The 223,107-nt window shown below is 45.4% G+C and overlaps 7 protein-coding genes, 3 long non-coding RNA genes, 1 other non-coding gene and 1 pseudogene across 33 annotated transcripts; 6 read left to right on the top strand and 6 right to left on the bottom strand.

The window, feature by feature from the left end:
• Positions 1-25,476: 25,476 nt before the first annotated feature.
• LOC144297432 (uncharacterized) lies at positions 25,477-26,896 on the bottom strand. Its single transcript, XR_013364460.1, has 2 exons — positions 26,537-26,896; positions 25,477-25,607 (listed from the first exon to the last, which is right to left on the bottom strand). It is a non-coding gene; the product is annotated as an uncharacterized LOC144297432 (long non-coding RNA).
• A 135-nt stretch (positions 26,897-27,031) lies between these two features.
• Positions 27,032-43,543, top strand: WASHC1 (WASH complex subunit 1). The gene is made up of 11 exons (XM_077871495.1): positions 27,032-27,168; positions 29,938-30,091; positions 39,520-39,631; positions 39,834-39,980; positions 40,154-40,290; positions 40,525-40,660; positions 40,829-41,030; positions 41,119-41,283; positions 42,014-42,172; positions 42,908-42,976; positions 43,142-43,543. Exons 2-11 carry the CDS (start codon positions 29,943-29,945, stop codon positions 43,279-43,281), a joined length of 1,416 nt encoding a protein of 471 aa, XP_077727621.1. The 5' UTR covers positions 27,032-27,168; positions 29,938-29,942; the 3' UTR covers positions 43,282-43,543.
• A 2-nt stretch (positions 43,544-43,545) lies between these two features.
• On the bottom strand, positions 43,546-78,406 carry DDX11 (DEAD/H-box helicase 11). Of its 2 annotated transcripts, XM_077871484.1 has the most exons (28): positions 78,249-78,406; positions 73,994-74,182; positions 73,593-73,740; positions 66,529-66,777; positions 65,971-66,057; positions 65,472-65,629; positions 59,144-59,189; positions 58,170-58,277; positions 57,865-57,961; positions 57,245-57,447; positions 55,513-55,665; positions 54,305-54,351; positions 53,895-53,974; positions 52,991-53,035; positions 52,830-52,897; positions 51,242-51,280; positions 50,885-50,996; positions 50,579-50,710; positions 49,968-50,080; positions 47,704-47,776; positions 47,295-47,398; positions 46,456-46,605; positions 46,109-46,177; positions 45,905-46,005; positions 45,397-45,481; positions 45,003-45,081; positions 44,718-44,872; positions 43,546-44,628 (listed from the first exon to the last, which is right to left on the bottom strand). In XM_077871484.1, the coding sequence occupies exons 3-28, from the start codon at positions 73,734-73,736 to the stop codon at positions 44,599-44,601; spliced, it is 2,727 nt and encodes a 908-aa protein (XP_077727610.1). In that variant the 5' UTR covers positions 73,737-73,740; positions 73,994-74,182; positions 78,249-78,406; the 3' UTR covers positions 43,546-44,598. The 2 variants fall into 2 exon arrangements, with proteins under 2 accessions (XP_077727610.1, XP_077727611.1); XM_077871485.1 differs by lacking the exon at positions 45,905-46,005.
• LOC144297428 (cytochrome c oxidase subunit 5A, mitochondrial pseudogene) lies at positions 71,811-72,467 on the top strand (annotated as a pseudogene).
• A 5-nt stretch (positions 78,407-78,411) lies between the features above and the next one.
• Positions 78,412-129,546, top strand: LOC144297430 (uncharacterized). Of its 3 annotated transcripts, XR_013364458.1 has the most exons (5): positions 78,412-78,859; positions 111,119-111,269; positions 111,469-111,571; positions 124,627-124,730; positions 128,806-129,546. It is a non-coding gene; the product is annotated as an uncharacterized LOC144297430 (long non-coding RNA). The 3 variants fall into 3 exon arrangements; XR_013364457.1 differs by lacking the exon at positions 124,627-124,730 and having other exon boundaries at positions 78,414-78,859; XR_013364456.1 differs by lacking the exons at positions 124,627-124,730; positions 128,806-129,546 and having other exon boundaries at positions 78,417-78,859; positions 111,469-114,810.
• LOC144297415 (maestro heat-like repeat-containing protein family member 1) lies at positions 87,723-159,853 on the bottom strand. Of its 18 annotated transcripts, none has more exons than XM_077871471.1 (42): positions 159,706-159,853; positions 154,884-155,014; positions 153,751-153,857; positions 153,316-153,438; positions 152,251-152,410; positions 151,208-151,315; positions 150,504-150,658; positions 149,992-150,132; positions 143,806-143,904; positions 143,152-143,230; positions 142,494-142,604; positions 141,421-141,494; positions 140,436-140,552; positions 139,960-140,004; positions 138,962-139,106; positions 136,461-136,504; positions 135,522-135,681; positions 134,952-135,004; positions 134,238-134,342; positions 128,211-128,327; positions 125,826-125,948; positions 125,334-125,486; positions 124,721-124,843; positions 124,280-124,359; positions 123,359-123,494; positions 122,194-122,283; positions 111,446-111,550; positions 110,599-110,734; positions 110,046-110,143; positions 109,525-109,674; positions 108,259-108,413; positions 107,879-108,014; positions 106,839-107,032; positions 105,727-105,864; positions 105,406-105,553; positions 104,823-104,963; positions 104,323-104,496; positions 97,958-98,116; positions 97,449-97,571; positions 96,506-96,611; positions 94,737-94,802; positions 87,723-88,051 (listed from the first exon to the last, which is right to left on the bottom strand). In XM_077871471.1, exons 3-42 carry the CDS (start codon positions 153,841-153,843, stop codon positions 87,738-87,740), a joined length of 4,977 nt encoding a protein of 1,658 aa, XP_077727597.1. In that variant the 5' UTR covers positions 153,844-153,857; positions 154,884-155,014; positions 159,706-159,853; the 3' UTR covers positions 87,723-87,737. The 18 variants fall into 18 exon arrangements, 17 of the variants coding, with proteins under 17 accessions (XP_077727597.1, XP_077727603.1, XP_077727592.1 ...); XM_077871477.1 differs by having other exon boundaries at positions 87,993-88,618; positions 153,316-153,455; positions 159,706-159,852; XM_077871466.1 differs by having other exon boundaries at positions 87,993-88,618; positions 159,706-159,852.
• Positions 159,854-171,549: 11,696 nt separating this feature from the next.
• LOC144297788 (small nucleolar RNA SNORA70) lies at positions 171,550-171,683 on the bottom strand. The gene has a single exon (XR_013364650.1). It is a non-coding gene; the product is annotated as a small nucleolar RNA SNORA70 (small nucleolar RNA).
• An 11,691-nt stretch (positions 171,684-183,374) lies between these two features.
• On the bottom strand, positions 183,375-187,881 carry LOC144297431 (uncharacterized). Its single transcript, XR_013364459.1, has 2 exons — positions 187,373-187,881; positions 183,375-185,905 (listed from the first exon to the last, which is right to left on the bottom strand). It is a non-coding gene; the product is annotated as an uncharacterized LOC144297431 (long non-coding RNA).
• LOC144297427 (uncharacterized) lies at positions 186,705-187,725 on the top strand. The gene is made up of 2 exons (XM_077871524.1): positions 186,705-187,190; positions 187,403-187,725. Exons 1-2 carry the CDS (start codon positions 186,977-186,979, stop codon positions 187,723-187,725), a joined length of 537 nt encoding a protein of 178 aa, XP_077727650.1. The 5' UTR covers positions 186,705-186,976.
• On the top strand, positions 187,600-196,385 carry FKBP4 (FKBP prolyl isomerase 4). 2 transcript variants are annotated; one of them, XM_077871505.1, is made up of 10 exons: positions 187,600-187,848; positions 190,080-190,224; positions 190,686-190,828; positions 191,641-191,761; positions 192,026-192,182; positions 192,837-192,927; positions 193,025-193,108; positions 193,342-193,527; positions 194,042-194,281; positions 195,590-196,385. In XM_077871505.1, exons 1-10 carry the CDS (start codon positions 187,744-187,746, stop codon positions 195,695-195,697), a joined length of 1,380 nt encoding a protein of 459 aa, XP_077727631.1. In that variant the 5' UTR covers positions 187,600-187,743; the 3' UTR covers positions 195,698-196,385. The 2 variants fall into 2 exon arrangements, with proteins under 2 accessions (XP_077727631.1, XP_077727632.1); XM_077871506.1 differs by lacking the exon at positions 187,600-187,848 and adding an exon at positions 188,192-188,309.
• Positions 196,386-202,255: 5,870 nt separating this feature from the next.
• ITFG2 (integrin alpha FG-GAP repeat containing 2) lies at positions 202,256-212,990 on the top strand. Of its 2 annotated transcripts, none has more exons than XM_077871507.1 (12): positions 202,256-202,492; positions 206,429-206,524; positions 207,056-207,097; positions 207,297-207,468; positions 208,226-208,365; positions 208,859-209,007; positions 209,404-209,507; positions 209,691-209,744; positions 209,848-209,939; positions 210,901-211,018; positions 211,729-211,902; positions 212,004-212,990. In XM_077871507.1, the coding sequence occupies exons 1-12, from the start codon at positions 202,397-202,399 to the stop codon at positions 212,105-212,107; spliced, it is 1,341 nt and encodes a 446-aa protein (XP_077727633.1). In that variant the 5' UTR covers positions 202,256-202,396; the 3' UTR covers positions 212,108-212,990. The 2 variants fall into 2 exon arrangements, with proteins under 2 accessions (XP_077727633.1, XP_077727634.1); XM_077871508.1 differs by lacking the exon at positions 202,256-202,492 and adding an exon at positions 202,634-203,105.
• Positions 212,991-213,263: 273 nt separating this feature from the next.
• On the bottom strand, positions 213,264-221,383 carry NRIP2 (nuclear receptor interacting protein 2). The gene is made up of 6 exons (XM_077871523.1): positions 220,760-221,383; positions 217,146-217,298; positions 215,851-215,933; positions 215,400-215,521; positions 215,130-215,182; positions 213,264-214,801 (listed from the first exon to the last, which is right to left on the bottom strand). Exons 1-6 carry the CDS (start codon positions 221,012-221,014, stop codon positions 214,709-214,711), a joined length of 759 nt encoding a protein of 252 aa, XP_077727649.1. The 5' UTR covers positions 221,015-221,383; the 3' UTR covers positions 213,264-214,708.
• Between the last annotated feature and the right edge of the window lie 1,724 nt (positions 221,384-223,107).

Genomic DNA, 223,107 nt, shown 5'->3' with positions numbered 1-223,107 from the left:
TTTTGCTCAGCATAATGCTTTTGAGGTTCAACTGTTCTGTTATGATATCAATAATATGTTCCTTTTTTTTTTTTTACTTCTGATTAGTTTTATATGGTATGGATAAAAAACATGATTTATTTATTCACCTGAAAATGGACATTTTTGTTGTTTCCAGGTATTGGTTATTTTGAATAAAGCTGCTATGGACAAGCTTAATGGGCAAGTCTTTGTGTGGGCATATGTTTTCATATATTTTATTGGGAGGAAAAATCTGAAATTGGAATTGCTGAGTCGTGTACTAAATACATATTTAACTTATAAGAAACTCTCAAATTGTTTTCCAAAATGGTTGTACTATTTTTTATTCTCATCAGCAGTGCATGAGAGGTTCAGTTGTTTTACATCCTCACTAATACTTGATATTTTTAGCCTTTTTACATTTTATCACTTTGAGTGAGTAGTAGCATATTAATATGGCTTTAATAAATATTTTTGTGTAGACATGCTGTTGAGCATCTTCTCATGTGCTATTGGACATCTTTCTGTCTTCTCTGCCCACTATTTCTATTGAATTGTTTCTCTTATATATTGAGCTTTAAGAATTCTTTATATATTCTGGAAAGCAGTCTTTGTCAGATATGTATTACAAATATTTTCTCTAGTCAGTGGCTTGCTTTTTTATTTTCTTAACATTGTCCTTTGAACAGCAATGTCTTTTTATTTTGATGAAGAAAAACTTACGATTTTTTTCTTTTTATAGTTCATGCTTTTTTTGTCCTGTCTAAAAATTCTTTGCCTGAGTATCTCAAAGCCAAAAACATGTTCTCCTGTGTTTTTTTCTAGAAGTTTTCTAATTTTTGCTTTTATGTTTAGGCTTGTGATCTATTTCAGGTTAATTTTTGTATTTGGTATGAAGAGTCAAAGTTCATTTCTTCCTTAAATGTTTGATGGAATTCATCACTGAAGCCATTCCAACCTGGAGGTTTCTTTGTGAGAAGATTTTTAACTACAAAGTCAAGTTCTTTAGTAGATATGAGGCTTTTCAACCATTCTATTTCTTTGTGCATCCATTTTGGTAATTTGTGTCTCTGGTAGGCAGAATGACCAGCCAAAGATGTTCATGTCCTAGTCCCCAAAACTTGTGAATGTGTTTCTTTACATAGCAAAAGCAACTTTAAATATGTGATTAAATTAAGGATCTTAAAATAGAAAGATTATCCTGGATTATCTGTATGGGCCCAATGTAATCACAGGAGTCTTTGTAATGGGGATGTGAGAGTGTCAGAAAGGAGATAAGGCAACAGAAGCAGAGATCAGAATGAGGCGATTGTTATCTGGGAAGCAGAATTCAGAAAATGTAGATGTCATATAGAAACTAGAAAAGAGAGGGAAACACTTCTCCTCCATAGCCTCCAGAAGGAATGCAGTCCCACCGATATCTTGATTTCAGCCAGATGAGATGCATTTTGGACTTCAGGCTTCTGGAACTGTAAGATAATAAACTGTATTGCTTCAAGTCACTATGTTTGTTGTACTCTAACAGCAGCAATAGGAAATGAACACAAGTGTCTTTCAAGAATGTATCATTTTCATCTGAGTTGTCAAACTTGTGGCATGAAGTTGTTTATAATATGTGCCTTTTAATGTCTGTAGGCTGTGTAGTGATGTCTCCTCTTTCATGCCTGATATTGGTAATTTGAGTATTTTTAAAAGTCAGTCTTCCATTTTTTTATTTTCATATACCTAGTTTTTGGTGTCATTGATTTTTCTCTGTTGCTTGTCCATTTGCTATTTCATTGATTTGCTCTCTTTCTTTTTTTTTTTTTTTCTTAAGATTTTGTTTGTTTATTTGAGAGAGAGCAAGCAAGCATGTATACAAGCAGGGGGTGAGGGGCAGAGAAGTAGAGTCCCCACTAAAGGGAGCCTGATGTGGGACTCAATCTCAGGACCTTGGGATCATGACCGGAGCCAAAAGCAGACATTTAACTTAAGCCACCCATGCGCCCTCGTTGGTTTGCTCTCTTATCTTTCTTTTTTCTTTTTTCTACCTACTTTTGTTTCCATTTGCTTTTTTAAAACTAGCTTCTTAAGATAGAAGCTTAGATTATTTTTTAAGATTAATTATTTATGTATTCATGAGAGACACAGAGAGAGAGGCAGAGACATAGGCAGAGGGAGACACAGGCTCTCTGTAGGGAGCCCGATGCGGAACTCAATCCCAGGAACCCAGGATTAAGATAATAAATTTGAATGGTTTACGCCATTACATTTGTGACAGCCACAGAAAACCAATACAGCATGTGACATTTCCTCTCATTCTTTAACTTTTAACCTATGTAAGTCCTTCACCCTTCCCCACTCCTGCAAAAATCCAGCCTGACATCGTCTTTTAATTGGAGTGCTTTTTTTTTTTTTTAAAGATTCTATTTATTTATTCATGAGAGACACAGAGAGAGAGAGAGGCAGAGATACAGGCAGAGGGAGAAGCAGGCTCCATGCAGGGAGCCTGATGTGGGACTTGATGCCAGGACTCCAGGATCATGCCCTGGGCCAAAGGCAGGTGCTAAACCGCTGAGCCACCCAGGGATTCCCTTAATTGGAGTGCTTAAATCATTTACACTTAATTTAATTTATTTATCAATATGTTTGGGTTTCAATCTACCATCTTGCTATTTTATTGTTTCTTTGTTCTTTGTTCTTTTTCACTTGTTCCTGCCTTCTTTTAGCTTGAATATTTTCTAGTACTCCATTACCTCCACTAGTGGCTTATTAACACCACCTGTTCATTTATTTATTTAGTGATTGTTCTAGGTTTTACAATATTTGTTGTTAAGTTCTCATTGTCTATGTCCAAATATTGTATTTCACATATAATGTAAAAACATTACGGCAGCTTATTTCCCTTCCTCCCATCCTCTGTGCTATTATTGTCATAGATTTACTTCTGTATTTATTATTTTCACAATACATTGTTATCATTTTTGCCTTTAAGAGTTAATTCTTTTTTAATTTTTAAAAAATGTTAATATCTTTTTATTTACATATATGTGTAAATTTTATTATATATATGTACATTTTATTACACACACATACATATATATATACATACACCATTTTGGCCACTTTAATTTCTATATGGATCCAGATTTCCATTTGGTATCATTATCCTTCCACCTGAAGAATTTTCTTTAACATCTCTATAGTCAGGTCTCTTGGTAACACATTCTGTCAGATTCTTTTCCTTTTGTCTGACAAAGTATTTATGTCTCATCAATTTTTTTCAAGATTTTATTCATATAAGAGAGAGCACAAGCAGGGGGAGAAGCAGAGGGAGAAACAGGCTCCCCACTGAGCAGAGACCAATGTGAGGCTCAATCCCAGGACCCTGGAATCCTAACTTGAGCTAAAGGCAGGCGCTTAACTAACTGAGTCACCCAAGCACTCCCATGTCTCAATTGCTAAAATTTCTTTGTCATGGTATAGAATTTTTTACTTTGTTGTTTGTTTGTTTTTCCCAGCACTTAAAGATATTGTTCCAGTGTCTTCTGGCTTGCATTTTCTGGCGAGAACTCTGTGATCAATCTTATCATTGTTGTAATCCAAACTGAGGAGAAAAAAATCAATAGAAACAAGATGTGAAATGAAAGGTGAAATTAGCAAAGATTTTAAAACAGCTGTCATAAAATATGTGTAAGTATTTAAAGAAATATAAGAACACAATGAAGAGTGAAATGGGAAATTTAAAAAAATGAAATGGAACTTCTAGAGGTAAAAATATAATATCTGAAATGAAAGTTTTACTGGGTGGGATTAACAGCATATATACATTGTAGAATTAAAAATCAGTAAACTTAAAGATATAGCAACAGACGGATGTCTGAGTGGCTCAGTGGTTGAGCAGACCTGCCTTTGGCTCAAGTCGTGATCCCAGGGTCCTGGGATCAAGTCCCACATCGGGTTCCCCAAAGGGAGCCTGCTTCTCCCTCTGCCTGTATCTCGGCCTCTCTCTCTCTCTCTGTGTGTGTGTCTCTCATGAATAAATAAATAAATAATTTTTTAAAAAAGATATAGCATCAGAAACTATCTAACCTGATTGATACTGATCCACAGGTCACTGAGCCTCAATTTTTTTCAGTCTTTTTTCTTCCTGTGCTTCAGTTTAGATAGCTTTATTTCTAGAAGTTCCATTTAGCTCCTTTTTATATATCTTATTTCTCACCTCATTACTCTTATGTTTTCTTCTAGTTTGGGGTCTTTCCTGCTTCTTCACATGTCTAGTAATTTTTTTCTTTCTATGCTGGATAGTTTGAATGTGACTGTTGAGTGCTGAATTTTTTAATTTTTCTTTAAACAGTGTTGGACTGTGTTTTTGCAGGTAGTTAAGTTACTTGCGGATCTACTTGATACCTTCAAGATTTGTTTTAAGCTTTTTATAGGACAAGCCTAGAGTAATTAATACTCTTGTCTAATTTATCCTTACTCCCATGGTCTGATCATTCTGTTATCTCATGAATGTCATCAAGATCTTTGTGCTCGGGCTGGTCAGAACTCTGATCTTTTCCAGCCCATGTGAGCATTGAAATTTTTCATCTTAAACCACCATAGTCATTATTTACTCAGGCACGTAGAATTTCACATATATGTATGGCTTAGTGTTCAGCAACAGACTCAAGGAAGGCTATCTGCAGATTCCTGGAGCTCTTTCTTTACATAATTCTCTTTTCTCTGGTACTCTGTCCTGTAAATTCCAGCCACCTTGGCCTCCTCCAATCTCTGTGTCCTGAACTCAGAGAGGCAATCATGTTCTGCCTTGGCTTCCTCTCCCTGCCCTGCAATCGTGAAAGTTTCTTTAGGCGGTGAGCCAAGGTGATTATAGGGCTCACCATGTTTTCCTTGTCTCAAGAGTCATAATCCTGTGCTGATAGTTTTCCAATGTGTAAAAATTGTTTTTTTTTTAAAGATTGTATTTATTTATTTATTTATTTATTTATTTATTTATTTAGCAGAGAGAGAGAAAGAGAGAGAGAATACACAAGCAGGGGAAGCAACAGGCAGAGGAAGAGAGAGAAGTAGATAACCCGCCAAGCAGGGACTCTGATGCAGGGCTTAATCCCAGGACCCTGGGATCATGACCCAAACTGAAGGCAGACACTTAATTGACTGAGCCACCTAGGCACCCCTGGAAATTGTTTTTTAAATATATATTTATATTGGAATATAATAATTTTCTAGTTGTTGATAGTCGGAGGGCAAGTACAGTCCCAATTTTTGGCTTCTGGCCTTAAAATATTGGCCAGAAGACAAAAAACCCCCTACATTTTTAATAAGTACCCAGGTGATTTTTTTTTTTTTTTTTTTTTTTTAGATTTTATCCATTCATTCATGAGAGACAGAGAGAGAGGCAGAGACATAGGCAGAAGGAGAAACAGGCCAATGCAGGACTCAATCCCAGGACCCCGGGATCACGCCCTGAGCCAAAGGCAGATTCTCCACCATTGAACCACCCAGGCCCCCCAGCACCCAAGTGATTCTGATGACCCTAAATGTGGAGACCTCCTGGGCTAGAGGGAAATAAAAGTAATGCCTTACTTTTGTGTGGCACTTTCCAGTTTACAAGACTTCTTCATATGCATTATCATTTAATCCTCATATCCACTCTCTGAAGAAAGCAGGGACAGGATTATGGTTCCCCTCTTAGGACACAAAATTTGAGGCCCTGGGACATTGTGACTTTCCTGAAGCCAGAATGTTGATGGATGAGACAGCTGGAGCTGGACCTCTAGTCTTCAGACCTTAATGCACAGACTCATCTCCCATACACTGTAAGAAGTGAGGAGCCCTGAAAGAGACAAGCTTGGGATTACCCTTCCCTGAGCCATGCCATGTGTTTGCTCCCCAGTGTTCAGGCTGCCTTTCTCTGCCACCAGATTCTAGCCTGTCTTCTCCTAATAAAGTAAATTAGGTTCCAGCCAAATTGGACCATTAACTCCTCCTCAAATCCAACAACACTCTTCTGTCTTCCTTGTACTTAATAATATGTGTTTAATGAAAGAAGAAGTGTGGTGGTGGGGAGAGAGGATAATGAGCGATTATGTTTAGTTGTAGGGGAGAATTCAGCCATGGAAAATGACAGTTTACTCCTTTGAGCCTCAGATATCTCTCTTTTAAACTGACATGGTTTACCTAGGTTAAAGTGTGTGTGTGTGTGTGTGTGTGTGTGTGTGTACTTTTCTACATGTATATATAATCAACATTAAAATGTTTAAAAACAGATTGTAAAACAAAGTCGTTTCTAGATTTCCTCTTAACTATGGCATATACATATGTAAAGTCATAATTCTAGGGCAGTTTTATGGAAGCAGAAAGGATATTACTGAGGCCTTTCATGACCAATGACTAGCTGTAGGAATAACAAGACATTTGGCTTTTCTGGTCCAGGGTATGGATTCAGTACCGCTGCCCATGAGCTACACCACCCTGGTGAGAAATTCTCCCCTGTCAGCACAGAAGCCCACAGATTCCACACCTCACTGAGTGGACAGTTCCCCAGAAGGCAGGTGGGGGTAGGGGGGGAAAGTAGCAGTATTTCTCTTGTCCAGAAGATTTGATGGATTCTAAACAACTGGACAGGGCATTCAGGATCATTTCATCCAGCTCTCTGCCTCTGGGCCGAACAGCAGCTAAGCCCCACAGACAACGAGAAGTTCTCACACATACTTCTTATGTATTCTGTTGCCAGAACTGGAAATATACGAGGCTATCAGCCTATATGTAAAGCAAATATGGCCTCTCCTTTGCTTAATTATTGTATGATAATAGTGGTGATAATCCTAGCCAGCATTTGTATTTCTCTTCATGCTTTTAAATATCTCTGGGTCTAGATTTCCTCAACTATAAAGTGGAGATAATAACCGAATCCATATCATAGGTTATTTTAAGGGTGAATAAATAATACATGTGATGTGCAATCACATGTATTCATTTTATTTGATTCTCAGTGAGTGGTAAGCAAGAAATGTATGTTTTTCAGATGTGGCAAATGAGGCTCAGAGAGGATGAGTAGCCTTCTTGATGTTACACAGCCAATCAAGGCAGAACCAGGCCTGGAACCCAAGTCTCCTATTCAACCCTCACCCTTTTTCCTTAGTACCACATATTAGGACATCTAGCATGGAGAGAATACTAGGGGCGAGTGTTGATCAGCAATGACCTTGTACTTGTGTTTGTGATTAAATGAGATAAAGGATGTAAAGCACTTAGAACAATGTCTGGCACAGAGCCTGTGTCCAGGAAAAATCATCTTTATTATTATGTATAAAGTATTTCACAGATACACAATCTCATTTAGTCATCACAAAATGCCTATGGAGTATTTTCATTAGCTTCATTTTATAGGAAAGGGAACAGGGGCACAAAGAAATAATGACTTGCAGTGTGCCTGGGTGGCTCAGTCGGTTAAGCGTCTGATTCTTGAATTGGGCTCAGATCATGATCTCATGACATGTGAGACTTGTGAGATCGAGTCCCACATCAGTCTCTTCTCTGGGCATGGGATCCGCTTAAGATTCTCTCTCTCCCTCTGCTCCTCCCACTCCCCCCTAAAAAGTAGTGACTTGCCCAAGGCTAGCAGATATCCCCCAGCAGCCTGTGGGTCTGACCTTGGCTGAGCTCTTCTCCTCCCCACCCGCTCCAGGATGGGTCCCTGGATGGGTGCTAATGAAGTAGCACCTTTTGCTCTCTCTTGAAGCCCGGGTGGAGGCTGAAAGGCGGGGAGGAGGTGGATGAAGGCAGTGAGCTGTGAAGCTTAATTCACACTTCGGCCATGTCTTAAGAGTGCAGGCTACAAGATATTACATGCTGTATGTGCAAAGTGCAGTGATTAATTGACAGGCAAGACTAGTCAGGCTTTCTCTGCCCCCTCACTCCCTTGAAATATTAGAGGATGTGTCTCTCCCGAAAACGGGGAATTCCAGGCAGTAGTGCCCATCTGAAGTTTATGTTGCATCTCTAAGGTGATAGAAGAGGGAGGTTTTTAGCTTTTATCAAAACCAGATGAGCTATGTCTGATATCAAGTGACAACCTTCCATTCACTCATGTAATGCGTATTTATTGAGCACTATTAATGTTTGGACGGATCACCTTCATGAGTGTGTGACCTGCGCAGCCACACAGGGTCCTGTGCATAGAAGAGCCTTGCACTTGGTTTAATGCTTTGCTATCACCATCTTGAAATCATTAATAGTTTTTTAAAAGATTTTATTTATTTATTATTCATGAGACAGAGAGAGAGAGAGAGAGAGAGAAAGAGAGAGAGAGAGAGAGAGGCAGAGACAGCCAGAGGGAGAAACAGGCTCCATGCAGGGAGCCTGATGTGGGACTCGATCCCGGGTCTCCAAGATCACACCCTGGGCTGAAGTCAGCGCTAAACCGCTGAGCCATCCGGGCTGCCCAAAAAATCCTTAATAGTTTTAACTTGAAATGTGTATTTTCTAACTAAAGTCTAGTGGGACAAGGGAGCATACACCCAGACAGAGGAGATATATGGCATATGAGTACCTGCCATTCCTTGGCACCTATTCCCATGCAGCCTTTCCAATGACTTAGGAGCACAGAATTCTGGTGGACCCATGCTATGGAGGGAGCACAAGGAAAGGGTGTTAGGTCATGACTGATGAGTAGGGACACCCAAAGACCTGAGACTTTCCATTCAAACCAGAACATACACTGTACACAAAAAAAAGGCAATGACATTTGAGGACACACAAATGACCAACGGAGCCTATCCTATCCTTTACATCTATTGTTACATCTCTATATTAACCATTACTAGAGGCACCTGGGTGGCTCAGTCGATTAAACATCTGCCTTCAGCTCAGGGTCCTGGAATTGAGCCCCGCATTGGGATCCCTAAGCAGGGAGCCTGCTTCTCCCGCTGCCGCTCCCCCTGCTCATGCTTGCATGCTCTCTCACTCTCCTTCTCTCTCTGAAATAAACAAATAAATAAATAATTAAAATCTTCAAAAATATTCAATTCTTTAAGAAAACAAAACAAAACCAAAAACTAATACTTAGGCTGAAAACTGACACAGAAGGAGAGTAAGAAACAGAATGACCTACAGTTCTTTTTCCTTTCAGTGCTGCCTTATTCATCAGTAACCCAAAGGTACAGTGTGTGGGTAGAATGTGTGTGTGTCAAGAAGTGGAATAAAAACATTTGAGTTTGTTTTGTGCAGTATTTCCACTGTACTGTAAGAACAAAATACATAAACATGTACAAGGTATGAAATGTTAATTGTGTAATTTTGGTGATTTCACCTATAAGTTAAATGTTCATATTTCCGTTTAAAATTTGCATCATATAAAGATAAATGGTAATATTCTGATAATGACTTAAATAATTTTTAAACTTAAAATAACATTAAGTAGCAAATAAAAATACCATGTATAAGTATAAGGTGATAAGTGCTAAGTAAGAAAATTATAGAGTTCCCAGAGAGCATATTGTAGTACGATCTAATCTAGCCTCAGAATCAGGGGGGACTTCTCTGAGGCAGTGATGTTTGAACTGAGTTGTGAAGAATAAGCATGTGTTAGAGAGGTGAAGAAAAGGTAAAGAGTGTTCCAGACAGAGGGAAGAGCATGTGCAAAGGCCCCGAGACAGGAGAAAACCTGGCATAGTAGCTAAAAGAAAACTTAAAAATTATATTAAAAATTTATCTTTATCCTTAAAATTATGGGAAGCCTTAGCAATCTAAACATGAAAGTAATGTGATGTGATCAAATCTGTATTTTAAAAAGGTCTGACACTCGTTGTTACATGTTAGAACATCCTGAAAGGAGGAAGAGTCCTTAGAAAGGAGGCTACTGCAGTAACCCAGGTGAGAGATGGTGGTGTAGGCTGTGGTGGGGTTGGAGAGATAGAATGGGTTAAGGGATAGGCAGGAAAAAAAGAGATGGAGCTGATGGGGTGGGGAGAATAAAGGAGAAAAGATATCAGGAATGACCCATAAGCTTCTAGTCTGTCCATTATGTGGATAGCAAGGCCATTTCTAAAACATGTTCCAGGGGTGGAGGCCAAGTTTGGAGAGTGGAGGAAGAGTGAGGGAGAAGGTTATGAGTTGACCTTTCTTCAGTAGAGGTCCCTTTGATATATCTAAGCAAAAGCATCAAAAATGCCATTGGCATATTTATCCAGAGCCCAGAAGTGAGTTTGCATAGAAGCAAACTGGCTAATAAAATTTGTAGCCATGTAAAAGTCTAGAACAGGCACTTCACAAAACAGGTTATCCAGACAGCCAAGAAGTACATAAAACGTGCTCAATATCATCTGCCATTAAAGAAATGCAAATTGAACACCACAGTGAGATATCATTTCACTGGAAGGGCTAAAATTTTGAGAGACCAACAAAACAAAATGTAGGCCAGGATGTAGAATGACCAGAACTCTGGTATATTATCGGCAGACATGTAAAATTGTACAACTATTCTGAAAAACAGCAAGGCTGTTTCTTTAAAAGTTAAACATATACTTACCGTACAACCCAGCAATTGCACTCCTTGCTATTTACCCAAGAGAAATAAAACATTTGTCCTCACAAAGACTTGAAAAATAATGTTCATGGCAGTTTTATTCATAAGAACCCAAAATGAAATAACTCAAATATACATCAGTTGTGAGTGGATGAACAAGTGGTGCTATATCCATACAATGAAATACTGCTTTTTAACAAAAAGAAACTATAGGTCCATGTAACAAATATGGATGAATCTCAAAATTATTATGCTTCATCAAGGAAGTCAGATATAACAAAATACATATATATAAATCAGCCTATGTGACATTCTAGAACAGACAAAACTAATCTGCAGTGATGGACATTAGATCAGTGATGTGGGGAGCAGAGAGGGGGTGGATTGACTTCAAAGGGGTGGGAAGGCACAGATTTCAGAGCAGTTGAAACTATTCTATATCTTAATTGTGGTGGTGGTTATTGATCACATACATGTTTCAAAACTCAGAACTGTACCCCCAAAATGGGAGAGTTTTATATGAATTTTACCTTAATAAACATTTTTAAATTTTGTTATTTATTTATTAGAGGCACACAGAGAGAGAGACAGAGAGAGAGAGGCAGAGACACAGGCAGAGGGAGAAGCAGGCTCCATGCAGGGAGCCCAACGTGGGACTCGATCCCGGGTCTCCAGGATCATGCCCTGGGCCGAAGGTGGTGCTAAACCGCTAAGCCACCAGGGCTGCCCTTTGGAAAACATTTTTTTACATTGAAGCCATGAAATATTGATAAGATTCACTAAGTGAAGAGGATAGAGAGAGAAGAGAGGAGAACCAGAGGCTGCTAATCTTATCAATGGGTAAGAGGTGCAGTTATCCCCATCTGACATGTGAGGAAAACAGGGCTCAGGGGCAGCCCAGGTGGCTCAGTGGTTCAGCGCCGCCTTCAGCCCAGGGCCTGATCCTGGAGACCTGGGATCGAGTCCCACGTCGGGCTCCCTGCATGGAGCCTGCTTCTACTCTCTGCCACCCTCTCCCTCTCTCTCTGTGTTTCTCGTGAATAAATAAATAAAATCTTAAAAAAAAAAAAAAAAAAAGGAAAGGAAAACAGGGCTCAGAGAAGTGAAGTGACTTTCCCAAGATTACACAGCTACTAAGTAGTAAAACTGAGGCTGGAAGCCAGAACCATCTGGTATTAAGGTATACCTTCTTTTCAGTCTACCCCATCCAGGGGCCAGGGCCTGGGGCTAAGCATAATGACAGCACAGAGAGTTAAGACCCAAACTCCTATTCTGTGAGGAAGACAGGCAGCAGCCTGAGGGCTGAGCCTGAGCCTGAAAACCATGTGCTTTGCAGAGAAGAGTGTATACTTAGAATGGAGGGTATGGGCATCACTGTGAAGATGGCCTTTTGCCATGTTCTCTCCACCAATCCTCACTGTACCCAATGGAAGCCCTAGCAAGATGACAGGCCAGGGTAGAGGGTTCTATCTTGGGCCCACCAGACACCCAGGGAGCCACCATGAGATCTTCCCCAGGGGAGAAACCATCCCCTGCCCTGATCCTCCAGAGATCTCAACATTGCCACAGACAGCACTTTCCACTTTTCCACCTCCAGAAGCATTTGCTGAGGACAACTACCTTCAAAGCTCTTCCTGGGGCTCATTGACCAATCTTAGCTCTGGTGATGAATGAGCTCTCTCCTGGACAGTGACCATAGCTGAGTGATGGCTCACTCTTTCTCTCATTCCACCCCTTCCCACTACTCCCCACACTTCCACAAAAGAAAGCCCTGCCATTACCTTCTTCAAAAGATCTTCAATGGTTTCCCATTGCCTAGGCAGCACTTTGCAAAATGCAAGCAGTAGTAGACCATGAAATCAATGTAATGGGTCATTTAAAAATATGAAATCAAGTAGAAAAGGAAGTAGAGTGTATCACATGTGCTAAGGTTAAATTCTATCTCTTAAAGTGTCTGATTCAGTCAGGTCCATCTATACATATGTGTGTGTATACTGACCAGAGTATACATACAACAAAGAGTTCTTGCAGTGGATCACAATCAAAAAGGTTTAAAAGCCTCAAAAGAATAAATAAATAAATAAATAAATAAATAAATAAATAAATAAATAATAAATAAATAAATAAAAGCCTCAAAAGTCTTGCTACAATTGCCTTTCTTGTCTCTCACTATATGTATGTGTCCCCACATTCTACATCCCATCCAAACCAAGACATTCCTCCAAACACCATCCCTCTTCATGCTTACAAAGCTTGACTCAACTTCCTTCCTCCATATTTGTCTTTCCCTCGCCCTCTTGTCTGTTGCGATTCTGTTTGACAACACAACCCCCAAAAATCTCAACCTTGTCCCCAATCAAAGCTCAACACATATCCCTCTTTGTTCCTATTGCACTTTTTCCTACACCTCTCTTTAGCATTCTTCATTCTGCTAGAATAAAGGTTAAGACAAATGTCAGTTTCTCCCAGTTGCCTTGAGTTTTGAGCACATATATAATCCATCCTCCTTTCCTCTCCAACTAACACAGTGCCTGGGACATCAAAATTGCTAGGGAAATGCTTATTCGTTCGAGCTGAATCCTCAAAAACCCAATGAAGTGGGTATTATTATTTCCATTTTGCACATAACAAAAGTGGGGCTCAGAGAAGTTAGGTGACTTTCCTGAAGTCATACAGCTTGGTTAGGAGAGGAGCAGCAGAACAGAACAGGTGGGTCGGCGTTTCCTCACTGCAATCCTCACTTCTGGCTGTACCTAGTCTCTGGAGTGTGGGCCTCAGGGCAGATGCCTCAGTCACTGACCTTGCTGCCGGAGAGAAGTCTGAGCCAAGCATTCCCTGGTACACCACAACCAGCTCTGGGGTGTGGGGAGGGAGGGGAGTGCTGCCCCCAAGAGATTGGACTTAGAGGAGGCTGAGAAAGTCAGGAAGACAGGCCAGGGTGGGCCGGAAGGGGCAGGAGGGAGGCAGAGACAAGCCAGGCAGATGGAGATAAAGAGAAGAGGAAACAAGAGGGAAGGAGGGACAGAGAACAGAGGAGGAAGGAAGGGGAGAGAAGGAAGTGCACAGGAAGTGTACAAGAGGCCCCTGTGGTTTCCCCCTGTGGTTGCCCCCTGTGGTTGCCTAGCTGGCTCTGGGGCCAGCTCCCACAACACCCTGCTCCTCCGTGGGTCAGGGCTTCTTGTCCTTCTGTGTGTCCACCAGGGGCCTCTAGCATCTGGCAGATGGCAGCTCCCTCATCTTCTCCATCTGGTCAGAAAGTGACCCGTCTTCAGCTCAGTGGGTAACACCAGCTTCTCCTCCAGGTGGACATAGCTTGCTTAGGATATGTGGTACTTTGGTGGCAGAGCTGGATTTGAACCCATGGCTGCTGCCTCCCACTCTGAGGAGCTTTCCTGCTCCCCAGACTGCTCCTAGAGAAGCTTTCCTGGTAGTCACTTCTCCAACTGTGGACTATGAGTCAGGAGACCTCCTTTCTGATTCCTAGATCCAGAATGAAATAAATGAGTGACCTTGGTCAACTTTACTGACTTCTCTGGATGTGGATATTCTCAGGTGTCCAATGGATCAAATGAGAAGGAGATCCAGCACTGCTGACCACATAGTGATTAACACTAGGTGTCATCCCTTTACATGCTTCCTTTAATTCAATGTATATAGTCATTGCTATTTTATAGAACATAGGGATAGACCCACTACTGATTCCAAATTGTAGGATCAGATTTTCTATAATAAGGAGTATGTCCAGGAAAAGTATCTTTGAAGTTAGACTCAACAGAAATCTACCAGCCAGAAAATGTCCTCCAGCATTACAGGCTCTTCATTATCCTAATCAACCCCAACATTCATGAATCCCCATGGTTCATTTATTTTCTCTGCTGGTATTTAATGAACACATCCCATGATCTGGGAGTGCAACAGTAAAAACTAAAACAAGCAAGAATGATGATATAAACATTGGAGAAAAATAAAGAAGAGGGGCTTCTGGGTGGCTCAACGGTTGAGCATCTGCCTTTGGTTCAGGGCATGGTCCTGCAGTCCCGGGATTGAGTCCCACATTGGACTCCCCTCAAGGAGCCTGCTTCTCCCTCTGCCTGTGTCTCTGTGTCTCTCTCTGTGTCTCTCATGAATAAATAAATAAAATCTGGGGGATCCCTGGATGGTTCAGTGGGTAAGCGCCTGCCTTTGGCCCAGGGCATGATCCTGGAGTCCCAGGATCAAGTCCCATGTCGGGCTCCCTGCATGGAACCTGCTTCTGTCTCTGCCCACCCCTCCCCCATGTCTCTCATGAGTAAATAAATAAAATCTTTAAATATAAATAAATAAATAAATAAATAAATAAATAAATAAATAAAATCTTGAAAAAGAAAAATAAGGAAGAAAGAGAGGTAGGGAGTGTTGGAGATGCATTGCAATTTAAAGAGATGACAAAGGAAGACCTCACTGCAACGGCAAGATTTAGGCAATAATCCAAAGGAAGCAAAGAGTGAGTCATGCACTTATGTGCAGGAAGAGCACTGAAGGAAAAAGGAACAGCAAGTGCCATGACCAGGATACAGATGCTTCCTTGGTGGTTTCGAAGACCAACAAGGGGCCGTATGGCTATAGTACGAAGAACCAGGGGCAGGGTGGCAGGAGACAAGCAGGTGTGGGAGTTGGGAAAGGCCTATCAGCTGTATCTGATCTCTTGTTGGGTCGCGAATTACTACAAACTTAGCAGCCTCAGGTAGCACGTAGTTATCTCACAGGCTGGAAGTCTGGGCATAGCTTCACTGGATTCCGTGTGAGGCCACAGTCAAAGTTTAGCTAGCGCTGTGTTCTTATCTAAAGTTCGGGGTGGGGCGGGGGGAGGATCTGCTTCTAAGCTCATGTGGCAGCAGCATTCAGTTGCTTGCAGGCTGCTGGATGGAAGCCCTCAGTCAACTGGATGTCAACTGGAGGCATCTCTTAGCTCCTTACTGCATGGTCCTCTCCATATGGCAGCTCACAACATTCTGCTTCTTCAAAGCCAGCAGGCAAGACAGTGCCCTGGCAAGACAGGTGTTGGAATCTTACATAATATAATCATGGATGCATAGTCACAAATAAACTGTCACCTTTACTGAACTTTATTGATTAGAAGCAAGGCATTGGACCTGCCCATACTCAAGGGGAGGGGATTATGCATTGGTGTGAATACAAAGAAGTGGGGGATCCTCAGGTTCACCTCAGAGTCTGCCTGCTTTGCCCTCTCTCCCCTAGTGACTCATGTCCATTGCACTTGTAAAATAAATTTGCCACCAGCCTCCGAAGATCAAAGTCCCGAGAGTCATCTAAATCAGGTTTAGATATAGAGGAGGTTCCTTTAGGTGTTCCTCTTACTTGATTTATAAAAATAAAGATACAAGTAATCTGTCTCCATAGACATAACATACAACAGTAGGATAACAACAATGGACATTCCTGTAAAAAAGGGTAACATGGGAGGTACAGAGGAATCACTGGTCCACAGCAATTCTGAAATGCAGCTGGGTGAGTGTTGGGTGCTCCCTGATTAGGTTTTAAGACTTGAGGATTCTTCCATGTCTCTTGGCTCTGCTTTCTGGGCTTCTGCCCTCTGAGTCATCCTTCCTTATCCATGAAAGATAGCATGTGTTTTTATGTTTGTTTTTTGTTTTAAAGATTTTATTTATTTATTCATGAGAGAGAGAGAGAAAGGCAGAGAGGCAGAGACACAGGCAGAGGGAGAAGCAAGCTCCATGCATGGAGCCCGATGTGGGACTCGATCCTGGATCTCCAGGATCACGCCCTGGGCCTTAATCTCTTGAAACAGTCCTTTGTGTGACTTAATACATACCCTGATCCTTTGATCTTCATGATGTTTTAACAAAAGATTATATTGTCACACTTTCTGCTTTTTTTCTAAACCGGGGTTTACCTCTCTTCCATGTGCTTGGAGGCCATTTCTTAATTTTAGCATCTTTTGCTCGGCAGTGAGGCTGAGAATTTTCAAAATTATCAAGTCTTCATTCCTGTTGGACAGTTTTTAAACCATTTCCCCCCCTTAGCTTCTCTCTCTCCTCTCACATTTGGCTGGAAGCAGCAAGAAGCAACCCACCAGCACCTCGGTGCTTTGCTTGTTAATCTCAACTATATTAGCCAACATATCACTTACATGTTCTACTTTCCACATCACTGTAAGACCCAATGTGGCTAAATTTTCTACCGCTTACTTGACAAGGACCCCTTCCTCCAGTGCTATTAATAAAACACTCACTTTCTTTCAATCTTTGCTTGCAAGCCCTCCCCAAGTCCATCCCGCTGCTAACAGTCCAGTCCAGGCCATCCAGGCTTTCCCTGTTACCTCCTCAAAACTCCCCCAGCTCTACCCACCACATCATTCCAAAGCATCCCTTGAGTATTTCTTAACAGAAAAGCCCCATTTCCAGCACCAAAATCCATATTAGGTATTTATTGCTGTGCAATAGCTTTACCCCAAACTCAGAGGCTTAAAACACCACACATTTATTATTTCACAGTTTCTGGAGGGCAGGAGTCCAGGCATGAGGGAACTGGAGCCTTGGTAAGGCTGCGGTAAAGATTTCTCCAGAGACAGGAAGGAAATTAGTGGTCTCCAGTGGCTGGGGGAGGGAAGGTCATGACCTCTAATCGGTATGGAATTTCTTTCTAGTGTGATGAGAATATTTTGGAATTAGATAGAGTCCCGGGATCAAGTCCCATGTCGGGCTCCCTGCAGGGAGCCTGCTTCTCCCTCTGCCTGTGTCTCTGCCTCTCTCTCTCTCTGTGTCTCTCACGAATAAATAAATAAAAACTTTTTTTTTAAAAGATCATGATGAAGGTAGCTCAACTTCATGAATATACTAAAAACCACTGGGTAATATTTTTAAAAATGGCAAAAGTTGGGGCAACTGGGCGGCTCAATGGTTGAGCATCTGCCTTCGGCTCAGGGCATGATCCCAGGGTCATGGGATGGAGTCCAGCATTGGAGTCCCCGCAGGGAGCCTGCTTCTCCCTCTGCCTATGTCTCTGCCTCTCTCTTTCTTTCTCTGTGTCTCCCATGAACAAATAAATAAAATAAATAAAAGGGCAAACATTTTAAAGGGGGGGCAAATCTTATGGTATGTGAATTATATATTAATTAAAAACAAAAACTGTTGTCCAGGGCTGGGTTCTCATCTGGGGCCTGACTGGGGAAGAATCTGCTTCTAAGCTCACGTGGAAGCTTTCAGTTCCTTGCAGGCTACTGGATGGATGGCCTCAGCTCTTTGCTTCATGGCCCTGTCCACATGGTAGCTTGCAACACAGCAGTCTGCTTCTTCAAAGGCAGTAAGGGCTTGCCCTTGGCAACATGTTATTACAACTTTTAAAAAAGATTTTATTTATTTGAGAGAGAGAGAGAGAGCATGAGGGAGGTAAGGACAGAGGGAGAGGGAGAAGCAGACTCCCCGCTGAGCAAGGAGCCTGACTCAGGGCTCGATCCCAGGACCCCAGGATCATGATCTGAGCCAAAGGCAGACACTCAACTGCCTGAACGTCCCAGGCGCCCCACAACTTTGCATTTTTATATAATATAATCATATGTAGTGATTACATGTAGTCACATCTGTCCTGTCACCTTTGCTGTATTCTCTGTTAGAAGTGAGTCACAGGTTCTGTCCGTGCTCAAGGAGCAGGAGTTAAGCAGGATATGAACACAAGGCATTGGGGATCATGGGGGTCACCTTAGAGTCTGTTGTCACGTAGGCAATTTAAGGGACTAGGGCTTTACTCTGACATGAGGGTTTTAAGCTGAGGAATCACATGATCTGACATGTTTTCAAAGGACACCTCTGGTTGCCATGTTGAGAATAGACTGAGGTGTCTAGAGTGGAAACAGGAGACCAGTTAGGAAGCTACTGAAAAAAAAATCCAGATGAAAGATGTGGGGGGGGGGTTCTGCTATTAGATTGACACCAACACAGTCCCCTTCTACTTCCTAGGGGTCCCTGGAACTTCCCCAGGGGACGAGGACAGTCCTCCCCCAGTGCCAGCCCCTCTCCCTCCTTCTCTCAGGGCCTGTCCTCCTCTTTCCTTAAGGTCTCTTAAGCCCAGCACACACTGGTTAGTCCACTGAAGTGAAGAGCAATCGGACTGCCATTCCATCTGTCAACAGAATGTTTGCTAAGTGTCTTTTGTCACTATGGCATGATGTTAATACTGTGAATACAAGGAGGAAGAAGACATGATGCGTGTGCTGGAGAAGCTTATGGCCTGGTGACAGTTATGCCACCACAGGTGAGATACACTCTGCCAGCACATGAACAAGGATGGGGGCGGGGGAGGAGGCCATGGGGGCACTGAGGGGTGCAGATCTAGGGGATACCTAAGTCTCAGGATATAAACTAACAGACATGGCCTGCCCCTGAAACACATTTTTGACACTGCCAGGTCAAGTTGTCTCTATTCTCCCATCCCCTAACCCCACTCCTACTGCCAGGCTACTTTTGGCCCTGTCCTAGAGAACCTTCCGCCTGCCTTGCTAATTCTTCCACCTAAAGCCAGAGTTAGGTTCCCCCTTAGCAGCTTTATTTACAGCTGGAGAGGGGCTGTTCAAGAGAAATATAATGTGAGCAACATACATGATTTTTAAGTTTCTAATGGCCATATTTTTTAAAGTTTTTTAAAAGTGAAATTAATTTTCGGGTACCTGGCTGGCTCAGTTGGTACAGCATGTAACTCTTGATCCTGGGATTAGAGTTCAACCACATTGGGCTTAAAGATTACTTTTAAAAGACGGGGGGTGGAAGGACGCCTGGGTGGCTCAGTGATTAAGTGTGTCTGTCTTTTTTTTTTTTTTTTATTGGAGTTCAATTTGCCAACATATAGCATAACACCCAGTGCTCATCCTGCCAAGTGCCCCCCTCAGTGCCCGTCACCCAGTCACCCCAACCCCCCACCCACTTCCCCTTCCATTACCCCTTGTTCATTTTCCAGAGTTAGGAGTCTCTCATGTTCTGTCACCCTCACTGATGTTTTCGCTCATTTTCTCTCCTTTGCCTTTACTCCCTTTCACTAATTTTTATATTCCCCAAATGAATGAGACCATATAATGTTCGTCCTTTTCCGATAAGTGTGTCTGTCTTTGGCCCGAGGTGTGATCCTGGAGACCCGGGATCCAGTCCCTCATCGGGCTCCCTGCGTGGAGCCTGCTTCTCCCTCTGCCTGTGTCGCTGCCTCTCTCTCTGTGTCTCTCATGAATAAATAAATAAAGTCTTAAAAAATAAAATAAAAAATAAAAAACAGGGGGTGGGCAGCCCCGGTGGCACAGCGGTTTGGCACTGCCTGCGGCCTAGGGTGTGATCCTGGAGACCTGGGATCGAGTCCCACGTCGGCCTCCCTGCGTGGAGCCTGCTTCTCCCTCTGCCTGTGTCTCTGCCTCTCTCTCTCTGTGTCTATGAATACATAAATAAAATCTTAAAAAAAAAAAAAAAGCAGGGGGTGGGGCACCTGGGTGGTTCAGTCAGTTAAACATCTGCCTTCAGCTCAGAACATGATCCTGGGGCCCTGGGCTGGAGCCCCGAGTCAGGCTCCCTGCTCAGTGAGGAGTTTGCTTCTCCCTGTGTCCCTCTCTGTGCTCATGCATTCTCTTTCTCTGTCTCTGTCTCTGTCTCTAGAAAATAAAATCGTAAAAAAAAAAAAAAAAAAAAATTTAATTGGGGAAGAAAAAGGAAAATTAATTGAAATAATATATTTATTTAACCCGTATATCCAAAGTGTTATGACTTCAACATGGAATCATATAAGAAATTATAAGTGATACTTGAAAAAATTCTTTTTTCATTTTAAGTCCCAAAAGTTTATTGTGTATTCTACACTTACAGCACATCTCAGTGTGGATGCTAAATTTTTATTGGAAATACATGGTCTGCGTTTAGATTTCACAAAATTTATGTTGAAAAAGCAAATTCACACACCCAAGTTGTCTCCCACATACTTAAAGCTTTCCAATAACTGAATCAATTCTAAAACTGTATTTTGATATGTGTTAAAATTAAGTAACAGTTCAGTTCCTCAGTGGCACACGCAAGTCACAGTTGGAGCGCCCAGTGCCCGCCAATGACTAGTGGCTCCCAGGACATAGGAGGGGGGCCCGCATCCGCCACTCAGCTTCTGCCTTCTCCAGTCACCCAGCCCCTACCGTCCCCAGATGTCCGCCCAGCCTTTAAACAACAGCCTCCCTTGCTCCCTGCACCCCCATCTCCAACCGCCAGGAGCCGCCCCTGACGCACACCCTTCCCCGGCTCCCCTGGCCCACTTTTCACCTGGTCCTTCTATTTGGATTCTCATTTCTATGCATACACATTAGCATAGCGGAAGACCAATTTGCGTACTGATTAGGCAGATTCACAGGCTTTCAGGTTCAGGAGGTGGTCTCCCCTCATTGAATGGGGCCCCAGAAAAGCCAGATCTTGCTTTCTTGTCACCCACTGGAGGAAACAGGATTTCAGTGTTTGCTTGGTCTCTGAGATGGGAAGGAGGACAGAGAGGGGGCCTGGGCATGGACCATAGTGCTTTGGGGGGATGGTGTGTGCCTGGGGTTTGTCGGGGCGGGGTGGGGTTGGGCACAGAGAGGACGTTTCACATATGGTTCATTTTGTCAGCAGGGATTAGTTCACATTTGATACTTTAACATTTTTGTAATTTAAATTCTTTTCCCCAGGCTGAATTTTTTTCAAGCTCCAGATCTCTACCTGCAATTGTCTTGATCTGCATAATCCCACCTCTGAGATTTAGTCTCGCCCCCCAGGACCCCCTCCTTGCCAGGCCCTGCTCCAGACCTCTGCTGGATATTCACCTCACCTTCTCCTAATCTTCCCACTTTGGGCAGCCGTCCTGCCCTGGCCTCCTCCTCCCCGGGAATGAGCCCCGCTGTGCTCCCGCTGAGAAGCTGGGATAATCCTCCCTGAGCTATTTCAAGGATTAGTCCTGTTGCTCTGTGCCCAGCTCCCATACATGTGGGATTTCAGAGCTGTGGACACTGGACCACGAGGGGAGGGGTACCGCGCCTGTAATGCAGATCCATGCAGGGCAGGGGCACCCGGGGCCAGGTTCCAGGTTTCTTAGGTACATGGAGTTTGGTGAGAAGGACACTGGCAGCCTGCAACCCTAAGTATGGCCATAAGTCTCAGAGCTGGAGACATGAGAGCCCAGAGTCCTGGAGCCTCAATCTGTGCCTTGAAACAGACATGTGTGCCCCTCCTCTCCTCCCCATCACTTCACTTTCACGTACCAGCCTCATGATTACTTTCTTTTTTTTTTTTTCATGATTACTTTCATAGACTGAGCACTTTTGCCTTCCTGAGGACCTTATGCCATAAAAAAATATTAAAAATTAGATTTTATGACTATGATGGCATACAGATGAATATATTAATATGTATTAAAATATCTTCCTGGATCTATGGTTCATTTTTCTCTTTTTATTTTAATTAAAATATTTTTTGTGGTCCTTTGAAAGTATTGTGATACTGTGCCTAATGGCTAAGTTGGCCTTGCCTGTGGCTCTGCTTCCCCTCCCCCTCTTTCTTTTCACAGGTAAGGAAGGCCTCCATTTTTAGAGGGAGGGAATGGAGAACTTCAGTGCTCCTCTCTGAGCCCAAAATGACTCGCTTGAGGACCTTATAGCTCTCCTACCACCCCTAGTCCTGGCCTCCTCTACAGTCTTGGTTGGTAGGAGAGCTGCTTCTCTGGGCTTCCTCACCTGGGAGAGCCTGGTGCTGAAAAAAAAAAAAAAAAAAGAATGCATTTGTGGTTTCATGAAGTCCTTCCTTGTCCTGCTGCCACTGATTCCAGGTAAGTCTGAGCAAATCTGAGGGAGCCCAATTTTGGCATCAGAAAGGGATGGCTTCTTCCAAACCCACTGGCTATAATCCCAAGGTTTCAACACATGCTGGCTCAAGTCCAGACTCCTTACTAGGATACATGAGACCCTCTTTGAGAGCTAATATTATATAGTGGATGAGGGTGCTTATTAAGAGGCGCACCTGCTGACCTTGGACAAGTTCTTAAACCTGTCAAAACTTCATTTTTCTCCAACTCTACATGAGAATGATGGGAATATTTTCCTCACCAGATTCTTGTAAGTACCCAGTCTTGTACGTGTACTTTTGTTTTTGCATACAATAAGGCTCTATACCCTTGCCAGGAAACGGGATTGTTATACGAGACACATAAACATAGGCGATCCCCCACCCCTTCTCCATGACTTAGATACCCAACATAATTGAGATCATAGATATAAAGTGCCACGTGCATTGCCCAGCACAGAGTAGGAGCTCCAAAAATAGTACCTAGTATTGTGGTCTGGCTCCCACCTATTTCTCAGTCTCCTACACCTCTCCTTTCTGTCTTGAACTTTGGCAACATCAAACTGCTTTTGGTCTCGTCTCCTCTTTCCCATTCCACTCCCAAGTGTGCATTTTGGCACCTCCTGATCATTGCTGCACAAAACAACTAGCTCTTTCTTCTGGGAGTACAGACTCTTTCCTAGCCTCCCCTGCAGTTACATGTGGCCACTCCAACAAGCTCTAGCCAATGGAGTATGAACAAGAGTGAGGTATGCCACTTCTGGACCTGTTCCTTCAAACCTCTTTCCCCTTCCATGGAGAACGGCTAACCTGAAAGCACCATGGCAAAGACGGTAGAACCACAGGTAGAAAACACCAATGTCCCTGAGTTAAAACATGGAGGAGCACCACCCAACGGATTTGAATGTTCTATTCATTAGTGAGACATAAACTTCCAGCATGCTTAAGCTACTATATAAGTTTTGATTTGATGCGGCAGCTCGTATTACCTAAATGAGTACCCTCCTGCCGCCTCATGTCCCTGGATTGCCTGTAACTCCACCCTGCTTCACTGGGGGTAATTCCTGCTTATCCTTTGAACTTCGTCTTTGGCATCACATCCTCCAGAAAGCCTTCCCGGAGCAACCTCCCAACTCCTAGACCCATGGTGAGGTATCTCTAGCAGACACAGCACAGTGGACCACCCTTTGTTCATTCTCTCTTTCTTCCTAGTAGAATCTCAATGTTGTTCAGGGCAGTAACATACCCAGTTAAAAATACCCATTTGTTAAAACTCCCTGGAAACTAACAGAGTCATGTGATCCAGTCCTGGCCAATAAAATGTAAGAGGAAGTTGCTGGCTAGAGATTCTTGAGGAAGTTTTTTTTTTTTTTTTTTTTTTTTTTCTTAAGTAGGCATGGAGCCTCATGTGGGAGATGAGTCCCCCGGAGAGTGCGATCCAAGCTGAAATAAAGAGTCACTTAACTGAGCCACCCAAGCGCCCCCTTAGGGAAGCTTTCTTCTTTTCTTTTTTCTTTTTTTAAGAATAGGTTGGGTTCATATCTGCCTTTTCCTTTGTGCTTCCTGCCTTTCCACCTAGAGCTCAGCTGCAATGCCCAGGGAACAGAGCACACACTTTACAACCATAAAAATGACAGCCATGTGCTAAGGCAGAGTAGAAAGAAGATTCCAGGTTCCTCAAGGAACCCTGAAGCCATCATACCAACCCTGTGCTGCCTCCATCTGGTTCTCCTATAATGTGGAAATAGAAACTCCTAACGCTTAAACCTTGGAGCGAGGTTTCTATTTGGCACTACTGAAAGCGCCCCTGAATGCTCCGAGCTCCTGAGTGCCCTGTGCTCCCCTCCACTGCGTAGATGGAAACACAATCACACTCGCAATCATGCATTCCCTGTGTGCTGAGAGGATGGGGACCAGGGATGCGGTCATGTCCTCCTCAGCCACACAGAAAAGGTCAGCAGCCTGTGGCCTTATTGCCCCTCTTCTCATCCATCAGCGGAGCATTGGCTCTATGATCTCTGAGGTATTTTCAAGCTCTCGAGTTTTCTGACTCCATCCCACATCCAGTACACACTCCACACGGAGGAGGCTACAAAAGCAAAAGACCACAGGCTGGGCCCTCCATCAGAGAAGTCAGGAAATGCATTAGGAAAATAATTGGAGCTTACACAGCACTTCCCAGACCCTACCATCATTTATTTTTAAACGAGGAGAAAGTCATATAAAATGGGCCATTTTCAAGGGAAAAATTCAGTAGTGTTTAGTACCTTCACAGTGCTGCGCAATCACCACTTCTATGTAACTCCCAAACGTTTCCATCACCCCCAAAATAAAACTTTGCACCTGTCAGCAGCCACTTTCAATCCTCCCCCCGCCCCAGCTCCTGCCAACCACCAACCTGCATTCTGTCCCTCTGGTTTCCCTATCCTGGATATCTCCTATAAATGGAGTCACACAACAGGCCAGCAAGGGCAGGGAGGGCCTCAGTGTTCACACAATAGGATGACACTTAGCTTTTCTTTGCCCTGATGACTGAGGTCAAGGATTCCCACCACAGCTTCAGTGGCTGAGGTTAAATGTCTTTGCAATCCAGCTCCTAGGAAATCTTTAAAATCAGGTGTGGGATGAGCCTCTCAGTAGATTAGGTAAAGAACTTTAATGAACTGGATGGTCTGGGTTGGGGGTGCCATCTAGCAGCACTTTTGTGAGAAAACACAGCCAGTTTTGATATAGGGCAGTGGCGGTGTATGTGTGTGTGTGTGTGTATATGTATGTATAGACAAACATTCTGGAGCACATACAAATTTCCTTTTGCATATGAATAATCTTTACAGATCACAAATCTTTACATATTCTTCCTCTGCAGCTTTCAGAAGGGGGCAGGGCAAGCAGTCTTAAGCCCGATTTATAAATGACTTGCCCGAAGTTGCACAAAGAATGAGTGGCAGAGCCCCAAGCCTGTATGCTCTCCTTCCCGAATGGCACACTTCCCCTGCTTTGATGTGGTTTGAATACCTTAAAAAAAAACTTTAAAAACCTGTTCAGTCATTGCTCAGGTGGAGTGAGGAGAAAATGTGTTTGCAGGTTGTATTCGTCAAAAACAAAATACCATAGGCTGAGTGGTGGAAACAGCATACATTTATTTCTTACCCTCCTGGAGGCTGGAAATCCAAAATCAAGGTGTCAAGCAGATTTGGTTCCTGGCGAGAACTCTCTCCCTGGCTTGCAGATGGCCATCTTCTTGCTGTGTCCTTATGTGGTGGAGAGAGCAAGTTCTCTGGTGTCTTGTCTTTTCAGGGCTCTAATCTCACCATGATGGTCCCACCCTCATGACCTCATCTAACCTTAATTACCTCCCAAAGGCCTCATCTCCAAACACCATCAAACTGGGGGTTAGTGCTTCAATATATTAGTTTGGGGGGGGGGGACACAAATATTCAGTCTACAATACAGGTGGAAACCCATCTCTTCCTCACCGATAGGGATCATATGCTGCAGCCAGCAAGAATTGGAATGTTCTTGTCAAAAAAGACTATTTAACCTAACTCTGCAAAGGGGGTGGGCAGCAGGGAAAGAGGACAACATTCAGAGAGTTCTAAGAAGAGAGTAATTTTGTAAGATTTAGCCAACAAAAATATCACCTACTTAATTTTGAATTTCAAATAAACAATAATTTTTTAAGCGTAACTATGTCTCATGCTTAGTTTGGGTCATATCTATCTATATATTCATTTTTGTTGTTATCTGAAATTCAAGTTAATTTGGTGTTCTGCATTTTTATCAGCAACCCTAAAAGACAGAGGCCAAGAACTTTGAGAGGAGGAAATGGATTTCAGGAGGGAGGGCTGCAGGATCTGTGAACGGATGGTTCCTTTCGCACCTTTAACTTTTTTTTTTTCTTTTAAGATTTCATTTATTTATTCATGAGAGACACAGAGAGAGAGAGGCAGAGACACAGGCAGAGGGAGAAGCAGGCTCCACGCAGGGAGCCCGACGCGGGACTCGATCCCGGGGCTCCAGGATCGCGCCCTGGGCTGAAGGCGGACGCTACACCGCTGAGCCACGCAGGGATTCCCCCCCTTTTTTTTTTCATCTTTAACTTTTTGTTTAGTCTTGTCAAAATACTGCTGGCTTTTATTTATGTTTTTATTGTTGTGACACGTGCATAACAGAAATGTACCATCTCGGTTATCTGTAAGTGGCACCAAGTACCTTCACGCTGTTGCACAACCCATCACAACTTGCTCCAGGACTTTCCTGCCATCCCAAACGCACGCGTCAAAGAACTCCGGGGCTGCGCAGCGCTCGGGGCAGCGGCAGGGCACAGGCATTCTGCTGAGGCCGTGCGAGGGGAGCCAAGCGGCGCGGGCACAGGAGCGGCCGAGGGGCGGGCGGCGGCGGGGCGCTGGGGGCGCGCCCCACGAGGTAGGCGTCCGCGCGAGGCAGCCGGGGCGCGGGGCGAGCGGCGGGCCCGGGACCGAGGCCGGTGGCCGGCCGCGCCAGCAGCCCCGCGGGGCCGACCAGACCCGGAGGCCGCGGGATCCCGCCACGGCGGCGGCGGCGGCGGCGGGCGGAGCGTGCACGCGCCCCGCTCGGCTTCCGTCCGCGCGTCCGTCCGCCCCGGAGGCAAAGCCCAGGCCGCGGGGAGCGCGGTTCCGGGGCCGCGAGCGGAAGGCGGCGAGCGGGCGGGGCCTCGGGCGGCCGGGCGGCCCCGGGAGGCGGGGAGGCGAGAGGCCGAGAGGCGGCGGCGCCAGGACCCGGCGGAGCGGGCGCGGCGGAAGCGCGGAGGCCGGGGCGGCGGGCGGCGCGCAGGTGAGGAGCGGGCGGGCGGCGGGCGGCGGGCGGCGCAGGAGGGGCGGGCTCCGGGCCAGGCGCGCCCCGGCTCGGGGCCCAGGCTCCAGCCCTCTTCCCGTCGGGGCCGCGGGGTCCCGTGACCCTCGGTGCCCCCGCGCCCCCCGGGCCGCTCGGACCCCTCTGTCGCAGGCCTCCCCGCTCCGCGGCCTCCGCGGGGACCTCGCCGCGCCGCGCCGCGCTCGCCTCCTGCCGGCCCGGGGCGCTGCGGTCAGCCCGGGGTGCAGGCCCTGGGAGCCGCGCGTCCGGGGCTGGTTCGCGGAGGGCCCTGCACTTCCCGCTTTGTACGCAGCACCGAGAGGCGGGCGTGGTGTGTGCTCCTGGTCTGGGAGCCTCCCCGGTTTTCCCCAGATTCTGTAAGGCAGTGCCACCCAGTAGACGTGTGATGTGAGCCACACACTGCGATCTGGCAAGTAAAAAGAAACGGGTGAAATCAGTTTAGTAATAGGTTTTCTTTAACCCAGAGTATCTGAAATCTGGGGAGAGGGAGGAGCAGGCTCCGCGCCGGGAGCCCGACGCAGGGCTCGACCTTGGCATCCTGGGATCATGCCCCTAGCTGAAGGCAGACGCTCAGCTGCGGAGCCACCCAGGCGTCCCTAATATAAAAATTTTAATGGGATATTTTACATTTTTTCTCCCTAGTCAGTCTTTGAAATTCGGTGTGTGTTTTACACTTAAACTCTTGCTGTGGTATGCAGCGTTTATCACCGTCTGGCCTCGATTTCTCCCTGCTGACGGCCCAAGGATAGTTATACCCCGATCACTCGAGACCACCTGCCATTCTTTATACACCTTGGTTCGAGTTGTTCTGCCTGGCGTGCTGTCCCTGCACTGGGATGCCATTTCTGCCAAGAGGCTTTTTCTGACTCCCCTAACCTCTGGAGGGACGGGCAGCTCCGTCCTCAGAGCTTCTTCCCTAGCAGTGTGTTGTGCCTGACTTAGAGCACTCATCACATGGTGTTTGTTTTTGAGGCTGTCTCTATGGCTAGCATAGCGTCCTATTCATCTTTGTTTTCATCATGGCTGGCATCTAATAGTTGATTAGTAGATGTTTGGAGACGGAATGAGTAAACCACTAAGCAGCTGTTCTCAGTCTCTTAATTCTCGAAGGGACCTGCTACTTCCTTGTTGAGATTTGTCCCTGTATTCCCCCCTCACAGGCACGTACACATGCACACAGTTGGGGTAACTCACAAAGAATGCATCTCAAGATGAGCACAGAAAGTATCTTCTACCTTTTACCCTCTCCCGATGTTACAGATGGGAAAACTAAGGTACAGAATTAAGTTAGAGTGCCAGCAAATTTGCATCAATATGAATATAAGTGGGGAGTCTTCTTGACTGCGGTGGGTGGTCTCAGAGGGTTGGGTTTCTGGGTTAGGCATCAGCTGGCCCCACTTTGGTCATTTGCTAGGAGGAAAGAGAAGTGGGGACGTGGGGAATAACTCCCTCGCCCCGAGGAGGACCTGGCCTGAAGGCAGCTTTGGGAATGGGAAGCCTGAGGATGTCACTGCTGAAGAAAAATAGTGGAGGAGCAGACGGGTCTTTTCAGACAGTGAAGGGTCCTGGTGTGGGCAGGCAGGAGAGAACCAGCAGGGGTAGAAGGAAGGGCTGGCGAGGCCAGCAGAGGGAGCAAGGGAGTAAGCTCCAGCTTGGAGAAGATTGTGCGCTGCTTTGGGAATAACCACTTCTCTGCAGAGCGAGAAACGGCAAGAATCAGAGATTCAGAGAAGGCAGCTTGCCCACGGTCACGTCACACAGTGCTTTAGGCCCAAATGAAGCCTCCCAGGCCCTCCCTGTCGCACTTTACCCTGCTCTACCTCCACCTCTGTTGCAGTCGGGGCCCCAACATGGTGCCTCAGAGAACAGGCCTGTAGCTCAGTGCCAGGCCTGATTAATATCTTCCTTGCCCTCTTCTATGGAGGGGCTCTGATTAGGCCTATTTATAGGGGCCCGGTGCCTTAATATTCTGTCTGCGATGTGTCTTGCCAATCAAATCAGTGCCGTCTGCAGTGTGATTGCTGCTTTAGTGGCACCAGGGAGCAGAGTTAATTAAACCCAGTATAAATAGACTCTGCCCTCATCTTGCAATTGGAAGGAGTGTTTTTCCTTCTTGTCCCTCACCCCCACGTGCCCCTCCTTCCTCCTGGCCCCCCCTTAGTTGGAGCCTGGGGGAGCAGAGCCCAGACACTCAAGTATGCAGAGTCACCAGCCATTACCTCTCCTGTCTCAGGAGATCTTGAGTTCCTCGGGGTCAAAGTGAAAAAAACCCACAAGTCCACATTTCCTGTGCTTTTCCAGACCTGGGTATCATTTGGCACTTGACGCAGCCATTCCCTCCACATCCCACCACCACCCCCAATCTATCCCTCTTTTTAACTCTGGACCCAGGGTTTCTTTTTTGTTCCTCCAGGCTTGGAAGGTTGAACTGAGAGAATGTATGGAAAGGGTGCCTAGCAGAGCAGCAAGCACCACCTTCTCTGACTGCTTCTCTTCAGTCTCTGGTGTCGCTACCATTTTCCTGCCCTCATTTACTCAACAAGCATCAGCAGAGTACCAGCTCCTCAGAGCTCCTGGCCTCCCAGCTGGTTTTCTGCCTTCCACTCCCTGCCTGCACCGGCAGGACCTGTGGCAGACAGTTGGGGTGGGGGGCTGGGCTCTCTTCTCCCAGCACTTTACCCTGTGATGGATGCGTATGGGCAGTCCTCATGCTCTGGTTTCCACCCATAGGCACCATGACTCCCATGAGGACCCAGCACTCGTTGGCAGGGCAGACCTATGCAGTGCCCCTCATCCAGCCGGACCTGCGGCGGGAGGAGGCCATCCAGCAGATGGCGGATGCCCTGCAGTACCTACAGAAGGTCTCTGGAGACATCTTTAGCAGGTGGGTGCTCCGCCCCTGCCCCACACCTGACTGGGGGCTGGGCTGTCAGTGCACCCTCTGGGAGTAGCCTTTTTGCTGATTCTTGGTGATTTCAGTGGCTTCCCTGTGTCCCAGGGGCCCAACTTGGAAGTTCTTTCTTTCTTTTTTTAAATTTTATCTATTTATGAGAGAGAGAGAGGCAGAGACACAGGCAGAGGGAGAAGCAGGTTCCATGCAGAGAGCCTGATGTGGGACTTAATCCCAGGTCTCCAGGATATGGCCCTGGCCTGAAGGCGGCGCTAAACCACTGAGCCACCGGGCTGCCCTAGAAGTTCTAAGTGTTCATAGCAGCTCACTGCCTAGTGTCCCACTTACCCCCCCAGTTCCCTGTGGATCCACGGGCTCCAAGGGTGGTACTCCTTTCCCAACTTCTGCTCCTTCTCCCACGGGGGCGGGGGGTGGGTGCCTGTGCCCTCACTCCTTCCTGCGTATCACTTATACCCTCAACACTTCCAGGCACCATGCTGCTCTCCTTAGTTGCTTACAGCAGCAGTGAATAGGGCAGCGTCCCTGCTCCAGCTAGAGTATACAGGATTCCCCAACTATCCAAGTTTGCCTTCTGCCACTTTGCTTTTATGAAAACTCGTACCTGGGTTTAGTAACCAAAAGATATCTGAAGTGGACTCTCATTTTGATGAGATGATGATTGCTTTTTCGCTTCATGCCATTTCCGCTTATAAGAGGTTTCATGGGAACGCTGTGCTGTGGAGAGTGGGGAAGCCTGCACTCCATTGGGACAGACGGACTCTAGCCAATGGCAGGATTGGGTCTTTGCTGTTGTGGTTGAGACCTGTTTATGAAGTAGTTTTGTGAAAACTGATGTTCATATAGCAGGAACCATATGCTACTGCCGATCTGAGTATATTAACTCATTTACCCCTCAGAACAACTTTGTGAGGAGGTGCTGGTTTGTCCATTCTATAGAGGAGGAAACAGAAATGGCTAAGAGACTTGCCCACGTGGCAGAGCCAGGGCTCACACCCGGGTACTGTGGCTCTAGACTCTGGAATTATGACTGTGTGTCTGTGAAGGAAGAGAAGGTACTATAGGAACTGGTAACAGGAGGCTTGATGTGGTCCAGGGGAAAGGCGTATATGAGGAAAACACATATGGGAAACTCTGAAGGGTGAATAGGAGTTATTTTAAGGGGGTAGATTGAGAAGAACATTCCAGAAAGAAAGAAAGGCATGAGCTGAAGCCCTGAGGTGAATAGGACCTGAATGGAAGCCTGAATGTGACTGGAGCAAGGAGAGTTGAGGGCTGAGGGGGACCAGAAACCAGTGAGTTATGCAGAGCCTTAGGGGTGATTGATGGTTTTGAGTGGGAGTATGGTTATCTGGCACAATCCTTGGGCTAGAATGATTTTCACTCAGTGTTATTTAACATGAATTAATGATGTTTGCTGTTCCTTGCAAAGGTCCCAGGTTTTGGCCTGCATATGGGTCCCTGTCTTTCTCTGGCTGGAAGAAGCTGAGATGGGGCTTACTTAGATTTTCTTCCTGGTGCCAATGCCTTCACATTGGGACCTTTTACCTACCCAGTGTGAAGTATTTGTCTGATTAAGGTCCCTCCCATAGTCTGAGTCCCCCTCACACATCCCTGTGTGTACCCCAGACCAGGAAACCCCTGCTGTTTCACCATGCAACCTCCCCTTCACCACTGGAAGCTGGCCTCCTCTGGGAAGCCTTCCCCAGCGGGGGCAGAAAATGGGTTCACTGTGTCTAGTTGGACTTGGTATAAACACCAGACCCTCTTATTCTCCAGCCTTTGACCTGCCCACCAACTCACCTACCTGCCCCGAGCCAATCCAGAATATAAATGTATCCAGGGGGCAGTGCCCTAAAGTGCTTAAGGGAGTTGGCTCTGGAGCAGCCCAAGCAGGGCTCCAGTCTGGCTTCCTCATTTGCTTGTCCTGTAAACTTGAGCAAGTTACTTAATCTCTCTAAGCTTTAGTGTTCCCATCTACAAAATGGCAGTAATGATGCTACCTTCCTCATAGAATTGCACTGAAGATTAAATAAACTAAAACTTACAAAAGAATTAAAGCACTTGGCTTCTAGTAAGCATTCAGTAAACATCCCTCCCCCCTTTTAAAGATTTTATTTATTTATTCATGAGAGAGGCAGAGACACAGGCAGAGGAAGAAGCAGGCTCCCTGTGGGGAGCACAATGCAGGACTCGATCCGAGGACCCGTGATCTCGACCTGAGCCGAAGGCAGACGCTCAACCGCTAGGCCACCCAGGTGCCCCAACATTCCCTCTTTTTATCTGCTGTCAGCTCTGCTCCTCTGCTGCCTGTGCTGGCCCTCCATTAACTTGCTACCAATAGTAATGGAAAGTGTTACCTGCCCTTTTTGTGCTTATATTTGTGCTTTCTAGGCCCAAGGATCACATCAGCGAGAGAACACAGGCCTTTAAGAGCCATTAGTCCCAGATTATAGACAGCCCGTGCCCAGTGACTGAAATGGAGGCAAAAAGCAATCTGTCAGAAACGTGTTTTCTCACCAGGATTGTAGTTATTGCTTGCCTTTCTCTAAGGGGAGCCCTGGACTTTTAGTGTACATTCTTTTCCCTTCCTGGTATTCGGCACTTGTAGACACTTTCGTGTCCCCGTGCCCGTCCATGGAATGAGGAGGGGGCAGGGGATCTATCTCCTGGGAGAAGACAATGTGTTATGGGCCCTCCGAGCGGGTAGGCATGGTCCAGGGAGGTTAGGGCGCCTCTCAGGAGCCCCGTAGCTGAGCCCAGTTTCCCCAGTCACTCCGCTGACCTTCCACCGTGTGCCAAACCTGCTGGACCCACCGGGTCCTGACGATGCGTACAACCTGGTTCCTGCCCTCCAGGATCTCGTGGTCTGGAATGGGAAAACAGTAAGTCTAGATGGATTCTTAATTGTGTAACGTGAACTGTGTAAGCTTCTAGGGATCTAGAGAAGAGAACAAATTAAGTAAGAATTGGTGGCACATTCATCAATCACAACTCCCTGAACCAGTTTAAGCAAGTAGTAACCAATCAGTGGAGCGGGATTTGGAGTTGCAGGGCTTCATTGATGTCATCAGTACCTGACTTTTCTTTCATTCTGTCCCAGCTTGCTGCTTCTGGTTGGCCCCATTCCCAGAAGGGCCTTGCTCTCCAGCAGGGCCAGAGCTCATGCACTTACATTTGGGCCCAGGAGGAAAGAGGGACACCCTCTGTGTGAGCGTCCCTTCTGAAGGCCTGCTGGCCTGGCCGAGTTCTTTTTTTTTTTTTTTTTCCTGGCCGAGTTCTTATGTCTTATCCCAGAGTCCATTGCAGGGCAGAGGGCATGACACACTGATTGGCTTAGACCCTGTTACATGCAGTACTCATGAGGCCTGGATTGAGCCCCACCCCTCAGTCCAGGGACTGAGACTATGGGAGCAGTGGGTTCCCCGAGGTGAAATGAGGGCCCTTAGTTGAGGAAGGAAGGAGTGGATGGTAGAGAGGAAACCTGCTTGCCTACCACATGGGTCAGGGAAGGCCTCCTGAAGGAGGGGGGCATGGACTGGGCCCTAGGAGGGGCAGGTGGTAGGTAGGCAGGGGTAAGAATGTTGAGTGTACAGGTCATCTGGTGGGGTCTAGAAATGGAAGCCAAAGGCTCAGAGGCTTGAATGGGGTACATGGTGTTACCCATGCTCCACAGGGGAGGCTGGCCTGAACGGGGATGTTTTGTCCTAGGAGTATAGACATTGCAGCTTACCCCCATATATTAAGCTCCTTCGCTGCAGAACAGGGTGTGAAGTCAGCTTTCTGCACGTCTGCAGGCCTTGCTTCCCCTCTGACTGTGCACCTTTGGGAGCTGGCCTCTTCCCTCCTTTCTGTGCTCTGTGGGGATGCACCATGGCAGAGGGAGTGGGGTGGAGGATGGTGGTGTGTGAACAGTTGGGATAAGGAAGGAAGGGCCCCTGGGGCTTCCCCAATGGGCCAGGGCTTTGCACTTGATTCAGGCCTTGTAGGGAGCCACGAGAGGTTCTGGAGCATGGAAAGGTGCAGCAGAAGAGCTTAGGGAAAGCTGAGCGGGCAGCTGGCACAGAGTGGCCAGTCGGGAGAGGGCGGCTCCCAGGGACGCACTGGGGGCTCTTGCTGCACTCCAGGCCTGGAGGGGTGATGCTGCAGTCCCAGGGAGCTGCAGGCAGGGAGGGCTGTATAAGAGACATTCCAAAGGAAATAATGAGGACAGATTGGGAACAAGATGAATAAAGGGAGGGGCCAGGGATAGTGGGAGTGGGGCGTGCCCAGGCCCAGCCTCATTCACCTGCCGGGCCGCCCCCCCTCCCCTGTCCTGCAGCAGTCAACACACTCCTCACAGGGTATTCATCTTCCGTGGACTTTTGCAATGGGGAAGTGACCCTGGCTTGGAATCTTCCCCCTCAAACTTACTCCACCTGCTTGGATACCTCGTGCAAAAGAAGAGGCAGCTGGCTTTCAGTCTGTACCCCCCTCCCCCGCCCCACCCCCGCCTGCCCGTTCCCCCATTTTGGTCCAGCCGCTCAGCCCCAGGTGGCTGTGCCCAGTTCCGCAGGTAGGTGAGCTCTTGGAAAATCAGCATTCCCAGCTGGCCTCCTTCCTCCTCCTCTGCCACAGCAGGAGCCACCGGGAGCCTGAAGAGAATGACAAGTGCCTCTCTGGTGCTCCTGGACCCACGGCTCTCCCTGCCTGGATCAGATCGTTCCCTCACCTGCCCCCATCTTCACCTGGGAGAAGCCAGGCCCCAAAATAGCTGCCCGGAGATGTCACCTGCTTCACATGACTGAGATGACGAGGCAGAGGAGGGCTAGGGTGGCAAAGAGGAGCTGGACAGCTTCCATGTGTTGTGGAAGTTGGGGTGCTGTCCCAGTTGCCACTTCACCTGGGGAGCCACTGCCTGGGGAAGGATTCCCTTTCTCTGCAGAGCTTTTCCACCTCCTCTCCTTTGTCTTTCCAACCCCTCCCTCCCTTCTTTGGCTCTTTCCCACCCCCTCCTTCCCTGCCTTCTCTCCCCTCCTCCCTCTGTCCTGATTGGCACCTGGTGGCTCCCAAGGTTAGGAAGGCTCAGTCAGCTGCCTGCATAATTAGCAGATTATTCCTAATCTCAGCGGTGAGAGTGGTGAGTGGGGGAGGTAACACTAGGGCAGGTCCTGGGTCACAAGGCCAAGGGACAGGACAGGCCAGGGGAAGAGAAGCAGCAGCTCTGGGCAGGAATGGTGCTTCCCTCCCCAGCAGCCGCTATGGGAAGGTTGGAAGGCAGGAGGGCCTGCTGATCACCCAGGGGCCGTGACAGGAAATCGGCTGTGAGGGAATGGGGGTCCTCGTTGGAGGTGGGGACTGGGAGCCCAGGCAAGGTCCTGGCCACCCTGTCCCCTCCCTCCTCCCATGCTAGGAGGGCATCGGTCCCTATGGTGCTTGGGTGAGTGCCGCCCACCCCAGCCAAAGGGGCTGCACTGTTGCCGTGCACACTGCCTCCATGGGGGTCACTGCCTCCATTGGGGTCCTGTGTGAAGGGCTTGTTTCCTGGGCCTGGAACATCCCCCTCCTCCTCTGCTCAGCACTGCCTCTTCTTGCTTTCTTCCAAGTGCCTGGAGCCCCTCATCCTTCCTAATCTTGTGGGTAGGAATAGCAGATGTTACTGGAGTACCCCTAGTATGGGACAATAGGCACACAGTTGCTCATTTTAACCTTTATAGTAATTCTGTGGATAGATGTCACCGACCCTGTTTTGCAGCCGAAGAAGCCTGAGGCACAGGCCAGTTACATGACTTGCTCCAGGTCATGCTGCTGCTAAGCAGATGTTAAACCCTTAGGTTTGTGGGGCCTAGTAGTCTCTTGTCCCTGGGAGACTGCAACCTTCCCGAGGGCAGATGTGTGTTCCTGAGTCCTCTCTGTCCTAGGCTCTGAGCAGACTGACTGAACCAGTTCTGTCCCTGACAATGACAGGGGCAGCCCCAAGGCAGACGTGTTTTGGGGACATGGCTTCAGTGATAAGGTTGGAAACTGAGCTGCCTTGAAGCAGACCACCAAGCCAGGGGGCGTAGGTTAGGAATGGCAAGCAAACCCCCTTCTTGCCACTATTCTTCCACCCTGGTGGGGGGCACTGCTAATGGGTCATGGCACTCCGTCCTGGCCTCATGTGGCCTCTGGTCCTTCGTAATGCCGCCTTCTGCACTGCCCCTGCCTGCCAGTGAGAGCCTTGGACCTGTGGTCTGCATTCTTGGCACCATGGCTCTGACCGTTAGAGATTAGACTCTGGGGGCTTTGAGCAGGTAGGCTGTAACTTAGACTTGTTGGCTCTTGCATAGGAAAAGAACCCTGGAAATCCTGTCTTCTTTCCTTTGCCCCACACAGCAGTCTCCCCTGGAGCATTCTTGACAGGTGGTCATCCCACTGGAATGTGGTTTGCAGAGCTGTGTAGCTATTTAATAGAAAGTTTTCTGTGTGCAGAACCGAGATCTTCCTTATGACTCCACCCACTGGTCCTCATGCCACCTTCCTGGGCAACAGAATAAGTCCAGTCATTTTTCCACCTGACAGCACTTGTGAGGGTTTTGATATCTGGAAGGAATTACCATACTCTCCACTTCACCGCACCTGTAGCCAGAATAGCCTTCAGTCGTCTTCGTAGGACATGAGTGTCTCACCCCCCCCCCACCGTCCTCATCACCCTCCTTTGAATGTTCTTTCACCTGTCACTTTTCATCCAGCCAGTATTTGTTACATGTCAGGCACAGTCCCAGGTGTTTGAGGCACAGCAGTGAGTAAGACAGACCCTACAGTCTAGTAGGAATTCAGCAGCATCTTAAAATGTGGACTGGATTGAAGGGAACACTGCTGTGGAGAGGCTGGGACCCAGCATTAGGTTAGTTTATTAATCTGGGGTCTGTTTTCTCTCTACTGCCTCCAGAGTGTTGAGGTCCCTTGTTTACTGAAGGAAGGGAGGAGGGACATGGAGCTATGTGCCCCAAGATCACACTTCCTTCTTAAGCTGCTGAACACACTTTTTAGCTCATACCAAGCTCTAGCTATCCAAAACCTCAAGCTAACCCTCCATCTTCTGTGTTTGCGCCCTGGACTTTTTACACCTGATTGCTGGACTTCATCCCTTGTCAACTTCATCTTGTTGACTGCAGTCCATCCTTCCGGCCTCTCAAGATTATCTGAGTCTAGATTTTTCCATGCAGACTGTTTGACCCTCCTCCTGTTTACTGACCTGGTGTTGCACGAGCTGGATGGGGCTCTGGCAGAGACCTTTGTGCGAGGCTTAAATCAGGCCATTCTTCAGCAGTGCCCTTTGAGTGCTGCTGCTCATCTGGCTCTGATTTTTTCCTAAATGTGCTCTCCTCCAACCCCCACAGCTCCATCTTGTCCACAGGATTTTGTGAGAAGCCGTCAGAAACCTTGCTGACTCAAGATGTGGTGTGCTTAAGGTTTTCCCCTGCTACACCAGTCTAATAACCCTGTCAAAAAAAGAAATGCTGTGAGTTTAGAACAATGCTGACCCCTGGGATCTGCCTCTTTCTCCTCGAAGACCCTTGATTTAATAATCCATTCTGGAACTTTGCCAGGGTTTGTTAGGCTTTCTGTTTGCAACTTAGATCAGCCCTTCTCTCCTTGATGGAAGAGCCGGAACGGAGTAGCCTGTGTCCCTCTCCAGACCTGCTGTCCCTCCCACGCTCCATGTTGATGTCAAGCCCAGCAGGCGTAGAACCAGTGAGGTGGCTTTGGCACCCAGGGGCAGAGAGTGGCTGGGCTGGGAGCTGGGGAAGTAGCTTGTGAGTGTGCATGCCTTTTCCTCAGTGGATGCAAACCTTTCTTCCTGCCAGAAAAGATGGAGCTCATGCAAGTCTGGAAGTTCTGCATTCTCTCACTGGGAGGAAACTCTGCCCTGTGTTTTTGATCTCCTTTGCCGCCTACTCAGACCAGTCTGTCAAGGATGACTGACCTGCTTGGAGTACCTATTTGTACCCCAGGCCCCCACCTCAGAGCCCCCTGCACTGCAAGGAGCCAGGATAATCAGGGAGACCACAGGAACCAAGACCCCTGGGTTGTGAAACAGGCTGATCTCATGGGTTCTCAGGGAGGAGGGGTACAATCTTTTAGAATTGGTGGGGGTTGATATAGGAAGATTGGTCCAGAGCCTTGACTGTTCAACCTTTAAAGAAATCCTGGACTTCCCTGGCTGCATAGTTTCTGACCCCAGAGACAGGGGGCCCCTCTGCCATCTGCTGTGGCCTCCACCCTTTCCCTGTAGACTTGCGATGGCGGTTCTGCCTTTGTTTCTCATTTGTGGCTCACTCCTGCCAGGTGAGTGCCGACATGTGATCTCTCTGAATGTGAAGCATGATGGTCGTGGGCAGGGGCTGGTGTTCTTAGAGGTGGGGAAGCAATGGGGAGGAGGATACCCTGGCCCCTGTTTAGCCAGTCACCACTGCAGTGAGAACCTTGCCATTGCTCAGTAATGTGCAACAGCGTGGGGCTCATGTGCATTTACGTTTAGAGCATGTGGTTGTTAATCATTCAGGGAGCCTCTCCAGGTGCCAGCCCTGGGAAAATAGGGAACCAAGCCAAGCCCTTACCCCATTGGAGCACACCTAGGCAGTAGATGCACGTCAGGTGGCTCTGTGTAAAAAAGTTGGCAAGCGACAGGTGCATTTTTAGAGTCAGTGTTCAGGAAGGCTGCATTGAGGACGGAATGAAGCTCAGTGAAGCGAAGAAGCCAGCCACATGGGTGTCTGCAGGGAGGGCACTCCATTTGATGCAGAGGCCACGCACTAATACATCTGGCACATTCAGGGAATAGCAGGGCACTGGTGTCACAGGAGCCCGCTCATCCGAGAAGGGCGAGTGGAAACCTATGAGTACCCTGACCACAACCACAAGGACCATGGTGACCAGACTTTGGATTTGCCCACGTGAGCCATATATTGTGTGTCAGGGCAGTTCGCTGTGAATGGGTCTGGGACTTGAATCTAGGCCTGGCCTTGCCCATCACTCATCCTTGTGAACTCTCTTCTCCTCTGGAAATAGGCGATTGTACAGGAGTCATGGCGATTTTTTCTCTGCTTGCCCTGCTTGAGGCTGTAAACTCCTAGAGGCAGGAGCCCTGTCCCTGACAGATGGCATGTCCCAACACCACCCTGGGGCCAGGGTGATTGCCCATTCCTATGCAGAACTGCAAGAACTCAAGAGTTCATGTCTAAATCCTTCAGGTTAGGGATTCGTGCAGAGGTCACCTGGGCAGTTCAAAGTCAGCCATGACAAGGAGGTAACACTGTATTCTAGGGCCCTTGCCTAAGCCCTCAGCTCTGCAAGTTTGCAGGTAGAAGCAAGGGTGCAGGAGGCTGCAGGGACTTGGGGAGCAGCCCTCAGCTCCTGTGATTTTTTTTTTCCCATGGCAGGATCTCCCAACGAGTAGAGCTCAGCCGGAAGCAGCTGCAGGCCATTGGGGAGAGGGTCTCCTTGGCCCAGGCCAAGATCGAGAAGATTAAGGGCAGCAAGAAGGCGATCAAGGTAGACCGTGTGGCCCCGGTCCCCACAGCCAGCAGGCACCCCCAGAAACCCCATCCCTACCACCTCCCCCTGCTTCTCACACTGCCACCTTGTCCAGCCATACCTCGAGCTTTCCTTCTGCTCAGGATCCACCCTCCCCAGACCCACCCTGGACTCTGGAGCATCTCGGGCGCCCCTAAAGAACTGATCTCTGTGTCCCTAGGTGTTCTCCAGTGCCAAATACCCAGCTCCAGAACGCCTACAGGAGTACGATTCCATCTTCACGGGTGCCCAGGACCCAGGACTGCAGAGACGCCCTCGCTATAGGATCCAGAGCAAGCACCGCCCCCTGGATGAGTGGGCCCTGCAGGTCTGAAGGATTCATATATTGAAGGGGGATGGGGGTGACCAGAGGTGGCCGGCCCTGGCTGTTGGGGAGGAACTGAGGGTTCTGTCCCCTAAAAGGATTTGGACTGGGATGGGTGGTTACTTTGTCATGGCACTGCAACCCACTATCCTTATTACCACCCCTGCCCCCACCAGGAGAAGCTGAAATACTTCCCTGTGTGTGTGAACACCAAGCCAGAGCCTGAGGATGAGGCCGAGGAGGGGCTTGGGGGTCTTCCCAGCAACATCAGCTCCGTCAGCTCGTTGCTGCTATTCAACACCACTGAGAACCTGTATGGCACATGGCGGGGCTCTGGAAGGGTGGCTGGGTGGCCTGGCATCGTGGGGGAGCCTGGGGGCATGACACTTCAGTACAGAAGACTATAGAGCCGAACAGTTTGATTTACATTTTAAGGCCTCAGAGTCTACAGTACAAACTAACTGGCCCTGATGAAGTAAGAGATGGGGCAGGGCCATGGGCCTAGAGCAGACATGGCGACTGCTCGACATCCACCCCAACTCCGTAGGTACAAAAAGTATGTCTTCCTGGACCCCCTGGCTGGTGCTGTAACAAAGACCCATGTGATGCTGGGGGCAGAGACAGAGGAGAAGCTGTTCGATGCCCCTTTGTCCATCAGCAAGAGGGAGCAGCTGGAGCAACAGGTAGAGCTGGATGATACCTGTGGGCAGGGGGTATAGTGGACTAGAATGTGGCCCCGCCAGCACCCTCTTAGTGAGGGGCCTATGGAGCCCCCTACTCACCCCCTGCCTTGTGTGGGGATGCACGAGACCCTGCTGACTGCCCCTTCAGGCCCCCACCTAATCCTGCAGGTTCCAGAAAACTACTTCTATGTGCCTGACCTGGGCCAAGTGCCTGAGATTGATGTGCCGTCCTACCTGCCCGACCTGCCGGGCATCGCCGATGACCTCATGTACAGTGCTGACCTGGGCCCCGGCATCGCCCCCTCCGCCCCTGGCACCATTCCAGAGCTGCCCACCTTCCACACAGAGGTGGCTGAGACTTTCAAGCCAGGTGAGCGGAGAACAGGAGTTGGGCAGGAACTCCCTTACTTAGCCACTTGCATCCCTCGGCACCTCACTTTCTCATAATTCTGTTTCAGACCTGGAAGATGGGGTACTAACAGCACCCCCGCCGCCGCCACCACCACCCCCACCTCCCCCAGCCCCAGCTGTGCTGGTCAGCGCTCCCCCACCCCCACCCCAGGCCATAGCCTCCCCTGGCCAAGGTGCCAGGGAGGACAGCAGTGGCAGTGTGTCTCCTTCAGGTAGGAGCAGCACCAGGGTGCATAGGGGGGGGTCAGGGGCGAGGGGGCATGTGCTCTTTGAGGGGTCCTCCAATTTCTGGATCCCTGAAGGGTTTTCTGTAGGTTTAAGTGGCCATAGGCTTTCAGAATAGATCTGATGTCAAAATCTTGTCCCACTGGGTTCATGAAATAGTGGTTTTCAAACTGTGTCTGGAGCTCCCTGGAGATGGGGCTCATCTCCAGGGCAGAAGGAGTCTGGATGTGGATAGGTGGAGCTGTGGTACCCCCCCCCCACCCCGTTCTCACTTAAACCAATGGGAAAAGGGTGGCTACCAAAAAAAAAAAAAAAATGGAAAGCTGCAGCAACAAAATATCCATATCTTTAAATTGCAGGATTTCAGTTTTAGCATGACATCTCTAGTTTCTCTCCAGCACCCAGAGGTGGCACAAAAAGCCCATGTTGGCTCATGTGTCAAGTTCAGACACTGTCCACACATCGAGGCTCCCACGGGGTACATCTGCAGTGGCCCTTAAACCAGGTGGCATCAGAGAGGGACGGGGGGGGGGGGGGGGGCAAGGAGGGGGGTGCCTGGCCATAGGTCTGACTAAGCTCAGGCAGATGCAGGCAGCATTCAGGCTGCTTATGGTCTCCCAGGGCTCAGCTTCACCCACTGGCTTCCTTTTTCAAGAGGAAGAGCCCATTCTCACAGCCAGGCTTGAGCAGCCTTCTTTCTCACCATGCCTTTCCCAGCTACCATTCAAGGAGCTCCAAAGGAAGTGGTAGACCCCTCCAGTGGCCGGGCCACCCTGCTGGAGTCCATCCGCCAGGCTGGGGGCATAGGCAAGGCCAAGCTCCGTAGCGTAAAGGAGCGCAAGCTGGAGAAGAAGAAACAGAAGGAGCAGGAGCAAGGTGAGGGGATCCTTGGCCCGCTTCAGTAGGAAGGCTCTAGGGAAAGGGCCACCTTCTCTTGGAGCTAACACCAGACTCCCTGACCACCCCAAATGTCAGAGGAGCAGCCCCTAGCCCACCTGCCCCATGCTTTCCCCAGGGTGTCTGCAGGAGGCCCTGGGTGGCCATCCCTAATATACCTACCTTTCCTGCCTGGGCTGTGGGTTCCTTCCTGGGTTTGTAGCCCGCTTAGAGCTTTCTGCTCTAAGTTAACAGGAGACAGAGCCTCCAGCTATGACAACAGAGAATCTTGAGATTCTGCTGGGAGCTGTCCTGGGACATGGCTGAGGCCCTAAGCTGCTATAGAGACTACGGACCTGGAGGGTCAGCTCAGTCCTGCTTCTCCAGGCCCCCTCAAGGCTGCAGGTTGCACGTGCCATGCACCCTAAATGCAGCCTGAACAGAGCACCTGGGCACAAAGCCACAATGATCTGGCCTCCTGAGGTTGAGTCCCAGCTCAATTTCTGAGCTTTGCACTCAACCTCAGGCAGATTGCCCAGCCTCTCTGGGCCAGGTTGCTCATTTGTACAGTGGGGCCATTCACACTTCCTGCTGTCACAGAGTAGCTAGGAGGGGCTGGCGTATGCTGACAGTGAGCAGAAAGAGGAGATAGGTCCAACCCTGAACGGGTCACCCCAGGGGCAGATTTTGTCCTTGGTCCCCTCATCCTTCCTCACCATGGCTTTTCTGTTACAGTGAGAGCCACAAGCCAAGGTGGGGACCTGATGTCGGATCTCTTTAACAAGCTGGTCATGAGGCGTAAAGGTAGGAAGCAGAGCCTGGCTGCCTTCCCTGGGCTGGGAGTCTCAGGATGTTTTCTATCTTGCAGATTCTGCCGTTCTTATCCTGTTCTTAAGTTTCTAGGGGCTGGGTGAACTGGTATCCCAAACCAATCACCCCCTCACTCTCCATCCACCTCTGCCCTCCCAGGGATCTCTGGGAAAGGACCTGTGACAGGAGCCAGTGAGGGGCCAGGAGGAGCCTTTGCCCGAATGTCAGACTCCATCCCACCTCTGCCTCCCCCACAGCAGCCACCTGGAGAGGAGGATGAGGATGACTGGGAATCCTAGGGGCTCGGCCACCCTTTCCCACCAAACTCAGGTTTAGTTACTGCCCTCACATGGACACAGCGGGGTGAGCTGCCTGGCCTGCAGGTCTCTCGGCCCCTGCTGCCTGTGGAGGACTGTCCCAGGCCTGTGCCTTAAGGAGCTAGGTGGCCAGCTTCTGAGGCTAGGTGGCCGAGAGCAGGGAGCCCTTGCTCTCTGCCTGTGGTCTCCTCCAGCTACAGACTGAAATAAATACATGAATCAATAAAGAAGTATCATGCAAGAACCGAGTGTAAACCAGCAGTGCACCTTTAATTAAAGAGCTATGGTTGTGCAGAATGAAAGCATCTCCTTCAAGCCAGCACCTGTCCTCCTGCTCCCACTGGGCTCAAGCAATGGGGGCAGAGCACAGAGTGGACCAAGGCCCCTTCTGGGTCAGGGAGAGCAGAGAGGTGGTCAACTGGACGGGCGGGGGTGGTGGGGGTGGTGGCTGCAGATGGGAGGATATCTTCACACAGGGAAAAACATCTCTGTGATAGACACGGGATCTCTAAAAATAGTCCTGCTGGGAGCCTAATGGCCCTTGGCATAATTGCTGAAGTCAGGGAGGAGGTGTCTGAAGTCTGCTCAAGTGGCTTAGTGGGAAGGAGGTGCCACCAACTTGGAGGAGGACCTGGAACCAGGCCAGCTATGGAACAGGTGAGGGACCAGCACTGTGGTTGGGGGAAAGAAAGACCAGGACACAGAGAGCCTAGCAGGTGGGGGAGCTGACACATGGCTCTCTTACCAGTTCCTAACACAGAGAAAGAAGATTGGGTTGAGGTAATCAGAGGCCCCTGGGCAGAAGGAGCCCTCTGGGCAGCTGGGGGCTGGAAATAGGGAACATTCTTAGGTTTGAAGAGAGGGTGAACATCTAGAACAGCAAACTGTAGCCAGAAAGGGAAAAGGCAGGAGGGCATGTTCCACCTCACCTCTGGGAGAGTGGACACTGAGAGACGGAAGGACAGAAATGTTGCAATGGGAGGCTGGCCAGGAAGTGGGGCAGGGAGCTGGACTCTGGGCCACACTGAATGGGCACACAGATTCAATCCAGGGAGGGAGAACTGCCCTGGGGTGGGCCCCAGGATGGCCAGGACCCGATTTCTTCAGAATCAACCTGATTTTCTCCTAGTGGCTTTTCCACCTATGCCTGGTCCTGGCAGCCCACTCACCCCAGAAAGGGGCTGGGCTGCTCCAGCTTCATGTTCTTAGGCTGAATCCCCTCAGAGCAAGCCCAAGACAAACATTTCAAGTGGGCAGGGAGAAGGAAAAGCCTGGCAGCAGGCAGCGGTGGGCCATCCCTCAGGAAGGGACTGACTTCTCACGATGAAACTGGAGAGATAAGGAAAAGCAGTGAGGCACAAGAACTTGGGGAGGGGCGGGGGGGAGTGCCTCCGAGGGCAGGGAAAGGCAGGACTGACCTTCCTCATAGTAGCAAAGGCAGGACCAAAGGTGGCTCTGACTTCCACACGGTCTCGGATCCAGGCTGGCAGCTTTTCCAGGATAGGTGGGCGCGCATACCGCTGATCCAGGAGCACTATGCTGGCAAAATCCTTCTGGTGCCTGATGGCCCTGCCTGGATGGGAACAGAGGTTGGGGCTCTTACTTACACTTGCCTCCCCCACAGTACATTTCTATCATGTTCCCTCCTTCCTGTCACCTCATTCTCCCACCATGCATTCCAAGAGCCAGGAACCCACACCCACCTATAGATTGGTTGACAGCCTTCATACACAGATTCTCCACCAAAGCCTTCCCTGGGGGTGGTTGACCTGGAACTCTGGGCTGGGAAGGGCAGAGGAGAGCACCTGTCAGTATTTTCTTGCCTCTTGCTCAGTGTTCTGAGAAAATGATACCACTAGGCATGGGACCAAGAAGAACAGCAGGCTTCATGGGCACCATGTCAACACATGCTACAAGAGATCACAGAGCAGCTCCAGAGGGCAAGGGGGTGCATCCCCTCCCCTGGAGCAGACAGGAAATGCTGGCATGTCAGGGGGCAGTGGGGAAGTCACAGTGATACAGCCCTTCATGGCCCTAGAGGAGAGAGCACAGTCTCCCCAGCCATCTCCTCCCATCCTCTGGACACGAGATACTCACTAGGGTCTGATCCAGGTAAGCCATCTTCTCTTGTAGCTCCGGAGACTTGATGTTGGGGTAGGGCATGCCTACCATGACCACACACCTAGGGCGGAGGGAGCCCACACCATGTAAAGCAGTCAGGCCCCCAGCGCATCTTTAAGGCCAGGATGAAGGACCCAGGCCTCACCCACACGTCATCAACGTCATCAACAACTACATCCAGCACTCTTTCAGCCCCCTCAAGTTGTGCTTGCTGGCTCTACCTCTCCCTCCCCACCCTGTACCTGCACCTGGAACAGGTTTTCTCAGCTAAGAGACTGGGTGCAGGCTACATGAACTGAGTCCTGACAAAATCATGCTCTGCCTAATTTCCACCTGGAATCAAAGGCCAAAGCACCTCCCCACACAGCTGAATGACCAAAGCAGTCAGTCAGGGATAGCATCAGCTTGCAGGCAGGAACCCAGCTGTTTGGAGTGAGGTGTGGTCAGTGTCAGAGCCCAGGAGATGAGAGGACCCACGACTTACCGGCCAAGGTCATCAGAGAAGTTAATACCTTCACTCATCTTTCCTCCAACCACAGAGAGGAGCAGAGCACCTGTCACCGTGCCTCCCGCCTGGCCACAACACTGCAGGAAATACCAGGCCAAAACTCGGATGCCACCCAGAACATCTACAGCTGCCAGCTCCACATTTTCTCTGGACCCAAGGCCTCTGAGTTCCACTTCTCACCTTAATGCACCTGGAATACTCCATCAGCACCTGCTCCACCTGGTTTGCTCTCTTGGGTTCCTGAAATATCTGAAGGAAAACAGACATCTCCCAGGAAAGGGTTTCAGAATGCCTGAGTCCCTGTCTACTCTTGGCTTCATGTTTTTGAGACTGGGAACTGAAGACCCCCAGACAGTAAGGGGCTCTAGGGAAATCCTACAGAGGTGGTCAGGGGTTAGAAGTGGTGGAGGCAAGGCACTAGCAGAAGCCCATACATGAGGCCTCACCTGGTTTGACATGCAGAAGTCCTAGCAGGAACTCTGGGTCCTATCCTCACAAGTGGGAGTTCCAGCTGAGCGCTCACTCACCTTTTTCCTGACAGCCAGGCGGGCCAGCAGACCACTCTTATCCCAGTGGGCATAGACCTGGCGCTGGTACTCGTAGGAGGGGAAAAAACAGACCACCCCTCCAGGGACCACAGTGCACAGGTTACAGAGAATGCGACCGGTCTCATCCATCTAAGGAAGGAAGACAGCCCTCCCTGTAGCCATATCCAAAAAACATTTCCTAACTTTGGGACTCAAGACCACGTATAGAGACCCAAGGGTGGCTATAGCCATGGGGTAAGGGGCATGTCCCATTCCCCCACCAAACCCCATGCCTACCTGGAATAGGAATCAGAGGAGAAGGTACCACCCTCCCCACCACACACATCACAATCCTAGTGCTCCAGAGCTAAAACCTGCCGCTGGTATGCCACCGAAGCCTCCTTGCTCCAATTCCCAATGCACAGCGGGCCACTGGGGATTAAGCACCATCTACGACAAACTGGACACTGAAATCCCCAGGTGCCCCTCTAGCAGTGGGCCCTCAAGCCCAGGGCAGGGACCGATAAAACCAAATGGCCAGAGAACCAAAGGAAATGAGCAGCTTTCTCACCAGGTTCTCTCATCCCTCAAGGGATGCCTCGAGGTTCCAAAAAAAACTATTTAAGAGTCTAAGGGGTGAGTGGAAGAGGAAGCTCAGGCCTCCCCTGATAAGAATCCAGATGGACACTAACCATCCTGTGCCAGCTCCACAGTGAAAGACCCCAGGATTAATCTCCTCAACACCTGAACATTAAGCATTGGCCAGAGTGCCTGGCACCCCAGAAACTGCTCTCCTGCCCTGGTAAAGGCTGTGGTAAAGTGAGTAGGCTGGTACTAACCATCTGTGGTAGCTCTCGTTTCTGATACGTGAACTCCAGCTGCTGGCTGGAGGGCCCACTGCAGATGATGAGCGGTAAAATATTGTCCGGAGGGATCACGTGACCTGCAGAGACCCGGTGAGGGGCTGAAAATGAGGTGCTATTCTGTAAGGCAGGGGTCCAGGAAGAGCATTTGCCAACCCTGTCTTCCACAATAGGAAAGGGAATTCCAACACTCAGCCTGCCTACCCTGCTTCCACAGCACAAAGGGGGAGGGAGCACGGAGATTAAGTGAGCTCACGTGAGAGCTGGCGAGTGCTGGAGCCTCATGGCCTCCTCAACCCCTTGGGCCTGATAAGAGCACAGAGTCAAACTGTGACAACAGGGGCTGGAGTATGACACATGGCCTACCCTGGACACGGATTCTCACCACAGGAAAACTCCACCACTCGCTCAGCTTCCACCCCGGCACAGGCCAGCAGCTGCTCCCGGAAGTCAGACACCTGGAGACAACAGCATGGCTCTGTGTTAGCCCAGGGGCCAGGGACAGCAGGCCTGAGCAGGCAGGGGGCCTTGGCAAGGAGAGGGGGGACGGAGGGAGAAGACCAAAGTCTGGACTAGGAGGCAGTAAGTCCATAGGAATAGAAAACAAATAGGCAAAAAGAGAAAAAAATTAACAATACTGGGTGTTGACAGTCTCAGTGAAATTGTGGGAAAAGCAAAGGAAATCTGGTAAATGAGGTAGAGAGGTTCTCACCCCCGTCGCCATGCAACGAAATCACCATGAGAATTCTAAACAAAACCCACAAAAAATAAAAATATAAAAAATAAACAAAACCCACGTGCCCAGGCCCCAGCCTAGACCATTAAGGAAAAAAGGGGGGTGGGGTGGGCAGGGAGACCCATGCGCTGTTTTAAAGCACTCCAGGATTTTCACCTATTAAATTGACAAAAATCTATACAAATGTGACCACTCTGTGGAAAAACAGGCACTCAAACTGCTGGGGGGCAGAGGGGACAGACCAGTCACCTCCAGCAGGAGGGGAATCTGACCATATTTAAGAAATTCGACAGATTTTTATTTTCTACCCTGGCAGTCTCCCTACACAGGAGGGCCTCCAGACCCAACACAGACACAGGGACGTTTCCTGCACAGTGACCTGTGAGTGCCCCACTGCCCTTCAGGAGGGGCCGGGTGAATGCGCTATGCTGAGGGCTCCGTGGCCAGCAGGAGGGACACATATCACCTCGGTCGCTGAGAAGCCTGAGGGCCACAACACACTGGTGACTAAACGCTGGCCACACTGCCTTTGACATAGGAGCAAGGAAAGGAAGAAAGTAAGTAGAAGTATTTGCTTAGTTCTGCAGAAAGATACAGTGGAACCGTGGAAGGAGAGACCAGTAATAATAAAAATGATTGCCTTCGGGTACAGGGAGCAGCTTGAAGCTGGACAGAAGTGGGACCTTCTGAATGCATCTTTTTTTTTTTTTTTAAGACTTTATTTATTCATTCATGAGAGACACAGAGAGAGAGGCAAAGACAGGCAGAGGGAGAAGCAGGCTCCCTGCAGCGAACCTGATGCAAGACTGGATCCCCAGACCTGGGATCATGACCTGAGCTGAAGGCAGACGCTCAACTGCCATCTAGACGCTCCAACACTTTATTTACTTGAGAGAGAGTATGCACGCACAAGCAGGGGGAGCAGCAGGCAGAGGGAGAGCGAGAAGCAGGCTCCCCACTGAGAGGGGCTCAAACCCACTGAGCTGAAGGCAGACGCTTAACCAACTGAGCCACCCAGGCACCCAGACTATAAAGGATTTTAATACATGAACAAAAATCTAAGTCTAGACAAGAAAAAAGCAAAGTGGAAAACTAATAAAGCGACAGGGATGACTAACAGCTGGGGTGAGGAGCCCCTGAGTGTGGGAGCACCAAGGAGCCTTTTCTACCAGCTAAGTCCACTGTGCAGAGGCATGCTTCTATGTGCCACTGTGTTGCTTAAAACAGACAAAAACTGGGCATCTAACAAAAGAAGAGTGGTTGTACAACGTACAATATATTCACATGATAGAGTTAAGTACAGCCAGAGCACGGTGGGATAAATGCATACTCCTGACAAGGCAGAATGTTTACGACATTTTGTTGCTGCATGAAAAAAAACAAATCATAGCACCAGCATGTAGAGATAGAGATCTTTGTTTTTAAAATATGTATGTATATTTTTAAGAATACATACAAAAACTAGTTAAATGATACACACTAAAATAAAAAAATCTCCTGGTGGAATTATCTATTTTTTTCCTGCTTTTGCTTGTCCCCTGCTGCCTACAATGAAAACATAGTGAGTGTGTGTATATATGAATTTATAAGAGGTTGTAACTAGGGTGGGTATAAGAAAGGAATGGCACCAAGGCACCCAACGGGGTCCTCAAATTCCAGAACAGCTGCCTTTGGGAGAAGTGTGATCCTGTGTCTACACAGAAGCATCAGCAGCAATGCCCCTGGGGCTGAGGGCTCAGGCAGCAGACAGCACAGCAATGCCCTCTGGTGGACGCTGCTTGGCCTGCTCAGGCTGACCCCTCTGGCATGGGGACCCACTGGACAGAAGAGAAGAGGCCTGACCGTCCATCCTTCCCTTGTCCCAGTCCCATCCCAACATCCAGGGCACAAGAGGCTGGATCTGTTTCCCTTACCGGCTGCATGGTACCCCCTGCAATGACCACAGCCCGGCATTCCTTCACCACCTGGGCAAAGTGCACGGCTGGATTCAGGAGCAAGAATTTGAGGCTACTCTGACTAAGGCTTCCTGGAAAAAAAAAAAAAAAAAAAAAAAAAGATAGCTCTGGGGGGCAGGGGGTGGGTGGCAGGCCCAACAAAGACTTGCTTGAGTGTGAGGTAAAGGGGAGGTCAGTTATGTCTACATAGGAGCCACAGGAGATACCATTTTCCTTTTTGATTAGATCCCATTTAATCTCCAGGACAACCCCGAGGTAGTCATCTCCCTTGGCACATTCATCTTCAGGGAGATAAACACAGCTTGGAGATGATAGAATCAAGACTCAAACCAAGATCCATCTCACCATCAATCGCTAGGCTACACAACTTCTCTCCTAGTCTGGCTCAACACATCCCGTCCTCCCAGCACCTCACACCCTTCCTCACCACACTTCCACCACCCTGCCCAGGCCACAGGACACCAGTCATCACCACCCTGCTTCCTGATCCTAACCCAGGGAGGTGCCAGGGTGAAATCTTTTCCTGCTCTGGCTTCCTGGGCTCCATGTGGGTTCCTCCTTGGGATTACCTTGGCGGCTCAGGATAACCCTGCCATCCTGGTTGGCAGTGGTGAGGGCTGCAAGGAAGGATTCAATGTGCATCAGTGGGGAAGCCGGCCGTGGCACTCTGGCCTCACCGTCCTCCACAGGGGTCACAGGAGCTGCACAGAGCAGAAGGAAGAGGGTCTGGGACCATGGATGAGGTGAGAGGGAACCCCTGAGGCTGGGCTAAAGCCATTCTCCCAGGGAGAGGAGTCCAGGCCTGAGAGACGGATGTTCTTGCCCTGTCCCCCCACAGCCCTGCAGCCCAGTCAGTCTCCCCACTCCAGACTCACTCTTGGTGACTGTGGGCTGCAGACTCTGCAGGAAGTGCTGTAACCCAGCCAGGTTGGGCTGCTCCCTGGAGGGCGCGAGGACTATGCCGTACCTCTCAGTGAAGCCAAAGAGCTAGAAAGGGGTAAGAGAGCACAGAGAGGGATGAGGGTGCAGCACTGGGAGCCCTGACTGCAGGGAGGTTATGCCATAGCCCAGACAGCCCGCTACTTGCCTCCTCACCCACGGGGCCTCTTGGTGGCCCACCCCACCCAGCAAACAGCACCCTGGGAAGGAGGGAGCAGAGGAGATCAAGGCATTGTGAGGGAAGCCTGGGGGTGCTGCAGACCCTGGCCAGACCCAGGAAGGGGAGGGCGCACCTTTCTGCTTATCATGCTCTTCTCACAGTAGTGGCGCACCTGCAAAAGCAAACACACTGAAGGCGCATGCAACAATTGGAGGGAAAAAGGAAACCGCCACCTTCCCAAACCCCTGCGAGCATGACTCACTGCCACCTCCTGGGGGGTCCACCGCCTCCCTGTGGCTAAGCCCGTCACCGTCGTCTCTTCAGTCACTCCTCTCCTGCCACCCCCACACACAACACAATACTTTCCCACAAGAGCCAGCTTCATGCACGCTGTCCCCTCACAAACGTGTCTGCACGGCTCTGACCCTCTCTAAAGGTACTTGGTGACAGTTACATCCCCTCTGTTCTCCTTCAATGTGACAGCACCTAAACTGAACCTTGAAAGATTCAGAGTTTAAAAAAATATGTATGAGCAAAAGCACAAAGGAGGTAAAGCTTGGGGCATGTTCGGGGATGTCTGATGTGCACAGTATGTGTAGCTTGGAGAAGGAAGACAAGGAGTTGAAGCCTTTGAAGATTTCTAAAAAGAGCACTATCTTTCAATAAAGCTCCACTAGACTGTAGTGTAGGAAAGACACCAGAAGGGAGAGAGAGTGAAATCGGAGAGCAGAAAGAAGGCAAGACAAAAAGAGCCTGCCCTGACATAGCAGCCGTGGGAATGGAAAGGCTGCGAGAAAGTTTAAGAGCTATTTCCAGCTTTGGGGCCAGGGTACTGTTTGGACGTGGGACCCAGAGGGAGAAGAGGAGAATCAGAAAGGCCTCAGACTGTCAGCCTGTTGGACGGGGCCATGGCAGTGACTGTGACCAAAACGGGTATGCTGCAGGTAAGCTGGTTTGAAGACAAATGGGAAGGCAGGAGGGAAAGCAAGCAAGGTCTTGAGTCCAGGCAGGGGAATTCACATACCAGCTCACACACCAAGCACCATCTGCTCACTTGTGTGCAGTCTGCGCCCATCCCTCCTGGGGTAACCTCTCCCCACCTCAGGTCCCTCTGCTCTCAAATGGTGATGGTACATCCTACCCTGGAGTCACAGCACCCAGTGCATGGCCTTGAACACACAGGAAGTGCTCTGTATTTTCAGTAATTTGCAAGCTCTCAGTCGTTGAGTCAAGCAATGGTGGCTGTACCCTGCACAGCAGGCCAGCCTGGAGCAAGCTACCACCAGAGGCTGAACTCATTCAAGCCCAAGGGTGGAGGTGGATCTCAGCTACCTCAGCCCAACAGCAGGATCACGTTCCCAAAGTTAACCTCCTGCTCTGACTAGAAGCACAGGGCAGAGACTGTGCCGAAGAAAGATTGAACACAGTAAAGGACTGGCAATTTCTATTTGTGGTTATTTGGGGTAATGAAAGGCACCTTTTCTCAGCATTCCCTAGGACCCTTCAACCCTGAGTGGAAGATTCTTTTTATTGCTGATGCAATGCTTTAAGGGATAAGTAATTATAAAAATCTACACTGTAGATCCCCAGGCTTCTAGACTGCTTGAGGACAGAAGACATTTCCTTTTTATTCCTTCCAGTCTTCACACAGTGTTTTGCTCATAAGTGATAATAAAGATAAGAAATTGGATATACAAACACAAAAAGGTGAAAACCTCTACCTTGAACAGGTTGATGTTGTCGATCTGGGTCTGAAAGAGGAAGTCATTGATGGTCTTCAGCTCTGTCCCTAGGTAAATAAAGAAGGGCCTTGGAATCCTTGCTCTGAAGTACCAGAGGTGAGCTCAGACCAGCTCTGCGCCTCTGAAGGCAATCCTCTTACCTGTCTGAGAAAGACTCTGTGTGTTGGGATTCTGCTTAACGTTCCCTAAAACGGAGAATTCAAGCAGGTGGGATGGTGATTCTCTGACCCCCATCTTCTCACACTGAATACTGTACTCCTCAAATAAGAGCATTTATATCTGAACAGGTTTTTAGCCATTCATAAGCACCAAAAAACAAAAAACAAAACAAAACAAAAAGGACAAAAAAAACAAAACCCACTGGGAGAAAAAGAGGCTCCAGCGAGCCTCAAAATCTGACCCACATTTGCACATGGAGCCAAAAGCCTTGTGATTTCATTTTTTTCATGTCACCTCCAAGGAGGCCGGGACCAAGCACCACTTTATGCAGATTCAAGGAAATACTCAAGACGGCATGGCAGCCCATGGCAAGGCAGAGATGGAAGAGAAGAACATCAACATCTGACAAAATCCCTCCAGGAAAATGCTCCCCTGGCTTCCTGGAACTTCAGCTCGTATGGAAGCCTTCAGCTGTATAGCCACACAGTAAAGGAAATGGGAGGTTCACAAGGCAGAAGCAGGTCACATCCCTGCTCTGGGCTTTAGTTTACTCATTTGTTAGGAAGGTGAGCATGCCTGCACTGCTCTCCTCACACGAGCGCTCCACAGTGACTCCACAGTCCTATCATGCTATGCTGCTCTTACTACCTGGAGGATAGGGTCTGGCAAAATAAAAAGGACTCCGAGGGGGGGAAATAAACTAGTAATCTAAAAAAGGAGCTGAGATCAGACAATTCAACTAAGCTATAAAAAATAAAAATCTTCTACATCAATGGCCAATACAGTTCCTGAGGATATAGAAGAGCCAAGTGTCCTGACTAGCATCCAGGGTGCAGACTACAGCAAGCTTAGGCCAGGGTTTTGCACGGGCAGAGTGCTCCTTACCACCCAACACAGTCACAAACTTCTCCAACAGATACAGGATCTGTTTGATGTACATCAAGTTCTTGGCCTTCAGACGCTTCCTGAGGAGACATCAATGGACATCAAGTGGTAGTACCCCATGAGCAACTTCCCTTCCAAGTGCCTCAGGCTGAGGCCTTTGTGTCTTTCAAAGTAGGCCACGAGCGACAGATATGCCCCCAAAGAAAGCTCGCTGTGACTCAAGGCCTTCACAGCCAGCTGCTACATCCTGAGTATCCTCGGCCTACATGGGGTACACACCACCATGAACACTAGGCGAACAGCACACTGGCTTACTTGGTGCTGGGCCCAGGCCAGAGATGGAGACCCGAGTGCTTTCTCTCAGAGACTGAGCAGGACTTTCCCTTCCCCCTCAAGAGGCAGTGTCTTACCCATATCGTTCCATATACTGGAGCAACTGGGAATGGGCCTGGCAGAGCTGGAGAGAACAAAGAATGGGTGTGAAGGTAGCCCAGGTTCTGAGCAAGCAGCCAGTGGTATCTTAGGTTATACCTAGAAAATGGCAGCCAGGCCACATGGCAGCCAAGGCAAAGAAAGTAGTAGGCCTGGGTACAACAAAAAGTAGATTTATAAGGCCTGAAGCTGCTGGGAGCTGAGAGAGGAAGACAAGGAGGGTCAGCTACACCATCCACTTTGGGTCAGGGAAAAGAGCAAGAGGTTGAATCTCTCCGGTAATGAATCTCCCTGCTAGTTTTTACCAGGTTGGGCAAAGACGTGTTTTCCACTAAGCAGATTGATGGTTCAAGGTAGCCATTACATCCTGGCTTAAGTTCAACCCAGGCACTGGTCAGTAGAAGTGGTGGTGGGGTGGGGGGAGGGACACCTGGGGGGGCTCAGTTGGTTAAGCATCTGCCTCTGGCTCAGGTCACAATTTCAGGGTCCTGGGAGTGAGCCCCACATCAGACACCCCACTCAGTGGGGAGTCTGCTTCTCCCTCTGCCCCTGCCCCTGCTCATGGTCTCTCTCTCAAATAAATAAAATCTTTAAAAGAAAAAAAAAGTGGTGGGATAGCACATGAACTTCAAAGGTCAGAAACCAGGGATCAAGTCCCAGTTCCACACTCATGAGCTGTGTGACCTTCAGTACACTGCTTAAACCCCCACTGAATCTCAGAGTTTTCTGTTACCTGGGAACACCAGCCCACATGGAGGCAGCATGAAAATTCATGATACTGCATGTGGTGCGGGGCACAGAATAGGTAATAAGTAGTGGCTCTTAGAAACCCAGAGCACCCCTCAAAGCAATGCCCAAGACATCAACTATGTGAGGACCCCTGCTTCCCTCACTCCATCATCCTGGGTTATAGAGAACTAGGTGGTAGCATCCTGGACCGGAGGGACTCGGGATGACATATGCCAGTGAGGAGCAAGGAAATGAGCCATCTTGCCTGAGCTGGGTCCCCAGAGTTCTAAGATCTGCTGGGAAGCCAGTCAGCCTCCGACGAGGCCACTGCCTCGACTCAGTGCACCCTCTCCCAAGCCGTCGCCAGACGAATTCCAGGGCTGGGCACTCAGAAAAACGTTCCCCATCCCGGTGCCCCACAGCAGGCCCAGACCCAGGAAGGGGGAGGCCGACCCACCTGGGAACCGCTGACCTCCACACTGTGGATGCCCGTGATGGTGTCAATCAGGTTGTGCGCCTCATCGATGACCACCACCTGGCCCTGCAGCCGGATCCCTGCGGCCTGGCGGGTGGCCGCGTGCAGCAACATCTGGTAGGGCAGCACCACGAGCTGGCGGGGGGGGGGGGCACCACCTGAGTGGCAGTAGACTCCCTGCTCTAGCAGCTGGGTTCCGCCTCCTCTAAGCACTTGGTGGGAATGGCTTTCCCACCCAGAATATGTGCAGGGACGTTCAAGAGGGAAAGCTAGGGCAGGGTACTATGCTTTTAGCAACATACCCTTGCCTCAAGTTTCACGTGGAACATTAAGTACAAAAGCGACAAAACTGGAACCAATCTGATTCTAACTGAACCAAGAGCAGGGGTGGGAAGAGGGAAGCAGAGAGGAGTGCTCGGCCTGATGCATACCCCTGAGGTAGCCCCTGAGGCGCCCAAGGCTCCCCTGGTGTACTATAGGGTCACCCTGCATTCTGGTCCTGGAGCTGCTACTTCCCAGCTGTGTGACTCTGGGAAACTCACTTAGTTATTAACCTTTTCTGAGCCTTGGTTTCTTCATCTACAAAATGGACTTGCTAAACTCTATCTCAAATGAGGGCTAAGGGCTGGAGGTTAGGGCAACAAAAATAAAAGCATTCTGTAAATTTCTAAGTGCTACTTGTGAGGACGGTTTCCCAGTTAAAAGAACACTGATAAAGTGAAAATCCAGAAAACTGGGAAACTAAGGCCCAGCTTTAATCCTGGCTCCATTACTCACCTGATGTGAGAAAACAGATAAATCACTTAGCCCTTCTGGGCCTGTGTCCTCATGCATACGTATGGGTAATACCTGCCTTTGCTTTTTCATTGGGATACTACAAAGCAAAAACAAGGTTTGACAAGTGTCTCAAAAAGTCAAGATCATGAAAATTTCAGGACATCTTACTATATGTGCTCACAGGTATCTATGGCACTAACCTTGTGACCCCCCAGAAAGGACATGTGACAAAGATGGGGGCTGCGAAGTTTCTAGAATTTCCCTCTGAGCACTCATGCAACATAGTTCAGGGGTAGTATACTAACAATCATTTAACTGCCGTGTAAAGTCATCACTAACATTGTTCCCTAAATCTCTGAAAACCTACCTAATTTCTTCCTGCTCGTATGGAATTCTTCACAAATGAAGCCCAATTTCAAAAGTCGCTCGAATTACGCAGTGGCAAGAAGATCATAAAACTGTACCAAATAATAGTATTTTTGATCTGTCAAACTGACAGTTTTTCTGTGTGTAAAGATGAGACTCAACATGGCAAGTCTAAAGAAGACCGTCTCCTCCCACACTGGTAACTAGGTGCCTAGGTCAGGATGTTCATCCAAAAGGCCATGTGGAAACATATTTCTGTTCCATGCCACCCTGACTGCATCCTCTTAGCTCTGCCCCCAATTCTGATTTCACTAGAACTGTACACTTCCTGGCTCTTCTCATGCCCCCAGTAAGGCCAAATGTTCCTACAACCCAGAGCCAGAAGGGACCTGGGGCCACCTCCGTCCCTACACACCAGGACAGAGGGGGTGACAGGGCACCAGGGTGCAGTGTGGTCAGTCCAACCACAGCCAGGGACATCCTCCTGAATTAAGAGGAATGAGGAAATCCCTCATGGCTGAGGCCACAGTAGGAGTCAAGAGTTACTGCCCAACACCCCCAGGCTCTTTACCTGAGCTGCTGGAATGGCAAACCGGCTCCCATAATAGGGACAGGCTCGAGCCTCCTTCCCCAGGGCCACCAACTGCTCAATGTCCTTCACCCCCACCAGGACCTGGTCTCGGAGGAGCTGCAGCTGCTCATAGTTGTAGAAGGGGCAGGCGGCCTGGTGCTCCTGTCTTCTCCTCTTGGGCTTCTCTTCCTCAGCTCTGTTCTCTGAGGGGACAAAGGCAGAAGGAATGACAACTTCCACGGGGCCAGGAAGGGGTCTATGATGTCAAGACCTAACTCCGTAGAGCAGGGTCTAATAAAACCTTCCAAGTACTGCTTAGGATGGTCTCAGCACACCATTCTGGCATTTAACTTTGTGTTCTCTAGAAAAAGCCAATAAAATCATCTTAGAGCCAGGGTTCTGGACTAGCCACTATCCCAAAAAGCAAAACACCTTTTTCCAAGGAGACGATCTTTAGGAAGGACCCAGCTGTCTGCTCTGCCATCACAGCCACTGAGAAAACTGTCTCTCTACCATGTCACTGGCCTGCTTCCAGCACACCGCCTCCCTTCCCATCCCTTCTCAGTACTGCCCCAAGGCTAAATGAGAGTCCCAGAGGCTCTTTCCACAGCTCCACATACTGTGGCTACCGTGTTTGCTTCTCTGCATCTCCATGCAGCGGTCATTGATAAGCTGCACAGAACCCAGGGTTTTCACATCTTCATTTACACAAAGATTCTAGAAGACAGGAGAAAGAAAGAGGCACAGCAATGACTACATGATATACAACAACCCGCCGGGGCCTGCCCAGCCCTGCCGAGAACCAGAAGAGGCCAATCCTCCCCCCGTGCAGCCTGCCCTGGACCCACCACCTTTCCATGCCTAGAAACACCCAGGAAAGGAAGCAGGACAGCCCCCTGGCCTAAGACCCAATGCCTCTGTGTACCTGCCGAGAGCCGAGGGAGACAAGCCTGGTGTCCTTGCCAAAGGGGCTCCTCTGCACCTCATGCACAAACTGAGCCAGCTGGGAGTGCGTCCGACTGCAGTAGTAAATCTGCTCCAAGGAAAGGCAGGGGATTTCAAGGAGGAGACTACAACACTTCCAAATATTCTCTGTACATCAAGGAATGCATGGCCTCGTAGGATGAGGGAGTGGGGAGAGCAACCATAAATACACAAACCTAGAGCAACGGGACTATGTCCCATAGCAGATCTCTACTAACACTGGGCCCAGGCAGTCCCTCTCTCCCCATCTAGGCTCCAGAAGTGTATGGGAACACCCACAACATGGAGGTCCCCTCCCCTCAGTCCTGCTTTGGCCCCTAACCCAGCCCCTTTCAGGGCCTGGTCATCTGAGGACAGGCTGTCTTCCTGAGCTGTGGTTCCCAAGAGGGAAAGATTAGATTCTGGGGAGTGTGTGTGGGGTGGGATGCCCACATACACCTCCCAAAGGGTTTGGGGAACCGGCACTGAACAGGGTGAGGGGTGCTGAGCTGTGCTCTATGCTCCTCTGAGACTGAGAAGAGCGAGAAAAGAGGAAGAGAAGTAGGGGGGAAATATCTACCCTAAAGAGAGACAACAGAAGTCTTACACAAATGAAAACCACACGCTTTTAAACATGACAGGTGTCAGAACTCTACGTACCTCATAGCACTCCATGCTAACAAAACACAAATAAGGGAGCCATAGGGCAGGGTGCTCTTGCTCCAGCCAGCCCTCACCCCCTGCCGCCCCACAGACACACCACTGGTCCAGGTGCCTGCCAAGTGAGCACCTCAAAAGCAAGGTCTGGGTCCGGTGAACCCCAGGGTCAGGAAGCTAGAGTCTCTTCGGCAATGAAAGAGTGAGAAACAGCTAGGAGGACACACAGAGCCCTGCTCTCAGGACCAGGCCCAGAATACCCAGGACACAATGTCTTACCTTAGTTACATGTTCTTCCTCTGGATCATCCTCATCCTCGTCCACTCTGAGAGAGAAAAATAACAGAAAAAAATAACAGAAAAAAACAGTCTTCTCAGGGAACTCAGGTCAAGTAAAAACACTTAACTGAGCAGCTACCATGTGCCAGCAACTAGCCCCGGGCCTAAGCTCATAAGAGGCAATTCCTGTCATTGGAGGCCAGCAGAGCTGAGGCTGGACCTCTGAGCCAGAGGGGGACAGACACATCCCAGCAACAAAGTTTCACCAAAGCAAGTGCCTGCTCGCTGTCAGGAAGACACAACAGGAAGACACGTCAGCCTGACGCCAAGCCCATCCTCCGTCACTCAGGAGGGATTGAGACAAGGCCACAGTATTCCCAAAGCCTAGGTTCGGTCTCTGACTCTGTCCTCACTGCCCACTCTCCAGCAAACTGGAGTTCTCTCAGCTCCCCACAGAACTTCACTCTTTACCACCTCAGAGCCCTGGATATGCTGTTCTCTTTACCTGGAATGCGCTCTCCCCTCATGTCCTCTTTCACCTAGCCAACTGTCAACCTTGAGATGGCCAATAAACACCGCAGCCTCTGGGCAGCCTTCCTTGACCTCCCCTAGAGGCTTGGCTGGCCCGCGACACAATGCTGTAGCCCCCTGCACCTGTTCTTTGTAATACCCATCTCATTCAAAAACCATTTACTCTTGGTCTGCCCACCCCTCCAGATTCATGTCCAAAGGCAGGACTCGGGGATGTCTTGCTTCTGAGTGCTGGGGTCCCACCCAGGCCTTGGTACACAGCAGGAACTCCATGCATACTTCCTAAGAAAAGTCACGACCAACTAACTGACCGAATAAAAGACGCTGTCCCCCAGAACCAGGTAGACCTCTTCTCTCCTCGGCACCTCAGGGCTGTCCTCCCCAATAACACATGAAGAGCCCACATGCACTGAGGGCTGGGAGGGATGTCAACCCTGCATTACAAAGCTGCACGGTTAGTCAACAGGATTAGTCCAGGCTCCTCAGAAAACACAAAACCTTTCACAGACACGATCCCCCGGCAGAGCCAGCACTGGGACTCTTTTCAATCACCTGGTAAATTAATTAAATAAAGGGGGGGGGGGCGGCGCAGAAATGCCAATTTCCTTGAGCAATCAGAAGAGGAGTTATTTATAGGGTTGCCTTCCGGGTCAATAAATAAACAATTGTTCAGTCAGCATTGTCTGAAAGGCCTGGATTTAAATTATTTACCACAAAGTAAGCAAACTCAATAGGATCTAGGTAAGAAGCTGGATGTGTAAAGAAATGAAGAGCAAAAATGTTCTATTCAGAATTGGCTGTGTTCTCAGAGAGGCCCAAGTCTCTTGAAATGTCAGGACACTAGAAGCTGTAGAAGTCAATCCACAGGAATAATGGCTCAGGCCCAGACCCTAAATAGCACTTTGTTTCTCTAATATTCACAAACCCCACTCAAGTGCTTTCTCTTGTCCCTAGGGGGGCTCTTGAGAAATACAAGAGTGAGCCAGCAATCTGGAAGGCAGGTGGCAAAGGGTTTATGGGGCACATGCTGCTCCTACCTCCCTGAGGTGGGATGCATCAAGAGGTCTGGCCATCTCAGCCCTGAACTGAAATTAGTTCTAATTAATCCAGGTCCTAAAATCTGTGGTTAAGGAGCAGGCCTCTAGCACCAGTGAAGAAAAGCCCAGGGCCAGATGATTTCCCTGGCAGATTCTATCAAATATTTAAAGAAATGATGCCAACCCTTCTCAAACTCTTCCAAAAAACTAAAGAGGAAACGCTCCCAAGCTCATTTTACAAGGCCAGCATTACCCTGATACCAAAGCCAGCTAATGACACTACAAAGATGAGAAACTACAGGCTGGTATATATCTGATGAAAATACATGCAAAAACTCTCAACAAAATACTCACAAACCGAATTCATTAGCACATTAAAAGGGTCATGCCCCATGATCAAGTGGGATTCCTCCCTGAAATACAGGATGGCTCAACATACACAAATTATTAAATGTGATACATCAGTCAGTAGAATGATAAAAGTCACATGCTCAGCTCAATAGACATAGAAAAAACACATGACAAAATCAAACAACTGTTCATGATAAAAACACTTGACATAGTAGGTACAGAAAGAACGTACCTCGACCTAACAAAGGCCATCTATGACAGGACTAACATACCCAACAGTGAAAGGATGAAAGCTTTTCCACTGAGACAAGGACTAAAAACAAGGTGCCCACTTTTACCTCTTCAACACTGTGGAAGTTCTAACCAGACCAATCAGGCAAAAAAAGAAATAAAAAGCATCCAAACTGGAAAGGAAGAAGCAAAACTATCTGTTAGTAAATAACACGATTATACATATGAAACCCTTGAAGATAGCTCCAAAAAACTGTTAGGACTAATTAACAAATTCAGTGAAGTTACAGGTACAAAATCAACACAAAGAAATCAATTTCATTTCTGCATACTAACAATTAACTGAGACAGAAATAAAGAAAACAGTCTAATTTACAGTGGCAGCAAAACCAAAAAAATACTTAGGAACTGGTTTAACCAAGGAGATAAAAACTTGTACACTCCAAACTACGAGACTCTGATGAAAGAAACTGAAGACGACACAAATAGCAGAATATCCCATGTTCACAGGTCAATTTAATGCTGCTAAAATGTCCATACTACTGAAAGCCATCTATAGATCAATGTAATCCCTTATCATGATTCCAATGATATTTTTTTAAATGTTTTATTTTTTTATTTTTTTAATTTTTATTTATTTATGATAGTCATAGAGAGAGAGAGAGAGAGAGAGGGGCAGAGACACAGGTAGAGGGAGAAGCAGGCTCCATGCACCAGGAGCCCGACGTGGGACTCGATCCCGGGTCTCCAGGATCGCGCCCTGGGCCAAAGGCAGGCGCTAAACCGCTGCGCCACCCAGGGATCCCTCCAATGATATTTTTTACAGATATAAAGAAAAATCCCCCAAATCATATGGAACACAAAAGACCCCAAATAGCCAAAGGAATCCTGAGAAAGAACAAAGCTGAAGGCACTCCCTGATTTCAGACAGTATGACAATCAAAACAATACAGTACTGGCATGAAAACAGTATGGTAATCACACCAGGATGGTACTACCATAAAAACAGACATGTAAGGCCAACGGAAAAGAACAGAGCCCAGAAATGAAGCCATGCAGGTAAAGTAGTATGTACCTTGACGAGGGAGCCAGGAATACTCAGGGAGGAAAAGACAGGCTCTTCAATTTGGTGCTGGGGATACTGCACAATCACATGCACAAGAATGAGACAGAACCCCTACGCTATACCAATAACAAAAACTAACTCAAAATGGTTTATAATCCTACATGTAAGACCTAAAATCATAAAACTCCTAGATAAGACATAAGGAAAAAGCTTCATGACATTGGTCTTCACAGTGATTTTTTTGGGCATGACATCAGAAGTACAAGCAACAAAAGCAAAAATAAACAAGCGGGATCATGTCAAACTGAAAAGCTTCTGCACTCGCAAAAGAAACAGTCAACAAAATGGAATAGCAACCAAGAAATGGGAGAAAACATTCGCAAACCACCTAATAAGGGGTTCATATCCAAAATGTAAAAGGAACTTCTACAATTCAACACTAAAAAACAAATAATCTGATAAAATGGGCAGAGGAACTGAATAGATATTCTCCCAAAGACATACGAATGGCCAACAGGTACATGAAAAAAATGTTCAACGTCACTGATCCCCCATGGAAACCTATCTGTTACAATGGTTGCAATAAAAAAGATAAGGGTTGGCCAGGGGCACTTAGGTGGCTCAGTTGGTTGGCCATGATCTCAGGGTCCTGGGATCGAGCTCCATGTTGGGCTCCCTGGTTAGTGGGAAGCCTGCTTCTCTCTCTCCCGCCCCAACCCCGCTTGTGTGCTTGTGTGCAAATAGGCGTGTGTGGGCAGCTCTGGTGGCGCAGCGGTTTAGCGCCGCCTGCAGCCTGGGGTGTGATCCTGGAGACCCAGGGTCGAGTCCCACATCGGGCTTCCTGCATGGGGCCTGCCTCTCCCTCTTCCTCTCTCTCGCTCTCTCTGAATGAATAAATAAATAAATCTTATTAAAAAAAAAAAAAAAAAACAGGCATGTGTGTGTGCACTCTCAAATAACAAATCTTAAAAAAACAAAAAGGATAAGTGTCGGTAAGAATGTGGAGAAAAGGGAACCCTGTACTCTATGGGCAGGAATGTAAACTGGTGCAGCCACTCTCTAGAAAAGAGCTGAAAAACAGCTTGGCCATTCCTCAAAATATTAAAAACAGTAAGTACTGTATGATCCAGTAATCCCACTTCCAGGTATATATCCGAAGGAAATGAAATCCATTATCTCAAGGAGATTCCTGTACCCTCATGTTCACTGCAGCACTAAAGAAAACAATGAAAACAACCCAAGTATCCACTGACAGATGAATGGATAAAAACATGTCACACACTCACACAGAGAGAAAATATTCAGCCATAAAAAGGAAGGAAATTCTGCCATTTGTGACAATACAGATGAACCCTAAGGGTATTACACTAAGTGATGTTAAGTCAGAGAAAGACAAGTCTTGTGTCATCTCACATGTGGGATCTAAAAAACCAAACTCCTAGAAACAGAGAGTAGACTGGTAAGGGCTGAGGAGTGGGGTGAAGGCAGTCAAAGGGTAGAGACCATTATAAGATAACTAAGTTCCAGGATCCCAGAATGAGGACTGCCGTTAACACTATACTGTGTACTCCTACAGAGGCAGGTGCCAGGGGAGCACCTGTTTAAAGAAACATTACATACATGAGGGGATGGATTTGTTAACTGCCTTTATCATGACGGGCATTTTGCACGTGTATCAAATCAAAGATATGCATCTTAAACTCACGCAACATTACATCCCAATTCTATCTCACTAAGGCTGAGGGAGCAGAAGTCCGGGCAGCCGGGACACTAAGCATCTGCGGGTGAAGTGAGAAGGTGGGTGAAGTGAGAAGGTGCGCTGCAGACAGGCTGTGAAGGTTTTCTCTGTTACCAGTCACAGAAAGTCTCAGACCCCGGAGCTATGCTCTAGGCAGACACAGTGGCCACAGCATCAATGACAACGTGGGACACATGGAAGTTGGAGTTCCCTTTAGAGGAGCAGGAAACGCCCCTCTAAGCTGGGAGCCTAAAAGGAATGACCCCTAGGGGCACCTATGCCTTGGGGAAAGAGCCACTGATATCAAAATGACCTTAATGCCCTTCCTAATGCCCAAACCCCATTACTCGGGCCACATGAGAAAAACACCCAGAATCCTCAGGGGAAGTACCAGGCCCAAACAGATGGCTGCCCCTTCTTTCCCCCTCTCCCTCCTTCACTCTTAGCTCAGCCCCAGAGTCTTCTGTGGGTCCCTCAAACCCACCAAACCTGGTCCCCTTTCCAGACCAGGGCACCAGCAGGCCTCTGACTGGGGTTCTCCTCCCAGGTCCTCCCACAGCTCTTTCTCACCCTTCTTCACCTCCCTGGAGGCCTCTCCTAGCTTCACCTAGAAGTGCAATCCCATGCTCTACCCACTGCAACCGGTTTTATTTTCCTCACAGGCAAACGTGCTCATTTCACACAGTTACGGTCTGTGTATCTATCCCAACACCCCCACCCCCCAACCACACACAGCTTTCCCAGGGCAGGGGTCATGTCCATCATACCTGGCATCTGGAACCACGCCCCACCTACACCAAACCCTCAAAGGTCACTTGTCTAACTGAAGCATGGATGAAAAAGGAGCCTCCCACGAGGGGCAGTGTGACCTCCTGACAGCCTTGCTGTCATCTTCAGCATCTTCTACTCCACCCAGCAGCTTACTACTCACAAATCAGATGCCCAGATGGAAGCCAGACGGTGGAAAAGACAACTCAGGAAACAATACGTTGATAGTTTACGTCATGTGGGAGCAAAGAGCTCTAGAACCAGTCTAGAGCCAGCCCATCTGAGTGCAAGTCCCTGCTCCTTTGCTTCCTAGCCCTTTGGCCTCAGCTAAGACACAGCCCCTTGCTGGGTGCGACTGGGAGACACACATGTCATGATGGTCACGGAGTTCCTACACAGGAAGCCAGTGCCAGCAGAGGAAAAAGACTGGGGGCCACATCCCCACCATTTATGCACACTCAGGAGGAGCCTGGCTGCAAGCAGGTCCTTCGGATGCCCTGTGAGGGACAAAGCAGCCTGTCTCTCTTTGGACATAGGAGGGGTGTCCCTGGGAGCCCCGGGGTAGACCGGGGAAGGGGCGGTGGGTGAAGGAGAAGCACAACCTTACCCGCTAGGCGCTCCCGTCTCCTCATCGCTCTCATACTCGGCAAGGACCAGCTCCTCCTCCCCAGATGCCAGCTGCTCTAGTGGCTTGGCCCCGGTTCCTGCCGCAAGCATCTCCCTGCTGAGGCGGAGGAGACGCTCCATTTCTTCTTCCTCCTGTCTCTGCGTAGGAGCATTGCAAGCAGGAGAGAAAGGAATCTCAATACCAGTGCCCCTGGCTGCCCTGAGTCTGCCTCAGAGTGGTGACAACTGAGGACAACACAGGCTCACAGCATGCACGCCGCCATTCCCACAGGCCTCTCGCTTTCCTATCGGTGTCTACAGCCCAGGTATCAATACCTCAGCTCCAGCTGCAGCTAGGGGCAGTGAGAACTTAGCCAGCAGGAATCAGGGCCAGAAGATGAAGGCCCTGGCCACTCACCCAAGAGAGTGACACCATGAGGCCCCACGCGGCATGATGGTGCCTGCGCACCATCCCTGCCACCCCCGCAGAAGACACTTACCACACGCTTGGCTGCATACTTGAGCTGTGCGTTGTGACGCATCTGCTGCAGGCGTTCCTCCCGCTTCTTTCTCCTGACCTGCTCCTCCTAGGAGGTGAAGAAGCCAGAAAGGAAACTCCTGCAGAAGTCCAGAACCATGGCCTTCTTCTAGAGTCTGGAGCTCAGCCGAGGGCCTCTGCACATAGGCCATTTCTCTCTTCTGTGGCCAACACATTCCAGGGATGGCAGCACACACACAACCCCTACCCCCGGCCACTGCCCCACAACCTTGAGGTCTACACACTCAAATTCATTCCCTTAATGGAGTTTGAAGCCACTAAACAGCACTGCCAATGGCAATGGCGAGGCTCCTTTCCCAGGTGGGTAATGCATGGAACCATCAACACCTGTCTAAAGAAGGCCTATTGACATCAGCTTTAAAAAGACGGCTCAGGCACAGCACTGGCTCAGGAAGGCGCTGCAAAGGCACAGGACACACTAACTCCCGGCATCAACCCCAAATTACCACCCAGGCCTGGTTCCTGGATGGCACCCATCTTCTGTGCCCCCCCAGCTCACCTTCAGTCGGTCTACCAGGTCCCTTTCTTCTTTCTTCTGCACAAACTGAGTCACCCAGTCAGGCTCTCCCACAGGGCTCAGGGTGTCTGGGGTCCTTTTGCAGGAGGCAGAGAGAGGTGGGGGCTGCTCCTTCCCATCGTTTAGGGGAGTAGTTCCAGCTTTAAGGAGACGTGCCTCTTCTTGATGTTTCTTCTGCTCAAAGTCACGGAGCCAGGAAAGGGCTCCACAAATGACACTTAAAGATTTTCCCTACAGGAGGAAAGAGGTCTTCAAAAAAGAGAATAAAAACCAAAGCTTTCCAAATGACATTTCCCATTTTAAGCAAGCCTTCCAGGAAGGTCTAACTTTGAATATTAGAAGGCGCTCTAAAACCAACCTGGGACAGGACAGGAAGGGAATTAGCAAAAGGACAGCCAGGAAAAACAGGAGAAAGGAAGAAATAAAAATAAAGTTCCTGGTTTAATTATATAGCTCACTGCTCCTAAGATAAATTAATGTGGCTTCTCAGGTTACACATAAGTGCTACAAGTTAACATAATTAGAAGGTGAAGAATTAGATAAATGGCCCCCAAAAATAATTAAAGCCAAAATATACATAGCTTGCAATCCTATATACTCACTAAGGGAGAGCCACATTTGGCTCTATGCTTTAATACAGCCCACATGCAGACAGAACATGATCAGTCCCGTGAGTCTCAGTTTTCAAAAAAATTTTAAAGCAAACTAATTGCTCTGGAGAACACAATTCTTAATGTAAAGACCAGAATTTTCCCGTGGGTCCTTGTTGTGGGTTGAAGTGTGTGTGTCCCCTCAAATTCATACATTAAGTCCTAACCCTAAGGGTCTCAGAATGTGACCTTACCTGTACTCATTAGGAGGAAAGGGGGCCCTGATCCAGTGAGACTGGTTTCCTTTCACAAAGGGAAAACTGGGCCACCAAGGCATACGCCCAGAAGGAAGGCAACACGCTAAGACACAGGGGAGGATGGCCACCTACACACTAAGGAGAGGACAGAACAGTCTCCTATCATGTGCCTGAGAGGGAACTCAACCTGCTGACACCAAGATCCTACACTTCTGGCCTCTAGAACTGTGAAGAGTAAGTTTCTGTTGTCTAAGTCCCCAGCCTGTGGAACTCGGTTATGGTGGTGGGAGGACTGAGACAGTCCTTCTAGGAGGATGCTTCTTCTGGGGTCCAAAGGACAGTTCAGTTGAGGCAAGCCTCTCCAGAGCCAACATGTTCTGGTCAGGCAGTCAGTTCTCTGAGCCTGTTTTAACCCAGGCAAATCTTGGGAGTATCCAAAAAGGTCCTGAACCTCATATGGGCTTGAACAAACTGTTGGTTAAAATGCACAGTGTTCAGAGATGGGGAAAGAACAGAGCATAGTGGCTAAGGCTTCACGCTCTCAGCTGCCTGGCCAAACACCGGCTCTGTGATCTAAGGCTAACCTCTCTAGGCTTGTGTGTTCTACATATACAAAAATAGAAACAGTTTAAAAAATAAATTTAAAAAGTGTGTGTGTGTGTGCGTGCGCACATGCATGCGTGCGTGTAACAGTACCTTCCTCAAAGTGTTGCTGCAAGCATTAAGTTCATACCCATAAAGGTTAATACCTACAACAGGGTTAGAACAATACCTGTTACATAAGTGAGCAACTGGAGCTATTTTTTGCTATTAATAATAATAAATTACATTCTGGAATAAGACCCTATTCCATCAGATTCTCGTAAGGTCCTATGACAGAATGGCACTTCTGAAGAATGAATAGATGATGTATCTCTGGAAAAGCCCCATCTATATTGTTTCTTTCAGTTTTTGATAAATACAGAATGGCAAAGACTTCCAAACAGCACTCCCCAGCAGAGCCTGAAGAGCAGCCATTCTGTATGGCCAGTAAAATGGGGAGCCACTGATTTTAGCCACCACCAAGCTAGGGGCAGGGGAGACACCCCCCTCTGACAATGGCCCAGAGTCAGAAAGCCAGCACCCTCCCCTGGAAAGTGAGCTGAGGAAGTTCCTAAGGGAATGGTTGAGATATCTTCCAGGAACAACCATGAACCTGCATTAACACAAAGAGCAAGGAGAACAGAGGCCTGCAATTCTATAACCTCTAGTTAGACAACAAAAAGCTGGAAAACGTTAAAGGAATGTATGACCAAATGCTCATCTAGGTTAGAAAATAAATTTAATAAAGTACCCACAACATACCCAGCTTTGAACATCTCGCGGAGTGTCATCCAAGACAGCACAGCTATAAAACTTATGCCACAATACAGAAATTAATTCATTCTAAACACCCAAACCAAAGCAAGCACTGGGCCTGATCCTGGCATACAGAGCTCTCCAGAAAATGCCCACAGGCACAAACTTCACATACGATCTGCAGGGCGTCACATCTCCCTGTGAAGCGTGGACTCCAGGTTTCAGAGCGCACAAAACTGCAGTGTTACACATGGCACAACGGGCACAAGGTCGAGAGGTCAGCACGATATGGTAGACTCATGGAAGACTAAAAAGGTGACACGTACAAGGGAAGCAGGCATCATCAGGGGCTAAGCAGGCAGCCTGGCCACCGAGGTAGAGGTCTAGCAGGTAAGGCACAGCAAGTAACAGTATGGTATGGATATAAGGCCCGAGAACCAAGGACATCGACAAGAAGGGCTGAGCAGAGGAACAGGCTGCATGGAACGGACAGAGGGCTGAGATGGGGACCTGAGCCTTCAGGATAAACAGGGTAGAATGAATGTGTGCTCTTCTGTGTTTTTTCTGAAACACGCTAAAATTACACCAAAGGAAAAGAGGCTGTGGTTTTAAAACCCCAGAAACAAAGAAAGTGGAAGACGGCAAAGTAATAGGTTTTAGGAGAGGCGGAAAGCAGAGCACTGGTAAGCCTAAGTGCCTGCAGAGATCTCCAATTCCTCCTCAGAAACCCCACAACTACCAGGGACATGCCCTCCCAACAGAAGACATGATACGCACTCTCTGGAAGCACTTAGCCAGGGGGGCTCTGGAGATGGCAGGTCCAGAGAAGGGTGGGGAAGAGGGCTGGACTCAAAGCAGGACAGTAAGTGAAAGACCACATACACCCGGACATCCTCAAGAATATTGGACAACAGGCTGGGACTAAAAGGCAAGAGTTTAAAGTAGCCTTCCCTAGAAAAACTGCTTGGCTTGAGAGAAATCACACAGACACTGGTCACTAGAGGCCCCAACAGAGAGGCCAGCCCATCAGTTCACAACCAGCCTGCACCATAGGCCTGTTGGTTAGCCCTGTGGTAGCTTTTTGTTGAATAACAACAGAAGACAGCCAAGGATCACCAGACATTTGAGGAAAGTCTCTCAACAAAACACAGAATCCAAACTGGGGGAGGGCTAAGGATGGACGAGACAATGCAATGCAGGGTGGAAAAAATTCAAAATGTTACTTAACTGATAACCTCAAAAAGATCATTTCCATGAAATAAGAACCGGATGCTATTTTCTTAAAAAAAAAAAAAAAAAAAAGAATAAGAACAAATTCTTAACTATTAAGGCTAGGATAACAGAAATAAACTGAGTAGAAAGACTGGACAAAAAAAGTCAAAGGAATCTTGAGGAAGTAGAATTTAAAGCAAAGCAAAAGCAAAATAAACCATAATACCCAAAGGGATGGGCAATTAGAAAACCTAATTACAGAATTAGCAAGGAGATCCAAAAGTCAAAGAATGAGAGTATCAGGAAGATTATCAAACGTGAGAAAACGTCTCAGATGGAAAAATAGAGACCTCTAGATGCAAAGTGCCCATCAAGCGGCCAATACAAAGAACTAAACACTCATCAAACCCACCAACACGAGATTTCACAAATACAAAGGACAGAGGATAACCTGAAAACTCTGGAGGGTGGAGTAAATCAAGTCACCAAGGACTGCGGTACAGGTTACATTGGACCTCCCAACAGCAACAATGGAAACCAGGGGGTAGAGGGAGCCAACTGTGAGGGAAAAACATTCTGCAGCTAGAATTATACACCCAACCGAGCTATCGCCATTAATTAAGTGAAAAGACACATTAATACATTTTCCCCAGCCAAGTCTCAAAATCTTATCTCCTATCCAACCCTTCAGGAATGTTCTCTACCGAAACAAGAAGTAAACCAAGAAGATACAAAATCTGGAAAACAGAGAATCCAACACAGAAAAGAATAAGAATACATAAAACAACATGGATGAATCCCCAAATTATTATGATGGCTGAGCAAAAGAAGCTAGTCACAAAAGAGTACTTACTGTATGATTGCATTTTCATGAAATTTTAGAAAGACAGAACTCGTCTTAAGAGATGGAAAGTGAGGGCAGCCCGGGTGGCTCAGCGGTTTAGCGCCGCCTTTGGCCCAGGGCATGATCCTGGAGTCCTGGGATAGAGTCCCGCGATAGAGTCCCGCATCGGGCTCCCTACATGGAGCCTGCTTCTCCCTCTGCCTGTGTCTCTGCCTCTCTCTCTCTGTGTCTCTCATGAATAAATAAATAAAATCTTAAAAAAAAAAAAGAGAGAGAGAGATGGAAAGTGATCACTGGCTGGCTGTGGTGGGGTGGGGGTTAGAGGGAAGGGACAGCAGCCAAAAGTATAACAAACTTCCTGGGCTGATGGAAATGTTTTGCATCCTTATTGTGGTGGTGGTTACATAGGGGTTTACGTCTGTTAACACTCATTGAACTTGTGGATTTAAAAGGGGTATATTTTATTACATGTCAATTACACTCCATAAAGTTGTTTTTGTTTTTTTTTTTTTAAAGGAGAGAAGGGAAATCCCTAGTACAACAGTTGTGAAACAGATCTTAGGAGTAGACAGAGAACTTGAAGAAGGAAATCTCCAGGGTAAAATGGAGTTAGTAATTACTATAGACTGAATTATGTCCCCCTACAAATTCATTTGTTGAAGGCCTAACCCCCATGTTACTATATTGGAGAAAGGAGATTACAGTTAAATGACATCCTCAGGGTGGAGCCCTGATCTGATAAAACTGCTGTAGAGGACACAGCGAGAAGGGGGCCCTCTACAATCCAGAAGAGTCCCCACTAGAAGCCAGAGGCTGCCCAAACCTTGATCTTGTACTTCTCAGCCTCCCAAAGTATGAGAAAGAAATTTGTCATCTGAGCTACCCAGTCTGTAGTACTTTGTTATGGCAGCCGAGCAGCCAGACTAAGCAGTAATTTTGTATGGAATATCATACAGAGAGACTACTGGATGTGTGAGAGATAGTGGTGTAAGGTATATTAATAACTAGACACTCGCACTGCGCACCGCCATCGCCGTCATGCTCGGCGCCGCTCTCCGCCGTGGCACCGTAGCCGCCGCCGCCGCCCGAGCCAGCCCCCAAGGCCTCCGGTACCCAGCCCCGGCACCCAGCCCTGCCACCGCTGTCCAATCAGTTCGCTGCTACTCCCACGGGTCACACGAGACAGATGAGGAGTTTGATGCTCGCTGGGTGACATACTTCAACAAGCCAGATATTGATGCCTGGGAATTGCGTAAAGGGATGAACACACTTGTTGGCTATGATCTGGTTCCAGAACCCAAAATCATTGATGCTGCTTTACGGGCATGCAGACGGTTAAATGATTTTGCTAGTGCAGTTCGCATCCTAGAGGTTGTTAAGGACAAAGCAGGACCTCATAAGGAAATCTACCCCTATGTCATCCAGGAACTTAGACCAACTTTAAATGAACTGGGAATCTCCACTCCAGAGGAACTGGGCCTTGACAAAGTGTAAAACCCATGGATGGGCTTCTCAAGGATTTATTCATAATGCTACTTGATTGTAAACAATCACCTGGAAATACTGATGATAACATATTACCTTATTTGAACAAGTTTTCCTTTATTGAGTACCAAACCATGTAATGGTAACTTGGACTTTAATAAAAGGGAAATGAGTTTGAAAAAAAAAAAATAATAACTAGACAAACTTTAAAAGGCAATTATCAACTCTGGGAAAACAAAAATTATTCAAGAAGAAAACTCATGATCAGGGCATACTGACTTAGCAGAGGCTAAAAACTTCCATCTAACTACACTGGGAGGATGGGGGCAAGGGAGGGAAAGGACTAAGATGGTAAGAGAGCTACATATTAGCTGTCACAAGAAGAAGGTACAATGACTAAAATGAAAAAAAACTAGAAATAGCACCAAGCTTACCATTTCAGATATGCTATGCAAGTATATTTCTTAGGAACCAGTTAAAAGAATTAAAAGCACCTGCCGAAAGAACCAAGTTCGATAAATTTAATTTTTTAAACGACATGCACCATTTTGATTAAATTTTTATGAAACTTTAAACAAAGGAGAGGGATATGTTCAACAACAGTGCTGCAGAGAGGTCAAATAAGGACTTGAAACACCCTAGTCTACTAATCAGCAAGTCAGTCACTGCTGATACTAAAAACTACCTCAGTGGACTGGTAGAGGAAGAAGTCCTGCTGCATCATTTAAGAGCCTCCAGGGAGCAGAACTTGCCAAGCTCCAGGGGATGTCAGGGACACAGAGGGGGGACTCCAGGAGGTCTTGGCCTGGCTGGACCTTCACATCATCACACGCAGCTCACCATCACACAGCACTGAGCAAGAGGTGGGGACTGCTAACCACAGCCCTGATCCTCCTGCTGGCCACCCTCTAATAAATTCCTCCATCATTCCACTCCCAGAAGGAAAAACTCAGGAGACTTTGACTGGATCTCTCCAGCACTCAGTAACCTCATTCCTGAAGACTAAACCAATTTGTTAAATCTGTGAAAAAGGCATAGTAATTTGTTTCTCAATAGCAAAGCAGTTGTGTGCCCAGAACAATCTGGAAAGTTTCGGTGCTCTGGGTCTTGGTTTCTACAGGCATTCAAATTCTCCTTTGGCTTCAGCCCCTGGTTTAACATTTAACAGAGATGTGACTGTTACTCAAATAAACCAAGGGAACAACTGTGCCCAACTTCAAACCATGAAAATCTCTGCCTAGGTTAACAATGCTAGGTGGCCTCTGTGGTGGTAATCAGGGTCTCTCAGGACCCTCTTGGCCCCTGACAATTCATACTTACAGTGCCAGTCGGACTCTCAAATATTCCGATTTTGCCAGCCTCCAACACCCGATATAGCTCAGCCATGAAGTCTTTCTGGATGGGATAGGGTGTGAAGGGAAAAGGGAAATGGATATCACCAATCTCCTGGGTTTTATTAGACATGATCCTAGGGGAAAAGATAAATAAATAAATAAATCTGGAAGTACTGGCTTGAAATCTAGAACAGTTCTTAAGAGCACTCTCAATACTAGCTATGGAATTTTTCCAAGGGTTGTACACTTTTTTTGCAAGCAGAGACCACAGTCTCCCCAAGGTGCACACCCCAGATTGTGCAATCCATCTAAAGACACTTATCTGAACTGGCTATGCAAAATGCAGCCCAGCAGAGCTCCAACACAAAAACCATCCTGCCATTTTACCTGGGATTCCTCTGCTTCTTCAACACCCTTTAATGCCTCCAGGAAAAGTATGGCAACTTCCTCTCAAGGACCTGTGTGGCTCTGAGGTCAGAGATGTTGCTCCCACTACCTGTGCAGCACGGTTCTGCACACATCTGTAGCATAGCCTTTGCCTGGCAAAGCCACCTCACTTAATCCTGCTGCCAAGACCTGTAGAATCATGACACATAGGCAGAGAATCACTAGTACAGTTTTTCACATGGCATACACAGGTGCACACATACATTCATATTTCATGGGAACTTTCATTTCTTAGTTCGTCCTAGCCTCCAATTCCAGTATAAAGCAGAGTCTCCTCCTAAAACTTTCCCAGCCTCAAGAAATAAGAGCTTTTCTGTCTGGCTGCACACTGGGAGAGCTCTCCTCACAGGAACTAAGCCCTGGCTGGAAGAGCTCCCCAATCCTGAGACTGACGGGGGTCGGGGGGGGGGGGAGAAGAGGGCTAGCTGAGGACAAAATACACTGACAAGTCCTTGAAACAGGCAGAGGGACTTTCCTCTAGAGACTCAACTGCCTCATTGTTAATACTTTGCTAAGGGCAAAAAGCAATCTTAGCCTGACCCCTATGACCCTGAGAGTTTACTTAACATATAAAAAATTCCTTTAGAAATCTCTCTTTATCTTTAAACCCCCAAGATACATGTTGGCAATCATCCTTGGCACATGGCCCACCGACATACATCTGAAGGGTCTCATGATTCAGGTTTTATTAGATGATAACAAGTGACCTTTTCCCAATGAAATCCAGCCGCCTCAAGATCTTGGAAACCTTGCTTCCAAAATTCCTTAGAAAGGAGGCTATCCTCAAACCTCTCCCAACTCTCCTGTATATAATCAGCCACCACTTACAGGCCCAGGGCAGCCACTCTTCCTGCCCACAGATCCTATCCCCCTGCTTTAATAAAACCATCATTTTGCACCAAAGACGTTTCACAAATTCTTTCTTGGTTATCAGCTCCAGGCCTCACCCTACCAAACTTTACCTATATCGCAAAACTTCAAGACCGCAGCATTTCTCTTATCAGACCAAGAGCTAAGAACTTCTCGGCTCCACATTTAATTCTTTTCCTCCCCCTCTTCTGAACCAAATTTCTCTGAGGCAGCTTCTCTATACCCTTTCTTCCTTTAGTTTTTTTTTTTTTTTTTTTTTTTTTTAATCTTTAAGTAGGCTCCATGTAAAACGTGGGGCTTGAACTCATGACCCTGAGATCAAGAGTCACATGCTCTATAGACTGAGCCAGCCAGGCACCCAACCCTTTCTTCCTTTCATCATTTGGTGGATTGACTCTTCTACGGGGGTTCCCACACTCTCTTTGGAAGTCACTGCCCCAAACTATTTGGCAGGCCCATCTCTTCCAAGAATAAGTACTAATCAGCTTTGCTCAGTGGCAGTATCGTAGCCAATGAGGTTTATCCAAGGTGCAATTATTGCTAAAAGAATAAGTACTAATCAATCTGAAATCCACTTCCCATCTTGCTACATGACTGGCCTCATTAACACCAGTGACAGTGTCAATACAATTATGAAGGGAAAGGGAGTCCCCATGATGGTCTTCCAGTTATAGTTTAGGGGCACCTAAGAGGACTGGAGATTAAAGAACTACAAGAAGGAGAACTCTTAAAAACCAGGACCATTAGGGGCACCTTCGTGGCTCAGTGGTTGAGTGTCTCTGCCTTTGGCTCAGGTCATGATCCTGGAGTCTTGGGATCAAGTCCCACATCTGGTTCCCTGCAGGGAATCTACTTCTCTCTCTGCCTATGTCTCTGCCTCTCTTTCCATGAATAAATAAAATCTTAAAAAACAAAAACAAAAACAAAAACAAAAAACAGACCATTCAATACTAAGAAGGAGGCACATAATCAAAAAACCATTCAAACAGGAAGAAAAGAAAAAGGTATCCAACAAATTTTGATCATAAAGTTGTGTGTTAAACACTCCACAGGCCTTTTCACTATTATTATCCCAGTTAACCTGTACAACACTATAGGAATACAGTTGTCGGGTATTCACATTTTCAGACATTAAATAATTTTCAGAGGCAGAGTTAACAGGAGGAAAAACAGGGATCCAAACCAAGGTCCATATGGTTCTCTTTGAGTCAGTCATCTGGCAAGAGATAATCACATAAGTAAAAAGCAGATCTAGTGAAAATATACATATTGAGAAATTTTGTGAAATCTGCGAAGCCACTGACAGAGTGGGATTTCTTGCAGACTAGAACTTACAAAGTAATCCGGCCTCTACGAGCGTGCCAAGAATTTCCCCAGCAAGTAAGTACCCACAGATCGCCCTTCTGCTGTTCAGTCACATGCCAGATGGAGCCATCCGCTGATCTTCTCTGCTTACCCATAGCTTCTGCTTACCCCAAACTTCAGCTTGCACAGGGCCTCTTCAGCACCCTCTACCTTTAAGCTTCAGCTCCCACTGCAAGGGGGAAATTCTTTCCACATTTCTTAGTTTTAAAATCCCAAGAGAAAAATCTAATCAACACTGCTTCGCCTTTTAAAATAGATCACTACTCAGCCTGACCTAATCAGCTGCAACCTCATACTTGTTGCCCATCACCCTCTTCCACCCCTGCCTGGGAATCGATGGACATCACAAAAAAGTGTTTCCTTGAATAACAGATTCACTAAGTGCCATTATGGACATCTGGTGTAACTGTTCTGACCTCTTCAAGTTGGCTGTGTGGTGGACAGCCGCGACCCCACACAAGTCCTCCCTAGAATTCCTCACCAGTGCTAAGGCAACCACCATATGCTTAACAAATGAGGTAAAATACACGAAAGCCCCTCAGGTACATGCTAGTCCTGAAAGTTTGTTTTTCCTCAGTTCTCAATCATCACTCATCATTTACTTGTGTATAAACTGCTGCTACCGACTGAACTGTGTCCCCCCTCAAAATTCATGTGTTAGGGAACCCTGGGTGGCGCAGCGGTTTAGTGCCTGCCTTTGGCCCAGGGCGCGATCCTGCAGTCCCGGGATCGAGTCCCACGTCGGGCTCCTGGCATGGAGCCTGTTTCTCCCTCCTTCTCTGTCTCTGCCTCTCTCTCTATGTCTATCATAAGTAAATAAATCTTTAAAAAAAAAATTCATGTGTTAAAGGCCTAACCTCCAGTATAGATTGTATTTGAAGACAAGGTTTTTTAGTAGGAAATAGAGGTTAAATGAAGTCTTAAGAGTAGGGTCCTAATCCTTATAAGGACTGGTAGCCCTAGAAGAAGAGGAAAGAGGGAGCTCTCCTTCCACACAATGTGAGGATGAGGAAGGAGGGGCCCGCCTGCAAGTCAGGAATAGAGCTCTCACCAGGAACCAACTATGCCAGCGCCTTCCACTTCCCAGACTCTGCAGCTGGGAGCAAATGAAGTTGTGAAGCCCCCAGTCTACGGTACTTGTCATGGTAGCCTGAGACAACTTCTTTCCGGGTACTACTGTGCTCTTACGGTCCTAAGATACTTCAACTTCACACACTTGGGAGACAACACAGCCCGAAAAGAAGAAGACCTTTCCCACCCCTGCTGCTAATCCAGAGCCACAGCTTGGTCTCGGTGTACAACTGCAACGCTCCAAAACCTGGAGGGAGCCTGGCCCCAGCCCGCACATTCTCACCTTCCTGGGGCCTCTGTCTCCCGGCCAGCTCCACCCTCGGAGCTCTCACGCTACGTAAGAACCTGCCATTAGGATTTATTCCCACCAACCTAGTGGACACCTCCTCCACCAACCTAGTCAATTCTATTCAACCCAGTCCTCTAGGCTGAACCCTACTCTACCTTGATTCCCTAATGGACAGCAGAGCAGAGTCATTCACAGTATGGGAACTGGACTCGGGTGCCCAACTCTGGAATCCCAGCTCACGTTAACAGCCCTAAGCCTCAGCCTCCGCAGCTGTAAAGACGACACAGATACCAGCACCAGAGCGTCGCAGAGACCACCACCTAACGTAATTTATGAAGAGCGCTTAGCACAGGCGGTCCCGCCCCAGCGCAGCTCCGGGGCGCGGCGGGTCCCACGGCACGGCCTGCCCTTCCCCCCACAGGTTCCCAGCGCGTCAGGAACACACGGGCCCCGCCGGGCCCCGCCCCCCCCCCCCCCCGGCCAGGGCGCTTTCCCGCTCCCCGCTCGCCCTGCCCCGCACAGCAGCCCGCCGCGCGCGCTCCCCCCGGCGTGCGCCCGCTGCCCTCGCTTCGCCTCGTCCTCACGCGGCACCGCGCTCACCTCCTCGCCGCCGGGACTGCTGTGCCGAGGCCAGGCCGACGAGGCGTCCGAGGAGCACAGCTCGCCCAGTTTGAAATCGGGGCGCGCCTCCGTAGACGTCGGCCCCGGGAGGAGCGTGCTGCGTCGCCACGCCCCGCGCCCCCGCGCCCCCGCGCCTGCGCACTCCGGAGCGCGGAGGGCCCGCCCCTGCGCGCCTGACCTCCCGCCGCGGGGTCGGGGCTGGGCGTTGCTTCTGCGGCGTAGAACCCTGGCGGTTGGCGGACCCTGAGAGCTGGGGTCAGGTTCTGCGCGTTCTCCGTCTGGCCTCCTGCCGGGTGCCCGGTGTTTCAGGGATCCTCCTGCGATTGGCGCCAGATGTACTGAGCGCAGCAGTTGCTCGACTTAATCAAATTGGCCAATATTGACCAAGCACCCAAAGGACGAGATGCTGTAGCCGAGAATCGGGAAGTCCGGATTCCGGTCCTGGCTCTTGTCCGTGTTGTGCCCAAGACTGCGAATCCGAGAAACCACCAAGGAGCCGACTCCGATGCAAGTACACGAGGGTTTATTTACAAGCTCGAGCTTGGGTCCAAGGGCACCCGACACAGCGGAGCAGGGGCTTGGACCCCGAGGTGGGTTACAGCTGGGTTTTTTATGGCCTGGTCTAGGGGATCTTCAGAAGGGGTGGAGGAATTTTTTCCATTCCTATATGGGGGAGAGGGTGGGGGAGTTTCTTAAGATCTGATATGGGATTCCCTGCCGAGGACATTCTGCAGTTTTTCCTGTGAAGTTCAGCTCTTATTCCCAGGGACCTAAAATGGCTGTACTTGTGCTAATGCTAAACTTGAGGTGGAATGGCCTTAATTTTTCTCGGCCTCCACGTCAGGCCTTCTGAATGAACCTCAGTTATTTTACTTCACCTCTAAATGGATGGCATGTGCCCTGCCCACCTCGACAGGTTTGTACAGGGTCTTGGATATCGTGAAATCGGGTAAATTAAAGCACTCTAGAAGAGGAGTTTAGATTGCTGTTCCTACTGAGTGCCAGGTACTACCCTGAGGGGATTAAGGAAGATACCGCACCAGCCCTGACAGCAGGGAGAACACCTTCTAGTTGGTAGAACAAACATGTCACCTTCACCTCTCTGGACTTGGGTTCTCCTTCATGAAGTGTGGGGAATAAGACTCTATATGATCCCTACCAACTTTCTGAAAGTATGTCCAGTGCGTGTTTTTCCAACCAAACTGAACTCACTCCTGACACTATGTGGAGATAGCATTAGATCCTACAGGTCAAGGGCTCAGTCCTACAACACTGCTCTTGCCCCCACTTCAGACACTGATTGCAGGCGTAGGTTGTTACCTGTGCTTCTGACCCACCAGGCAGTAGATGATGGGGCGGTCCCATGACCTGCCCCCCACCTGCCGTAGGACTAATTTGCTGCAGAGGCTCACAGAACTTGGGGAAACTTTTTGCTTACTAGATCGCTGGTTTATTATAAAAAGCTAAAACTCGGGGACAGAGGAGAAAGATGCATAGGGCAAGGTATGTGGAAAGCTTCCATACCTTCTCTAGCTGTGCCACTGTCCCAGGACCTACATGCATTCACCAACTTAGAAGATCTCTGAACCCACTGCTTTTGGGGTTGTATGGAGGTTTTATTATACAGACATGTTGAGTAAATCATTAGTTCCATTTCCAGGCCCTCAGGACTAAAGTTACAAACTTCTAATCTCCTGGTTGGTTACCCTGGCAACCAACCCACTTTGATTCCCTATTCCCATCCCTCTCTTACCTAGGGGCCTTTCAAAATCACTACATTAACATAAACACCTTCATGGGTCTTCTCGGGAAATTCCATGGATTTTAGGGTTTTGTGCTAGGAATGAGGACAATTATCAAATATATATTTATTGCCACAATATCACAGAATGATTCTAAGAAATGAGAAAGAAGGCATTTTATACTAAGTGCTCCCCCTGGAATGACATAGGTAATTGGTGTGATTTCCTGGGAGGATCAAAGGATGGGAGGGATAGTTTGCTGGAATTTGAAGGAAAGGCTTTCAGGGAGAGGAAGCCAGTGTTAAAAATTGCATAAAAACTTGGGGGTAGGAGTTTATAAAAGGTGATTCCAGGGTCAGTTTTTTACGAGTACAGCTTGGAGATGGTAAGAAAGTAACTACCCACCACTGCCTTGTAATGTGGCCCACCAAAATCCCAAAAAGGTCTCTGATGCCTTGGTTTTAACTTTAAAGTTGATGTAAATGTTGCATTCTACTCTACAGCACGTTTTAGGGGGGGGGGGGGGGGGGAAATTTTAGAGTAACTGTCATCTGGTAAACTTGACATTTAGTGATAATGTTCACTAGGTTTTGGCCCTACTGTTTCAAAGGTCTCCTTCCTCCTCCACACAAACACTCCTAAGGTATGAAACTTCTAAGAAGCACCATTGAAGGAATAGAAGAGGATAAGACATGAAGGTAAGTCAGGGTCTGGTTGTAGAAGACTTTAAACAGCAAGATAATACGTTTAGATGTTACACTTGTTAAAAACAAAACAAAATAAAGTTCTACCTAGTAAGTTTGAAGATCTAATTGGCTTTTTTAAACAATTCCTGAATCCCGCAGCATCCCATCTAGGAAGCAGAGAGGAGCTCCACTGAGTTAAACAAAAGAAAGGTTTTTTTAAAAACAAAGAAGGCATTAAAAAAAGAAAAGGAATTGTTTAGGCAAGGTTGCCCCCTCCCCCAAAGGGATCAGAAGAGGTCTATCAGTAAATTTCCTAGTCATTGATTTGCAAATTCCCTGTTGACTGATTAAAGGTTAAATTCCTGGAGATTCAAACTGCAGTTAGGTTAGGTATTGATTATTGGTTTACCGATTTGGCCTTAAGTGACTGCACTTCGGTCTCGTGGTTTCCTTTTAACTTACTGTAAGCAATTTGCAAGTCACTGAAATGTTTTTGACCGGAGGGGTGAAATTGAAAAAGCAATGTCTTGGAAATACTCAGCTGAAAGCAATGCAATGTAATAGTGATGCCAGAAGGCCAGGTCCCAGGACTCAGGGGAGGCGGGGTGGGGGTGGGGGTGTCTTGCTGGACCAGCCAAGCAGGCCCCTGGCTGTGCGCAGGCTAGAAATCAAATGTGAACCAAGCAGGAGGTGAAAGCAGAGTTTCTTGGAGGCATTGAAAGAGTACAGGTACAGACAGTGTCTGGGAGACTCAGAAAGTAAAGGAGAAAGTCTTGTCTATGTTTGGGGTCTTGGGTTTTTATTGAGGAGGGTGGTTTAGGATACGTGTCCTCTCAGGCGTCCAGGAACCAGTCAGAACAAAGATGAGGGCCCAGGTGTTACTAAGTGGAGCCAGGGGGTCTTGGTGTCAAGACATCTAGCCTCTAAGGTCTGGAACACACATAGGGTGGCTTCTTCCAGTCATGCACACCTGGTCCTTCCTTAATTGTTAATTATTCTAAAGAAATCATTAACTCGGGCAGCCCCGGTGGCACAGCGGTTTAGTGCTGCCTGCAGCCCGGGGTGTGATCCTGGAGACCCAGGATCGAGTCCCACATGGGGCTCCCCGCATGGCGCCTGCTTCTCCCTCTGCCTGTGTCTCTCTCTGCCTCTCTGTCTCTCTCTCTGAATAAATAAATAAATAAATCTTAAAAAAAAAAAGAAAGAAAAATCATTAACTCCTTGTCCCTTACAAAGGGAGGCTCTACATTATTTGCACTAGGAGGCATGTATAAAGTGGGGGTGCAGGTCCTAGCAAGGATAGAAGCAGAAGAAGTAAAAAGCAGATTTTTATGATGAAGTCCTTCAGTTTCTCTTTCTCAGAGTGTTTTAGAGAAGAGAGACCAGGGGCAGCCCCAGTGGCGCAGCAGTTTGGCGCTGCCTGCAGCCTGGGGTATGATCCTGGAGACCAGGGATCCATCAGGCTCCCTGCATGGAGCCTGCTTCTCCCTCTGTCTGTGTCTCTGTCTCTCTCTCTCTCTGAATAAATTTTTAAAAAATCCTTAAAAATAAATAAATAGAGAAGAGAGACCAGAAGCAAGCAAACAAGCCAGGTTATGCAATCAACCTGACCATGCCCTAGGGATGTGGACTTCAAGAGTGGGAGCAATAGGAATTGGAGAGGATGAAACAGTTACTACTAGGCTATAAACCGGCAAGTGACCCTCTATCTATCCCCTCCCCCGCAATGGATCTTATGTAAGATTGACACTTCTAATAGTAGACCCTGGGCTTTGTCCCAAGGATAAAATCAGGACTGTTAGGCATGTGTGGACCACCCCTGCAAGTCTTATTAAAGAGACTCAGGCGATGCCATTCATTGAATTAACCCAAAAGACCTTAACAAACTCCTCATAAAGCTCAAGGCCAGGGAGAAAAAACTTTCTGGTCATGTACAAATGTGCTTTCTATAACTCAACAGTGAGAGCTAATGCGATTTGATGTCAGGGTCCAGGAGCAAACGGTCATGAAAGAACTCTTGAGACATTTTCGGCGCAAAAAAAAGGTTTTATTTAAGTATCGTGTCGGGACCTCTGTGCAGAAGGACCTGCACTGGGATTGTGAAGAGCAATGGATTTGATACTTCTAAATTGAGGGGTGGGTGGGTAGAGACCAAGGAAGTCTCCAAAAGAATTTTCATATGTTAAAGAAGACTTTAAAGGATCCTGGAAGCCTAGCTATTGTCAAGCTAAGGTGGTTTTTTTCCTCTAGCAAGGCTTTAACAGGTAAATTGGGAGTTCCTGGAGGAATGTATTATTCTGCCTGTCTCAAGGATTTATCAGTGGGATGCAGTTTAGAAAGAAATTTAATTTTACCCAAATTCCTTTTGCCTTTGTTCTCCACATCAAGAGCTACTTAGCCCCATTATATATTCTTCTTTGCCTCTGCTGCTAATAATCTCAAAACTAAATATATGTTGTTTTAGTTTTTCATTACCCAGGGTTTTTTTTTTTTAAGATTTATTTATTTGAGAGAGTGCGCATGCTCACGCGCGCGTGTGGAGGAGCAACAGAGGAAGAGGGAGAGAGAATCTCAATCAGACTTCCTGCTGAGTGCCAAGCCTGCCAGCAGGCAGCCTCGATCTCATGACCCATCAGATCAAGACCCAAGCTGAAACCAAGAGTCAGATGCTTGACTGAGCCACCCACGTGCCCTTCATTGGCCAGTGTTTTTTTTTTTTTTTTAAAGATTTTATTTATTTATTCATGAGAGACAAAGAGAGGAGAGACAGAGACAGAGACAGAGAGACACAGGCAGAGGGAGAAGCAGGTTCCATGCAGGGAGCCTGATGTGGGACTTGATCCCAGGTCTCCAGGATCACACCCCAGGCTGCAGGCAGCGCTAAACTGCTGCGCCACCGGGGCTGCCCTGGCCAGTGTTTTTTGACAGTTTTTTTTTAATTACTGTTTTCATTACTTCTTGATAATTTTAAGTACATGCTCTAGTAAAGTCAGACCATCTGGGTTCAGATCCCTACTCCACTATTAACAACCTTGGTGACCTTCCTTGGTCAACTGTTTAAAACCTCTGGGCCTCAGTTTTCTCAGTTATAAAATGGAGATAATCGCAGGACCAATCTTACAGGATTCTTGTGAGACAAATGAGATCATCTTGGTACATTGAGGTCTTAGCTCCTGGCATGCCATATTATGAAAGCTCAACAAAGGTTAGCAAGTACTATTATTAATTGAGTTTGGTTTTAGCATTCTGATGCTTTTATTATATAGTTTGGTTTTAGCATTCCTTTTTTTTTTTTTTTAAAGACTTTATTTATTCATGAGAGACGCAGAGAGAGAGAGAGAGGCAGAGACACAAGTAGAGAGAGAAGCAGGCTCCATGCAGGGAGCCCAATGTGGGACTCGATCCTGGGACTCCGGGATCATACCCTGGGCCGAAGGTAGGCACTTAACTGCTGAGCCACGCAGGCGTCCCTGGTTTTAGCATTACTATACTTTTATTATAAGTTTCCTTAGATCGCCTTTAGAAATAGCTGTGATATAAATTGAACAATAAATAAAATATAATAATAAATAAACCTGGGTCCTACCTGGGAATCAGATTTTGAGATTTAGGCCTTTGGCAATCAGAAGAACAGAAATAAGGTCAGGAAGTATAATGCATTTTGAAGGGAGATAGGAATATTCTATCTTTGAGATATTTGAAGTTATATGGTTTGACTGGATACACTTTGTTACATGCTATAAGCAGGACTAGGGCCTCTCAAAAGCATCATTTTTCCAGGGTATAGACTGGCCATGACAGTCATCCATTCAATAAATACCAACTGAGCATCAGTAGAGAAGCTGAATTACCTTAGTAAACTCAATACCAGACTACAAATGCATGATCACTAAATTTGCAGCCCTGCCAATCAATTCATTTATAAAGGAGCCATTTCCAGTGAATAGAATAATTTATCTCTTGCTATTTGGAAAGCCAATGTGAATTGGAGGATTACTTGGTAAGCATAGAATCAGAACAAGGAAAACATAAGCATTTGAGTGAAATGTATTACCTAGGCACTGGGAAAGCTCCATGATATGTACCTATCATTTAAGAGAACCCCCAGAGGCACCTGGGTGGCTCAGTCCGTTAAGTGTTTAATTCTTGATTAGCTCAGGTCTTGATCTCAAGGTTGTGAGTTCAAGCCCTGTTTGGACTCCAGGCTAGGTGTGGAGGCTATTTTAAAAAAGATAGCCTCATAATACAGACTAAAGAGCACAAATCTCTAATTTATAGTTCAGTGATTTTTACATATGTATATATAGGGGAAGCTATCATAATAGAAATTATTACCACCACTCCAGAAGATTCTCTTGTGCTCTCTCCCAGGTCAAATAATAATATCTGACTTCTACTGCCATAGTTTAGTGTCACCTTTTCTTGACCATCATATAAAAGGCAGCATACCACATGTACACATTTTGTCTGGCTTCTTTGGTTGACCATTAAATCTGTGAAATTCAAAAAAATAAAAAAGATAGCCTCTTTCTCTGAAAGAGAGAAAGAATCTCCAGAAGGCAGATTGCCTCCATCCCCAAGACTCCATTTGCCTCTAGAGCCCTGGAATGGTGCAAGATGCAAACTAGTAATATTTCTCTGAGCCCCAGTATCTTTGATAACTATGTCCAGTGTGTATCTCAGTATATAGCTTTTCCTCATTAAGCCACACTTTAGTGGGCATGGGATACATTCTGTTTCCTCATATAATAGGTCAATCTCAGGGCTGCCTGGTGGCTCAGTGGGTTAAGCGTCTGCCTTTGGTTTAGGGCATGATCTCAAGGTCCTGGGATGGAGCCCTGTGTGGGCTCCCTGCTCAGCAGGGAGTCTCCTTCTCCCTCTCCTTCTGCTCCTCCCCTCACTCATGCTCTCTTTCTCTATCAAATAAATAAAATCTTTAAAAAAAAAATAGGTCTATCTCATTTGTTAGACTGAATTTATAGTATGCCCCCCATCCCCAGTGTTTCCATGAGGTATTCAGTGGTGTTTGAAAATGGAGGACTAGCATTCAGGAAAGAGGTAGAAGCTGGGTATATGGATTTGATCATCTCTTGGTAAAAGAACTAAAGCCACTGTAAGTGATAAACTTTCTGAAGGTGTGAGCAGTTTTTGTTTTTTTTTTTTAATTTTTATTTATTTATGATAGTCACAGAGAGAGAGAGAGGCAGAGACATAGGTAGAGGGAGAAGCAGGCTCCATGCACCGGGAGCCGGACGTGGGATTCGATCCCGGGTCTCCAGGATCGCGCCCTGGGCCAAAGGCAGGCGCCAAACCGCTGCGCCACCCAGGGATCCCCGGTGTGAGCAGTTTAAAAGGAGGAGAGGGGAGGCAGTGAAATGCAAAAAATGAAGTTGGACCCTACCTTACACCATATATAAAAATTAACCTGGGGCACCTGGGTGGTTCAGTCAGTTGAGTGACCAACTCTTGATCTCAGCTCAGGTCTTGATCTCAGGGTCATGAGTTTAAGCCCCATGTTGGGCTCCATGATGGATGTGGAGCCTACTTAGAAAAAAAAAAATTAACCTAAAATGGATTTAAATGTAAAAACTAAAAGCATAAAACTATTAGAAGAATAGTTTTGGGGATTTGGTTTTGGCAATGATTTCTTGGATAGGATTCCAAAACCACAGGCAGCAAAAGTAAAGATGGATAAATTGGACAACAATAAACTTTAAAACTTCTGTATATCAAAAGACACGATCAACGGAGTAAAAAAGCCACCTATAGAATGGGAGAAAATACTGGCAAATCCTATATCTGATAAAGGGATAACATTTAGAATATGTAAAGATCTCCTACAACCCAACAATAGTAACCACAAAAACAGCCCAATTAAAAAATGCATCTGAAGACATTTCTTCGAACAAAGATATTCATATGGCCCAAAGGGCCAACAAGCACATGGAAAGATGTTCAACATCACTTGCCTCACTATCACTAGAAAAATGCAAATGAAAACTGCAGTGAGGGCAGCCTGGGTGGCTCAGCGGTTAAGCGGCTGCCTTCTCTGCCCATGGCGTGATCCTGGAGTCCTGGGATCGAGTCCCACATGGGGCTCCCTGTGTGGAGCCTGCTTCTCCCTCTGCCTGTGTCTCTGCCTCTCTCTCTCTGTATCTCTCATGAATAAGTAAATAAAATCTTTAAAAAGAAAATCTTCATAGGAACATCCAGAATAACGTTTAACCAAATATGTGGGTACTATTTACATTGCCGTGTAAAAGTAACCATCATACCCTGGTAATAATGACAGCCATTTATTAAACAATTATTTCTATACCAAGTACATGGCTATCTCACTTCACTCCATAAAGCCTGTAAAATAAGTTTAAATATTCTCATTTTTAAATATGAGGCAGACAGTTTTAGAAGGATTTTATCTCAAAGGTCAAAAAATTAGGAATAGTCAAAACCATTCTGATCGTGGTTAACTTCAACGAGGTCAAATTAATCAATTTGACCAAAGTGGGAACTAGTTCTTTGGTTTTTCCAAATTTTTTGTTTTGACCTAATGTTTTTTGTTTTTAAGTAGGGCCTGAACTCATGACTTTGAGATCTAAGACCTGGGCTAAGATCAAGTGTTGGGCATGCTTAATAGGCTGAGCCACTCAGGTGCCCCGCTTTCTACATCTTTCAAACTTCTCAGAACTGAGTTCCAATAACCTAAATGTCAAGGCCTTTGAAAAAAAAAATTATTGCCCTCAGGGTGCCTGAGTGGCTCTGTTAATTGAGCATCTGACTCTTGATTTCAGCTTGGGTCATGATGTCAGGTCATGTTGGGTCATAGGATGGAACCCTGAGTCTGACTCTGCAAGGGGAGTCTGCTTCAGGATTCTCTCTCCTTCTCCTCTGCCTCTCCTCCTGCACTCACTCTGTCACTTTCTCTATTAAATATATAAATAAATCTTTTTAAAAAATTAGAATGGACTCAAAGTTATCCCAACAAGAATGTCACTCCATCACAATCCAATGCACTTTAAGTGAGAGAGATTGGGCTGGAGTTATTGCCACCCATTGTTTACACCCACCTTCTTCTGCTCCAGCCTGAAATCTGAATGTGCCATGTAGTGTATCAGGCCTGAGAATTTCATCCAACATGTGTGGAAGTGAGAGAAAAAAAGGTTGGAAACTAGGTGCCATGCGGTTCTGCTACCCTCCCTCTTATCATTTGAAACTTTACCTGAAGGAGATACTTCAGAGCTGGCCCTGTCACTCAGGTTTATTCCCAATCCCCAAAAACTGAGATGAAAGTCATCTTGTCTTAGAATGAGAAAATAAGCTTTATTGACAATGAATATGCTGATAGCCAATAATCCTGTAGGGAGATAAAGGACAAGAAACATACTGAGTCTGATAAGATCAAAACCGCCTCCTTGAGTTTAATCCAAAGTAGCCCATCTGGTTGGACTAAGGTAGGAGAGCTACTGGGAAGCAAAGTACTGACATCTGGAAAAACAAATGGAAAAGGCTTTAGTTCCAGAGTAATTAGAAGCAACTTATTTGGCAGCAGGCCCAGCTTCTGTAGGTGGACTTTCAGATGTCGGGACCTGTGACCCTGTTGACTGTTTATCTGAATTGCCTAATTTGTGTGGAATATCTTTCACCCTACCACTGTACCGGTTGCGCAATGAATTTAGAGGGCTTTGAAGCCACCTCCAGATTTTCTGATTATCATCATCTCTTTCTCGTTTGACACTCCTAAACAGTCGTTTCTTTCTTTCTGGGTTTTTTATGCCAGTGACTTTGAGGATGTTATTGCTTATCTGGCTCATCCTGGAAGTAGAGATAGACCTGAAGTTAATATATTCATCAATTTTTTTCAGAGTAGTATTGACCAAAGACTGGATAGACTCCACAGGATCATTCCTCAGATTTCCAATAGCTGAAACCAGAAAGGAGGTCAACTCAGACTCTTGATCTCCAAGGACCATCTACCCAAACCCCATTATTCTCTACCTCACAAACCAGATTATTATTATATAACTTCATTTAGAATAATCGTTGTCACTATAAAATACTTGTTTTACTCTAGAAAAATGTTTACATGGAAATAATTCTTTTAACAGGAAACAAAGAAAAATAACTTATCCTCCTGAAATAATATTATTAATATTTTTATACCAATCGAAATTTCATACCAGTATATACATTTTTAAGTAATCTCTATGCCCAATGTGGGGCTCAGACTCACAACCCCGAGGTTCAAAAGTCTCATGCTCTACTGACTGAGCCAGCCAGGCTCACCTGCAGTATTTTTTTAATACTGAATATGGACACTTTTTTTTTTTTTTTTTTACAAAAATAAGATTCAGTTTTTTCTTCCCATAAAATTTTCCTCTGTACAGTATAATATCTAATCACGTGACTCTATCATAATGTCTTTGATGAGCTCTTTATTAGTGAATAATTAGGTTGTTTGCGATTTTTCACTGTTATAAACAATAATCATTAATTCATTCAGCAGTGATTATCAGGCACTAACTGTCCCCAGCCACTATGCTAGGTGCTGGGATGCAGTGGTGAACAAGATATATTCCCCACCCTCAAGAACTTAACATTCTAGGAGAGGAAAGACAAAGCAAACAAGTAAACATAAAGTACAACAAAGGAAATTTAGCAGATTATGGTGGTGAGTAACTGGAAAGGATCTCTAGATAGGCCAGTCAGAGAATGCCTGTCGGAGAAGGTGACATGTGAGCTAACATGTAGGAAGCCACATAACAGGGGCAGAAGCATTCCCAAAGGTCAGGGAGAGGGTACCTCTTCACAGTGTAGAAAGTAACCAGTGTGGCTACAGCTTCTAGTGAGGGGTGAGGTACTCTAAGCTTAGGGTAAAGAAATAGTCTGAAGCCAACTCAGTCAGGGCCTGTGTTCCTTTGTCCCAAGGGTAAGGGAACCGCAGAAAGCTAGTGAAGGGTTTTAAGCCAGGGGTGACATGATTCAGTGTACACATTTCAAAGAGAATCTGGCCTCTGTGTAGAGAGGTGTAGAGAAACAGCAGGTGTGGGGGTTGTTAAAACCATCCAGCTGGGGCTTAGATTCAGGTGGGAACAGAAGGATGGAGACAGAAAATTGCTTAGCATCCAAAAGATAAACAGGAAGAATCTTGCCTCAAAAGGGCCTTCAGGCCCACCAAAGTCTATAGCTTCGTGTTGATTTCATTTATACTTGCTTGGAACAGAACAAAGACATGGGCATCAGCTACACAACATGTGTAAATCCAGAGAAGAACCGTTTCTTGACCACAAGGCTTGTACGGCACTGGATATGGGTGTAAAATGTAACTAGAATGACTTTCTTTGAGAAAAATTTCCTCCTGTCTAGGCAATCCTAGGCAATCTTTCTTGGAGGCTGGATGGGATGAGGAAGGCAAGGTGAATTCTCTGGTATACTGAGGAGTCTATTTCATTCTAGAATACTTTCCCTAAAATACTCCAGTCGCCAGGAGGAGGGGTCTACTACCCAGTAGAGATTTCAGTTGTAAAAAACAAGAAGACAACAAAGGCACAAAATGTCAAGGTCAGAAGCCAGGGTTAGAGCCCTAAGAGGACAGATGCTGCCAGCTAGTCACTGGAGAGCAGGAGAGAGCCCGGCTACTCTCCACAGCAGCTAACAAATTCATTCTTCCTTGACCAGAGCACTAAGCACATTCCCTACCTGTCACTTTGGGCACCTTGCCCCATCTTCACCCAGAAGCCTGCATCAACTCAATGCAGAGCTTCTGTGGGACACCTCTGTGGCAAGCAGAGCACCCCACTTTACATGCATTTGTATCAGATACTTAAACAATATCCTCATGATACAGATGAAGAAACTGAAGCCCAGCAGCAGTGACTTGCCCAAGTTCACATGGCTCATTATGGAGACAGCTAGTATTGCAGACCTGGCCGGCTGACACTGGAGACCATGTTCATTACACACTGACTTGGAAGAAAGGACCCTTAAAAGTCATTTACTTCACCACTTTTTCTTCTCAAGACAAAAACCTGTAATAAATCATAAAGGAAACAAAAATTTGTCTATCTATAGTTGTCTGCTGGGCATTTCCTCTGAAATATGAAGCCACCATTCCTTCAAAGGCAGCATATCCAGCATATTAGCTTATAGCAGGTGCCGGGAAAGGAAGGGGTCTCCAACCAGAAGGCAAGTCCCTGAGGACAAACATGTGAAGGTCCAGAACTTTAAAAGCAAAGCTGTGGCCCTCATGCCAGGTATTTCTGACATACATGGCCACTCTTCTTCTTTATCTTTAAGATTTTATTTATTTATTCATGAGAGAGACACAGAGAAAGAAAGGCAGAGACACAGGAAGGAGAAGCAGGCTCCATGCAGGGAGCCCAACGCAGGACTCGATCCCAGGTCTCCAGGATCATGCCCTGGGCTGAAGTCGGCACTAAACTGCTGAACCACCCAGGCTGCCCACGTGGCCACTCTTATACACAAAAGGACCGGCATCCAGGGCAAGACTACAAAAACCAACATTCTCTCCATTTGGTCTCTGTATCAAAGGAAGCAAACTGTGGCATGGAAGATAGTGAAAAACAAATCATTCAAATATCATTTCTATTCGGCACTGGAATGAATCACACATGCACCACCTATTGCAAGCCCACCTCCCCCTTAGAGGAGTTATGAACTGTGTTTCATGAAGTACCCCTACCACCCACAGCAACATCTTAAATCTTCACCATGGTGGAAAAGCCAAGCATGATTCTGGCTCCACTGTGATTCTCTGAACTCATCTCCTGCTCTTCCTTTTGCTTGCCCCATGCCAACCACATTGACTTCTTCCTTGAACGTGCCAAGTGCTCTTCCCTCAGTCAGATGGTTCACACCCTCACTGCCTCTGGGTCTCTGCTCCAGTTCCCCTTCTCAGAGAGGTGCCTCTCCTCTGCCCTGTGAGCCTCTGACCCCTGGCCTTGCCTCACTTTCTCCATGGTGCCTATTCACATATATGCACTTGCTAGTGCCCCTCCCCTTCCCCACTGGGAGGAGTGCTGCATGGGGTGGGGAAGACACATCAGTTTTGTTTGCTGCAGTATCCCAGTGCTTCTTAGAAGAATAGCTGGTATACAGTAGGTTTTCAATAATTAAGAAACTCATTTACTTGAGAGCAAGAGCAGAAGTACCTCCTATAGCAAACATAGATGTGGCTGTTTGGCTAGTTTAGGGACCAAAGGGTTTTGAGGATGAGGTAAAATTTATCTTCTGATATATATTGGCAATATCAGCTCTTCTTTTGCACACCCTTGATTCCCATTCCCTCTTTCTCATGACTTTGGTAAAATTAAAGGACCATGGAGTGAGCATGAGTTAGTGCAAAGTCCCTGAAGTGGAAAGTCTAGCTTTAGATCTAGTAATTCGCTTCTGTGATCTTGGACAAATGACTCAGCCTACGAAATTAGAGGATTATAGACCAGGATGAGAAAATGCTTCTCTAAAGTAACCCTAACTTCAGAGGCAGAAGAAAATAAATGGGCAACTTCAGGAATCTGGATGAGTTACCTCAAGTCCCATATAGTCTACAAATCCTTAGAATCTCTTTTATCTTAAAAATTCATGAATAATATGCATTCTACCTCAAAACACATCTATTATTGAGACATGTTTTAATGTTTTAATAAATTAAAATGTATTTTTTTTAAGATTTATTTATTTATTTATTTATTTATTTATTTATTTATTTATTTATGAGAGAGAGAGAGAGAGGCAGAGACACAGGCAGAGGGAGAAGCAGGCTCCATGCCAGGAGCCCGATTCAGGACTCGATCCTGGGCCTCCAGGATTGCGCCCTGGGCCAAAGGCAGGTGCTAAACTGCTGAGCCACCCAGGGATCCCCTTAATAAATTAAAATTTAAATTTTTTTAAGTTTTATTTTTTTGAAAGTAATCTCGCCTCTAACGTGGGGCTCGAACTCACAATCCCGAGATTGTAGAAGGCATGCTCTACTGACTGAGCCAGTCAGGCACCCCTGAATGTTTTAATATTAAAAAGAATATGTAAAAAATATTTACAAATGAATCATACAAAGTCGGAGGTTTCGTTCAGAATAATGTGGCAGGGAGGGGTACAGGGAGAGAAATAGAGAAAACAAAGTAACCATGCTGGAGGGTAGGAGGGCAGGGGGTTATTATACTATTTTCTAGCTTTTAAAGAATGCTAAAAAGGAAAAGAAAAATCTTAAAACTGCCAGAGAAAAGGGCTAGGTTACTGGCAAAGGAACAAAAATTAGAAGGACAGCAGGCTTTTTTTTTTTTTTTTTTTTTAGCAACAAAGAAAACCAGAAGACCATAGTATGGTATCCAAAGTGCCGAGAAAGAGAATTTTGGTCTAGAATTGTATCACTAGTAGGAACCCCTGGCTGGCTCAGTTCGGAGAGCATGTGACTCTCGATCTCAGGGTTGTGAGTTTGAGTCCTAGGTTGGGTATTCAGATTACTCTAAATATATATATATAATCTTAAAAAAGTAATAATAATTGTGTCACTAGTAAAGCTACTAGTAAGAAAAAGTCATTACAGACAAACAAAAACCAAGAGAACATAACATTAAGATACTAGCACTAAAGAAACTTCTAGAAAGTGTACTTCAGGATGAAGAAAAATGAAGGATGGTCAGAGATACAAAAAGCAATGCAGAGCGCATAACACTGCACATAATCTATAGTGTATAAAGCAACAATAATAGTATCTAAATGCTGGGTAAAAAAAAGAAGACTAAAATATTCGCCAACAAAAGCCTGTAAAGTGGGAGGGGTGGCGATTGGAATTCACATCAACACTGGAAGGAAGGTGAAAATACTGTTTTATTTTAAACCCTGTTAAGCTCAACATGCAGAGTAAAGTCTACTTTCTGGACAAATATATGATTTCACCACCTGTGGAATTTAAGAAATAAAACAAATGAATATAGGGGAAGGGAAGGAAAAATAAAAAGGAAAACAGAGAGGAAAGCAAATCATAAGAGATTCTTAACTCTAGGGAACAAACTGAGGGTCCTGGAGGGTCCTTCTGGTGGGAGGATGGGGTAACTGGGTGATGGGCATCAAGGAGGGCACAATGATGTCATGAGCAACTGATGAATCACTAAAGTCTACCTCTAAAAATAATAATACAATACACATTAATTAAATTAAATTAAATTTTTTTTTTCTAAAAAGTCTACTTTCTGGTAACTAGCCTAAAGAAACACTTACACCTCTATACAAGGAGATGTATATAAGAATGTTCATGGTAGCATCATGGTAGCAAAAAATTGGAAGTGATTTAAATAATAATCTACCAAGTGTTATAAGCTTTCTGCAGATCTGTATGTACCAATATACTAAGTGGGGAAAAAAGCAAGTTGTAGAAACTGTATATATCTATATCTATATCTAAATATCTATGGTATATAATAATTTATCATATATAACATATATATTCTATGTGTACACAACAAAAGAATACATGACTACATAGCAAATAGACAGGGGAAGTGAGGAGAGAAGCCAGACTTGGGGGTGAATAGAACTTTACCATAAAAACTAAAACTTTATCCTTATCAGTAATATTTCTATTTTTTTGCAAACAGAATATATTCATGTATTTCTTCTGTAAATACAAATTCATTTTAAAATATTTTACTACAATAAAAAAGAAGACAAAACTCCAAATTCTTCAGGGGACAGGGTGTGTCTCCCTTGAACACCATTAGTGCTAGCAGTTGACCACACATGATAAATGCTGACTGACTAGAACATTTCTAAAGTGATCTCTACACCCAAACTCATGACCCAAAGATCAAAAGGTCACACCTTCCTCCTACTGATCAAGGCAGGTGCTCTATTTTCTACTTTTATGTGTATTATATATATATAATATTTTATATTATAACACTTATAATAGTAAAAATATGCTTTATTTGAAGTAACAAAACATGTTCTTAAGGAATCCCCTGCTCCTCCTTTCTCTCTTGCCCCATGCCCCATGCCCAGAACTCAGGTACAAGGCGCAGACTCACCATTCTGTAATAGCTCCACGTCATCCTCATGTATTTGACTCATGTTTAGCTTCTTAACTGTTAATGCTGAAGATAGGACAGATTCAAAGTCACTCTAGAATTCCTGAACTTTTGGGCCACCATTACCCCCTCTGTAGCAAACAAGGAAGCTTGTAGACCAGTTCTAGCAGTAAGTGTTTCCATGAGATGCCTTGTAGACTATGTGTCAGTGTTCTGGTGAAAGAACAACCCTTGGAGCAGCTGTGACCCGGAAAAATGTTGTTGGCAGGTGACAGGTAGGGCATGAACCCAGGGTGTCAAACTCCATGGGGTTCCCACACCAAGAGAAAAATGGACAAAGGGCTTGAGGCAATTAATTTGCAAAACTAAAATATGCATTGCCAATAAACATAGGAAAAAATATTTAACCTCACTTCTGATAAAAAAATATTAATCAGAACAACAAAAACTACTCTTTGTTATCAAATTGGTAATGATTTTTAAAATATTACACAGGGTTGGCAAATATCTGCAAAATGGATACTTGCATGTAGTACTAGTAACAATGGAAAACAATTCAAACTTTTTTTTTTTTAAAGATTTTATTTATTTATTCATGAGCGACATAGAGAGAGGCAGAGGGAGAAGTAGGCTCCCTGCAGGCAACCCAGTGCAGGACTCCATCCCAGAACCTGGGACCATGACCCGAGCCAAAGGCAGATGCTCAGCCACTGAGCCACCCAGGTGTCTCTCAAACCTTTTTTTAAGATTTATTTTATTTATTTCAGAAAGAGAGAGCATGCAAGGGAGAGGGGCAGAAGGAGAGAGAAACATAAGCAGACTTCATGCTGAGCGTGGAGCCCAATGTGGAGCTCAATCTCACAACCCTGAAATCAGACCTGAACCAAAACCAAGAGTTGGATGCTCATCTGACTCTGCCACCCAGGTGACCCATGATTCAAACTTTTTTAGAGGGCAGTTTGAACACCAAAATCCTTTAAATTTTGCATACTCTTTGGGCCTAGCAATTCTACTTATTAAGAAATTTATCTTAAAATAATCATGATGGCATGTAGAGATTTAACGACTACATGCCTGCTTATAAAAGCAAAAGATGAAGTGGCTTACTTTTAAAAAAATAAATAAATAACAGTCTCAATATTCAAAAGCAAGGGTTAAATAGTTCCATAAGTCTACCCATAAGTGGATTAAAAACAATGCTGAAAGGCACATAATGGCATGTATTTGTGATACAGCAAGAGAAAACAACAGTATACCAAACTTCATGGTTTTTAAAATGACTGTGTGTGTATGTGTGTGTCGTAAATTCTCAGGGAAAAATTCTAGAATGTTAGCAGTGGTTAAAGCCAAATGGTAGAATTTCTGGCATTATTTCTTTTCCTCTTTTTGCCAATCAGAATTTTTTAGGTTTTCTAACATTAATATATACTGTGCTACTATTCTAGTTTAAAACAAAAATATTTTTGAAAATCCATAGCTTTCACCGTCTCAAATGTATATGGTTCTCTTTTCCACAAAGCAGAGTGCAGACAGTGTGGGTGGACCCACACTGAGTGCGGCAGAGGCACATAGCCTTCGCTTCCTCCTCTGGCCTTTCTAACACAGACTTTAAGGCTGGTCTCAGGACAACCTCTCTAAACAGGTTAGAGCTAGGGAAGGAGGTGACCCGCCTCATGGTACCATGGTTCTGGCTTAGCCCTTGCAGAAGGTCAAGGAGGGCTCCTCTGCTGAAGAGAAGGGCGGGGGGTTGCTAGAAGGAAGCATCTTACCTATGAAGTTGATGGCAGCTGCCCTTAGAAAGGACTGAGAGCTCTTCAGGAAGCCAAAGCTCTGGAACAGTAAATCGCCCACAAGCTGTGTTTTGCTTGTGTTCACCTGTGAAGCCAAAGAAGAGGGGTAGTGCTGATCAGAATCTGGGGTGAGGGGTCTTGGGAACACTACTAACCCTCTTACTGTGTCCACAAGCAGCACTGTTCTGTCTTCAGCCAGCTGAAAATGCTTGAACCTATAGCTGCAGACACCCCCACCCCAGCAACAGGGTAGACCTAGCCAGAAGTTCACAAAGAGAATTTTGCTCCTTCACACCAACATGGGGAAGAGATAATTCATGTGGAGCCAGGGTTGAATCCTGGTCCTAACACTGGCTTCAGTTTTCTCATCTGTAACAGCTGAAATGAAATCTGCTCAACCTCATTTATATAACTGTAAGGCCCCAATGAGATAATGGATGTGGAAGTGTTCTGTAAACTGTAAAAGGGTCCTATCTGTGAAAAGCAATAAGCATTAAAATCCATAATAATAAAATTACTAATGTCTGTTGGTTTCTAACCTACTTGTATAGCCCTTACTTACTTTTCAGCAAGGATTCCTGATCCTGCCCTGTTCTCAACTTCGTAGGGGCCACAGACTCTTAATACCATGACTACTGACTAAAGCCCTGATGACTCCTGCCTACATCTTTTCCTACCAACTGTAACCAGAAAATCTCTGTCCCTTTGCCATCTACTATGCTCACATGACCTTCCTAGCCTCTGAAAGCAGAGACTGAGACACATGAATGTGCATTCTCAGAGTTTGCTGATAACTGAGAATGCGAATCAAGGACTGGAAAGAACGTATCCTCTGTCAACCCTCCTCTCTTTAGTCTCTTAGCCTGCCTTTGAGTCCCTAACATAAGTATTGTGGCCTGACTTCTCAGAGACTCTCACTCACCAGGTACTTGCACGTTTCTTCCAATACCTGGATGTGATCACTGAGGGTGATATGCCGGAATGTCTGGGTGAGTGATGACCAGCCAATCACATTAGTCCACTCTGTCAGGGCCCTTCCACAGGCCTACAGGATGGAGAGAAGGAAATCCCCAAAGGCTCACTCCAATGGCTCTACAGAGCCAGGCCAGGAGGCTAAGTGGAAGACCACGAAGCTGGCTTCCTTCCAAGGGGCTTGGTTGAGGGTTCATAGCTGGGATTAGGCACAACATGGGACCCTGTTCATGACATGGGATGTAAATAGTTTCCAAGAGCAGAACCATATCAAGATAAAGTCAACGGCATCTGAGAGAAGGTAAAAGTGCTCAGAGCCAGTCTGGAGGATGACAACAAGGAAGTGGATGTAAAATGTACAGCCAAGGCTGGTCTCATGAAAAAGCGAAAGGCTATGCTCTAGCACAAAGAGGGATGGATGAATCAGGCTGAGGTTGGTAGCACAGAGGTCACCAGTACCTTGACTACTTCAGTGTTGTTATCCTGAATGCTAAGTAGCAGCGGGACTAGAAAAGTGTAGATCTCTCTTCGGGTGGTGAGTCTAGGCTTGAATTTGTCAATGTGACGCAACATGTGGCTCAGGGCAGAGGTGGCCGAGATCTTCACCTGGTCCCTCTCCTGCCATGAAGAGCAAAATGGAGCTGAGGCAGCTGTGGTTTCCCTCTGGCCCTGCCTGGCCTGGCTTCCATACTCCCACATCTCACTTCCATGTCCAAAGTACACTAACACCATTGTGTTTCATAATGTAAAGGCAACATGGTTTGTGTATCTGAGTGATTCTCTTTAGAGCCCCAGAGCTAACAAGTCCCTTCATTAAGGCACAGAGCTAGGGAAATCAAGACTATAGCTTCAGATCTGCTCTGGACCATACCTACAGCTTCTAACTTAATTCTCTCCTAAGGATTTAGCTCAGGAATGCCAGATTTTAAAAAATACATCTAGTTATTTTATCCACATCCTCATTATGCTGTGAATAAAATTGCTTAATTTATATTAGTTTGTATTAATTAACAATGATCATAAAAAGTATATTATATATTAATTGAACAAATGTTTACTGAGTAGCTATCATGAGCTAGGCATAATAACAAATAACAGAGACATAGATAGTTGCTGAAATTTTAGGATTTGGGAAGCAATTTAACAAATTGGATGTATACATTCTTACTTTTTGCACAGTGAACATAATAACCAAATGGAGACATTCAATGTATTAGTACTTTTAACTAAAAATTATCACAGGCAGATTAGCTCAAGATCAATGATTGACTATTGCTTCAGTTATCCCTTCCTGCCCCAAATCCCTGAAAGAAATAGTAGAAATATATATTTTTTAAATCCAATGGGTCTGAAGTAGATGGTATCCCCCCACCAGAGAAAACTAGAGTATCCCTGAAAGACAAAGAGCATGCAGGATTAGAATTAAAGTTAGAACCACAGGGATGCCTGGGTGGCTCAGTTGGTTAAGCATCTGCCTTGGGCTCAGATCATGATCCCAGGGTCCTGGGATTGAGCCCAGCATTAGGCTCCCTGCTTAGCAGGGAACCTGCTTCTCCTTCTCTTTCTGCCGCTCCCCACTGTTCTCTCTCTCTCTCAAATAAATAAATAAAATATATTTTTTTAAAAAGTTGAAACTACAGCCTAAAGTGTGGGCAAGAATAGACTGCTGGAGAAGGTGAACATGTTATGGGAATGTTCCAAGCTTAACAGCTGTGAATACAAGGAGCTGAAGGGGATGCTGGGAAACCAACAGCAGGGCTGTAGTTCAACTCCTTCCACCTTCTCCTTGCACTCAGCCCTCCCAATATCCTCCTTACTAGATAACAAGCAGTAGGGGAACATATCACCCCAATAGAGCAGGGAGTGTGCTATCTAGACCAGTGAGATAAGATGGTGCCCTGGGTGTCTGGCAAGACCCAGGAAGAGCAAGGTGCCCTGTAGTTGAATGACAGGCTATTGGCACATCCAACTGTCCATCTATCTCTGGCTGTTTCCCCACAGTTACTGAAGTCAGGAATTACTTTCACAGAGGGCCAGTGAAGAGCTGGTATGCAAAATTTCCGGAACCCGCTGCCAAGACTCACTGAACATTTAGGAAAATCAGTGCCACAAGAGAAACAAACAAAATAACCCTGCAGCCTCCAAGGGCACAATTAATATAATCAAAACAAAACTTTAGGGAAAGTATAATTGGATCCTCAGGAAGATCATGTAAAAAAAAGTTATTGAGGACATTTTTGAAAAGTGCTTGGAAATCTAAACTTTGAAATTATAAATAAATAAGTAAACAAATAAATAGAGGCAAAGGTAAAGCAGTGTCCTTATAGAATATTCTAATAGATATTCAGATATCATACTCTCAACCAGAAGAAAAAAATAAAGGGGACCTGCTTCATAAAATAAAAATAAAAATAAAAAAAAATTAGGGGCAGCCTGGGTGGCTCAGAGGTTTAGCACCGCCTTCAGCTCAGGGCGTGATCCTGGAGACCCAGGATCAAGTCCCACATCAGGCTCCCTACATGGATGGAGCCTGCTTCTCCCTCTGCCTGTGTCTCTGCCTCTCTCTCTCTCAGTGTTTCTTGTGAATAAATAAATAAAATCTTTTAAAAAAAAAAGAATTAAATAAAAATTCAATAGGTGGACTGAATAAGAGAATAACCACATCTAAAGTAAGAGGAGATTCAGCCCAGAATTCTTCCAAGGTAGACAAAGAGATGGGAAATAGAAAAGAAAAATTAAGAAACACAGAGAATAAATCTAAAGAAGTTCCAGGGACGCCTGGGTGGCTCAGCGGTTGAGCATCCGCCTTTGGGCCAGGGCGTGATCCTGGAGTCCCTGGATCGAGTCCTACATCAGGCTCCCTGCGTGGAGCCTGCTTCACCCTCTGCCTATGTCTCTGCTTCTTTCTCTACGTCTTTCATGAATGAATAAATAAAACCTTTAAAAAAAAAAAATCTAAAGAAGTTCCAAAGAATAGAACAGAAAGGAGAGAGAAAAAAAGATATACCAACAAAATAATACAAGAAAATTATACAAGAAATTATAAAATTATACAAAAAATAAAATTATACAAAAAATAATACAAGAAATACAAGTTCCCATGACTAAATGAGAGGTAAAGCAGTACCGGGAACCCAGATCCTATGGCCTTCATTTGGGTCAGTGTTCCTTTCATTCTGCCAGGTTGTCATTGTGTAGATGATGACAATTTCCTATTTCTTGATGAATCAACTTTACATTCTAGCAATATGGAAATATAGCAAGAAAAGATAGCCCGACAATCTTACCACTATAAATACCTTTAAATGCTAGATAAAATATACAAGATACTTTTTTTAATGCATAGCTGAGCTTTTAGAAAGTAAGAGATCCCCAGAGGCCGAAGATAAAGAGGCTGCTGACACTCCAGTTACTGTGCAGGAAGGCAAATGCCACTGGTCTCAATAACCTAGGGTCACATCTGTTCATAACTGCTGGTCTCCCTAGCCTGCCTACAAGGCAACCAGAAGCAGAGAAGCAAGCACAACAGACAGACAGCTCCAAGAGAAGACTTCTACTTTTTATTTTATTTATTCATGAGAGACACAGAGAGAGGCAGAGACACAGGCAGAGAGAGAATCAGGCTCCATGCAGCGAGCCCGACATGAGACTCGATGTGGGACTCGATCCCAGGACCCCAGGATCACACCCAAGGCGAAGGCAGATGCCTCAACCACTGAACCACCCAGGCGTCCTGAGAAGCCTTCTACTTAATGCTCAAAGAGCCAGAAAGAGAAATCAAAATGCTAAAAGAGAGTGAGGAAATCCCTCATCTCTTTTTCTTCCCTCTATTCTCTCATATCACAGTTCCAAAACAAGCCCATGGGAGTCTGTGGAAGCCAAAACTCTGAGGGAGGGGAACCTTACTCTCCATTTGATGGAGCTGAGGGCCCATGAGGATGGACAAATACCCACTGCTTCATTTCCTCTGCCCTCATGCCACTTGGCCCCATTGTGGGCACAGTTCACAGAAGTGCCTGACATTGCAGAGTAACTAAAATACCAGCTTTTTTTCCCAAGACAACTGGTAAAAGGGAGCCCAAAGAACTATAAAACCAAGGAAGTCACAGAGAGGGAGGAGCTAGGGGAAGTGACCCTGTAAAGTTGTTTATGAACTCCTGTGCTCACTCCACATACCATGGACTTTGAAAACTGAACTATAGAAGAGACAATGGTTCAGATCCTAGGCTTGGCCACTGGGTGGCACAAACTCAGAATAGCAAAGACTGTGAGTTCAAAACTGACAGTGAAATCACAGCCCACACAAGCAGAAGGCTAGTCAGAACTTGCAGCCTGAAGTTAAACAGGTCAATTGCCTGCTAACACAATAATATCAACATTCTCCATAGGATTTAAGTGATACCCAGAGTCATATAACTTAATATTCATAATGTCATGATACAGTCTAAAATTACTCAGCATGTAAAGACCCAAAGCTCAAAAAAGTAACAATGAATACTCTTGAAATAAATACAGAAATAAAAATTTCCATCAAGAAACAATATATCAAAAAGAAACATTAGAACTGGGATCCCTGGGTGGCGCAGCGGTTTAGCGCCTGCCTTTGGCCCAGGGCACGATCCTGGAGACCTGGGATCGAATCCCACATCAGGCTCCCGGTGCATGGAACCTGCTTCTCCCTCTGCCTATGTCTCTGCCTCTCTCTCTCTCTCTCTCTCTCTGTGTGTGTGTGACTATCATAAATAAATAAAAATTTAAAAAAAAAGAAACATTAGAACTGAGAAATACAATACTGGGTACATTTGTTGGCAAAACAGATGTCAGAGGAAAGAGACAGTGAACTTGAAGGCATAGCTACAAAAAGTATCCAGTCTGAACAAAAAAAAAGAAAAAAGAAAAAAATGATTGAAAATGAACAAAATCTTGGGAGCTATGGGACAACAATAAATGCCTAAACATTTGTATCATAAGATTCCTAAAAGAAAAGGAGTAAAGTACAGTGCTGAAAAAACTTGGAAGAAATAATGATTAAAAACTTTCCAAGTTTGGTGAAAGACATAGACACAGAGATTTCAAGAAATTCAGTGAACCCCAACCAGGCTAAACCCAAGGTAATCCATGCCAACACCTCCTAAACTACTCAAAGCTAAAGACATATGTGAGACAAAATAAAGGCATTTCCAGACAAAGATTGAGAGTATTTCCTATTAACAAACCCTTGTAGAAGAAACCACAAAGGAAGAACAAAAAAAAAAATGAATCTGAAATAGAGGAGTGAGCTGTGAGAAGAAAGGAAGGTAAAGACATTTGTACACATATGGGTAAATCAAAATAAGTATTGACTGTATAAAACAATAAAAAGGATGATGCTGATAATAATGACATAAAGACCAAATCTGGGGATTTTAAGAAACTGTGGAACTAAAATCCTAGACAATGTTAACCTATAATATGGGAGGGTGTCATTAGAGTTAAATCATTTTTTTTTAAGATGTATTTATTTATTTATTTGAGAGAGAGAGCATAGGAGTAGGGGGAAGAGCAGAGAAAGAGAGAGAATCTCAAGCCGACTCCCCACTGAGCATGGAGTCAGACATAGGGCATGATCCCACAACCCTGAAATCATGACTGGAGCTAAAACCAAGAGTTAGATGCTCAATGGATTGAGCCACCCAGGTGCTCCAGAGTTAAAGCATTCTAAGGTCCTTATATTGTTTGGGTGGAGGATAAAGATATTTAGGCTTTTGTTAAGTATACATGGTGAATTTTAAAACACGTAAAAATAGATGAATTAGGGAGCACCTGGGTGGCTCAGTCAGTTAAGCATCTGACTCTTTTTTTTTTTTAATTTTATTTATTTATTCATGAGAGACACAGAGAGAGAGGCAGAGACACAGGCAGAGGGAGAAGCCGGCTCCCTGCAGGGAACCTGATGTGGGACTCGATCCCCAGATGCCAGGATCACGACCTGAGCCAAAGGCAGATGCTCAACCACTGAGCCACCCAGGTGTCCCAGCATCTGACTCTTGATTTTGGCTCAGGCCATGATCTCAATCAGGGTTGGGATCAGGACTCAGTTGAACCTGAGTCCAGCTGGGTGCTCAGAGAGGAGTCTGCTTAATATTCTCTTTCTTTTTCTCCCTCTGCCCCTCCCCCCTCAAATAAATAAATAAATAAAATCTTTATTAAAAAAATAAAAAACATACATGAGTTAGACATTGACCCTGCCATCGTAGAGTGTCCAGGCTCACAGAATATGAGGCCAATACAAAACTAATTCAAATCCAAGATTCAAAAATTAAAGACTTATAGAAGCCAGAACAGGGGCATTGAAAGCATGCGTGTCTGCTGTCAAGTCTCTTTTAGCTCTAAAATTCTATGATCTGTAGGGAGGCTAAGACGTGGAGTGGATTGGTATTGCTCTAGGCAGTTGAGATTCCTGAGCCTTTTGACAAGGTTGCTAGCATGCTGGGGTCCCTATGTTGTCTGAGAGCAGGGTAGAGTTGTGAGTTGTCTCCCCACTCTTCTGCAGTGAAGACGTGCTGCTGTCATAGCAGTGTGTCATTTTTTTTCCTTCAGTGGCTCCTGGTGAGAGAGTAGGTAGATGAGTGTGTTCTAGATCTGTCTGTAATAGGGAATGCACTGGGGACAATCCTATACATGGCTTCAAGTAGCCAAGTCTCCTTTATGCTGCCCCTCCAGGACTCCAGCCTTCCACTGTAGTCCCAGAGCCCTGCCCCAGTACCCTCCACTCAGTTTCCAAGATTCCTCTTCAGCCTCAGCCCATACTGTTCCCAACTGATCCTAGGGAGTTAGGCCCATACATCATTGATGAGTGGACAAAGTTGCTTGGAGATGCTGCAAAAGACCACCTTGATGTCCTCTCCCTTCCCATGACAGATGATGTTCCGTAGGCTCTTTACTGCCTGCACTGTCACTCGTGCCTCATTCTTCAGCAAGTCTTTCAAGAATGGAACCTGGCCCTTCAGAGATTCTGCCTGTTTGGAAGAAGGCAGATATCACTCACCACCTGGAGATCATGCAACACTCTGGGGACAAGGCTTTGAGAAAACAGAGGGTGGCTAAAAAACAGAAATGTGCAATCCAGGGGCTGGATGTGCCCGGGGAGTAGAAGGCTGGTGCTCATGGGGTTTGGAAGGCCTGATGGCCAGTCTGTATAAGTCTACAAACTAGATGTTCTGCTGCTGTAGAATGAGAGGTTGGGGAACATGCTAAACCCAAGGTAACCAAGAGTCCCAAGGAAGGTAAATTAAATGCTTCAGGGACTAACATTTGATTCCCATTTGCTCCTCCCCACTCTTACTTGTCCCGGGTGCAGTGCCAGGTTACTGATTCCACGAAGCCCAACTTCCTTCATAATGAGGTTGGGCTCTTTGACCCACTTGATTAGATTGACCAACAAGTCTTGCCCCAGAGTCTGAGCCACTGATCGGTGCCAGAGGAGCTGTGGGTATAAGGAGACTACAGCTATGGATGGGGAAAACGCTATGAGTACCCAGTACCCTCCTCTGCCCTCCCTCAGGTCCCATACTCAGGTAAGGAGTATGTGCAGTTGAAAACAGTGGCAGATCTGTACACCTGGAGTGGAGACTAAGGTAAGAAGAGATGATATCCTAATAGAAGGATAGAGGATAATGCTGATAAGGTTAGAATTTTGAATCAGATGCTAGGATCCATGGATCATTCTGGAGGTTGAGTTACTGGCCCCCTTCTCAGGCTTTCCTGCCTCCTTTAACCAGGCACTTGAAGTGCCAGAGAAGGGAACCCCACTTTAAATGGCTTAGTCTTATTCTTTCCTCTTTTGGGGGCTAGTTAACATTTCTGTTAAATGTTCCTCAGCCCAGGAAATGAATGGTTCAGGCTGTGGACCTTTCCCCAGGCTTTACCTGTGCATAGAAGGCCCTGGCCAGGATTTTCCAATGATAGCTGGAGCTATAGAGGAGGCTTCTGACAAGGTTGAGGATTCGGTGCAGGATGGCAGGTTCACAGGTCTTCACAATGCCACTGGGGTGGAACACAGGAAGCCAAGAGTTGCTGGGGTGGAGGTGGCAAGGGCCAGTGTGCATGAAACAGGGAAGACACAAGGGCTGAGGAATCAGGAGACCAGGGGGCTGAGAGGTGGGGAAGGGACAGCTGAAGGCTGGGACTTGGGAAACTGGGGCAAGGGGACTAGAGTGGTGCCAAGGTTACTGGGGAAATAGCCTCACCTTGTCAGGTCCATGATCCCTATGTAGTAAAATCTGGGGCAGGACAGAAGGTCCCAGCAACAATGCTGATCTCCATAGACCACCACTCCATCATATGCAGCCGCTGAGAACACCAACTTCACTACCTCCAGGGCACAACTGAAGGTCACCACCATTGGGTTTGTGAAAAGAAAGGGACAAAAGGATGGACAATGCATTATGCCCTCATTTGCATCCTGCGCTGGGAAGCCAGGAGACAGTTACCTGCTCTGGTAACTGTGTTCTGCTTTCCTGCTGACAAAAATCCATGGATCTGTGAAGAAGCCCATTTCCAGTTACCCATCCAATCCTTCAACCCTGGCCCTCATCCAACCACAGAGTCCTATGAAAAAGACTATAGAGGGATCTCAGTGCTGCAGTTTTCCATATATGCTTTTGGGGGCACAGAATGGGGTTAGGATATCTCTTCACCTCTGCACCCATCTAATCAGAATGTCTCTGCTTATTAGTTTTCTTTTTGTTTTATGTAAGATTCCATTTATTTATTTGTTTGTTTGTTTGAAAAGATTATTTATTCATGAGAGACACAGAGAGAGAGAGAGAGAGAGGCAGAGACATAGGCAGAGGGAGAAGCAGGCTCCATGCAGGAAGCCTGATGTGGGACTTGATCCTGGGACTCTGGGATCACACCCTGAGTCAAAGGCAGACACTCAACCACTGAGCCACCAAGGCGTCCCCGTAAGATTCCATTTAAATAGAATGTCCTGAGGTTTAAAAAAAAAAAAAAGTACGATAACCACACATTTAGGAGTCCAATCCCTTTTCAAGAAAAGAAAATGGAATCCCAGCTGTGACATGTTCAAGAGCTAGTGACAAAGCCAAGCAAGAGGTCAATGAGACTCAAACGGCCACAACTGCATGGAAAGACTGATATAGATGTGGGCTTACCCTGCCACCTACAATCTACTTGAATCTCTTCATGTGCAGTTATGAACGTGAATCAGCCGAAGCATGCATGCAAGAAGAGAAATGAAAAGCTTGAAAATATGTGAGAATATTCTAGCACATGGGTCATCCAGGGCCCTCTGGAATTGGCTAGTCTCAGCTGTACATCATGAGGGGGTTAGGCTTACCTAGTGGGGTCAAAGGGCTTGCTCTTGCTACCTGGGCCCCCCTCCTTGCTGTAGACCACCATCTTCTGAGGGACATTTTGCTCAATCACCCAGTAGAGATGACACAGTATAGCCAGCAAAAGCCGAGGGTAGAGCTCCTGGACAGCTTCCTGGCACAGGGACCCTGACAGCATCTCATACAAAGCACATGTCACCTGGGAGACAGTGGGGGAAGACATAAGATAGTCCCATGGGCCATACACTGAGTCCTACCCTGCCTTCCCCATTACTGCCCAAAGGGCACAGCTCACTCTGACTCAGGCTTGTAAGAAGCACGCAAAGACTGAAAGCCCACCACTCTTCCTTAGGGAAATGAGATTGCACACATGCAATCTGCTTTCTCTTCACTCACCTGACATCAAAAACAGAATGGAAAGCAACTCTAACTTTTTAGCAGAAAATGATTTGGGGACTACTTTGTCCACTCCTAGCAACCAAACCTCTTCTGCCTCCAACCCTCATGCCATACCCCAGGTCCTGGAAAAAAGGAATGCAAGCCCTAGAATCAGGAGACAGAGAAAGTTGCTTAGCTCTAAACATCAGTTTCCTTGTCCATAAAATGGGATCAACCCCTGTTCTCTCTACATCATGTAGTTCTTAGGTATACAGGTGGAAAAAAGGGTTAAAGTGCAAATCAAAAGTATAGCATTTTTAAAAAAGATTTATCTATTTATTTGAGTGAGAGAGAGAGAGAGAGAATGAGCATGAGCAGGAGGAGGGGCTGAGGGGGAGGGAGAGAGAGAATCCCAAGCAGAGTCCCTGCAGAGTGCAGAGCCCAACGTGGGGCTCAATCTCATGACCCTGAGACCAGGACCTGAACTGAAATCAAGAGCCAGACGCTCAACTGACTGAGCCACCCAGGCACCCTTCGAATGTACAGTATCAGTGATTGCTCCTCTCTAAGACCTGCTCCCACTCTATAGCCCTTGACCTTCAACTCTACACCCAAGTCCCAGAAGAGTAAGTCCTACCCACCCACCCCCATCCCAGCTCATGCTGACCGCCACCGGCTGGAAGGCCATCTCCTTAGTTTCCTCTTTGGAGTGGAGTCTTTCTAGGATGCCAATGAGCAGCTGCAGGACACTGATTGTGGTCTCTCGCTGGTTGCCAAATGCCTTCCACAGGGCCAGATTGGTTCTGCAGGACCCAAGGACAGCTATGTCATGGGCTCTGATGACTAAGCTCCTAGGACTAGTCTGGTCTTGTGCCTATGAAGGGCCAGTTCTCAGGGTCTAGACTTGACCAGAGAACACAGAGGTGAAGTTTTATTGGTGTCCAAGAGAAAGCATCCCTGTGCAGTGATTTTTGTGTTGGGCTTGGGCTGAGAGAGGGAAGGGTTTACTGGGCTGGAAAAAGTGTTCCCAGGCCATAGGAGAGGTACCTATCCCAAGGCAGGGTCTTGTTGAGCAGCATAGGCACGACAGTGTGAGTGTTGTTGCCGGCCAGCAAGCACATGGCCCGCACAGTCTCCTCCTTTGTGTTGGGCTCCAGTTGTGAGTTGAGCCGTTCCAGAATCCCCTCCACAACTTCCTCAATCTACAGGGAAGAGCCACAAGAGTCTCAGTGATTATCCCCTTGCTTCCTTCCCTTCCCTTCCCTATCTGCCAACCTCCCAGACTCAAGGGGCTACTTGTAATCCTGCCAGTGATTCTCTTAAGGCAGAATTCTAGGGTGCCAGAGGCCAGACCAGCAGAGGTCACAAAAGAAACCCCTGAAACTCACCAAGGCTCACTCTAACAAAGGCCTGCCCATAGCCCAAAGTTCAGAGTCATTCCGAGGTTACTTGAGAGACACAAGAGACTCTAGGAAGGAAGGCAAAAGCCCTGGAGACACTTCAGGGCTTCCTCTACCCACTGAGATCAACTTTCAACCCAAGAAAATGCAGAAACGGTTGGCATTGGATGTGAGGGTACCATAGGACTCTCATCTGGCCCTCAGATTACTGATATATGGGTCTCTGGGAAATCCATTTTGTTGTAATACCTCAAGGACACCCTCAGAAAAGGCCTTTCATTTCTGGTATCTAAACCAGGCAAGTCACATAAATGAGTGAAGGCAATGGGCATCAGGGGATTCAGAGAGAGGAAGGTCTGGAGAACCCATGCAACACATAAAAAGGGTGGTGGCCACCCCAAAGAATTACCCTATGTGGCCTCATTTAAAAGAATTTTTCAGTGAAGTGGGAAATGTGGATAACATCTATCTTGAAAGAAAATTTACTCAGAGGTTAGTCATTTCATGAGGTTGCTGGCTTGCAATCCATAGCCTTACCCTTCACAGAAATCTAAGTCCCTTGACACCCCCCGGGAATCAGGTTGAAGCCCCCCCTACAATGCTTCCTTGGGCTTTGGCTATGAGGTCCCACAGCTGCTTACACTTCTGCTTGTGGTGGTTGTTAACTGAGGAACCAGCCCCCCTCCCCCCATAGAAGGCACTGCTGTTCTGAGCTTAGGATTGATTACAAGTGTCAGAGATCATTGGGATCACAGAGAAAATCTAGCCCAAGCCTGCGTTTTAGAAATGAGTGAATGAAAGCCTTCATAGGAGAGGGACTTCCCAACACTCTTCAGCTGGTTGTGAATAGAGCCAGGAGAGAGCCCAGGCTCCTGGTGTGCAGGGCAGAGCTCCCACTACAGCACCACATTACCTTTATCATGTCTCGGCCCCGCTCTTTCATGACAGCACTCATCAGCTGGGCTGCTGCCAGAGACACCTTGGCCCTGCTGTCAGTCAGGCCCTCCATGGCTGTCAGCACCAGGGTGGTGAGCTGCATCTTGGTGAAGTACTCTGCAAATGCCTACAATAGTGTGGTGTCAAGCTGCCTGCACATGGGGGCTTCTGCTTGAGATAGCCTGTGCCATCCTTCCTGGTTAGGGTATGTGGAGAGAGCCTCTCTTGGGAATGTGATGTCCTTTGGTCTTAGGCCTGTGCTGTCTGCCTAGCTCCAAAAGGACCCTTTCACTGGGAACAGAATCTTTGGGGTTGGGAGGGAGAAAATACTGACCTCAGATGCACTGAGGGGCTCGCAGGTCAGAGGCTGCAGAGGCAGAGTGCTGGGACAGAAGGGCTGAGACCAAGATCCTTAGTAACATATCTTTGAAGCATGGGCTGAATCTACACAAGGAGGCCTAGTCTCTTCCCACTTTGTCTCTGGCCCTGCCCTCTCACCTTGGCAATCTCAAAGGTGTTGTTATAGAACACGTTGGCGCTATAGACTTCATTCTTGCCTTCTTCTTCCCATAAGCCCTGTTTTTTCCTTCCCATCTCTGAAACAAAAACATCCGACGCCACCCCTCAGACACTCAGAAGAGGTCTTAGGTTGCCCACTTTCCCATATGCCCAACCCAAACCACCCACTGAACTAAGTCAGCTTGGGGAGATGTATATCCCATGGGGAAGCGAGTAGAAAAATGGGGAGTAAGATAAGGAATGGTGAGAGCTAATGCCAAAGGAACCCCCACGTTGCCTGCCTTAGAGCAGAGACAGAGTGAGATCAGACTATAGGGCTCAGCCAGAGGAGGAGAAACTAATTTAAAAGAACTGTTTTCAGAGTAGCTGTTTTGTCCCAGGAACATACGCAGAGGTTAGGGGCAGGTTCCTCATTGGAAGTTAGGTACTTAGATAACTTCTTAGCTCTCACTCTTCCAGGACAGCGTATGAGGGAATGACCAAACCTAGGTGGGAGGCTGGAGCAGAAGTGAAAATAAGAGATTCTCCCTACGTTTTTGCAGCAGGAGGATACAGTAGAGGCTGTAGACAGCCTGCGCAGACAGGAAGCAAATGTTGTCCACTGGGTCCTGGCAGCGTAGAGCCAACAGCCTTACTAAACGCCCCAACCGACTGAACTCGATATCCATCTGGGGAGGACAGCTGGAAGTCACAAGTTATCCCAGCCACTCCCTTAGGCTGAGATAAAACAAGAAGAGAGGAGGAGGGGATGCATGATAGATATGAGAGGTGAGACTAGGTGAGGTTAATGGGAATGGAATTAGACAGGTGAGTTGTAGCTATTAAAAAACTTGTGGAATCATAGTTTTGGAATGACTTTACACTGTCCCTCTTGTTTACCTCTCGGCACTGCACTCATTCTTCAAGCCTAGCTCAAATGTCCCCTCCTCTATGAAGCTTCCTCTCTACTTGTACTTCATTTCTGTTTTGATCTTTTATTCCTACTACATTTGGCTTGTACATTCATTATCACCTTCTACTTATGTTTGTTCTATGCATGCCTCTCTCCCCAGTGGACTGTAAAGATCCATGAAGACGGGAAACTGCCTTGGTCATATATCCACTGTAACACCTACCATGGTGCCTGACGCAAAGTGAGTGTTCAGTAACTGCTTGATGAGATGGGTGGAATCCAACTGAACCAAGCGAAATGGAATTGAATTGGTGAGTAGGGAAAAAGACCAAGGGAGAAAAGAGAGAATATGGGATTCACAAGAGAAAAATAGAGGATGGAGTGAGGAAATAGAGGAGAAGGATGAGTAATTGAGGCTAGGTAATATGTGAAGTTTGGGGTAAGGGTAGGGATGAGGGCCCAGGCTCCAGGGCAGGCTCCTACTCACTCCAAAGTTGTTCATTTTTGCAGTGAAGCCAAGAATACGGGCAGCACACCACATGGCCCGTTCCCTCTCATTGTCCTTCTGGGAATTCAGCCATGTGTCCAGAAGCTAAAGGAAGAACAGAATGAGGTAAGGGGTCTGCTCAGAAGTATTCCGGAGGATAGACATGTAACCCAAACCTGACTTCTGCAAAGGATCAAGACAAAACTTCTGAGGATAGGACTTCTTTTGTCTACAGACAGGTTATATATGGCTCTGACATCAGAAGCCTTCATTCCCCCAGCCTCCAATTTTGCCTTATCTAGGTGCTAGAAACATCCTCAATTAGTACCTCCTTCTTTCAAATTAAAGCAGTGGCTCTCAAATTATATTGACTATAATTCATTTCAAAGGGTCAACCCACCTCAGTGTTCCCCTACTAATGTTTTCCCATGCTTCAATAGAAAGAGAACTTGGTGATAACAAAAAAGAATCACTGTATTCACAGATTCCTGGCTCAATTATATACAAATATGCTTGAGAAATATAATTATGGATAATTCCTATTTGAAATGCAATGTGTAAGGGTCTCAACATTGGTAAATTATGGGCCCTAAATACCACTGATCCAAAGATGCATTGCTATATATCAATCTACAGTAATCAATCTGACAATGATGGGACTAAACAGCAATTTGTAATTGGAAACAAAGAAGAGCAGCAGATAAAAAAATCTACAACCCATGGAAAAGGATACTAATGCTGCATCGATAAGAAAACACATTCTTCCTGAAGATATGAGGTTTTCTAGTGGGAGGTCTGCAAGTCTTCCTTGCAGCCAGACTCTAATGATATCTCCCAGTGCCAAGACTATGGTCTCTAAAGACCATTTTTCACTAAGAGGAATCATTGCTCCTTGGACAGTTTGTTCAGGACTAAGACAAGAAATATACACAGTATTGTACTGGAGAGCAAGGAAGCTATGGAAGACTATGGGAGTCATGTTAGAGGGATTCAGGAGCCAACCTGAAGAGGCTCCCATTGACCAAAGATGAGACAATTTAAGCATCAATAAGAATAATAGTTGTAATTGAAAAAAAACCTACAAAGCATTTCAAAACTCATGTTAAATTCAAATGATACTAGAGAAATAATCCTCACTAGTTATCTTTTTCCCCCCAGATTTTATTTATTTATTTGACAGTGAGAGAGAGAGAAAGCACAGGCAGGGGGAGCAGCAGAGGAAGAGGGAGAAGCCTGATGTGGGGCTCAATCCCAGGACCCTGGGATCATGACCTGAGCCAAAGGCAGACACTTAACTGACTGAGCCACCCAGGTGCCCCTCACTAGTCATCTTTGAAGAATCCTGGGAAATACTTCATTACTTTGACAAATGATAAAAGGAGATGATCCAGCATTTAGTTTGTCCTTATGTGAGTTATACTTCAAAGTAACCAAATAGCTTATAAAGGAAACTTCTCTTTATAGAAGAATTCCAGGTAAAAATGAATAAGGAATGACAGAATTACAGTGTCACAATTTTGCAAAAATAAGTAGAGGTATATTCATTCAATGGAATACTATATAGCAATAAAAATGATCTGATGCTTCATGTAACTACATGGGTGAATCTCACAGATAAAATATTGAAGTGAAATAATACAGACACAGAAAAGTACATACTATAAAATTTCATGTATGTGAAGTTTAAGAACAAGCTAAACTAATCCATGGTGATAGAAGTCAGAATACTGGTTATCAGTGGTTATTCAGTGAAAGAGGAACTTTTGGAGTATTGAAAATGTTGTATATCCTGATTTAATGGTATTTATGTAGATGTACACATATGTAAAAATGTGTCTAAGTATACACCTAAGATTTGTATACTTTAGTTTAGCAAGTCATATCGCAATAACAAGGTCTTTTTAAAAAAGAATATCATTAGTTTTCAGCTACTAATGCATTAATGAATCTAAGCAGTGATCATCAAGAGCTCTGAACACCACAAGGAGACAACCAGACATCGTGTGTCTCTTGGTGGAAGAAGACATGGCTGCTTGTGAAGTAATCTTGCCAAAAATTGATTGGATTCATGATCTAGGTCTAATACTTAGAATTAAAATCTAACAGATTCTAGATCTAGCAATTTATAGAAAAGATTTGGACAGAGGAATTTGTTGAGTAGCCCCAAAAGTATGTAATCAGCACAATCCAGAATGTGGAAAATTTAAAGAACAAATAACTAAATTTCATCATCAAATACATTTCAAGGAAAAAAACTGTTGGAAAGGCAATCTATAGATCAAGAGAATTAAGAGACAAACCAATCAGTTGGAGTGTTGGAATGTTTAATGACATCAAGAAATGAAATTACTTTCTTTCATCAATGTTTTATAGTTTTTACTTCCTTGATTAAGTTGATTCCTAGGTATTTTATTATTTTTGCTACAATTGTAAATGAGATTGTTTCCTTAATTTCTCTTTCTCCTACTTCATTATTAGTCTATAAAAATGCAACAGATTTCTGCTTATTAATTTTGCATCCTGTACTTTACTGAATTCATTCATTCATTCATTCATTCATTCATTCTAGTAGGGGTTTGTTGGTAGGATCTTTAGAGTTTTCTATTTATAATATCATGTCATCTGCAAATAGTAAAAGCTTTACTTCTTTCTTACCAGTTTGGATGCCTTTTATTATTATTTTTTCCTTTCTGATTGCTATAGCTAGGACTTCCAATACTATGTTGAATAAATGTAGTGAGAATGGATATCCTTGTCTTGTTCCTGCCCTTAGGGAAAAAGCTCTCAGTTTTTCACCATTGAGTATTTTAGCTGTGGGTTTTCATATATGGCCTATTTTATGGTGAGATATGTTCTCTCTAATCCTACTATGTTGAGAGTTTTTAACATGAATGGATGTTGTACTTTGTCATATGCTTTTTATGTGTCTATTGAGATGATCATATCCTTTTTATTCTTTCTATTATAAATGAAATCTTTCCATTTGCAACAACATGAATGGAGCTAGGGAGTATTAGGCTAAGTGAAATAAGTCAGTCAAAAAAGACAAATACCATATAATTTCACTCATATGTGGAATTTTTAAAATTTAATTTTTTTATGTGGAATTTATAAAACAAAACCAATGACAAAGAGGGGAAAAGAGAGAGGGAGACAAACCAAGAAACACACTGATGACTACTGGAGGGGAGGAAGGAAGGGAATGAGTAAAATAGGTGATGAGGATTTAGGAATGCACTTGCTGTGATGAGCAGTGGGTGTCACATGAAAGTGTTGAATCACTACATTGTACACCTGAAACTGATACTACACTGTATGTTAACTAACTGGAATTTAAATAAAAACTTCAAAAAAAAAAACCCTGATATCAGCCTCCCAGAAATACTATGTTCTAATCAGAGGAGCACCATTTGGAAATTTCAAAGGAGACAGACACTGTGGGATATAATAAAAAGAATACTTCGCCTTTCAAACTTATTAAACAAATTGATATTTCTTAATATCTTTGAATTGCTAAATACTATGAAATTAGTCTATAGCTATGCTGCAGGATTGCAAACAAAAACTCTATGTGGTGGAATGGAGAGGGGAATTTACACTAAAATGAAGTAGACCTATTTTGATTTATGTGTAATGCACTAACAATACCAAAATGGAAGAAGCTAAGTGAATGCCAGGTATTCTTAAGCAATTTTATGGCTCCTAACAGGTGTTTCCATAATATACTTCTCCAGAGCTCCAACAGAATACATTCTAAAGAATACATCTTGCATGAATGACCTTATTACATAAATGTATAATTAGCAAGGTTTAACAGTGCATATGATTGAGCTCTGGGGCCTGATCTGTACTTCACAATATGTCAACTCAAATTACTGGTTCTTGTGGTATTAGTTAGGTAATAAATAAGCAAGATGTTTCTAGGGGAAAAAAAAGTTTCCTATCTAAAAAAAACCTGAAATCATAAAAAAGTATGTTCTTTGACCATCAAGGAATTCAACCAGAAATCAATGACTATAAGAGAATAGAAAATTTTCCAAACATCTGGAAATTATTTTTTTTAACATCTGGAAATTAAACAACACACTTGTAAATAATCCATTGGCCAAAGAGGAAGTCACAAGAAAAATTACCAAATATTCTGAACTGAATAATACTGAAACTACAACATCCTAAAATGTATAAGAGGCAGCTAAAGGAATGTGCTTAGAAGAAGATATGCTTCTTCCTAGAATGTATTTTAGAGGACTGCTGGGAATATGGCTCACCTCATCTCACAGATACATCTAGATAACACTCACATCAGTGTAAATAACCCAGAAAATGACTGAAAGCCTGGCAGAACAAACTCCACAACTAGATGTAGAGAAGAGGCCACATCAAAGAGAGTAGGAAGGGGAAAGAAGTAGGAACTAAATGACCTGGGGGACTGTCCTTGGGAAGGAGGGATTCATGGGCACAGAGAGGGGAGAGAAACAGACTATCACATTAGGGAGCCCACACGGGGAGGACAAATCCCTGTAACATTTGGCTTTGAAAACCAGAGGGGCCACATTTCCTCAGTTCTTACAATCAGTGGACTTAAAACCTGGAATTTAAACATTAGTAGGCTTGGCTTTGGTAGAGCTGAGAGGGTGCTCTTAAAAAGACAGCCCAATAAACAAGTGCAAATGCTTGGTTTGATTCAACCAAGCCCCAGGTGGCCTCAGACTGGTGTATTAACCACACAGGGACTAAACCCTGCCCACAACAGGCAAATGCCCATCTGCCATTACAGAGGACTGGATTGAAGGCAAAAGCAACTTAGCCAGAACAGCAGGGTGCACACATTACACACAGAAGATGCCTCTGAAGCACCAGGTTCTGGTGAATAGGTGATGCTGCACTGCAGGGCACTATAGGACCTCTTCTTCATAAGGCCATTATATTCAAGAGCAGAGGACATAGTTGACTTTCCTAACACACAGAAACAGACATAGCAAGTTATACAAAATGAGGAGACAGATATGTCCCAAATGAAAGAGCAGGAAATAATCACAGCAAGAGATCCAAGTGAAATGGAGATAAGTAATATGCCTGATAGAGAATTTCAAGTAATGTTCATAAAGATACTCACTAGACTTGAGAAAAGAGTGGAGATTATCAGTGAGACCCTTAACAAAAAATAATTATTTAGAGATGAAAACACAATAGATGAAATAAAAAAATACACTAGATGGAATAAATAGCAGGTAGAGGAAACAGAAGAACGAATCAGTGACCTGGAGGACAGAGTAATGAAAAGTAAGCATTATAAGCTGGTGAAAGAAAAAAAATTATACACAATGAAAACAGACTAAGGGAACTCTGTGATAACATCCAGTGTAATAACATGTGCATTATAATGATCTCAGAAGGAGAAGAGAGAGAAAAAGAGGCAGAACATTTCTTTAACTAAATAATAGCTGAAATTTTACCAAATCTGAGGAAGGAAACAGAAATCCAGATTTAGGAGGCACAGAGATCCCTCAATTAAATCAACCCAAGGACATCCGCACCAAGATACATAGTAGTTAAAATGGCAAAAGTAGTGATAAAGAGAGAATTTTTAAAACAGCAACAGAAACATTACATATAAGGGAAATATCATAAGGCTATCAGCAGATTTTTTTAGCAGAAACTTTGCAGGCCAGAAGAGAGTGGTATGATAGATTCAAAATGCTGAAAGGAAAAAATCTGCAGCCAAGAATACTCTATACAGCAAGGCTAACATTCAGAAAGAGAAAAAGAGATAGACAAATAAAAGTTAAATGAATTCATGATCCCTAAACCAGCCCAACAAGAAATGTTAAAGGAGAGTCTTTAAGTAGAAAGGGAAAGACCACATAGAAGAGCAAGAAAAGTAGGAAACACAAAAGCAGTAAAAATAAATGTATCTGAGGGGGAAAAAGTATGTCTGTAAAAATCAGTCAAGGGACTCACAAAATAAAAGAATATAAAGTATGACATCATATACCTAAAATATGATGGAGGAGAGGAGTAAAGAATGGGTTCAAACTTTTGCAACCCTCAATATAGACTGCTATATGCAGAAGATGTTATATACAAACCTAATGGTAACCACAAATCAAAAACCAGTAATAGATATGCAAAAATAAGGAAAAATAAATCCAAGTATATCATGAAAAAAAGCCAACTTATTGTGAGAAGAAAGCAAAAGAAGAAAAGAACAGAGAAGAACCACAAAAACAACCATAAAACAAGTAACAAAATGACAATAAGTACATAATGATCAATAATTCCTTTGAATGTAAATGGACTAAATTCTACAATCAAAGCATAGGGTGATGGAATGGTTAAAAAACAAGACCCGCGCTACCTGGGTGGCTCAGCAGTTTAGCGCCGCCTTTGGCCCAGGGCATGATCCTGGAGACCCTGGATCGAGTCCCGCATCGGGCTCCCTGCATGGAGCCTGCTTCTCCCTCTGCCTGTGTCTCTGCCTCTCATGAATGAATGAATGAATGAATGAATAAAATTTTAAAAAACAAACAAACAAGATTCATCTATATGCTGCCTATAGGAGACTCATTTCAGACCTAAAGACACATACAGATTGAAAGTGAAAGAATGGAGAAACATTTATCATGCAAATTGGTGTGAAAAGAAAGCCAGAGTAGCAATACTTATATTGCACAAAATAGACTTTAAAACAAAGACTGTAACAAGAGGCCAAGGAAGGACACTACATAATCATAAAGAGGACAATCCAACAAGAGGATATAACAATTGTAACATTTATGCACCCGGCATGGGAGCACCAAAATATGTAAAACAGATAGAGGAAGTAATCACTAGAAATACAGTAATAGTAAGGGACTTTAACATCCCACTTACATCAATGAACACATCACCCAAACCCAAAATCAACAAGGAAACAGTGGCTTTGAATGACATATTGGACCAGATGGGTTTGACAGACATATTCAGAACATTTTATCCTAAAACACCAGAATACACATTCTTTTCAAGTGTACATGAAACCTTCCCCAGAATAGATAACATTAGGCCACAAAACAAGTCTCAACAAATTAAAAAAAGATTGCAGTCATACCATTCATCTTTTCTGACCACAATACTATGAAACTAGAAATCAAAATCAACCTCAAGATAAAATCTGGAAAGAGCACAAATACATGGTGGTTAAATAACATGCTACTAAACAATGAATGGGTCAACCAAGAAATCAAAGAAGAAATCAGAAAACAGAAATGAAAATGAAAACACAATGGTCCAGAATCTCTGAGATGCAGCAAAAGCTATTCTAAGAAGGAAATTTATAGCAATACAGACCTACCTCAAGAAGCAAGAAAAATCTAAAATAAATGACCTAAACCAGCTAGAAAAAGAATAACAAACAAAACCCCAAACCAGTATAGGGAAGGAAATGATAAAGATTAGAGCAGAAATAAATGAAATAGAAACAAAAGACAATAGAACAGATCAATGAAACTAGGGGTTAGCTTTTGACGAGATCAATAAAACTGATAAACTTTTAACCAGACTCATCAAAATAAAAACTTTTTTTTTTTTTTTTTGGTTAAAAAAGTTTTTAAAGAAAGGGGACTCAAACAAAATCAGAAATGAAAGAGGAGAAATAACAACCAACACCACAGAAATACAAAGGATTATAAAAAATACTATGAAACATTATATGCTAACAAATTGGACAACCTAGAAGAAATGGATAAATTCCTAGAAGTTATATTCCATATAACCTCCCAAAACTGAATCAGGAAGAAATAAAAAATTTGAACAGACCAATTACCAGGAATGATATTGAACCAGTAATAAAAAAAAAAAAACTCCCAAGAAATGAAAGTCCAGGACCAGATGGCTTCACAGGTGAATTCTACCAAACATTTAAAGAAACTATTCCAAAAAATAGAAGAGGGAGGAAAACTTTCAAACTGATTCCATGAAGCCAGCATTACCCTGATACCAAAACCAGATAAGGACACTACAGAGAGAGAGAGAGAGAGAGAGAGAGAGAGAGAGAGAACTACAGGCCAATATCTCTGAACATAGATGTAAAGATCTTCAACATATATTAGCAAACTGAATCAAACAATACATTTAAAAAATCATTCACCATGATCAAATGGGATTTATTTCTGGGATACAGGGGTGGTTCAATATTTGAAAATTAATCAACATGATACATCACATCAATAAGAAAAAGGATAAAAACCATATGATCATTTCAATAGATGCAGACAAAGCATTTGACAAAGTTCAACATCCATTCATCATAAAAAAAAAAAAAACCTCCACAAAGGAGATTTAGAGAGAACGTATGTCAATATAATAAAGACCATATATGAAAAACCCACACCTAATATCATACTCAATGGTGAAAAATAATGAGAGCTTTTCCCTTAAGCTCAGGAACATACTTATGTTCACTCTCACTACTTTTACTCAACATATTACTGGAAGTCATAGTCACAGCTATCAGACAAGAAAAAGGAATAAAAGGTCAGTAAGGAAGAAGTAAAGCTTTCACTATTTGCAGATGACATGATACCATATATAGAAAACCCAAAAGACTTTGCCAAAAAAGAAAACTGCTAGAATTAATAAATGCATTCAGTGTGATTGCAGGATATAAAAATCAATGTACAGAAATCAGTTGCATTTCTATACACTAATAACAAAGCATCAGAAAGAGAAATTAATGGGCAGCCCGGGTGGCTCAGCAGTTTAGCGCCGCCTTCAGCCCAGGGTATGATCCTGGATACCTGGGATCAAGTCCCACATCAGGTTCCCAGAATGGAGCCTCCTTCTCCCTCTGTGTCTCTGACTCTCTCTCTCTTTCAAGAATAAATAAATAAAATCTTTTTTTAAAAAAGAAAGAGAAATTAAGAAAACAGTTTAATTTATAATTGCACCAAAAATAATAAAATACCTAGAAATAAACTTAACCAAAGAGGTGAAAGAATTGAACTCTGAAAACTATAAAACACTGATGAAAGAAATTGGAATAACACAGACAAATGGAAAAATATTCCACGCTCATGGATCGGAAGAACCAATATTGTTAAAATGTCCATACTACCCAAAGTAATCTAAAGATTTAATGCAATCCCTATCAAAATGTCAGCAGCATTTGTCACAGGACTAAAACAAGAATCCTAAAATTTGTATCCATACAAATCCATACCACAAAAGACCCCAAGAAGCCAAAGCAAGCTTGAAAAAGAAAAAGACTGAAGTATTGTAATTCCAGATTTCAAAGCTGGAATTATACTGCAAAGCTGTAGTTATCAAAACAACATAGTACTGGCACACAAAAAAGCCATATAGATCAATAGAACAGAATAGAAAACCCAGAAATAAACCCATAATTATACAGCAATTAATCTTTGACAAAGGAGGCAAGAATATGCAATGGGGAAAAGATAGTCTTTTCTACAAATGGTGTTGGGAAAACTGACAGCTACATGCAAAAGAATGAAACTGGACCACTTTCTTACACCATATACAAAAATAAATTCAAATGGATTAAGGACCTAAATGTGAGACCTGAAACCATAAAAATCCTAAGAGAGAGCCACAAGCAGTAATCTCTCTGATATCAGCTGTACCAATATTTTTCTAGATATGTCTTCTGAGGCAAGGGAAACAAAAGCAGAATTAAACTATTGGGATTACATCAACAAAGCAAAACAAAAACCAAGCTTCTGCACAGCAAAAGAAACAATTAACAAAACTAAAAGGCAACTTGTGGAATGAGAAAAGATATATGCAAATGATATATCCCATAAAAGGTTAGTATCCAAGATTTATAAAGAACTTCTACAACTTCACACACACACACACAAACAACTAATCCAATTAAAAATGAGAAGACATATTTGAAATCATGCAGATGGCTAAAAGACACATGAAAAGATGCTCAACATCACTCGTCATCAGAGAAATGCAAATTAAAACTACAACGAGATATCACCTCACACCTGTCAGAATGACTAAAATAAAAAATACAGGACAGAAGTGTTGGTGAGGATGTAGAGCAAAGGGAATTCTTGCGTACAGTTGGTGGGAATGCAAACTGGTGCAGCCACTATGGAAAACAGTATGATGTTTCCTCAGAAAATTAAAAATAGAACTATCCTATGATCCAGTAATCACACTACTGGGTATTTACCCCCAAAATACAAAAACACTAATTTGAAAGATTATATGCACCATATATTTATTGCAGCATTATTTACAATAGCCAAATTAAGGAAGCAGCATGAGTGTCTACCGTTAGATGAATGAATAAAGAAGATATGAGATACACACACACACATATACGCATACACACATGCACACAGTGAAGTATTATTCACCTGTAAAAAAAAAAAAAGAATGAAATCTTGCTATTATAACAACATGGATGGATCTAGAGCATATAATACTAAGCAAAATAAGTCAAAGACAAATGCCATATGATCTCACTCATACATGGAATGGGTACCATACATACTATAAATCAAGGGACACCATGGGCTGCCAGGAAGAGGCTAAGAGAGATGTATGGAACAGATTCTTCTTCAGAGCCACCAGTAGGAACCAACCCTGCTGATACCTTGATTTGGAACTAACAGACTTTACCACCGTATGAGAATATTATTTCTGTTGTTTGAAACCACTCAATTGTGGTACTTTATTATGGCAGCCTTAGGAAACCAATACACCAATTTCAGGGGCTCCTTCCCACTGACCTCTAAGCAGTGCTGGATCCGAGAGGGCATCTCAACAATAAGTGTCTCCATTAGCCTTAGTAGAGATTGCAGGGTCTCCCTGAACAAATCCTGAGGGGAGAAGAGAGAACTCAAAGAGTTGCTGAGATGTCAACCACATCTATGCTTCTAAACTTAGCTCAGTGCTCTAGCTCTCCTAGAAAGCTTCCTTGAGAAATTCTGCTCCGCAAGTCTCCCCCTAACATTTCAAGTGCTATTTTCTCCACTATTAACTTGAACATATTCCTCTGTTGTTTTCAGCAGAGCACAAATGTCTGCCTGATGTGCAGTTTGTGCTAGTGGACTGGTAGTTCCCAGCTTGCCCCAAACATGGGCAAATCCTGTCATAATACCTTCCTTCCTTAACCATACCTATACTGAGGAAGGCCTATACTGAGGAAGGCCTCATGGGAATACAAGCAGAGTAAATCCACCTCAGCTTTCTTTTTATGTACCAGTCCTACCTTCATAACATAAATAAATGTGAACTAACAAAGAAGGACCACCAGACAGCTGATGAAAAGGCCCGAATAACTAAACAGATCAACTGACCCTAAAGAAAACTAAATTAATTCAGTAAATATGAACTTCTATTTTTAAATATTCTTATTAATATCCTCAAAAAAAAAATCAAGAGTTGTGGCATCAATAAAACAAGACCAATCAAGGTAAAGGAGTAAACAGAGAACATGAAAGAATTCCTAGGAAGTAAACATGCAAGTGCAAATTAGAAAAGTGAATTCCTCTTCCATCTCTCAAGGAAACACTGCAGGCCCTCTGGAAAGTGGATTCACCTTTCTTGCACCTGGAATGCTCTGAACTTATTTACCCATGGACCTTTAGGAAAATCACGTTTGAACCTTCCAATCTGGTCTCAATTGTACAACAGTTAAAAATGAAAGAATTGAGTGTCCACCTCTGGGCCAGAATAGTAAAGTGGTGACAGTCATAATCAGTGAGTACTCTAAAGAAGGAAGTACATCTCGTGAGTAGTGTTCAGACTTTAAAATCTAGTAACTTCTTTGAATGATTATGTTTTTAGCAAATAAGGTGGAAGAGCCTTACATGTAACCACCAAACCTATACTTCTCATCCTCTCAAAAATAAAAGCTGAATAAAATGAGACAAACATCAAAGAGTTAATTACCACAGTGGCCTGGGCCTCCTGCAAACTGGATGCCTCCTTCTGTAAAACTTCTGTGGATGGCAGGCAGAGCACACTCTTATAGCATGTTCGGAGTAGCTCTGTTCTTTCTTCCAACTCCATAAGGGGATGGAGCTTCCTAAGATCCAAGAAGAAGTAGCAAACATGTAACCAGACATCAATGGCCAGGAAAAACAGCTGAGGAAGGGCAGAGAGAGATGGTGGAGACAGAGGGACAGGTGATAATAAGAAATTACCAGAAGAAAAAGTAACAAAAGAAGAAAAGGAGTTAACAGTAAGAAAACTTTTAAAATGCCAGGGAGGGGCAGCTGGATGGCTCAGTTGGTTAAGCATCTGCCTTCAGCTCAGGTCATGATCCCAGGGTCCTGAGATTGGCCATACATACATCGGGCTCCCTGCTCCATGGGGAGCTTGCTTCTCCCTCTCCCTCTGCTGCTCCCCCTGCTTGTGCTCTCTCTCTTTCTTAAATATTTAAAAAATAAAAATACCAGGAAGATGGAAAGAAAGGGACAAAGGGAAAGAGGAACTACTACAAAAGGGTACTGATATTTTGGGATGATATATCACTTTTTGGTTCCCCAAATATTTTGAGGGAACGGGGAGATGCTCAGTGATAGATATGGAAGTGTTTAGTCAGGGACAGCCCTGAAAGCAGAAGAAAGCCTGGACCAGAAGCAAGAGTAAATGTCTGTGCAGATGGGAGAAGCAGTCTCTGCCAGGTGCTCCAAAAATCCCACCCAAAAAACCTCGGCTAAAAAAAGGGGCAGACACTGTCCAGTAGATGTCTACTACGACCTGGACTTACTAGAAGCAGAAGCAGAAAATAAGAGGTGGGGACAGATCAGGGAATAAATAACTGATATTTAGCCAGAGCGAGGAAGACAGAGTGGCTAACATTGTTACCTGAAGTCAATAATGATGTTCATTGCCTTCAGCCTAATGGAGCTAGAGATGGAATTCAACGGCTCCTCCCTGATTAACTCCTGTTAACACACCCATCCAATCCCCACCCCAGAGACCAACAGGTGAACACGTTTTTTCTTGCCTTCCTCCCCCTCCTCCCAACCCAGGTTGTATTCACAAGAAACCGGAACCTAGAATTTTCAGGGACTTCCAAAGACTCTGAGGGACAGCACTTCTCTCCTATTCCCCACCATACCTTCCCCACAATACTCACAGCTACTTTGAGGATGGGAAAGGGAAAATTAGGTAGAAAAAGACACTGGTAAATCTGGACTTTTATTTTCCAGGCCAAGCCTAGGAGCATTGCCAATGGAAGTTCCATGAAGACCCATCCTCCCTCCTCTGTGCATTTCCACCTCCATCCTCCTAAGTTGTACTTACCATCATGAAGGTTACAATTTCTAGTTTCTGAGGGAACTTGAATTGAAAGGCCATGGGGTGGCTGCTCAGGATGTTTGTTAGCTTGGTCAGGGCATCCAGGTACTCCAGTTTCAGGTTCTTATCCTGAACCAACCAGTATGCTCAGAGATTTCCAAGGTAGGAAGGATCCTGGGGCAAGGGAAAACTACCTACACAAAAAATCTGGGAGATGAGAAGCTAAGGCATCTATAGCCTCCCCTAGGCTGAGATCCTGCATCTTCCCTCTGTGGTGTCTTTATGGGGGAAGGGGCATCCCTCTTAATAACCTGTTTCTGGAGCTCCCATCTCATATTTACTCTTAAATTAGGATAGATATAGCTAGCTTCCTTATCTCTCAAGTTGATGATAAATGAACAGGGAATGGGAAAGACTTCTTATCCTACCCTCACGGCACATGCTCTGGACAAATGGCAAAGGCAGGAAAGATATTTAGGGGCTCCCTCTTACCTCCCCTGAAGTAATTGTAATAGCTCCACTCCCTAGTTCCATTCAAGGCCAGGCATCATTTTCTTGGAGGGGAAGGGTAAAGAAGGCAGGGATGGGACACTGGAGAAGTAAAGAAAGCATGAAATACCTTTTCCATAATGCAGTTGTGGTAGTGTTGCAGGACCATGGCCAGGATGCCATCTAAATGTGTGAAGATGTCTCCCTTGCTCTCTAAAATAATCTTGCTGTAGCTTAAGTAGATGATGTTACAGACCAGCCCCCATTCCCTTCGCTGATGTTCCTGTAGGAGGAATGGAAAACTTGCCTTCTCTTCATCTTATCCTCCTTGCCTGATGGGGAAATGGATTGGCTAGATGGCACAGAAGGGAAGACAAGGTTGTGGAATGGTGAACAGCTGGGAGAAAGGTGGTACAGCTGGTGATACAAGGGCCTGAAGCTTGGGCATAAGGGAGTGTGGAAAATGGAGAAGAGGATGCAATTTCCCCACAGTTGGTCAGAGGGTAATAGAAGCATCTATAGGTGAGTCACAGGCCTCAGAGAAGTGGGGAGTCTAGGGAAATGGGGATGCCTCAGAAGGTTTTGTGTGGGAGGCTGGCAGAGCTCCCAGGAATGCCATCACCTTCATTAGTTTGAGGATGAATGATGAGTCCTTGTCAGTGAGGACAGCACTATATACTTGCAGTTGGTCCAGGACTATCTTCAGATGTTTCATGGACACGATACTGAGCGCCACAGCAATGCCCTGTAATGGGGATAGCTTCAACCTCTTGCCACAGCTAAGGGTTAGACAGGCACTCTTTGTGCTCTCCCAGAACCAGGGATTTAGAGAGAGGAGGGGAGAGAAAAAAGAAAAGAAATGGAAGGAAAATTTGGTTCCCCTGACTTGAACTACTTAAATCCAGATGGAGAACAAACCATCCTTGCAAGAAGTAATTCTAGAAGCAAATTACAAGAAACAGACCCTTAATTATAGAGAAAAAAAATTGATGGCTACCAGAGAGGAGGTAGGTAGGGGGATAGGGGAATTAGAGGATGGGGATTAAAGAGCACATTTATGATTAAAAAAAAAAAACAACCTCTAAAAGATAGATCAATAAAGACACACAGGGCTTGTCAAAATTCAAGAGTCTGATTCTTGTATTTTTCATACTAATTAACAACACCCAGAAAAGCCCTTCTAAGTATCATGGACCAGAGGAGAACCATCCCCCATAATGTTTGTGAACTGTGGGCCCTCATATGTATATGAATTAACCTATGAATTCAGTAGAGGTTTCTTTGGTGCCTAATGCATGGGGGAAAAGCAAATTATCCTAGAGTCACAGATTTGCAAAATTTTAGGATTATCATATGGAACACTGCAGGATAAAGAATACTTATAGGCACTAGTAATTCAGAGAAGGGTTGTGAGGAGGGAACAGAAGGGAAGAGCAAATCCAAGGCATATTATCAACAGAACTGGATGGATGATCAGAGGAAATGGAAGAGAGAAGACAATGCCAATATTTCTAACCCAGGAGAACAGGAAACAGCAGTAACCGACTAAAATGGGCAGGTAGAAAGGTGTCCTGTCTAGAGTTGGGGAGAGAGAAAGGAAGGAGTTCCTGCATGTGTCTTGTGGGACGTAGTGGAAGGACAACTAAGTGAAAAATGCTGTCATGGGGACAGATGACTGAGTGGGTGCCAAGAGCAAGGGAAGCTTGGGGATTCTATAGCTCTCACTGGAAACAGTCTAATTAAGTTCTTGCTCCTGAGTCTTGTCTTGGGATATCATGTCATGTGGGAATGCCCACTTCCCTCCTTCTCCTAATCTAGATCCAACTAGCCCAAGTCCCTACCACCACACACAGCCACTTTATGTGTCTGTGACCACTCATGTTGCCTTTAGTAAGGCTATTTTGTGTAGTCAGCTATTTTCTTCCTATACATGTCTGTCTCCTCAATGATTCTGTTTGCATCTTGGGCTTGGTAGTCATGATGGTGATGGATGCTCTGAGAATCTGGGAGGGAAGGGGTATTGAAGAGGTGATGCCTGAGAGCATGGGCACCAATTCTATCAGTAAGCAACACATAGAGAGTGCTTGTGTGCCAGGCATTGTTCTAGGAGCTTTTACATTTTTAATCCTGAAAGTCATCCTATAACACAGATTCCATGGTATTCCCACCAAAAATACATCATCTAAGCCTAATCATGAGGAAATATGAGACAAACCAAAAATGAGCTACATTCTACAAAATAAATGGTCCATACAGTTTTAAATGTCATGATCATGAAAAATAAAAACTGAGGAACTGTTCCAGATTAAAAATATTAAAGATAGCCTGGGTGGCTCAGCTGTTGAGTGTCTGCCTTCAGCTCAGGTCGTGATCCTGGAGTTCCGGTATTGAGTCCTACATCCGGGTCCCTGCATGGAGCCTGCTTTTCCTCCCTCTGCCTGTGTCTCTGCCTCTCTCTGTGTCTCTCATGAATAAATAAATAAAACCTTTAAAGAATATATTAAAGATAAATGATAACTAAATGCATTATTTGATTCTAAATTAGATCCCACACCAGAGGGAAAAAAATGTTTTTCTTTTGCTGTAAAAAAACAATGGTAGGGCATTTGGCCATTTTCTGATTAGGTCTATAAATTAGATAATAGTACAATAGCAATATTCATGTCCTAATTTTTTTTTTCATGTCCTAATTTTGACCACTGTGTTCTGATTATGTAAGAGAATATCATTATTTTTAGGCAGTATACCCTAAAGTATTTAGGGGTAAATGTGCATCATGACTGCAACTTCCTAAAATGATTCAAAACATAAAATAATAATAATAAATAACTTGTCCAAGGGCACACTAAAAGTGGCAGAGCTGGAATTCCAACCCAGATTGTCTAGCTTGCCAGGTCTCAGCTTTTAACTACTTTGTCATCCTGTGTCTTTTTTTTTTTTTTTTTTTTTTTGTCATCCTGTGTCTTAAAGGAAAAATGTTTCTCCTTTGCCAGTTCTTCCACTTCACCTCCCTCTCCTGCAGCTCTTCGTGGACAGTTTGTAGGATGGAAGAGATCATCATCTTTATCAGTTTCATATTCCTTGAGGTCCGCAGGGTGAATCCAAAGAATTTATATAGAAAAGCCTAGGAGAAGTGAAAGTGCAGGGTCATGCATAGCTTGGAATGGAGTTAAGGTAGCTTGGGGGATAGCCATTTCCCAAACTTGTTTGAAACTTCAGCCAGCACCTTCCTCACTGCCCCATCCTCCACACTGGACCTCCTATTCTCTGGGAAAATCCGGATAAGGCAGTAATCCTACAGAGCATGGGCTCAGTAGGCAAAGGAACCACCATTGCATCCCTGAAGCTAGAGGTAAGAGAAAGCTGTATTTCTAATTTCTCAGCCTCTTAGGATATGGATCATCCCTTTAGGAACTCACTCTGATCCCCATATTTCTCATTTCTAGCTAGGAAATAAGTTCCTTACATCAGTGTTTTATAGCTTTCAGAGAACAGATCTTTCACCTCCTTGGTTAAATTTATTCCTAGGTATTTTATTTTTCTTGCAATTGTAAATGAGATTATTTTCTTTTTTTTTAATTTTTTTTATTTATTTATGATAGGCACACAGTGAAAGAGAGAGAGAGAGAGTCAGAGACACAGGCAGAGGGAGAAGCAGGCTCCATGCACCGGGAGCCCGATGTGGGATTTGATCCCGGGTCTCCAGGATCGCGCCCCGGGCCAAAGGCAGGCGCTAAACAGCTGCGCCACCCAGGGATCCCAAGATTATTTTCTTAATTTCTCTTTCTGATGTTTCATTAAGTGAAAAGAAATGCCACATATTTCTGTATATTAATTCTGTATCCTTTACTGAATTCATTTGTCAGTTCAAGTAAATGTTTTGGTGGAGTCTTTAGGATTTTCTATACATAAGATCATGTCATCTGCAAATAATGAAAGTTTTGCTTCTTCCTTGCCCACTTGGATGGCTTTCATTTCTTTTTCTTGTCTGATTGCTGTGGCTAGGACTTCCAGCACTACGTTGAATAAAAGCGGTGAGAGTGGATATCCTTGTTTTTGGTTTTAGGGGAAAAGCTCTCAGTTTTTCACCATTGAGTATGATGTTAGCCATCATATATCATATATGGTTTGTCTTATGTTGAAATATGTTCTTTCTAAATTTACTTTGAGAGTTTTTATCATGAATGGATGTTGTACTTTGTCAAATGCTTTGTCTGCATCTATTGAGATGATTGTATGGTTTTTATCCTTTCTCTTATTAATGTGAAACATCATGTTGATGGATTTGTGAATATTGAACCACCCTTGCATCCCTGGAATAAATATCACTTGATCATGGTGAATGATTTTGGATTCTGTTTGCTAACATTTTTCTAAGCATTTTTGCATCTGTGTTCATCAGAGATATTGGCCTGTGGTTTTCTTTTTCTATAATGCCCTTAGCTAATTTTGGTATCTTGGTAATGGCACAAATATGCAAAGATATTCTATGCTCATGGATCCGAAGAACCAATATTGTTAAAATGTCCATATTAGCCAAAGTAGTCTACAAACTTAATACAACCCCCATCAAAATACCAACAGCATTTGTCACAGAACTAGAACAACCCTAAAATTTGTATAGAATCACACACAAAAAAAGCAGACAAACAAAAAAAAGAATTAGCCAAAGCAATTTTGAAAAAGAACAAAGTGGGAAGTATCACAATCCCAGATTTCAAACTTTACTATAAAGCTGTAGTGATCAAAACAGTATGGTACTGGCACAAAAATAGGCACATAAACCAATAAAACAGAATAGGGAGTCCAGAAACAAACCCACATTTTTATGGTCAATTAATCTATGACAAACGAGTCAAGAATATACAATGGGAAAAAGACAGTCTTTTCAACAAATGATGTTGGGAAAACTGGATAGCTAATGCACAAGAATGAAACTGAACCACTTTCTTTTTTTTTAATATTTTTATTTATTTATTCATGAGAGACACAGAGAGACAGAGAGAGAAGCAGGCTCCATGAAGGGAGCCTGATGTGGGACTAGATCCTGAGACTCCAGGACCATGCCCTGGGCTGAAGGCGGCGCTTAACCTCTGAGCCATCCAGGGAATCCCCTGAACCACTTTCTTATACCATACACAGAAATAAACTCAAAGTGGATTTAAGACATAAATGTAAGATTTGGAACCATAAAATTCCTGAAAGGAAACACAGGCAGTAATTTCTTTGACATCAGCCATAGAAACATTTCTCTAGATATGTCTCCTCAGGCAAGGTAAACAAAAGCAAAATTAAATTATTGGGACCACGCCAAAATAAAAATCTGCACAGTGAAGGAAACCATCAACAAAACAAAAATGTAACCTATTGAATGGGAGAAGATATTTACAAATGATATATTTGATAAGGAGTTAATATCCAAAGTATATTAAAAATTGATATAACTCAACACCAAAAAAGCAAATAATCCAATTAAAAATGGTCAAAGGACCTAAATAGACATCTTTTCAAAGAAGACATATATATGGTGGGTAAACACATGAAAATATGACCAACAGCCAAATTGAACTCCAATTAAAAAAAATTTTAAAAAGATGACCAACATCATTAATTATCAGGGAAATGCAAATCAAAACCACAATGAGACACATCTTACATGTGTCAGAATGGCTAAAATCAAAAACACAAGAAATAACAAGAGTTTATAGGGATGGGGAGGAAAAGGAATCCTTGTGCACTGTTGGTCGGAATTCAAACTGGTGTAACCGCTGTGGAAAACAGTATGGACATTCGTCAAAAAATTAAAGATAGACTAACCCTATAATCCAGCAATTCCACTACTCACTTGTCTTTAAGCAGGATAGACTCTGTAATGTGGTATTTACCCAAAGAAAATGAATTCGCTAATTCAAAAAGATATATTCCCCCTAATGTTGATTGCAGAATTATTTATAATAGCCAAGATATGGGAGCAACCCAATCCATTGATAGATGAATGGATAAAGATGTGGAATGGGGTATTATGCAGCCTTGAAAAGAATGAAATTGGGAACCCCGGGGGGGGCTCAGCGGTTTAGCACTGCCTTCAGCATAGGGCCTGATACTGGAGTTCCTGAATTGAGTCGCACATCAGGTTCCCTGCATGGAGACTGCTTCTCCTTCTGCCTGTGTCTCTGCCTCTCTCTCTCTCTCTCTCTGTCTCTCATGAATAAACAAATAAAAATCTTAAAAAAAAAAAAAAAAGAAAGAAAGAAAGAAAAGAATGAAATCTTGCCATTTGCAACCACATGGATGGACCTAGAGGGTATAATGCTAAGTGAAATAGAGAAAAACAAATACCATATGATTTCACTCACATGCAGAATTTCAGAAATGAAACCCAAATGAACATAGAAAAAAGAGACCAACAAAATATAGACTCTTAAATACAGAGAACAAACTGATGGTTGCCAGAGGGGAGGTGGGTGGGGGGACTTAAGAGTGAACTTATCTTGATGAGCACTGAGAGATGCATAGAATTATAGAATCACTATATTGTACACCTGAAACTAAAATAACACTATATGTTGGTTATACTTGAAAAAAAAAGTAACTTAAAAAAATAAAAGGTAAATTTTAATAACACAGCTTCACTTGAAAAAATTAACATTAGAAACAGTTCCTTAAATTTGCATAATTTTAAAATTAAAATAGCATAATCAAAAAAGTATTTTTATGTAATCTTTATCTCTCCCTCTTCTGAATTTCAGTAACCTTTATCCTTGTTACTATGCCTTGCCCTGTCTACCTTGTAATATCCATATTTATGTACTCAAACACTTTCCTACCTCAGGGTTTCTGCATTTCCTGTTTCCCTTGTCTGGAATCTTCCTTGGGTTCTTCAAAATGCTGTCTCACTCTCATCTTTCTGACCCTAGTTCGTTGAGCCTTTTGTAACCAACTAAACTCCTCTCTAGTTCACCGTCCTGCCTCTCTTGTTCAAAGCTTTATCACAATCACTAGTCATCTTGTTTATGTGTTTGTTAGTTCTTAACTTGACCCAATCTCTTATCTCCAATGAGAATAAAGCTCAGGAGCAATGTATGTGCTGTTCATTGCTCTGCTCCAGTGCTAACACAGTAGAAAAACAGGGTATACCAGATGTTCAATGAATGTGTCAAGTCTCCCCCTAGAAGCCCCTGCTGGTTGGGCACCTTTTCTTCCCCTAGTAAATGCATTGTCCAGACCAGGGGTTTCTTTCCCTTCCCTGGCTGTAGGTACCCTTGTGAGCAGTGCCCACCTGGCAGCCTTTTCAGGCCTCCTTGCCTGGAGATACTTGAGAGTTACATTCTTCTCTCTCCTATCCCTGCCCCATACTAACCATGGGAGCCTGGAGCAGTGGCAGAGAGGTGGAGGGTGGGGAGGTACAAAAGCCCCCCCCCCCTTACTTGTCTTTAAGCAGGATAGACTCTGCAGTGTAGTTTCCATCCAGGTCTCCCTACATCCTTGCTCAGCCTCTCCTCTTCCTATCATCCTTCCTTTACTTAATCACAGCATCTCCTGAGAGCACCTTCTTGCTAAATCACTTGGCAAGGAATCCCACCTTAGGCTCTGCTTCTATGAAACCTAACCTAAATCACCTGCTTCTCTGCTTAGCTAGCAAATTACTGCTTAGCTGGCAGATTACTCAGCTTCCCAGACTTATTAATTCTTCTGTAGAGTGACTGATCTTCCCAGTTTGCCGAGGACTGAGACATTTCCTAGTATGCTGGACTTTCAGAGCTAAAACCGGGACAGTCTTGAGGAAACAGAGATGGTAGACCACTTTTGAGAAAGTGATCTGGCCAGCCCCCACTGGCTAAGTAAACAGCTCTTCTCTGTGCTCTTAAGCATACAGTGCACATTCCAATCCTGACACCACACTTACTATGATTGTCCACTCTCTCCTCTGTTCACTCAAGCAGACAGTGATTTCCTGAAGGCCGAGTCAGTGTCTTTTACATGAGTGCTCTGTGCCTACTCCATGCCTGCTGTGGTGTGGGCATTTAGTACATATTTTTAATAATTTAATTGATAAAATCAGAATTCCTGCTTGCTTCATTTTGCCATCTATAAAGCTTTGCACATAGCAGGTGCTTCATAAATACTTGTTAGTAATTAGAGAACTAATAATCAGTCTTCAAAATAAAGCCTCTTCCCTGGGAGATATCCCAAAGCCCAAATAAAGTGTTGCTCAGTGACAGGAAAACAAGATAAAAAATCAAGGAACCTGAATTCAGGTGCTAACTTTACCAATAATTTGCTAAAGACTCTGAATCCTCTAGATTGTGTTTCTCCATCTGTGAATAGGGACAATGAGCTTTCTTGGTTACTTGGTCTTTTGCACAGATATCTTTGTCTATCCTAACCCACTCTCCTGTGAAATAGAAGTTGTTTTTGCCACTGCACGAGTAAGGCAACTGAAATCTCACAAAGGCTAAGACACTCGACCCAGACTGCACCAGGAGCACAGGAAAAACCAGGATGTGAACAAAGCTTTCACCAGCACAGATCTTGAGCTCTGTGAGCAAAGGAGCCCCTCTTCCTCAGTCAACTCTGCAGCCCCAACATCACACACAGTCCCTAATCTGTGGTATTCCCTCAAATATTACTTTGGACTAACTTGTTTCAATCTTTTTGATCTGTCAATAATCTTTCCACTGCAACCAAGTACCAGCTCTATTATTTGACCTCTGAATTACTGGGAGGCTCAGTTAAAACAACAGATGACAAAGTTCTTGATAAAATCTAAAACTCTAAGCAAATGTAAGACATCAATATTTTTGCTGTTCCTGTGTGTCCACCAGCTCCTTGTCCTCCCCATCTCTCCATTCCCCAAGGCCCAGAAACATGTGTTGGCTTTTCTCACAAGACCTGTACTTCAAGTACATTTCTGTATTCCTTGCCCACCAAGCTCCTCGACACCACCCTTCACTCCCATTTTCCTCCTTGCAACTACCACCCCCGGCTGCATGGTATGCCCCACCTGCATACACACACACACACACACACATACCTTCTCCTCATCATCGCTGAAATAATTTATCCTCTCCAAGACAACCTTGATGAGTTGCTCCAGCCAGCTGTCATCATCAATGGCCACTAATGACTGACTTGAAAACTGAGTAAGAGGAAGGGAGAAGAGGACCACAGAGAACAGTGGCCAGGCTTTTCTGCCTCGTGCAAGTGGGTCAGAAAGAAGCAAAAGACAAGGAGAAATGGTCTGTAAATATGAAAAAACTGCTCAAGAAATGGGGAAGACCTGAAGTACCTAAGGGGGTTAGTCAGGGCTGGAGAATGGCAGTATAGTGACAATGATGGTAATGCCAACCATATGTGTGAAACCCTTTACAGTTTACAAGGCTCTCCCTCTCCTATGTTATCCTATTTAATTCTGGGAGGAATTATTTCCATTTTTCCAGATGAAGGAACTGATGCCTGCAAAGGCTAAATGACTTGCCCAAGGACACAAAGCTATGGCCCCATTCCCTTCCTCTTTCTTGACAGTAGGATTTTGAGGGTGTGGAGGGTAAGTTAAGGCTTAGGATATAGTCAAAGATCCTGATGCAGAGGCCAGGAGTCAAGGGTACCCAGAAAGAAGTCTCTTGAGTAGGGGGGTCCCTCAATCATGTCTCAGTCTCAGGGGGGTCTGGGGCCTCTTCTCCCTCAGGGTCCTGAAGAGGGAAAAGAAAGCAAGTATGGAGAAAGGTATGTCTCTTAGAGTACACACCTGGAGCAGCCTGTCCTCCCACTCCTCCTGATTCAGGTTCTTCTCAGTGTGATCTAGGAAAGGAGAGAGTATGAGGATCTGCCCGACCAGAAACCCCCAGTTAGGGAGAAAGAACCAACATTTAAATGCTATTCCAGGGGCTTTATGCCCATAATATCATTTATTTTTCATCATGACCCTACAAGATAACTGTTCTCCCACTTTACAGAGGCTCCAGGAAAAGTAGGACTTTTCAAAGGTCAGACACACCCAGCTGCCAGGTTTTAGAGTAATGATACAAATCTGGGTCTCTCTGGTTCCAAAGCCCACACTCTTTCCTGATCTTCTGCCCACAAGAAGGGGGTGTTCTGAGACCTCTGGAGTCACAGAACTCTGTATTTCATATCTGCTCAGTGCAGAACATGGTCCAAATAAGCAGACCTATCCAAATGGCATCTCAGAAAGACAGAGACTGATCCCAGTTCTCCTCACCCCAAGGAAGATCCATTCTGCACCTTGGGACTTCATCTTTTCTGGAGTGTGCCCCACTGCCCCAGCTCCATTCCTCCCACCTTTCAGCCAACACCTCACCATCCAGTATCTGCAACATCTGGGGGATCTTCTTCATCCACAGCTGGCCCACGCTCGAGTTGATAATGGGGTGCAAGGAAGTGATAGGATGCAGGGCATATAGTAGCCTTAGAGAGCTTACACCAAACTCCCCTTCTCTATAGGGCTTCACAGAAAGCACCTAAGAAACAAGAAAAGTAAACAGGAGGCAGAGAAAGGATTTAAGGAAAGAGAAGGAAGAAAATCAGAACAAATCCATAGAATGGTAGAGCTGAAGCTTAGACCCTTCCCATTCTTTTCCACCTGTGAGGTCCTACATGTTTTGCAAGATGCTCTCAAAACGTTGCCTCCTCTCTGACTCCTGAAGACCAAGTCAGACCCTTGCTCTTCCAAGATCCCATTGCAATCCGTGTATTCCTCTAACATCTATCACACTGCATTATGGATAGTTATGGCCAGGCTTGTCTTCCGCACTAAGACCATGAACACTTCAAGGGCAGTTCTACACCTTGTCTTTCCAAGTGTTCATAATGTCTAGAAAATAATTTCTGGGTAAACACAGAAACTCAGAACACACTTGCTGAGAAAATCAGAGATCCAGAAAGGCATGTGGACTTGTCCAAGATCAAGAGAGAGCAGATCACAATAAGGCCACATAGGAGACAGGCCAGGCCTTCCCCCTTACCCTATCTTACCCTTGCCCTATCTTCAGGCCCCAGCACTATGCTCCCAGTTCCCTCCTCCAGGCTGTTTGGCTTTGATCACCTCTCCCCAAAGCCCCTTTGATCTTTGGCCCCACTCTTTATTCCATACCCAGCACAATGCCTGGAATAGAATAGTACTCAGTTATTCGTGGAATTAGGGGATGGATGGATAGATGGATAGATGGATGGATGGAAGGATGGATGGATGGAAGGATGGATGGATGGGTAGTATTCATCCTGTACATTCATCACTTACCACAAGATGAGTCAGGAGTTTCTGTGGGGAGATGAATTGGGTAGCTGAGTCAAAGAGAGGATAAAAGAAGAGGACAGAGTCAATGCCAGCTCCAGAATGCCCAACCCCCAACCCACCCAGCAGCCCACCATCCATTCTTCAGGGGAGGAGAAAAAGCAAAATGGAGAGTGATTATTGGTGCCATTACCATAGGGATTGTGACATTATGACTTAGCCTAAAACCAAACCATTTTCAGTATAAAATACATGCACACACACACAACCCTTACACCTGTCAGAATGGCTACTATCAAAGACAAAAAAAAACAAGTATTGGCAAGAATATGGAGAAAAGGGAATGCTCATACACCATTGGTGGAAATGCAAACTGATGCGGCCACTGTGGAAAACAGTACGGAGTTTCCTCAAAAAAACTAAAAATAGGGAAGTCTAGTTGGCTCAGTGGTTGAGCGTCTGCCTTGGGCTCAGGTTGTGGTCCCAGGTCCGGGGATAAAGTCCTACATCAGGCTCCCTGCAGGGAGTCTGCTTGTTCCTCTGTCTGTGTCTCTCTCTGTGTCTCTCATGAATAAATAAATAAAATCTTTTTTTAAAAAACCCCTAAGAATAGAAATCACATATGATCTAGTAATTCCACCAGTGGGTATTTACTCAAGGAAACAAAAACATTAATTTGAAAAGATAAATGTACCCTTATGTTTATTGCAGCACTATTTTTTAGCACTGTTTTTTTTTTTGAAGATTTTATTTATTTATTCATGAGAAATACACAGACAGAGAGGCAGAGACATAGGCAGAGGGAGAAGCAGGCTCCTCGCAGAGAGCCTGATGTGGGACTAGATCCCAGGACTCCAGGATCACACCCTGAGCCAAAGGCAGACGCCCAACTGCTGAGCCACCCAGGCGTCCCTACAGCACTATTTATAATAGTTAACAGGTGGAAGCAGCCTGTGCGTCCATCAATAGATGAATGGATAAAGAAGATGTGGTGTGTGTATACACACACACACACACACACACACAGGCACTGGAATATTATTTGACTATAAAAAAGAATGATATCTTGCCATTTATGACAACATGAATGGACCTAGAGGGTGTTATGCTAAGTAAAAGAAGCCTGACAAAGAAAGATAAATACCATATGATTTCAATTATATGTGTAACCTACAAAACAAAACAAATGAACAAACAAAAATAGAAATAGAATCATAAAAACAGAGAACAACAGGTGCTTGCTAGAGGTGAGGGATAAGCAAGATAGGTGAAGGGTCATAAGAGGTACAAACTTCCAATTATAAAATAAATAAGTCATGGGGATGAAAAGTATAGAATAGGGAATATAGTCAACAATACTGTAATGATACTTATGGTGACAGATGGTAACAACACTTATCATAGTGAGCATAGAGTGATGTATAGAATTGTCAAATCACTACACTGTACACCTGAAACTAATAAAATATTGTATGTTACCTATGCTGCAATAAAAAAATGTTTGTTTTTTTTTAAAGATTTTATTTATTTATTCATGAGAGACAGACAGGGAGAGAGAGAGAGAGAGGCAGAGACACAGGCAGGGGGAGAAGCAGGCTCCACACAGAAGCCCGACATGGGACTCCATCCCAGGACTCCAGGATCATGATGCTCTGGGCCAAAGGCAGGCACTAAGCCACTGAGCCACCCAGGGATTCCCAAAAAAAATGTTTTAAGTAAATTGAGAGACTAGGGAAGAAGGGCACTGTCCCGCCAAAGCATGGTAAATGGTCACTACTTGTGAGTGCATTCTATTATTAGTCTGTATTTTGAAAGAATTTCCCACTATTTTGAGAAATTGTAATCACATTTTATCGAATATAGCCTTTCATATTTGAAAATCCTAGGTGCATCTTTTAAATGTCTATTGTTCACATTGATTATAATCAGAACTCTCAACACCGGGAAAGTAATTGGCTACCTTTCCTCCTTTTAAACCCTAAGAAAGAATGCTTATTTTCCAAACACACAAGCACCACCCCCAGTAATGTGCCAGACAGATTTCTTCACCCCAACTCTGACTCCTACTAGAGCCGGAGGTCAGGGATGGGGTGAGCACAAAGTGAGGCTCAGAGCTGGGGTGAAGGAAGAGCTAAGGGTCAGGAATGCCTCTGTACACATTACTTTGTAATTAACAACCAAGCTCTTCTATCTCTACTCCAGTGTTTCAAGACGAGGAATAAAGGCAAGAAGGATTTGTGTCGGGGGTTGCTCCCTCCCAGAGGAATCCCCTTTTCATCCATGTGAAGGGCCAAATGGCATCAAGCATCTGCCCCAACCCTTTGCTTTCCTCTTCCACCCTGGCCCAGGCTCATAGCCATGGCCTCCCCCCCGCACCCCCACCCCACAGCAGATCTGTACCTTCTCCCCACACCCATTATCACTTTGAGTCTCAGCCTGCCTCCCACTCTACCCTCCTGCCTGTGGCAACTGGCCCCCTCCACAGTCTCCCCCACCTGTGTACTTACGGCTCAGGTGGAAGCTGCTGAGGTAGGGCACCTGGCCCCGGGACCGGGCCCTCAGAGCCATTTTTGTAGCTGTCTTACTCAGCAGCACAAAGGCCAAGGTGTTGCTGGGTTGGCACGCCAAGGTGATCAGTTTGGGCAAGGACACCTGGCAGATGTGGCAAGAGATTCAACGTCAAGCTCCAAATCAGCCCCCACTGTAAGTTCTCCAGCCCTGTGGCTTTGTCTTCCTTTCCCAGAGGGTCATTTGAGACCTATAAGCACAGCCTATATCCCATCCCATTCATAGTTCCCCTTCTCTCTCACCCTCTCTTCCTTTTTACTTCATGTTGGCAAAACATAACCAATATCCTAATTAAAATTACAGCAGGAAGGATATGATCAAATAGAGGGGCTTCTTGAAATTTGGAATTGTGTGACTTGTAATCGCTTCCACTAGGGAACATTGCAGGGGCAGAAGACATGGTAGTGGTCAGGACACAGTTTGCCAGGAGGGAGAGGAAGTCTCTGGGAAGAAGAGTAAATCACAGCTGTCCTTTTCCTCCCACGGCCCCTGACTCAACTCTGACCCATACAACAACTCATAGGAGTCTCCAAGAATCCTTAGAGGTTGCCAAGAGGAGGCAGGGTGGATAATCACCTGCTGGTGTTTTGTTTTGTTTTGTTTTGTTTTGTTTTGTTTTGTTTTGTTTTGTTTTACAGGAGAGCAAATTACTCAAGATTTTATAGCCAGAAACTGGCCAAGCAGGACCCAGGCTAAGGCTTCCAGGTCTACTATCCAGTGATCCTCTGTTCCACTGAGCCACTTTTCAGAGGAGCCCCAGGCAGTTGAGTGGGAACAGATGGAGGTGGGGAGCATGCAAAGGACAGTACGGGGGCTAGACGGAGTGGGGGATGAGGAGGGCCAGGCAGAAAGAATGCAATCTGGGGATCAAGGTAGTGATCTGGGCAGCCCGGGAAGGAGGAAATGGAGAGGCTTCTTTGACTCTAGCTGTTTGTACCATCTGTAGGATTTTGGAACACAAAATTTGGATGTCCTCTTCATTCTGGAATAAGAAAAGGAAAGATTTACTACATTTTTTAAAGATTTATTTATTTATTTATTTATTTATTTATTTATTTATTTATGATAGAGGGAGAGAGAGAGAGGCAGAGACACAGGCAGAGGGAGAAGCAGGCTCCATGCAGGGACCCTGACGTGAGACTCGATCCCAGGTCTCCAGGATCACACCCTGGGCCAAAGGCAGGCACCAAACTGCTGAGCCACCCAGGGATCCCCAAGAAAAGGAAAGATTTAAATCTGAAACCAGTGCTAGCTGAGTCTTCTGGTACAAGGCCTCCACTGACTCAGAGTTTTAGATGCCAAAGCTCCTTCCCACTGTGCCAACCATGTCCTTTTCTTCTTTCCCTTCTGCTCCCAAGCCTACCCTTCTCTTGCTCCCATCCTCTGATCACTCCCAGCCTGGCCCCTGCTCACTGAGCAGTCAGACTCGCTGAGCCTGATGACATAGTTGATGATGAAGTTCCCCTGGGGCAAGGCCAAGTAGTCATGCTGGCCCAGCATCTCAATGAAGTTCAGGAGGGCCTTCTGTACCTGTGGGGGTGAGATAGGAAGACACATCAATATGGCCCTTCATGTTCCAGGTGAGAATGCAGAGGACCAGAGCAGGTGAGGGGTATCTTCAAGGGACTCAGATCTCCCAACTTCAAGCCCAGTGTGACTCTTCACCAGCCACTGAACCTGACCACCCTACTCCAGTCTGAAGTTCTAGCCCATTTCAGTTCCTACCATCCTCCTGAAGAACTGTAAGCACTGATATTGCCCACACCATAACTAAGATAAGAAATTGGCAGAAGGATTGGGTAGGGAGAGATCAGAGTTCAGGAAAAGTTCTGGCCTTCATAGAAAAGCCAGGAATGAATCCCACAAGTTCTAAGGGCCTGGCCTTCAAGATCTCAGTCTCTCTGCCAACCTGCTGAAGATTTAGGACTTTTTAGGGATGATGTCATTGTCCACTTGGCACCCTAAACCACTGCTCTTCTCCTCCCTGTCCTACATGATTCAGAGCTGGGAGCTGTCTCTGATGCCTCCAATGCTGGCAAAGCTTATAAAAAATATGGCTTCTCAGACCCCATCCTAGATATGACATTTGAGGTCTTCCCTCTCCAAGTAAATTGAATTTTTAGGGGGCAGAATTAGTATTCTTTAGAGCTTTGGGTCCCCACTGACAAGCCTCAGCAAATAAGTTGGAACTACCTGTCCACTTCTTAAATCCTCCTCAGGCTCTGAAAAGCCCAAATGGAACTCATGGGGAGAGTGTGAGGCCAGGAGGGGGTTAGTCAGGGGATTCCTTACCTCTCTCCTCATCCACGAACCACTGTCCCCTCACCATTTTACCCAAGTTCAAGGTCTCAAGAAAGCAATTACCCTCCCAGCCCAAACATTCAGCCCTTCTGCTCACTGGTTTGAGATCCTCCTGGATCATGATTATCACTGAATGCATCACTTCACTCTGCAGTTGCTCTGTCTGGGGCACTAGAAAAAAGACACATGCAACTGGGGATCAGTTTCCTCCCACCTCCTCTGTTGTTTGAGGAGGCACAAGAAGACAGACAGGTGGGAGGAATTTCAGGTACTGTCCTGGTCTTCAAAGGCCAGGTAGAGACCCCAGAGATTATCTCCATCACCCCTCTGCTTCAAACCAGACTAAAGAGTGACCTAAAAACAGGATTTTCATCAAGCTGGCATAGGAGCCCCAGTCCTTTCTGGCATCCTGTGACTGCCTACCTCTCCAGTCAAGCTGTTCCCCCTCCCCGTAAATCTCGACCTTTAGAACTATGACCACTGCTCTTCTTTTTGTGAATTCCCTCTCCCAACTCACCATTATAATCTCTTTCCCTGCTCTGAGTACATGTCCTACACAGAGCCCATCCCATTTCCTGATTGACCTCCTCTATATTCCAATTACACATAACTATGGTCACATTTAAACAACTTTTCACATGTTTTCTTGCATTGTTTCACTGTCTGAACACCCTTATATTCCCTACTCAGTAGCAAACTGCTTGAGAGCAAGGACTACATGTCATTTAAGTGTTAATGTGTAGTGCCTTGCATTGTGCTAAGCACACAGCGAAGGTTTGGCAAACACTTGATTGGAGTCGAAGCTTATTCCCCAAGATAATAATCATAGGCTAATCCATTATAAAACTGACTGCATAGTGGGAGCTGGTCTAAGCACCTCACGTATATCTTCTCATTTAATTTTCACTAAAAACCCTAAAGGTAGGTATTAATATTACCTCCATTTTCAGAGCTATTTTCAGGTGAGAAAATAGAGGTACAGACTAAAAGCAATCTTCCCCAGTTTGCACAGCTAATAAGAAGTGAAGCCAAGATTTATACCTATTGAGTTTACTATGAGTTTGCATTAACTTTAAAACTGTGCCTTTAACTTCCACATGGGACTGTCTCCTAGCAAAAAGAGCTCTCATAGGAAAGAAGATTCCCAGGACCAGGCCAATTCCCACTCACCTTCCTGGAACACATGCATGAAAACTTGAAGGGCTGATACTATCTTGGCTGGATCACTGGTTTGCATGTTCTTTCGTATTAAGGGTATCACCTGATCGTTGTATAACTGGACTATCAGAAGGGTGCAAATACAAGGGAATCAAGGGTATGTTTAAGTAGCAAGTGGTAAGTAGAAGTAAATCATGCTTATAGCAAATCATGATGCCATGAACTAGATAGATTAGGGTCCTTTAGGTTGGAGAAAAGAAGGAGGAAAAAAGAGAGTCAGCGTTTGTCTAGCATTTACCATGTCCCAAGCATGGGGCCAGATACTTTCCCTGAGCTGGGCCCTATCTCTCCTCGCCTGCTCCACCCTGGGCCCTCCCATAGGTCAGCACACCTCTCCTGATTATCAGTGTTGAAAAATTACAAGATCACCTTTCTAAGCTGGAGATCAGTGAAGGAGAAAGGGAAGCCAATTTAGGTGAAGGGACTGGAGCTATGTCTATACCCCTGGAGATTCACTGTGTTTCAAGCAAAGCTCACACAGATTACTTTGCATCTTGTCTAGAAAGATGGAAGCCCCTTATGGGAACCTAGGTCCCTGCTCCAGTCCAGGGACTGTGATCCTGAGTGCCCACCCACACAAATACCTGGATTTAGAGAACTGTTAACTTACTCAGGTTGTAGAAAGACCTCAGGGCAAGGCTGTGGTTCTGTACAGAGAGAGAATCTGAGTCCTTGACTGTTTCACTCAGCTGTGGGGAGACCAAGGCCATTAGATCTGGGAGGACTGAAACTAGGGGCCATGGGTGTGGATCAGGAAACAAACGCATGCATCCGTGGAAGGGATGGTGCTTAGCCATAAGGGAGGACAGGAAAACAGAACCAGGAATCCACATTCCCAGCCCCAAAGGGAAGAAGACAGTGGCAAACAAATTAAACATAAAGAAGGTAACACTTTTTTACAAAATGTTCAATTGTCCTCTTCCTACTCTAGGCTGCAATACAGAGGGCCTGACATTTCCCACAGGCATGATAGAGTAGTTTGAACGTTCTGCCCTTTAACCAGAGATTAGGGGGAGCAACAAAAGTCTGTGACCTTCAAGAAATACACAGAATGTACCCAATTTACCTCATGGAGAATATCCCAGTCTGTGCCCAGAATCTGGGTATTTACTTGTTCCAGAGAAACCTGAGATGTGTATGGTTAAGGTCACCATGTGAAAGATACCTGCATTTGTGGAGGTTGTGACCTGGGCTAGGGTAGCCATCACCTCCAAAGAAGAGAGAAAGAGCAAGCCCAGGATTCTTCTAGCCCCACAGCACTCACCTGTTCGAACAGCATGCCTATAATATTTTCCAGCTGGGATTCCAAGTTTATACCTCCATAGCCACTAAGAGCCAGAGCCTCCGTAAGTTGGCAGATACACTGTGTGCATAAGGACAGAGTAAGCAGAAGTTAGCCCAGACTTTCCACAGCCTCAAAAGAAATCCTCTGTCCTCACAGCTTCTCTTCAAGGATGGCCCCAAGTCATCAGAGTTTCACACTGTGCTCTTGGACCTCCCCCAAAAAAGCTCAGGGTCTAGTTCTTTCATAGCCAAATATAGCCATCAACCTGCCCTTCCACTTTGCCCGGTAAGCTACACTTATTTCCAAATAATCTCATTATTACACAGAAACCTTTAGGGCACTTCATTTCAAGTATTGGCTGACTTCAAAGGAGCAGGATAAATTAATCATCGCCAAAGCAAAAACTGGTTTTATGGTTCTGTGACTTTCAAAATTCTGAAAACCAAGTCTAAAAGTCTGTTTCTACTTTCTACCTAATGGATTCTCTTATTTTGTGGGTTCTTTTTATTGCTGGTATGAGAGTTCTACAAATAACCTTAGTTTTCACATGTGTAAACACTCCATTTGATTTTCTTAAAACAGGTTTATTGACAATTAATTGACACACAAAAAATTGTACATATATATAGTGTACAATTTAATAAGCTTTGATAAATGTATAAACTTATGAAACCATCACCACAATTAACATAATGAACATATCCACCACACCTAAAGTTTCCTCTTATATCTTTGTAATTCCTCCTTCCCTCCCCTCCCAGGACCTTTCCTTTCCCCGGGTGAACACTGACTTGCTTTCTGCCATTACTGACCTATCATTTCCTTTATAAGAAACTGCAAAACTGTTTTCCAAAGTAGTTTGCCAATTTAACCCTAACAGATATGTAATAGCATCTCATGGTGATTTTGAATTCCCTAACGTCTATACAATGTTGAGCAACTTTTCCTGTGCTGACTTGACATCCTCATATCTTCTTTGGTGAAGTATATATTCAAGGTTTTTTTGCCCACTTTTAAAATTATTTGTATTGGGTTTTGAGGGTTCTTTATATATTCTGGATGTCTACGTGATTTGCAAATATTTTCTCCCAGTCTGAGGCCTGTTTTTTCGTTCTAATAGTACCTTTCTAAGAACAGAAGTTACTCACTTCAATGAAGTCCACTTTACTCATTTGTTCTTTTATGGATCATGTTGTGGCTAAGATATCTTTGCTTACCCCCAGTTCACACAAATTTCTCCTGTTTCCATCTAGAGCTTTGCTAGTTTTAGGGTTTACATTTAAATATGAGCCATTTTGAGTTAATTTTTGTACATGGTATGAGATGTGGAATGAAGTTTATCCTTTTGTGTATGGATAACCAAATGTTCCAGCACCATTTGTTGAAGAGACTATCCTTTTTCCAAAGAATTGCCTTTTCACCTTTGCCAAGAAAATCAATTGACAGTAAATATGTAGCTCTATTTCTGGAATCTCCACTCCACTTATCCATTCATCTGTCTTAATGCCAGTACTATAGTCTCCATTGTTGTAGTTTTATAAGTCGTTCTTCTTTCTGTAAACTTTTTTGGCTATATTGGGTCTTTTGAATTTCCATATGAATTTTAGAATTAGCTTGCTAGGATTTTGATTGGGATTGCAATGAATCTGGGGCACCTGGCTGGATTAGTTCCATCAGTGGAACGCATGAGACTCTTGATCTTAAGGTTAAGGGTATAAGCCTTATGTTTAATATAGAGTTTACATAAAAATGAGATTTAAAAAAAGTATTGCAATGAATCTGCAGATCAACTTGGGAAGAATTGATACCTAATCAATATTGGATCTTGGTACGTGAATACTGCATATGTTTCTATTTATTTAAGTCTTCTTTAATTTTCCTCAGCAATGATTAGCAGTTTCCAATGTACATGTATTACCTATCTTTTTTCAGATTTATTCCTAAGCATTTCATATTTTTATACAGATTATCATGTTACCTGTAAATAAAGACAATTATACTTCCTTTCCAATCTGTGTGCCAATTGGGTCAACTTGTTTGATAGTGCTCAGATCTTACATACACTTTCTGATCATCTCTCATTCTATCAATTGTTGAAGAGGGATGTTTAAATCTCATTAGCTATAACTCTTTGTTATTTTAGTGGTTGCTACAGGGTTTATAGCATACATTTTTAACTTATCCCAGTCAATTTTCAAGTGATATTACATGATTTTATGTACACTAAGTATAGGTATACTTACACTACACTTTGTGCTATTGTTGTCATATATATATATTTATATATTTTAAAGATTTTATTTATTTACTCATGAGAGACACAGAGAGAGAGGCAGAGACACAACAGAGGGAGAAGCATGCTCCCTGCAGGGAGCCAGATGTGGGACTCAATCCCTGTTGTCATCCCTGTTGACATCTCGATCCCTGTTGACATCCCTGTATGACAACTCGATCCCTGTTGTCATATATATATATATATATATATATATATATATATATATATATTAAAGATTTTATTTATTTACTCATGAGAGACACACAGAGAGAGGCAGAGACACGACAGAGGGAGAAAGGGAGAAGCAGGCTCCCTGCAGGGAGCTAGATGTGGGACTCGATCCCTGGACCCCAGGATCATGCCCTGAGCCAAAGGCAGACGCTCAACCACTGAGCCACCCATGCATTCCTGTTGTCATATATTTTACTTCTATCTGAAATAAACTCCACACTACATTGTTATAACTTTTGCTTAAATAGTTACCTTTTAAAGAGATTTTTTAAATAAGGAAAAATATGTATTTACTCACACAGTTACCATTTCTGGTTCTCTTCATTCTTTTGTATAAATTCATAATTCCATCTGGTATCATTTTCCTTGTGCCTGAAGGACTTCTTTTAACATTTCTACTGAGTCTACTGGTGATGAATTCTTTCAGTTTCTTTATATGTGAAAAAAATTTTTTTCATTCATTCTGAAATATATTACCACTAAGCACAGAATTCTAGGATATAGTGTTTTACTTTCAGTACCTTGAATTCTACTATGTTCTCGCTTCCATTATTTCCAATGAGAAATAGGCTATTGTTTGTTTTTGTTTTTGTTTTTACTTTCTGCATTTAAGATTTTCTCTTTTTCACTGGTCTTGAGAAATTTGATTATGGTATGGCTTGGTGTGGTTATTTTTATATTTCTTGTGTTTGGAGTCCACTTAGTGCCTTGGAAATGTGAATTTATCATTTTATTCAGATTTGGAAATTTTCAACCACTATTTCTTCAAATATTTTTTTCTGTCTTTCCCCTTTTTGGTGGGACTTTTACTAAACATAAATTAGGCTGCTTGAGGTTGTCCATATCTCACTGAAGCTTCTTCCTTCTCCTCCTTTTTATCACTGTTTCATTTTGTATAATTTTTATTGCTATGTCTTCAAGTTAATCAATCTTTTCTTTTCCAATCTAGCTTTCAAACCTACAGAGTTACAGTTATAATACCTTTTTTAATGTTCTTGTCTGCTATTTCTAACATCTGTGTGAGTTCTGGGTCAGTTTGGGTTGATTTTTCTCCCTATTATAAATCAGTTTCCCACACCTTTGCATGCCTGGTGATTTTTTATTTAAAGCCATTCGTAGTGAATTTACCATATTGAGTGCTGGATATTTTGTATTCCTATACTCTTGAATTTCTTCCAGGATGCAGTTACTTGGAAATAATTTGATTTGGGGTGGGGGTCTTGCTTTTAAGATTAGTTAGACCATAACAGTAGTCAGCCTGTTCTTAATTTTGCCCTACCTTCTCAGTATTTGACCCAATGCCTGTGAATTATAAAAGCTTCAGGCTGATTGGTGGGAACAGGCACTATTCCTGGTCCTGTGTAAGTGCCGGCTACTGTTCTCTCAATTCTTTGTTCTTTTCCTCATCTGAGACAGTTTCCTCACATGCATGTACTGTTTAATATTCTGCCCTGTAAACTCTAGGTGCCTTGGCCTCCTGGATTTTCATTGCCATCTTGTAAACTCAGGAAGTCCACCAGACTCTTTCTTGGGTTTTTTCCCCTATGCCACCACCTGGAAATTCTCCTAAGAAAATTAGGTGGGGCAATAGGGCTCACTTCATTTCTTTCCTGATCCTCAGGAATCACTGTTCTTTGTTACCTGATGTCCAATGTTTTAAAAACCATCATTTCATATATTTTATCCAACTTTTTAGTTGTTTCAAGCAAGAGGGTAAATTTGACCCCAGTTACTCCATCTTTACCAGAAGCAGAAATTCCTCCACTGGGTTTTGGATATTCAACATTTCCTTTCCTTTCGTATACCTGATGGATTCCCATCACGGCCAGCTCGTTAAAATAGAGTTGGTTAGTGCTGGTTGATGTCCGAACAAAATTATGCTATGGACTGACAACTATCTTGATTCTTAATCACCATCCCCTGGAGTGAGAGAGGAGGAGGAGGGTGAAGGGGAAAGGGGGTTGTCAAAAACATTTCCACCGTCAGCCAAGATGGAGGGTAGACTATCCACCTACACAATCTGCAGACTGATAGTTGGGATACAAATTTCATCCTCTAACTGGCTAATTGGCTACACAGAACAAACCTTTGTTATGAATTCATAGACCTTACTCTAGGCAACACACAGACATGTGCCAGGAGGGAGAGTAAACAAGAGATTGTGTGGTTGGTCCACTAATAGGCAAAACTTAGAAAACCTATGTGAGAAAGGTCATCTCTTTCTCACGAGGAAAGTGCATTTGAGGTAGTGGTGCAATGGTAGACTGCAAACTGTAGTCCCTGGAAACTCGATGCTAAGGAGTGTTGCACTATTTAAAAAAAAACATTCCTCATCTTGGAAATTCACAAATGCACATTAGCATATTTAGCAACCCTGAAAAATATGCCTCTCAGATGCCTATTCTGAGGTGCATAATTGACCATTATCTCCAGCTGTCATGCTCTAAAATCCATTACTGTGTTAAAACTGAAGCCAGCTTCCCACAGGTTTCTCCCAGCCAGTGACGGAGTATGGCAGCCCATTAAGGCAGGCCTACTCCTTCAAGACATGGGACTTTTCTGATGAGTGACTTTAGTTTAGTGACTCCCTGTTGGCCTTACTGAAACTTTCTTAGAATTACACTGTAGGGGTGCCTGGGTAGCTCAGTGGTTGAAGGTCTGCTTTTGATTCACGTCATGATCCTGGGGTCCTGGGATGAAGTCCTGCATGGGGATCCCTGGAAAGATTCAGCTTCTCCCTCTGCCTGTGTCTCTGCCTCTCTCTGTGTGTCTTTAATGAATAAATAAATAAAATCTTAAAAAAAAAAAAAAGAACTACACTGTAATCTAAGACCTGCCTCTCTTTTCCCCTACCCTTCCTTTCCTCTTTCCCTTTCTCCTTATCAAATGTCAGACATACATCACAATCTGATGGCTCCCAACTTCCTCTGGCTCCCTCGCAGTTTTCCCTATTTTCAATGTTCCTTCAATAAATCTCCTGCACCTAATCCGTGTTGGTATTTGCTTCTTGGAGGACAAGACTAGCCTACATATTGAAGGCTCTAAGAAATCCTACATTTAAGATATTTAAGACATTTAATTCTAATGCAGTATTTCCCACCCGTTTTACTAAATAACACAGCTTGTTTTTGTGGAATACCCATTAAAAGTTGGAGGGAATTTGGTTTAATGAATGCCACTCAAATGGAAGAAGGACTGAAATAACGATCAGAAATTTTGGGTTCTAGTTCTGCTCCTAAAAATACGTAATATTAGTATAATAATTCTAAGGTAGGCAGAATTCTGTGATGGCCACCCAAATTCCAGGCCCCTTCTCCCAGTTATTCAATTAAGGTGTTGATATGAAGGGACTTTGCAAATGTAATTAAGGTCCCACACTAGCTGACCTTAAAACAGATTATCCAGGTGGGCTTGATCTACTCTTATGAGCCATTTAAATATGAATCTAGAGGTCAGAGACAAGAAAGAGAGATTATTCAAAAGGCTAGACAAATTCAACGAATATGCATAGTGAAATTCCAATAAAACCTTATTTTACAAAAACAAGCTTCAGGCTGGATTTGGCCTGTGGGCCATGCTTTGCAACCCCAGCATTAACTACTCAATAAATGTGGAAAACATAAATTAGTTAAATTATCTTCTCACCCCATTCCAATCACCTGAGAAATGTAGAAAGGTACCACTTTTGCAGATATCAAAGTCATTAACCATCGGGTTAACCGGTTTACTTGGTTCTTGAGTTTGGATGGTGGCATGAGGAAGAAGAGGTGGCCAGTTATCACCAGAGCTTGCTCTGTCACCTGTGCCCAAGGAGACATAACAAACTTGCCTCAGCTCAGGGATGAAGGCAAGACAGTTTCTTGGGGGCTTTTCCTTATTCATCTTTGTATTCCCAGAGCCTAGCATAATGCCTGCCTAAGAGTAATAATCAGTAAATGTAAATTGCTTAATTGCATACTTAACAAATATGTGACTGGACAGTAGCATTTTCTGACAGTATCCTTTTCTGGAGAATGGGAAGAGGAGCCTGAGGAAAATCACTCTTCTCTTTTGGAAGAGCCATTTAAGTTATCCTTCCACCAGTAAGTACACAGACATGGCCCTGCCCCATCTTTTGCTCAAGACTTACTCCTTCAGTGATCCATCCAACCCCACTATCTCCAACTCCCACCTTGTTGTTGCTCTTCAGGGACCAACGATTGAAGAGAAGCCGGAGGGTGAGGTAAGCCTTGAGGGATGCTGCCTCTTGTGTGATGTCCATTATTTCATCTTCTTTAGTACCCAGATCCAGATGTTTCCGGACACTGATAACCAATGCTTTGAGCACTGTGAGGGGTGCAGGGAGTTTGAGCTGCCCCTCCCCATTTTCCTCCCCACGAAGGGCAACATACACACATATGGGCATAGTCCTCTCATCCCCACCATGAAAGGGTTTATGGTGCCCTATGGCGGGAAATGCCAACCCATTCACCACCTCCCCAACTATCTTTCCTATCTGACCACACATAGTCCACCCAGAAGGGGAAGGGAAAGTGGTTGAGGATATCAACACCCACAGCATCGCTATCAAGCCTGGTCCTTGCTCCACACCAGGCTAAGAAGTCAGATGGAGAAGAGCAGCTGCTAACACCTGGCCTGCTCTCAGCCTTTCCTGTCCCTTCCTAGCTTTCTGGGATCCTTATTCAGGGATTTTTGTTCTTCTTTCCTCCCTCCCTGATTCCAATGGACTCTTCCCCAGACCCTTCTGACTCTTACCATGACATATTGCCAACATGTCAGCCTCCGTTTGGGCCACCCTCAGAAGGCGTAGGATATATTCCCATGTGATACCAATATAGGGGGCTGCACCTAAGAGGGAGAGCATAGGAAAGGTACCTGTATGCCAGGGAGGGGAGCATCCTAGCCTTAGTGCAGGAAACTTTATAGATTGGGTCCAGGAGGCCTGGTTTCTGATCCTAGCTCTGCCTTCAGAGTCTGGGCAACCTGGAACAAGTTATTTAATTTAACTGAGTTTCAGCTTCTTAAACTGTTAAACAGGAGTACAGTTCCTGATGTGACTACTGCACAGGGCTGCTGGGAAGATTAAGCTCAATACTAGATGTTAGTAGAGCATACACATGCAAGGTATTGGTACACTCTCTTCTAGGGACCCTTAGGAAATAAAGAGCTATGCTGTCTGAAGTGGATGTGAAACTGTTTGCCTTGACTAGATGCAAACAGGAGACATGTTTCCAGCTTCTCTTGTTGTGTCCTCTGAGCTTGCTGTGCAGCCCAAACCACAAGCCTTGTCATTTTGAACCTAATTCCCAGAGGGCAAACTTACTCCCCTCTGGCTCTCTTTGGCCCCAGTTCCAAATGATAAAGAAAAGGTGGGTCACTGCCACTAGCGCACTGACTTGACTGTTTTTTTCACACTTTGTGACTGGGAGAGGGGAGCAGAATGGGTAAGAGAGCCACCACCATCACCAGTAGCCACCAGGACAGAGTTTGTATGGTGATTCTCTGCCTCATCCTGCTACTCTATTACCTTCCAAGCCTCTAATCAAATTCAATACTGCAGGTTCCCTTAAATAAAACACTCTTAGCTTCCTCCTTGCCTCTCCCCACCACTGTTGAATGGGGCTTTCTATTCTGCCTTCTATCTCCACCTGGAGTCTTCTTTTCCAGCTCCACAGTCGCTCATGCCCTTATATGTCCTACTATGCCATTCTTGGTCTCCAAAAACTCCCTCCTGAGTTCCCAGCAGCTCAACAAGGATCCTAGTTTGTCCCCCTCCCACCTACACATAGACACCCATGACTGAACTAAGTGGAAATGTCCAGTGAGAGAAATCAGGAGGATAAAGCTAATCTAGAGCACATACAATGCCCCCGCCCCCTACTGCCCCTGTCCTCTTCTCAGACTAACTCATACTATACCCTGGAAGAAGATGAGTCTCCCCACTGCAATCAGGAGGCAATTTGGGGGCAGGTTGTTGTGCCATCTGTCCCACAATTTGAAGATGACTATTCCTGGAGACTGGAACCCCAGAGCCATTAGGATCCCAGTACATAACTCCTCCAGTTCTCCCTGTGGCTTCTGGAAAGAGAAAGACTAACTGTTCCAAAGCTAATCCAAGATGAGTGCCATATCTTCTGAGAATCAGCTTTGGTCAATAAGTGATTATTCTCCATTTGGAAAGCAAGAGCTCACCTACCACCCTATCCAATATATACCTTCCCAGTGATGGAGGGCTGGAGCTTCCTAGAGTGTGCAAAGGACGGGTGGACAAGAAATGTGCAGTCTCTGTGTTAGGGTAGAAGTGGGGATTGAAGTTCAGAGCACAAGATTCCTCTACAGCAACAAGTGAATCATCAGGAATGTGAATGGATAAATTATGGAAGCAACTTTGGAAGTCCTTGGCAGGTCAGGAGTTTTGATCAGAAGACAGGCATGCCAAGGAAGGCAGGTACACCAGAAAAAAGATACCTCATAGGTAGGTAGTTAACCAAGAAAATAAGAAACCAGATTAACCCAGTGTCAGGAAAGTAACTATAAAGTATAGGTAGGAATCATGAATGTTCAGTCTAAAGATGGGCTAACACACAGGTAGGTAGATTCAAATAGTTGACTAAATAGAGTGAGATGATTAGTTGAGTTGCAATAACAAAGGTTACTGCCTAAGGTATCCTAGGATACACTCTGAAAACCAGGTCAGACTTTGAGCCCAATAACCCAAATCCTTCCCCCCTTTCCATCTCACATCTCCTACCTCATCACTTTACTTCACCACTGTATCTTCTAATTCTGTCTAGGTCACAATTCTTGAGATATCCTCAGAGTGCTAGATATGGACTCTAGCAAACTGTTTAGAAACAAAACACTCATATCCCAGATACCACTTAGTTTTCAAGTGCCATCATCCACCAGAAAGAACTCCTAGGCTCAGACCTGGGATGCTTTTTTCCCCCAAAGCCCCCAGCCCAGAGGCACATGCTCCTCACCATTGTTCTCAGGTAGTCAACGATGGTATCTGTCACTTTCTGGCATAGTGAAGTTGCCATCTTGTTATTTAGGATTTTGACTTTCAGCAACTTGAGAGTTTGTAAGACATTATCTGTTGACAACTATAGGAGAGAGGAGACTCAAGAAGAAAGAAAGGTTGAAGGGTAAAGATAATAAAGAGAGCAATGATCCCTGGTAGAAAAAGGAAGGGAGGAGTGAATCTAGGAAGAGAATTAAAGCTGGATCAGGGATTAAGGGGATGGAAAAGGTATATGGATCAGAGTAGGGACACAGGAATTAGACCTGGAGCTATGAATGGATTGAACCAAGTAGTGCTCAGCTGACTGGTAATTTTTCCCACTCTCCTGGCACAATGAGTGTATACCCAACCAGCTACCTTGATGGAGCCAGTAAGATGTCTGAGATGTCCTCACCTGATCAGCAACTTGGAGTGCTTCCATGATGTCCTCAATGTTCTTTCCTGAGATACCCCATTCTCTGTCAGTGATATCTGAGGAACCTACCATAACTATAAATATCTCTGTAAGAAATAAAGAGGGTGAAGAGCGGGAGCTGTTTCTCTCTTGCTATAGGTATTTCATCAGAGGTGGGTATCATGGTATGACAAAAACATTCAAAAAATATTAAGAATGAGAAGATACAAGTCAAACTTGTATTGTTTGACTCCTGACTCAGAGTCTGCCACCCCTCCCCCCCATTAGCGATATATTCTTAGGCAATTTACTTAACTCCTGGAGACTCTTTTTCTTCATATGTAAAATAAATATATTAAAAATTAACATAAGAGGAACACCTAAGTGGCTTGGTCATGATCTCAGGATCCTGCAATTGAGCCCTAAGTCAGGTTCCATGCTCAGCAAGGATTCTCTCTCTCCCTCTACCCTCTCCCTGCTTGCTCACTCTTTCTCTAAAATAAATAAATACATCTTTTAAAAAAAAATTTGCATGAGAGCCAAGAAAGATGAGCTATGTGCTATTAGGTATCAGTTCTCAAGATTTCAGCCTGTCCTTTGGATCACATCTTTCCCCTTGAGATCATAAACTGCCTTCTATGGGTAAAAGTTGGATAGAGATTTGGTGTAGGGGAGTGCTTGTCCATAACACTATGAAAAATTGATTACTATAAACTACAAACTTATACTCTAATGACATACTCATAGTCTTGGTTAATAGTTTTCAGAGCAGTCAGATAGAAAACTAAACCAAACCAAAACAAAACAAACCAAAACAAAACAGAAAACTGATTTAGTCTAAGTTCAGTCTATCTACTACCAGCAAGGATGGATGATTGTTTGATTGACTGATTTATATGTTCTGGTTTGTCTTTACTAAAGATATTATTTAACATGCTTTACTTACTTTACTAATTTATAAAATGGTCATCATTGTGGTAGTGATAGTAGCAGTAGTAGTTGTAGCAGTATCTAACTCACAAAGTTGTCAGGAACATTATACGAAATAATTTATGTAAAATAGTGCCTAGCATATAGTAATAACTCAGTAAATACTGATTATTATTCTCAATTAGAAACTGTTGGCACTCTACCTGAATCCACAGCATCCCCGTATGTCTATAGGAGAAGAGCTCTTTATTGTCATTTTAAGACCAGGTACTGGACATTAGATCAGGGTTGGAGGTAGCAAATGAGACAACCAAAAAAGCAACTGGGAAAGGAACTGTATTGTACAGAAGGGGAGAAAAAGGGGAAGGAAAAGAAATAGAGAGATGTTACTTAAAATGAACAAACCCAAATTCCCAAAGACATGTAGAAATCTAGTGCTGTGAAAGATAACATAACAAAATCAACAATTGGAACAGGAAATTACTTCAGAGGAGATTAATTTTGTAAAACAGTCTCTCAAAGATGTAAATAAAATAATAGTAATGATAATCATTGTTGCCAACCTCTTCCTCCTCCTCATCATCAAATGAATATGCATAGTATGTTTAAAAAAAGGGAAATATTGGGGGCACCTGTGTGACACAGTCAGTTGAGTTTCAGAACCTTGGTGTTGGCTCAGGTCATGATCTCAGGGTCATGAGATTGAGCCCCATGTTGGACTCCATGCTCAATGTGGAGTCTGCTGGAGATTCTCTCTCCCTCCCCCCCTCCCACTCATTCTCTTTCTCTCACTCAAATAAATAAATAAATCTTTGAAACTGATTGTGTAGCTATGGAGAAAAGTTATTCAAGTAAGTTTTAAACACAATATTCTAAGCGTGTGCCCTTAATGGGATATATCCTAAAGGAAAAAAAAAAACCTATAAAGAACTTGAACTTTACTTAATAAGTTTGTTATTGGTAGTGTCATTGGAGATGTAGTTCTGAAACTATTGTGTATATTGTAGTAAATATACTATTTTTCAGGAAACAGGATTGTTACCATGGAAGAAGGTAGATGCAAATATGGAATGGGAGACCATGATGCTCAAATTTTAATTAATTTTAAGTAAATTAAGTAAGAATTCATGATTTAAAGTATTCCGTCCACCGAAGAGGCCCAGAAGCAATGACACCCCAATAGCAATGAGCACACCTGCTACCCAGACCTACTTTCTACATAACATTAATACCCCATTTTGTTTTTAAGATTTTATTTATTTGAGAGAGAGAGAGCTCGAGCATAAGGTGGGGAGCAGGAGAGGGGCAGGGGTGAGAAAGAGGCAGAGGCAGACTCCCTGCAGGGCAGGAAGCCTGACTCAGGGCTCAATTTCATGACCCTGAGATCATGGTCTGAGCCAAAACCAAGAGTCTGATGCTCAACTGCCTGGGTCACTCAGGCATCTCTATACCCCACTCTTAAAAAAAAAAAAAAAAAAAAGGAAGAAACCTTCTTGGAGAAATGGCTGATTACTGATTGGGAGTAAGAAAAGTACAAGACTGGTCTCTATCTTTTTGTGCCAGAAATAGGGAAGTGCTCAAAAATCCAATGGGTGTACATTAAAAATGCAGAAGATCCAGATTAAAGAGTTCTCTCACTAGCCAAATGAGCAACAGCTTGAACATCAAAAAGAATGATGATAATAGATTTAAAACCCATTAAGTAAAAAAGAAAGAATAAAGAAAAAGAAAGGAACACATGGGCCCAAATTGGAACTAATAAATGCATGGTAATTATAGTGGTGGAGGAGGGATTCCATTTTTTTTAAATGCCAGCTAATAAATATAGAAGGAATGATAGAATTACAACTATAGATGAAATAACTGATATAGACAAGAAAGTTCAATGGAACAAGATATTAACATGGCCTCAAAGGAAAAATTAATTAATTACATTAATTACAATAGGAAAAAAGCATTTTTACCAAGAGAGATCTGATGGATAACACCTTCACCAAGTGATCAAACTTAAAATCACCAGTAAAAGAACTGACTGATATCATGTGCTTCCTGACAGTGCAATGGGAAATATATATCACCATGCTTAGTATTTTTGCTCACTAAGTTTAATTTATTTTTTTTAAATCTTTTTTTTAATTTTATTTATTTATGATAGTCATAGAGAGAAAGAGAGAGAGAGAGGCAGAGACACAGGCAGAGGGAGAAGCAGGCTCCATGCACCGGGAGCCCGACGTGGGATTCGATCCCGGGTCTCCAGGATCGCGCCCTGGGCCAAAGGCAGCCGCTAAACCGCTGCGCCACCCAGGGATCCCACTAAGTTTAATTTAAATCTAAAATGAGGACACAATCAGTCAAATCCAGATTATAGGACAGTCTATAAGACAACTAAAGACAAAAATAGTTATAAAATAGGTATAAAATAAATAAGTCACAGAAATGGAAAGGCAGCAGCATAAGGAATATAGTAAAAAATGTAGTCAATAATGCTGTATGGAGACAGATAGTAACTATACTTACTGTAATGAACATTGTACAATGTATAGAATTGTCAAATCATTCTGCTGTGCACTTGAAACTAATATAACATTGTATTTCAACTATAATTCAACAATAAAATATTTTTAATTAATGGTTATCTTGGGAGGGAGTAATGAATAGGAAGGATCACAATAGGGAGAGCTGGCTGGTGGAGACACAGACATTTGCTTTACGATAAATCCTTGAGGTCTACATACTTGTTCCATGCACTTTTCTGTGTGTTTTAACAAAATAGATTTTTTTAAAGTTAAAATAGGTACTGTAAGACAAAAACAGGATTTTACATGAAGGAAACAAGAAGTTATACTTTTTAAAGATGATACAGAAAAGAAAAACAGAAACTGAACAAGTCAGTAGACAAGTTTCATAGTAGACTAGACACTGCCAAGGAATAAGTTAGTGAATTGGAGGACACAGTAGCAAAAGTGACCCAGAATCTAGCACAGACACATAGGGAAGAAAATAAAAAAGAGATATTTAGAGAGATGGATGAAAAACTCCAATAAATGCTTAATGGGAACATCAGAATAGAGCAAATGGACAAGAGGTCATAGTTGAAGTGATCGTGGCTGTAAATCTTTCAGAATTAAAGCAAATATGAATCCTCCTATTGAAAAAGTGCACCAAGTCTTTCACAGGACAAAGAGAAATCCATATCTAGATACATTGGAATAAAATAAAAGACCAAAGGAAGCATGAGAATCCTAAATTATTCAGAGAAAGAAAGATTAACTGCAAAAGGAAGACTACCAGACCAAGAGCAGACTTCTCATCAGCAACACTAGTGGAGACAAAGCAATAATAGCTTCCAAGTTTTGAAGGAAAATATTAATCTAGAAATTTATACTCATCTCTATCATTCAAGAGTGAGAGCAAAATGAAGACATTTCAGAGAAGCTAAGAAATTTATTATTCATAAGCCCCCATTGAAAGAAATACTAATATACTTCCTTCTTTCAGCAAGGAATAAAATAAATCTGGAAAAGAGAAGGATACAAGAAATGTATTAAATATGTACTAAGAATAAGTAAAACAAAACAAAAGAATAAGTAAAACACTTGGTAAACTGAGTATCTTCTGTTGGCTCTCCAGATCTTCCCTACACTGTTCTTCACTCTGTTAAATGTTTTGGAGGCTACATCAAGTAAACCGCCTTGTCCTCTGGCTTGCAATTAAGTTTTGCCAATGGGGAGCCCTGATAGGACACTGCAGAAAGGATGGTCATGTCATAGCAGCATTCTCCTGGTTCCTCCTGACAGGGTGTATACCTTGAGGTCATTGCTTCTCTCAAGATAGCCCTGTATGCACAATGCTTCTTTCAGCTTTCCAAGACTGCTCCCTCCCCAGATCCTTTCAGGCCTAGGGGTGATAAAACTCTGGCTGTTACTAGCTCCAGCATATTATACTATCTTGCAGGTTTCTTAATCTCTACTCACACATACTTGTTAGAGATAGTTGCTCTAATTTATTTGTTAAATTCTCTTTGAATTATCCTAATTTGAATGTATAATTTTTCTGTTAGGAGCCTGAGAAGGTGGTAAGTTTAAGTAGTATTGACTGAAATATAATAATCACAACTAACTTGAAGGGGTTAAAATCATGATGAAATTGAACCATTAGACAACACAGCACAAACGATGAGAAAGGTGAGGTTGTAGGGTGATTAGAGAGTCTAAGATCCTTATCTTCCTTAGAAGGAATATAGAGAATTGGTGAACTTTAGACTTTTGTTAGAAAAATATAGGGGCACAGGGCGCCTGGGTGGCTCAGTGGCTGAGTGTCTGCCTTTGGCTCAGGTTGTAATCCCAGGGTTCTGGGATTGAGTCCTGCATCAGGCTACCCAGAGTGAGCCTGCTTATCCTTTTGCCTATGTCTCTGCCTCTCTGTGTATTTCTCATAAATAAATAAATAAATAAATAAATAAATAAAATCTTAAAAAAAAAAAAAACTGAGACAGGATGCCAGGATGCCTGGGTGGCTCAGTGGTTAGGTATCTGCCTTTGGCTCAAGTTGTGATCCCAGGGTCCTGGGATCAAGTCCTGCATCAGGCTTCTCACAGGGGAGCCTGCTTCTTCCTCTGCCTATGTCTCTGCCTCCCTCTGTGTCTTTCATGAATAAATAAAATCTTTTAAAATATATATAGAAAGAGAGGATAAATTCATATTATTTTTAGAGTAAAAAATATCTCTCTCCAGATGTTGAGTTGCAAAACCTTATTTTGGTATTTTATAATTCTTTATTTCTTGTAGTACTTAAAACTCAACACATCCAACATTGAACATATTATCTTCTCTCCATCCCAAAATTAATCCCTAACTCTGGGCAATACTTGAGTCTTCGTCATCTTTGACTTCTCTCCCACACCACCCACAAACCTGCCAGGACAGTAAAATTTAATAATTTTACTTATTAAATGCCCCTTGAATCCGACCCTTTGCTACCCTTACATGACCACTGTTCTACTTCATTTCTCATGTTCAGACTCACCTCTTCTCTATGCCTGACCCCGCTCCAGTCCCTATTTCTGTCCTTCTCACCCACACCAGATAGACAACAGCACTACAAGGAAGCAGTTAAGATGACATAGAAGAAGTATCTCCTGGGAATACGACCCAATTGTTGAGAAATAATCACATCTTAGCAACCAAACCTGGAATGCTTACATTGGAACTAACCCACCAGCTCTATTCTAAAGAACCTAAGGTGGACTAGAGTTTCCCCTCCCCCAAATATGATTCCTGGAGAGAAATGGCTTTATTATAATTTCTTTAAAATACCTGCTGCAGGGGCACCTGGGTGGCTTAGTGGGTTAAGCTTCTGGCTTTGGCTCAGGTTATGATCCTAGGCTCCTGGGATGGAGCCCTGTAGTTGGGCTCCCTGCTTGGTGGGGAACCTGCTTCTCCTCTCCCTCTGGCCCTCCTTCTCCACTCCTACTGTCCCTACCCCCCTTCTCAAATAAATAGAATCTTTAAAATAAATAAATTTTTTAAATGCCTACCGCATAGCAGCTATTCAATAAATGTGTTGACAAAATAGTGAATGAATTATATTTTTTAAACTTGTTATGTTGAATCAAAAGTGTGCACAGGGGATCCCTGGGTGGCGCAACAGTTTAGCGCCTGCCTTTGGCCCAGGGCGCGATCCTGGAGACCCGGGATCGAATCCCACATCGGGCTCCCGGCATGAAGCCTGCTTCTCCCTCTGCCTATGTCTCTGCCCCTCTCTCTCTCTGTGTGTGACTATCATAAATAAATAAAATTTTTTTAAAAAGTGTGCACAGGGTTAATATACAAATATGCTTACCATGGCATTATTTATAAGTAAAAAATTCAAAATTTTCTTGACACTCAAAAGTGCACAGATACAGGGACACCTGGGTGGCTCAGTGGTTGGGCGTCTGCCTTTGGCTCAGGGCATGATCCCAGAATGCCAGGATCAAGCCCCACATCAGGTTCCCTGCATAGAGCCTTCTTTTCCCTCTGCCTATGTCTCTGCCTCTCTCTCTCTCTCTCTGTGTCTCTTATGAATAAATAAATAAAATCTTTAAAAAAAAACCCACAAAGATACTTTACATTACAGTTCATATATATGTGCAGTCATTAAAAATAATTTTGTAAAATAATATGTAGTGACATGACAAAATGTTCATATAACATTAAGTTAAAAAGAGACAAGTTACCAAAAGTGTGTATAACATTGTTTTATATATATATCCAACTATATATTATATATACATATATCCAGAATATACACATGTGTTTATATTATATAAATACACATATATACAAATGCACAGGAAAAAACTGGAAGAACATACATCATAGTGGTAACATATCCAGATGGTAGATTATAAGGAACTCTTATTTTCTTCCTAGGACTTTTCTATAAGTTCCATGCAGTTTAAAATAAACATATGTCACTTTTGTCATCCAAAAAATGTTATTATTAAGCATGTTCTTTTAAAAATGTAAACTGATGATTTAGAAACTGGTCTATTAAAAGCAAGGAGGTTTCTAGAAAAAAGTCTAATTTAAGTGACTTTAGAAAAACTTCTTTAGCATTGTCTATATGATGGGTGTTGTGAGGGTTTTCAAGATAAATCTAACATGATTGCTAACCTCAAAGAATCTCAGAGAGTAAGAGTAAATAACATGATAGTTATAATATAGGACAATACTGTAATATAGGCATGTACAATGTTCTTAAAAAATAGAGATGAGAGCACATAATTAATTCTGTATAAGTTAGAGAAGGTTTCGGAGAGAACGGGCTGGTGAATGTGGTCTTTCAGCATGAAAAGGAGTAGAGAGGATGATGTGGAGGGAGAAGGAACCTCTCAAACAAAGATAAAAGTGTATACAAAAACACTTAGGTGTGAGACAACATGATATGTAAAGGGGTATACATATAGAATCACTCAAATGATGTATAATGTCTCCAAATTATGCAAGTGTCACGTAGCTGTCATGATTGATATCTTTAAGTGCATTCATGAGTTCGATATTTGGTGGAAGTGTACAAAATGCGCTTGTATTTTGGAAGTAAATGGAAGAAAGGCCTTGTTTGCTATGCTGTAGCAACAGAGAGTCTTTGATAGGCTTACATATCAGAGGGTTTGTGATTTAGAGACATCACTCTTCATAATGTGGAAGGTGGACTTGAGGAAGACAAGACTGAGAGCCGGAGTGAAAAATAATCCTCACTTGATTTGAGGTAGCAACCCAGTAGCAATGGAGATGAAGAGAAAAGAACAGATTATAAAGATACTTTGGAGATTAAAATAGGGCAGAACTTGGCAATTGATTAGAAGAGTTGAGGGCAGCCCCGGTGGCGCAGCGGTTTAGCGCCGCCTGCAGCCCAGAGCGTGATCCTGGAGACCTGGGATCGAGTCCCACGTCAGGCTCTCTGCATGGAGCTGCTTCTCTCTCTGCCTCTCTCTCTCTCTGCATCTCTATGAATAAATAAAATCTTAAAAAAAAAAAAAAAAAAAGGAGAAGAAAAAGAAGAGTTGAGAGAAGGACCAAGGAAAAGCAGGCATGTGTGATCACTCCCAGGTTCAGATTTGGATAAGGTAAATGGAAGAAGCATTCAATATTGAAAATATAGAAAGATATTGAAAATATAGAAAGAGGAACCCATGGGAGAGGACAGGGGGTAATAGGGAATTTTAGGAACATGATGGGTTTAAGATTTCTTTAGATATCCAAGTGAAGGGACGCTCGGGTGGCCCAGAGGTTGAGCATCCGCCTTTGGCCCAGGGCATGATCCTGGAGTCCCAGGATCAAGTCCCATGTCAGGCTCCCTGCGTGGAGCCTGCTTCTGCCTCTGCCTGTGTCTCTGCCTCTCTCTCTCTCTCTGTCTCTCATGAATAGATAAAATCTTAAAAAAAAAAAAAAAGCCATCCAAGTGAATAAGATGTGGAAGCATTAGGATATACATGAGTTTAAGGAGATACCGCGATTTGTAGGTTAGAAGTGATGATCAAAGCCATTCTTTTGCCTCAGGAGAGAATAACTAGTGCAAAGACCAGGAGAGAATAACAAGTGCAAAGAATCCTGGAGAACATCAATATTAACAAAATAAGAAGAAAATAAGAATATAGAGGAGACTGTGTGAAAATAAGTGGAAGAGTACGCTATCAAGAGATAGCACAGTGATTAAGAGCTTGGTCTTTGGGTGCCTGGCTGGTTCAGTTGGTAGAGCTTATGACTCTTGATTTCAGGGTTGTGAGTTTGAGCCCTATATTGGGCATAGAACTTATTTTATTTTTATTTTTTAAGATTTTATTTATTTATTCATGAGAGACAGAGAGAGAGAGAGAGAGAGGAAGAGACACAGGCAAAGGGAGAAGCAGGCTCCATGCAGGGAACCTGATGTGGGACTCAGATACTGGGACACCAGGATCATGCCCTGGGCCAAAGGCAGGCGCTAAACCACTGAGCCACCCTGGGATCCCCATAAAGCTTACTTTAAAAAAAAAAAAAAAAGAAAGAAAGAAAAGAAAGAGCTTGGTCTTTAGAGTCAGATCATCTGTAAATAGAGTGCTAGTTTCCCTATTTGTAAAATTGGATTAAAGATATTATCTACCCATTCATGAAAAAATCCTCAACAAACTAGGAATAGGAAGTTACTTCCTCTCAATATGATAAAAAGTATCTGTGAAAGCCTACAGCCTACATATTTAATAGTGAAAGACCAAGTGCTTTCCCCCTAAGAGTGAGAACAAAATAAAGATGTACATGCTCACCACTTCTATTCAACAATGTAATGAATATTCTAACCAGGGTAATTAGGTAACAAAGATATAAAAGACATCCAGTTTGGAAAGGAAGAAGTTAAACTGTCTTATCCACAAATGACACGATCTTATATACACAAGATCCTAAGAAATCCACTAAAAAAAAAAAAAAGCTAGAATTAATAAACGAGTTCAGCAAGTTCACAAAATCAATATATAAAAATCAGCTGTCATTGCTATACACTACCAATGATCTGAAAATTAAATTAAGAAAATTGTCCCATTCACAATAAGATAAAAAAGAATAAAATACTTAGGAATAAACTGGAAAAAAAAAAAGGAGTGTAAGACTTGTAGAATGAAAACTATAAAACATTGTTTTGGGTTTTTTTAAGATTTTATTTATTCATGAGAGACACACAGAGAGGCAGAGAGATAAGCAGGCTCCATGCAGAAAGCCCGATGTGGGACTCGATCCCAGAACTCCAGGATCACTCCCTGAGCCAAAGGCAGACACTCAACCACTGAGCCACTCAGGCATCCCGAAACATTGTTGAAAGAAATTAAAGAAGACTTAAACAAATAGAAAGATATCCCATGTCCATGGATCAGAAGACTAAACAAAATTAAGATGGATATTCTCCCCTAATTGGTCTACAGATTCAGCACAATTTCTATCAAAAGTCCCTGCTGCCTTTTTTGTGGAAATTGGCAAGCTAGTTGTAAAATTTATATGCAAATGCAAAGAATCCCAAAACAATTCAAAAAAGAAAGGTTGGAGAACTTACACTTCCTGATCTCAAAACTTACTACAAAGATAATCAAGACAGTGTAGTACTGGCATAAAGGTAGACATAGATTGATGGAATATAATCGAAAGTCCAAAAAGAAATCCTTACATTTATAGTCAATTGATTTTCTACAAAGCTACCAAGAAAATTCGATGAGAAAGAAATTGTCTTTTCAACAAGTGGTGCTAGGGCAATTGGATAACCTCGGTTAAAAAAAAAAATCATTCGGGCCCCTACCAGACACTATACACACACAAAAAATAGCTCAAATGGATCACAGATCTGAATGTTAGAACAAAAACTTAGGAGAGGGGATCCCTGGGTGGCTCGGTGGCTTGGCACTGCCTTTGGCTCAGGGCGTGATCCTGGAGACCCGGGCATGAAGCCTGCTTCTCCCTCTGCCTGTGTCTCTGCCTCTCTCTCTCTCTGTGTGTGTGTGCCTATCATGAATAAATAAATAAATCTTAAAAAAAAAAAAACTTAGGAGAAAACATAAAGTAAATTTTTGTGGTCTTGTATTGGGCAAAAAGCAAAAGCGGAAGATAAAAACAAAACTGCTAATTTAAAACTGTGGCACTTCAAAAGACACAATCAAGGAAGTGAGGGGCTCCTAGGTGGCTCAGTTGGTTGAGCATCTGACTTTGGCTCAGGTTGTGATCCTGGGGTCCTGGGATCGAGTCCCACATCAGGCTCCCTGCCTGGAGCCTGCTTCTCCCTCTGTCTATGTCTCTGCCTTTCTGTGTCTCTTATGAATAAATAAATAAGATCTTTAAGCAACAACAACAACAACAAACAAACAAACAAATGTCCAGGATAAGTAGATTAGTGGTTGCCTAGGTCTGGGAGTGAGAATGAGGAGGGACTCTAGTAAGCATGAAATTCTTTGGGGGTGATAGAAATGTTATAAAATTAGATTTTGGTGGGGAAAAAAAGATTTTGGTAATAGTTGCAAAATTCTGTAAATACAATAAAAAGGTCATTGAATTGTACACTTAAAATTGGTGAATTTTGTGGTATTTAAATTATATTTCAAGAAAGCTGTCAGTTTTTTAAAATATTTTTTCAAGATTTTATTTATTTATTTGAGAGAGAGAAAGAGAAAGCATGAGTCAGGGAAAGGGCAGAGGGAAAAGGACAAGCAGACTCCCCCCACCAGCGTGAGCCCATTGCCGGGCTTGATGTCAGGACCCTGAAATGATGACCTGAACTGAAGTCAGACACTTAACCAACTGAGCCACCCCGGTGCCCCAATTTTTAAAAATATTTAAAAAGAAATATCTACCACTAGCACCAAGATTGTGGCCTCCAATACCATTTTTCAATTTGGAGAAGTTGTTGATTCCAGGTCTGGGGCCAAAAATGTATAAGATGAGTGTGGAACCTATTGCCATCCTGATGAGTAAGGAATCTATCAAAGATTAGAATGAAAGGTGCCTGGATGGCTCAGCAGTTGGGCATCTGCCTTTGGCTCAGGGCATGATCCCGGAGTCCTGGAATCGAGTCCCACATTGGGGTTCCTGCATGGAGCCTGCTTCTCCCTCTGCCTGTGTCTCTACCTCTCCCTCTCTCTGTCATGAACAAATAAATAAAATCTTTTTTTAAAAAAGATTAAGATGATGTGAACAACTCTCAAGAGCCAATTTGAAGAACTTCTGGCCAAAGATGAGACATTCTGCACATTAATGAAGATAAAAACTACAATGTATTGAAATATATCAAATGCATTTACACCTCTGAGTTCATAATGATTCTTAAAGGGAAAAAAAGTGGTCATCTTTGAAGTGTATTTCAAAAAACAGATTATTTTGAAAGGTGATAAAAAGAATAAATCAAGCAATTATTGACACTTTTTTATATAAGTTGTATCATTGGGTAACAAAAAACAGTTTATAAGGGGCAACATCTCTTTACAGAAATATGCCACCTAATAAAAGAAAAGGCAACAATATAATAATACCATCATTTTGACAATTCATAGCTGACCAATGGGTGCCAACATCACACACACACACATACACACACACACAAGACAACCAGAAATGACATACCTCCTGAGCAAAGAACCTAGCATAATCTCTGTTGCTCTCCTCATCTCTAACCTGAATCTAATCAAGCCTCCTGAACAAACTACTAATTTACAGGAAGTACAAAGAACAGAGGAATATGTTAAATAATTTCATGAGGCTATAGTTAGCAAAATCCAAAATATGAGAAAACAGCCTTGTTCCTTCAATAAATAAATTTCAGAAGAGGGGCACCTGGGTGGCTAAGTCAGTTAAGCATCTGGCTTCGGCTCAGGTCATGATCCCAGGGTCCTGGGATCAAGCCCCTAGACAAGATGGACTCTTGTCCCTACTCAGTGGAGACCTTACTTCTCCCTCTCCTTCTGTCTGTCACTCCCCCTGAATGTGTGCACTCTGTGTCAAATAAATAAATAAAATCTTTAAAAGATAAAAAAAAAATACATCACAAGAGAGAAAAAAAAGAGATGAAAGGGGAAATCAAAGTTCAAAAAAGCTAAGAGACAAATCAATCATAAAGTGGGACTTTATTTGGATCCTGATCCAAACAAACACACTGTAAAGAAAATATATGAAATAATTGTAAATTTGGAGATAGCAAGATATTTTATAATATTAAAGAATAATTGTGGGATGCCTGGGTAGTTCAGTGGTTGAGTATCTGCCTTCGGCTCAGGGCATGGTCCCAGAGTCCCAGGATCAAGTCCCACATTGGGCTCCTCTCAAGAAGCCGGCTTCTCCCTCTGCCTGTGTCTCTGCCTCTCTCTTTGTCTCTCATGAATAAATAAATAAAAAATCTTTAAAAATAAAAGAAGAATTGTGCGGGTGGTTGGTGTGATAATGGTGTTGTGCTTATGCTTTTTTTAAAGAGATCTTATCTTTTACAGATATATACTGAATATTTATGGATGAAATTATGTGTCTGGGGATTTGCTTCAAAATAAGATGGAAGAGGGAAAAATGGGTGAGGGTGTATGTGAAACAAGATTGGCTATGAGTTAATAAACTATATTTGGTGATGGATACAGGAAGGCTCATTATACTATTTTCCTGATTTCTGCATATGATTAAAATTTTCCACAACAGAAAATTTTTCTAAAAATCTACTTCATGACTCTGTAGTAATGCATAAGATAATTAGAGTGCTTTTAACCACTAACAGATAACCTTCAAACATTGTTTTTAACTTTTATACTCCCTTTCAATTAATCACACCTAAGAGTATATTACTTAGACCAAGAGCCATGGCCCACATGACTTTGTTCACCTGGTAGTAATTTACTGAAATTTCACATTTAGAATTAGGAAATGTCAACCTTCAGAGTTCCATATCTGCCCAGCAACAGCAGGGTAACAATTCCAAATGTTTCCCTACCACTACTAATAATTATGATTGCTTTCCTCTCACCCTTGGAGAAATACTTGCAATCATTAATTTATTCATTGTTTTTATTCATTTATCATGTGTCAAGTATTAGGTGCAAGGATACAAATATTAATACAGTAGACCCTTGCGGTACCTGGCTGGATCAGTCAATAGTGCGTGTGATTCTTGATCTAGGGTTTGTGAGTTCAAGCCCTACGTGGGGTGGAGAGATTATTTAAAAAACAATACAGTAGGGCAGCCCCAGTGGCTTAGCGGTTTAGTGCCGCTTTCAACCCAGGGCGTGATCCTGGAGACCCGGAATCGAGTCCCACATCAGCCTCCTTGCAGGGAGCCTGCTTCTCCCTCTGCCTGTGTCTCTGCCTCTCTCTCCTTCTGTGTCTCTCATGAATAAATAAATAAAACCTTTAAAACAAACAAACAAAAAACAATACAGTAAACCCTTGACTGCTTGAATGCTAGATGAATATTTCTAAGTGCCCAATGCATTCAAGAAACAGTGCTAAGCATCTGTTACAAATACACAATCTAACTCTCTTCTAAAAGCCAGCTCTATTGATCATATAGAAATGAATGGAGATATGGTACTTACCCTTGTATAGTTTAAAAACTGATAGAGTCCATGAGACAAGAACCCCAGTAACCTAGAACAAAAAGCTGAATGTGGTAAGTGGTCCCAAAATGATTCAGTCACCAAAGTGAAGAAAGTATGTTTGGGGAGTGGTAAGTACTCAGGTTTGGCTGAAGCATTAAGGATTTGTTTGGGTAGAGGCTGGAATGGTACACTAGGCCATATGTGGAGTTAGGTTAAGGAATGTGAATTTTATTAGGCAGCAACAGAAAGTTGCTTAATGTTACCAAGCAGAGCATGACATGCATAGAGTTGTGACTTGGGACAACACCTCTTATAGCAAGTGGCAGAGTCCATAGACCACTCATGGAAGACCAATTCAAGCCCAGACTACATCTCCAAGCTCATACACTCCTACATACATGTAAACACGCTTAATGAATAATAGTTTACAGCACCTGAGATGGACTTGAAGACTTTGGAGACTCAGCTCCAGAGTACAGCCTTACCTTCTCCACACTTACAGACCAGCACATACAGACCAGCCCTGAACCACCTCCGAGAAAACTTCCTGTCACAGCTTACAGCAGAGCTTAGCAAACTGTGATTTATTTTTCCATTTAAAAGGGTCACGGGGATCCCTGGGTGGCGCAGCGGTTTGGAGCCTGCCTTTGGCCCAGGGCGCGATCCTGGAGACCCGGGATCGAATCCCACGTCGGGCTCCCTGCATGGAGCCTGCTTCTCCCTCTGCCTGTGTCTCTGCCTCTCTCTCTCTCTGTGACTATCATGAATAAATAAATAAAATCTTTAAAAAAAAAAAAAAAAAGGGTCAGATAGTAAATATCACAGGCTTTGCGGCCTACATGGTCTCTGTTGCAATGACTCAACTCACTAACACAACCATTGACAACATGTAAATAAAAGAGCTGAGTTGTGTTCTAATAATATAGAACTTGGCCCATGCCATAGTTGGTCAACTCCTACCCTAGAGTTTGGAGCCTCTTCCAGAGCTCAAGTGACCATCCAGATATAGACTAGCTCCAGCTCCTTCCAGAAAACTAGCCTCATCTGACAGATTAAGAAAGCTCTTTCAGAAGTATAATCCCTCTAGGTCTGAGGGTCCATCTACCACCTGAAGGACTGGGGGAACTAATTCTCTGCCTAACCATGTGACAGCTAAACCCAATTGGGCCCACACAGCTGTTATCCTTGCTTGCCACCCAAGATGTAAGCCATTCCAAACATCTGCTTACTCTTCCACATCCTCTTTACCTTTGCTCTGTCTCCTCTCCCTAGAAGAGATGCTCACCTCCTACTCAGCTCACATGTCAGTGTCCCCTCCTCAGAGAGGGTTCTCCTGGTCCCCCAACCTAGAGAAGCTCCCCCAGGCACTCTCTATTACATCCCATTTCCCATTCTTCATAGCACTGCCTACAATCTGAAATTATTTATTTATTGTAGGTTTTCTCCCACAAAAATGTAAGTTCCATGAGATTGGGAAACTTGCTCATTACTGTATTTCTGGCCTAGAGTAGGTCCTCATTCCCTATTTATTAAATAAAAGGAATAAATGAATGAGTTGCCATATTTGCTCTGTGCTTCCTCCCCTGAGCTACCCCTCTGCCTCTGCCCCTTCCAACTTCTCCCCAGGGCCCTTGGAAAAACCTTTATACTACAAAAACTTTTCCCTATCCTCAACTCTCCATTGATTGTCCTTTTCTTCTTGCTTCCTTGGTACAGACCTGACAACATGATTTCTCCTGTGTACTCTCCAGTGGAGGCTGCTTGTCTTCTGTGCCACACAACTCACAGTCAGGGACCACACACCTTGTTTAAACACTTTCTCCCTGTCCCCAGCCCCACTACCACCCACTCCCACATTGGACAAGACTCAACCAGTTGAGCCTCAATGTCACTGCTCTAGGAAACCTCCTTTGGTCCTTTGGCCCATACAGCAATTGTCCAGGTTATATATCCTACCTCACTCAATGTCCTCACTCCTGAGAGCATTTTTCACACTGTATTGCAACTATCAGCTTAAGTTATCTGTCTCATCCTTCATCCCCAGCCCCCCTAGGCCATGAGCTCTGTGGGGGAAGAAATTTATCACAGTGCCTGCCCATAATGGGCTGTCCATAAATATGTATTAAATGAAAGAAGTCAAAAGCTATTCCAACAGCAAGAGAGACTAAACATGGTGAGACCCAACAGGAAGCCTCTGTCACAGAATCAGTGAGAGGTCATAAGAGTCTAGACTGGGGGAGTATGGCAGAAACAAAATGCAGAGCTAGAGGTGATGCCCCATACTTATCAACAACATGTAATCTTCCCCACCAAATTTTTCCTACTCTCTTCCGTTTACCTCATTAGCTGCCACCAGCAATCACCCCCACCCTTCAAGCCAGAACTGGGAGACCTCTGCTCTCATCACACTCCATCTGATCAGAGAACAAGCCTCATGTCCAACCCTCTTTCCCACCTCCACTGCTTCCATCTTTATTCAGATCACCATCATCTAGCACCCTGCCTGTTCCAAAAATCTTAATGAGGCATCCATTCTCAGGCCTGCCCTTCTTACATCCCTACAGTCTCTCTCCTCCACATAACTAGGAGAGCAAACTTCTTTAAAGTGCAAATCTGAGTGTGTTGCTCTCCAAATTAAACCCCTATGATGGCTTCCCATTTCCTTCATGGCTCTAGTCCAGGCTCTTCAGAATGGCAGCCAAGAATAGTACTCCATGATCCATCAGCTTCCCAAGGCTCTTGCCCTGCCCCCTCCCTAGCATCTTTTGCCTGTAGTGAGTGTTATGCTCATCCTGGTTTCCCTGCCTGGGATGTCTTTCCTGTCTGTGTGCACTGTGAAAAAAAAAACAAAACAAAAAAACAAAAGACAAAAAACCATCATCTTTCATTTTGACAGGAAGTAGGATTTATTGGTGGGCATGAATAGGCAGGGGGCAGTGCCAAGGTTCTTACGAATGTGGAGCCTGCCATTTGTCCAAGGGACGGTGATTAGGGATGTATTTGACCCCACAGCCATCTGGGATGCGCCACTTTTTAACCACCATGTCTTCAAATTTGCCTGCATTAAACTTAGTAAAACTCCACTTCTTGGAAATGTGGATTTTCTATCAGCCCGGGAACTTGAACTTGGCCCTGCACAGGACCTCAATCACATGCTTCTTGTTCTGCAGCTTGGTATGGATGTACACAAAGACTTGGCCAATATGGACCCGATCCTGACCACTGTGCCCTGGGGCTTTCCAAAGGAACCCCACATGCCTGTCTGCAGCCTAGATTAGTGATAATCAGTGTCCACTGGAAAGGGCTGTCTGGAAGGTCTCTCAGGGCAACCCATACAATCAATAGGCTGCATACACTACCAAGCAGGCTACTGTTGGCAGCCATTGCACACTGGGCCCCCATGGGGAAAGAGCACAGTCGGCTTAATTGGCTGCAGACCCATCATCTTTCAAGACCCAGTTCAAGTCTCTCCCCTTATGGGGTGCCTTCTAATGCTCCTATTCTCCCCACCCCTCCTTGAGACACTGCCATCCGCAGAGGAGCCTTCTGCCTTAGCACCTTACCCCCTGTTTGGCATTGTATGTGTTTCCACAGCTGTCTCACTCATTTAAACCATGGGCTCCTCCAGAGCAGGGATCATATCTTTCTCAGCTTTGCATCCCCAGTGCCCAGCACTGAGCCTGGTACTAATGGGCACTCAGTAACCATCGAAAACAAGCTGGAATCCTAGGAAACTCTGAGGTTACATCTAGGTGGTGGGAGAATGATCTGCTGCCCTCTCCTGGCAATGTAAGGCATTGTCCTAACCACAGACACCAGCCCCACCTTGCAAAAAGAAAAAAAAAAGTGGACCCGGACGCTGCAAAAGAAGGGAATGAAAACAGTGACTTAACTGCCAAAAAAAAAAAAAAAAAAAAAAGAAGGGAATGGAGAAGGAATTGGATTGAGGTGTTGATGGGACACCTTTGTCAGCTCCCATAGTTCTCATGTCCATGAAAGCTAGGGTGCGGAAGCCAGCTCAGGCCTTTCAAAGGAAGGCATATCCTTAGAGTGGGTCTGTCCCCCACACTATAGTCTCTAAATTATACTGTATTTGTTTCCCATTCTGTCCTGTGGTCCTTGTTGTTGTTACTATTCCTGCTGCTTTCTTTTTTTTTTAAGATTTTGTTTATTCATAAGAGGCACACAGAGAGAGGCAGAGACACAGGCAGAGAGAGAAGCATGCTCCTTGTGGGCAGCCTGATGCAGGACTGAATCCCAGGCCCCCAATCACCACCTGAGATGAAGGCAGATGCTCAAACACTGAGCCACCCAGGCATCCCACTCCTGCTGTTTTCATTCATTTTAGTAGGTGATCACTAATTTTTATCTCCGTTGTTACAAAATGTGTATTGTTTTTCTTGTGCCCGGAAAGACTGAATTTGATCACTAGTTTCTCTTGATTTTAACTCCGCTTCCCACTGGTAGGAGGTTGTCTCTAGCATTCTGGGTGTCTCAGCTTTCTGCCAAAATCCAACTACCGGTTAGGGTCCCCCACACCTCACTCCTCCTTACAGCTTCAACAAACCATGTGACGTCGTGGCAGGGGAGGGTGGCTCTTGGCAAGGCGAATCACTACTTCGCTCCTCTTAGGGATGTAGTCTGATTGTCTGTATTTTGACATGTGGAAAATTGTCTAACACCTAATGTGAGAGATGGACTTGGGAAGGAGCTTGGGAATGGAGATAGAGGTTTGTGAGTGACATGTACCCAGCCAGATAGGTAAGGACTCAGAGCAGCTAAGATAGCCACCTGCAGAGAAACATCACCTATTACTCATGTTGGAGTCCTTAGTGTTTATCATACAACATACTCAGTAAACATCTATTGTCTGTTGAAATATTGAAAGGAGAGTACACACATACACACACACGAAAGAAAACAAAAAGGACTGGCGACTAGAAGCCCGACTTTTTGCAGTGTAAAATATTGGAGCTGGCTGAAAGGTTTGCCCTATATTTAGGAATTCACACAACACTGCTAGAAAGGAAATACCTTGTTTAATTAACAAGCATTCTTTTCTGGTCTTACCTCTCACTTAGTTCCAGTCTACTTATCCTACCCCTGAAGAGTTTACCAAATAATTTTTGGAATGACACCATGAACACTCTCCATGTAAAATAGCACCTGTCCCCAAGTGGTTTACAATACATTTCGTGAGATGTGGCACAAATAAAGAAAGACTGATCCCTGTTCTCAAGAAGTTATGTCATCAGGATCCCTGGGTGGTGCAGCGGTTTAGGGCCTGCCTTTGGCCCAGGGCGTGATCCTGGAGACCCTGGATCAAATCCCACGTCGGGCTCCCGGTGCATGGAGCCTACTTCTCCCTCTGCCTATGTCTCTGCCTCTCTCTCTCTCACTGTGTGCCTATCATAAATAAAAGAAAAAAAAAAAGGAAGTTATGTCATCTCACTGGAAGACAAGGTGTCCTTCCGCACTTGCCTTTTCAGAATGATTAGAAGACCACATACTATATGATGAAATAGTAAATAGACAATCACTGAACACTGAAAATGTGCCATACAAAATATAATTATTATTTAGGTGGTGCTATCAAGGAAGGCTTCCTGAAGGAGGTTGCATTTGAGCTGTCCTAAGCTAGGTAGAAATAGAAAAGAGAATGGAAAATTCCTTGGCCAAGGGTCTGGAGGTATCCTGGGTCCCAGTGACAGAAGATTTGGTCAAAGTTCCAGAACTGGGGAGATGTGGCATAAGCCAGTGGGGCTGGCCCATATTCTCACTACTGACAGCTGTGTGACCAGGGCCAGAGAAGTAGAGAAGACAAAGGTGCATACCTTGTAAGATCCCAGATGGTATGCTTTGGCTTCCTCTGCAAAAGGCCAACAAATCCTATGCCCGAGCAGAGTATAGAGAAGTGCTGGCCAGGCTGACAGCATCACATCAGAACGTCCTTAATGTGGGCAGAGTCAGTTCAGAGAAGATTGACAGGATGGGGCATGCTGGGAAATCCAGACAACCAGAGGGTCCCAGACAGATGAGGTGGCTGTGACCTCCCAGAGTTCCCAACCCTTGTGAACAGGATCCATTCGGTTGGCAGAACTGTGCAATGCTGTTCTAAAATAACAGTCAACAGGGATGCCTGGGTGGCTCAGCGGTTGAGTGTCTGTCTGCCTTTGGCTCAGGGCGTGATCCTGGGCCCAGGACCAAGTCCCACATCAGGCTCCCTGCATGGAGTTTGCTTCTCTCTCTGCCTATGTCTCTGCCTCTCTGTGTGTCTCTCATGAATAAATAAATAAAATCTTTTTAAAAATAAAATAACAGTCAACAGCATGCTAGGTTCGCCATCCCACCAGACCGAATGAGAGAGTCTGGGAAAGTCTTTTCTCCCCACTGCTTGTTTCATCCCAGTCCAGCCACCCCTCCCCCATACTTTCAGCGAACCATGTAAATGCTCCAATCTGAGTGGGTTCTAATAGGCTCAAGGCCAAATTCCTCTGCTTGCACCACCTAATCTCACCTCCCACTCTCCAACACACTATATTCCATCTGAGACCCGTCTGCTCTGTGCAGCAGATGCTTATGTCCACTTTGGGGCGGCTTTCTTATACTGTTCTCACCTCCTGAATACCCTGCTCCCTCCATTCAGAACAATATGGTAGAAACAAAAACAAGACTGAGAAGCAGAGAAAAAGGCTTAGAATCATTCCATAAACTCTGAGTATTGGTACACCTCCATTCTAATAAGTTACTGCAAACTTGGTGACTTAAAATAATACAAATCTATTACCTACAGTTCAACGTTAACAGTCTAAAATCAGTCTCACTAGGCTAAAATCAAGGTGTCAGCTGAGCTCCATTCCTTTCAGAGGCTCCAGGGAGAATTTGTTTCCTTATCTTCTCCAGTTTCTTGAAGCTCCTTGTATTCCTTGGCTTACAGCCCCATAGCACATCAATTTCTGCTTCCATCTCCACCTCTGATGCCAACACTCCTACTTTACTCTTATGAAGACCCTTGTGATTACATTGGACCCAACAGGATAATCTCAAGATCCAAGGTAACATATTCATAGATTCTGGAAATTAGGACATAAACGTGTTTGGAGAGCCATCATTCATCCAGCTTCCCACAGTGTCATACACACACACACACACACACACACACACACATATCCTGCTCACAAATCAGTAAAATAGTCTGATTTTTAAAATATAGATAAAAGATATGAACAGACACGTCACCAAAGAAAGTATACAAAATGGCAAATTATGTACACAAAAGATGATCAACATCATTATTCATCAGAAGACAATGATATTTTACTGCACACCCATTAGAATGGTTAAAAGATGAGTCAGTGTGGCAGGGATGCAGAGTAAATGTAACTCTCATACATTGCTGATGGTAATGCAAATTGGCATAGCTAATTTAGAAAATAGGTGAGCAGTTCTTTATAGTCAAACATATATTTACCATCTGCCTAGCAATCCTGCTCCAAGATATATAGACAAGAGAAATGAAGAAATATTTCTAAACAAAAAGTTGCACAAGAATGTCCCAGCAACTTCATTCCTATTAGCCACAGACTGGAAACAACCTAAATGTCCTTCAGCTGGTGAACAGATAAACTGTGGTATATACACACACACACACACACACACACACACACACACACATCCACACAATGGGATACTATTTAGTAATTTTTTAAAAAAGAACAAATTACTGATACACACAACAATATAGGTAAATCTCAAAAGCATTATGCTAAGTGAAAGAAGCCAGACATAAAAGATATCTACTATATAATTCCTTTTTTTGTGAAATTCTTTAAAAAGCAACACTATAGTCAGAGAAAGCAGATTAGTGGATGCCAAGAGCCTAGGAGGAGGGCTGCTTGGGGTTATCAGTAGAGGGGCATAAGTGAATTTTTGGGGATGATGGAAATATTCTATATCTTGTCAGCCCAGCTGACACGAATTGTCACATGGGGATGTATTATTTATCAAACTTATTAAACTATGCACTTAAAATTGGTGAATTCAAGCACAGGTAAATTGTACCTCAATATAACTGATTTTGGGGGCACATGGGTGGCTCAGTTGGTTAAGTGTCTGCCTTTGGCTCAGGTCATGATCTCAGGGTCCTGGGATAGAGCCCCACGTTGGGCTCCCTGCTCAGCAGGGAGTCTGCTTTTCCCTCTCTCTTTGCCCCTCCCCCTGCTCATGCTCTCTTTCTCTCTAATAAATAAAATCTTTTTAAAAAATAGAACTGATTTTAAAAATTAATTGCATGGGAAAAATCAGTTGCATGAGAGAAAGAAAAATTGGAGAATAGAAATGGAGAAAACATAAATGTTTTCAAGCAACAGCTAGATGAACCAAGGAAAGGCACACCATGGAGACAGGCATGGTGATGGGGTTAGAAGAACCCACCAACAAGGAAGAGTGAGTTTGTTTGCCTCAATATTCAGAGAGGGAGGGTGACAGACATTAGAAAAGCACCTCTGTTTCATGAGTAAGAAACAGAAAGGAAAAAAGAAAGAAATAGAAAGCTAAGAACTGAGCAGAGAAGCAAAGAAAAGAAGGCAAGTGTGTAAAAGACTGACAGAAGTCCAGGAGAAGATAAGACATCTCTCTACAGAAATTTTGAAAGCATTATCTGCAAGTAGAGATGAAGCTCCAGCCATTCTTTCAAACCTCTCAAATACCTGCAATCTGAGATGGGACTAGATGGGACAGGAAGCAGATTAGCAGTTGCCAGGGGCTGGGGGGCTGGGGAGCGCTGGGAAGTGATAGCTGAAGGTTACAGGGAGTCTCTATTGGGGGGGATGAAAATGTTCAAAAATTGGTTATGCTGATGGTTGCACAATGCTGTGAATATACTAAAAGCCCCTGAATTTGCACACTTTAAATGGTGAATTATATGCTGTCTGAATTCTATCTCAATAGCTGTTACCAACAGACATCAATTGCATGTTTGTACAACAACGTGAATGTATTTAGCACCCCCACACCTTATACCAAAATATAGTTAAAATGGTAAATTTTGTTACGTATTTTCTACAATAATTAAAACAAAATATCAATTGCATTCCGTATACTGACAACAAACGATTAGAAAGTAAACTCTTATTTTATTTTAAAGATTTTATTTATTTATTCATGAAAGAATCGGAGAGAGAGAGAGAGAGGCAGAGACAGAAGCAGGCTCCATGCAGGAAGCCCGACGTGGGACTCCATCCTGGGTCTCCAGGATCACATCCTGGGCTGAAGGCAGCACTAAACCACTGAGCCATCTGGGCTGTCCCAAAAGTAAACTTTTAAAAACAGCATCTGCAATAGCACCAAAACCAAAAAATGCCTAGGAATAAATCTAATAAAATAAGTACAGGGATCCCTGGGTGGCGCAGCGGTTTGGCGCCTGCCTTTGGCCCAGGGCGCGATCCTGGAGACCCGGGATCGAATCCCACGTCGGGCTCCCAGTGCATGGAGCCTGCTTCTCCCTCTGCTTATGTCTCTGCCTCTCTCTCTCTCTGTATGACTATCATAAATAAATAAAAATTTAAAAAAAATAAAAAATAAAAAAAATAAAATAAGTACAAGACCTTGACACTGAAAATATGAAACACTAAACACTGCTGAAAAAAATTAAAGAATACAAAAAACAAAAGGAGGAATATATCATGTTCATGGATTGGACAAATCAGTATTTGAAGATGTCAGATCTCCCTAATTTGACTTATAAGTTAGTGGAATCGCAATCAAAACCTCAGCATTTTTAAAAGATATTAACAAGGTGATAATAAAATGTATATGAAAAAAAAAAGCAAAGAATAGAAAAACCAGGGCAGCCCGGGTGGCTCAGCGGACCTGGGATCGAGTCCCACATCAGGCTCCCTACACGGAGCCTGCTTCTTCCTCTGCCTGTGTCTCTGCCTCTCTCTCTCTCTCTCTCTCTCTCCCCCTCTGTGTCTCTCATGAATAAATAAATAAAATCATAAATAAATAAATAAATACAAGATTAGCACTGTATACCTACTAGAATGGCCAAAATTGAGAACACTGGCAAAACCAAATGCTAGTTAGGATGTAGGGTAATAGGAGAGAGAGTTCCTGTTTATCGCTGGCAGGAATGCAAAACACCCACTTTGCAATACAGTTTGGCAGTTTCGTACAAAACTAAACATACTCTTATCATACAGTGATTTACCCAAAGGAGTTTAAAACTGATGTCCATACAAAAACCTGCACATGGATATTTCTAACAGTTTTATTCAGTTATTCAATAAATTGAATACTGTTATTTAATAACAGCGTCCTTGCCAAAACTTTTTTTTTTTTTTTTTTTTTAATATTTTTTTTTTTTTTTAATTTTTATTTATTTATGATAGTCACAGAGAGAGAGAGAGGCAGAGACACAGGCAGAGGGAGAAGCAGGCTCCATGCACCGGGAGCCTGATGTGGGATTCGATCCCGGGTCTCCAGGATCGCGCCCTGGGCCAAAGGCAGGCGCCAAACCGCTGCGCCACCCAGGGATCCCCAAAACTTGTAAGCAGCCAAGACATCCTTCCGCAATGAACAGATAAACAAACTGTGGTACATCCATACAATGCAAAATTATTCAGTACTAAAATGAAATGAGCTATCAGCCATGAAAAGACATGGAGGAAACTTAAATGCATATTACTGAGTGAAAGAAGCCAGTCTGAAAAGTCTACATACTATATGTTTCCAACCATATGACATTCTGGAAAAGGCAAAACTACAATAAAAAGATCAGTGGTTGCCAGGGGTTATCAGGGGAGAGAACACAGGCAGAACACAGAGGATTCTTATGACAGTAAAACTACCCTGTGGGTCACTATTATGGTAGGTACACGTCATTTCAAATTTGTCTAAACCCGTAGAATGTACAAACCCAAGAGTGAACCCTAATGTAAACTATGAACTTTGATTGATACTGACGTGTTGCTATAGGTTCATTGATTGTAACAAACGTACTCCTCTGCCGAGGGGTGTTGATAATGGAGAGAGCCTATGGTAATGGGTGTCAGGTACAGGATCTGTGCGAAATCTCTGTGCCTCCTGCTCAATTTTGCTTTGACCCCAAAACCACTCTAAAAACTAAAGTCTATTAAAGAAAATCACTAACCATAAAAAGTAATTAGTAAACTGAACTTCATTAAAATTAAAATATTCACCAAAACATACCATTATGTGAGTGAAAAGGCATGCAACAGACCAAAAGAGGACTGTGGTATTATCAAAGCAAATCTTACCTAAAATATAGAAAGAAACTCCAAAATTAATAACAAAAGGATAGACAATGTAGTCTTTTAGAATGGGGCAAAGTTATGAACAGGTACTTCACAAAGATTTGAATGAGTATCCAGATGGCCAAAATGTATACGAAAAGGTGTTCGACTTCATTAATTATCAAGGAAATACAAATTGCATAGCACTACATCCTCCAGATAAGTTAAATTTAAAAGGACTGGCGATACCACGTTTTGGCAAGAATGTGCAGGAACTGGAACTCTCAGACACTCTTGGTGGGAGTGTAAACTTGATACCGCGACTTCAGAAAATTGGCAACATCTACCAAAGCTAAATATAAGAAAAACCCATGACCCAGCAATTCCATTTCTTAGGTAGATACCAAACTGAAATGAGCACTTGTATGTCTAAAAGCAATGTATAAGAATATTCATAGAAGTTGTGTAGATAATAGCTCAAACCTGGAAACAACTCCTATATCATCAGCAATGGGATGGATAAGAAAGTTGTCATATGGGAATCCCTGGGTGGCTCAGCGGTTTGGCGCCTGCCTTTGGCTCAGGGCGTGATCCCGGAGTCCTGGGATCGAGTCCCACGTCGGGTTTCCTGCATGGAGCCTGTTTCTCCCTCTGCCTGTGTCTCTGCCTTTCTCTCTCTCTCTCTGTGTCTCTCATGAATAAACAATAAAATAAAATCTTAAAAAAAAAAAAGTTGTCATATAGTTATATGATCAAATGTTATATAACAATGAAAGATAATGAGCTATTCCTACATACAATAAGATGGGTAAATTACACATACATAACGTAGAATGAAGGAAGCCAGTCCATAAAAGATGCATACTGTAGGATTCCTTTTGAATGATGTTCAAACACAGAGGGAACTAATCTACTGTGATAGAAATCAGAATAGTGTTTACTCCTGGGGATCATTATTTCTCCTGTAGGGCACAACACGAGGGAGGCAGTTGGGGTGCTGAGATGTTCTACTTTGATGTGGGTGATAGTTAGATGCATAGATATATATGTAAGAATTTATCGAGCTACACATTTACAACTTTTTAAAAATAAATAGATATCATTATCCATCTTTCAACATCTTTCTCAAGTTCTAGCTCTTTCTGAGGCCTGCCCAGCATATTCTTCCTCTTACCAGATCTGAGCAATTTGCCCCCTGAAACAGTGCCATGCCACTTAGCCCTTAGTGCGGCTCTAAATTCTCTGTGTAAGCATCTCGAGGGTAGGATCATTCTGTCATAGGCTCTAGGCAACCCACAATCCCTGGTGCTGACCCTGGAACCCAATACATGCTCAGAAAATAGCTTTACACTAACTGTCCATTTATGGGAAGTTGTGGTGGCAAGCCTTAATGGGCTCCAGTCTTGAGGATGGTCTGAGGGATAGTTTTCCATAACCCCATCTTTCCTTCCCAATGGGAAAGAGAGGCTGGTTGGGATGTCAAGTAATTGATCAATAAAGGATCAAACCAAGAACTCCTTTATAAAAGGATACTCTTCTCCCCAAAGGTATACGAGGCTCTCTCTGTCTGGTCTATCCCAGAATCTATGTGAGTATTCCCACCCCTGTCTAGGGCTCCATGAGGAAATTAAAACTGAAATACCACATAGTTCCCCTGGAGGTAGGTGGCTAGTTATGGAGAGGTTAAAGATCACCAATTGAAAGGTTAAAGACAGAGACTCTCTGAATACACATTTTGGATAAATGCGGAAGGAAGAAATATTATAGTCAATATTTAACTAAACTAAAGCTATTGTCGACATAGAATGAACTTCTGGAATATAAGAATAAATCCAAACTCTCATATAAACTTTTTATTATTACTACAACTTAAACATTTAAAAATGCTAACAGACCAATTACAGAAGTTTGACACTATACTGAAGGAAAAATAATTTCTTAGTTTCTCAGTAATGATAGCTGCTGGGTTGCCCCTGTGGTCATAACAATACATATTTACAATATTAAATATACATTTACTTTCAACCAAGGACAATAGAGGGCAAGATTTTATTTTTCTCAAATGACAATCCTTGCTCTAGTTATGTTAATTGACAGGTGTACACCAACACCTGGTCTTTAATCACTCTCAAGTTTGGGAAACTAGAAATAATGCCAATAAGTTCCTGGCTATATGACCCTCTAAAGAACAAGGCCAAAGCCAATTTTCAGTGCATCCCTTGATACAGGAGGATGAAGACTGGCTACCTTTTATCACCTCAAGAGAAAAATAAAAAGAATATATTTATCTGTGGTAGGAAATTAGATTTTATTTTTATAAAGAAGAAAAAAATTCTTTCACTTAGCAGGACAGCCAAAATATTTTGTCCTTTTTTCCCCAGAGAGATCAGATAATACTGGAGCCCAAGGAAATATTAAGACCGAATCCTTACCTGCACAGGGCTCCTGGTCTTTTTGGAATGACAAAATATCAGCACACAAAGATACTATTAGTTATATAAGATAGTCAGACTCAGGGCAACCCCAGTGGTGCAGCGGTTTAGCGCCGCCTGCAGCCCAGGGTGTGATCCTGGAGACCTGGATCGAGTCCCACATCAGGCTCTCTGCATGGAGCCTGCTTCTCCCTCTGCCTATGTCTCTGCCTCTCTCTCTCTCTGTGTCTCTATGAATAAATAAATAAAATCTTAAAAAAAAAAAGATAGTCAGACTCATAATTATTAAGGAGCAAAAAGTACAAATATAATTTAACATTCAGGAGAGAAGCACTCTCCTGGAAATGATAGAGCAAACCCTTGTCTGGGCCAGCGGCTCTGAATCAGAGGACAAAAGACAGGATCTTCCAGGGCTTTTATTCCATATTCCAGTAATCAGCAGGCTGAAAAAATTAAACGTGGCACACAAAGTGATTACCACTTACCATGTGCCATGCACTGCTTTAAGTACTTCACACATAATAATTCATTTAATTATCAAAGAAGGGACGCCTGGCTGGCTCAGCGGTTAAGTGTCTGCCTTTGGCTTAGGGCGTGATCCTGGAGTCCTGGGATCGAGTCCTGCAGCGGGCTCCCTGCATGGAGCCTACTTCTCCCTCTGCCTATGTCTCTGCCTCTCTGTGTCTCTCTCATGCATAAATAAATAAATAAATCTTTTTTTAAAAATCCTCAAAGAAAACCCCTATGGGGTAGGTACTATCATGACTCCCATTTTATAGCTCAGGAAAACTTGCCCAAGGACCCACAATGTGTTCAATGACGAAACAGATTGGAGCCCAAGCCAGACCTCAAGAGCTTAACCTTTACATTCTGCAGATCTCTCTTATTTGCAAACCTCACCCAAGGGTCTACTATTTTTCAAGTGTATGAAAATGGACTGGTTGCATCTGGGTGGCCCAGCTGATTAAGTGTCTGACTCTTGATCTCAGCTCAGGTCTTTTTTTTTTTTTTTTTTTTTAATTTATTTTTTATTGGTGTTCAATTTACTAACATACAGAATAACCCCCAGTGCCCGTCTCAGCTCAGGTCTTAATCTCAGGATTGTGAGTTCAAGCCCTGTGTTGGGCTCTACACTAGGCATTGAACCCTACTTAGAATAATAATAATAATAATAACCAATAATCACTAAAATAAGTAAGTAAATAAATGTATTTTTCATGAACTATTGAGTGTCTGTTTTGGCCGATAGTATGGTTTGCATTTTCTCAATCAAAAGACACAAAAAGTAGCAAGAAGTTATGTAAGTGTCCTTAATATTTTTGGTATTACTTTCCTAAAAACTCCAGTTAGCTATCATATTAGTGTTTTATTAGTTTCAAGTGCACAATATAATGATTCAACAATTCTATATGTTACTCAGTGCTCATCATAAGCGTACTTTTTTTTTTTTTAAAGATTTATTTAATTTATTTATTTATGATAGTCACACACACAGAGAGAGAGAGAGAGAGAGGGGCAGAGACATATGCAGAGGGAGAAGCAGGCCCCATGCACCAGGAGCCCGACGTGGGATTTGATCCCGGGTCTCCAGGATCGCGCCCTGGGCCAAAGGCAGGCGCTAAACCGCTGCGCCACCCAGGGATCCCCTCATAAGCGTACTCTTAATCCCCTCTACCTAGTTCACCTATCTTCCACCCATCCCCGCCTCTAGTAACTATCAATTTGTTCTCTAGAGTTAAGTCTCTTTGTTTTGTTTCTGAAATTCTACATATGAGTGAAATCATATGGTATTTGTCTTTCTCTGACTGACTTATCTCACTTAGCATTACACTCTCTAGATCCATCCATGTTGTTAAAAATGACAAGATTTCATTTTGTTATGGCTGAGTAACATTCCATTGTATGAATATACCACATCTTGGGGCACCTGAGTGGCTCAGTGATTAAGCATCTGCCTTTGGCTCAGAGCATGATCCCAGAGTCCTGGGATCGAGTCCCACATCAGGCTCCCTGCAGGGAGGCTGCTTCTCTATGTCTCTGCCTCTTTCTCTGTGTCTCTCATGAATAAATAAATAAAATCTTAAAAAAAAAAGAATATACCACATCTTTATCCATTCATCTATCAGTGGACACTCAGGTACTTCCATAACTTGACCTGAAAATAATGCTGCAATAAACATAGGGGTGCATCTATCCTTTCAAATTAGTGTTTTCGTATTCTTTGGGTACATACCTAGTAGGGTTTTCTATTACCTTTTTTTTTTTTAGATTTTTATTTATTTACTTATTCATGACAGACACACAGAGAGACAGAGACAGACAGCGGGAGAAGCAGGCTCCCCACAGGAAGCCCAATGAGGGACTTGATCCCCAGACCTGGGATCATCCCCTGAGCTGAAGGTAGATGCTCAATCACTGAGCCACCAAAGTGTCTCATCTGTAAAATTTTTAAAAAGATTTTATTCATTTATCTGACAGAGCGCACAAGCAGGGGGAACGGCAATCAGAGGGAAGGGGAGAAGCAGACTCCTCGCTGAGCAGGAAGCCTGATGTGGGGGTCCATCCCAGGACCCTGGGATCATGACCTGAGGCGAAGGCAATTTGCTTAACCGACTGAGCCATCCAGACACCCCTGATTTTTTGACACACATCATATTGGCAATGTTCTAATCCTTAGGCTAGGTGGTATATTCCCAAGGTTCATCATGTTCGTATGGGACATTCTATGTGTATGCGTACGTTACAAACACCTACATACTCATCTCACATACTTTTGAATGATACAGATACATATTTTTTTTTAACGTTTAAGAGCACTGGCAGTGTAAGAAGGTGAAAATAGCAACTATAAAGACAACGGGGACAACAACAACAACAAAAAAAAGACAACGGGGTCTTCATGTCTGAAGGATGCACCTAGCATTAGAGAGGTGAACTAGAGGAGCACAGGAAGGCCGATTTTGGCAATAACAAAGCTTCTGACCACAGCTTGAGTCATCTCCAGAATAAGGTGGATGATTTAAAAAAAAAAAAAAAAAAAAGTATGTTCTCTTCTTCTAGCAGAAAGGGAAAATTTTGGAAGGATTTTGAATGAGTGAATAATACCAGTGCAAATAATTACATTGTTAAACACCTTTAATGGGAATACTGATTTCAATGAGCTGGAAATGGGAAAAGTCAGGGGAGGGAAAGAACAAAATATCTGCATACTTTCTACATTGAGTATATGTAAGTTTTGCAATCAGAAGAATATAAAGAAACAGGAAAAAAATCTAGGAACCGTAAGGTTCTGGTCTGGGAATTCAGGAACCCAATGCCTACTGCCCCCTCCTCTCTCCCTTCCACCTCCCAGCCCCTCCTTACTCATCCACTGAACAGAGTCAGAACTTTCTCACTGGAAACCTTTCCCTCCTATCCTTCCCCTTTCCCTTCCACCCTATCATTCCCCTCTCTAATAGACCACTCTTCCCCTATCTCTGCCATTACACTTATCACATTAGAGTAATGACCATTCTGTAAACCACCCACTCAAAGGTGGGCACTGTGCTGGATACTTGCCGCATGTTCCCTCTTTCCTAACTGTTATAACTCCTCTCACTGACAAATGTTACCATCCCCAGAACCTGCCTCAGATCAAAATAGTACATGGGTGACCCAACTCTCAGTGGCAGGTGCATCTTCAGCACTATGTGTTAACAGAAACTAAAAGATATAGACTTATGCTATTTGCTGTGAGTAATAAAAAAGATGTAGAAAAGCAGTCCTCTAAAGGTGAACTTTCCTTTTCCATCCCAACTCATTCCTCCAGATAATACCCAGTGGTCTTAGCATCGAAAGAAACTAGCACAGGGGCACCTGGGTGGTTCAGTTGGTTAAATGTCTGGCTCTTGGGTTTTGGCTCAGGTGATGATCTCCAGGTGAGGTTGAGCCCAGGAATGGGGCCCGGAGTCCACTTGAGATTCTCTCCCGTTCTAAAAAAAAAAAAAAAAAAAAATCAGTAAATAAAATCAAAACCAAAAAAAGAAAAGAAAAAGAAAGAAAAGAAACTACCACACGTTGGTGTAGCCAAGTGCATAAACCAACACCAAGATAACTGCCAAACCAGCCAGCTAGCACCTTACCCACCACCCTTGTCTCCTGGAGTTTTGGAGAACTTTCACAGTGTTACTTCCTACTCTACTGAGGGACGCATAGAAAATAAATAGATTTATCCTCCCATAAATCTAATGGGTATCCCCAATCATCTAATGAGACACTTCTTAGTTGTGGCTCAAGTCATCTGCTATAAATTGCTGGAGGAAATGGTTTTATTTCTTCTGCATTCCCTTCCCGTCAGACTCCATCAGACAGGGCTATAACGAATGATCCAATTACCTTATGGAGCTGCAATTTCATCCATAATAGGGTAAATTATGTACCTAAGCGCGACAGTTTGCATACAACAGCACAGTGCCAGGCATATAGTGAGGGCTCCAAAAAAAGATTATTATTGGAATACAAACTTATGCAGCCAAAAACTATTTGACTCCACTCACCAGGCACTATGTTAAACTGGGGCTAAGTGCTGAGCAAAACCGACACTCTCCAGATGATTCTTTTTTGTCAAAGGCAAAATCTATCTATTCAGGTAGCTAGGGGCTGCAGAGCTCTGACTTGCCGCACAGCTGCTCTGCACTCACAGGCAGTCGGTAGATACTCGAAAACCAAGTATCAGGCAGAACATTTTCATTGCCGTGGGTCTTTGGTAAAAAGGAGTGACTGTTTTCGTGACTTGAAACAATTTCCATTTTTAAATATTAATCTAAAGGGTCCTCCTATCATAGCTGGGGAAGGTCCCTTTAATATGCGTCCCATTTAGAGTCCTTAGCTCAGCGGGTCATTTCTTGCAAATCCTGCTCCGACCATTTTAAGCTAAAGGCGGCACGTGTTCCCGGGTCTGGGGAATTCAGGGGTGTTCTCCCAGATTCCGAGCACTGGGGTCGCCGAGCCCCCTTCCCTTCTCTCCCCCCAGCCCTCTAAGCGTCTATACGCTGAGTGCAGAGATGCGAGGCCGCGCCGCGTGCGCCCGCCGCCGGCTTATAAAAATGCGCGTCTCGTGTGCGGGGAGATCACGTCCGGCTGCGCGGGTCGGGGCACAGCGCGCCGCAGGCTGCAACGACGGGGCGGATCTGGGGCGGACCTGGGGCGGACCTGGGGCGGCGGGCACCCTCGGCCTGGGGCTGGTGCAGGGGATCGAGAAGGATCTGGAAGAATCTGGTTAGACCGGGAAACGGGCGGGGGAGGGCCAGGGAAGGGCGCTCGGGTGGGGGTGGGGTGCGGGTGAGCGGGGGAAGCCCCCGCAGTCCGAGGGCCCCAGCGTGGGGAGAGGGAGGCCAGGCGGCCGCAGGGAGGAAAGAACCGGGGGAAAGGGGAAAAAAAAAAAAAAAAAAAAAACCCACCCGAAGCCCAAGCCGCGCACATTCACACAGGCACCCCGAGCAGCAGGGCCCGAACTGGCTCGGCGGCCGCCGTCTCCAGAAAGTTCTCCGCCCCCGCCCCCTCCGCCCCTCGCTCCCGCCCCAGCGCCTCCCAGCCCCTCCCTCCGCGGCGGGTGGCACCAATCGCTCCCCGCGGCCGCTCATTACCCACCGACTCCCGCTCCCGCGCCGAACCCGCCGCGGGCCGCGAGCGCGCCGGAGCCAGCGGTGTTGGAGCCCGAGGCCGGTGCGCAGCCGGGCGGCCGCCGCCAGCGCCCTCCCGCCCGCCTCCCCCAGCAGACGGCCCGGCTCCCGGCTCCCGACTCCCGGCGTAAACGGCGCACCGAGCGGCGATGACCGCCGAGGAGATGAAGGCGGCCGAGAGCGGGGCGCAGTCGGCGCCGCTTCCCCTCGAGGGGGTGGATGTCAGCCCCAAGCAGGACGAAGGCGTGCTGAAGGTACGCGGCGGCGGCGCGGGCGGCCGGCCTCCCGCCGAGCCGGGGACCCCCGGGCGCCCCTGCAGTGTCCGCGCGCGCCGTGAGCCGGGCGTGCGCCCGCGGCCCCGTGCATCGCCCTCCCGGCCCGGGCTGCGTTGTCGGGCGGCGGGGTGCGCGGGGGCCTCGGCCGTTCCGCGGCGTCCGGGCCCGACCGCAGCGCCAACTCCGGCGTGCGCGGTGCAGCGCGGAGGGAGGGGCGGGGCCGCCGGTTGCACGCGAGGAGCCGCCAGGGGGCCCGGGCCGGCCCCGACGCCGCCCGCCGCCCCCCGCACCCGGCCCCGGCCCCGCCGCCCCGCCGCCAGCTGCAGCCGGGAAGCCCCTGGACGCGTCCGCGGGCGCTGCTGCGAGATCTCGGCTGCCTCGGGCAGTTAAACATGAGCTCGGACCCGGAGCGGCCACCGGACTGATTTCCTGGCCCAGAGGTTCTGCTGCGACCTGGCCCGGCCCGGGGCCTGGCGCCAGCAGAGCCGGTGGCGCCCTCCGTCCCCCCGGCGGCCCCCTTCCCAGAGGCTGGGACCCAGCGAGGTCACCGGCCCAGCCATGCTGGCCCCCTCCCCCCGCCCCCGCCCCCGCCCCGGGAGGGCCAGCGAGCGGCATGCCGGGACCTGTAGTTCCCCTCCCCCTCGTGAGCCGGGGCCGGGCTGCGGGCCGGGAGGAGGTGCTCTGCTGCGAGCCGCGGAGCCGCGGAGGGAGGGGGCCGGGCCTCGGGGGGCAGGGCATCTTGACCTGGGTCAGGGCGACTTGATGGTGCTTCAGAGCAGGTTCTGTGCAGTACAGGATGGCGAAATCCCAGGCTGGATTTCATGCCTCCTCCTCATGCAGTGTTTCTTTTCATCCTGGCTTCCCACTGCTTAGTTGCGTGAGAGAGAGCGAGAGAGACCTGGGCAAAGCTGGAGACCTCAGGGAACCCATAAACTGGTCCAGAAACGGTCCTGGTTTTGCTCAGATCTCGGAATCTTAAGCTGTTCTCCCAGTGAGCATGTGGCTTTCTCTTCTCTCTCCAGCGTCCTGATGGTTTCTACAAGTTTATTATTCCCAGAAGGGTCCTTTGCCCTTTTCTCTTCCACTCCCTCCCTTTTGTACTCTTCAAGGCTTCTGCCCATTCTGTTATGCAGGCTTTCCCTTAGAAGGTAACCACATACGTTCCAGGTGATCCATGGAGTCTCCTTGTCCCCTTATATAAATGCTAAAGAAGAGCAGCAAATCTTCCTGAGAAAGGCTCTAGTCCTCAAAACACTTCACTTGCTTCCCAATCAAGTGAATGCTCCTGTCCTGAGTCTCAGTGCCCCTGTGCCCATCGGTGACCTGGTATTTTCACAGCCTCTTTTGGACTTCTGCGATCCTGTCCATTATTCTATTTCTGTCCACAAACCAGACCCTGATATGATGACCACCAGCATTTAGGAAGAATGAGGAAACCTAGCATAAATGGTTCTCTCTTTTCTACTGATAATAATTTTCAGCTTTTTACCAGTTTAATTCTCCAATCCTGATAGGGACTATTATCACCAGTCTACAAATAAAGTCTAGAAAGCTTGACTTATACAAGATCATAGAGCAAAAACTTGAACTCCGGGTTTCTGTTTTGAGTTTTCTTCTCTCTCTCTTTTTTTTTTTTTTTTTTTTTTTTTTTTACAGATTTTGTTTGTTCATGAAAAATAGAGAGGTGGCAGAGACATAGGCAGAGGGAGAAACAGGCTCCCTGCAGGGAGCTTGATTCTGGACTTGATCCTGGGATCCTAGGATCATGACCTGAGCCTAAGGCAGATGCTCAACCACTGAGCCGCCCAGGCATCCCTGTCTTGAGGTTTTTGGTTTTCTTTTCTAAAAAAAAAATTTTTTTTTTTTAAAATTCATTCATGAGAGACACACAGAGAGAGGGGCAGAGACACAGGCAGAGGGAGAAGCAGGCTCCATGCAGGGAGCCTGACGTGGCAGTTGATCCCGGGACTCCAGGATCCCAAGTCCTATTGCACCTCAAGAAAGATGGAGGCAGGGTGTCAGCTGGCTTCTAGCCAGACTTAATGTCACAATCATGGGAGGTTTAGTCCTTTTGCTTACAGTGTGACAGAAGGGTCCCTCTATGTTTGCATCAGAGTCTGTGTGGGCAGTTTAAGTGCCTCATTCAGCCCCCATGCCCCGGGAAAGCCAGCAAGCTTTCCCGGTACTCACCTTCTCTGCCTTCCTCCCAGGTCATCAAGCGAGAGGGCACAGGCACGGAGATGCCCATGATTGGGGACCGAGTCTTTGTCCACTACACTGGCTGGCTGTTAGATGGCACCAAGTTTGACTCCAGTCTGGACCGCAAGGACAAATTCTCCTTTGACCTGGGCAAAGGTAGGCACGGTTAGTGGGTTGGGAGCATCAGCTCTGCGGAGGGTGTAAGCTTTCACAAGCAGAAACCATACTTTCAGAAGCGTAAGGAGGAATGGTTTGTTCAGTCCATGAATTTTTCTCGTTAAACTCGTTTTTTCTTCTCCTCTGCTGGAACCGTGTTGATCTCTCTCTCTCACTCTCTCTCTCACCTTCCCTAATCACCTTTGGACGCCTCAGTTCCTCTTCAGGGGTAGATTCCCTGGTTTCTTAAACAACTTTGTTCCAGACTTGAGTAATATCTTAAAAGAGATCTGGGGCCTGACAGTGCTTATTGCAACCAGGTTTTCTACCTCCCTGGTCTCGTTTTTAAAGAGTGTGTAGCTTCCATGTGGGCATAGTGTCCTAAAGGTCTCTGGAGCTACTGTCTGAGCCCAGGGTCAGCTCCCTGCCAAGGAGGACCTGTTTGCTTTCTGTGCCTACAGGGGAGGTCATTAAGGCTTGGGACATTGCTGTAGGAACCATGAAGGTGGGAGAAGTGTGCCACATCACCTGCAAACCAGAATATGCCTACGGTTCGGCAGGCAGCCCTCCAAAAATCCCCCCCAATGCCACGCTTGTGTTTGAGGTGAGTGTCCAGGCACAGAGAGCAAGGCAGAGAGCCAGCCTTCTCTCAGCCCAGGGCCTGGCTGCCTTCCAGGGCTTCCTGCCGCTTGGAGACAATGTAGCCAAGGCTAAGGGCCTGGCCTTAGGGGAGGAAGAGCCCTGGAGAGGGCAGCTGGCTCTGCTGTGCACATAGCCTGCTGTTGCCAGAGCACAGCCACTAATGGAGATTTCGGGGGGAAAGAGGTGGCCACAAATTCGTCCTCAGACTTGAAGTAGGGTAAGGGTTGAGGCATGTTTTATTTCTGGAACAATGCCCAAAGAGGTTAGAATTCCACTGAAAGGGCTCTGGGGGTTAGAATCTATATAGTGATAGATGGCAGTATAGAACATCAGTGCTTTACAGATCAAAGGAGGGGAGAGATCTCCCCGTGGGCCACGGCGATGAGAGCCTTCCCTGAGACGGGGGACTTCACACCATTCAGTCTGACAATGGCTGAGCCCTCATTAGTGGATGCTTGGAGAATGTTCGGGAGACTTGCTGAAAAATGTTCGGTCATTTCCACTGCCTACCAGCTTGGCTTTCTCAGTGGGCTGGAACATGTCCTCCCTATGTGGAGCTGAGGTCAACCAGATCTGCTTGACCGGCCCACCTCTACCAAAGTTGAGACCAGAACTTAGCAGAAGGGCCGCTTTGTCCACTCTCGGTTTGCTGCCCTTGTGGTCGGGCCTGGTCTGGCAGTTACCAGGGACTCTTCTGGAGAGAGAAAAACTGCAGCTCACCGCTGATGAGTTAGTGCTGAAAGGAGTTGTGTCGCCTTCCGTCTCATCCCACAGGTGGAGTTGTTCGAGTTCAGGGGAGAGGACCTGACAGAAGAAGAAGATGGCGGGATCATCCGGAGAATACGGACTCGGGGCGAAGGCTATGCCAGGCCCAACGAGGGTGCTATCGTGGATGGTGAGATAGCAGTCTGGGGTTTCGGTTCAGATTCTGGTACTTAGGCCTTGGGGCTCTGGGCAAGTCCCTTCCTTTTCTGATCCTAGTATCTCATCTGAGAAACGAGGGATTAGATCATATCTTCTCAACGTCCCTCCAGCTCAGAACACGACAAGGGCACCTTGGGGGCAGGAAGTGAGGAGGTCACGGAGGGAGGCTGGTGGCATCCTTCCTCAGTCTCTTGCCTGCTCACATCCCTGGCACATTGCCTCTTCTCCCTGCCAGTTACACTGGAAGGGTACTATAAGGACCAGATGTTTGACCAGCGGGAGCTCCGCTTTGAGGTTGGCGAGGGAGAGAGCCTGGACCTGCCTTGTGGGCTGGAGAAAGCCATTCAGCGCATGGAAAAAGGAGAACATTCCATTGTGTACCTCAAGCCCAGGTGAGGAGTGGGCACTTAGTAGAGCAGGTGCGTGATCCAAGGTCAGGATTGTACATGTCCACAGTGAGTTGTGTAACCAGCCCCTTGTAGCTCTTCCTCTGTGTGTGTTCACTACCCCCACAGCCTCACTAGAGGTCCCTGTGACTCTTGGCACAGCAAATGTGATTCCCTTCGTATTTAGGAGCATGGTCATAATTGTCTACATTTGAATCAAAACCTAATCTTTTCAGTCATGGCTCCTCTACATTGCCTCCTCTACCAACACAAAATCTTTGTCTCCTGTTAAGCAATACTCCATCATTAATGATGCTTATTGAAAAACACCTATTATGTGCCAGGAGCAGTACTGAAGATTCCTGGATATTTAGAGAGATTAGCCCTGCCTTCTAGTGATTCATTCAGTGAGATTTAGTAATTAGTAAGTTAGTGACTGTTCCACCGTTAGTATGAGTTAGAATGATATGGGAGATGCTATGAGACCAGCTAATTGTGTGAAGAGGTCAGGGAAGATTCTGCCAAACAGGAAACATTTGAACCAAGTCTCAAGGGACGGGGAGGTGCTTCGCAGGAAACAGACAGGAAGCCTTTTCAGCTGGGAGCAGGTTGAGTGTGGCTGCAGTGACCTTTCTCTCCCCCCTGCCCCCCGCCCCCCAGCTATGCTTTTGGCAGTGTTGGGAAGGACAAGTTCCAGATCCCACCAAATGCTGAGCTGAAATACGAAATACACCTCAAGAGCTTTGAGAAGGTGAGTTTGCTCAGGGTCTTGTCTGTCTAGGAGTTGGGTCCCGGGACATGGCTTTGGGGTAGTTGACAACTCTGTGTCTCCCTTGGGGGTACGGCAGGCCAAGGAGTCTTGGGAGATGAACTCAGAGGAGAAGTTGGAACAGAGCACCATAGTGAAAGAGCGAGGCACCGTGTACTTCAAGGTGAGCCAGCGTCTGGGGCCCTGAGGACGCTCCCCGGGAGGGCTCTTCTGGGCCTAGCCTTCCCCAATGACTAGAAAACTCATTTTCTGCCAGGGAGAGGACTGGGCACACCTGCAGTCGGCACCTAGTATATCTGAGCTAGCTGGTCTGGCAGGGGAAGGGGGAGGCAGGACTCCCTGGTCCCCTTATCTGCAGAGTGTCTTCCTGGTGCCTGAGCCCCCCTCCCTTTCTAGGAAGGCAAGTACAAGCAAGCTTTACTACAGTACAAGAAGATCATATCCTGGCTGGAATATGAGTCAAGTTTCTCTAATGAGGACGCACAGAAGGCACAGGCCCTCCGGCTGGCCTCCCACCTCAACCTGGCCATGTGTCATCTGAAACTGCAGGCCTTCTCAGCTGCCGTTGAGAGCTGTAACAAGGTGAGGCCCATGGAAAGGCATGGACGCAGCATTCACAGGCTTGGTTGCGTGAGCTGCCAGCTGGTCTGAAACTTGGCCTCAGGACTGGGGCAGGAGTTAGGGTAGCAGGTGGACCAGTGGGAGCCCTGAGATGAAAGGCCCCGGGGCAAGGGCTTCGAGAAGCAAGCCCCTTGGCTTTAGTGCTCTGGAGTCAGAGGAGGGGAAAGATTGCTACGGCGTTTCCTTTGCCCTAGTCCCTAGCCCGTGCCTCTTTAGTAGTTGCTTTATTCTCGAGAGAATGGAAGTGTTGGCATGGTCTTTCATCGAAAGCCCTGTTTTCTCTCTGCGTCATGGACTAACTGGGGTTCTTTCCTAGACCTCGGTCTTTTCCCTTTAATGCCTGAAGACTACCCCTCCCCCCTTCCTGAGGTGGAGCTAGCAGGTTGTGTTCTACTGAGGGCTCCTCTGAAACCCAGTCCAGCCAGACAGGCCAAGGGGCTGAGGTCTTGCTCTTGCTTCCTCTCCGTGTCCTTAGGCCCTAGAACTGGACAGCAACAACGAGAAGGGCCTCTTCCGCCGTGGAGAGGCCCACCTGGCGGTGAATGACTTTGACTTGGCACGGGCTGACTTCCAGAAGGTCCTGCAGCTCTACCCCAGCAACAAAGCTGCCAAGGCCCAGCTGGCTGTGTGCCAGCAGCGGATCCGCAAGCAGCTTGCGAGGGAGAAGAAGCTGTATGCCAACATGTTTGAGAGGCTGGCTGAGGAGGAGAGCAAGGTAAGGTTTGGGACAGGGAATGGGTGGGAGAGACAGAAGAAAAGCCCTGCCCCAGCCCTGGGCCTGCCCCAGCCACTGCGGCTCCTGGCCTGTGGTCATGTGTGCCACTCCTGGAAACCAGACATTGCCCTTGTCCTAGAGCAAGAACATGAACACTCCTCAGCAAGACCCCTGTTGGAGGGCCACCCTGCCTCTGTGATCAGGGCTGAAAACCACCCCCCAGGCCTCAGCTTGGGAGCGATTGCCCTCTGTGTGCTTCCCAACCTCCATTCTTTTTGCCTTTTTAAAACTTAGGTTTAAAAGCCTATGTTGAAACAGGTAATAGAGTTTTACATAGTTATATTTAAACCACATGAAAGAACGTGAAGTCTCCTACCACTGAGGAGCAACTGGGTAAGACCAATGTTTAGAGGACTGCAGTATGTTATCTGGAAATAATTTACTGGAATTCCAGTAAATTATCTGACAAGTAGACCAGTTACATTTTCTTCCTTTTCCCTAATAAAAGGCAACACGTTCTACCGGTTTTGTACATTATGCTTTGTTCATATCCTGTCTACAGGATTATATCAGCATAAACTGTCTTCACATTCTTCACTGAGCCTATGGTGTTCCCTCATAGGCATACAGCCTACTGTTTTTTCCAGTCCCTGTTAACCTTCCAGTGTTCCAAACCAGTACTGGTGAATAAAAGAATAATGCAACCTGTATAGTGATTTGCAGTTTTCTAATAGCGTGCTAGAAAAGTGAACGGAAACAGGAGAGATTAATTTTAATACTTAGTTGACTCAAGGTATAAATACTGTAACATATTATTTTTTTTAATCACATTTATTTTTCAGACTCGAGTCAGGCTCCAGAAATCCATGGTATTATTTTGCACTTAAAAGATATCAGTTTGGACTAGCGGTAGAGTGATCAGGAGCCCCGTGTGGGAGTCATTACCATTTTGGACGAGTACAGTTTTACGTAGTATTGCACCAAGTGATCTTGAAAATGTATACTTCTGTGTATCTTAGGACATACCTAGAGAGGGAGTTTGTTGTGTCAGTGTAATTCTGTTAGAAACTAGTGTGTATCTTTTTTTTAACTTGAGAGGCAAAGAGGATAGGAGTCTGTGGTACAGACCTGACACGGTGTCAGTGTGGCAGGTCACTATTGCTAGTCACTGCCATCAGCTCAGTGCAGGGAAGTGGAGCAGGGACATGGAGCACAAGTCCCCTTTCTCATCTGAGGCCTGGGCCCGATGAGAACTGGAACTCATCCCCCTACTCTTCTCCATTCCCCTACTTTCCTCCTTTCTCCCAGGCCAAGGCAGCAGTAGCTGCGGGAAACCATCATGCTGACACAGAGATGAAGGATGAGCAGAAGAATGATGTGGCAGGGAGCCAACCTCAGGTGGAGACGGAAGCATAGCCTCTGCCGAGCCCTATTCCTGCGGCTGCCTGCCTCCCCTGCTCCCTCCCCTCCTCCACCCTGTTAGTTTTGTAAAAACTGAAGAATTTTGAGTGAATTAGACCTTTATTTTTCTATCTGGTTAGATGGTGGCTTTGGGGGAAAGGGGAAAGGAGTAGGCTGGGGGATCATTTCAGGTGGTGTCACCCCCTCTTCCCTTCCCTCTTCCCCCATTACATGTGAATGAATGTCCATCCACACGCACACTCATCAGAATGTTAATTTATTTTGCTTCTTTTGTTTGCTATGTCCATTTTCCAAATGGTAGAAGGGAGTGAGTGGTAGGGATGCTACTCGAGGTCTGATGGGAAACCAGGGTGGAGAGGGAGCCTCCAGCCATTTTCGTCCTTTCCTCCTCCTGGTCCATTCCTAAACATGTGGCCTCCATGTGGGTGCTAGGGGCATGGGAAGAACCACTGCTGTGCCCGTAAACTGTTCTCTGCTGCCATCCTCCCCTCAGATGGTATGGCTAAGATGTCTTCTGGTGTCCCGACGACCACCTCCTGTCCCCCCACCAGTATTTCCCTTTGGATCAGTTTCTCTTCTCAGCCAGGTTGTGTCCCCAATCCCCTCAGCCTCTTCTCTGCACGTTGCTGAAGGTCTGGGCTTACCTCAAGTTCTGTGCTTGAGCAATAAAGTGGAAATAAAACCTGGGTGTCCAGCAACCCTTTCTGTTGGGGCTCAGAGGGTGGGCATGGTGGCTACGCTTTGGGGACAAAACTGAGGGTTCACTATACAGGTTTCACCCCTAGTCGTGCTTCAGGTGTGGCCGATCAAGAAGCGTTGTGTGAGCATGGAGTGGTGCCAGCACCAGGGCCTCCCGGGTGCCATACAGACCACAGCTGGGCAATGCCTTCCACCTCCCATAGGCTCCCAACACCCCCACCCCACAGCGGGGTGAGTTCTCAGAGCTCTGCTCTTCTTTAACAGGAGGAAAGATACAATAAAGTACCGGCACCGCTTGTGTGGTTTCGGGTTAGATTTGTCTACTTCTGCCTTAAGTGATCTAGCAGAAAGCACAAGACTTTCTTGGTTTCTTTTTTTTTTTTTTTTTTTTTACTTTCTTGGTTTCTTCTCAAGGTAGAAATATATTAGCAACCCTCCAGTAAGATACCTTTTACACAATTATGTATGGTAGGGAAGAACCGCACTCAAGCCAGGGAACTCTGGTACACACTCAGGTCTGCTTTCCAGCTTCTCTGTAGACCTTAATAGGAAAGAGCTTAGACTTTTTTCTGTGTTGATCTTTGCCTCCTATAGCCACCCAGGGGCCCTGGGAGAAGCCAAGGGGCACAAGTCTTGTCTTCTCCCGATGGTTGTGGCAGCAGGCTAAAGCCTCTATCTGTGGCCTTCTTCCCTCCTGTAAGTTGTCCTTTCTATACGGTGGTAGAGGTAGTTTGCTTACCCATGTGCTTATACAGTTCCAGAAGCGATTTCTCTGTGCTTTTACTTTTTTTTTTTTCTCTGTGCTTTTACTGTGGAAGATTAAGATTAAGATTAAGATTAAGATTTCCATACTGTGTATGGAAATCTCCCCACATCCTACAGCATGGCTCTTTCCACGAGTCCAAACTAAAATTCAGTTTAGTCTCCCAGTGCCCACTTGTACTCTTGCGGAGTTTAACACAGTCCTGTGCACCTGGGTCTTTGGTATGCTAAGATCCATCTTGCCCCTGTAGCCAACGATAGCTGACCCTCATTATGCACCTAGGACAGAAGGCTAGGACTAAACCAGAGCCTTGTGTGAATTAACCTTAATCCTTGCAACCATCCTACAAAGGTGTTCCCCCATTTTACAGATGAAAACAAGGCTCAAGTTAAGTAGAAGGGTCTGCCTGGATTTTGAGCTCTCTGGAACAAATCCAAACTTGTTAGGAGGCTCCTTTGATCTTGGGCAAGGTGAACCTATTTCCTTAGCTCCAAAAACGGAGTGGACAAGAATTAAAACTCTTTCCAGCTCTGAATGATTCCGTGGGATTCTAGGAATGTAAAACAAATGCATTTCTATAGAATCCTGGAGCTGGACAAGCCTTGGTCAATGTAATATTAAGACTACTGTGAAGATGTTTTACTTAAGTGACCAGAAGTTCTGGGTGGGTCCGTTAAGTGTTTGTGTGCAGCTCTGGCCATGATCCCAGGGTCCGGAACAGAGCCCTGCATTGGGTTCCCTGCCCAATGAGGAGTCTGCTTTTCCCTCTGTGCTCTCCTCCTTCCTCAAATATGTAAAATGTTAAAAAAAAAAAAAAGAAGAAGAAAAAAAGCCTTAAGGATTAAAAACAGGTGTGTCATGTACTTCCACTTTGCTTTGGACCATCAGCTTCACAGCCTCATCAATTGAACATTTCCTCACCAACACTCAAAATCTTCCCGGATGGAGATAATGTGCTCAAATAAGGAAAACCAGTAACTAGTACTGCTAGCAGTTACTGCAGATTTAGAAAATTTAAGATTGGGTTCATCTTGTCCTAGTGCCGATCCTCACATCAAGTTCCCATTTCCATTCTAGCAGCCTTTCCCCAACAGCACCATGCGCCTTGAGCCGGGTCTCCTTTTTGCAGAAGGTTCCTCCTAGCTTGCATTCCCTCTTGTAATTCACTCAACACTGCATTCAAGTCCTACTCCTCCAACTGCTTAAAACCCTGTCGATGACTTCCCATCCCATTTAGCCTGAAGGTCAGAACTTTTACTGAGGTCCACAGTTCTGTGGGTCCTGGCCCTGCCTGCCTTATGCCAGCCGTGGAGCACTTGACTCCCTCACACTAGACCAGCCACACCACCGTCAAAAGGGGGAGCTGTGCATCTCATTTCCCTTAATAGAGTGGAATCTGGAACGCCTGGGTAGCTCAGCAGTTGAGCCTCTGCCTTTGGCCCAGGGCATGATCCTGGAATTCTGGGATAGAGTCCCACATCGGGCTTCCTGAATGGAGCCTGCTTCTCCCTCGGCCTGTATCTCTGCCTCTCTCTCTGTGTCTCTCATGAATAAATAAATAAAATATTAAAAATAAATAATAAAAAGCAACATTTTTTTAAAGTGGAATAAATAAAATCTTAAAAAAGAAAAGAAAAGAAAAAAAAAACCAGTGCCTTCACAAATTTGCAGAGTTCTTTGGCTAAAGGAGAGGACTGGTCAAACCCTCCCCCTCCCCATCCAACCAGTAGGTTCCAGGATCACCCGTCTCCCGTTCCAACTGTTAGGAGTGCTTCACACATAAAATAGTTCTGTTTGCATTTTTTTTTATTGAGGTGGAATTCACATAGTATAAAATTAACCGTTTTAACATGAACAATGCAGTGGTATTTAGTCCAATCACATCACTGTAAGACCACCACCTCTATCTAGTTCGACACATTTTCATCATCCTTGGTTTTTTAAGCCCATTTTTTCATGTTTGGACCTTAGAGAAAATGAAGGACTATCTTCATCCTTCAGTTAATAACAGTAGGCTTTTTAACAGAAAACGACCCTGGGGCGCCCGGTAAGGTGAGTCCGTACAGTGCTTGTACACTTGATACAACGCTTGATCTCAGGGTTGTGAGTTCAGTCCCATGTTGGCTATAGAGATTACTTAAAATCCTTTAAAACAAAACCAGATGACAAGCCTGACAGGCTCTAGGATCAAAGCCTCCCAGAGTGGATGATCCTTTCTGACAGAGCCAAACATGCAAAGTAGGTGGGACTCAAAAAGAGCTCTGAATGACAGCGTTTCACTCATAGCGGGGCTGCCCACATTGTTGTCCTAATTTCCAGTCAGTCTGAGAAACAGTTTTCTGTACTTGAGGACTTCTCAGGACCTTTTATGCTAAGGTGCATTGCAGACTAGAGAGGGAAGGGCATTCTCAAACTGAGCCCATTAGGAAGCCCTAGACCCTATTCCCTGGATGGTAAGTGTTTCTGGGCCTCATATGTAGAGAGTTTTCAAGGTCCTGTTTCTTACTTGGCCATCCTAGGTATGCAAAATTTGGACCCCTCTGTCCACTCCTGGAATTAGAAGTGGACAAAGTATCTCCCTGGAAATGTTTCCCATTTAACGTCCCTCCTTCCCATAGCAGGTTTCTAATGAAGCTATCATTGGGCTGACTGGTAAACAATATGCCACCCACACAACTGTATCCATGTCATCTAACCAGGAAGATGGCCTGGTGAGCAAGTTCTGGGGAGTAAGCCAACACCCATGCTGAAAGCGTGCTTGGCTTAAAAAAGACTAGCTCTAGATGGTGCCAGTGGATCGTGCCATCAACCATCCCATTATGAAGGGCCAACAACAGGGGTGTTCCTTGTGGAGCTAGGGATCTGTCCACATGGCTCTGCAATTGCCTAGTGTGTTCCACTTCCAAAGAATGTAACACACAACCCAGATGAAGTAACTGACACAAGGTGGGGAGACTAGAAAGATTCCATTCATGTCATATTTCTTGGAGATCTATCTCACCTTCCTTACTAACTTTATTTGACTCTCTTGACAAAAGCCCAAAGACATGGTATCCAAGTTGTCATGTGACATAATGTCATCATAACGACAGCACCTACAGGAGAAACATTAACAGGCAGCCTGTGGCAAAGAAGGGTCAAGAACCAGAAACACAACTGTTGAAGGAGATAAAACTAAGTGTGAAGTGCTGGGTCAGGGTATGATTTCAAAGAACTGGGTCAGGCCAGGGCACTTGGTAGTAGAAGCTGAGTGAGCCTTACCTATTTTGTCCTGGGTTATTTATGAATTTACTTAATTATTTACTTTTATAATTTCATTCAAAAGGCTGGAAAAAGAGAAAACAATAGAGAAATAACAGAGAAAAGAAACACAATTCAACACCATTTAACTTTCATTTAGAAGTAAGCATTTTTATTTTATTTATTTATTTATTTATTTATTTATTTATTTATGATAGTCACACAGTGAGAGAGAGAGGGGCAGAGACACAGGCAGAGAGAGAAGCAGGCTCCATGCACTGGGAGCCCGATGTGGGATTTGATCCCGGGTCTCCAGGATCGCGCCCTGGGCCAAAGGCAGGCGCCAAACCGCTGCGCCACCCAGGGATCCCTAGAAGTAAGCATTTTTAAAACAGCTTTTCTTTTTCCATCCCTTAAGACCTAAGAGGAAGCATGGGGTATGAGCTAGAATGAGAGGAAAACAGAGATATGGTAGTGCAGGATGAGGTTGTGTGCAACCCCTCCATAGTAAGATCATGCATTTAAAGCACCAGGTACACCTGTGTGACACAGAGCCTTTGAATGGACCCCACCAAGCCCACGGTATACCATCAAAACAGAAACTCGAGTGTATCTGCAGTCTCCAGCTATTTGTCTGGACAGCCTCCTGTTTACTGTTCTGTTTGCTGTTCCTTGTTCTCATCTTATCTAGCTGTCAGATCCATAGGGACGTCTGGGACAAAACGTGCCACCCCCCTCTCCCATCCCCAGGCAAAAAGTCCCGCCTCCAGTGCCTTCTCCCTCTATGTTCAGATGTAGAAAGTGGGACCAGCCCCCTGGTCCAACCTCCCCAGGTGTGGTAGATATTCTTATTTTCACGATGTCCACCTCCTCAAGGACCAGTGCACACATTAGTCTGGACCTGCAGAATTCTACAAGGAAGACTTCTGATGCCCTGACTGATGAGGCAGGCACCCCAAATAAAGAAATTTCCAAGAGGCCAACCATGGCGGTGACAGCCCATCTACAGTACAGACAGAGTAAGACCACCGAGGCAGGGAGGCAAGAACTTTGTGTGGATGCGGAGGGCAGCGAACGGAGCGTACCCCAAACCCCCGCCTTCCGGCCTGAGGACGTTTCTGGGAACTACAGCCTCAGTGGTAGAAAGGAGCTGAGGTTCTGGATCGAACAACCGTGATTTGAGTCCCATCCCCACAACTTTCTGTCTGGTTACTCAATCTTGCTGAACCTGTTTTTCTCACCCAAAAAACTGGAATAATACCACAGCCTCTCAGGGCTGTTGGGCTAATTACCTGGAACAATATATACGAATGTGCTTCGCGGCAGGTGGTTTTCAAGCCACAGACCAAAAGCATACGCGCACCATTTTAAAATGCTTCTTTCACGGAAGTCAGTATCTAAAATATACATACATAAATATAACAAGTGAAACCCAGGTTTCACAAAATCTAGTACTCGAGAGTCATTTGCTATTTTCTATTCTATTGTTTTTTTAAATTCCGGTTCGATTCACATTGTTCTCGGGACTCCTAACGGGTGGCTACGTCATTTTTTTTTTGTTTGTTTTAATAGAACCCTGTTGGAAACCATATCGTTGTCAGTTTCACGATTTTTAGGACTTCCTGGTTTAGTCTGGAGGCTGCGGCTCTCCGTCGCCGGGGCAACCACGGAAGAGGTCAAGGTGAAGGGTCAAGCCCCGCGGATCGCCCGGCCCCGTCAGGTTGGTCTCCCCCTGCTCGCGGAGACCTGGAGGAAGGGACTGGCCCAGGGAACTGCCACTCACAGCGCAGCTCGGTGAGCCCGCCCCCGCCCACGGGGCTCGGAAGACCCGCCTCCTCTTTTTAAAAAGAGTAAGCGACGGAGGCCGCGATTGGAGGCGCGGGCGGTGACGTAACGTTCCGCTTTGGCTGGCCTTCCGCTCGGGCAGCTCTCGGGAGGGGCTCGGGGGACATTTGGCGGGGCTGCCCGGTCCCCCGGCCCTTGCAGGTGCGATGAGGTCAGTTAGCTACGTGCAGCGCGTGGCCCTGGACTTTAGCGGGAGCCTCTTCCCGCACGCGATCTGCCTCGGAGACGTCGACAACGACACGGTCAGTGCATGCGCGTTGCGCGAGACGCCGCCCGGCCCCGCGGCTCTGCGGCTCGGCGGCTCTGCGTCGGGGGGCGGGGCCGGGGACGTGGGGAAGCCGCCCGCGGCGTGCGTGCGGCGTGAGCGGTGCGCCTGCGCGGTGCGCCTGCGCGGAGGCGGCGGGGAGGCTGTGCGGGCACCCTCTGTGCCCCGGGGTCGGGCCCGGACGGCCCCGGCTCGGTTGTCTGGTGTTCTCTTAGGGGCGCAGATGACGGATCCTTTGCCCAAGTCAGTGAACTTTTCACAGTAGGAGCCTGGCACACGGGTGGCCAGACTCCCTGGTCCACTGCATGTATTACGCCTGCTCCGGGGTGGGGGAAGCATCCCCTCTCAAATCATGTCCCCCCTCGAAGCCTTAGAACAAGCTCGCGACGCTCCTTTGCTGCCCTTGCACCTGCCCCGTGCGCCGAATACACGGCTGTGCTGCCGCCTCTGCGGCCCCTGGCACCTTGGAAGCGCTTGGTTGAATCACAAAAGCAGTTTGTATCTACAGTTGCATCTGTCGACCGCCGTCCTTTTCCTCGTTGTTTAAATGAGTCAGTACAGGACTGTGCCAGGCACACGGCTACCGCTGGGTACGTTAGTGTCGGATCCTATTTTTCCGCAGAGATTTATTCAGTTGCCCCTAGTGCGCCAGGAACTGTGCTGTATTCTGGGAATTCCAAAATGAACGAGACGCTCAGGAAGCGCGTAGTCGGCTGGGGTGATAGTCAGGAGAGTAACAAAATGTAAGGAGGTGCCTTCGTTCAAGTATGTGCAGAGTCCTGGGGTGGAGCCCCGAAGGGGATGGGGCTGTTGCTGCTGTGAGACCCTTAACAGCTATGTTTTCATTCATTAGTTCATACTTGGAATGCAAAGCACCTTATTGCCATCCTCTCCTACCCTCTGCCCCATCTCCCTGTTCTCCTCCTTATTCTCACTCCCTAACTGTTCTGTGCTTACTTCTCTGGGAAAAAACGAGGACTAAAACATCCCGGCCCCCGCCCCGGGCCCGGCCTCCTTTGTCCTGTGTTGGAGAACGTATTTTACGAGGACTGTTTTGGCTCTGCTGCTTCGAGGGAGGAAGGAGTGATTCTCATAAATTTGTGTCGTTTTCTGGGCTTTCACGTTTCCTTATAATGCCAAGCATTACAATGTTATGAGAAAATCAAGAGAGGCATTTTCAAATAGTAAATTAACAGAGTGACTTTGGGTGTGCATTATTTTCTGCGTTATGTGTTTGTCTTCTTTTTAAAAGGGAAAAAATACATGCCTTCACAGCTTTACAGCATCAGCTTTTTTGGAAATTGAACTTTTCTGGTGGATTGCACTAATACACTCCGTTCTGCAATAATAGATGTATTGTCTGCTTTTTTTTTTTTTTTTTTTCTTAACCGGAGTTGTAAGCTTCATAAGGATAGGAAATTTTTATCTGTTTTTTCACTGCTGTCTTCCCAACACTTAGAATAGTACCTGGCACATTGTTAGGCACTCATCAAACGTTTGTTGAATAAATGAGGACTGTTCTGGAGAGCAAATGTGATTATGTAACTCTAAAGCAGTCTGAAGGGCTTTGCCTGTAATTGATAAATATAACTGAAAGAAGGGCAAGTAGTCGAGATAGTTGCCTAGTGATTGTATGTGGTACATTCAGCCCGCACAAGTGCAGATAGAAATTCTGTTATCATTTCTCCAGGCCAGCACTTGGAGCTTTGGCGCAGGAAAAAGGCTTATTTCATTTTAATAAATCAATAGCCTAAAGTTCTTTGAAATGAATTTATTTCCTGGTCAGTTGGGAGGAGGGGAAGCCAGAAATAGAATCCACACTCTCTTGGACTGTCCACAGAAGGCCTGGCTACACCAGGGGGAAGTCTCTAGAAGACTGTAGCAGATCAGAGACCTCACCTCCTCTCTCTTTTAGTAGTTCTGGTGATGGTACTCTCCAGCAGTGTTCTTTAGTGTCAGTGAGTGACTGCCAGAGGCCAGAGACAGGATGAGCCACAGAGAAGCAGAACTGCTGGAAACATTATAGTTCTCAGAAAGCAGATGGGCTACTTTGGAAATGTCCCCTTCCAGGAGGCCAGCTATTACATCACTGTCATTGCCTTTCTTCCTGTCATTGCCTGGCTGGGTCACATCTACCTGCTCACTGCACTTACCACACCGTTTGACGATTTTATTCCTGTGTCTGTGCCCTTGTTAAATGGTGAGGTCGTCTTCAGCAGGGTATCTGCAGCATTTATCTTTGTACACCTGACTCATTGTCTAGCTTTACCTGGAAACTCCAGGGCTGACTGAACATTCTCTTTCATTCTTATTTTTCTTTGTTTCCTAAAAAAATCTTTTTAAAAAAAGATTTTATTTACTTGAGAGAAAGCGCAGGGACGGAGCAGCACAGAGGATGAAGAAGACTTTCCGCTGAGCAGGGAGCCCAACTCCATGACCTGAGCTAAAGGCAGACGCTTAACTGACTGAGCCACCCAGATGCCTTCCAAAATCTTTTTTGTTATTAGTCTATTAAGTAAATCTTTATTAAAGGCTTGCTATGGACTATGGATGTCATTTACTGAATGAATGTATTAGAAAGAATGGATTGTATGAAAGATTCTAGGCTCTCTCGCCTTGGAGGCCTTTAACTAGAGGCTGAAAACCACCTGGTACTTAGTGCTCGCTCTGTGCCAGTCACTGGTTTAAAGGCCTGCTGCTGTTAGCTCGATTCTCACAACAACCTTACATGGTAGATACCCTTATTTATGATCTTTGTTTTATAGATGAGAAAATTTTAGCATAGAGAGCTGGATTCAAATCCAGGTAGCCGCACTGAGCCTCTGTACCATGCAGCTTCTCTCCTGTGTGTCTGCCAGAGTCCTCTGGGGCAGCCATAATAGAAACATCAGGTGAAGAGGGTTTAATGTAAAAAAAAAAAAAAAAAAAACTTTTATGCTTTTGTGATCAAATATTCCCACCAGAAACTCCCATAACTGTTTTAAAAAATAAATTGAAGATTCAGATCAAGTAAATCATTATTAATAAATCCCAGTGCATTTTAAAACTTTTCCTTACTGTTGATCTGTTGTATCTTTGTTGCCTTTAGAATTAAATCTCTTGAGAATCTAATATTCACTCTATTTTGAGGATAGGAAGGGAGTGTTGGCTGGCCCTGCCCCCCAAGGGAAAATCAGGAAGCTATTTGTGCAAAAAGGGTTTGGGGCTACCTTGTTATCACTGTTAGTCCCTGGAAAGGCAGCCAGCCAGCCTTTGGGGAACAATTGGGACAAGGGAGCACCTGTATACAAATAGTGAAGAGGCCCTGCAGGGCGCCCCCTCCTGGGGGCACGGCCACCACTTGAGGGCGCCAGAGGCCCAGAACATGGAGGCTGAAGCCAGCAACCCCTTCCTGCTGCCTCCTCCAGCACCTCCAACCCCTAATACACACCACACTCAAAAGGTCTTGCTGGAGGAAGGAGGGCCCCCAGGGCTGACCTTGTCTTTTCATTTGGCCCTTGATTAAATATGTGGTCCGAAGTTCAGTTTTCCAAAAGTTAAATATTTGGGGTTTTCAAAACATGTCCCTTTGGCAGTGGACAGATTGGAAGAGTTGAAGTCAGGCATGCAGGACATGAAGCTGTTCAGTTGTCAGACTTTTCTGGGAAGGGTCATAGATTTCTGTATTGCACCATTTTGCTAACCTCCCCTGACACACACACACACACACACACACACTCACACTCACCTACAGGAAAATAAAAGAAACTCTGGGAACTGTGGATTTGTTGCTTGCAAAAGATTTTTACTAAGATTGATGAAGATACAAGTTCAGGTCTTGTGACTTCCCCAGGATGGGCCCCATACAGAAAAGCTTGAGGTGGTTCCATAAGATCCTATCCTAACTAACACTGTCTTCTCTCCCTGTTTGAAGTTAAATGAACTGGTGGTGGGAGACACCAGTGGGAAGCTGTTCGTGTATAAGAATGATGACAGCCGGCCGTGGCTCACCTGTTCCTGCCAGGGCATGGTCAGTGTCCAACTCCCTGGGGCTCGAGGGATGGAGGGGTTCTGTCCAGAGACTGTCAAGGCTAAGCTACCCAGGAGCCCACTAGTGTGTCCCAGTTCACCAGCTCCTCAGCCCCGCTGTTTCAGGGTTTATTTGAGTCAGGGAGGGAAGCCACCAGGCAGCATGTTCCCAGCTGGTACGTTCGTTGTCGACTGGCTCTCTTGGTAAGTACTTAGTACTTAGAAACACCAAGATCATCTGATCTTATAAAGTATAGTAGAAAATGGGGGCAGGGTGGTAATACTTGGAATAAGTCTAGAAATATGATAGACTGGCTATTAGATGTGGAACTTTTGTTCAGCCTAGACTGTCTTAACTACTCCTGGTCTTCCTATTGCTGTCTGGGTAAATCAAAGCTATAGCATAAGATCTTGATTAGGTTCACATGGCACAAATTCTCAGCGAACGATGGTAGCTAGTGAACCCTCTCCTTGCTTGCTTCACGGAGATTAGGGAATATCAGTCTCAGTGTGTCTCCCCTCTTCTTTGCAGCTGACTTGCGTTGGGGTTGGAGATGTATGTAATAAAGGCAAGGTAAGAACCCTAGGGGACATTGGGACTTTGGTAGAATTCCAAAGCTTCACCTAGATTGAGCCCCATCTCCTGGTAGAGATCAGTGGTGAGTTAAAGGCTTCAGCCATCACTACTGTGCTTTAATGACCAGGCTCATGCCTAGACTCTCCTCCCAGTTCACCTGCACCCCACCCCACCCCCATACCTCTGTCTCTCCCAGAACCTGGTGGTGGCAGTGAGTGCTGAAGGCTGGTTCCACCTGTGTGACCTGACGCCTGCCAAGGCCATGGATGCTTCTGGACACCATGAGACCATAACGGGAGAGGAACAACATCCAGTCTTCAAGCAGCACATTCCTGCCAACACCAAGGTCATGCTGATCAGCGACATCGGTGGGCATGGCTGTCTCTGCAAGCAGCCAGGGGGATAGGAGTCAATGGGTAGTAGTAGAGCAGATTTCAAGGGACTCCAAGAGGTTTTTAGTGTTCACGTGTGCAATTATTATGCATTTTTTGTAGAGTTACTGAGCTCTCATAAACTAAGTATCGTTCTAGGCAGTGGGATGGAAGCAGTGAATAAAATGGACAAAAGTCACTGACTTCTTGGACCTTTACTGGGAAGGGACAGAAGATAAACAGTGTAAAATGTTGTAAAGAAAATTAAGTAGTATTTTGGAAGGTGGTAAGAGCCAAGAAAATAAACCACAGGAAGGGGCTAGGAAATATCAGGGTGTAGAAGTAGAGGTACCAATTCTCAGTGGAGATGTCAAGGAAGCCCTTGCTGGGAAGGTGACATTTAATCAAACACTGAAGGTGTCAGGAGTGAGCCCCATGGATACAGGGCTTGAAGCTGTCTTGCCAGTGGCGGTAGGTATGTGACACTCCAGTTGTGTCTCTGAGGGAGGCAGCATGAGGGAAGAAGTAATAGGACCTGTGGAGCAGATGGTAGGTGGAGTGTTCCAAGCGCTAGGAAGGCAGGGAGCAGGTGCATACAGCAAGCGTGCTGAGGGTTTACTTTGGCACTGAAGTCATACTGGTTAAATGCGCAGGTGGGGGTGATGTTAGCAGAGGAGCAGGGAGGACATATGAAGGATTCAGGCTCACGACTACACATTTGGCTCCAAACTCCTCTTACTTTCTGGATCTGCAGATGGAGATGGGTGTTGCGAGCTGGTGGTAGGTTACACAGACCGTGTGGTCCGAGCTTTCCGCTGGGAAGATCTGGGCGAGGGCACTGAACATCCAACAGGGCAACTGGTGTCACTCAAGAAATGGACACTGGAGGGTCAGGTGAGAGGCTGAGGGTGGGGCTTGAGGACCCCAGGGAGCAGGGAGAAAGCCCTCCTGGGGGAGGGGGCTCAAGGGAGAACAGTTATGAGCCAGGGTTTAGGGTGGGAGGAAGGGAAAGTCTCCTTGTTAAGAGAAATGCAAAGAAAAGAGTTTCAAATCAGGGTCTTAGTTACTAATTACTAACAATAGGCCAAGAGGAAGGAGCACTGGGTAAGAGTCAGGAGTGAGCAGTGTGGGGGCTGTGTGCCTGTGGGGTCTGTTAATATGCCCTGTGTCAGGGTGCGGAACCCATTCGACATATACACAGGAGAGCAGGTGGGCTGTGTGGAGAAGTTGACACCTGGCAAGAGCCCTGTGAACACACATTCTTCCTCCCACTGCTGCCCTCGAAGCCTATTCCCAGGGCCCCTGCACCACTTTTCTCCCCAATTCCTTGCAGGGTCCCGCTTCCTTCTGCCCCCAGCCCCCTGTAAGCCCCTGTTCCCTGGTGCAGGTGGACAGTCTTTCGGTGACTCCAGGACCCCTGGGTGTTCCGGAACTGATGGTATCTCAGCCAGGCTGTGCTTATGCCATCCTGCTGTGTACCTGGAACAAGGACATGGAGCTACCCCCCACCCCTGAGGAGGTCTCGGAGGGCAGTAGGTAAGGGTGCAGGCCTGTGGGTGGCATGGGGTGCATGGAATCCAGGTGGGCTTCCGGGTTCACGTGGCAGGGGACAGGTCTATAGTTGGCAGAGCTGCTTCAGCTGGGTCCTGACACAGTGCCTGTGCCCCACTAGGGAAGATTATTTGGAGGACCCAGGGCATCCTGAGCTTTAACTTTGTAGCACCTGGAGGAGATGCCAAGATTCTAACTTGGCAGCTCTTTCCCTCTTTTCTGCTTTGCCTCATGGGCCAGACAGGGTCAGCAATAGGTTTCCAGGCTGACTCTTATCCTGGAAGCTTGTACAGGGATCAGGATACGGGGGGAGCACAAAGGTCCTGGAGAACTGGGCTCAGGTGATCCCCACTCGGTATCTCCCACCCCACCTGCTGACAGGGAGACCCCAGCTGCCCGAGACATCATGCTGCACCAGACTTCCGGCCGCATCCACAACAAGAATGTCTCCACCCACCTCATTGGCAACATCCGAAGAAGTGAAGGTGGGCTGGGGTGCAAGAGGGAGCCGAGGGGGCAAGCATCAGCCCTGGAAGGGAGGAGATGCAGGCCCTTCCCTTTCTCCCCACCTGGGACCGCCCCTCACCCTATGGGCTCTGACCTCGCCCTGCCCTTCCTTCACATTTTCTTCTTTCTGTCCTGTTGCCCCCACCCCCACCCCCCCACAGGCCACAGCTCTGAGAAGGGTGGCTCTGGCCTTTTTGCCCTCTGCACCCTGGATGGTGAGTTCCTGTTAGGCTGGGGGACTGGATGCCCGTGAGGTCCGCCCCGGGGTCCTGTCCCGCCCACCCAGCCTGCCTGTCCCCCCCACCCATGCCCCTGCAGGGACTCTGAAGCTTATGGAGGAAGCAGACAAGCTGTTGTGGTCGGTGCAGGTGGATCACCAGCTTTTCGCCCTAGAGAAACTGGATGTCACGGTAAGAGGAACATTCTTACCTCCTTGACTTGGAGAGATGAGATTTAAGTGAGGATGCTCTCCCTTCCCAGTTCCCTCTCTGCCTATGTGTCAGCCTCTTCAGACAGACTCTAACTGCATCTCAAGTGAGTCTGTTTCTGAGTGTTCAGCAGTGTCCCCCATGCTGCCATGGGATCTCTCGGCAGTACTTTCCAGCACGCTTTGACATCAGTAATGGCTCCAAAGAGAAACAAGTTATTAAGGTCCAGAAGTGAGTTATTAGCCTCAACTTCAGAGGCATGTTCTTTTTTTTTTTTTTTTTTTTTTTTACCTCGTCTGTCTATGAGCCTCTATTTACTAAAGCTGCATCCCCCAGATCTGCAGATGGGGTCAGACTTTGCCCGGCATGGTGCCTGTGTGATGGTTTAGGAGAAGAGGCATGAGGTTTTTTTTTTTTTTTTTTTTTTAATTTATTTATGATAGTCACAGAGAGAGAGAGAGAGAGAGGCAGAGACACAGGCAGAGGGAGAAGCAGGCTCCATGCACCGGGAGCCTGATGTGGGATTCGATCCCGGGTCTCCAGGATCGCGCCCTGGGCCAAAGGCAGGCGCCAAACCCCTGCGCCACCCAGGGATCCCGAGGCACGAGGTTTTAAAGTTGGTTGAGCAGGCCTGGGTTTGAGTCCTGATTCTGTGCTGCCTCCCTAGTCTGCTGAGTGACCGTGAGAGAGTGACTAGCTTCTGTAAGCTGAAGTGTCCTCCACATCAGACAGAGACCACCCTTGCCGACCTCACCAGCTGTTCGGTGACTGGTACACAGAGGAAGTTGAGTCAGAAACGGGGGCTCATGTTCACTCCCAGCTAGCTGTTTGTCATTCAGGGCTGGATGCACTGCTTTGTTATCTTTCATCCAGCCCCATGACTAGGGCTCTTTGTAAAACAGTTCCTGGCCACCCCTGCATCCTTGTGTCTGGCCTTTTTCAGGGCAATGGGCATGAGGAGGTGGTTGCCTGTGCCTGGGATGGACAGACATATATCATTGATCACAACCGCACCGTTGTCCGCTTCCAGGTGGACGAGAACATCCGGGCCTTCTGTGCAGGTGGGATCCTGGCCCATGCCTGCCTCTCGTTTCTACCCTCCCCGTGTGCCCTAACATAAGTCTTCATAAACAAACGAGCTCTTCAGTACTGGTGTTGGAGGGTCATGGTGTGTACTAAAGTGCCATCTGTGTGGTTTTAAATAAGGGATAAGAGAGTGACGGGCCAGTCTCTGAGTATCTTCAAGAATGGGCCGAGTTTTTATCATCTGCCCATCTGGGATGTGTGAAGCCCCTGGACATTTCTTTCCCGCCTGAGCATGTCAGAACTCTGGGAGGAACATTCTCCCAGAACATTCATGTTAGTTCCAAATCAGGGACTTGGAGAGCAGTCCCCTGGCTCTTTCAGGGGGCACGGAGATATCTTTGGTCGCTGAGATGGTGAGAACCACACAGTGCTCTGGGTAAATCCACCCCTTGGACTATCAAGACTACCCTTCATTCATCCGGGACTATCACTAGGATGGGAAAATCAACAAATACCACTGTTTGGGTTTTGTTCTGCCTGGCGTATTTCCATATCTGAAACGGGCCAGGTATTTTGCCTATTTTATTGGGTTCCCAACACGGAATGAATAGAAAGATGGGCTTTAGTTTTCTGCTTGGCATCTGCAAGGGTGGAAACTGCTGAGCCCGAGGCCGGCATCTTCTACCCTGCCCTTCCCCACTGGGACTGGAATTCTCTGACCTCTGTCTCACCCCCACACCCCCAGGCCTCTATGCCTGCAAGGAGGGCCGCAACAGCCCCTGCCTCGTGTACGTCACGTTCAACCAGAAGATCTATGTGTACTGGGAGGTGCAACTTGAGCGGATGGAGTCGACCAATTTGTTGAAGCTGCTGGAGGCTGAGCCAGAGTTCCAGAGCCTCCTCCAGGAGCTGGGCGTGGGTGAGTCCCAGGAGAGCTTCCAGCTGGAGAAGCCCCATGCCAGGTGCCCAGGAGACAGCCCCCCTCCCCCAGCCTCTAATGCACCCCTTTCTTGCCCTCAGATCCTGATGACAGTCCAGCCATCCGCAACCTGCTTCACCAAACCCTCTATCATCCGGACCAGCCACCACAGTGTGCTCCCGCAAGCATCCATGATCCCACCTAGCCAGACTTGCCATCTTAGCTGAAGAAGGAGCCTCCTGAACTACCCCAGCCCCCAAGGTATCCATGGTGCTAGCAGAATAGGAAGCAAACATCACAGAGGAGCATGGAAGGTTGGCAGCAACCCTAGGTTGGCTGTGAATTGTAGCCTTCATGGTCTTCTTGGGGAAAGAAGAGGCAAATTGGCCCTCTGCTCTTTCCTCCTGTACCTGACCCATCACATCAACAGGATCATAGGACCCCAGCTTCATCCCACATCATCTGGGACTGCCCCCTCCCCAGAACTCCCCACATCCCTTGTACGGAAAACAGACTTGTTTGTGAGGAGGGAGCACACATCTTTTGCATGGCTTCAACACTTGTAAAGAAAGCAGGGTTTGGGGCCAGTGGAGTAATGAGTTAAGGGTTCTCTGCCATTCACAGCTCCATCTTCCATGGCACAGCTCCAAGTCATTGGCATTAGTGGCTGTTACAGGAATGGCACGCTGTTTTGCTTTTGAGGAGAATCTTTCAGGACATTTTACACTCTGGTCTTAACTGTTCCCAGCAACCCTGAGATGATTTTCTTCTACTTATCAAAGAAACTAGGCTAACACTTTCTCCTTTGGCTATGTTCTTTAAGTATCATGCATCTTCGTAAGCCTTGCTCCCATTTCCCCTCAGAACACATTGTCTCTGAGACAATAGACATTTAAAATCTGATGCAGATTTATGATCCAGACCACAATCAGAATTTTGTCTTGGGCCAGTTTGATCCCTTCTGTTCTCGATTCTGTGCACTCTAAGTATTTTTTTTTTTTACATTACGGGTTGCAATCCTTTGGTGGGTTGAGGTCAGCATTTTTTGGATAAATGAAATAGGATAGAATAAAATAGAATGAAAAATATCAGAGTATACTGCTCACAGGATAGGGAAGTATTATTTTGTTATAATCGTGCATGGTCACGTGTCTACGTATGCTAAGTACGATGCAAAATGTATTTCCTGCTATGGGTTGTGTTCAGAGGAATTTGAAAGCCATTGCTCTCAGTTCTGTAGACCCAGCCCAATGGATCAACCTGGGGAAAGGTCCACATTCACATTACCTTTGTGTAAGGGAATCAGGGCAGAGTTATTTGTTCAGACTCTGCTCAGTGTGGAGGAAGACCAGAGAAGGCTATTGGCATAGAGAAACAGGTGTTTATTCAAATGGAGAAGCAGCTGAGCTGAAGGCCCGCCCCTGGGTCTGGGGTCTGCACTTACAGAAGCAGCAAGAGGCAGAAGAGAAAGCAGAGGCTATGGGGCAAGGCAGGAGGGATGAGGGTATCATTATTACACATGTGGTAGTGAGTTTGCTCCTCTTCTTCAGAGGGCAGGGAGCTCAGCAGGGAAAGGCAAGACCAGAGGTCACAGGGCAGCAAGGTTCTATCCTGCTTCTTCTCTAATCTACCCAAGGCTCAAGACTTTGTTTCCACTCCAAGGGCTCTAGCTTCCTAACTGAGGTTAGTGGTACCACTGTCTTCCTCTACCCCTCATCCATGGCTCGAGAGCCTGAAACCAGCCAGAAGGACCCTCAGGGAGCTGGCTCATCTAGGGTTAGATTCTTCTCTTCACAGTGAAGACAAAAAGTCTCCTTATTTTTTTGCCTTGGCTCACAGCCTGGTGAGTGATAGAAAGTTACTGATTCCAAAATTAGACAAGCTTAAGCTCAAGAGGCCAGAGATGAGGGGAAGGAAGAGGGTCTAATGAGGTGAGTGGCTCTAGAAATAAGAAAGAATACTGATTAGGGTAAGTCTGAGTACTGACTACTCTGCCATCCTTCCACCTCGGGGCATTTCCTGACAACACTCCTCCACACCCCCACCCTCTGAAATTCAGGGTCCCAATGTGTTAAAAAGCAAGTGGAGGAGGAGCGATGCCTAGAGAATTATCAGAGTTCCATCCAACGTTTTGCATGGTGTAATCAAATAATAACCGGATTCAGACGTTTGCAGCCCCAGAAAAGGTAACTAAGGAAGCTCCCAGCCCTGTGAGCCTTCATTCTTCTACCAACTCACCTTCCCGTTATGTTGGAACATTCTTTTGCCTCTTTCTTCCCCTACTCAACTATGAACAGATGTGTACAGAATCAGAAAAGTGGGCGTCAGCAGGGACAGGGCCGAGGGGGGGTGACTTGTGGTAGGCTCATTGTGAAAGATAACAAGCCCCAGAAGGTGAGGCAACAGGTCTGGGAGTGAAGGCCACCAAGGGGTGGGGCGGGGGGAGGGCGGGATGGAGGGCACAAGTGAAGGACGATACGGGCTGCAGCCTTCGACTCAGGCCAGTCCCTAGCATGCCACTTAATGTCCCTTTGCCACAGTCCTGATGTGGAAGGGAATGGGACCAGGGAAGCCAGGTCCTGAGACCATAGGCCCTCTCTCTGGAAGATTCCTGGAGGACTCCTGAAGCAGTCACTGAGAACAGAGAGGAATGTGGCTGGCCGAAGGAAATGGGATGGCAGGGTTAGGGTGGCGACAGAAGGGACAGACGCGGTAGTCCCCAGCTACCTGGCTCTCATGCCCCATTCCCCCATATGGCTCCTCCCCAAGGCAGAGTCCTTCCCCTGGGGACTGTCTGGTTCAGCAATCACTGGCCAGGCTCTTGGTACAGAGGCAGGAAGGGCAGCTCTGGGAAGGGGGCTCTCAGCCGCAGCACTCCACGCTCCAAGTCAATACAGCACTGTTGAGGGGGCAGGGGGAGAAGGGGAAATGTGCGCCTCTCAGGGCATCCCCACTTCCCACAGCCTCCCCCTACTCCTTGCTCTTCCCCCTGGTTCTGTTCACCCAGAGCCCTGGGGGTGGGGTGGGGCAATGGGACCTGCTTATTTTTCACTTGTGGGCAAATAAGGAACCTCTGAGGAAGCAAAGGTGCCATCACACACCTCCAAGGCTTTCCCATGAAAAGCTGACCCCACTTGCACACCTGCATCTCACTTCTTTTCCCCGGCCCTTCAGGCCAGGCCCCAAGCATGGCCCAAGCATGGCCCAAGCGCCAGCATCCTCCTTACCTTGAGGGAAAGCAGAGTCTGCAGTCCAAGACAGAGCTCAGGACTCTCAACATCTGCAGAATCATGTGAAGACAGAAGAGGTTGGAGGGGCACCTAGGGGTCGCAGGGCCCTCCTGTCCACACTCACTCCTTATCTGCCCTCCCCACCCTCCGAGTCTGGGGATCTGGGCCCAGAGACCAGAGACACCTCCAGTAGTGCCAGCCTTCACCCCAGCCAAAAGAGGAAGGTGGGAGAGGAAGAGGAAAGCTGGGAAGGAAGGGAGGACTCACCCACCACCTGAGCCGAGCAGGCCACCGTCTCCTGGCCCAGCTGTAGCTCCAGCTGCTCCACCTGGAGGGGAGGCCCGGGGGCCAGGCCCCCACCTGGGGCTTTGAGGACCTTCTTCCCTAAGCTATGATTCGGAAGCAAGGGTTATGGCAACCACAGCCCCTGGTCCCTGCCCGAGTCAGCTGACACCCCTCCCTTACCACACTTGGGTACTCTTCCAATCCCTGGGCCCTACATGGGGTCTAAATCCTTATCTTCGCTATCAGAGTCGCCATCAAGTCTTTTTTTTTTTTTTTCCAAACTACAGCTTCCTTGATAAACCACAAAAGTCACTCTTTTACAAAGGCAGTGGTTTTTAGTATATTCAACGTTCTGTGAATACCACTACTATCTCATTTCAGAATATTTTCTGAATATTTTCCCCCAATCCATTGTCTTGGGCCACACTCTTACCCCAGGCGGTTGAGGCATCCAGCAGAGATCTGATTGTGCTGGGTGCCTGTGTCCACGGCCACCTGAAGCTCCTGGTCTCGGCACTGAGAAAGAGGGTCGTGGGGAGTCAGTGAGCCCCCCCGGGGAGAACAGATTGGGCTTGGATCCTTCACCTTTCCCAGCCCTTTGATGATTCCCTCTCAGAAACGAGTGAAGGGAAAGAACTGAGTCTTTCAAAGTGATTTTTATGGCACTCATCCAATTGAGGCAAAACCGGCTCTTAGACGGAGGAATCAAAAAAAGAAGTAGAGCTGCCCCATGGTGAGCCCATACACTTGGGAATGATTTGACCAGAAATGGAGATCTGTTTGTGGAGAGAAATTCTTGGGAAGTTGAGGGTTGAGTTTAGAGCGGTCTGGGTGAGGGATAGAAGGGTGGGAAGACCAGGCCGCCTTGCCAGGCACTTCGTATGTGGATAAGGGACAGGTTCAGCACAGGAATGAAGACTGGTTCACTTCCTTCTGGATGTGTACGGACATTTTGGGTTGTGCTTGGATATCCCAAATGCATGCAGTTTTCTTATTCCAGACATTCATTGAGTACCTACTATGTGTGAGATGCATGTGGCTAGAAGGCACAGGGGTGAATGCTGTGCTTGGGTTTGAAGGAAGGGGCACGTAACCACTGCATGCTGGAAAGTGTTGAGGTCTACAAAAGGTTTGGGAGTAAAGTGCCCTGGACATTGAGAGGGAGGAGAGGCTGTTTGTTTCCTCCTCGGGGAAGTCAGTAAAGGCTGCAAGGAGGAGGTACCATTTGGTTGCGGAACGTGGCCATAGAATGATTGGAGAGCAGGAAGGAGAAACATCGCACCAAAGCAGTGGGCATTTGTCAGGGAGGGTCCGATACTGCTCAGTTGGTTCAGTGGCCCCGGAGGTGACGAGGCTGTCCCCTTGGAACACACGAGCTTTCTCTGGGGGTGGGGTTGCAGGATGCATACGGGCACACACCGATCACAGACATAGTACACTGAAGAGTACTCACACATTCTCACTTGAAGGTTATATTTGATAAAGGGAAGAAAGAATGGCGGTGACAGGTGGCTCAGCATGGAGGGAAGATGGGTCGAGACAGAGAGTAAAGAATGTACAGGATCTCATTTTTTGGTCCAGGCTGAGGGGAGAGGTGCCTTTGCTCCCACCCCTCCCTCCCTCTCTCCCTTCTTCCAGCATCACCCAGGGAAGAAAGGAGGGTGGCTGAAGTGAGCCAGTCCCAGGCAGGATTGTCTATGAAAGTCATTGCCCTGGGGGGCCTCTCACCTTGCAGTTGACCAGAAGAGCCGGAATCTCTGTCTTGCTGGTCTTCCTCCTGCCCTCCTGGCCATGAATCCGGGCCTGCGCCAGGGGTGACTCGCCCTGCAGCCGACTCTGGTTTCCCTCCACTAGGCGTCTTTGAATCACGCTGTGCGGCTGCTGGCTCCCGCACAAAACCAAGAAGGCAGGCAGGTCTAAATCCAAGTATCCGGGCCACTCGGTCCTTTTACCATTGTTATCACCACGATGTTCTCCCCAACCCCAACCCCAGCCCTGCATCTCACAGCAGTAAGAAAGGAGCTTACCCGAGGACCCCAGCAGTCAGAGCATTATAGTGGAGTGAACCCAGTATCCAGCACTCCAGTTTGCTGGGACCCCAGGGGTTGCTCGGCAATGAACAAATGGGACGAGGAAAACAGTCCACTAGATTGGACTGACCTATCAGCCAATAGGACTTCTCAAGAGCTAATATGATGCTTGGGGAGCTTTTAACTCCAGCCTAGAACACATTATATTTTACTTTTTCCCCCTTTCCCCCTCTGACCTCATCCTTCAATGAGCCGCAGATGGCAGGGTTGATGATGTGATGAGAAGAAATCGGTAACATCAAAAGCAAAAGTCCTCTTCAAAACTAGGATGCTTGAGCCCTCCCCCACCCGAGACTTTCACCCGGTCTGGTCACTTCACTTCCGAAGTTCTGTCAGCTTTGCCTCCTGTATTTATCTAGTCCATCCTTGCTTTGTATTCCTGCCTGTATTGGAGCCTCACTCCGGCTAGCCTGGGGCACGGACCGCCTCCCTAAGTTCGCAAGAACCTGCCTCAGGTACACCTGCTCGAAGCCAGGGGTCATCTAAACCCTTGCTCCCCAAGGTGCAGTCCTACAGCTGGTTAGCTGTAATCAGCTTCCAATCACTTGGAAGCTGGTTAGAAGTGCAGAATCTCATCTTATTTAGAGGCTTCGTTGTAACAAGATGCGCTGATTCGTGTGCAAGTCTGAGAAACACCAAAGTGAAACCAAACTAACTCTTACTCCTGTTTAAAACCTCTCAAAGCACACTCACCTCCTGTCACTTACCTGATAAAGCCCAAACTTTTTAAGAATTTATCCATCAGAGACAGGCAGAGACACAGGCAGAGGGAGAAGCAGGCTCCCTGTGGGGAGCCCGTTGGGGGACTCCGTCCCAGGACCCTGGGATCACGAGCTGAGCTGAAGGCAGATGCTCAACCGCTGAGCCACCCAAGTGTCCCAAGCCTAAACATTTTAAGGTGATGCATAGCCCAGGTGACCTGGCCACTGCTGGGCCTTCAGCCTCGTCCCCCACTTGGCAGGTCTGCCCTAGTGACCCTGCTTATACCTCTTGTACCAGGGTGCTCTTCGCCTCCACACCTTGGCTCCTGCTCAACCCCTTTGCTGAGACTCCTCTTTCTCATTATTTTCTAGGCCAGACTAGATGACTGGTTCAACATAGTTTGTTCAGGAACTACTCTTTATTTGGGAGAGAGATTTTTATCTAAGTATGAAGTCCCATATGTATCCTGTAACTAATGCGGGGTTTATCTCCTCCAGGAAGCCCTCTCTGACTTCTTAGTACTCTTCATTCCACACACCAGGCTGGGCCAGCACCCCTTCTCTCCCTTTGTCATGCTTCTCACAGATGTGATTTGTGGATTTTGCCCCCTCCCTCCATTAACCTGGAGACCCTATGAGGGTCAGGTCTTTATATCCCAAGGCTTAGTTCAGCATATAGTAGGTACTGGATAAATACTTATTGAAGAATGACTTTATCTGTCCATCTTCTCCACCTGCCCTCTCTGCTTGGGAACCTGGGGTTGTTTTTCTACCCTTGGTTTAATGAGGCCCTTGAGGCCAGCTGCTCCTGCCAACAAGGCTGCGAGCAGGAGACCCAGCTGTGGGAAAAAAGGGCAGTGAACTCTGGGACTAGCCGGAAAGAGGGGCCCTGCGGTTCCCAGCTCTCCTCCCACCTTTCCCACGATGATTACAGGCTTCAGGCCCCCAGTGCTGTGCAGTTTACTGCAGAGTTTTTCCGGGGAGGGAGACGGTGGGGTCCTCCCAATCTGTCGTGTCTTCACTACCAAAGCCACACAAAGTAACTGAGATCTATCTGGGAGGTCCTGGGGCAGACAGGTGAGGTGAAGAGCTCAGGACTTCTCATCAGAAGGCTGGACCTGCCATTCTGGGATGGCGGTGTTAATAGAGCCTCTACTCCAGGGCTAGAGAGATGTAAGGTGGTATCCAAACCATAGTGACTGAGGTCCTAGCCACTGATAGCCCAAGGACCAGCCTCCCTGTTGCCCGTTTGTCCCTAGCTCTCCGCAGTGCTTGCTGTGTGTGCAGGGAGGGAGCAGCCCTGAAGTTCCCTGAACTGAGATCCCAGGCTGGTCACTTTTTCTCTTTGGGAGCTGCTGGGAATCTGCTGGATTCCTGGAGGGGGAACATTCGTCCAGGAACAATTTGGCGGGCCTAGGTCAGGAAAAGGAGCAAGGGCCTGCATCAGCCTCCCCACTAACTCGGGCCTTGGGCCCCCGGACTTGACCTTGTGTCTCTCAGGTTGTGGGAGCGACCTTCTAATGAGGAATTGGGTGAGGGTACCGAGTGCTTCCAGGCCCTTCTATGAAAGCCTTCCTCTCTTCTAGGAGCCAGACGCCAGAGAGGACTCCATATTCTGCGGTGCTTATTTTCTCTCTTGAGCTAAATGGACCTTAGTGCTTTCTAACACATGCTTTTCTAAGCCCCTTAGAGGTATTAGTTCATGCCACTCCCACAGTAACCCGGTGAAGGAGATACTACTAATTTTATCCTCATTTAGCAGAGGAAGAAACAAGCTCAGAGATGTAAAGCAACTTGCCCAAGATAGTAGGTGGCAGAGCCAGGACCTGAACCCAAGCAGCCTGGCCCCAGAGCCTATCCATGCTCTTTACCAGTCTTTCCAAGGAAGATGAGTATATGCAGCTGTCCCCTGACCCACTCACCTCCTCCTTGTTGTTTCCCTCCTCCTGCCCGATTCCCTCTGCTTCACCGAGGTGGAAGAAGGGAGCCTGGAAGGCCAGTGCCCCCAACAAGGAGGGAGCAAGGGGGTGCTCAGGAGGCTGGTGGCCCAGGCAAGAGCCATACAAAACCCCAGGGCTCTGGAAAGGACAGGGGCCCTTAATGCTACCATTCTGGAGGGAAAAGGCAAGTGAATGGTCAGAGCTGGTAGGAGGGAATCCGTTGTTGAGGGTTAGGACAGAAACCACAGCCCTAAACTGGTCAGGCCTCCGGGCCCTCCCAGCAGTAAACCACCGCTCCTGAAGATTCCTGTGCCCTTGTAAGCCTCTTTTCCTAAAGAGCACAGCTCCTTATCACCCCAAGATAAACCTGGGACTATTTGGGAGAAGCAGAGCAAGGAGAACAGGGTCTCCCAGAGCCACCGAGCCATGGGAACATTCCCAGCAGAGTGAGAATGGTCAGAGGAGAGCCCCTCAAACTACCTATGCCCCATCCTCAGCCAGGGAAAGGGGATCCAAAGGCTTGGGGACTGTCCCCTCCAGCCCTCCCTCCTCCCTCCCCTTCCCGGGATTCAAGGAGATGGAGAGGAAGGGTGGGGAGAGGGCTGCCTCACCAAGTCCTTGGAGGTGCCGAGCCTCTTGAGGCTGTCCAGGGGGAGCAGGTCGGCAGAGTCCTTGTGCAGGAACTGGGTGGCCTGTCTGAGCCGGCGCTGCTGGCTCAGGGGGGCTCGGTCCCGAGGCGCTGCCTCCCGTCCCCTCCTACTGGAGTCTCCCTCCTCTCTGGCCTCCTGCCTGGTGCTCACGGCCCCTGCAGGGCTTGACGAGCTTGAAGAGCAGGGTGGGGGCTGCCGAACGGTGCTTCTCTCCATCCCCTCTGCCTCCCGTGGCCCTGCCGCTTCCTGCCTGCCTCGGCTCCCTGGGCAGGTGGCAGCTCTCTGGACAGGAGGGTCTCCACGGGGGCAGAGGAAATCAATAAATAACGTGCAGGAGCAGCCGCGTCAGACACCAATTTCCAGGATTGCAGTAGAGAGAGTGAGGCTCCGGCTGGAAAAACCCAGCACTACCCGAGAGGGGGGGTTGGCAGGGCCTGCAGGTGGCAGGCTCTGCAGAGCATGCAAGTCTAGGGTCCTGGTTGGAGTGGTTGGTGGAAGGAGTGTGTGTGTGTGTGTGTGTGTGTGTGTGTGTGTGTCTGCAAACGAGAGGGGTGTAACAGTGTTGTAAACTGTCAGGGTGCCATGCCAGCTTGTTTGAAAGGCAGTGAGTGTGGGTGTGTGGGGGAGTCAGCCTGCGTGCTCAGTGCATGCATGGGATGCAGGCACGTGCATCCCTGTGCACCTGCCCTCCCGTCTCCTCTGGGCTGCCCCACTGTTCCCTCTGCTGGGGTTCTCTGCAGTTCAGGGTTGGGGTGCAGGCTGATAACCAGGTAGAGCAGAGAGGGGCAGCCTCAGAATGTCCTTCACTCCTCCTCTCCTTCCATCAACAGGAGAGGCTGGACCATTCTGGGTCTCAGCCTTTCAGTTTGGCAGTTGTCAAAGAGTATCTAGCTAATTTACTCTGGGTTCTGGTTTCCAGGGAGAGGCGGCAGCAAGAGCAACTCTGAGTCTCCCCACAAGCAGGGCCCCAGCTTCTCCCTCTTCTTTATGTAAGGTTTATGGAGTCCTGGCTCTTTAAAAAGCATTAAATTCAAACACTCAGAAAGTTATAAGGAATAACCAATACCTTTTATTGGCCACCTCGGTCAAAAAAATAACCAAACTATTATAAATATAGTTGAAGTGCCCCCTGCACTTCTCCTTCTCCCCAGATAAAATCCCTTCCTCAATCTGGACTTTCACCATTCCCATACTTCTTTTACTCTCCATGCATATGAGTATATATGTGCCCTAAGCAACATGTCATTTAGTTTTGCCTGACCCATTTATTGCTCAATATTTTATTAGATTTATCCATGAGATATTCATTACTCTTTCAGTTCTCTTTAACTGTCATAATGTCGTTCCTCTATGAATACATCATGTTTAGGAAACTTAGGTTATTTCTCATTTGTTTTTGTTTTAAGTAGGCTCCATGCCCAACCTGGAGCTTGAACTCATGACCCTGAGATCAAGAGTTGCAGGCTCTACTGACTGAGCCAGCCAGGCACCCCTTAGATTATTTTTCAATTACAAACAATGGTGCTATGAATATTTTTTAGACGTAACTCCTGGGCACACGTGTAAACATTTATCTAGAGTACATTCCTAGGTGTGGAATGGCTGGGGCATCAGATACACAGCTTCTCCCCCTTTAGCATAATGCCAACCCGCCCTCCAGACTATTCATACCAATGTGTCCTCCAGTCAACAGTGTTTGGAAGTTCCTTGCTCTCCACTTCCTCATCAGCACTTGGAATCACACCTTTTACAGCCCTGGCTCAACTGTCATCAGATTTTTCTTTCCAGCCCTTTATCTTCACCATCATCAAAATGCATCAAGTCAAGTACCTGCTCACACAGTGTTGGAGACTTACAGGATGGCCCCAGTTAAGGCCTGCTCCTTAGGGACACAGTCTGATTCCCACATCACCAAGGCACATGCACATATTCAGACAGACAAGATGTCTGTTTGTGGCCTGTTTGAGGTATTTTCACAGCCATGACAATTTTTTAAGGAAGAATTGCATTGTGATCCCTGTTTACAGATGAGAGAAGTCGCCCTGTGCAATGAGTTAAACTGTGTCCCCCCTGCAAGTTTGTATGTTAAAGTCCCAACTCCCAGCACCTCAGAATGTAACCTTCCTTATTTGGAGGTAGGGTCTTTAAAGAGATAATCAAATTAACATGAGGTCATTAGGAGTGGCCCTAATCCAAGATGACTGTGTCCTTACTAAAAGTGAAAATTTGTTCATGGAGATGCACACAGGAAGAGCACTACATAAACAGGAGGGCTGGATGATGCATCACTAAGCCAAGGAACACCAAAG

This window comes from Canis aureus, chromosome 25, assembly GCF_053574225.1.
Source record: "Canis aureus isolate CA01 chromosome 25, VMU_Caureus_v.1.0, whole genome shotgun sequence".
In the NCBI taxonomy this organism is placed as follows: Eukaryota; Metazoa; Chordata; class Mammalia; order Carnivora; family Canidae; genus Canis; species Canis aureus.
This window is presented reverse-complemented; position numbering and strand designations above follow the sequence as displayed.

Coding starts and splice junctions, on each gene's coding strand:
- WASHC1 (XM_077871495.1), top strand. CDS start 29,943: ATGACTCCCATGAGGACCCAGCACTCGTTGGCAGGGCAGACCTATGCA. Junction 39,981..40,153: donor TGGATGAGTGGGCCCTGCAG/GTCTGAAGGATT, acceptor TGCCCCCACCAG/GAGAAGCTGAAATACTTCCC. Junction 42,977..43,141: donor GCTGGTCATGAGGCGTAAAG/GTAGGAAGCAGA, acceptor CTGCCCTCCCAG/GGATCTCTGGGAAAGGACCT.
- FKBP4 (XM_077871505.1), top strand. CDS start 187,744: ATGACCGCCGAGGAGATGAAGGCGGCCGAGAGCGGGGCGCAGTCGGCG. Junction 192,183..192,836: donor ATTGTGTACCTCAAGCCCAG/GTGAGGAGTGGG, acceptor CCCGCCCCCCAG/CTATGCTTTTGGCAGTGTTG. Junction 194,282..195,589: donor TGGCTGAGGAGGAGAGCAAG/GTAAGGTTTGGG, acceptor CCTTTCTCCCAG/GCCAAGGCAGCAGTAGCTGC.
- DDX11 (XM_077871484.1), bottom strand. CDS start 73,736: ATGTCTAATAAAACCCAGGAGATTGGTGATATCCATTTCCCTTTTCCC. Junction 55,666..57,244: donor TTGCCATTCCAGCAGCTCAG/GTAAAGAGCCTG, acceptor CCCCCCCGCCAG/CTCGTGGTGCTGCCCTACCA. Junction 46,606..47,294: donor AACGAGAGCTACCACAGATG/GTTAGTACCAGC, acceptor TTCCTTCCTTAG/ATGGATGAGACCGGTCGCAT.
- NRIP2 (XM_077871523.1), bottom strand. CDS start 221,014: ATGGAGAGAAGCACCGTTCGGCAGCCCCCACCCTGCTCTTCAAGCTCG. Junction 217,299..220,759: donor TCGGCACCTCCAAGGACTTG/GTGAGGCAGCCC, acceptor TGCGGGAGCCAG/CAGCCGCACAGCGTGATTCA. Junction 215,183..215,399: donor CTGCTCGGCTCAGGTGGTGG/GTGAGTCCTCCC, acceptor ATGATTCTGCAG/ATGTTGAGAGTCCTGAGCTC.
- LOC144297415 (XM_077871466.1), bottom strand. CDS start 153,843: ATGGTAGGTTCCTCAGATATCACTGACAGAGAATGGGGTATCTCAGGA. Junction 150,133..150,503: donor CCCTGAAGAGCAACAACAAG/GTGGGAGTTGGA, acceptor CCTTGGGCACAG/GTGACAGAGCAAGCTCTGGT. Junction 136,505..138,961: donor CAGCAGCTTCCACCTGAGCC/GTAAGTACACAG, acceptor TCTTTGACTCAG/CTACCCAATTCATCTCCCCA.
- LOC144297427 (XM_077871524.1), top strand. CDS start 186,977: ATGCGAGGCCGCGCCGCGTGCGCCCGCCGCCGGCTTATAAAAATGCGC. Junction 187,191..187,402: donor GAAGGATCTGGAAGAATCTG/GTTAGACCGGGA, acceptor ACATTCACACAG/GCACCCCGAGCAGCAGGGCC.
- ITFG2 (XM_077871507.1), top strand. CDS start 202,397: ATGAGGTCAGTTAGCTACGTGCAGCGCGTGGCCCTGGACTTTAGCGGG. Junction 208,366..208,858: donor AATGGACACTGGAGGGTCAG/GTGAGAGGCTGA, acceptor TCCCTGGTGCAG/GTGGACAGTCTTTCGGTGAC. Junction 211,019..211,728: donor CATCCGGGCCTTCTGTGCAG/GTGGGATCCTGG, acceptor CCACACCCCCAG/GCCTCTATGCCTGCAAGGAG.